Below are 288,358 nucleotides of genomic sequence, written 5' to 3' on the forward strand. Positions count from 1 at the left end.
ATAGAGACCCCAATTGATTAACCCAATCTTAAAATTATCTACTTTGGTTTAGATACAAGGATCATGAAACCTCTAACACAACAAATTCATTTGAATTGTTGAAAATCGTCTATGAGACCAGGATGACCCATCTAAGGTTACTTTTCACTGCAAATTAGAAAGTTTAGCAGTTTATCTGCCCCTAGAGAAGGAGGTAAGAAAGTGAAAATATGATATCATCAGCATTCATTTCCCTCAGCTGACCCTACAGTCCTAGTCACACTTCAGGAACTGGCTCCTGTTATCTAGGTATCAATGCAGAAAGCATGACGCTCCAGCTGTAGCACTGGTGCCAGGATAAATCAGTTGGAACCATCTGTATTGGGAACACACTTACTGCAAGTGTCCTTAGAATTAGATACATGTAGTTATTGGGTTAGGGTTATGGCTAGGGTTAGGGTTGAGCCGGGGTGTGGACATGAAGCTCGGGTTAGTATTAAGGTTAGGGTTATAAACCATTGGGTTACAAACCCTAACACTATAGCCATAACCCTAACCGTTAGGGTTATGGCAAGAAATAGGGTTGAGCAGGGGTGTGGACATGAAGCTTGGGTTAGGGTTAGAGTTATGGTTAGGATTTGGGTTGAGCCTGGGGTGTGGAAATGAGGCTAGGGTTAGGGTTCATAATGCACAATGTGCAGCCCTGATAGTATAGGATATCATATACATTTTCCAAATTTGGTGTGGTTGTGTGACTGACTGTGACTGTCCTGGAGTGACTGAACATGTGGTAAGTCTAATTGTGGTTGGAGGTCAATGGAGTAATTGTACTCAGGACATTTGAGAATATCCTCCTAAGGCCAAAGCTGTCATTTACTAAATCACCCAATAATCATTCATCACAGGTGTTTGTCATGATCTGAGTGAAATGGAGGGGGGATTCATGCGGCTCTAATTTCTCTAATGATCATCCACAAGATTTTCGAGTTTTTCTGCCAGTCAGTTAAGTCTGGAGTTCTATTTGACATTTTACCAGATGGCCTTTGTGATTTTAAAGATTCAGTCAAAAACATATTCCACAGAGGAGGAGAGAAAGACGAAAACATCTTACAAAAAATCTACATAGTATAAAACAAATACTGAAATGATGAGAAATGGACTGTGAAGTCATGCCTCCTGAGCCAGTAGAAGTGTAGCCAAGGGATCACACCTATGAGTCACAACACAAAATTGCCCCTCACCCACACCTCTTAAAAAATAAATTAAATGTTTCTTTCTGCCCCTTCTTTGATCAAAACATACCAGTAAGCTATGCCCTTTACTTTAGAGAGACTAGTAGGGTAAATTTAGTTTTTACATTCTGCATGCACTGTTGAGATATCCTTGTAGCGCTAACCCTGGGAGCCTAAGTGAGTGAGTGGCCATATTTACTGACAGTTGATGACAAACTGTTCATTAAATCCCTTCCACAGACTTTGCGGAAGAAAAGTTGGGCTAAAAAGTCTCTGAAGTTTTTTGTCTCCTTCACCCCTTCATCCACTCCCACCCCATCTCACCTCAAGTATCTAATTGCTGTAGCCAGGGGCACATTGAGCAAAGATGTTGTTTTGTGTTTCGCCAAGCCTTTAATTATCTCTCCTGAATGCAAAACTAAGCCTAATCTGAACTAATGAGAAGTCTAAAATTCTGCTAAATGGGAGTGAGGGTGGGAAGAAATAGCCCCTGTGGTGAGACTCAGAATACTCCAGTATACCTACTGTGATCATGTTACAGGCCCCATTGAAGAGCGCTCAGGGAAACTTTCACGCGGAGAGTCTTTAGGAATTAGGTTACTCACTCACCTTCACAGTTTCTAGATATCACACACAACCTCCAACGACACAAACCACAACGATGATGATAGTGCATCTGGGCTTTGATATTCAAAATGCGATGTGCAAATGGTATAGCCAAAGGATGGAAAATAAACACTCTAACAAACAAAAAGCACAGGTTAAAGTGAGGAATATGTGAGTACTGTAAACTATTTTGAAGGCAGCAAAACTTTACCCAATACAAGACCAATACAAGACCCTAGCTTAGAGCAATTAACAAAATGTCTGGCACACAGATGTGTTAATTGGGATGTTTCAATTGACTCTTTATTGTTTTAATTAAAATGTTGGTTTACCACAATGGGTTTCCCTTGGTTTGGCTAGACATCTTCCCTTTATGAAGTTGAGGATTTCCTCCCCAAAACTTTTTTTCTAGCTCCATGGACTTGTTCTTTAGACCTCTCTATGCCAAACATATCCTCCAAATCCACTGCCTGCTGGGAATCTGACAACCAATTATTCCCCAATTCCCTTCACACTAAAACATCTGCTTTCCTTGTGCTCTGGCACTGGACTCACATCAGTGCTCTATTCTAATCCCAGCTGGCTTGGTCCTGTGACATCTTCAGCACACCTTTCAGTCAGTGGGAGGACACTTTACGTGTGGTCATGAACCGTCCTCTCTCAATTCAGCTCTTTCCTGCTGTATGTTATCAGTAACTGGCAGGCCTGCAGCACATAGCAGAGATGTATACACTTATTGTAGTGTATCGCTGCACGCGCACACAAACACACACACACACACACACAAGTGTAGTGCTGTTGTCCATGTGTGGGACTGTGGTGGTAGCCCTGGGAGAAGAGAGGCAGAAGTAGTGACAGAGACAGAATCTGGGGAGGAGGAAAGGAGGGTGTGGTGATGCTTGAGGTGTCTGAGGTACTGCTGCTCCAGACCATAGCCTGGGACTGACTCTAGAGCTTCTCCAGGCTTCACTTCTCACTGGTACCTGCTTCTGGAAATATTGTCACTACCTTTTTGAATTTGGAGCTGTTTGCACTCACAGCTGTTTGGAACATTGGAACAGAATAATGGATCTCACCACTTTTTACTTCCTGACCACTACTTTGGTTTTGATAGTGGAGCATGAAGGTAAAGACTTTTCTCCCATTCTGATATGGCAGCATTTTAAAAAATGATTTTGTGATTATTGAGACTGTATGAGAATCTTGCACTTTTTGTTTCAACTGGCATAAAGTGTGCTTTACTATCCTGTGGGGTATACTTCACCTAAGCTGTGGTTTAATAGAGACAACATGTAGTAAGTAGGTGATCGCGAGCCCTTATGTTAGCCGTGCCTGTGAGCAGATGCCTGGATCAACTGTCAGCTTTAACTGTGTGCTTTTATCTCTGTTTGTTTTGATATGTTCTTCAAAGGAGCAGTGTGTTAAATGGATTTACTTGGGAACAAAAAAGCCTATTTTATATTATTTTTATACAGTTGTTATGAAGGAGATGTCCATATCCCCTGCTCAAGAGTCACAATATTCTGTATGAGATTAGAGAGAAACTGTTAGCATAAGAATGACCTCTGATTTAATCTTTGCTGTTGATGTTGTGAACTGATAAAATGTTTGTGCAAATGTCGAATGAGGAGAGTGTTATGTGTTACAAATTTCAAAACATGGTCCCGCGTCGTTCAGTTGGTAGAGCATGGTGCTTGCAATGCCAGGGTTGTGGGTTCGATTCCCACGGGGGACCAGTACAAAACATGTGTAAAAATGTATGCACTCACTACTGTAAGTCGCTCTGGATAAGAGCGTCTGCTAAATGACAAAAATGTAAAAACAGGAAAAAACTTAAACTGAACCCAATGGATGAAATGTACTTTAAACTACAGTATTAGCAAAACAGCATCCCACTTTTCAACTTTAGAATGATATTATACTGTATATGTACATGTAAAGGGAAGAAGAGGGGAGAAATGTGGAGATTCTGAGGCCTCTACTCTTGAGGCCCATGTCCTGGAGCATAGGAGTTAGATGCCAGCTAATGTAAACCACAGTGTTCTGATTTATTTTCCAACCTGGCATTTTAACTTCAAAGAACACCTTAACTCCTCCACATTCCAATGGGCAACCCCTTCAATTTCCCTATAGCACTTCCCCAGGTTGTTGCTTTATCAATTTACCTGGTAAGATAAGGTAAAGTCAATTAATAAAATGGATCACAGATAAGCCATCAATCACAACTTCCACATTTCTCATTACATTAAATTTAACTTTAATCTAACATATCCTGAACAGGATTACATTTATCAACCAAACAAAATGTGATCGTGTGACCTGCTAGTATTGGTCTGCAGGAAATTCTAAATGAGTGTGTTTTTGATACATGAAGAATCCTAAACCACTCTGCCGTTGTGGTAGCCAGACATCTGATGCTTATTACAAGGGGTTGAAAAATATCCATATTCTTTTCAATCAGAGGGAAAATTCCAAAACACCTAGCTACGTACTCCTCGATCGAAGAAGGACAAAACTGATAAATTCAGGTCAGGACACAAACAAAAGTAAGAGGTAACTATCTAGAGATAAATACTCTCTATAGATATGTACTATTTCTATAGATATCTCGAGATTGGTAATATCTCTAGATCAAAAGATACAATGCAACAGGTGTTCACAATGGGGCTGTTACATCACATCATGCAGTGCTTTTGAGGAATTTGGACTACTCATTCAGCCTAATATAAAAAATATATTGCTCTTTTGGTCTGAATATTTCTAAGCCATGTGTTGCTATCCATGTGTGCTGCACATTCCCTTAGGAACCACAGAACATAAGTCAGTTCTATAACAGTGACCCCCAGGCAACACCCCACCTCAGTGTAGAGGGCTTTAGCTGCAGGAAACAGGGATTCAGCTCTGGTGGTTGGCTGAAATGAATAAAATGGCTTACAAATAAGCCATCAATTAAAACTTCCACATTTCTCATTACATGGAATTGAACTTTTTGTTTAATCTAACATATACTCAATAGGAAAACATTTATCAACCAAACAACATTTTATTGTGACTTGTTATTGGTCTGCAGGACATTCGAAATGAGTGTGTTTTTGATACACTGAGTATTTGTCATCCATGAAGAATCCTAAACCACTCTGCCGTTGTGGTAGCCAGACATCTGATGCTTATTACAAGGGGTTGACAAATAGCCATCTTTTTTTAAATCTGAGGGAAAAATACAAAACACCTAGCTACGTACTCCTTGATCAAAGAAGGACAAAATGTATACATTTAGGTCAGGACACAAACAAAACAAACAAAAGTAAGGGTTAACTATCTAGAGATAAGCACTCTTTCTATCTCGATATCTCTAAATCAGAAGATACAATGCAACAGGTGTTCACACTGGGGCTGTTTTTACATCATTTACATAAGTATTCACACCACAGAGTCAATACTTTGTAGAAGCATCTTTGGCAGCGATTACAGCCGTGAGTCTTTCTGTTCATGGCTCTAAGAGCTTTCCACACCTGGATTGTGCAACATTTGGCCATTATTATATTCAAAATTCTTCAAGCTTTGTGAAATTGGTTGTTGATCATTGCTAGACAACCATTTTCAGGTCTTGACATATATTTTCAAGTAGATTTAAGTCAAAACTGCAATTCGGCCACTCAGGAACATTCACTGTCTTCTTGGTAAGCAACTTCAGTGTATATTTGGCCTTGTGTTTTAGGTTATTGTCCTGCTTAAAGGTGAGTTCATCTCCCAGTGTCTGGTGGAAAGCAGACTAAACCAGGTTTTCCTCTAGGATTTTGCCTGTGCTTAGCTCCATTCTGTTTATTTTTAATCCTGAAAACTCCCCAGTCCTTAACGATTACAAGCATACCCATAACATGATGCGGCCACCACTATGCTTGAAAATATGGAGAATGATACTCAGTAATGTGTTGTATTGAATTTTCGCCAAAAATATAACACTTTGTATTCAGGGCAAAAAGTGAATTGCTATGCCACATTTTTTTGCAGTATTACCTTAGTGCTTTGTTGCAAACAGGACGCATGTTTTGGAATATTTTATTTTTTACAGGTTTTCTTCTTTTCACTCTGTCAGTTAGGTTAGTATTGTGGAGTAACTACAATGTTGTTGATCCATCGTCTGTTTTCTCCTATCACAGCCATTAAACTCTGTAACTGTTTTAAAGTCACTATTGGCCTCATGGTGAAATCCCTGAGTGGTTTCCTTCCTCTCAAGCAACTGAGTTAGGAAGGACGCCTGTATCTTTGTAGTGACTGGGTGTATTGATACACCATCCAAAGTGTAATGCATATCTTCACTATGCTCAAATGGATATTCAGTGTCTGCTTTTGTTTATTTTTTACCCATCTACCAATAGGTGCCCTTTTTTTCCAGGAATTGGAAAACCTCCCTGGTCTTTGTGGTTAAATCTGTGTTTGAAATTCACTGCTCGACTGAGGGACCTTACAGATAATTGTAAATGTGGGGTACAGAGACTAACGAGGTAGTTATTAAAAACTCATGTTAAATACTACTGGTGCGCAGGTCAGCTGAATTATTTTTTGACAGTGGGTGCAGGATTTTTTTTGCATGATTAAGATATGTTTCTGCTTATAATTTTGGACATTTTGGTAGGCTATTTGTTAGTCAACTTGTCTATAATTAGATACATGCAGCTTCTCTTCTGTCATTATATGTTGCCGTAGAAGACTAAATAAACCCTTGCACACCAATCCATTTTAAATTCAGGCTGCATCACAACAAACTGTGGAAAAGTCTAGGGCTGTGAATATTTTCTGAAGGCACTGCCGGGGATATAATCTGTTTATAATGTTAGATCCAGAACTAATCTTGTAAAAACAGGGCCAGGGGCTCTGACGATATTGACTCAACATTCTGCCGGAGACTGTTTCTCACTTAATGGGTGGGTATGGATTAAATAGTAATCTCATGGATGTCTTTGGCAATCAACTCCTGAATCCCTAAAGCAGTGAACTCTCACTTCTCCAAACAGGTCACTAAATAAAATTTTGTTTGGCAATCGCTTGTCATCTCAGGAGGCATGCAAGGCTTGTAGTGTAACATTTCCATACTAAATGCCAATACAGTATAATCCGTGGTCCGGGCGTCTGTATGATCCCAACCTTTAATTTCCTTGCCTAAAGCAAGAAATCCACTATTAAAACAGTTTCCTGATCAAGAGATGATTTTCCTTGAGCTATTTGTGTCAGTCAAAGCTACTTACGTAAATCACTCAACACCTGTATGATCAGACTCTCTGTTGGGGGATCTTCACTGAAACTTGTTTATAAAGAGCTAAAGAGGACCGTTTGGGTGTACAAGGACAATCTGTTTTCATTCAAGTGATAAAAAGTCAAACCCCAACCCAATTATCGGAAGCTGCGCTCCTGGCTTGCCCCAGCAGACGCCTGAATGCACTGCATGAACTTGCAGGGAATGTGCAGGGTACAATGTGGTTTGCCACTGATTCATTGGAGTGCTTTAAACCCAAATCCACATGGCATTTGGGATTCTCCACCACTTGAGTTTCATAGTACGTTTATTAAACTATTGTCCTTTACAGGGTGTAAAAGTTTGATACAATTGACAAAATAAAATATAAAGCTGGAAGAAATATATTAGGGTTAGATGTGGGAAACATAAGAATGTAGCTATGTGTAGACAGTGTCACTATCAGCAAAAAAATCCCCTGTGTCTATAGTGCACATACAGTGGCAACCTAATCTAGACTTCATCTGGGCTATCAGACTGTAATAATACGTCTGACTGACATCAAATGAATAACCAGTGATGATCAGTGTCTTTCTGAGGACTGGATAAAAGGCTGTCTGTTGCCAGGTGTAGCCCAGTAGCAGTGAGATGGACTATAGACGGTGAGATGGCTGGAGGACACTCAATAAGTGGATTGTTTTATAGACTGTTGGTCCTTGTGAGAAGCATATCATAGGATTGATGTGTCAAGATAATAACAGCATTAGCAGTGCCAAATGAGCTACAGTACATGCTGTACTTCAGAAACGAATAAAAATGGAGTGACCACAATCTCACAATTCTGTACCGTGTGTCCTCATAAAAGTTTCATTAGTATGTATTATCTTGATATAATGCTTTATTCATGTTTTTTCCCTTTCTCCCAGCATACTCAGACTCCACCTCCATCCCTGGGCCTGGTCCAGAGGAGGGCCCCGTGAAGCTGCTTGACCACAGGCCCCATGGGCGGGAGAAGCGTTGTTCCTGTGAGAACCTGAAAGATAAAGAATGTGTGTACTTCTGCCACATCGGCATCGTCTGGGTCAACACTCCTGGGTGAGTCCATCAAGACGCTCACACATGAACATCACACAGCACAACTGGAATTCACCCCCTCATGAACATACCATAGCTAGAAAGATCTTGAAGAAAGAGCTCTTGGTGTTGTGAAAACAGAGAAGTTCATCTATACATAGTTTTGTTGGATTGAAAAGGTGGAGATGAATAACATTTTAATGATCCATTCTCATGCTGTATCATATTTTCGTATTGAACCATGGTATGTTCTGACAGTGCAATGAGAAGCCACAGGTTTTTTTTGTGATTCATTATCACATCAGGGTGTAAGGAGTTGGATGATTTGTGGTACTCCATAAATCTCAAAACCACAAAGTGTGAAGGATTTAATTTAAAATAAGAGACAGCTACTGTTTATCATCAACTCAGACTGTCTCTCAACTCTTTCCTGCTGAAGCTTCTTGTGTAACACAAATAAAGATAATATCTACTCACATTTTTCAAAAACAAGTAGTGTAACTCTTCAACATTTACTACAGTCGACCTACAATAAGATGGATCTGAACATACTTCCTGACCCAAATATCCCACATCCAATTAGTTGGAGGAGTGGTTAGGGCATCTGTCCTCTTGTTAATTCCTTGTTTCTTCAAAAGAGCTTTCATATGTGTTCTGGAAGTACCAGGTTTCTATAAGTTTGCCACTATGCTGTACTTCCCCATGGTTAGCCAAAGACAGCTACTAAAGGCTAAGGCGTATACATTTTAGGTCCTGTGCTATGTTTAAACATAGAATCACAGTAGTAGTATGCAATTACGTGATCCTTTGTTGTTGCCATTATCATATCATTGGTAATACCACACGTCCTCCTACCAAACATTATATAGAAAAAAGGATGGATATCGGCAGTTAGGAACTGATATTGCATTTCATATTAATGTTCACAAATGACCATTCATTTCCAAAAATTAGCATTGGGTTTTATGAGACTCATATGTGATTTCTATTCAATTCTGTTGACTCAAGCTATCTACTTCCAACGCCAACTCTAGCAACTACGACAGGTCACAGTTCATAAAGAGTAGAGGACACTTACTGGCAGCTAAAGAGACAGGCTTTCACCGTCCAAAAAACTGAGGTTTAACTACAACAGAGAGAAAGAGATGACGGATGAGAAATGAAAGGGTCACCTTTCAACAGCTGCCAAAAACACAGTATGAAATGCAGATGTGTTGGTGTTTAAAAAGCAGGCTGCTCCGACACACACAGACATACAGACAGACAGACAGATGGGTGCATGTGTGTGAGCGTGTGCGTCAGCGTGCGTGTGTGTGCATGTGTGTGATGGTGTGTGGAGAACACAGGGGGGAAGGTGACCCTGTTTGATGGGGATGCTTTGAGCCGTGCATGGCATCTGGAATCAGTTGACTGTGTGCATGGTCTTGTTAACATGTCCCAGGCATGACATGAGCATCGAGCCATCATGGCGGGCAGGCAGACTTGCTCTGGTTGGCGTCAGGTTTGGGTTAATTCCCAGAGCAATGAAAGAGCAGCTTTAGGAGATATAAATGTGTTATTACAGACTATAGTCCTCTCTGTGTCCTGTTAGGTTTAGTACATTATACCCTCGAGACTCACTAGACACCAGTGTTTGCCCAGCTTTTCAGGGCCATGCAGTTGTATATATGGTATCTTCTTAATTGGTTCTGTAAAAGCATTTTGTGAGTGCCAATAGAGATAGGATATTGAGCTATTATGAGCGTTTGAAGATTAAATTCCAGACATCCTGTGCTGTGATAAAATAAAACAAAACACTAAGTTCCCTTTGTAGGTTAAGAAACACGTCCATTCAATTCAAAGATGTTGTTTATCATTCCATGTACAAAATTTGCTCATCAATCCCTTAACTCTGTCTCTAGTCAGATAGTGCCATATGGAGTGGGCTCTTTCCCTGTTCGACTGAGGAGAGAGGTGGGACGATGCTTCTGTGCGGAGAAAAATGACTTTGAGTGCCTTCACTTCTGCTCTGCCTTGCATACACTCAAAGAGTAAGTGTTCTTGAATCACACTTCAAGTGTGTTAATATCATTGCTATGCCATATCAAATGTTGGGAGGAAAGAAGTTTAAAGTGTCATTTCTTTCCTCATTTCCATAGAGGTGAAAATGTTTTGGTCAAGAGGAAGTTTGCGACAAAGTTTAAGAAGAGATATAAGGCTGGAATCTCGAATATAAGGAACCAACAAACACTAATTCAAGAAAGCTGAAAGGAGAGAATGGACACTAGTTTCATGTGTCATCCACTTTCATTGGTCTCTTTTACAATATGATGCAAAAGAACATTGTACAATGGTGGCCTGCGTCTGAAATGTATTTATGAAATTATGTCGTAACTTTGCCTTCTTTTTGTCATTGTAAATTCTTTTTTTATGATTTTATTGCTGTACATAAATATTTTTACTTTACAACATACAGTACATACATCATTTTGAAATCAGATATTGTTACAGTAATGCAGAAATTATCAATATTAAGAGAATAAATGTAAATGTCTTGTATCTCTGTCAAATGTATCTTTCATGTTAACATGTTTTGGCCGCTTAAATCCTTTGGACATGTTTTCTGTCATAAAGTTTGAATGTGAAAGATGCACATACCGTAGATGCAAAGCAATGCAGTTCATGGTTCTTCACAGTGAGTTATGTGCCAAACCAGACAGGAAATAAGCTGTGTGATCTAGGACAGGTGGGTGAGTTATTGTATCATATATCCAAAAGTATAAAAGTAAAATGTACATATTACAGCATTGCAGTTTTTTGCTTTGCTACCAAGACATTGATTTCAGGCTAAGGCTGGTAGGATTCAAGCAAACCTGCAAGGCTACCAGAAAAACACCCATTTCATACATTACTACTATCTATTACTATCTAAGGTACAAAGCTTGTCTGTTTTGACATATTATCTCATAACTAGATATGCAGGTTGGTTTGAGCACCAGCCCTGTTTCAAAGTTGATCAAATAACTATTTATTTTGTTTCATAGATGATTTTATAGCTATTACATGACAACATACACTAGATCCTTGTGGTTTTATTGCACTGTCCCTTAGTTGTTACAGTGATCTTCCATCAACCCCCTTGAGTTTAGATCTGCCTGTGAAATGTTCCATTTAGGCACAGACTAAGAAGTGTGTGTGTGTGTGTGGTGTGTACAGCATGTCTGCCTTACAATGGAGGAACTCATTGGCTGAACGCCCTAGCCTGTCCAGCATGTATGGAGCAGAAGAGGAGTGGCTGTCATCCAATCATCATCCCTCTCCTCTCCTCTGTTCACCTTACGGTCAGGTCGTGCATTGCTCTGGGGATCAGGGATGGACCTTGTCCTCTCTGTGCTCCCTGCAGACCGTTGCTCTGTCAGCCTGAAGAAGCCAGCAGGACCGCTGGATTCAACATGATTACACCCTCAGCCCTGTCTAATCTTCTCCCACAAGGCTGTGCTCACCGCTCACAGGAAAATAACTCTGTTCCGATGTATAATGGGCTATGTCTTAATGTATGATTTGTGGCTTTCGGTTACTGCAATTTCCTCGACTTTGCTCTCATATTGTTTACAGTGTTGTTTGCAATGTTTTCTTTTAGATTACTGTGGTACATCCAACCTTCCCAAGGGGAAAATCAAGAAGGACAAATTCTACACACAACACAATTTCCACCTGATATAAAGCAGAAGCCCCTCAATTTTCTCTGAACGCACCATGGTAATTCCTTTTCTTTTGAACAATTTCTTGGAAAAATAGAGGTATTGCGCGTACAAAATTCACACATACTGTACCTTCAGAAAATCTAACAAATGGAGAGGTGGAAACAAATGTCTTCTGTAGACAGTTCCCATCTGGGCATAAATTACAGATGGGTCTTTAGGGTCAGATCTATAGTATGCCCAGGGAGCTTAGGTGAAACTAGAACTCACATCTGCTTCTTGTAAGACCGAAATTGGCCAAAGCTTTTCCTTTACGAGATTTCTTGGATATTCCAGCGTTATAAATGCGAAGGAATTAATCATTTAAAATGCAACGATTTGAAGGTAATGTTACCTCAACAACATGCAATGCTTTATAAAATCACTTGTATATTATGTTGTCAGTGCCAGGGAGTTGTTTAGCAAGTGATGTCAGTTAAATAGAGGTGCTTCAGAGATTAAGAGAAAAGTTTACTCAGCACTTTAATTGCATTAGATTTTAAAAAATACATTATAACGCAGTATTACAACCTATGCGTTGTTTGCTCTATAACCTGTCAGTTCATATGCCTTGCGACCGTGATATATTCAGTAGGCCTAAAGGCCGAGGCAATATGAAGATATAGTGGCAGAATAAATTCAACCACACATTTGTTTTATCACAAAACAGGATAGCAACCTCTGTCCAATGAAGTCCACAAAGCATATTGCATGTACAGTAACAGACAGTTACATGACCTACAGCATGGTCAAGCAAGTTAATGTTTCTGACATTTTCGGACCACTAAAAACTATTGATTTAGAACCACAGCGAGTTACCTCAAGTCGCAAACAGGAGCTGCCTCCACTATTCCATCACCATTTCAATTCCAACATTTCAACATCACCAAATCACCTCTGCTTAGTCTAATACAGTGACAACTAAAAGATACCAAAAACATTTTAGTCCAATCAACGTAAGCTAAATATGATGTGGCTGTCCGTGGTTCTGATTTCTGTGTGCATGTGTGCGTGTTTATGTGTGTGTGTGTGTACATGCGCGTTCGTGCAAGTAGAAAAACATGTTGACTCACCCTACTTGTAGAGAAATGCCAATGCCATCCTCCTCTCTTTCATGTTGATGAAACGGTCTATCACTCTGTCAGACAGTACACGGTTATATTTTTTGTTGTCCTAGGTTACCTGGCTAAAATGCTTGCTCGCTAGCCTAACTTCCATTCATGGGCAACGTTAGCTAGTTAACATTAGCCTTCTACATCTAGCTACAGTGCTATAAAAAAGTGTTTGCACCCTTTCAAATTTTCTCTACTTTTGCATATTTGTGATACTGAATGTTATCAGATCTTCAACCAAAACCTAATATTAGATAAAGGGAACATAAGTGAACAAATAACACAACAATTACATATTTATTCCATTTAACACCCAATTCCCCTGTGTGAAAAAGTAATTGCCCCCTTACACTCAATAACTGGTTGTGCCACGTTTAGCTGCAATGACTCCAACCAAATGCTTCCTGTAGTTGTCGATCAGTCTCTCACGTCGCTGTGGAGGAATTTTGGCCCACTCTTCCATGCAGAACTGCTTTAACTCAGTGACGTGTGGGTTTTCAAGCATGAACTGCTCGTTTCAAGTCCTGCCACAACATCTAAATTGGGATTAGGTCTGGACTTTGACTAGGCCATTCCAAAACTTCCAATTTGTTGCTTTTTAGCAATTTTCATGTAGACTTGATTGTGTGTTTTGGATCATTGTCTTGCTGCATGACCCAGCTGCGCTTCAGCTTCAGCTCACAGACGGATGGTCTGACATTCTCCTGTAGAATTCTCTGATACAGAGCAGAATTCATGGTTCCTTCTATTAAGGCACGTCGTCCTAGTCCTGAGGCAACAAAGCATCCCCAAACCATCAAACCACCACCACCATGCTTGACCTTTGGTATGATGTTCTTACTGTGGAATGCAGTGGAATGCAGTGTTTGGTTTTTGCCAGGCATAATGGGACCCATCTCGTCCAAAAAGTTGACTCAAGTTTGCCAAAAAGCACCTGGATGATCATCAAGACTCTTGGAAGAACGTTCTATGGACAGATGATTCAAAAGTATAACTTTTTGGACAACATGGTTCCAGTAATGCCTGGCGACGTGAGAGACTGATCAACAACTACAGGAAGCATTTGGTTGGAGTCATTGCAGCTAAAGGTGGCACAACCAGTTATGAGTGTAAGGGGGCAATTACTTTTTCACACAGGGAATTGGGTGTTGCATTAACTTTGTTTATGAAATAAATATGTAATTGTTGTGTTATTTGTTCACTTATGTTCCCTTTATCTAATATTAGGTTTTGGTTGAAGATCTGATACCATTCAGTATCACAAATATGCAAAAGTAGAGAAAATTAGAAAGGGGGCAAATACTTTTTCATAGCACTGTACATATTGAACCTCCATCCTCTGAGGCCAGGGGCACAACAATGTATGAATTAATGGTTGAATCAGAATCGCCATTATAATCATTGGCCAGTATGGAGAATTAATTAAAACCACAAGTCCAAATCCCTATCTCCATCCATGGCTAATTTAGGAAAGGGCCAACTTTAGCTGGCTAGCTAGCTAGCCACCAGAGGACAATAACACAACGAGATGCAACAATTCAAGTTTTTTTCTGTCAATGACGTTTAGCTTCTGAGGTCTGACACCAAATCCAAACTGGCTTCCCTTGATACTTTTTTTTGGTGCGCCAGGATCATTCACAGCTGAGCTCACTCAGTTTAGCTCAACTGATTGGCTATTATTACTATTCTATATTTATTTAACCAAAGAGAGGCCAAATGTGACCTGTTTCAATAAGCTAGGCATATGTTGCATGTCACTACTTCACAGGAGAGGCATTTTAACATTTTATATTATTAGAAATGCCTTCTGGAACATGTAAACTTTAATGTGCCTTAATAACAAAGTTGTATGCCATCTGTAAATATGAATACAATTGTTGAATTATGAGCCTAGTTGGTTTAGCCACGGACAAAGAGGATAATTCCTGCTAGCCATGATTGGCTGAGATAAAGGATGGGCTGGACATGCTGAGAGATGAGTTCAGAATGGTCTGCCATGTAGCACGCTTATGTCTATAACATGAGCTGCTCAGTATGTGTAGATAATCCTTGCTACCGTAGCTTTTTTGAAAGATATAATGTTAACCATGGGGATCTGCAAAAGTGTTGCTACTGCTCTCAGCAACATTGCTGCTCAGAATTTAGCAGGCGCTATCAAAAAAGATCAGTGGGGGAAAGTTGTGATGGACTACTTTTCGGCACAAGGTCAGTGTGAACCGGAGTGACTTGACACAACAACTGGCCAAACAAGCTGTAGCTAGCTACAAACCAAATGGAAAAGACACACTGTCGTGAAGCATTCATCCATGTATACGGGTAAGAGTCTAGCTACATTTTCAGAAATTATACATTTATAATTTTGTAAGAAAGTTGTTTTCATTGCAAGTTAATGCGTGCTGTTAGCTAGCTAGCGAACATTAGCTTGCTGGCTCGCTAGCCAATATTATGTGTATGACCTGTGTAGAAATATTATTTGTATCTCAGAAAGACATTTGCATTGCTAGCTATAGCCTAATGTTAGCTAGCTAGCTAACGTTGGACCTAGTTGGTTAGCTTTAGCTACCTGTAGATTCATGCAGGGTAGAAATGTTATGAGTTGGGATTATGGATTCATTGTTTAGCTAGCTAGCTAGCTACATGTCTAAACAAAAGACTCCACTCTGCAAGTTACTATTTCACTGTACTGTTTACACCTACTTGAACCTAGTTGGTTAGCTTTAGCTACCTGCAGATTCATACTCCAGCACTTCATGCATAGTGGCTAGCTATGACAATCCGTTTGTGCTGTAGCTATGGGTTGGGATTGCGTTAATTGTTTAGCTAGCTAGCTAACTAGCTACATGTTTTAACAAAAGACTCCACTTCGCAAGAAAATGATTACATGACCCATCAAGTTAGCCAGGTGTGTCTGGCGGTGATTACGGTCATCTATTGTATTTCATGAACATGTGTACATGCCTAGACAATAGTGACCCATCTACTTAGTTAGATGTGGCTGGGGGATGGTTATAGCATTACTTTCACATGACCCATACATTTAGAGAAGTGTCTGGGTAAGCATTATCTAATATTTATAACATATTTTTATCTGGACACTTTCAAAGTCAGATTAGGTTATAGGCAAAGGACTAGATAAAGTTTAATTTTACTTATTGTAGGCTACTACTTTCACCACATTTAGTCTCAAAATCTTTGGTTGTTTACTACACTACCTTAGTCACTCTATTTAGCACATGGCCTCACATGTGAATCCTTTAAGAGGTGGGTGGGGCTAAGGCTTAAGAGGGTGTGAACAATACTGAATAGGTGCAGACAAAGAAGAGCTCTCCAATTGGTGTACCAAAACATTCAAGGACCATTTTCTCAAAAGTGAGGTTACAAGTTTATCAACTTTCAAAGCAGAACTATTTTCCCATTGATCCTCAACTGCAGTGTATGATATTCCATTTTATAGCTCTGAGTCTTTACTTTTATCCAATGTAAAAAAACAGAATTTCAAATGTTGCTACATAAGACCGAATTGAGGCAGTGGGTCACAAATGCTCGCTGGATTCCCCTGCATTCAATGCTAAGGGCAGGAACAATGTCATACTCTTTTTGACCAGACAGCATCAGATAAATGGGCTACACATACAGAGACAGAGGGGCACTAATTCATTCACTCGGATGCGTTCTCCGGTGAGATACATTCAGCTTCTTGTGAATTGAAGGACATTTATGAAACACAGAGAGACGAAAGATAAATTATTTTGAATATTTTTATATTTTTTTCTTGGTAAATTTTTTGGGGAAGCCTAGCTTCCTTTGGCATCTATGAATACATGCCACTGCTCAAATGCCAAATCCTAATGATCATGTTGCACAGTACTGCAGCAAGACAGCAATCTCTCACCCTTAGGAACTACGGCGATGCCCTCTCTTGAGACAGCTAAACTGATTATTGTATTTTACTGTCTGGAGATTAACACTTTCTTATTGTGATTTTACAACACCAATACAGAGCCGACATTAAGGGCTGGATTCAATCCATATTGCCCAAGTATCGCGGAAGATCCATGTTAAAATGTAAAGGTAATTTCCGATTGAGCCGGCGTACAGTATACAGCGTTGACTGGGACAGCAGGTTAGATAAACTGCGACACCATTAATATAGTCCTAATTGTACTCTAATGACAATTAAATTCACACTTTGTTGTTATATTATCATCTTGAGGATTTCAGAAATGTATCATGTGTTGGATAATATGTTGGATAAATATCGAAAGAGGTTACAGAAGACGGAAATTCAAAAAGTGGGACATCATATAAACTGGGACAGCTTCATCCTGACACGATTCTTTCTTGGTCTGACAAGTGAAAATCAAAACTATTGTTACTAAGCCCTTGCAGATGTAACAGGTAGGAAATACCTGTTTTTGTAGGGTTTTTCTCAGATCAGCCTTGGGCGGTTGAGCAACAAACAGAGCTGTGTCCCTGTTGCCCAACACATTTAACCTCACCACGGTACTTAGTAGTAGTGGCACCTTTCCTAATAGTATAGGGTGAAAAGTTAAACATAACTCACTGTATATAGCCCCTCAGATTATGTGGTTAATATCCACCTGCAATACATCCCAATACCTAAGACAGGTTAGGCCCCCTACCCTAAGGCAGTAGTAATGGAAAGACAGTTCTGCTTTAAAATAATGAAAATATATAGTCAGTTTTAGGCAACAACGCAACAGGCACAATTTCACAGTTCACAAAATAGCCTACTGTAACCTACCTCACGTGCACGTGTAACCTACAGTGAGGGAAAAAAGTATTTGATCCCATCCTGATTGGCTGCATCACTGCTTGGTATGGCAACTGCTCGGCATTCAACCGCAAGGCGCTACAGAGGGTAGTGTGTATGGTCCAGTACATCACTGGGGCCAAGTTTCCTGCCTTCCATGACCTCTATAACAGGCGGTGTCAGAGGAAGGCCCTAAAAATTGTCAAAGACTCCAGTTACCCTAGTCATAGAGTGTTCTCTCTGCTACCGCACGGCAAGCGGTACCGGAGCGCCAAGTCTAGGTCCAAAAGGCTCCTTAACAGCTGCTACCCCCAAGCCATTAGACTGCTAAACAGTTAATCAAATGGCTACCCGGACTATTTGTCACGATCGTCGTAGGATTGAGTAGACCAAGGCGCAGCGTTGCAAGCAAACATATTCTTTAATAAGTGAAACACGATCAAAACAAACAAAGACGACAACGTGACAGTACACGGTGAAACTAAACTAACTCGAAACAAGAACCCACAAAACCAAAGGAAAAACCGACAGATTAAATATGGCTCCCAATCAGAGACAACCAGCCGACAGCTGACACTCGTTGCCTCTGATTGGGAGTCACACCGGCAAACATAGAAAATCGACAACCTAGAACACCCACCGAAGAAACAGAAAACATATACACACCCTGGCTCAACATAATGAGTCCCCGAGCCAGGGTGTGACAGTACCCCCCCCTAAAGGCGCGGACTGCGACCACGCCTAAATACGAGCAAAAAAGGGGAGGGCTGGGTGGCCATTCCTCCTCGGCGGCGGCTCCGGCTCCGGGCTTGATCCCCACTTCCTCTCCAACTCCCCAAAGTACTCCTGGTCCTGTCTAGCCCCGCTGGCCGGAGCCGGACTGACGACACGCGCCCCTGGCTTGGTGCGTGGAACAGGAACGGACCGGACCGGGCTGACGATACACACCCCTGGCTTGGTGCGTGGAGCAGGAATGGACCGGAATGGGCTGGCGACGCGCACCACCGACTTGGTGCGGAGAGCAGGAACGAGCCGGACAGGGCTGACGAGATGCACCACAGACTTGGTGCGGGGAGCAGGAACAGGCCGGACCGGGCTGGCGACGCGCACCACAGGTTTGGTGCGGGAAGCAGGAACAGGCCGGGCCGGGCTGACGACACGCACCACAGGCTCGATGCGGGAAGCAGGAACAGGCCGGGCCGGGCTGACGACACGCACCACAGGCTCGAGCGCGGGAAGCAGGAACAGGCCGGGCCGGGCTGGCGACACGCACCACAGGCTCGATGCGAGGAACAGGAACAGGCCAGACCGTGCACTGGGGACACACACCACTGGCCCTACGCAGGGATCAGGAACGGGCCGGACCGGACTGGTAACACACCCCAGTACCTCTCGCCGTGCCTCCACACTTTCCCCTCTCCTCTGTGACCAGTGGCCCCCTTAACCTGGCGGCCTCCTCTTCACACCCGCTGGACCGCTCCATCGCGGCCTCCTGCTGCCCCGTCGTCCACGTCGTGAGCCCCCCTAAAAATTTTCTGGGGTTCTCTCCTCCCCGTGGACCAGGCCTCCTAGCTCTCGCCAGACTCTCGATCCATTGCTTCATAGACCAGCCTCTCTCCTCTTCACTTAGCGTGGCCCAGCCGAAACTCCTACTCCCCTGATCCCAGGTCCTTCCTCTCTCCTCTTCACGCTGCTTGGTCCAGTTTTGGTGGGTTCTTCTGTCACGATCGTCAGTAGGATTGAGTAGACCAAGGCGCAGCGTTGCAAGCAAACATATTCTTTAATAAGTGAAACACGATCAAAACAAACAAAGACGACAACGTGACAGTACACGGTGAAACTAAACTAACTCGAAACAAGAACCCACAAAACCAAAGGAAAAACCGACAGATTAAATATGGCTCCCAATCAGAGACAACCAGCCGACAGCTGACACTCGTTGCCTCTGATTGGGAGTCACACCGGCAAACATAGAAAATCGACAACCTAGAACACCCACCGAAGAAACAGAAAACATAGAATGAACACACCCTGGCTCAACATAATGAGTCCCCGAGCCAGGGTGTGACACTATTTGCATTGACCCCCTTTTTTTCACTGCTGCTACTTGCTGTTTATTATCTATGCATATTCACTTTACCCCTACTTGCATGTACATATTACCTCAATTACCTCAACTACCCTGTACCCCCACACATTGACTCAGTACCGGTACCCCCTGTATATAGCCTTGTTATTGTTATTTTATTGTGTTACTTTTTTCTTACTTTAATTAATACTTTTTTTGGTTCATTTTTTTAGCAAATACTTTCATACTTATTTTTTAAACAATTCTGCGTTGTTGGTTAAGGGCTTGTAAGTAAGAATTTCACGGTAAGGTCTACACCTGTTGTATTCGCCGCATGTGACAAATAACATTTTATTTGATGTGGCATTGTGGGGTATGGTGCTAAACACCTTGGCAAGTTCCTTGTCTTTTCGGAGAGTATATTCCATCAGACACGTGTAGCCCGTGCTTGAAGACAAACAATGAAAACATAGCAATAGCCCCCTCAGTTTTGGTTTTATGTCCCTATATAAAAATATCAAAAAAGTTAAAATGATTGAGTGACAGGTTGACACAAAATCTGTATCTCCGCTGCACTGTCAGCACAATGGACAGAGCGCGCCACAGTGTGTGGGGGGCTTTGGAAAGACACTGGGGTGGTTAGGTATGACTCCTTTGGGTTTCCATAAAAGGCGGGAAAAATGCTTCTCATCTGTGGTAGGCTAAGTGAATAACATAATATGCCTCCACCTGTAATATTTGATTTATAATGGCAGATTCAATCGATGGAGCAAGCTACCAGCCAGGGTGATGCCAGCTAGCTACCCACAGGAGTGACGGACATCAAATTATTATTACAGACATCAGAAGAGAGCCGTGAGTTGAAGTTATTTAGTTATAAAAGATTCCTGTGGAAGTAATTTATCTTTCTGTTTATGTCCTGAAAGAAGAGGACATCTAAAGTTATGGACTTTTCAGTTGTTTGACATTATATAGTAGCGCAAGGATAAGAAGGTAGACTGTTAATAATTAACATTTAGGCCTAATTAGCCATTCAAAGGAGAAGAATATTACCGTGACAACGTTGCAGACTATTTTTATTATTTTATTCCCTGCCAGCCCTCATACAGACTCCATGAACACAGCAACGGGTGTCATTCTTTATGTTTGTTTGTTTGTTGTTGTGATATCTGAGATAAATGCTGTAAGACTGCTAGGTTTTATTGCTATGTTTTCATTGGTTGACTTCAAGCTACAGTGAGGGAAAAAAGTATTTGATCCCCTGCTGATTTTGTACGTTTGCCCACTGACAAAGACATGATCAGTCTATAATTTTAATGGTAGGTTTATTTGAACAGTGAGAGACAGAATAACAACAAAAAAATTCAGAAAAACGCATGTCAAAAATGTTATAAATTGATTTGCATTTTAATGAGGGAAATAAGTATTTGACCCCTCTGCAAAACATTACTTAGTACTTGGTGGCAAAACCCTTGTTGGAAATAACAGAGGTCAGACGTTTCTTGTAGTTGGCCACCAGGTTTGCACACATCTCAGGAGGGATTTTGTCCCACTCCTCTTTGCAGATCTTCTCCAAGTCATTAAGGTTTCGAGGCTGACGTTTGGCAACTCGAACCTTCAGCTCCCTCAACAGATTTTCTATGGGATTAAGGTCTGGAGACTGGCTAGGCCACTCCAGGACCTTAATGTGCTTCTTCTTGAGCCACTCCTTTGTTGCCTTGGCCGTGTGTTTTGGGTCATTGTCATGCTGGAATACCCATCCACAACCCATTTTCAATGCTCTGGCTGAGGGAAGGAGGTTCTCACCCAAGATTTGACGGTACATGGCGCCGTCCATCGTCCCTTTGATGCGGTGAAGTTGTCCTGTCCCCTTAGCAGAAAAACACCCCTAAAGCATAATGTTTCCACCTCCATGTTTGACGGTGGGGATGGTGTTCTTGGGATCATAGGCAGCATTCCTCCTCCTCCAAACACGGCGAGTTGAGTTGATGCCAAAGAGCTCGATTTTGGTCTCATCTGACCACAACACTTTCACCCAGTTCTCCTCTGAATCATTCAGATGTTCATTGGCAAACTTCAGACGGGCCTGTATATGTGCTTTCTTGAGCAGGGGGACCTTGCGGGCGCTGCAGGATTTCAGTCCTTCATGGCGTAGTGTGTTACCAATTGTTTTCTTGGTGACTATGGTTCCAGCTGCCATGAGATCATTGACAAGATCCTCCCGTGTAGTTCTGGGCTGATTCCTCACCGTTCTCATGATCATTGCAACTCCACGAGGTGAGATCTTGCATGGAGCCCCAGGCCAAGGAAGATTGACAGTTATTTAGTGTTTCTTCCATTTGCGAATAATCACACCAACTGTTGTCACCTTCTCACCAAGCTGCTTGGCGATGGTCTTGTAGCCCATTCCAGCCTTGTCCCTGACATCCTTGGAGAGCTCTTTGGTCTTGGCCATGGTGGAGAGTTTGGAATCTGATTGATTGATTGCTTCTGTGGACAGGTGTCTTTTATACAGGTAACAAACTGAGATTAGGAGCACTCCCTTTAAGAGTGTGCTCCTAATCTCAGCTCGTTACCTGTATAAAAGACACCTGGGAGCCAGAAATCTTTCTGATTGAGAGGGGGTCAAATACTTATTTCTCTCATTAAAATGCAAATCAATTTATAACATTTTTGACATGCGTTTTTCTGGATTTTTTTGCTGTTATTCTGTCTCTCACTGTTCAAATAAACCTACCATTAAAATTATAGACTGATCATTTCTTTGTCAGTGGGCAAACGTACAAAATCAGCAGGGGATCAAATACTTTTTTCCCTCACTGTAGATCAATACCAGAAGCACATACACTCCCCTACATATTTATTTGGACAGTGAAGCTACAACTTTTAAAGTGATACTTCGGGATTTTGACTTTATCTACTCCCCCAGAGTCAGACTGTGTCCAGTATGAAGGAAGTTAGAGGTAGTTTTGTGAGTCTATGCTAACTAGCGTTAGCGCAATGACTGGAAGTCTATGGGTTTCTACTAGCATGCTAGCAGATACCCATAGACTTCCATTCATTAGGCTAACGCTAGTTAGCATTGGCTCGTGAAACTACCTCTAACTCTAAAACAGTTACAATGTCTGTGATTGGAGAAAACGGAGGATGGATCAACAACATTGTAGTTACTCCACAATACTAACCAGATTGAAAAGAAGGAAGCCTGTACAGAATGCAAAATATTCCAAAACATGCATCCTGTTTGCAACAAGGCACTAAAGTAATAATGCTAAAAATGTGGCAAGGCAATTAACTTTTTTTCCTGAATACAAAGTGTTATGTTTCGGGCAAATCCAATACAACACATTAGTACCACTCTCCATATTTTCAAGCATAGTGGTGGCTGCATCATGTTATGAATATGCTTGTAATCGTTAAGGACTGGGTAGTTTTTCAGGATAAAAAATTAACAAATGGAGCTAAGCACATGCAAAATCCTAGAGGAAAACCTGGTTCAAGTCTGCTTTCCACCAGATACTGGGAGATTAATTAATTAATTCACCTTTCAGCAGGACAATAACCTAAAACACAAGGCAAAATCTACATTGGAGTTGCTTATGAAGAAAACAGTGAATGTTCCTGATTGGCCGAGTTACAGTTTTGACTTAAGAAAATATATGGCAAGACCTGAAAATGGTTGTCTATCAATGATCAACAACCAATTTCACAGAGCTTGAAGAATTTCGAAAATAATAATGGGCAAATGTTGCACAATCCAGGTGTGGAAAGCTCTTAGAGATTTACCCAGAAAGACTCACAGCTGTAATCGCTGCCAAAGGTGCTTCTACAAGGTATTGACTCAGGGGTCTGAATACTTGTGTAAATTAGATATTTATGTATTTCATTTTCAATACATTTGCAAACATTTCTAAAAATACGTTTTCGCTTTGTCATTATGGGGTGTTGTGTATAGATGGGTGAGAAAAAAATATATTTAATCCATTTTGAATTCAGGCTGTAACACAACAAAACGTGGAATAAGTCAAGGGGTATGAATACTTTCTGAAGGCACTATAGCTAGTACACACTATCTAGTACCTAGCTTGTAATTCTAAATGTAGTTTCACAACACGTGCTCTTTGTGGCGGTAACACACAATCCTCTCTGGCACTATTAAACCTGTCTGAGCTCGTGTGTCTCACAGCGTCTGTGTCCTGAGAAAGTATCTGCTGGAGCCAGACCCTATTGCTATAGTCCAGCATTTGGGATTTGAGATCAAGGCGTAGATTCAATCAGATCAAGCGTTAACCGGTGATAGCCGACACCCGCATAGCTGATGTTTTGGCGGTGTCGGAAGTGTAACTGCGTTAGAGCTGTCAAATCAGAGTGGTTGCTTGTGTGGTCATTGTCACGAAACTGACTCATTTACAGTACCTTCGGAAAGTATTCAGACCCCTTGACTTCTCCCACATTTTGTTACGTTACAGCCTTATTCTAAAATTGATTAAATAAAACAAATCCTCATCAATCTACACACAATACCCCATAATGACAAAGCGAAAACAGTTTTTTAGAAAATTTTGCAAACTTATTACAAATAAAAAACAGAAATACCTTATTTCCATAAGTATTCAGACCCTTTGCTATGAGACTCGAAATTGAGCTCAGGTGCATCCTGTTTCCATTGATCATCCTTGAGATGTTTCTACAACTTGATTGGAGTCCACCTGTGGTAAATTCAATTGATTGAACATGATTTGGAACGGCACACACCTGTCTATATAAGGTCCCACAGTTGAAAGTGCAAAAACCAAGCCATGAGGTCGAGGTAGAGATCCGAGACAGGAGAAGGTCCCCAAGAACACAGTGGCCTCTATCGTTCTTAAATAGAAGAAGTTTGGAACCACCAAGACTCTTCCTAGAGCTGGCCGCCCAGCGAAACTGAGCAATCGGGGGAGAAAGGCCTTGGTCAGAGAGGTGACCAAGAACCCGATGGTCACTCTGACAGAGCTCTAGAGTTCCTGTGTGGAGATGGGAGGACCTTCCAGAAGGACAACCATCTCTGCAGTACTCCACCAATCAGACCTTTATGGTAGTGGCCAGACGGAAGCCACTCCTCAGTAAAAGGCACATGACAGCCTGCTTGGAGTTTGCAAAAGGCACCTAAAGACTCTCAGACCATGAGAAACAACATTCTTTGGTCTGATGAAACCAAGATTGAACTCTTTGGCCTGAACGCCAAGCGTCACGTCTGGAGTAAACATGGCACCATCCCTACGGTGAAGCATGGTGGTGGCAGCATCATGCTGTGGGGATGTTTTTAAATAGCAGGGACTGAGAGACTAGTCAGGATCGAGGCAAAGATGAACAGAGTAAAGTACAGAGATCCTTGATGAAAACCTGCTCCAGAAGACCTGTGCTCAGGACCTCAGACTGGGGCAAAGGTTCACCTTCCAACAGGACAACGACCCTAAGCACAGCCAAGACAACTTAGGAGTTGTCTCTGAATGTCCTTGAGCGGCCCAGCCAGATCCCGAACTTGAACCCGATCGAATCTCTGGAGAGACCTGAAAATAGCTGTGCAGCAACACTCCCCATCCAACCTGACAGAGCTTGAGAGGATCTGCAGAGAGGAATGAGAGAAACTCCCCAAATACAGGTATGCCAAGCTTGTAGCGTCATACCCAGGAAGACTCAATGTTATACAGTGGGGGAAAAAAGTATTTAGTCAGCCACCAATTGTGCAAGTTCTCCCACTTAAAAAGATGAGAGAGGCCTGTAATTTTCATCATAGGTACACGTCAACTATGACAGACAAAATGAGATTTTTTTTCACCAGAAAATCACATTGTAGGATTTTTAATGAATTTATTTGCAAATTATGGTGGAAAATAAGTATTTGGTCACCTACAAACAAGCAAGATTTCTGGCTCTCACAGACCTGTAACTTCTTCTTTAAGAGGCTCCTCTGTCCTCCACTCGTTACCTGTATTAATGGCACCTGTTTGAACTTGTTATCAGTATAAAAGACACCTGTCCACAACCTCAAACAGTCACACTCCAAATTCCACTATGGCCAAGACCAAAGAGTTGTCAAAGGACACCAGAAACAAAATTGTAGACCTGCACCAGGCTAGGAAGACTGAATCTGCAATAGGTAAGCAGCTTGGTTTGAAGAAATCAACTGTGGGAGCAATTATTAGGAAATGGAAGACATACAAGACCACTGATAATCTCCCTCGATCTGGGGCTCCACGCAAGATCTCACCCCGTTGGGTCAAAATGATCACAAGAACGGTAAGCAAAAATCCCAGAACCACACGGGGGGACCTAGTGAATGACCTGCAGAGAGCTGGGACCAAAGTAACAAAGCCTACCATCAGTAACACACTACGCCGCCAGGGACTCAAATCCTGCAGTGCCAGACGTGTCCCCCTGCTTAAGCCAGTACATGTCCAGGCCCGTCTGAAGTTTGCCAGAGTGCATTTGGATGATCCAGAAGAGGATTGGGAGAATTTCATATGGTCAGATGAAACCAAAATATAACTTTTTGGTAAAAACTAAACTCGTCGTGTTTGGAGGACAAAGAATGCTGAGTTGCATCCAAAGAACACCATACCTACTGTGAAGCATGGGGGTGGAAACATCATGCTTTGGGGCTGTTTTTCTGCAAAGGGACCAGGACGACTGATCTTTGGAAAGGAAAGAATGAATGGGGCCATGTATCGTGAGATTTTGAGTGAAAACCTCCTTCCATCAGCAAGGGCATTGAAGATGAAACGTGGCTGGGTCTTTCAGCATGACAAACACACCGCCCGGGCAACGAAGGAGTGGCTTCGTAAGAAGCATTTCAAGGTCCTGGAGTGGCCTAGCCAGTCTCCAGATCTCAACCCCATAGAAAATCTTTGGAGGGAGTTGAAAGTCCGTGTTGGCCAGTGACAGCCCTAAAACATCACTACTCTAGAGGAGATTTGCATGGAGGAATGGGCCAAAATATCAGCAACAGTGTGTGAAAACCTTGTGAAGACTTACAGAAAACGTTTGACCAGTGTCATTGCCAACAAAGGGTATATAACAAAGTATTGAGAAACTTTTGTTATTGACCAAATACTTATTTTCCACCATAATTTGCAAATAAATTCATTAAAAATCCTACAATATGATTTTCTGGATTTTTTTTCTCATTTTGTCTGTCATAGTTGACGTGTACCTATGATGAAAATTACAGGCCTCTCTCATCTTTTTAAGTGGGAGAACTTGCACAATTGGTGGCTGACTAAATACTTTTTTTCCCCACTGTATTTCCGTTTTCTATTTTTAATACATTTGCAAAAATCTCTAAAAACCTGTTTTTGCTTTGTCATTATGGGGTATTGTGTGTAGATTGATAAGGGAAAAAAACAATTTAATATATTTTAGAATAAGGTTGTAACATAACAAAATGTGGAAAAGGTCAAGGGTTCTGAACATTTCCGAATGCACTGTATATTGTTTTATTGTACATTTGTGTGACTGTCCTTGTCTATCAGTGTAGCAGTGTTTTGTTACTTGTCATTTTTTGTGCAAAAGCTAATGGGGATCTAAATAGACAAATAAAACTAAGCCACACACGTCCGACTTGCGTTAGAAGTTCAGAACGAGAAAGTGTAGGCTATATAGAAATAATGACACTCAAATTTAATATCATTAAATTCAATAATGAGGATTTTTATCAGCCTAATTGAGTTGTAGATTACATCTCACATTCCAGTGTTCAAACTTGTAAGGAAGGCTGCATGGGATTTCTTTTAATGTGACTCCGTGCAGCCAATGGCAATGTCCACTTGTGGATTTGACAGCTCTAACACAGTTCCACCTTCTCACCACGAAAACAACCACTATGCGGATGTTGGCTAAACTGGATCTGATTGAACCGAGCCACAAATGTTTGATGAGGCGACAGTACAGAATGTCACCTTTTATTTGACGGTATTTTCATACATTTTACCGTTTAGAAATGAAAGTACTTTATGTATCTAGTCCCCCCATTTGAAGGTGCAGTAAGTATTTGGACGAATTCACTTATAGTGTATAAAATTGAGTGAAAAGTTGAGTATTTGGTCCCGTATTCCTAGCACGCAATGACTACATCAAGCTTGTGGCTACAAACTTGTTGGATGCATTTGTGACCGACTGGCTCGATTCGGTCTTATGTAGCAAAATTTGAACTGTTGTTTTTTACATTGGATAAAAGTAGAGACTCAGAGCTACAAAATGGAATATCATACACTACAGTTGAGGAACAATGGGAAAGTAATTATGCTTTGAAAGTTGATAAACTTGTAACCCCACTTTTGAGAAAATGGCCCTTGAATGTGTTGGTACACCTACTGGAGAGCTCTTCGTTGTCTACACCCATTGAGCAACGTTCACACCCTCTTAAGCCTTAGCCCCACCCTTCTCTTTAAGGATTCACATATGAGGCCATGTGCTAAACAGAGTGAGTATGGTAGTGTACTAAACAACCAAAGATTTCGAGACTAAAGGCTGGTTTATACTACGTCTATCGACATGTCAGTATACAGTTGTCGCAGCGACATGAACATTCTATTGTCGTCTGAAATTAAACTTGTCATTGTCGTATATCAAAAAGTATAAACACAAAAATGACAGGTTGCATGACATCAGCAGCCTGGTGATCCAAAATAGGATAACTGGGTTATTTTAACACCAATAAACCCATCCGTTTAAAACTGAATTCAGTATATGTCAATCTAGCAAACCAGGCAACTAAAAGCAACTTTCTAAACAATGTTTTGGTTCGTTTCTAGTTCGTTAGCTAGCTAGCTAATGTGAAATTAGCTGGCTAGCCAGTTCAAATAATGACCATATCCTATAGCTGACTATGTCTTAACTTTAGCTCATTTTTATTAATTATTACAGGAAAATAAACTCACAACAAGATCATTATTTACAAGTTAATGGCGAGCTAATTACAGATAATAGTTTACGGTTGTGAGTATGATGAAATAAAAGCAGGGCATTCTACCGGGGAATTTTTGAACTTGGACACTGTCTCGTTGGCCTAACGTTATATCCTAATTTGACTTTGCTGCAGGTCATTTGTTCTTCACATTACCGTCTCTGGTAAACACACACTATATCAAATAAAATCAAAGTGTATTTGTCAGAAGCACAGGATACAGAAGGTGTAAATGGTACAGTGAAATGGTTACTTGCATAGTGGTGTCTTTTGTTTACTAGCTAAAGCTAACCAACTAGGTTCTATGTTAGCTAGCTAGCTAACATTAGGCTATAACTATCAATGCAAATGGCTCTGAGATATGAATATTACTACAGATCGCACACGTAACGTTAGCTAGCGAGCCAGCCAGTCAGCTAACATTAGCTAGCTAGCAGTACGCTTTAACTTGCAATGAAAACGACTTTCTAACAGAATTAGAAATGTATAATATCTGAAAATGTAGCTCGCTAGACACTCTTACCCTTATACATGAATGAATGCTTCTTCCTCTCTGTCACGGATGCCATGGTTTGAAGATGTAGGCAGGTCTTTTATACAACAGCTTTCTGTGTGTTCTCTTTTCGACTCCCTCCGCATATTTGCAATCAAACACCAGAATTTTCTCCATCTCCTTAGCTATCATACGCTACTTCCACCGAGCATTACACTGATTTCAAAACCCGGTCCTCCAGAAAGTGGAGAGCATTAGCAACACTTTTGCAGTTCTTCGTGATATCTTTTAAAAAAGGCGCATTAGAAAGGATTACCTACACATACTGAGCAACTCATGTTATAGACAGAAGCATGCTACATGGCAGACCAATCTGAACTCATCTCTCGGCATGTCCAGCCCATCTATTACCTCAGCCAATCATGACTAGCGGGAAGGTTCCTGTCTTTTTCCGTGGCTAAACCAACTAGGCTCGTAATTTAACAATTGTATTCGTATTTACAGGTGGCGTACAAGTTTGTTATTAATGGCACATGAAAGTTCACATGTTCCAGAAGGCATTTCTGCCAAAAAACACATTTTTATAAAAAATGTTTTATTAAGTTGAATTGCCTCTCCTGGGGCCTCCCGAGTGACACAGCGGTCTAAGGCACTGCATCGCAGTGCTAGAGGCGTCACTACTAACCCGGGTCGATCCCGTGCTGTATCACAACTGGCCGTGATCGGGAGTCCCATAGGGCGGCGCACAATTGGCCCAGCGTCGTCCGGGCTAGGGGAGGGTTTGGCTTGGGGGGCTTTACTTCGCTCATCACGCTCTAGCGACTCCTTGTTGCGGGTCGGGCGCCTGCAGGCTGACCTCGTCGTCAGTTGAACAGTGTTTCCTCCGACACATTGGTGCGGCTGGCGTCCGGGTGGGTGTTAAGAAGCGCAGTTTGGCGGGACATGTTTCGGAGGACGCATGACTCGACCTTCGACTCCCGAGCCCGTTGGGGAGTTGCAGCAATGAGACAAGATTGAAATTAGGGAGAAAAAGGGGGTAAACAAATATATAATAATTACATTAATGTGGACGCTAACATGATTACGGATAATGAATCGTGAGTAATTGTGAAACAGATGCACAAAGATCATGCCCCGAAGACATGCTAACCTCTCACCATCACCAATAACAGGGGAGGTTAGCATTTTTTGGGGGGTATGATATTTATGCCTCTGTAACTTTCTCACTTGATGTAGTCATTGCGTGCTAGGAATATGGGACCAAATACAAAACTTTGACTACATTTAATACACTATAAGGGTCCGATTTCAACCAGAGTTTTATTAAGTTTTCTCTCTATGCCTATTCTGACCTTGAACTTAAGCATGAGATACACCGTATTTAATAAGGGGTTGGCTTAAGATAAATGTACTGAAAACCCTATTGAATGAAAACTCCACAAGAAAATCTGTTGGCCAGCAAGTGGGAGGGTTTTCAGCGGTTAAATTAAATGTATTCAGCACGCGCAATGGAACCACGCCTGTAAAGCCTGTTACACACCTTCATAAGGTAAGTCTGAATACCAACTACTGAGAGGTGCGTAGGAAAGGCTTGCGTAAGAAAGTCCGAATCGGTCCCTAAATGAATTTGTCCAAATTCTTATGACACCTTCAACTGGGGGGACTAGATACATAAAGTGCATTCATTTCTAAACAGTAAATCAGATATGTATGAAAATACCCAAAATAAAAGGTGACATTCTGTACTGTCACCTCATATAAAACATTTGATCTCAAATCCAAAATGCTAGAGTATAGAGCCAAATTAAAAGTTTAACCTTCACTGTCCGAATAAAGACATTTGGGAGTGTATGTATAGAATGTTACAACCGGTACATACATTTGTAGTAACCATGGTGAGTGGCACATGTGACCAGACAGAGTTTCTAAATGGCCCAATCGTCTGATTGTGTAATTACCCTTCCATTTCTCAGAAGAGTTCCTTTCTTCCATTATGTTTGTTGGCTGCTGATACTTTGTTGACTCTGACTGCACCTACCACATCAGTGCCATGTCTGGGGAAGAACAGGCACCGTCATACACCCACACTGCCACTGGAAGTTGTGGGGGAATGAATGAATTCCAGATAATTGTTGTGAGTGAACCCTGTCTCCACATTGTGGAGGAGTGGAGGGGACGGGAGAAGGGGAGGCCAATAAAAGTGGCTGTGCCAAGCAGCCCTGGCATCAAACAGGAGCAAAATTATGGTTGAGATGAATGGGGAAGGCTAAATGTTTCCATAGCTCTAGGTACCTATTTTAAAACCCAACAATGTTGACTGCCTTTTGTTGTTGTTTGTTCGCTGTGTGCCACCCTCCAGTCTCAGGTAGGCAACAGGACAGGACAGGACAGATCTGGACAACAGGCAGATAACTGGAGAGACATAGGCCACCCATACTCATCCACATATATGAAAGTTTAGTAGTGTATGTTACTAATATCTATACCTTCATTTAGACGACTACTATGGCTTCCCCCCTTATCGTTGTGTGGCTGCCTCCTCCTTCTCTCACTCCCTCCCTCTCTCTCTTCTTCCATTTCCAGCATCCCCAGGAACATGTTTGGTTTACCTCACAGGAAGGGTTCTACAGGAAACCTCTGGGAGGAATGTGTGGGGCTTTCATTTAGAACAAACATTCTCTCTCTGCCTCTATCTTCTCCTCAGTGGTGAAGTGGGCAGCCCACATACTTCCCCATCAGGCCTACACAGGGCCCTGTAAAGATTGTGTCTGAGGTGAGGTCTTATCAAACCAGCGCTGCGTGACACTGTGAAATGCAGAGGCATCTACAGGGAAATCTCACATTCAGTGTATAATGTCAGGAAAATGTATGCCAAGTACAGTATATTGTGGACTAGGAGAGAGAGGGATCTGTTTTAAAATTCTTGTAGATCTCATCTCTTCTGTATATCTATGATGATTTACTTTGGATCCAATTCTATAGAGAACCGAGTTCATTCATATAATATCTCCAGAGAAAGTCTATCTTTCTCACACAGGTAATACAGGACTTTGCTGTACAGATTTTGCTTAGGATTTGCTTATTGAAACATCATATTTGACATTTATGTGCTCAGAAGATGGCATATATTGTATCATCAGATCAACAGTTAATTCCAAGCCAGATCATTCCAAAAGCAGTGTCAACGGATAATTGAGTGATATCTGTTCTTCATTTTTCATAATAGAGTCTCTTGGGAACTGGAACCAAACAAACAAAAAACATAGCAAATAACAGTGCACTGGTATTTTCAACAGCAGCAATAATACATGCCATTTCATTGAGCAACCACTAACTGTTTCAAATGTTGCCCTTGGCATAAACTGTGATTTTATGCCACAAGATACATTTGTGTCTAAAATCTAAGAAAACAAAATCGGCGTTATTCTTTCTTTGCTCCACCTATTGTTCTGAAAGCATCTGAGCCATGTTATGGAGGATGAGTCTGTATACATCCTGTGAGATTATCACTGGGGTCACGTTACCTCACCTGACCCCTGTTACCCCGGACCAGACAAACACACATCTGCTGAGAGCAGACCTGAAGCATCAACCGCCTAACACCATAAAAAAAATTAAAAATAAACACACGACACAGGCATCATGTTGTTTGTAACCAAAACAACAGTTAGCATATAATGAGGAGTGAATTTAAAATGTATCATTTTGAAAGTTAATTATCTTATCAAATCTACCGCATTGAATTAAGTATATGGGCAAAAATGATGAAGAACGTAGTATTTATGGTATAAAACACTTGCAAAAGTGTTTATTTATCTGTACGATAGGCATTTGCAGTAATGTTTTTTCTCTAGATGCACTCAATAATATTACCATAAACATGCCACGCCAAAATGCTCAGATGGAATGATTTTAATGGATCTGTCAGTTGCAGTTCACAGCAATGAGCAAATATAAGCCATAAATCATAAGGATGGCTGGCATGGCCAAGGGGACAGAACCTTCGCTCTCCAACTATGATTGCTTTGAAAGTAAACTGGCCACTAAATCAAACTGTAGCATCTGATGAGGAATATCCTATCTAAAATGTTGGCCTGGACACGTTCCGTTATATTTGATACTTGGTTGGATTGACAATAGACAAATCAGCATCACAGCTTCCAAAGGACTGGAATAATCGGTACTGGAAATAGCACTTTTGTAGCGGGTGATTTGGACGGAGTCAGGCGCAGGAGGTGAAAATCACAGAATAAATGGTTTATTCGGCCAATACAGTGGTTCGCAGCAATGGGAAAACAGTACAGTGCAGTATAACGGCGCACTGGAGAAAACAAAACACACGGGTGAATATCCTGGCGATACAGTACATAAAGCTCCACCGAGCTATCGACACCTCCACATGGAAACAATCACACACAAAGACATGGGGGGTAGAAGGAATACTTATACAGGGACTGATGAGGGGATATGAACCAGGTGTGTGTAAAAAACAAGACAAAACAAATGGAATGATGAGATGAGGAGCGGCAGTGGCTAGAAGGCTGGTGATGACGAACGCCGAAGCCTGCCCGAACAAGGAGAGGAGGAAGCTTCGGAGGAAGTCGTGACAACTTTACTTTATAAACACAGATGCACTGTACCAAGGGATGTTGGTTAGGTTGAGGTGATTGTTTTGCAGTATATGTATGTAATTTTGTTGTTGTTGTTGATCAAATGAAAATGAGTGCCACATCTATGCATTTGATGATGCTCATAGTATCATTTTCTGTGAAGTATGTCTCTACACAAAAGTCTGAGAGACAACAAGCATCAATACCACATGTGCTGTAAATAGGATACCTGTAGTATAAAATGTTACTTTAGGACACCTCTGTTTTTCTTATATAATATGATGTAAATGTTATGGTCTGTCAATCTGATGTAATACAATACGACAGAGGCATCTAAGCTTGCAAGAGACAAACGTAGCAAGAATGGTGTGAAGCCTGAAATCTTCTGGCCAAAATTGTGAGGTCAGTTTCGATTACAGTGAAGTTCCTAAACAACAGACATGTGAATGTTGGCAGGGATGAGGCATGACATCTCTCCAAGTCTGAAGCACTGTGGTTTACCAGATTATGTGGCATTAAAACAACTCCAGTCAAGAAGGGGAAACCATATAATTTCAATGTTTGAGTGTGAAAAATGATTTTAAACATTATGTTTCCCTCTTTGACTTCTGGCTTGCTTGCTGCATGACTAGAATATCATCCTCTGCTTTCCAGCACATACAGTAAACTTCAAAAGTATTGTGACAGTGACACATTTTTTGTTGTTTTGGCTCTGTACTCCAGCACTTTGGATTTGAAATGATACAATGACTATGAGGTTAAAGTGCAGACTGTCAGCTTTAATTTGAGGGTATTTTCATACATATCGGGTGAATTTACAGCACTTTTTGTACATAGTCCCCCCATTTTAGGGTACCAAAAGTATTGGGACAAATTCACTTATATGTGTGTTAAAGTTGTCAAAGTAGTCATGACTCTACACACTTGTTGGATGCATTTGCAGTTTGTTTTGGTTGTGTATTACATTAGTTTGTGCATAATAGAAATTAATGGTAAATAATGTAATAACCAACAACCGTGTAGCTCAGTTGGTAGAGCATGGCGCTTGCAACGCCAGGGTTGTGGGTTCCATTCTCACCGGGGGCAAGTACGAAAAAAAAAAGAAATGTATGCACTCACTAACTGTAAGTCGCTCTGGATAAGAGCGTCTGCTAAATGTCTAAAACATTTTTTTTTTTAAAAATGCATCCAACAAGTTTGTAGTCACAAGCTTGATGTAGTCATTGTGTGCCAGGAATATGGGACCAAACACTAAACCTTTGACTACTTTAATACACATATAAGTGAATTTGTCCAAATACTTTTGGTTCCCTAAAATGGGGGGACTATGTAGAAAAAGTGCTGTAATTTCTAAACGGTTCACCCGATATGGATGATTAAAGTCCAAAGTGCTGGAGTACAGAGCCAAAACAACAAAAAATAAATCACTGTCCAAATACCTTTAAACCTCACTGTATGCACCAAACCACATATTGGATCTTCTGAGTAAACCACATTGTAAAGACTATTGATTGTGCAGAGAAGAGCAGACATTAAGGGTAAAGGGAGAAAGGAATGAATTAAAAAGGACAACAAAGTACCAACAAAATGTGGGAGTTTTTTGGGGGATATTTAGTCGTTATGTCTTGCATCAAGTTAACCTGGTAACTTTGACAAATATTAGTGTTATCATTAAAACAATTAGCTAGAGTCACCTTTGTTACATTTCAGTACTTTTAATTCCCTTTATTGGTGAAACACAATTCATCAATGGTGTTGAGACATACAGAGACAGCTTCAAGAAAATATATTATTGACAAAGTTGTGGAAAAACTAATAACAGGGTTTGGAGAATGTTTCCGAACAGACCCAGACCAGCCATATTAAATCAGAGTGATACATCTTAAGTACAATATTGGTTTGGATCTAACCATCGTAATTTCCTAGCTCTGTGTCCTGGAAACATTATTCAATTAATAGGGAAATGTACAAATGAATCAGAAAAAATTATGTCTGGACTCCCTCTGCATTGATAGAACAATGTGCACCTCTAAATAATAGCCTATAACAAATAACATTACCTGATAGAGGTTGATAATTACCTTTTTGAATATTGGGAAATTTTTATTTTGGGATATCTCATTCAAATATGTATAAAGATGATGCCAGCAGTCATTTTCCAATTCATTGTAAAGATGAGAACTCCATTTTACTATCTCAAACCACTGTAATCCCTCCCCACACATTCTTGAATTGAAGACTCCAAATCTGTTAAAACACCAGATTACCTCTTGAAGCAATGTTTCTATCATTACAAATTTGGCCCCTAAGGGAATTTCTCATTGATGCTCAAATTATTTTCCTGATGTTGGAAAAGAACAGTTGAGAGCACTGACTGCTCCAAAACATAACTGGCCCTGTTCGCCTGCCAAGGTCAAGATCAATGCTTTGTTTTCCCACCAAGCTTCATCTCTCCAAAAACAGTATATTTATCTATCCAGGGGCATAGTCCTGATCAACTGGCATTGGGGATTCAAGAGGAACAACAAATGCAAAAAGCTTTATAGAAATAAATATAAAGATACTTTTAAACAACATTGTTCCATCACTTCACAAACACAAACAACAATAGCTCACACAGCAACATTTAACATAATGCAATATATTCAGTTCCCCTATTGGTGGGACAATAAGACTACCATATTAAGTGAACTAAGGCAACACTAAAGAGCAGATTAACATTTTGCCATTTAAAAATGTTGGCATTAACTTAAATGAACAAATAATGCCAGTGTTTGTCGTCCCTTTTCAATCATTACTGTATGTTGTGAGTTGCTGTATTGTGGAATAATTAAATGTGGAATGTTTATGAAACTATCTTACCAAATCTAGGTTTAATGGCTGCGGGTTTTGTAACCTCTACAGCCATTTACTTATTCCAAATACATGGCTCTGGTAACCTCTATCCATAGAAGAGTCAGATTAAATTACACTTGACATACAGATCACCCACAGAGGTTGTCCTAAATCGAAGTGACCATAATTAAGTAGTGGTGAATGGACCAATGCCAGACACCATTTCTGCATGTGTTATTCAGTAGTAGAGCATCTGAAGGTTAAAAAAAATATACATGACAAATAAAACATTGTCTTGATGATGATGTTGATAGGCTAACCAAGAAAAAAGTAAGCACTTTATGCAAAACCTCCTCATGCAAGGCACTGTAAAGGAACATAACATTGCTTTCCAGCAAAAAAACACACACACAGGATTCACAAATAGACGACTAAAATCAGAACTACACCTCAACCTGTTCCCTTTTGAACACACATTGACAATGCTACAGCTTTTAAAAACTCCCTCATGTTTGGCAGTCTTTGGGTTTGAAATATAGGCCTATGCCTGAACATTTGGTCCAGATTTGATGATTTATCTTCCCTGCTGCTCATACTGGAGTTCTACAGATTGCAAAATGACAACAGAACAGTAAAGATTGTTGATATTTCTGTACAGGAAAGGTGACCATACTGAGAACCCAAGGCATGTGCAACACCAACTGAGAATCAATTATAGGGGGCGTATTAGATATACCATCAATATTTACACAACACATAGCCAGTTAAAGATTAAAGTCACAGTATGTAAATCCCAAACTCCATTCTCTGCTTAGCCCTCCCATTTTCTACAGAACTATGCATTTCTCCATTTCCCTTTTCAGTACATCTCACTGACTGGACCAGCTGATTAAGTCAAATATTGTACAGTAAACACAGTACCGCCATGCTGCTCTGGAGGCTACAACCCTGGGGTGACACTGTGGACTGGGGGTTAGGAGCTAGCAGCAGAAGCAGGAGGAGGAAGAGAAGTGCTGGGTGGTCTAGAACTTGGTGCTGTGGCTGAAGCTGTCCGACATGATGATGTTCTTGTAGAAGTTGTCGGAGCGCACCGAGCAGTAACCTTTGACCTTGTCAATGACTTGGTGCACGGGGATGATGGAGGAAGAGGAGGAGGAGGAGGAGGCCTCGCCATCTGAGGAGACACTTTTAGGATTGGTCTGGTTGGAGTAACCTTTACCTGTCCAAAGGTGAGGAGAGATAATGTCATGGTTCAGAAACAACACAATGATCTTTGTTCTCTTTAACAATACTGCATAGTACAATGTTTCATTGTTTTCTTTCCTTAAACTCACAATGACACAAAACTAATGGCTAAAGACAATTGAAAAATAAGCAAGTAAAAAATACATCACTGAACACATACACAAAGTAGATCTTAGGCCTAGATTCAATCAGATCAAGCGTTAACTGGCGATAGCAGACACCCAAATAGCGGATGTTTTGGCTGTGTCGGAGGTGGAACCTTGTTGCAGCTGCTCTTGCAATCATTGTCACGAAGCCACACCCGCCCACTCGCGGTAGAAGTTCAGAATGAGAAAGTGTAGGCTATATAGAAATAATTTGTCTCAAATTGAAAAATCATTAAACTAATTTATAAGGATTTCTATCAGCCTAATCAAGGAGTAGATTACATCTCACATTTCAGTGTCCGAACTTGTAAACAAGGCTTCATGAGATTTCTCTTAATGTGACTCCATGTAGCCAATGGCAATGTCCGCTTTAGGTATAATGCCGGCAGCCGCTTGTGGATTTGACAGCTCTAACACAGTTCCACCTCCGAGACTGTCAAAACATCAGCTATGCAGATGTCGGCCAAAGCAGATCTGATTGAATTGGGCCCTAAATCTATATACAATGATTGTGTATTTATGATTGTAGGTTGAATATGTGGCACTCATTTACAAAAATTCTAATGCATAGGCTTTGCGAAGATGTTTCTTTAGCTTAGAAAAGGTTTGAGGTTTAGGCTTATGTCTAGTTACTGTTTAAATTGAGTCCCAATATTTTCTGAGGAACAATTCTCATGCATCTCTGCATTCTTGTGGAATTCATTCCTATACATGCATGCACATTCAAACAACCTTGAAATTCAACCACAATGGACAACTATGCATAACTGTTTCTTTCCAACATGTCTGAACCGTTTTCATCTGTTTTTGTCTTATTCTTGTTTTGTTTGCCAAGTGATAATATATTTGGGTTGGTCTTTGCCATTTGATAATGTCAGGGCTAAAACATCCATCGCGGTTTTGAAAAGAATGACTTGAGTGGGTCAATTAAGCACAGAACACAGGCTTTGCAATGCAAAGACTTTGGCATCTTTAGTGACAGAACCGCTGGCTGCCTCCTCACCCCACTGTACACTCACCATGTATGGGAAAAAGCCTGACTTATCGAGAGTGAAGTCAGAAACATGAGACTATATGTATGTCTGTTTTCAGTTTGAGTGATTAACAGCTATAATCACGATCACACGTTAATCACTAGTTATTCATGAAATGGCATCCTCACTTTGATCCTACAAAACTGTTTCTTTCACCAAACCAGTTATCAACTTATCTCATACACTCATTAGTCCTCACATTGCACATGTGTTCATGATAAAGTAATGTAAGGTCATCCTTAAATTGTGTACACAATAAAAAAAAAAAAAAGTTTATTCTGCTAAATCCCTGAACTGCTATGTCAAGTAAGGTATTGGAGGCCACCTCTTGTTGGCAGTGTGCTTCACGCACGATCACCTTCGTTTCTCAGCCACTGCTTTATAGGCTCTGTCAGACTAGATTAGTCTATTAGCCGGGGGATGCCATTAATCGTTGGATCAGTCCAATATGACAATATCACAGAGTAAATTGCAGATTATCTCACCAAGGCACACATCTGGAAGCAATAGGAGAGTGTACTGCACTGCACGCCTGACACGGATGCTCAATGATTTTCTCTTGAAGCCGTGGCCTACCTCAGAGAGGCAAAGGAATAGTGAGAGGAGGAGTATCCATGTCTGCTGACAAATTATATTTCACCTTACCTGAGATCTCCGTGAAATGAAGACCCTAATGATAAGAACATGTTGCAACACTTTGCTGCATGTCTTAATGTCTATACCTTCATCTTAACCATTTCCATACGTACTATAGTGCCTGAGTACGGTCGGTACATACCGGGTTTTTACATGCGCTAAATAATGAAGGGCGCAACCCAAATCTTCAGGGAGCCAAGGTAATTCACCATATTATTATCACAAGATCTGTGTATAAACATGTAATAAGGCACAAACATCATGCTTGAATTGTGCATTTGGTTGTAAAGTATAGGTGAGGGTGATAGCACTATCTCCATTCAGGGATGCACACACACACACGTCTACAATTTTCCATGTGACAGTTGAGTGCTGAAATGCAAGCAGTGTGTTTTACTGTGGTATCGTTGCTGCTAGCAGAAAACAGAGACATCCTAGGGGAGCAGAATTAGTGTGGTATGAGTGAGTGAGAGTGACATCCAGAACCACTGAGAAGAAGGCAAAGGAGCTCATCTGCCAAACTCTCTCATTGGTCAGATGATATTATTACAACTGTATTTATATTACTTCATGTCCATGTTTAAACCAAGTTAAACATGAATGTTATTATTTTGCTGTAAGTTGTTATAGCATGTTATCTTTGAAATGTTTTTCAATGACTTTAGAGAGAACAATGACAGAATAGAGCTCTTTGTCTTACAGGGTTTTCATGTCACCATTCAATCTGGATTCAATCTAACCATCAAAGGTAGCATTTGGCATCGAAACCAAATGCACACATGCCAATTTTTGTGTTAATTCCAAGATGTCAACACAATATTTCTGTTTTAAACGGTTACATTTTTTATTGTTCTGTTAGACACACCAGTGTTAAGGAAAAGTGCAACCAACATCTGTTAGGTTGAATCCAGGCCTTCATGTTCTAAAGGCAAAAGGCCAATAACACAACATCACGTCACACTGTAAGGAAGCATGGAGTCAGGCTAGCTTTGATGCAGTTCAGTTTACCTCAGGAGGTTCTCCTTCGTGCTATTGGTGGGCTACATCTACACACCACAAACATAAATACATACAGGAGATCAACCACCATGTAGCCCAGGAATAACTATTGTACACATAAAAGCAAGAAAATAAATGTTTCACACAGTCCTTGTAGACATATATTTTTTTGTTATTAAAAATGAAGGTGGAAAAAAGTAATGTAAACGATCCTTCTTTTCATAACTACAAAAAGTAAACTTTTGTATGAACGAAATGTGGTTCAATGAAACAGACCAACTGAAAGTAAACAAACAGCTGTGTGTGGGTCAATATTAGACCCTCCCATGGTGTCTTACCTGCATTACTGTTGCGCTTTGCAAAGGGATTTAGAGTTGCTTTGGCCTTGGAAGTCCAGTTTGCTGTACTGGAGCCAAAGGAGCTGGAGGACAGGGACTTCCCCACAGTGTCTGAGCTGACCTTCTTGGTGTTGTTAGTGGCTGTCTTGCTCCAGTCTGCCATGCAACAAGACACATTTCACACATACTTATTCAGGCAAAATTAAGAGTGAAGTGATCTTTGTTACTTCAGGGTTTTATGGAGTTTCTGTGTATCATATTTGATTGCGTATAAAGCTAAGACCTCTCAGGTTTTATACTTTAATAACACATTTTCTTTGTTACTGTGGAAGTCCGGAGTGAGTCCACAGGGCACTTTTACTGGACTCCTGTGCAGATATGTACTAGCGTATATTACAGTGACTTTCACTTCAATAGGAATTCTATTTACATTAGACAAGATTCAATATAAATGTCAACTGAAAATATTTTAATAAGATTTGTATCTTCTAATCTTTATCACAATCACATAGGACTTTTATTAGCAATGTACAAGTACAGCAACTTCACCCCTCTCATCCTAAAAACAGTTATGATAGTAGTGTGATAGCTGTTCTGAATATCAGGCCAGATATTTTTCCTGAGAGGGAGAAGCCTCTTTGTTGTCTGTTTCTTGTCAGATCTTTACCTGAGTTGTCTGCCAGGCGGAATCTGCCACAACACAAGTATCTCCTCCACTGTTTCTGGACATTCTCTTTCAATGCACAGTGGAATATGAATATGAATAAACCTATTGGCCAGAAAAGAACAATGGAGGAAAAGGCTGTTTAATAACAATGAAGATGACAGAGATGACAAATAAAAGAGAGCAAGTTTGGTTCATCTTTCAGTTACCAGATTTGTACCAAGGAGACCTCTGGTGGAACAAATAGCATATGACATGACAGTGAGGAGATAACTTATTACTGTTAACCACAGGAGGCTGCTTAGGGGAGGACAGCTCATAATAATGTCTGGAACGGAGCTAATGGAATGGCATTATGAATTCGATACCATTCCACCTATTCTGCTCCAGCCATTACCACAAGCCCGTCCTCCCCAATTAAGATGCCACCAACCTCCCGTGTTCTTAACATATAATACATTAAAGACCTGCTTCTTACAAGAGTTTAAAAATAAACACATACAAAAATACACCTTTGATCCAAACATTCACATATTAGTAACCAATACTACTGTGTATTCTCCTTTGGGTGCACAGCGCACCATAGGGGGGGCCCTGTACCTTGCAGTGAGTTGAAGATGGAGAAGAGGTACATGAAGGCCAGGTTGACGGGTCCCCAGGCGAAGAAGGCGAAGCCCCAGGTCATGCCCAGGAGGAAGGTGAGACTGATGACGCTCCTCAGGTTCCTCAGCACCTCATCACGCAGCGTGCGGTTGCTACGCTTCCCGTTACGACCACAGATCTGGATCATAACCACGATGAACATGGCCACGTTCAGGAGGAAGACGACAGAGAAGTAGCCCACACATGTCACATAGAACACCAAATTGCTCCGGATCCAACAGCTGGGAGTAGGGGAGGAGGTGGGGAGGAGAAGGGAAATTAGTAAAATTGGTTGCCGTTGGTTAACTTACATGTTTTAGCCAGAAGGCTGGACCAATATCACATACAGTACCAGTCAAAAGTTTGGACACACCTACTCATTCAAGGGTTTTTCTTTATTTTTACTATTTTCTACATTTTAGAATAATAGTGAAGACATCATAACTATGAAATAACACATATGGAATCATGTAGTAACCAAGAAAGTGTTAAACAAATCAAAATATATCTTATATATGAGATTCTTCAAATAGCCACCCTTTGCCTTGATGACAGCTTTGCACACTCTTGACATTCTCTCAACCAGCTTCACCTGGAATGCTTTTCCAACAGTCTTGAAAGAGTTCCCACATATGCTGAGCACTTGTTGGCTGCTTTTCCTTCACTCTGCCGTCCGACTCATCCCAAACCATCTCAATTGGGTTGAGGTTGGGGGATTGTGGAGGCCAGGTTATCTGATGCAGCACTCCATCACTCTCCTTGTTGGTAAAATATCCCTTACAAATCAAATGTTATTGGTCACATATAGGTGTTTAGCAGATGTTATTGCGGGTGTAGTGAAATGCTTGTGCTTCTAGCTCCGACAGTGCAGTAATATCTAGCGAGTAATATCTAACTATTTCAACATATACCCAATACACACAAATCTAAGAAAGGAATGAATTAAGAATATATACATATATACATATATGGACAAGCGATGTCAGAGCGACATGGACTAAGATACAGTAGAATAGTATAAAATACAGTATATACATATGAGATGAGTAATGCTGTAAGGACAGACGCTGGGAGACGGGAAGCAAGTACAGGGAGTGAACATTTATTGAAAAACCAGACAGGAACAAAACACTGACAGTGTCTGGACAACGTAAATGAAACAACATTAATGCAGACACCAATATCAGACGCATCAGGGAAGTTTTTTGTTTTTTCCTTTGGATTGGTGACGTCGGGTCTGGGTGCCGCTGCCGAAGGAACCGGGGATGCCTCAGCTGGCTCATCAGGCTTCCATGCCTTAGCTGGCTTGAGCGGTTTTCTTGCCTCGGTTGGCTCGGCAGGCTGCCATCCCACGTCATGCCTCAGCTGGCTCGTCAGGCTCCCATGCCTCAGCGGGCTCGTCAGGCTCCCATACCTCAGCGGACTCGTCAGGCTCCCATGCCTCAGCGGACTCGTCAGGCTCCCATGCCTCAGCGGGCTCGTCAGGGTCATATGCCTCAGCGGGCTCGTCAGGCTCCCATGCCTCAGAGGGGTCGGCAGGCTCCCACCCCACGTCATGCCTCAGCCGGCTCGTTAGGCATCCACGCCTCGGCCGGCTCGTCAGGCTTCCACGCCTCAGCCGGCTCATCAGGCTCCCACGCCTCGGCCGGCTCAACAGGTTCCCGCTCCTCGGCCGGCTCGTGAGACTCCCATGCCTCGTCCGGTCTGTCAGGCTCGACAGGTTCCCGCTCCTTGGCCGGCTCGTGAGACTCCCATGCCTCAGCCGGCCCGTCAGGCTCGACAGGTTCCCGCGCCTCGGCAAGCTCGTTCGGCTCCCAAGCCTCGGCCGGGCCGGGTCAGGCTTGCCCAGGTGGGATGCCTAAGGGGGGGGGTACTGTCACGCCTGCTCCCGCTCCCCCTCCCTGGCGGTCGAGGGCGCCAGGCTGCCCATCATTACGGACACCTGTCACCACCTGAACATCATCACTGCTTGGTTACCTTCCCTATATCCATCTGTTCCTCAATTTGATCCCCGTGTCGGCATCAATGTTGTTTAGTTTCCGTTATACAGACGCTGTCTGTGTTTTGTTCCTGTCTGGTTTTTCATTAAATGTTCACTCCCTGTACTTGCTTCTCGTCTCCAAGCGTTTGTCCTTACTAATGCAATATATGTAAAAATGATTAAAGTGACAAAAATACTGTAGAATAGTATAGAATACAGTAAATATATATGAGATGAGTAATGAAAGATATGTAAACATTATTAAAGTGGCTAGTGTTCCATTTCTTTAAGTGGCCAGTGATTTCTAGTCTATGTCTATAGGCAGCAGCCTCTAATGTGCTAGTGATGGCTGTTTAACAGTCTGATGGCCTTGAGATAGAAGCTGTTTTTTAGTCTCACAATTGGCCCAGCGTCGTCCAGGGTAGGGGAGGGAATGGCTGGCAGGGATGTAGCTCAGTTGGTGGAGCAACACCAGGGTTGTGGGTTCGCTTCCCACGGGGTCCAGTATGAAAAAGAAAAAAATAATGTATGCACTCACTAACTGTAAGTCGCTCTGGATAAGAGCGTCTGCTAAATGACTAAAATGTAATGTAAAATGTGTCCTGGAGGGCGGGTAGTTTGCCCCCGGTAATGCGTTGGGCAGACCACACTACCCTCTGGAGAGCCTTGCGGTTGCAGGTGGTGCAGGTGCCGTATCAGGCGGTGATACAGGCCGACAGGATGCTCTCAATTGTGCATCTGTAAAAGTTTGTGAGGGTTTTAGGTGCCAAGCCAAATTTCTTTAGCCTCCTAAGGTTGAAGAGGCTCTGTTGCGCCTTCTTCACCACACTGTCTGTGTGGGTGGTCCATTTCAGTTTGTCAGTGTTGTGTACGCCAAGGAACTTGAAGCTTTCCACCTTCTCCACTGCGGTCCCATCAATATGGATAGGGGGGTGCACCTTCTGCTGTTTCCTGAAGTCCACGATCATCTCCTTTGTTTTGTTGACGTTGAGTGAGAGGTTATTTTCCTGGCACCACACTCCCAGAGCCCTCACCTCCTCCCTGTAGGCTGTCTCATCATTGTTGGTAATCAAGCCTATTACTGTTGTGTCGTCTGCAAGCTTCATGATTGAGTTGGAGGCGTGCTTGGCCACACAGTCATGGGTGAACAGGGAGTACAGGAGTGGGCTGAGCACGCACCCTTGTGGGGCCCCAGTGTTGAGGATCAGCGAAGTGGAGGTGTTGTTTCCTACCTTCACCACCTGGGGGCGGCCCATCAGGAAGTCCAGGACCCAGTTGCACAGGGCGGGGTTCAGACCCAGGACTTCGAGCTTAATGATGAGCTTGGAGGGTACTATGGTGTTGAATGCTGAGCTATAGTCAATAAACAGCATTCATACATAGGTATTCCTTCTTGTCCAGATAGGATAGGGCTGTGTGCAGAGTGATGGCGATTGCATCGTCTGTGAATCTTAGGGGCTGTAGGCAAACTGAAGTGGGTCTAGGGTGGCAGGTAAGGTAGAGGTGATATGATCCTTGACTAGTCTCTCAAAGCACTTCATGATTACAGAGGTGAGTGCTATGGGGTGATAGTAATTTAGTTCAGTTACCTTTGCTTTCTTGGGTACAGGAACAATGGTGGCCATCTTGAAGCATGTGGGGACAGCAGACTGGGATAGGGAGGGAGAGAATGAATATGCCAGTAAACACACCAGCCAGCTGGTCTGCGCATGCTCTGAGAAAGTGGCTAGTGATGCCGTCTGGTCCGGCAGCCTTGCGAGGGTGAAGGAGAGCCCACAGTCCTTGGTAGTGGGCCGCGTCGGTGGCACTGTGTTATCCTCAAAGCATGCGAAGAAAGTGTTTAGCTTGTCCGGAAGCAAGACGTCGGTCTTGGCGATGTGGCTGGTTTTCTTTTTGTAGTCCGGGATTGTCTGTAGACCCTGCCACATACGTCTCGTGTCTGAGCCGTTGAATTGTGACTCCACTTTGTCTCTACACTGACGTTTTGCTTGTTTGATTGCCTTGATGAATAACTACACTGTTTGTATTCTGCCATATTCCTAGTCAACTTGTCATGGTTAAATGCGGTGGCTGGTGCTTTCAGTTTCGTGCGAATGCTGCCATCTATCCACAGTTTCTGGTTATGGTAGGTTTTAATAGTCACAGTGGGTACGACATCTCCTATACACTTCCTGATAAACTCAGTTACCATATCAGTGTATTCATCAAAATTATTTTCGCAAGCTACCCAGAACATATCCCAGTCCGCGTGATCAAAACAATTCTGAAGCGTGGATTACGATTGGTCAGACCAGCGTTGGATAGTCCTTAGCACGGGTACTTCCTGTTTGAGTTTCTGCCTATAGGAAGGGAGAAGCAAAATGGAGTCGTGGTCAGATTTTCCGAAAGGAGGGCGGGGGAGGGCCTTGTAAGCATCCCGGAAGTTCTAATAACAGTGGTCTAGTGTTTTAGCAGCGCGAGTACTGCAGTCAATATGTTGATAGAACTTTGGCAGCCTAGTCCTCAAATTTGCTTTGTTAAAATCCCCAGCTACAATAAATGCTGCCTCAGGATATGTGGTTTCCAGTTTGACAGCCTGGAGGTGTGTTGGGTCATTGTCCTGTTGAAAAACAAATGATAGTCCAAACAAGATGGGTGGTGTATCGTTGCAGAATGCTGTGGTAGCAATGCTGGTTAAGTGTGCCTTGAATTCTAAATAAATCACAGACAGTGTCACCAGCAAAGCACCCCCACACCATAACATCTCCTCCTCCATGCTTTACGGTGGGAACTACACATGCGGAGATCATCCGATCACCCACACGCGTCTCTTGGCCCAAGCAGGTCTCTTTTTATTTGTGTCCTTTAGTAGTGGTTTCTTTGCAGCAATTGGACCATGAAGGCCTGATTCACACAGTCCCCTCTGAACAGTTGATGTTGAGATGTGTCTGTGTCTTGAACTCTGTGAAGCATTTATTTGGGCTGCAATTTCAGAGGCTGGTAACTCTAATGAACTTATCCTCTGCAGCAGAGGTACAGTGGGGGAAAAAAGTATTTAGTCAGCCACCAATTGTGCAAGTTCTCCCACTTAAAAAGATGAGAGAGGCCTGTAATTTTCATCGTAGGTACACGTCAACTATGACAGACAAAATGAGAATTTATTTTCCAGAAAATCACATTGTAGGATTTTTTATGAATTTATTTGCAAATTATGGTGGAAAATAAGTATTTGGTCAATAACAAAAGTTTCTCAATACTTTGTTATATACCCTTTGTTGGCAATGACACAGGTCAAACGTTTTCTGTAAGTCTTCACAAGGTTTTCACACACTGTTGCTGGTATTTTGGCCCATTCCTCCATGCAGATCTCCTCTAGAGCAGTGATGTTTTGGGGCTGTCGCTGGGCAACACAGACTTTCAACTCCCTCCAAAGATTTTCTATGGGGTTGAGATCTAGAGACTGGCTAGGCCACTCCAGGACCTTGAAATGCTTCTTACGAAGCCACTCCTTCGTTGCCCGGGCAGTGTGTTTGGGATCATTGTCATGCTGAAAGACCCAGCCACGTTTCATCTTCAATGCCCTTGCTGATGGAAGGAGGTTTTCACTCAAAATCTCACGATACATGGCCCCATTCATTCTTTCCTTTCCACGGATCAGTCGTCCTGGTCCCTTTGCAGAAAAACAGCCCCAAAGCATGATGTTTCCACCCCCATGCTTCACAGTAGGTATGGTGTTCTTTGGATGCAACTCAGCATTCTTTGTCCTCCAAACACGACGAGTTGAGTTTTTACCAAAAAGTTATATTTTGGTTTCATCTGACCATATGACATTCTCCCAATCCTCTTCTGGATCATCCAAATGCACTCTAGCAAACTTCAGACGGGCCTGGACATGTACTGGCTTAAGCAGGGGGACACGTCTGGCACTGCAGGATTTGAGTCCCTGGCGGCGTAGTGTGTTACTGATGGTAGGCTTTGTTACTTTGGTCCCAGCTCTCTGCAGGTCATTCACTAGGTCCCCCCGTGTGGTTCTGGGATTTTTGTTCACCGTTCTTGTGATCATTTTGACCCCACGGGGTGAGATCTTGCGTGGAGCCCCAGATCGAGGGAGATTATCAGTGGTCTTGTATGTCTTCCATTTCCTAATAATTGCTCCCACAGTTGATTTCTTCAAACCAAGCTGCTTACCTATTGCAGATTCAGTCTTCCCAGCCTGGTGCAGGTCTACAATTTTGTGTCTGGTGTACTTTGACAGCTCTTTGGTCTTGGCCATAGTGGAGCTTGGAGTGTGACTGTTTGAGGTTGTGGACAGGTGTCTTTTATACTGATAACAAGTTCAAACAGGTGCCATTAATACAGGTAACGAGTGGAGGACAGAGGAGCCTCTTAAAGAAGAAGTTACAGGTCTGTGAGAGCCAGAAATCTTGCTTGTTTGTAGGTGACCAAATACTTATTTTCCACCATAATTTGCAAATAAATTCATTAAAAATCCTACAATGTGATTTTCTGGATTTTTTTTTCTCAATTTGTCTGTCATAGTTGACGTGTACCTATGATGAAAATGACAGGCCTCTCTCATCTTTTTAAGTGGGAGAACTTGCACAATTGGTGGCTGACTAAATACTTTTTTCCCCCACTGTAACTCTGGGTCTTCCATTCCTGTGGTGGTTCTCATGAGAGCCAGTTTCATCGTAGCGCTTGATAGTTTTTGCGACGGCACTTGAAGAAACTTTCAAAGTTCTTGAAATTTCCGTATTGACTGACCTTCATGTCCCCCCCCCCACACACACTTTGTCACACCACAACTGATTGGCTCAAACGCATTAAGAAGGAAATAAATTCCACAGATTACCTTTTAACAAGGCACACCTGTTAATTGAAATGCATTCCAGGTGACTAACTCATGAAGCTGGTTGAGAGAATGCCAAGAGTGTGCAAAGCTGTCATAAAGGCAAAGGGTGGCTATTTGAAGAATCTCAAATATAAAATATATTTTGATTTGTTTAACACTTTTTTGGTTACTACATGATTCTATATGTGTTATTTCATAGTTTTGATCTCTTCACTGTTATTCTACAATGTAAAAAATAGTAAAAATAAAGAAAAACCCTTGAATGAGTAGATGTGTCCAAACTTTTGACTGGTAGTGTATATTACATACATTATGCACTATAGTATCTAGTCCTGGTCCTATGACTGCCATATGGGAAGACATAAACTTGGATTACTCAAGTCTAAGACTCAATCTACATACAGAATGTCTTCTTTCATATCTCCTGAACTTGATGCAGGACTTACAATTCAGAAGAGCCTTGTCCAGTATCCCCCTTTCCATACTCCCTTTTCCCATAGGAGTTTTTGTCAATAGCTACCACTGTAGCAACTATCGCAGCTGGCAGACCTGGAAGTGAGACACATTCAGGTATATATAGGGTTGCAATGGGAGGGTATATTACTGGTAACTTTCAAAGTTTACCAGTAAACTACCAGAATTTTGGTAACTTTCAATTATTATTTTTTATTGTATAACATGACATCTAGCAGCCTTTTTGGGTACTTTAGATTATCACAGGTGTCTGTAATTATCTCTGGACATCTTATTTAAAATAACTGACAAAGCTGTAAAACATTATCCTAGATATAAACCATCAACTAAGTGAATACCATTGGTGTTTAATATGAGGGTTTCAGCATGAAATATCCTTTATATTATTTTTACACACGTTAACTTTTTTATAATGTCAATATGTCTTTGTTGTAAATGTTTTGGCACCAAATTGGTGGCAGTTGTGAAAAAAGTCAATAGTTGGAATACTGTAACTGGCCGTTGGGGTGGGCTTGGTGTGGGATGTCGCATTTGGAGGGTCCGTGGGTGGCTTTTGACAATTTATTTGGATTCCTCACGTCTTAATTACTGTTCAAAAGAGGTTTGGTCCAAATCGGATATTGGGTACTATATTTATAGAATTTTAGATTAATCCTATTAATTGAAATGACCAATTTGGGTTCAATTGTCTTTCAACAAAATAATGTTTCAGGAATTATAATCTTATCTGTTTCTAACTACAGAAACGGTTTAAGAACAATCTGAGATGGTGGGTGTCGATATCCTCTTTCTTGTGCTTTTTGTGGTGGAACGACTCATTGTTGATTAGATGCTTTTTTCATTAATTAGGCTATTTTCAAGTATACATTACCAAAGTTACCATAGATTAGTAAATTACCGGTAGTTTTGCAACACTAGGTACAAATTAAGTTTAAAATTCAGTGTATAGCGTGAATAATGCATCCCATGCATTTGCATTTTAATAGCAATTTGGTATTGGACACAGCCAGCATACTGCATAGTAATTAGTTTATCCAACTTTAGTGCCACTTACCCCAGCCGACGATGCAGAACTTGAGAATGTACCTCCGGATGTAGGTGTTGAAGACTTTGACCAGGGCAATGTACATGTGGATGGACTCGAGGCCCATCCAGGTAAAGGATGTGAGCAGGAAGAAGTGGAGGAAGATGGCCACAGCCACACACAGGTCTTCCATTTCGAAGGAGGCCAGCCAGCCATCCAATAGGAACACCATGTTGAGGAAGAGCAGCGACGTGCTCAGGTTCATCAGGATCTTGGACGGGTAGTCACGACGTAACTTCCTGTAGAGAGGACAGACACTGAATAACACTGTCTGACTACTACAGATCTGGTTGTCTTTGTTATAATATCATGGCCAATGACTAGGACCAATAGTCCACCTGATGTAGACAGGAAGAATTCATAAGACTAGTTATAAGAGTATTTCCTGGTCACATGTTGGAGTTGTCCAAAATGGTAATATACTCACTCAAAGGCGATATAAGTCAGAAGCGTTACAGCAGAGAAGATGGCCGATATGCCACATCCGATGTAAGTGATGAAGGTGAGAATCTTGGTGTTTTTCTCATCAATCTGTGCAGCAGATCCAGAGATATCCTTCACAGAGAATACAGAAAATAAAGGTATTCACCAAACAATCAAGTCAAGTTAGACTTGCAGAGACCCTTATAATGGGAAAGAGTCTCCAACTGGTTTAATGTGAACACAAGTCTTACCATTAGGATGCCAAAGTGTGTAAGATGGTCACAGAGGCAGATAGTCTTGTTTCCATTGGACATGGGACTAACCCTGCAGCCGTTACTGTTCCAGCCACCTGAACCATCTTGTGGAGACAAAGATGAACTCTCTAGTATATTCTACAATTGTGAGGCTTCAACTTAAATTGAGATTGACATACTCTGAGTGTACAAAACATTATGCTCTTTCCATGACATAGCCTGACCAGGTGAATCCAGGTGAAAGCTATGATCCCTTACTGATGTCACTTGTTAAATCCACTTGAATCAATGTAGATGAAGGGGAGGAGACAGGTTAAATAATGATTTTTAATTGTGACATTCATTGTGTCAGAGGGTGAATGGGCAAGACAAAATATTTAATTGCCATTCAATGAGGTATGGTAGAAGGTGCCAGGCGCACCGGTTTGTGTCAAGAACTGCAACACTGATGGGTTTTTCATGCTCAACAGTTTCCAGTGTGTATCAAGAAAGGTCCACCACCCAAAGGACATCCAGCCAACTTGACACAACTGTTGGAAGCATTGGAGTCAACATGGGCCTGCATCCCTGTGGAACGCTTTCGACACCTTGTAGAGTCCATGCCCCGACAAATTGAGGGTGTTCTGAGGGCAAAACCGGGCGGTTGCAACTCAATATTAGGAAGGTGTTCTTAATGCTTTGTACACTCAGTGTATATTTCAACAATCAAAATATTTGTTTTTGTTCCGACTTACTTTTTATGGTAAAATCCCAGAACATGCAGGTTGGCTTTGGCATTGGCTGAAAGACACAATCACTGTCTGATTACAGGCAGACGTTCCAGGCGTTTATCTGTATTGTACTTACGACTTTAACTGTTGAACTACCATCAGGTATCAACAATCATCAACTGAGTGGTTACAGACAAAATGTTTTTACCTAAGTCGAATTAGAAAAAAAGAAGAGAGGGAGAAGAAAAAGTAGAAAACAGGGGGACTGGAGAGAAACAAACAGAGGAGAAAGGAACAGAGTATATGACATTTATTTCCGAAACGCTATATCCCCCAAAAAATCACATTTGTGTTTTTTTCATCCAAAATGCTTGCTTATGGGTACCTTCATGTGTGTGTAAAGTATTACTGTTCTCAGATTTATAATTCCTAGATTTTATATGTGTATTTTAATTTTTTTCTAAACGTTATATATCCATTGTTTAGCTGGAATGGAATGTCCGTATCCTGTATATTTGACTGTGATATGTGGTTGTCTCACATAGCTATCTTAAAATGAATGCACTTACTGTAAGTCGCTCTGGATAAGAGCATCTGCTAAATGACTAAAATGTCAAATGTAAATGTTTTGCATACAGATCTCATATTACTGTATTGAAATGGTTTAAATATGGATGTCACAAATGTATCATTTGCACAGTTCTTTATTAAAAATGTAGTTATTTGTTACATTTGACTGTGCAAAGCCTAGCAGTACTACTTATTCCTCTGAGAGTGAGGCAGATATATAGCATTTTGCCCCCCAAAATATTATTTGTCTCTCTGAAATGAAACCATCAAGTGATAGGTTTTAAACAAATACATCTGTCATTAAACAACCCCATGCCATGACTAACTAGTGAAAAAACACCAATATCTTTAATAATTTCTTTAAACAATAAAAGCTAATTTACCAACATTTCTGAAAATGGATATATAGCGTTTTGGAATGAAACTCTTCATATAGAGGTGAGAGGAGGAGGGCGGGTAGACTACCTGGTAATTCAGGTGAACTATCTCAATCTCCACGGGATCCTGCAGGTTACTGATGGAGTAATTGCCCACACTGCTGGCCACAACATAGCTGTTAAGAGACAGCCCGTCCTGTTTATCCTGAGAATGATAAAAGAAAAGTTTGATTTTGAAATATAAACATATAACATTCAAAACTATAGATTCACATACCAGGCATACGAATCACCATGCATTAGTAGGAAGCAAGAAAATAAATCACAACATGCTAGCAGACACACCAGATTTGTTGAATTGCATCAAAAAGAGGTATAAACCTGGAAATGTCACTCAAAGCTATAGATTCACATCCCAGACACATGAGTCACCATCCATGAAAAGGATGCGTGAGAAAATAAAACATACTGTTATATGCTGAAAAGACACTAAATCAGATACATTCCACCAAAAAGAGGTATAAACCTGGAATAGTCCTGTCTTGCTGAAGAACATGAAGCTGATCCTGGAGATGGCAGCGGTCTCAGCGTCGGTCAGGGTTAGGTTTTTGAGCAAAGTAGCTGGCAGTGTGACCTGAGCCAGGGGGTTCAGCTGATTAGACTCAAAGTCAATCTGGTGGGAGAGAAGTTAGTTAGACCATTGACTTTACCATTAACAATCCTATGTGACAGAATTTGATTTTCCAATGTAGACAGAGGTCTGCTGATTATTATGATGATATATAATGAGTCCCCTGCTGCACCATCTGGAGGTCATTGCCAAACCTCTGTGGTGGACAGGTGGCTTATGATTAAAGCGTGCCCTTTCTGCTGGCACAGCATTGGCACAGCATTGGCACAGCATTGACACGTATGGCAGGGGCATAGGGTAAAACACATTAAATCAAGTGAGAGGGAAAGCTGTGATGGACTCGACGTTAGTCAGCTGTATCAGGTTTGCTTAACTCTATGATGAATAACAGGACTCCCACTCAGTTCATGTGAATCACAAGGTTGTGAAGGTGTTCTGGGTACAGAAAATACTCTTAATGACTTAAACAAATATACATCCTGCCATTCATGTTAAATGGCTTCAACAGGCCTGATGGGTTGCGAGTCACCTTTAACACACAACTAGAGTTTCCACAGGAAGGCTTTCCTGGAAGCCCTGCCTGACTGGTAGGACTGGCTCACACACAGTAGGAGTGGGGCATAACATACCCTATTTACTCTCAGGGCACATTGACTGTGAATGAAACAACAACCTCAGCTCTCGTCTTGGCAAGTATGGATGTTATGAACTTTGTGCACAGCAGAGCAATGAGTCCCTGGATATATAGTACTACACTGTCCAGTACAGTACAGCAGATAATACTGATTTCTGTATAACACTTCTGTATAACACTGTCTCTAACTGTTTAGTCAGTACCTGGAGGTCTGTGGTGTTGGGCTGCATGAAGGCACTGAAGGAGGTCCCGTTGAACTCGCTATGGTTCAGTGCTGAGATGCCCAGAGCCAGATTTTTAGAGGTGATGCTCACTGAAGGCCCATCAAACTCTATCTTCTGAATCAGCTCATCCATCGTCATCAATGTCCTACTCACAGATAGAGAGACATTTAGGAGTAATAATCACAACGGACTGGATAGTGACTTTCACTAGGGTCTCACAGTGCTTTACTTTGGTACAAAGAGACCACACAAAGACAACATACTGTACATCTACCTGGGAGATATAGTCATAACTCATTTATGCTTACTCCCAGCATGCTGGACACAGTAAGAGGTGGGTTCTGAGGAGAGGAGAGACAGCGGCAGTGGGAGCAGACAGGGGGAAGAGGAGGAAAGGAAAGAAGAGGAGAAGGTATCTTACCTCTTTAAGGCTACAGCCAGGGCTGACACAGAGCTGGTCATCACGTTGGAGATGATGTTCAATACAGTGGTGGCCAGAGGGGCGTTGATCTTGGCCACATTGACCAGCTCCTTCACTTTGTCCACCACCTTGGACACCTCGTCTGTGGAGAGCTCGTTGTTGGTGATGTCAGCAAGCTGGTCGGCGACTTTGGCAGCATTCTCTGTTTGGGGAAAGTTAGGGAGAGAGGTAAACAACTAGATGACGGCTGTCAATATATAATCATTATTAGTTGTCTGCTGACTGTCCACTCTCTGCCATGGTGAGGGTGTAAACACGTTTTATCTCTAAAACTGCATTTCAGTGGGCATCTCTGTCCCTCTTTCTCTCTAAGAGCAGCGTGTTGAGATCAAATATATCTCAAGTATTCATTATTGCAGCTGTTTTGATTCTATCAGCTGTGGAATCATTCAAGTGATTTAAGAGAGTGTTAAGATGTCGGGGCCCTACCTGCTGACACATTGATGGAATCGATATCAGTGCAATTACTGAGGTCTGGGGCGCCCCAAAATGCTGTGTAATTCAGGGGGCTGATCACACTGGGGACAAACAAACACAAAATCAGATCTAGTATTTTAAGATTGATCCAAGATGAATTACCTCAAACAAGTTCATGCATACAATGTCAGCCTATCAATCATGTCAAGTTCTTCGAACTTTTAAAAGCAGATTGATATCCTTTTGATATCCCTGGAAAAGAGTGTAGTAAAATTCCTGAAAATGAAAATACATTTGCTGATTGTTTGTATAAAGATAGGACATAGTTTGATATAGTGATTGTGTCAGTCTCACCATGTTCTGGATGTGTTCTGGTCTTTGTTGGGGAAACAGGGGACATACTGAGTGACCGTTGGTCTGCTCTCTGGCCAGATGTAATGGAGGGGAGTTTCCTCCGGGCAGTTCTCTGAGAGAGAGAGAGAAAACCATGCAACTTATAAATGTTAACACCGCACATCAGCAATATATTAATTTCCAATGACTACAAGAGGAAGTTGAGAAACGTTTGAGGCATTCACATTTCAAACCTAATCTAATTAGGAGGTGCTTTAGAGCCGATGTGCGACTGTGCACCATAAATTTTTTTTTTTTCTCTGGGCTGTGGGAGTGTCATGTTTTTTCCCCAGTCACTTTCTGCAGTAAGAATTGAGGTGATTAAAGTGGGTCCGGGTGAGATCATGTCCTACCGACAGACTGCACGGCGACAGTGTCTAGCTCCAGTCCGTTGCCAATTATAGGGCCGCTTCCCACCATCCTGGTGGAGATGGCTACTTCTCCCAGGGTCACATTGGTGGTGGTCTGGTAGACCAGCAGGGCCTGGCAGGTGTATCTGGAGGGGGAAGAGGAGGAAGGAAGAGGAGGGGGAAGGAAGAGGAGGCAGGGTGGGGGAGAAGGAAGAAGAGGAGGAATGGGGAAGGAAGAGGAGGAGATAAGGAAGAGGAGGAGGGGTGGGGGAGAAGGAAGAAGAAGAGGAATGGGGAAGGAAGAGGAGCAGGGAAGGAAGAGGAGGAAGAGGAAGAGGAGTAGCAGGAGACTTAACACACATGGAAAGGCAGGCCTACTGAATTACTTTAATTTTTTTGTCACGTGACGGGTCAGGAAAAACTCCTGTCCCTACCTACTACAGTATACCATAGTAAATATTGGCCTTACTTTTTACTGACACTCCTCTTAAGCTGTGAGTCACTGTTAGGCTGGATACTGGGAACAAGATGAACAAATTAGGGTGGACATCATTATTGACCTGTAATACAACTCTAAAGAAAAATAAATTGAATGGACATAGAGGTGCATTTTATGATGGTACAAATATCTAATTGCTTACCTGACATTATCGACATAGACCACGTGTGTCCAGTTTTGGAATGTTTGATTGAGCTGTTAATTAATTAGTAAATCAGTCAATTCATTGAGTTCATCTAGTATTCTATTGATGCTTTGATAGAAGAGGAATTTAACATGACAAGAAGCCTTACCCATTGTGCAACAGTTTTCTCAACATCAGACTCTGTTACTTGGGCCTCCTTGTCATTGACAACAAAGGAAATCCTGTAGAAAAGACCCTCTGCAATTGAAAAGCAGAAAAAAAACCTAAATCTATATTTGACACAGGTCATTTACAACACTTAATGGAACATTTGTCTGTGCTGCATAGCAGGAGTGCAGGGGTTGAGACATAATTTAGTCATTTAAAATCCAATTTCATATGACAAATGATGTTGAAAGGCTGCTACTACACAGATAAAACATGTGGGAGGGTTTCTATCAGGAAAAGGCTAAATTAAAATACTCTGTTATCATCCTAGATGACAGTAATCAAAATGGAACTAAAGGCCATAGTGCATTATATGACTGATGTGTATTCAGGGGCCAAATGGGTGATTGTAAATGAGAGCACATCAGTGGAGGCTGCTGAGGGGAGGACGGCTCATAATAATGTCTGGAACGTAACAAATGGAATGGCATCAAACACATGGAAGCCATGTGTTTGATGTATTTGATCCCATTCCACTTATTCCACTCCAGCCATTATCACAAGCCCGTCCTCCCCAATTAAGGTGCCACCAACATCCTGTGGAGCATATACGTGTGGTACATCACTGTTTGATTGTGATGATGATCTGCTGCTATGCCTCACAGCCATCACAAGATGGCTCCCAAGCCTCTCCTGTTGTTAGTGCTGAACTAGCTACAGTACGATGCTGTTTCTACTCCATGCCAATACTGTTCTTAAGAGACTCCAGTGATTGCAGATCAGGAAGGAAGGCCACCTCAGAATGTTTTGAAGTATCCAATATATATATTGTTTATCTTTGTTGATCAAGAGTGTTATTTTTCTTTGACTTGCTATATTATAGCAATATCAGGTTACATTTAGATTAGCAGTTATTTGCTCTAAAATCAAATGATAACAGCATTGGAAGTCTCCCAAGAAACAGGAATGTTTGAAACTTAAAATCACAAGAGGAGAGCTGCGCCCCATGAGGGAAGGTAGCAGCCGCCCCATCAGCCGAGCAGAGGCCTCTATAGAGCTCAGTGATTGGTCAACTACTGTACATGCCTAAGTTAATGTTCTATGCCCCATCCAAAATCACAACACAACCTCAATCATCAACCTCCTCCAACAGGACACCCCATTTTCACCAGATTAGACTTTATCAACCTCATCCCACCACTACTACAGTAGCATTCAAAGCAGAGATTAGGTGATCGAGAGGCTTTCTCTCTTTTTGTTTCTACATCTACGTTGTTATTGCAAAACATACTGTTCCCGGTTGAAAGTCCACACAGACATGATAAATGAAAGCGAGCTTTACATTGGCATGGGGCAATAACAGGGGTGCCCGCGGTGCCCGCTGAGGTCCGTGGGGTGGACACTGTGCCACTGCCTGCATTTAACACTCTATGTGGAGTGGTAAGAGGCAAGTAGGGGCTCTTTGTGGCTACAAAAGACTGCTCATCCATGCCAATGACGGCTAGTGGATTGGGAGTTGTCTGTGTCTCGGTCTCTCGGTATATGTTGGTGTTCTGATTCACAGTCACATTGTTGCCAGGGCCCACACTGCTTACTGACGTGCTTGCAGCAGTGGAGGGTGTGTGATCAATGAGGGCCGGTCCATGTTTATCACCCTGTGTGTCCTCACTGTGGTTGGCCCTCCAGGGGACTGACACAGGGCCAGCCCCAGCAGGGTAGGCGTTTAAGGCCGTAGGAGGCTGGCTGGTGGAAGTAGAGGTGGACTGGATATTTAGGAAAACAGTTGGCTGTTTGCTGGCAGTGGTGAGTTGTATGTTTGAGGCAGAAGGGGGGAGGATATTTCTGGTAACAGCAGTGGGCTGTATACTTGCAGCACTAATGGTGAGGTTACTGGAGGCAGCAGCAGTGAGCTGTGTGTCTGGGGCAGCGGGTGATGCTGTGCTCTCTCTGCTCTCTCCGGGCCAGGCCAGTGTTCTGTCAATTCCAGCAGGCTGAGTGGGCTCTGATTGGCTGCCAATGAGTGTGGAGGATTGTTGGAATGCAGCCGTTGGACGGGTGGGCAGTGAGGCGCCAGCTCCCGAATCAACCATGTTGGCCGCTCCAGCAGACAATGTCCCCCTCAGAGGGGGGATATGGGGGGTAAGGGGGGTGGGGGTAGGGGCGGGGAGTGGTCTCTCTCCAATACGAGGAGGGTTTGTTGTCATCGGTCTATGGAATAAGAGAGATTCAGAAGAATCTGACATGAGCTGATCTGCCCTGGAGGTCACGGTGGAGAGCAGCTCAGACACTGGGGTGTGTGTGTCTGTGTGAATCACACTGCCAAGACCGCTGACCGGATGTGGCCAGCCTAATTCATGCATATAAGCCTGCCGCTGGGGTTCATGGGTAACGACACTGCCATATTCTGATGCTGTACTGCTGATGAGTGGCGTTGGCAGAGCCAGAGGAGGAGAGGGGGCTAGCAGGGAGGAGCAGAGGAGGAGGCTGGTCTGGGAGAGATATTCAGATCCATCATCATTGATGTGTGAGGTCCCATGGTGTCCAAGCTTGGCTACAGATGGCTCGCTCTGCGTGCTGGGGCGGAAGAGCGAGATCAGCGATGGAGAGGAGGACGAGCCACTTATGGATGACATGTGGACTTCCTCTCCTTTCTGTCGAGCCGAGTGTCTCGCCATCCCATCTGCACTTTCCCATTCAGTAACCGTGGTGATATGAAGCTGCTCTGGCAAGTCTGTCTCAGACAGGAGGTCAGAGCTGAGAGAGACCATGCTGAACTTGGTGGGCAATACATCCATCCACTCCTGTCTGCTTGGGGAGATTGTATTAGGAGGTGAGGACTGAGAGGAAGTCCATTCGTCTGTCATGGTGGCTGGGAGGAGGGCCTGGTGGTGTGGTTGCTCTGTGATAGGAGTGACAGATAGGTGAGATGTACATGACGAACTTCTCAGATTAGAACTGAGTGGATTAAAGCCCTCATGCCCCTCTGAGCTGCCCAACACACTGTCTGACACATATATGCACATATATGACGATGGCTCCAGAGCCAGAGGTGAATATAACCTTATCCCCTCACTCTGGCTACCTGACTCAGAGGCAATACTCTCACTGGGAACCATAGTGGCTAGCCTACCATCCACAGGATGAGCGTTAGTCAAGAAGGAACTTAATTGATTCCTCAAAACCAGGTCACTGTGGTGTTTGTCAGAGAAAGAGAGGTGTGTTTTCTCAAGGACAGGTGTCAGAGCTGTAGCGGCATCAGTAGGGACTGACAGAGACAGTGGTCTGGGCCTTGTGCCCTCCCGCATTAATAAATGTATTTGAACCTCCATGGAAGGCTGCAGCACATTCGCCTTTGAACTCTCCGGGAGCGATGTCTCTGTCTCAGTGGCAGCTGGCTTGACGTGTCCTGAATGACTAACATCACTTTGTTCCATACTGTGAACGGGAGAGGTGGGGAGAGGTATGGTTGGAGTGAAGGGGAGGGAGTTAGGGGCCGGTATCTCTGTGATTACATCTGTCCATAGGCTATCTGGCATAGCAGACGTGGTAGGTATGGATATGGGACTGGGTGTGGGTGTGTAGTCTTTATGTCTAGAGACCTCCACTGTGGGGTCATTGTCAGTGGTAATCCCGACCCTCTCAGAGAAACGGAGCTCTGCTGCTGTTAATAATGAGGGAGACTGTGTAGCGATGTTTGAGAGGGACTGAGTGGTTCTCTCTGCTGTTTGCTCACTGAAGCTGCTGCCGGGCCGGGCCTGATCCGTTTGCACACCTGTCCTCTCCGGAGCCGTGCTGAAAGGAGGGATTTGAGCCCAGCTGCTGTGTGCTGCCACCACCCCACCCTGCTCCCCTGTCCTAGCCTCTCCCCCAGCTTCTGCCAGCGCGCCTCCTGCCAACGCCTCCTGGGGCAAATTGGGCTCTGATTGATTGTGTAAATGTTCCCTTCCTCCCCCGGCGTTAACAGGGTCGCTCACAGTCACACGGCCTGGGCCCTCAGTACTGACTCCAGCCCCAGCTTGGGAAAGGTTCTGTGGGCCGGAGGTGGCCAGAGCCAGGCCTTCATCCAGGGAGTAGGACGAGTCATATTGGAAAAGGCTGAAGGGGTCGTCCCCTAGGTCCAGGTCGTAAATGAATGTCTCAGAGCCTGATGTGTACTCCTCCAGGGGCTCAGTCCAGTTCACAGTGCTGCTGCTGCTGTTCTCTCTGCTGGGACTCAATGGGATCCAGTGGGGGGGAGCCATGGGCTTATTCTTCTTACGGTTGCTGAGTGATGCTGACGCCGCTGCTGGGAATGACTCCACGTCCTCCTCATCGCTACTGTTCCCAACATCCACTGGTCGCCATGGGAACAATCCCTGGGGACTCGTCATGACCCTGGATACAGCATGTGTTTTCCTGGCCACGGGCGCTGTTGTTGTTATTGTTGTCACCTTGGGCCTGAGGGACATATGTGCTGCTGGTACAGGATGAGGCTTGGTCAGATAGAGGATGGGTCTGACCGGGAGGCGGGTGACAGAGGCCTCAGGTTTCTTCCTCACGGGCCAGATGAGGGGGGTGGAGATGTAGCCCAGGGAGGTTTTAGAGCTGCGGGGGCCAGGCAGGACGTGAGGCCTGGTGTGGGGGGTGGTGGTGGTGGAGGAGGTCACTGGCCAGGGGGTGAGCCGGAGCACAGACCACAGATACACCGCTCTCTCCTTCTCTGTGGCGCCCCAGTCCAGTCAATATAAAAACGGAGGGGTCAAAGCAGGTTACATATTTTAAATACAGACTGATTTTAGAAACAGCGTCTTCTAGCTTATACTGGAGCTGAATAAACAAATACAAAATAGTAGCCTATGGTCTTATTCCATAGGAATTAGGCAGAATGCATGGAAGAATACAGTATTTGGATCACCTATATTTACAGCAGTCAACTAGGCCTTCCTTTTGAGGTGACAGAATAGACACAGATCTTTCCCCGATACTGTAAACAGCATCTTGGCTGAGAATAGGATAGAATGGGAGTGAGAGGCAAACAGACAGGTTGAAGCAGGCTGAGAGAGAGAACAGCTTGCCAATGGAAGCTGCAAAGTCTCACTACAAACAAGACAAGGACAAGCTTAGTGAGTGTGTGTGTCTTACCCAGCGTAATGATGTTAGTGGACATGGTAGTAGGAGACATGTTAGTCGAGGACGGTGGGGTAGTAGTGGCTTCAGACACTGTTAGCAAGAGTGACAATACAACTAAGTCAGCAAGGAGACCATATCAAGATTTCCCAAGTGTATGTTTTAACCAGCTGAGCAGAATCTTTGCAATGTTAGAAGACATGCTATTAGAAGAAACCAACAATAAAGTAAAAACTACTGAAAAAGTGGAAGATAATGTGTGATTAATCACGTTTCTTTTTTTGAAGATGTGTACAGTAACTACTCATAAGCCTCTCTGAAATACTTAAAGGGAAATTTCCTAAATGTTCAACTTTATATTCTTCATCTCCAGCACCACCCCAACATCAACATACAGTATATGAAAATGGCGCGTTTCTATGTTTGGTAGTAAAAAAGATTGAGGAAGATAAGTGTTTTCAATGACATCATTGGTGTGCATCATGTGATTTTAACCAATTATGAGTAGCAATTGCGTACTAATTGCCTTTAATTGGTTGATGATGTCATTGGAAACAGTTATCTCCTCTATTTATTTTTTACTACAAAACATTGAAACAGGCCATTTTCACATATGTTGATGTTGGGGTGGTGCTGGAGTTGATGAATATGGAGTTGAAAGTTGTGAAATGTACCTTGCCTACATTGGTTATATTAGTAATTCTATAGTTGTATCATGGATGCAAAACTTTGAAAAATGGACGCTCCATGTCCTCAGACTACACTTTGAGATCTGTTTGCCCAATGTGTTTGAAAGTTACAGTGACAAATGCAAATTGTACTGAACAAAGACTATTTTCTGCAAAGCCTTAAAACAAACACAGCCAGACAAGGAGCAGCTGGTGTGTCTTACCCAGAGTAGTAGTGATGTTAGCTGGTAAGTTAGTAGTAGGGGAAAATGGGGGAGTAGTTGTCACTGTTAGCAAGAGTAAGAGATATAACATTTTATTCAAAATGAAGAAAGACACATTTGAGAAAAAAGTGAAAAAGTGAAAAAATATTGAATTCTCCCCAGTCAGTCCTTAGTCAATAACAGGCAAAAGGGAAAAGTGGGCTTTCTTACCATGCACTGTGTTGTTAGTGGTAGGCAAGTTAGTTGTAGCTGGGTTTGAAACAATGGTTGTAGCAGAAGCTGTCAGTGCTGGTAGAACATGGGGGTGGAAAATGGTTACAAAATCAAATGGAAGGCAATAACGGCAAAACACATGATACAGGGCTACAACAGGTGGCTACTATAGGTGTTTTCAAAAATAGAAGCCATGTCAAGAACCACTTAGACAGCATTCACTGCTGAGTCCATTTTTTAAAGGGAGCTACATGGGCAAACATACCATACTCCCATTGAGAAGCCATGACAATTGCTTCCCAGCCTAATCCATCTGGAAAGTTCCAAGTTGGTGAAGGATGGAACCGCTTTCAAACCCATTCCCCACACATAAAGAAAAATGCCACAAGCAGATTTTTCCATGAGTACAAAACAAGAGAAAAACAAATACACATCTTACCATTGGTTGTGCTGTAGAATAGAGTTGTGTTAGTAGCGGCTGCTGCAGATGGGATAATGGTTTGAGTAACTGGTGACAAGGACAGCAAATGTGAACTAAATGGTTTGAAAGAGTGAAATGAACACACACAAACAATAAGCAATGCTCTAGAGTATGCATGGGGTTTATATGGGTCAACGCGTTACCATGCAATTTTCAATTATAAGACGCAAATGGAAAAAACAACAAACAACATCACTGGCAAGATCTCTCATCTCTACCTTTCTTCCTGAAGGTAAATGGCCTGCCAAATGCCATTTGTTTGCTAAATGTTCTGAGAGGGAAATCAGACTAAACTACATTGACATATTATATGAAGGTACCAAATTGAAGCATTTATAAAGGGTCTATATGTAATGCATTCAGAAAATTTATATTTGCACTATAACGATAATCAGATCAAATTTGCATAAACTGAGATCAGATCCAGTGATAGAGATACCTTACCAGTGGTTGTGCTGGGTAATGTCTGCACATTAGTTGTAGCTGCAGTAGTGGTTGTGGTAGTGGTTTGAACTGGTGACATTTACAGCACAAGTCAGCAAAAAGAGGGTATAATAACACAGTGGTTAAATAATGAGGGAAAATAATGTTGAGAACTAAAGATGGCACCTTACCAGTTGTTGAGCTGGTAGTTAGAGGCATGCTAGTAGTGGTGGCAGATGAAGTGGTTGCAGAGAGAACTGAAGATAAGGATGGACAGCAGACACAGTATGAGATGAGATGAATAAAGGAGGGTGAAGTATTGAGAGCTAAGGTTGAGATCATGGACGTATGAATTGGCCATGAAGCATCCACATCTGATCAACTATCAGCACAGTTACACATTTGACTGTCAAATGAACAAGTGGCCTCCGTTTTGGATAGGGGCTAAGCTACAGTGAGTTAAATCAATGTTGTTCCACCATACAATTGACGTCATGTCAATAGTGGCTCCAAACTTCAAATGGAAACGCCAGGACCTTGTTTGCTTTACTTCAAGGAAGGGTCAGATATGAGAGAGATGGAGATCAAACGTCTTCTGCAGCAAAACCATTAGCTAGTACAGTATCAGAGACATGGTGTTTACCTACTGTATGGCCTGCAAACCACTAAACGGCCAATTAGCTCATCAAACACAGCTGTTTTTCACGTCTTCATCATTCATGTCTTATTAGGAGGCTTCCCTCAGTACGGAATCCTACTTGATAAAACTGGTGGCTGCTTTTCACAAATCTTAATTTTATTTGGGCTGGGAAATTAACTGTTTCAGATGTGCCACTGACAGGGTTAATCAAATCATAAATATGTTTTACTAACACATTTTCTTAGGATAGGTAGAAGTTTAAGTGAATGCACCTCAATGCCACCAACAGTGGAGTCAGTATTATGTGGGTTTAATAGACTGGAATTGGCTGTGCGTTTTTTTAAAGGGAGCCATGAGAGCAATCAAAGAGACCATTTTTGGATAAGACCAAAATCTCTCTAGTTTAATGGGCCACCTGACAATATCCCCTCAATCAGTCAGAGTTGCCATTTTCCATATTGATTAAAACACCCATCAGCTGCACTCTGTATGGAGTAGATAGTATTGGTTTACCTTCACAACAACAGACAAGCTGAAAATAACATGTGCTCATTACAAACAATGGGGTTGAGGGATGGATGCTTACCGTTGGTTGTTGAATTAGTAGCAATCATGTTAGTGGTGACAATGGATGAGCTGGTGGGAGTTAATGTTGCTGGTTGCAGGGATGGATGGAGAAAGGTTACATATGCATTAAATGGGTGTAAAGTGAGACGACACAAATGCAAGATGACTGATTGGGCAATGAATACAAGCGTAGCATGAGGAACATGAATACAAATATGCAGAGAAATCTTGTACAGTTGTGTAATGCAGTAACTTTAAAAGCTATTAAAAGCTTTAAAAGTTGTAATAATATCCAGTATAATGTGGATTCTACCAGGATAGGATCAACAGATGAAGAGATTAAATATATTTATCTGTCAAACATACTCTGGGCCATCATAAGCCACAGTGCTGGTCTTCAAGAGGTGACTCTCTTCCTTCCTAGTCTCATTTATTTTCATCCAATCACCTTGTTGATTCTACAGCAAAGTCTGTCACAGGGGTCTTTCTCATAAGCAAAGCATATAAGAGTTAACCTTCAAATAGCTGTCTAAATCCACCATACACACAGCACTTAATAGATTTGCTCGCAGCGTGAGAACTGACTTTTGGGAAATGTGGCTGATGTCTATGGGGAGGAGAGGCCATAAACCGTGCATCATCTCTGCAGCTGCGACCTCATCCAGAACAGGGGTCAAACTGGACAGGAACACTGATTTCCCCATTCCCTTCCTCCCCGCTACTCCCGCTCTCTCCCCATGGAATGGAAGGTCTACTTCTCATGGTTCTTCAGTTGAATTTGGAAGCTTTATGGCAAATGACAAGGTTTGGAGGGTCCCTTAATAAGGAGATCAGGGTACAGAGAGTGTGTTTCCAGTGTACACACTACTGGGTGAATGGGATAGGGGGTTGATACACTAGAGGTGTCGTTTTTTTATGTAATTCCACAAAGACTGCATAAAATGACATCATAGTCTTGTTATGGAATTGATACCGTGGTCAAGACTGCAAAGTGACATAGAGGAGAAAGAGTGATGTACTGTGTGCCTTTTAACATGTTGGCATACTACATTTACATTTTTACGTCATTTAGCAGACGCTCTTATCCAGAGCGACTTACAAATTGGTGCATTAAACTTATGATAGCCAGTGGGACAACCACCTTTTTATTATTTATTTAATTAAAAAAAATTAATGGGGGGGGTGGGGGAGGGGGGGCTAGAAGGATTTATTTTATACTATTGTATGTCAATATGTCTAAGAAGATATGATGAATAAAACAGAACAGGGAGATAACACAAACACACATTAGAGGTGAGATGGGTAAAATGGTATGTCTGTTGGTTGTTAATCATTATAAACTGGGTGATTCGAGCCCTGAATGCTGATTGGCTGAAAGCCGGGTATGACAAAACATTACTTTTTCCTCTTCTAATTACGTTGGTAACCAGTTTATAATAGAAATAAGGCACCCTGGGGGTTTGTGGTATATGGCCAATATACCATGGCTAAGGGCTGTATCCAGGCACTCCGCGTTGTGTCTTGCTTATGAACAGCCCTTAGCCGTGGTATATTGGCCATATACCACACCCACTTATTGCTTAAATATGCAATCATATTTAATAAGTATGATAGTGTATGATTGTGTGGTGCTTGATAATCCTTGTACGATCTGTTGTAAATGATTGACATGTGTAACAGTCGTTGGTTTCCTACCTGGGCAGCCCAGTCCAGGAGAGGCACAGCTGGTGGTCTGTGATGTATAGACGGGTACAGAGGTACCTTCAAAGTGGATTGGAAATAAACATGTTAAATCACCATAATCAACAACATTTCCCATGGTGAGTGGTTAAAGAGAACACAAACAACTCTATGCAGTTTTATATTAATTTCAGTACAATCCCACACATAATAAATTCATGAAAAATAAAAATTTGGCACGACTTTGGCCCTGGGTATTAGGCACCTTCATTGTAACAGGATTGACAGTATTCCCAGCACCTGCTCAGCTCAGCTAGCTACATGCTCTCAGGCTGGTATGTGACCCAGAAATGTCAATAAATATTCAGGATGATCTGCCAAATAAATGTTGGAATTTCATAAGCCTGAATACTTGTGATTTTGTTGAAAAGGGCAGGGAGTTTGATCTTTTCCCCACTGTTCTGAAGCTGTGCCCAGTCCTACCACCAACACCTCCTCTGTCATATAAAATATGCAGCACTTTGTGATACAGGGATGAATGCTGCTTTGTTTGCCCCCCTCACATATTTGCTAATGCTGTTATACAGGAAAGTGCTCAGAGCAGAACACTCGATGGACATGGCTAATAATTATGATATTGAAAAGTAATGAGTCATAGGAGAGAAAGGACATCTTTAATATCAGTTAGTGGAGGTGAGTTGTCATTATTGTCACTGTCCTATGGTCCAGTGAACCATTGTTCTGGCGGACCGTGGATTCCAGTCTTCAGTCTTCAACTATTACCTCATGCACTGCTGAGTTCTAATCATAGAAGTGAAACGTAAGAAACTACTCTCTTTTGTCACTCCCAGGCCAGTACCCATAACCCACCCAAAAGGTATTGTGCCTTTAGGTGATGTGGATGAATGGCTAGTGCTATTCCATATATCTGAACTAGTAGACCCACAAGACTAAACTACCCCATCGTGCCTGGGCCAGGACTGTGAGGAATGTGAAGACTCAGTGGGTCATGGATCTCTGACAGAGTGTAGCCATGCAGACAGTCACTCCCCCACTGACCTCACACAGAGATGAAAGGAGGCCCAAAGGGCTTCATTGGGCCAGTCCTCTTCACAAGCCTGATAATTAGCCCAGAGCTAGTTTACCCCAGGTAGACTACAGCTACAGCTTCGCGTGCCACACCACTGGCCAACCACACTACCTAAACTTAAGGTTTGGGCCCCTTAGCCTCCTGCCAACATTATAGGCCTCGGCTGTGTTTCACAGTGTACAGTCATGGTCAAAGGTTTTGAGAATGACACAAGTATTGGTCTTCACAAAGTTCGCTGCTTCAGTGTTATGAGATAACACTGAAGCATGTTACTATGGTATACTGAAGTATAATTACAAGCATTCCATAAATGTCAAAGGTTTCTATTGACAATTATATTACGTTTATGCAAAGAGTCAATATTTGTAGTGTTGACCCTTCTTTTTCAAGACCTCTGCAATCTGCCCTGGCATGCTGTCAATTAACTTCTGGGCCACATCCTGACTGATGGCAGCCCATTCTTGCATAATCAATGCTTGGAGTTTGTCAGAATTTGTGGGGTTTTGTTTGTCCACCCGCCTCTTGAGGATCGACCACAAGTTCTCAATGGGATTAAGGTCTGGGGAGTTTCTTGGCCATGGACCCAAAACGTTGATGTTTTGTTCTCCGAGCCACTTAGTTATCACTTTTGCCTTATGGCAAGGTGCTCCATCATGCTGGAAAAGGCATTGGTCGTCACCAAACTGTTCTTGGATGGTTGGGAGAAGTTGCTCTCGGAGGATGTGTTGGTACCATTCTTTATTCATGGCTGTGTTCTTAGGCAAAATTGTGAGTGAGCCCACTCCCTTGGCTGAGAAGCAACCCCACACATGAATGAATGGCATGACACAGGACCGATGGTAGCGCTCACCTTGTCTTCTCCGGACAAGGTATTTTCCGGATGCCCCAAACAATCGGAAAGGGGATTCATCAGAGAAAATGACTTTACCCCAGTCCTCAGCAGTCCAATCCCTGTACCTTTTGCAGAATATCAGTCTGTCCCTGATGTTTTTCCTGGAGAGAAGTGGCTTCTTTGCTGCCCTTCTTGACACCAGGCCATCCTCCAAAAGTATTCGCCTGTGAGTGCAGACAGATGCACTCACACCTGCCTGCTGCCATTCCTGAGCAAGCTCTGCACTGGTATTGCCCCGATCCCGCAGCTGAATCAACTTTAGGAGACGGTCCTGGCGCTTGCTGGACATTCTTGGGCGCCCTGAAGCCTTCTTCACAACAATTGAACCTCTCTCCTTGAAGTTCTTGATGATCCGATAAATGGTTGATTTAGGTGCAATCTTACTAGCAGCAATATCCTTGCCTGTGAAGCCCTTTTTGTGCAAAGCAATGATGACGGCACGTGTTTCCTTGCAGGTAACCATGGTTAACAGAGGAAGAACAATGATTTCAAGTACCACCCTCCTTTTAAAGCTTCCAGTCTGTTATTCTAACTCAATCAGCATGACAGAGTGATCTCCAGCCTTGTCCTCGTCAACACTCTCACCTGTGTTAACGAGAGAATCACTGTCATGATGGCAGCTGGTTCTTTTGTGGCAGGGCTGAAATGCAGTGGAAATGTTTTTTGGGGATTAAGTTCATTTTCATGGCAAAGAGGGACTTTGCAATTAATTGCAATTCATCTGATCACTCTTCATGACATTCTGGAGTATATGCAAATTGCCATCATCAAAACTGAGGCAGCAGACTTTGTGAAAATTAGTATTTGTTTCATTCTCAAAACTTTTGACCACGACTGTACAGGGGGGTTGTTACATGTTAGTTCCTAAGAAGTCATTGTCTGGTCTTGTAAAAAGTAAATGTTCTTCCTGCATGAGAAGCCCTGGAAAGACGAGGCAGGCAGATACAGTACATTGATGTTATTCAAAGCAAGGACGGACAGACAATTAGCAAGAGTACCACTGCTGGTCGACTTGCGTCATGCAGCGCCTCGTTATGTCACGACACAAAGTCTGCGAGCAGAAAAATAACATAACTTTACCTGGTTGGTCTTGTATGTATGACACAAGACTAATAATATTCTATTTGTGTATAGATTTGGCATATTGACTGTAGATTAATCAAACTTATAATTTATCATTGGCATATAACGTCCAGAGGCTTGGTAAAAAGTTAATCCATAATGCAACTCTCTGTTTCCTGGAACCATAAAGTCTACACTTTATAGTGGTTAACACTGTATTTCACATGCATCATCTTGCATGGTACTCAAGCAAGCGAATTTCACAAAGCAATCAGGTTGTTAGCAGCACACTCACCACTAGATGGAGCAGCTGTTGTTAAGTGTATGCAAAGTGGGAAACAGACTGTAAAGAGAAGACTTGACATTAGTATGTATCATATTAATCAGGCACAGGCAATTATTAAGCAGAAGCTGCATCAGCCAGTGACATGTAAACAAACTCATGTAGGCAAAGCAAAGCATTTATTTACTAATTAATAAGTTAATACATGTTTAATAATCTAATGGACCACAATGAAACATGGAGGTGTTTATGTAAAGATAAACAAGGACACAAGGACTAAACTCCACTCCATGGTGAAGAAAGTTTCTGATGAACTCCACCAACTGCGTGGAGCAGAGACTCAGCTCCGACTACATTGATTCGCCTAAGGTCAATACTTACAATACAAAATGTAAATGATGGCATTCTTACTATGTACCTATGTTTGTCCTCTGTAGTTGCGTCCCTTTCTTTGTTTGCTGAAATCCATACTTTTTCAATAAATGTTAATCAAATACAACCACAGACTGCTTCTGTAGTATTTGAGAGATAAGCAGCATGTTATTATGCACATCTGGTTAAAATGGTATGCACATGTTCAGTGCATGATATTGGAAATATGTATCTGATTGGATGCGCATAGCTTACTTGGCAGGCCCTCATTGGTTGTTGGCCAGCATATTCAAGTGTGCTACCTTAGAGCGGGTGCAGATGGACTCAGCTTGGAACAGGCTACTTAGTATGGCGTATCCGCTGTCATGTTGGAAATAAACAGTCTTTGTGATATTAATGCTTTATACTGTCGAGTTTCTCTTCGCAAGAACTAAAAATAACCTGCTTCCTTTACATTTTACATTTTAGTAATTTAGCAGACGCTCTTATCCAGAGCGACTTACAGTTAGTGAGTACATACATTTTTCATACTGGCCCCCCGTGGGAATCGAACCCACAACCCTGGCGTTGCAAGCACCATGCTCTACCAACTGAGCTACAGGAGGCCTCAACCGGGGATGCAACAGTTTCCTTGATGAGATTCAATTGGCACATGCGTTTTTGCGCTGAGTTGCCATCTTAGAGCAACAGCAATGAGCAAACAGTCGGTGGCTGTATTTGATTAATGTTTATTGAAAAATTGGGGATTTCAGCAAACAAAGAAAGGCATGCAACTACGGAGGACAAACATAGGTACAAAGTGGGCATTTCATAATTGACATCTTTTGAAGTATTGACCTTGGGCGAATTGATGTAGTTGGAGCTAGATTCCACAAAGCCTGGTCTTGCCTCCATGCCGTTGGTGGGAGTTCATCAGAAACTTTCTTCACCATGGAGTGGAGTTTAGTCCACTACTATAGAGGTGATATACTCAAACAACAGTTAGGGCTGGCACAATTACCGTATAACCGTGTAACCGACGGTTATGAATAAAGACTGCCATGAAAATAAATAACCGTCATAACTGTTTATTTTGTAATTTTTGTGGAATGAACAGCTGACTGAAGGCAGGCGGCAGAGCATTAGTGCGGTTGAGTCCGTTTCTGCGGTAACATGGACTCTTAAGAACTTGATGAAACCAGAGAGGAAGAGGCAAAGCGAGAGGATTTACTCTGCTCAAAATCTGTCTGTGTGAGATAAGCCCTTTTTTGTATGGAGGTCTATGACTTACTTGAGGCTTATTTGATTGAATATAAGTTTCATAATGTTTAGGCTGTTAATGTACTGATATACTGTAAGTGGATGCACGTGGCATTCTGGCAACTTTGAGAAAAATGACTTAATTGTGCCTGTTGTTCACATGCGTATCTGTCCTCTCATTGGCTAGAATGGTCCCACCTGATCTCGCCTGCATTAAATCATGGAGGGCATGTATTTCCATTTTTAGAGCGGTCATTCGGCTATCTTGTCAATATAATAGATCATCTTTGATGTAACTTTGTTGCTCCTTGCTGAAATGTAGAATGTTCATTCAAATGATGTTAACTGATGTGGCTCATGCAATGGAATGTATTTTCTGTAATGTCAGTTGAGTTGAATCAACAAATCACAGCACACATGATGGGTACACTTCCTGCTTTTACTTCCTGCTTTGCTCCTATGGGTACACTCGGGATGGGCACCAGTCCACCCATTATGTCATCATTGACTCAAATGGGAATTATATTTCTATGGCGGCACATGCAGTCAAGAGCAGAGGAGAGGATTTTTTGTTTTTCTTTACAGTATTTATTATTTTGCTATTCAAACGGTTATTATGGTGACAGCAGTCATTTGGCTGGCAAATTACCATTATCCAAAATTCCATGACCGTCACAGCCCTAACAACAGTATATTGTTTACCCTACTCCTCTAAATAGTGTAGAGTATAGTAGAACTAGACTATCGGTTTTAACATCTGGTATGTATGACTTTCAACTGGAGCAGCAGCAGAGATGTAAACTCAAAGAGTACCCAAGGGGAGTTGGTTGTTCCAGATCATCCACACCCATGAGCAGTTCCAAGACTAACACAGAGCGAGCTAATGTTCAGAGAGACAGGCATCTTTCTCTGTGCACCTTTGTGAAAGGGAGAGCTTAGTGCTGGGAAGGGAACTCCTACCATTTGGTCTTAAAAGTCCTCTGAACACCCCTCTCTTTCACAGGCTCTCAGGCCCAAGCTGTGGCAGAGCAGATAGTGTTTTAGGAATAGTTTCCTCAGCCATGGGGCCTTTGTGTGTGTGTTCTGTGAGCCTCATAATGGGTTGGAGAAATGCATGATTTCCCCAGCTAAACCACACACAGCACCATTTTCTAGTGGGCACCGGGCAGTCGGGCAGACATATCCCGACACCCCTGGCTCCTTCGCTGTGGCTACGCTCCTATCGCTACAAACAGATTCCTAAAACTATCATTATTAGAGACATAGAGCATATCTTTGTCCTGCTGCTTTCATCTCCCTAAGCAGTTTGGATAACCTTGGACTGTTTGAGTTACTAAGGATTTTGATGCCATTTTCGGCTCTCTCATAACTACTATATAACTTAGAATAATATTGCATGAACTGTTACTAATAAACCATGAAATTGTCCCAATAACAATATAACGACTACTGTCAGTCAAACTCTTTTGAATAATCATTATTATTATCATAAGTTCTGCTGACTGGAAATCAGTAATCATAAATACAATAGACTAGTCTGTTGAGGATGACTATATTGGGATACTTACTGCAGCTCAGTGTGCTGTCCGTCTGTGCCAGCGAAGAGGGGATGTCCCAGAAGCTGTTGTCCCAGTCAATGACGTTGCCGACGGCGTCACACGTGAGGGCGACCAGCTGTGTCATGCCCATGGCGTAATCCCACAGGCGGAAGTTATAGATGGTCCCATCGAAGCTGCTATGGGACCCCAGCCTGAAGTGCCCCCCAGCCCCCACCGAGTGCCCAATCGTGTTGGAGCAGGTCTTTGCCCTATAGTTGCTGTTGTAGTAGATGGTAACTTTGCCTGTGGTGGAGGCCCACGTGAGACAGAATGGCTTCATGGTGGAAGTGAAGTCCGAGGTGTTGAGGATAGAGTCTATCAGACATGTCTCGTTACTCATGACCAGCGCCATTCCATTCTGGTCATTTCCGAAGCTGAGGGCTTCTACACCGCTGATGTCCTCTTGCCGGGTGTAAGAGAAGATGGTCTCCTTGCTCTTTTGGCTGGGCCGGGCTATCTCGAAGCACACAGTGAACTGCTGAAGGGTCGGTATGGTCACAGAGTTGGAGACTTGGACCACTTTGCTTGCGCTGTTGGACACTGCGACCTTCTGGTTCCTCAGTGCCACGGCAACTACAGCACACAAGTAGAAAGAAGAGCATTAGAGGACAAAGTGTTGTTAAACTCCAGGCCTAAGAACCCACAACCACCTGATTCAACCAATCAAGTCATCAACTAATCATTAAGCCTTTGATCAGTTGAATCAGTGTTAGTGCTGGGCTGGAACAAAGACCAGCACTGTGGGTCTCCTGGATTGGAGTTGGGAACCACTGCATTAGATGACTGTCAGATGTTCAGTAGAACCAGGGGCTCTAAAAAACTACACAGAACATCATGTCTAAAGCCCGATGCGACCAATAACATACAGTATGTCTGGGTAAACACACCACTTACTTGCCATTACTGCTATACAGTCATACTCTCATTGACTTAAAAATAAATTATCCTTTCAGCATTCAAAATGAATGCTGAAAGGACAATTCATTTTTAAGTAAATCGATCAATTGGATCATGCTGTGTGAATCCAGGGGCTACAGGTTGAAAATTCCTCATGTGTCACTCTCCTATTGTCTGTCGTTATTCACTATTTGCATCTAATGAGACACCGTTTCCACATCATCATTATATTACTGCAGACAGTGTTCCACAGCCCAGAGGATGAACAGTGCCAGTTAGGCAGGGACCTCAGCTTCTAACATCTCAGGCCTACCTCTTATCACTAAGATTAAATGTCAACCAGCACTCCATTTCCACATTCCCACCAGTCAATGAGGCTTTTCAGCAGGAAAAGGGGTTTTCTGTTCCTTTTTAAATGTACATATGCTCATGCCATACTTTCTGACATTTCGTTTAATGAAGCTCAGATTTGGTTGGCGGGTTTGTTGCTGTTGGCCATCCCATTGCCAGAGTGACAGCCAATTTGGAATGGAAAAACACAGCTCAGCTTTGAATGTGGTATCAGGATTTGACAAAGCTGAGAGGCCCTTTTTGATAGGTCCTGCAGGGCTCTGTTTGTGTTGTTGATCTCCGATCTGCTTTGCGAGCCGTACGGAAAGACCAGGGCTTACTGTGACAACGTCATATGATTCCAGGGCTCCAGGCAGGACATTGGGCTGCCAACAGGTTGAAAGCCAAGTTCAATAGGTTTGCCTGCCGGTTGGGATACCACCACAGAGCCCAAATCCAATAGGAGCTTAGACCCCAACTGATGGGTGTGGGAGAATAAAGGCTCATGTGATGCACTGTATAAATGATTCAATCTAATTCATCTAACTCAATTTAGCTCATCTAACGTCCATGCTTTAAATTGATAGTCAACGCATAGCGACGGCAAAGGAGCCAACCAGAACCAAGCATTGTGGAAACCTCCCAAAGCCGGTTTTCCTTGGCCTCCCTGGTGTTTCACAGCAAGATTGCTTGCATAATGCAAAGCATACCATGTTCCAACATGGCTGGCTGAAGTTTTTTGTCCTGTGGTCTCTCACAGTAAAAGTTTGTGAAAATGTTATTTAATAATGTGAAGGCGTTGGAAAGCTATGGTACCATTCCCTGACACTTCATTCATACTTGGACTCATTGTGAATCAGAGGTTCTATTCATGCTGGAAGTGATTTTGGTTGATTAGGCCCTGTGAAGGGATAATGGGTGGTGGAGCTATGTGTGATTACATGTACTGTCCCTCTTTGATGTGGAGGGTTTATGGTGCCTAGATAAAGGCTGGGACTAGGATTCTATAAACTGAACAGGCTAAACACTATAAAACTCAATGTTATCGTAAATCATTCACTTACCCTGTCATTGGTTTCTCTGACTACTATTGAGAATTCAAAACGTAATTTTGTTTGAAGTCGCCTGTGCTTATTAGGGTCCTTTCTATTCGAGAAAAGGGAACTGAATATTTTTGAATGGAGAAGCACTGCATTGTGTCAAAAAATAAATAAAAAGTCTACTTTTTAAATTTAGCATAGACATGTTTGTCCTGAGCCAAGTTGTTGATTGGTTAGTATAAGGGCGGAGATGTTTGATGCTTGCGTAATGTTTCTTATGGGAAGTACTTAGAAATACCATGAAGCTTACTGTCATAAGGCATGGCTAAACATTAACATCTAAATAAGCATGTTCAAACTAAAGAAGAAAATGTAATGTAAAAACATTCAAACTACAAACATTAGAAGAATCCTAATAATCATAATAAACATAACAATCATGATAATCATAAAAATATACCTGTAAAAACAGAAGTAAGTAAACAGAAAAGAAAGCTTGCCTGCTTTAAAACATACCTTGCCTGTACATGACATTGAATCCTTTCTTTTGGACGCTAAAGTCTGAGTTAAATGATATCTCCATCACATTGCCGGTGGAGTTTAGCATCAGTCCGTTGGCTGTCAAGCCACAAAATTTCACATCTTGGTTGCCGGTGTTGACAATGACGCGGTCGTAGATGCACCCAAGGGCCTCCTCGAGCTCAAAGTCGAGGAAGGTTATTTGCACAATGAATCCAGCCGGAGCCTGCAGAGTCCACTTGCAGGACTGACTATTGGGGTAATCTTGGGGGTAGCAGGGGGAGGTGAATGTACCCTGGGAGTCCGTGAGCACCACAACGCAGTTGGAGTTACTACAGCTCAACACTGCTGAACCAAAACAGGGACATGTTGTCACTACTACACCCCAGCACCAGGGAGGACAGGAAGACACCAGGAGACACCAGGGGACACCAGGACAGGACAGGTGACAGGTAAGACAGTGGAGGAGGAGTCAGGTCAGTAGTGCAACAGTGCAAGGCCAGGTAATAAGGTCAGAGGTCAGAGAGACTGTGTTAGTGGACTAGTAGACAGAGTCAGACAACAGGGACCATCTCAGGTTTAGACTCACAGGAGATTTCGATTAGCAGTAGCAAAGAGTCAAGTCAGTGGAAAAAGGCACTCATACTACATACGCAGTTGAAAAATGTATGTTGAGATTATAAAATACCAGAGCTATGATTTAAAGGTAACCTGAAGACTATGCGCAGAGAAAATGTTTAATGGGCTGGAAAGAAATCTTCACTCAGAAAACAATGACTTCTGTTTACCCAGGCCAGTCTAATATGTGAGCCAAAACCATAGCAAACATTGGAGTGGGGCAGAAACATTCAAGAGCAAAATCTCACTGTGGAGCAATTAAAGCTGGTGGCGTTCTTGATCGGCATCCAACACAAAGTACAATACCACCTATTCTATTTAGCATAAACAAACATTAAATGTGAATAAAAATTTGAGCGGTCTGCAGACATCTAAACATAAGCTCAACTAAAACAAGTAGTACAGTCAGAAAACACAAAGGCTTCATAATGACAGGATCTCTTTCAGAACTGTTAACAGTCATTTAACTCGGTTATGAAATACAGTCTTCTAGAACTGTAATAAGACAGAATTAAATTCTGCAATCTCAATATGGCCAGTAATCGTTTTTGTCTCTTCTCCATAAGCTTCTTGATCCAACTTCCGAACTTGATTGTGAGCAACAGTAAATCTTCTGTAACTGTAAGTCTTTCTCTATGAAATGTCAGTAAAATTTGGATAACACATCAAAAGCCAAACCCCGGACAAAACCTATACAATGGAAATCAGCAGTTGTTATGTTGGGTGTTCTCATTTACTCTCCTAGCTCTCTGATCCTGGTGCCTGATGGCTTACAGGCAGGAACAATGCTACCTTTGCAGTGTCATTTCTCTACAAACTGAATCAAATCAGGGATCAGGAAACCTGGACGGCAACAATCCAGAGAATTCTACCCTTGGAGAGGGTCGAGGGAATTCTCTATAACAGTAAGAGCAAAATCTCCAATTACTGGAAACAATTCCTACCAAAACCACACATTTTTGTTTATCGCCTGATTCCAGGCCAGAGTTGTCCTTGCTTCAGAAAATCGACTCATTAGAAGTGTTATGCACCCCACAATAGATGGCTGATGCTGGGTCAGATTACAGCCTGGTCCTCCTGTGGTACTGTTATACCTGCCAACATGTGCCCTCTTCTCAGCTGAGAGGGTCAAGAGGGCCCTAAAAACTAAATCCACTCACTCAGGCTGACCGAATTACAACTTAGAGTGGCTGTTCCTTTGTCTAAAAACACCTCCTAATATGTGAGGCCTAGTCAAAGAAAAAAAATATTACTGCCAGCAACGTCTCAAGCGTTCTCATACATATCACATGATAGATAATCATGGCAGACTAGCTATGGGCAACTAACAGGGGGTATCAGCATTAATACACAACACTCTTCACAGAACTGGAAAAATATATTGAACAAGATATGCATTGTAACATGTAAAATGTTTCCTTGCTTTCTTTAGAACCTTGCACCTTTAAAGGTCAACTATCCAAATATCCCACCTTTTGATATAATAAACCTATTGAAAGAGAGTGTCTAGAGTTACCTTTGGGGAATGTCCTTACTGAGGCATCTCATACTACATTAACATCACTGTCTTCTATATCCCACATCCACCTGTCATCTAAATATGAAGCTAACTGTACACATTATCCACTTGTCTTTTTTTTTTATCCATTGAAAATAAACAAATGATATTAAATAACAGCCACACATATATACAAAATAAACATAGATTGATACAATTATAGTGCTTCAAGTGAAAGCTATTATACTCTTATGGATGTGAGGGATTACCAAACAGTCCAATTAATGGCCTAGACATAATTGAGCGTGGCATACTGGCGCTGTGCACTGGTTTCATTAGGAGTGTCTGAGTGGAGGATGAAACGCAGAGCGAGCGAGAGCCCCTCTCATTTGCCTCTATGATTCATCAGGGTCATAGCCCTGGGCACAGTCCCATAAAAAAACACAGGGAACATTTCTACACCCCCAGGGCAACACGTGGTCAAATCTAAGAGTAGTGGTGTAATAAAGTGGCTGGGTATCTTCTTTTAACCAGTTAGAATCGCTAGTGACTATGTCCAAACATAGAGAAATACGATGGAGGACATTGGGTGTTGTGATGTGATATGATTTTACAATGACACAAACTGCTACAAAGGGACAGTGAGAGGCTCTGTACAAACACTGGTGAGGAAGTAACACCAATGCAAATGATGACTGTGATAACCATCGATAGGAGACATGTAAAAAGGGAATTAAGGTTACAATGGCGCGCATTTGTGAGCTCAGGAGTTGTGGTCGGGTTCGCAAAACGGTTTCTAGATTGATCTAAGGAGAAACAGTATTTTTTACGTACTTGCCATAACAAAAGTGTGATCCATGTTTGTAGGTAACTGTTTAGTGAACACCATTGTCATGATGACAAGTATTCATTATTTATTCAAATTTGTAAGTGCTATGAAATTGTTGGTCTTAACTAATGGAGATAAGTCCCACAGGTATTTAATCCAACAATTATTAATGATTTATCCTAGCAAATTTACTCTCAGAATGTAGGCGTTGGTATTTTCTGTGGTTCCAATTGCACAAAACAATTGGCCTCAGAATCTAGCTACACTTTAGGTTATATTTATTTGGATCCCTACATTTCTATGTAATAGGACACTGACCCCTGAGAATCATACCACTTTAATAAAACATTTGACATGCAGTATCAGTTTGATATATTTCTACGTCATGCCAGCACTTGAATACGATTAAAATACAACTGAATTAGAAAAGTAATAAGTGTCAACATTAAAATACTGATTTTGGACGGTCTTGGAACGAGCACAACTGCAAAGAATAAAGGTTATTTGTTTTTATTACCCATCGCTCCTAAATGTACCACTTAGCACGTTGGCAAGTCTGAATCTTTCCTGATTCTGCAACCAATAGCGAGTTCTAACACAGTGGTTTGCCATAAAATGAATTACCTGGATCCACTCTGCTTTGAACATGTTTTTTTCTCCCTTTTTCCATGTTATGAGAATAGACCCTGAACATGAATTATAAGGCTTTAACTGACCTAATGCAAAACAGACACGCCATGTAATTAAGTCATGTTATTGAAAATGTGAACACATGTTGGAGAGTGTGACAGGAAGTCCCGAGGAACCATCCCTGTTTTACTTCCACATTAAAAAGAAGATACATTAAACAACAACAAGGGTGATGCCTCAGAACATTATACAACAGAGACAACAAGCATACCAACAGAACTGTGGTTGTGCTGCTGTGGTTATAATTAAGTTGAGTCAACTAGAATCCCTCCCAACAAAATGGTGGCAATTTCATAACATTTGGCAGGTTCCAGAGAAAAAACAACAGCATGAACGAACTCCCTTCACGCTCAGGAGTTGAATAAACAAGTAATGAGATCAACGTTTGACAACTGGACTGGGTCTGTTTTTGGTGTGTGTGTGAGTGTGTGTGTGATGCTGTCAGCCACTGGTGTGGTGTGTGTGGTGCGCAAGAGGAAAAACTACATGCCAAATGATGTTTGCTCAGTTTGTATGTCCCTGTTCACATCCCTCTGAGACACACTGAGCCCTGACCGCTGCCGAGGGCATAACCAGACCCCTGTGTACTCACATGGCCCAGAGGACTCACACACCCACACACACACACACACACATACACATTTAGACCCACATCGAAGTATCTCTTGCTCAGTTAATGCCGTTTATGAAGCAAGTCAACAAATATAATTACTACAATTAATTGCTGCCAATGTGAGAGTCAACTATAGCTGGCTTCAGCACATCATGAGCAGCAACTCCTGGAAAGTAATTTTATGTTAAATAAAAAAGGCATCTTTGTTTTTCAATATTTCAAGCATTTCCTTTCTAACTGGCAATGTGTTCAATAATTGCGGGTTTCAAAAAGTGATTGTGTACAGTACAGAATTGAAAAATAGCATTTGTATACATTTAACTGTTAAAGAGATGGGAATCTGAATTTACCATGATTAAAAGCATTCCAATCTTAATGAGACATTAACATAAGAACACAAAACCCCATTGTTACTGTATAAACCGGAAGACGCTGACCTGTAATGAAATTCGTACGGTGTTGTTGCTGCAGCATGACTGAAATGTGAAGGGCGATGAAGGTCAGTGAAGAGAGTGCCTAAAAAACAGGGTTTGATCAGAAAGCTCCTTTGAGAGGCGGCAGGGCAGGCTGCAGTGGGATGGTGCCAAGGGATGGAATGCCAGATACGCAGAGACGGGTAGAGATGGGCTCAAACATTCACTGATACTCCCACTGCCTAAAAATAGACTCTTTCAGATAGAGGACTTCTGAGGAAAGTTTAATCCTCCAGATTACTCGGCAGCTTTCAAGCAGCCCCCTCCTGGTCCCCTGGCAGCACACCTGGGCTGCATGTATCTCAGCTGGTATCTGTCCCGCCCCTGTCTTTCACGAGAGGGCTAATTGAGTGCGTCATTCAGGGGATAGCTGAGGAGGGGAGGCAGTTTAATCGCATATGACCCAATCTTCTTAACACACAGGAGTTGTGCTGCTGTAACATGGTGGAGCACGGAACAGCTCTGCCAATTTTAATTTGGTTTCAAAGGTCTGCTGAGACCATGGCTCAACACTAGGAACACACCCACGCATGTTATGACAATGTCAAAACTTTAACAAAGCGTAGATCATATTTTGTGGAATGACAATTGATGGGGGGAAAGTTGACGTTGTGTTCATTTGTGGTTGTATGAAGCGTCCTATCAGAAATGGGAGTTCTCTGCCCTGTGGTGCCAGATACCCATGTGGATGTAATCATAAACTGTTGACATGTCTGTGTCAAAATTCCTCTGTTGATGTCCTACTTAATAAAGGAACTCTATTGACATTTCCCTTGTATCTTCAATCTTATATTCTTTTTTTCTGAGTATATATCTTTCTGCTCTGTTTCTTGTGATAAGATGGTATATATTTAATAGTCAAAATGGGGCAGCATTTTATGACAATAATTGTTTGCGAGAGTGAGATTACTCTGTTGATTCTCTCTCTGGCACCAAACACACTTAAAAATGCACTGTTTCCCGGCACTGAATCTCCTATGATCCAAGCCTTATCTGAACAGCAGCCAGAACTATAAATGTTTCTGCTTCAGGTCTGCCTGCCAATACCAACCAACACAGCCAGCTATGACATGTAACAATTACAAAAAAGACTATGCTTGGTTTTTTAAACCTACAGAACAAACATAACTGCATAAAATACAACAGTCAGTCAGACTTACAACGTGCAGGAAAACAATGTTTTAACTCCTAGGTGAGAGAAGTGGTGTGAGCTTTATAAAGCCTGAACTGGACCAGAGTGGAGGCCTTTTTCTGGCTTCAACAGGCCTAGCTCATGTGGCAAACACATTAGCCTAGACCTACACACATGCTGAGCCTAAAGACTCTTAGCAGATAGTCCAACGGCACCCTCGGGCGAAATTATATTTTGTCACGTGTGTTTGTTTTTGCTGTCGAACATCACATGTGACAAAATGAATACGCACTAAAGCAAAATCATAAAACATTTTTATTTGTAATTTGGGAAACATTCACCCTGTTTCAGTCTGTTAGTGTAATGAAACACATATTTAAATCCCCTTTCGGGATTACCTGGTGGTGGTAAATATAAAGTGTCTTGTCATCGCTGTGTGACACTATCCAATACTGCATACTGACTGCATTTATCCATCACTGGTACTGCCATATGTATTTATCCAAGACTTAACTGCCCATATTTGTCATGTACTGTAAGACATCATTACTTTAGATATCAAGACTGTTTGTCTTGTGCTTTCATGGAATCAACAGTACTCGTATATCAGTTATCACCAATGACCGGATTAATAAAGGTAACACCAATGTTTCTGCCCAGTGCATAGTTTGACTTGCTACTGATTTTTCAAATAGACCTACTGATAGCTACTGATACCAAACTACTGTACTGTGGATAACAATTGCCTTTCGATGTCCAGTCATTCTGAAGGTGCATATGTAAAACAAAGAGTGCTAGTGTTAACCGAAGCAATGAACATGAGAAAGCAGAAGCGCCAATTGGCCCAGCATCGTCCAGGTTAGGGGAGGGTTTGGCCGGCAGGGATATTCTTGTCCCATCGCGCACTAGCGACTCCTGTGGTGGGCCGGGCGCAGTGCACGCTGACACGGTCACCAGGTGTGCGGTGTTTCCTCCGACACATTGGTGCGGCTGGCTTCCAGGTTAAGCGGGCATTGTGTCAAGATGCAGTGCGGCTCGGCTGGGTGGTGTTTCGGAGGACGCACGGCTCTCGACCTTCGCCTCTCCCGAGTCTGTACGGGAGTTGCAGCGATGGGACAAGACTGTAACTACCAATTGGATAAATTGGGGAGAAAAAGGAGTAAAATAATAAAACAAAAAACAAACAAAAAACTAAAAGAAAAGAAAGCAGAAGCGCAAAAAGCACAATCATTGAAACAGAAAAAAAGACATAGAATGAAAGGAGGACAATGTTGAGAGAAAGCAATGGTATACAGTATAACAATCATAATGAAACAATCATAAATCAATATCCATTTGTCTTTTTTATTTCAGGATGCATACTATTCAAAACATAAGAAAACACAAGCGATGCCAATAGTATAATCAGTGTGTACCTTGTCTTTGCAGGGACATCAACAGCAGGGCAACTGGCAGGACGTTACGGAACTTCCATCGCCACCATCCTCCACGGGTGTAAGACTCCCTGTCAATCACAAATCACAATTAGGATGGAGACATACTGGTTATCGTCTTATAGTCGTACACATGCAGTAACACAAATGACATAAATACAAACTTACAGTATCTTTATTCATACTGATGGGTCTGCAATTTGCAATTTGGGTCCACTTTGAAAGTTTGAATTATGTATTTGTGGTATGGAAACATCTTTTTCTGCACAGAGGAACCACAGTGAAGCAAATGCAGTTTATTATATAATGATAAATCATTCTCCCATGTCAGTTGTAATGACTTCCAAAGTTAGAGACCACCAGTGGTAAGTATCCGACAGACTGCATCAGTGTGGTGGTTCATACAATGCTCCTTGTTTGAATCTAACATGAAAATGGTATTATAACGAAAGGAAAATACATCCATTACTGTCATTAGCCATGCCCATAATAACCAATGTGGCTGTTTTGATCTCTGGGTACATACAATATATACAACCCTCTTGCCTGTAGACTTTACATTCCAGGAATATCATTGGATTAATGGATAAAAGCCTTGTCTACAATATTTTTTAAAAATAAATAAGAAAATGACATGAAACGTCTACATTGTCTGAGAGGAGTTCACCATAGATATATTAAAATGCATACACAAGTCAGTCAGCATAAATTCACTGTAATCTTTTCTAACATGTACGTAAGTGAATTCGATAAATCACTAACAAAACAATCAAACAGTACAAATCTAAACCAGGTTCACAGCAAGAATACAGAATGAAAAATGCAATGTGATGGGAACAGAGAAGAGAAAAATGGCAACCAGAGTCAATCCACTCTTATCAACACATTTCTATTGCTGGGTCTCTGCAGTCCAGATACATCTATCTGGGGTTATTACAGAGATACTACAAAATCAACCACTTGTCATGTGAGGATGTTTCTCTTTTGGTTTCTAGGTGTCATTTACCTCTAAATTCACATGTGATCATGACCCCATCTGAATCTGCTTCTCAATCTAAAGTGTAATTCTAACATTTCTGTATCACCTCATTTTCTAACGTTCTCCCAATCAACGCAAGGCCACACAAACAAACATCTCAGTCAGTCAGGAAATTACAGTATACTCCAAACCCAAGTCATTTCACAGAGCTGGGTTAGCTACTATTAGCTAATCATATGGTTGAGCTGCTGTGGGCCCAAACTATAATGGACGGGATGGAGCATCTGCCAAGAGGCCCTGTTCTCCTCCTCAATCTTGGAGAGGAAAGGGCCTCCTCCTCTGTTAACTTCCACTACACTGAGCGGAACTATATCTGGACAAACTGCTTTTCCACTTCACCAAACACTTCCTTCATTAGCCAATAGTCACGTCTGGTCTGGGCCTAATTGATACCAATTACTCCAGGTGTTGCCTGAGCCCAGAGTGGTGCTGGAGGAAGATTAAAAAATAACATTTCACAGCTTCCGGGAGTCTTCCTATGTTGCATTTTCTCTGTAGGTAGTAGGTATCACACATTGAATGATTCCTCAAGAGATGCAATTACTGTAGTCAAGGGATAGTTATTTACCGACATCAATGTGATCCGGGTGACTCAGAGCATCTTCGCAGCGACAACATCAGAGTATGGAAAAATACCAGACCCTCTCCCTCTCTTCCATGAAGACTTTAAATAACATAATTATACTCACAAAATTCACTAAACTTGACCCACTGTTGTTTTGTTCACTGTGTGCCCTCCCAAGTTCATTGCATCCTAACTCAAAGCCCTGCCGGAGAACTCACTTCGACAAGATGATGAGTATCGCAATTCAACTTCCTCGCAAGCAGAAGGAGCACCAAGAGAAGTGATATGGAGTATGAATAGGCCAACCACACAATGGCCATGATCCCTGGTCATATTTTATTCAGACAACAGTATTGTAACTCATCACGTTCATCATGGCTATCAGGAAACAAAGATCAAGAGAGGTGCTCTCATCAAGAGAAGGAAGGAAAATCTTATCTTATAGTCATTCAGAAAACAATACTCAGTAGTGAAGAACTAGCATGTTTACGACTCCACGACCTTATAACTCCACAACCTTATAACTCCACAACCTTATCTCAAAGGACAGCCAATATTCTTGCTAAACAGACTCAGTATAAACAGTATAAATAGAAACAAGTAGACTATTCAAATTTCACACAAAAAAAGCCACGTATATACTTTCTCATAATTCTAAAGTCATCCATTGTTACTTTGACTATTCAAATAGTAACTAATATGGTTATTGGAAATGATTGGATATGATTGTATGTTCTACAAAGGAAGGAAACCTCAAAAATAAACTTTACATTTCTAACAATCCCTTTTTCATTTACTAGCCTAAACAGTAGAGTAGACAGTAGCCTTCCAAATGTAGAAGAAATAAATATGAATAAGGAAGTTAATTACATCTTTATACATAATTTATAGCATTAGGGCTGAGAGAACAAGACTCAATTAATTGCTTGCATATTACATCAATTCATGCAATTCCTGACATTAGAGAAAAAGTGTTCTTTGTTGAGAGTTGTTTCTCTCAAAATTTGTAAATATGAATGCAACACAAGCAGAGAGAGGTCAGTACTTTGGATCCCATGGAGACCACATAAAGACTGATTCATCTGGTGGCTAGGGTGGATTTTCATTGTATGTCCATCAAACCCATTGATGCCAGGCACTCATAATAAAAAATGGGCAGTAGTAACATAGATGAAGATGGTATTATAAATATCCAAACTAGTAGGAATACATGTCTGTTTAGAGTGTACGTATGGTAGAGAAGACTGGTTGGACAAGAGTCATGAACCATCTTCAGACACATTCATTATGATATCTAATGGCCTGTCTTTCTCACTCTTCACAGAGCTCTGCTTTGATGATGCCTTATAATGGTATAGAGTCATCACTGAGCTGTGGGTCTCAGGATATGAGGGCCATCAGATTAAGACCTTGGTTTTTAATTAAATCCTCCAGTTTAGTGGAGTGACTGACATCATCCACCTGGGGCAGGTATAGGCTATTCATCTTCTTTTCAACAGATTCTCTATAACTTCATCTCACATCGCTTAATATTTTCTGTCCTGTCAGAGAAGTTCCACATTGAGGACCTGGTGGAACTGTCTGGCAGCTGTGAATTTAGTCTGTAATCTTTCAGTTTACAACAACTTTTGGAACATGTTCTAGGGTTGTGTAACACCAGTGAAGAATATAATAAGACCACTCTTTCAACAGCAATTTCTCACATGCTGATTACACTTCAGAAGACAACATGTCATTATATAGTCTTTATGAAGATACAAAATCTGGCAGAAATTATACTTTTAAAAAAAACGTGGTATAGCTAGCTACCCAACACCAACACAGCAGCCAGAGAGATGATAGAATAATAAGAATTTCACTCAATTGAGTGTTCAGTAATGTCAGTAGTGTGTTCAGTAGAGCTAGGGGAAAACCAAGTTAGTGAAAAAGCTGTTCTCTATAATGTAGGCTACTTTCACTACCTCTAAAGTAGTTACGTTTACTTTGTGTCATAATCATGCAGTTTTGCATGTAATAATTTACCATGTCTTGAGTGCTATTGAACAAGAATTTATGAAAACCCTATAGCAATATGGCCAGAAGCGTTACATTAGCAGTCAAATTGATTAACTATACAGAACAAGTTGTTGACTGTGTTGGGAAAACTTTATGACCACTCTCAAAGTCAATAGGCTAATATATACATTTAGTAAAAAACACAAAGTGTAACAATGTAACATCCATTAAATTATCCTCTCGAAAATAATCTCCAAGACAATGAAAAAGTCAAGCATTGACGATAACGTCATGAGCAATAAAAACATTTTATAACTTACATTATCTTATTGGAGAGGGAGCTGGTCTCCTAGAATAATCATATTATCTCCTCTCCTGTCGTCCGACTGGAGTTCGCCGTTTTGGAAAACTTTTGGAAACTTCTTCAAATTCGTGACACGGCGACGTTTCAAAACTTAATTCAGGTAATCACAGTTCAGTATATAAACGCTAAACACGCACTTATCCTAAAGTCGGAAACTGAAATCGATTGTTGAACCTTTTCCCCGTCGCGCAAGATGCTTGAAACAGCAGTAAAGCGGATTTACCGTTCAGGACCGTGTCCTTGCACACAGCTAGAGGACGTTCTCTCTCCCTCTGGCGCCCCACCCTCAACTAAAGGCAGGCAGGCAAGTCCCAGGGGTTAAGAACATTTGCTAAAAATGCTGCAAACCCATCCAGAATTCTACAGCAGTTGCTTCTCCACCACACTGTGAAAATCGACAAATTGGACATTCACAGATTCCACATAATTAGGTCCCATGATAATTGTTTTATTCTGTGTCTGTGATGCTTACTGTTGCAGCATGGACTGACAGTAGGCCATGCCACAATGAAAGTAAACATTCCTTAAAGGGGCAATTGCGATTACTACATATATTTATTTACTTTTAAATTCATAATACACTGAGTAGTCAATATTGAGTTGCAACCCCTTTTGCCCTCAGAACTGTCTCAATTCGTCGGGGCATGGCCTCCACAAGGTGTCAAAAGCTTTCCACAGGGATGCTGGCCCATGTTGACTCCAATGCATCCCACAGTTGTGTGAAGTTGGATGGTATCAAGAATAGTGGTGGACCATTCTTGATACACACGGGAAACTGTTGAGCGTGAAAAACCAAGCAGCTTTGCTGTTCTTGACACACTCAAACCGGTGCGCCTGGCACCTACTACCATACCCCGTTCAAAGGCACTTAAATATTTTTGTCTTGCCCATTCACTCTCTGAATGGCATACATACACAATCCATGTTTCATTTGTCTCAATCCTTCGTTAACCTGTCTCCTCCCCTTCTTCTACACTGATTGAAGTGGATTAAAGGGATCATAGCTTTCACCTGGATTCACCTGGTCTGTCTATGTCTTGGAAAGAGCATGCTCCTAATGTGTACACTCAGTGTACACAGACATGAATTCTTGAAGAATATAACTTATAAATGCCTCATGAGCTTAGTTCAACTGTCTAACCCCATCAGAACCCAAAATAATAGCCTACTGTATAGCCTCAAAACATGGTTAAAACTATAATTTGATATAATGGATGGTCAGTCCTTGCATCCATAGCTCTGTCTATTAATTTAAGTGTAGTTACATTTCCCCAGTCCCATCCCTCAGCTGTTTACCGAAACAGTGGCGGGGTATCCACTTTGTAATTATTTGAACTGCAGGTTTCCCATTTAAAGCTGCAATATGTAACTTTTGGGCTACCAACCAAAAAGTTGTGTTATAGATCTGTCATTCTCATTGAAAGCAAGTCTAAGAAGTGTTAGATGTGTTCTATGTGTGCAATTTCTATGCTTCCCATTCTTAAGTTTCGTTTTTGCCTAATTTACTTTAGGTTTTGTACAACAGCTACAAACAGCTGAAAAAAAACAATATTTTTGGTTATGGAAAATATACTTCACAGCGATTTAGATGGTTATCTACACTATACTTGCTTGTTTTGCCGCATAAACTGAACTTAGGCCAACTATTAGAATTTTAGCAACCATGAAATGGTGGAGCGATTTCTGCATAGTGCATCTTTAACGGAAACTATTGTGAAATTGAAATGAGGGAGGACAGGACTGAAACAAGTTCATGCATAGTGCATAGTATGTAGGCCATGTATGATCCAAGTAATTTGCTTTCGATGGCAGTTTAGAATTATCTTATTTTGAGATAACTCTTAACAGGGTTGGATATCTGAATCAAGCCTGGTCTCATAGACTAGACGTAACATAGTAAACATACATTTGATACACTCAAATTAGTATGATATGTTATGTTTGGTTACATAAGACAGAAGGTTACTTAAGGCAAAACCAAAAGGAGGGTAGTTGGATGAGTGTTCATATAACGTGAACGTCTAGCAAACCAAATCTGATCACGGACAACTATCATTTTAGCAACTTTTCAATTTAGTTCTACTTTTTAGCTACTTTGCAACTACTTAGCATGTTAGCTAAACCTTCCCGTAACCCTAACCGTAACCCTTTTAGCTAAGCCTTGTCCTAACCCTGGCCTTAACCCTTTAACCCAACTCCTAACCTTAACCCTAACCCCTAGCCTAGCTAACGTTAGCCACAATGAATTAGAATTCGTACATTTCATATGATTTGCAAATTTGTAACATATAAGTTTTGCAAATTTGTAACACATCATACGAATTGTAATTTGTAACATAGCATACAAAATGGATGATGGACATCCACAAATTAATACATACCATATCAAACGTAATATATCATACTAAATGGAGTTTCTCAGATTCACGTCCATAATAATACGAAATGCTCTGAGACCAGGTTGCTGAATTTGCATGCCTTATACACTTTCTCACCTTTTCGGTCTCCAAAACCATCACTTTTAATGTCGTTGAGGTTTAACCACAGCCAAAAGAAAAAATTATATGTCTTCTATTGTTGATAGAACTACAATAAAGTCACTAGTTCTATCAGCTCCTTAATTGGGTTGGGGGGTTCTATAAAGATGAATAGACATGACAGATCTTTGAATGAAACTATGGGAAGCACTTTATCCCATCTTCCAAAATAGAATAGAACATTGACAGTTTTATGGGGTGGCAATACAGCCATATACTAACTTTCTTACATGGTTCCCTGAATGACGGACAATAGCCTGGCAAAAGTGAGTCTTCCATTTCCAGTTGTGAGTGACCTATACAGCTGGGGACACAGCTGTTTTATAATGGTGGTGAGGCTTTAAACTATTACAAAAGCCAAAGAAGTGGCTGTTCTCCGACCAGTACATAATGAATCATGACAAAGGGATGATCAAACCCAGCTAATGTTCCCACAGTACTGTCATGTGAGCTAAATAGGGCCAGTATTGATCTCATAGTGTTTACATGATTTACATATAAGTTGAAATGTTGCAAAATAACTGAGGAAAGCAATACATCTCTGCATCTTGTCTCTATCACCTCCAATACTTACCATACCTCAAGCCACTCATTGGCTGACAGGACATGGTGCACAGATTGAAGGTGCAGTTGTTCACAGTCACAGAGAGGTACTTACCTATTTCAATTGACATGTGACTTTTCTCCCCCATTAACTTTACAGCTAGAATAAATACGTGGAAGGAATCCACCTGATTTTCATTTGACACCATGCCCATCAACAAGGAAGGAATAAGGGACTCAGGCAAATACAGATGCTGGTGGTGATAGTTCAGCCAGTCGAGAGATAAAGGGCCAATGCCCTTTCTATAACTCTTAAGGCAATAGGCAGGCAATGAAGAAAAACAATGAGCGTGATGACATCAAGAAAATAGGCATAATAATCACTTTCAACAGGTTGAGCAAACCCAAACATTACCCATAATTATTTATTACCAGAATAAGTAGAAGCCTAAGGACTCTCAAAGGATTTGGTATTCATGGGCACTCTCCGGTTTCATTCATTTTTAAATGGAGTGTAACCCGATTGATTTAATAAACAAAATGTGCTGGAAGATATCAGTGTGGTATTTTGGAAATGCAGGACTCAAAAATTCATTAAAGGTTTAATTTCCAGCATTTAATTTCAATGCCCCTTGTAATACAGCAGGTGACTCCCTGGTGATATTAGAAATGTTCTAACTGTTATTGTTCACTCCTTTCATCTCATTGATTTACACATAGAAGCGTTTCTTTAATGTGATGAGCCTGCACAGTGAATATTCCACCATGAGGTCAACTCAATTATCTGCTCTTGGAGTTTCAGCACATTTTAATAATCGCCAGTGGCTGTACATTACTGTTTAATTACTGTTATCAAACAAACACTAAAAGGGAGAAGAGGAGAAGGTCATCTTCAAAGCTTGGCTACATAAACAGAGCAAATTGGTTAAATACATTTCAAGTGGAGACAGCAGTCGAGAGGGATGTTGCGTTCTGGATAAATGTATTCAAATAACCCATCAACAGACTGTTGCTGTCTCTACTGTGTGTAGCACTGGCATGCTTCAATATTTCCTAGTTCAACATCATTATGGAAAAGTATAAAATTGTGAACAATGACCTAAATACTTCAATTGATTTGTTTTAATAATGGTCAAATGAGTCCTTCATTTAAGAACACATCGATAAATGAAATGTTAGAAACAGAAAACTCACTCAGGAACTTCTGCATATTTGAGGATGGACCGATCTACTGCTCAGTCAAAGATAACAGCATATAAAAGTACACGTTTCGTGAAGGGCTTTCAACTAAAGTGACATTACTGTACCTCTGGAATTACCTCTCTATGGGTCAGTTTCCTGGACACAGATTAAGCCTAGTCCTTGACTAAAAAGAATGCACAATGGCTAATCTCCATTAAAATAGCTTTTTAGTCCAGGACTAGGCTACATCTATGTCCAGGAAACCAACCGTATATGTTACCCTCTTGTTGCTCCCTCCCCTAAGAGGTCATCATCAAACAAAGTAAACATGAACAAAAGTCCTCCTCTTGCTTGGACAGTTTTGTTTACTAAAGCAGACAGTATCAGTATATACAAACAGGTCACCAACCATCAATCAATTTACACATTTTATTTAAATTGTGTTGATGCAGAAATGACAGTCGTTTCACCCAAGAAAAGAAGACAAATAGATACTGTATTGAAAACACAGTAAAGGAAAGATCAATGTCGCCTGAAAATAGTGGATTATATCTACTTGAAGCATTGGGCTACTTAGTGTATGTAAAATTAAATGAGAAAATGTGTATTTCTTTAGGATTTTGAACAGCAAACCAAGTATGTTCCCAAAACATACATACAAAGGGGATATGTGTGTTACACAAAAGTGTTATCAAAACTACAGTCAATAAGTTGTTTGTGTAAACTAATATAAGGAGTATATTAGCAGGTGATAAATGCACTGTTTTAACATACAGGCTCAGGAAGTCTTTCGTGAGCAACTCACTAGTTATGGACAGCCAAGTTGGAAGCTCCACAACAGGAGTCCAATATGGAGACACAGATGTCCTTGTTGTTTACAGTGATGTTGAATGCTTGGGACAGAATTGCTTTCTTCAGACGGATACAGCTGGGGCTGCTGTAGATTAGAGGGTAATGGTCTCTTAATTCTTCTGGGCTAGATCAGCGATATAGTGACACAGTGACGCCGGGGGACAATGGGTCTCATTCTTTGCCAGTGGTAAGCAACTTCAGGGCCTTCTGCAGATTCTGCACCGCCGTGCCCACGTCTTCGTACTGCAGGGCGCTGCCGGCGTACTTGCAGTACTTCTGAGCCCTGGTGTAGTCCTCTGGTGTGAGGCGCACGTCACCTGCCACGACAAAGAATAAGGACTTCCTGTGAGATAAGTGTAATTATTGAAAATAAAAGTTCACACTATAGAATGTGATCTCTTAATTAAGAGAGAATGTGTGTGAGTAACACACACACCACCCCTATTTTACTCCTTCACTGACCCGCCCTATTAGGTCATAAATCGTCTGAGTCAGACCAGTCTGAAACATCTCTCTGATTTCTCCCTTAACTCAAAACGTATTTCACAAGACCAACCACACTCTGCAATTTCACCAGAATTTGAGACACTGGCCATGAGTGTCATTACCATTTTTCAATATAAGACACTATTTATAACTCTGAAAGAACCATGTCGGTCTAGACACATATGCTAAGCATTTTCAATTTCTTCAGAATTCCAAATGGTTTAAAGCACATTTGTAGTAACATCAACATAAAACATTGAATGGTGTGTTTCAAAATGATAGGTTTCTTGTGTATATGTTAAGTAATGTTAATGCCTATTTATCAGTATGGACAATGAATAAGAACATGTCGTTTTGCAACTTGTTAAAAACTAGAGGAAGGAAAAAACTGAGGTGACAGAATGTTTGAAAATAATAACATGATTCAGGATAATTGCTTACCTTTTCAATCAGCTACAGTGAGTGATACACAAATGATGATGATCATGGACAAAATTTCCCCAACCTTTCATTGTCTACCAGTGACTGTCCCATTTACCAAAAAATGTAAATAAACATTACGGGCAGAAAGTACTCACGTATTAGCCACATGGCAAGGGATTTATTTGTGGCTTGCCACAATAAGCTCATATTTACCACCAGTCATTTAAATTATAGGGTTAGGCTGAGGTTGGGTAGATTCTGAACACTTGTGTTAAATCAAGGCAGACGCTGGTGGCCATTATGGTAATTTTATAACCTAGGCCCTTCAGAATATACCACTACGAAAACGCTGTTCCATCTGAGGAAAGATTTGTACAGCTCTGAGGGTGGTTAATGTACTTAATATTTGGGGGCAGGTTAAATGGTCTGGTCAAAGCCCATCACTGTGCTCTCAACTGTTTTCAAAACATCGCTTAAAGCCTCCTCAAATAGAGAAACAGAATGTCAATATTATAACGTTTTCTGTTTCTTCTTATTTTGCTTGGCTTTGAAGGTCATAAATTAAAGTGATACTTTATTTACTTCCCTAGAGTCAGATTAACTTGAGGATACCATTTTTATGTCTCTGTGTCCAATATAAAGGAAGTTAGAGGTAGTTTCACAAGCCAATGCTATCTAGCATTAGCACAATGGCTGGAAGTCTATGGTATCTGCTAGCATGCCAGTCATTGCAATAACGCTAGTTAGCAATTGCGCTAGCGCTAGGAATAGATCAGGCCAAATCAGGTGATTTTGTAAATATTACACTTGTACACTTTTATTCTATTCACTTCTAGCAGATAATGTTTCATTTGCCACAGTGTATTTGGTAATGTTCTTATATAAATAAGGTATTTCTGTTTTTTATTTTTAATACATTTGCAAAAATTATAAAAACGTGTTTTCGCTTTGTCATTATGGGGTATTGTGTGTAGATTGATGAGGGAAAAATTAATTTAATCAGTTTTAGAATAAGGCTGTAATGTAACAAAATATGGAAAAAGTCAAGGGGTCTGAATACTCTGTAACAGTATCACACTAGCTCCTGCTGAGTAAGCCATGTAATTATCACCTCTCATGCCAACCAAATGCGGTGTTTTCTGCTCTCTATTCATTAACATTTATTAAGGCTGCATTGTCATGACACTGCAATTGGTAATGCAGTCATTTTCCTTTCATCAGCCAGACTGTGATTATTTGGGTTTTGTCTGTGGTCATATTTTTCCCACCAGTGCTGGAATCCAAGAGCCCAAAGTCTGTTTTCCATAAAGCATTTTATGAGGAGACCTGCCGTGTGCCAGTCTCTCTCCACCACTCATGCCCCCCACCCCTCGTCTCCTCACAGCCAAGAGGAGAGCCATCAGCGTGGTGGTTTTGAGATGTGGGAGAGGTGAGCCCCAGGGTGCCTGGGGAAGGGAAGGGGGTACTATGCCGTCCCGTCCTGTTCTTACTCCTTACCTTCCTGAGTGGCACTCCGCAGTGAGGGGTCGACCGCCGGAATGCTTCGGGGAACAGGCACTGGTTTAATGGGTTCTCCTGCTAACACAGGGGAACAGGGCAGAGTTAGTCCAGTCCACCCATAACCTCTAGAGTCCAGGAAAAACAATACAGGGCACTTTCAACTTCTGCTACGCCACAACCAAGAAATGTGTTGGCTAACGCTGTTATATGATTTTATGAAGTATAAAGAGAAGTGGTTTGAATGCACTTAGAGCGCAGAGAGCTGCTCAGGCCTCAGTACATTCACTCAAGCCAAATGGATGATTTACTGCAGAGCTATAATGAAAACAAGGTCAGATTTGATGTAATCTGGAACAATGTTAATTTTGCTCCTCACAGCCAATGTATAGACTCCTGAAACAGGTTCCAGCTACATGGGTCCCAAAAAACAAGGGAGGTCCTGGGGGAAATCTGTACAGCTATATTTCATGTGTTTGTATTGCAGGCTCTGAGGTATGCAGCGTGGCGTGCCGCCCCCGATTCAATTAGTGCCAGAGCACCTCTGGGGTCACTGGGTGGAGCCGAGTCATTTCCTCTGTGCCTGGGAGCCAGTGGGCTAATCACAGAGGACACAGGCAGGCCCTGGGCCTTCGGGGGGAAAGCACACTATCAGGGCTTCAGAGTGGACCCTGCTCTCACGGACCCCCTGCCTTCACCCCTGGCTCTGCTCTTTAAAAGGTAGAGCGTGATAGCAGGGAAAACAGGAAGACACGCAGGGTAAAGTCAGGAAGGCCAAGACCTGGACAGACCTCTGCCGCCCACGGCCTGCCAAGACTGAGTCAATAAGGAAACTATGATAAATCTCAACTGTCCATATTACATCCACAACCTATGTTGATGTCATTTATCATCAACAACAACCTTAATGAGCATGTGACATATTAATAATAACCACTAGAGAATGAATAAACAAACATATCTCGTTGGTCTTTGTCTGGTGGGGGTGTTACAAATGACTAGTGTTGGCTGCTTTGTGTGAGGTAACTGTTCCCTGGGTGATATGGGACACAACACCCAAGTCAGCCGCAAAGAAAGCAGCCATTAGGGTTCATTACACAATCCTGTCTCTCCGCTCACAAAAGACCTGCCAAGGAAAAATGATTAGGCCTTTTTCCTATGCTTGTCGCCAATGCCAAAATATACAAGACGGGTATAATGGCAAAGTGTATCCCATAGGCTTGAGCTGAGCTGTACTCAAGTTATGCCAGGGGAACACCACTCTGTTATACATCAGGAGAAGAAAAATGGTCAGATGAAGAATTAGCCTAGTCAAACTAGGCAGACAAATAATTAGTCAAGTCTATGAAGTCTTCATCATGACCATTCTCTGTCTCTCTGCTAGAGCTGATCATGTTTGTAATCACAAGGTAAGACTGCACTGATACATCTAAAGACATGAACATCTCATGAGTATTCTAAAGGCTCTGATGAGTGTTGTGGATGGCAGGGTGGTGTGTAGATGTCCTATCCTTTACCTGCAGGTGGAGGGAGCTCTGCAGGTGTGTTGGCTGGGCAGTGGGCTCCAGGGGGGATGTGGATATTGTTGTAGTTGGTGGGTGGGTAGGGGGGACCCCCAATGGAGCCCGGTTCCTGGGGGTAGGGGGGACCCCCCATGGACCCAGGCACCTGGTTTGGATCCCTGAAGCCGGGCTGGGAATGGGGTGGAGACTGGGGCTGAGCAGACTGAGAGGAGGGTCCCCCTCCACCCTCAGCACCATATTCCTCATCTGGGGAGACAAGGAGAGGGGAAAAAGACAGAGGATTCTAAGATATGTAGTTTGCAGACCTCTCAGATCCCTGTCATGGAGCTCATATTGTTTGCATTTATACTCAACTTTTCAAGTTGACAATGGACAACTACCCTGCCCCCATATCACGCCAGTCATTCTGATAAGGCTGAACTTACGCAAGACTCTGAATGTTAAGTACTGATATGAGGTATGAATCTATAAATGTCCCAATAAAATATATTACTGTGGATGAAGTCAGAAGACAACATGCAGATATACAGTCGTGGTCAAAAGTTTTGAGAATTACACAAATACTAATTTTAACAAAGTCTGCTGCCTCAGTTTTAATGATGGCAATTTGCATATACTCCAGAATGTCATGAAGAGTGATCAGATGAATTGCAATTAATTGCAAAGTCTCTCTTTGCAATGAAAATGAACTTAAATCCCAAAAAACATTTCCACAGCATTTCAGCCCTGCCACAAAAGGACCAGCTGCCATCATATCAGGGATTCTCTCGTTAACACAGGTGAGAGTGTTGACGAGGACAAGGCTGGAGATCACTATGTCATGCTGATTGAGTTAGAATAACAGACTGGAAGCTTTAAAAGGAGGGTGGTGCTTGAAATCATTGTTCTTCCTCTGTTTACCATGGTTACCTGCAAGGAAACACGTGCCGTCATCATTGCTTTGCACAAAAAGGGCTTCACAGGCAAGGATATTGCTGCTAGTAAGATTGCACCTAAATCAACAATTTTTCGGATCATCAAGAACTTCAAGGAGAGAGGTTCAATTGTTGTGAAGAAGGCGTCAGGGTGCCCAAGAAAGTCCTGCAAGCGCCAGGACCGTCTCCTAAAGTTGATTCAGCTGCGGGATCGGGGCACCACCAGTGCAGAGCTTGCTCAGGAATGGCAGCAGGCAGGTGTGAGTGCATCTGCACGCACAGTAAGGCGAAGACTTTTGGAGGATGGCCTGGTGTCAAGAAGGGCAGCAAAGAAGCCACTTATCTCCAGGAAAAACGTCAGGGACAGACTGATATACTGCAAAAGGTACAGGTATTGGACTGCTGAGGACTGGGGTAAAGTCATTTTCTCTGATGAATCCCCTTTCCGATTGTTTGGGGCATCCATCCGGAAAATACCTTGTCCGGAGAAGACAAGGTGAGCGCTACCATCAGTCCTGTGTCATGCCAACAGTAAAGCATCCTGAGACCATTCATGTGTGGGGTTGCTTCTCAGCCAAGGGAGTGGGCTCACTCACAATTTTGCCTAAGAACACAGCCATGAATAAAGAATGGTACCAACACATCCTCCGAGAGCAACTTCTCCCAACCATCCAAGAACAGTTTGGTGACGACCAATGCCTTTTCCAGCATGATGGAGCACCTTGCCATAAGGCAAAAGTGATAACTAAGTGGCTCGGGGAACAAAACATCAACATTTTGGGTCCATGGCCAGGAAACTCCAAGCATTGATTATGCAAGAATGGGCTGCCATCAGTCAGGATGTGGCCCAGATGTTAATTGACAGCATGCCAGGGTGGATTGCAGAGGTCTTGAAAAAGAAGGGTCAACACTGCAAATATTGACCCTTTGCATAAACGTAATGTTATTGTCAATAAAAGCCTTTGACACTTATGGAATGCTTGTAATTATACTTCAGTATACCATAGTAACATCTGACAAAAATATCTCATAACACTGAAGCAGCGAACATTGTGAAGACCTACGACTGTACTGCCCACTGAGTTACATCATTACCTTGCTGTGGCAACAATATCAGCGGCTGACTCAAGATGGTAGGGTACAATAACAAGTCTACCAAATATGTTACACTTCTATCAGGCCACAAACACTTTTTCATCAAAGCACAACAGGATGCTACACTTTATCTTGGTAAATCCCTTTCAAAAACATTTCCCACATTTTCTTTTTCAATCATGTGGATTTTACTTCTGAAGCTTCAATTCGCAATATGCTTCAATCTATTCCGAAGACCATGATTGGTTCATTTTTCACAGTGCAGACCGTGGGGTGGGTATGCCTCAAGATGAAACTACCACCAGGTCCCAGACCAGCCATCCTCTCCTCACGCTGTCTTGTGCAAACAGGAGGAATGAGTCACCAAGGAGCCCCTTTTTTCCTTCATGTAACCAGTGATGCAAAGGAAGGTTACAGGAAACCTTACAGCTATGGAAGTGGATATGAGCTTCCAACACACAATGACAGCTTCTTGGCATGGATTGGCTGAGATGAATTAGAGATGGCCACTTTGGGGCAATGTGCCGAGTGCCGACATACTGCTCATACGGAATGATGTGAACACTAAGTTGTGGAGAAACATACCAGGCATTAAGTCTAGATTTTCTTATGCAAAGACGAAGCCTAAGATTAAAACAGAAGTACTTGAGTAATGACAACGTATAAAAGACTAAACATATTTGACTTTAAAAGACTATTCAAACAAAAACAAGACTTCAAAAAGTGTCAAGTGTTTTTTGTGTGTACTGAACTTCAATGGGCTTAACAGGAAAAGGTTATCTACTCAGTCTTTGAGCTGCGATATACACCATGTTTCTAAAGCACAGTGAGCCAAATCCCAGAAGAACAAGCTTAAATCCAGTAATGGTGGAAATTCCATTTCATGGGTATGGCGCCTGTTCTTTAGACTCATTAAAAGTAATACTATGCTTAAAACATATTTTGGAGTGACCAGATTTAATTTAAAGAAAATATTAACCCCAAATATATTTTCTGAGATTAAAAATCATACACTGTATGTGCCTACATGTGCTATATTTGACACCACTTTGGACATAGATCCCTAACCTCCATAAAATTACATTATGGAGAGGAAGTGTGAGATGAATGAAAAACAGACCGTAACACATTTTCATATATGTTTCTGTGTCAGTCTTAAAACCATTTCCTCTGCCAATATTTAAGTTTCTCTAGCCTATTGTCCCGTTTTCCCCAAGACTCAAGGTGAAATAATATGGCTGGGGTAGGCTAACACAAATAAACCGTCTAGGCTTATGTGACTACATCTGCATTTGTCGTGGTGCGAAAGGCCGCTAGTCTATGGGCAGACCCAGAGGATTGAGGGGCTAATAGGAGGGAGTGGGCCAGATGAGGATGGGGAGGGCTGGTCCCAGAACATCTCTCTGAGATATGGAGAACTATGGAGCTGTGAAACAGGAACCGGGAAGTTTCCCTGCAGACACTCTCCCCTGACTCTCCCTGTTCTGCTCTAGTCACTCACAGCCCAGCCCTGCACACCCTCAGCCGCACACACTGAGCAGCATTGTATCCTACTTACTTACAGAGGGGGATCTTGATTGCTCCGAGATAAAAACCACAACCCCCACACACACACACACACCTCACTCCTCTCTTTGGATCAGATGAAACTCTCACGATTAGAGCCATGTGAGAGACAGACAGTAAAGATAAAGCTGCGGTTAATCTCACATTATGTCTGAATCAGTGAAAGGAGCAGAGACGGGAGCTGTGGTTGAGCGTTTTGCCAATGGCCCACTTAATCTTGATTTGTGCCAATAACAGTCGGGAGTGATGGGCGTTTTAAATGGGTGTTGACAGCGACTCTAGCACAAGGGCTTGGTTCAGTTTGACCCAATAACTGGCCAGCAGGGTGAAAAAATGCACAGGGATAATTAGCGACAGAGACCGTGAAGAAGGGATCGTAAACAGATGGAAAGATTTTATCGAATGCAAGTCTCAAGGCTCGGAATGCTGCCTTGTGCATAGGACAGACCATCCCAAAGTTTGAAAGGATATGCATTACTGACACCATCAAAATTCAGTCCTGTAGTCACAGACCAGTGATACACTGCATAGAAACTCTCCTCCTCATAATGACACTCTGAAATGATGTACAGTACCAGTCAAAAGTTTGGACACACCTACTCATTCAAGGGTTTTTCTTTATTTTTACTATTTTCTACATTGTTGAATAACAAAACTATGAAATAACACATGGAATCATGTAGTAACCAAAAAAGTGTTAAACAAATCTAAATATATTTTATATTGGAGATTCTTCAAATAGCCACCCTTTGCCTTGACGACAGTTTTGCACACTCTTGGCATTCTCTCAACCAGCTTCATGAGGTAGTCACCTGGATTACATTTCAATTAACAGGTGTGCCTTCTTAAAAGTTAATTTGTGGAATTTCTTTCCTTCTTAATGCGTTTGAGCCAATCAGTTGTGTTGTGACAAGGTAGGGGGGATATACAGAAGGTAGCCCTATTTGGTAAAAGACCCAAGTCCATATTATGGCAACAACAGCTCAAATAAGCAAAGAGAAATGACAGTCTTTATTACTTTAAGACATGAAGGTCAGTCAATACGGAACATTTCAAGAACTTTGAAAGTTTCTTCAAGTACAGTCGCAAAAAACATCAAGCGCTATGATGAAACTGGCTCTCATGAGGACCGCCACAGGAATGGAAGACCCAGAGTTACCTCTGCTGCAGAGGATAAGTTCATTAGAGTTACCAGCCTCAGAAATTGCAGCCCAAATAAATGCTTCACAGAGTTCAAGTAACAGACACATCTCAACATCAACTGTTCAGAGGGGACTGTGTGAATCAGGCCTTCGTGGTCAAATTGCTGCAAAGAAACCACTACTAAAGGACACCAATAATAAGAAGAGACCTGCTTGGGCCAAGAAACACGAGCAATGGACATTAGACAGGTGCAAATTTGTTCTTTGGTCTAGAGTCAAAATTTGAGATTTTGGATTCCAACCGCCGTGTCTTTGTGAGACGCAGAGTAGGTGAACGGATGATATCTGCATGTATAGTTCCCTTGTAAAGCATGGAGGAGGATGTGTTATGGTGTGGGGGTGCTTTGCTGGTGACACGGTCTGTGATTTATTTAGAATTCAAGGCACACAATACCAGCATATCTACCACAGCATTCTGCAGCGATACGCCATCCCATCTGGTTTGGGCTTAGTGGGACTATCATCTGTTTTTCAACAGGACAATAACCCAACACACCTTTAGGCTGTGTAAGGGCTATTTTACCAAGACGGAGAGTGATGGAGTGCTGCATCAGATGACCTGGCCTCCACAATCCCCCGACCTCAACCCAATTGAGATGGTTTGGGATGAGTCAGACCGCAGAGTGAAGGAAAAGCAGCCAACAAGTGCTCAGCATATGTGGGAAATCCTTCAAGACTGTTGGAAAAGCATTCCAGGTGAAGCTGGTTGAGAGAATGCCAAGAGTGTGCAAAGCTGTCATCACAGCAAAGGGTGGCTATTTGAAGAATCAGATATATAAAATATATTTTTGATTTGTTTAACACTTTTTTGTTTACTACATGATTCCATATGTGTTATTTCATAGTTTTGATGTCTTCACTATTATTCTACAATGTAGAAAATAGTAAAAATAAAGAAAAACCCTTGAATGAGTAGGTGTGTCCAAACTTTTGACTGGTACTGTATATTTTGCTAACCCAATTATAAGACTCAAACAAAGTAGCCACAACGCATATGTGTTGAGCTGATGACAGTCTTCTACTTGGCCAAAAGGCCAACAGACACACCTACTCACCTAATTTAATTGATTGGCAACTGCAGAGGTACTGAATGTTCTGAAAGAGCCCCTAATCCTAATGATAGACTAAAAAAGACACTTCAGTACATTATTGATGCCCTGTGAGAGAACGTTGACAGAGTATTTGTAGCTTGTGAAGTTGAATTTGAGTTAAACTCCCACTTTCCATGCTTTGCCCTCACCACATTGGTTATTTGAGATGTGACCTTATTTTTCATGAAATGTTAAGGAATCAAATACATCTGTACTAGTTTCCATCATTTGGTGGCATGGCTACAAAACAAGCGTGCCTTCTCTGACTGGACAGGACTTGTGGGCAACATGGCTAGAAGCTTGCACTTGTTCTGCCTCTGGCTCTCTCTCTTCCATCAGGACAGGGTTCAGCACCACGGTTGAGGCTTGGGGAAAATGTGCTAATCAACAAAGTTGCTTCCTATTGGCTCTCCCTCATTTCAACAATGTTTTCCTCCATTTCTTTCCCCTTGCTAATCATCTCCTCCTCCTTGGAAGTGGAAAGTCAAGCAAATATGTATCTGAGACAATGCAGTCACTGTGGCCCCTAAACAAAGCAAGTTTGATTCCCACACGTAGGTTTCATTAACCTACTAAACAGGTCTAATGAACGGTGTTAATAAAAGACAGTAAAACCAATACAACGTCAAAATGGCTATAAGTCTAAAATAAAAATCTATCCCCATATGAAAATACAGTAAAACCAAGAGTAAAAACTAAAATACGAAAATCCCAAAATGAACACCCAAAGTACAGTCTGTTCATCATTTTAACACATCCTACTTTCTTTTCATTGCCACCCTGCAGCACGTCTGCATGTTTTCATGTAATGATGAGCAACGGGTCACCCTCTTCCTGAGTTGTTTGACAGACATGTGGAAACAGTGAGATGCAGTGATAAGATCCTGATGTGTGTGGACTGAGTTAGACTCAATATGAGGGAGAGGAGAGAGTATGATATCAGCTTTCTCTTGGCAATGTTACACATCGGTGGGAATAACCATGCATGATGTCACCACTTACAGACGGAGGCCCACATTCACAACAGGCGGGAGGGAGGGGAGGGACGTTGCACTCCCCACACAAAGAGATGAACTACACCAGAAAGTAGGCTGTGTCTAAAACTAGACTTCACAGACAGTCATACTGTAACTTCTATTCATCTGTGTGGCTAAATCAAAAGAGAGATGAAATAGGGGAAAGACCAGCCACACGTTGATTTAGAGGCCCTGTCCCCATAATTTCAGTCTGCGTGTGGGTTGGGTCGCAGTAGAGTGGAGGGCTCTAGAGATGACTTCATCGCTGACATGTGGTGCTCAGGTCAAACGTACTGTATCACGCCCAACAGATGTTCAGAGAGGAGCACAGTGATCTAACTGCTCTGCCATCTGCAGCGCCATGGTCGGCTTCATATCACCCTCTAACAGGTGGTTCGGAGGGTCCCCCAGTCCCCCAGCCCTGTCCTGTCCTGTCTCATCTCAGGAAACTGCTCAACTGGGGCATCTGTACCACCTGGCCAACCACTCAGTACTTGGTCCGAGATGTAGTTACTCTGCGAGTCTCAGTCTCTAAAGGGTGTTAAAATGTACACCGACAGACAGACAGACAGACATGGGCCCTCGCACACAAACCAACATAAGACTGATGTATGTAACACAATCATACAAACTCATTTTAAGACTGTTCTTAACCAGTGGATGTCAGCTGCAACCTTCAATCCAAAGATTTTGCCAAAGATTTTGTAACATTACATAATTCTTACACCACAGCCACAGGGTAAAACTACCTACTCTGGGCCCTTCCTGACCCTCTAAGGATAAGGGGTTGAAAAAACCATGAAACAAATATCAGCTCTCTCACACACACAAAGCCACTGCAAGCCTCCGCTGCTGCACTCTCAGACTCGATAAGGCACACAATGACAGCCAACCTTTACTGACTGAAGCACGTCGTCACCCAGACGGAGGAAAGCAGGTCTAAAGGCTCCTGAAGGAAAGGCCAGGAGAAGAGGTATTTTCTTAACGGGTCATAGTTTGTTTGGGTGGCAGTGCTGATAGAATATCAGTCCTTACCATATGTTTCCTCTTCATAGCCAGCAGGGCCAGCCTGTGGGGTTTCACCACTTTTCAGACAGTTGTGGATGTAGGTGGCCTTCCATCTCGCATACTTCCTGTGCTGGATGTTCTGAAAAAGAGTAAGGAGGGAGGGAGGAGGTAAATAACACAGAAATAATCAAGATAAGAGAAGTGAATTAAAAGCAATTAGTTAAACAATGGCGACTGGAGGAAGAGGCTTAAAATACGACTGTTTGGATTTTCCTTTGGCTTACGGTAGAGGGAGGGATGGCGACAGGATGAAGAAATTGCTGTGGTTTCTAACACCCAGGTCACAAAATTCATTAGAAGTTCTATGGACCTCATTTAAAAAGTTCACTCCCTGGTAATCTTATCTGTGGATTAATTAACTGGAAATTCATTGGAGGATCTAGTACAAAACTTTACTAAACTACAGATTCACTTTAGTCAACAAGTAAATCCAGGTTGTTTCTGATTTAGCGCAATTAATTAGATGACTTTAGTCACATGCACAGGGTACAATGAAGACATAAAAAGTCAATTAATTTCTAAAGCAACTAACACAATCATAATTCTAATCTAATCTACCCCTGGAGATAACAATATACTAGACCTGAGGGAAAGTTTAGGACTGATGATAGCTACAATTAGAGCTCACACTCCATTTAACAGGCTCACATACAATCTGCTAAACTCTCTAGATCACCATCCACTAAAAGTTTTGGCACTCCTCTCTGGTGCTGAAATGTCCCTTTTTCTGTAAGAAATCCAATCTCCCATAATGCATTGTGACGTGCTTTGTATAAAACGTATCTCCAGTAATCAGCGAGTGGGGGACTCTGAGGCTCCTTTGTCTGGGTTAGTGTTACAGAGAGAAAGCTCCGTGTTAAAGCAGCCTGTCCAATGAGCTTTCTACAGCGGGAAAATGCCTGGCCCTTAGGGAGAGCAGCCATTCAATGAAACATTGTCTGTCATCTGCCACAGTCCACTTCCCTAAGTAGAAAAGACATCTGTGGCCATGGAGACCCATGGAGAAGCTTTAAAAAGGCCTCTGCTGCTGAGATTGTCGGTCTACTAGTGTCTAGTTGTCTACGGTCCTAGACTGGGCTGGAGAGTCTATATGTTACAGTCCGCACTATTTCCCTATTCTTTCCATGTCTTGGATTTTCTATGGTTTTGAGAGCAGCCGTGGACTGATGTAAGGATGGAAATGTGGATAGCCAGTTCATTATACTTCACACACACATTACTTCACACAGTGTAAATTTATTAATGTTCTGAAATAAAAAGGTAGATTTATTTACAATATAGTCTATAGGCCCTACAGGGTAGGATAAGGGTATTCCTAATTGATGACTTACCTCCTCCGATAACTCGCCGAAAACTGACAGGACATCTAACAAAAGGCTAGATGTGTAGAAGGACTTAATCATATTCCTACAAAGAAAGACAGAAATATATTTAAAAAATGTTAAATTCATCATACTGTTGGATTCTTAATTAAGGCATACTGAAGCCATTATACCCAAGTGTTTAAAACCTGCCAGCCAATTGTGACAAATGTCTACTACAAGAAATGCTGCTTTCCAGAACATGGATAATTCTATAATTCTCAAATATGTGGGTTTATCTCTTATGTGGTTGCATGATAATTGGATCCAAACAGGTCCAGAATGACTAAAATAACTGTCTTTGGATTCAAATAGCAAACTATTTGCCCTGATACAACATTAGTCATGACACTAAAAGAGAGGATTGTGGGTCTGGAGTCAGTTCAGAGACGACACCACTTGTGGGCATTCAGTGTAGATCACACAAGGGGAACAAGGGAGGGTAAACATGTCATAAAATCCCACAGCTGGTTCCAGGAAGCATAAACACAGGGACGTAAAAAAATACAAAAACATAGGGGCTTGCTTTCTGGGGGCTTCCAGTCCAGAGGTGTGTCCAGTCAATGTAAGCCTTGTAGTGGAGCCGTACAGAGCAGTGCAGAGCGGAGCGGAAAGTAGACCAATGTACTGAAAAGCTGAAGGAAGTTTCTTATTCAGGGTCAGTTCCCATAAACATTCAATGGATTGTTTATGTAGGTCCAGCTTCTTGTAAATCAAGACTTTATATTAATATAGCCTAATTCTCGTAATCCCGACTTGAAGACAATAATGTTTTATTTGTATTTTCAAAGTTTTTCCAAATGTGGTTCTACATATTTGTCTACATAGCACTGGGGGCACCAGTTTCACTTGTGAGAGTAAAAATTACCTGCTTTGTTTTATATACAGTGGGGCAAAAAAGTATTTAGTCAGCCACCAATTGTGCAAGTTCTCCCACTTAAAAAGATGAGAGAGGCCTGTAATTTTCATCATAGGTACACGTCAACTATGACAGACAAATTGAGAAAAAAAATCCAGACAATCACATTGTAGGATTTCTAATGAATTTATTTGCAAATTATGGTGGAAAATAAGTATTTGGTCACCTACAAACAAGCAAGATTTCTGGCTCTCACATACTTGTAACTTCTTCTTTAAGAGGCTCCTCTGTCCTCCACTCATTACCTGTATTAATGGCACCTGTTTGAACTTGTTATCAGTATAAAAGACACCTGTCCATAACCTCAAACAGTCACACTCCAAACTCCACTATGGCCAAGACCAAAGAGCTGTCAAAGGACACCAGAAACAAAATTGTAGACCTGCACCAGGCTGGGAAGACTGAATCTGCAATAGGTAAGCAGCTTGGTATGAAGAAATCAACTGTGGGAGCAATTATTAGGAAATGGAAGACATACAAGACCACTGATAATCTCCCTCGATCTGGGGCTCCACGCAAGATCTCACCCCGTGGGGGTCAAAATGATCACAAGAACGGTGAGCAAAAATCAAAGAACCACACGGGGGGACCTAGTGAATGACCTGAAGAGAGCTGGGACCAAAGTAACAAAGCCTACCATCAGTAACACACTACGCCGCCAGGGACTCCAATCCTGCAGTGTCAGACGTGTCCCCCTGCTTAAGCCAGTACATGTCCAGGCCCGTCTGAAGTTTGCTAGAGTGCATTTGGATGATCCAGAAGAGGATTGGGAGAATGTCATATGGTCAGATGAAACCAAAATAGAACTTTTTGGTAAAAACTCAACTCGTCGTGTTTGGAGGACAAAGAATGCTGAATTGCATCCAAAGAACACCATACCTACTGTGAAGCATGGGGGTGGAAACATCATGCTTTGGGGCTGTTTTTCTGCAAAGGGACCAGGATGACTGATCCTTGTAAAGGAAAGAATGAATGGGGCCATGTATCGTGAGATTTTGAGTGAAAACCTCCTTCCATCAGCAAGGGCATTGAAGATGAAACGTGGCTGGGTCTTTCAGCATGACAATGATCCCAAACACACCGCCCGGGCAATGAAGGAGTGGCTTCGTAAGAAGCATTTCAAGGTCCTGGAGTGGCCTAGCCAGTCTCCAGATCTCAACCCCATAGAAAATCTTTGGAGGAAGTTGAAAGTCTGTGTTGCCCAGCGACAGCCCCAAAACATCACTGCTCTAGAGGAGATCTGCATGGAGGAATGGGCCAAAATACCAGCAACAGTGTGTGAAAACCTTGTGAAGACTTACAGAAAACGTTTGACCTGTGTCATTGCCAACAAGGGGTATATAACAAAGTATTGAGAAACTTTTGTTATTGACCAAATACTTATTTTCCACCACAATTTGCAAATAAATTCATTAAAAATCCTACAATGTGATTTTCTGGATTTTTTTTCTCTAATTTTGTCTGTCATAGTTGACGTGTACCTATGATGAAAATTACAGGCCTCTCTCATCTTTTTAAGTGGGAGAACTTGCACAATTGGTGGCTGACTAAATACTTTTTTTCCCCACTGTAACTATAATGGCGCCAAAGGAGATGGCTGCCGTTTTACGGCCCACTAACCAATTGTGATATTATATGTGTTCTTTCGCATTATTTTTAATTTATTCTGTACATAATGTTTCTGCCACCGTCTCTTATGACCAAAAAGAGCTTCTGGATATCAGGACAACGATTACTCACCTCGTATTGGACGAAGATTTTTCTTCAACGAGTCGGATGCAAAGGATATTCTACAGACACCCGACAAGGCCCAAATCCCTGTCATTCGCATGAGAAAGAGACGGAGATATCGTGAATGTAGGTCGGGGTGCCTTCTAAGGATCCGACGGCGAGTGAGTAATCTGCCTCTTCCATCAGTCCTATTAGTCAACGTACAATCATTGGAAAACAAAATGGATGACCTACGATCAAGGATATCCTACCAACGGGACATTAAAAACGAATATCTTATGTTTCACAGAGTCGTGGCTGAACGACGACATGGATAACATACAGCTGGCGGGATATACGCTACATCGGGAGAATAAAACAGCCGACTCTAGTAAGACAAGGGGTGGCGGGTCTGTGTATATTTGTAAAACAACAGCTGGTGCACAAAATCTAGGTAGAGTATCTCATGATAAGCTGTAGACCACACTATTTACCAAGAGAGTTTTCTATGTTTTTCGTAGCTGTCTATTTACCACCACAAACCGATGCTGCCACTAAGACTGCACTCAATGAGCTGTATAAGGCCATAAGTAAACAGGAAAACGCTCATCCAGAGGCAGCGCTCCTAGTGGCCGGGGACATTAATGTAGGGAAACTTAAATCCGTTCTACCTAATTTCTACCAGCATGTTAAATGTGCAACCAGAGAAAAAAAAAAAAAAACTCTAGACCACCTTTACTCCACACACAAAGACGCGTACAAAGCTCTCCCTCGCCCTCCATTTGGCAAACATGACCATAACTCTATCCTCCTGATTCCTGCTTATAAGCAAAAACTAAAGCAGGAAGCACAAGTGACTCGGTTAATAAGGAAGTGGTCATATGACGCGGATGCTAAACTACAGGACTGTTTTGCAAGCACAGACTGGAATATGTTCCGGGATTCTTCCGATGGCATTGAGGAGTACACCACATAAGTCACTGGCTTCATCAATAAGTGCATCGATGACGTCGTCCCCACAGTGACAGTACGTACACTACCAGTAAAAGTTTGGACACACCTACTCATTCAAGCGTTTCTCTTTATTTTTTACATTGTAGAATAATAGTGAAGACATCAAAAATTATGAAATAACACATATGGAACCATGTAGTAAACAAAAAAGTGTTAAACAAATCAAAATACATTTTATATTTCAGATTCTTCAAATAGCCACCCTTTGCCTTGATGACAGCATTGCACACTCTTGGCATTCCCTCAACCAGCTTCACCTGGAATGCTTTTCCAACAGTCTTGAAGGAGTTCCCACATGCTGAGCACTGGTTGGCTGCTTTTCCTTCACTCTGCGGTCTGACTCATCCCAAACCATCTCAATTGGGTTGAGATCGGTGGATTGTGGAGGCCAGGTCATCTGATGCAGCACACCATCACTCTCCTCCTTGGTAAAATAGCCCTTACACAGCCTGGAGGTGTGTTGGGTCATGGTCCTGTTGGAAAAACAAACGATAGTCCCACTAAGCCTAAACCAGAAGGGGTGGCGTATCGATGTAGAATGCTGTGGTAGCCATGCTGGTTAAGTGTGCCTTGAATTCTAAATAAAATCGCAGACAGTGTCAGCAGCAAAGCAAACACACACCATTACACCTCCTCCTCCATGCTTTACGGTGGGAAATGCAGTGAGGGAAAAAAGTATTTGATCCCCTGCTGATTTTGTACGTTTGCCCACTGACAAAGAAATGATCAGTCCATAATTTTAAATGGTAGGTTTATTTGAACAGTGAGAGACAGAATAACAACAACAAAAAATCCAGAAAAATGCATGTCAAAGATGTTATAAATTGATTTGCATTTTAAATGAGGGAAATAAGTATTTGACCCCCTCTCAATCAGAAATAATTCTGGCTCCCAGGTGTCTTTTATACAGGTAACGAGCTGAGATTAGGAGCACGCTCTTAAAGGGAGTGCTCCTAATCTCAGCTTGTTACCTGTATAAAAGACACCTGTCCACAGAAGCAATCAATCAATCAGATTCCAAACTCTCCACCATGGCCAAGACCAAAGACCTCTCCAAGGATGTCAGGGACAAGATTGTAGACCTACACAAGGCTGGAATGGGCTACAAGACCATCACCAAGCAGCTTGGTGAGAAGGTGACAACAGTTGGTGCGATTATTCGCAAATGGAAGAAACACAAAATAACTGTCAATCTCCCTCGGCCTGGGGCTCCATGCAAGATCTCACCTCGTGGAGTTGCAATGATCTTGAGAACGGTGAGGAATCAGCCCAGAACTACACGGGAGGATCTTGTCAATGATCTCAAGGCAGCTGGGACCATAGTCACCAAGAAAACAATTGGTAACACACTACGCCGTGAAGGACTGAAATCCTGCAGCGCCCGCAAGGTCCCCCTGATCAAGAAAGCACATATTCAGGCCCGTCTGAAGTTTGCCAATGAACATCAGAATGATTCAGACGAGAATTGGGTGAAAGTGTTGTGGTCAGATGAGACCAAAATCGAGCTCTTTGCATCAACTCAACTCGCCGTGTTTGGAGGAGGAGGAATACTGCCTATGACCCCAAGAAGACCATCCCCACCGTCAAACAAGGAGGTGGAAACAGTATGCTTTGGGGGTGTTTTTCTGCTAAGGGGACAGGACAACTTCACCGCATCAAAGGGACGATGGACGGGGCCATGTACCGTCAAATCTTGGGTGAGAACCTCCTTCCCTCAGCCAGGGCATTGAAAATGGGTCGTGGATGGGTATTCCAGCATGACAATGACCCAAAACACACGGCCAAGGCAACAAAGGAGTGGCTCAAGAAGAAGCACATTAAGATCCTGGAGTGGCCTAGCCAGTCTCCAGACCTTAATCCCATAGAAAATCTGTGGAGGGAGCTGAAGGTTCGAGTTGCCAAACGTCAGCCTCGAAACCTTAATGACTTCGAGAAGATCTGCAAAGAGGAGTGGGACAAAATCCCTCTTGAGATGTGTGCAAACCTGGTGGCCAACTACAAGAAACGTCTGACCTCTGTGATTGCCTACAAGGGTTTTGCTACCAAGTACTAAGTCATGTTTTGCAGAGGGGTCAAATACTTATTTCCCTCATTAAAATGCAAATCAATTAATAATATTTTTAACATGCATTTTTCTGGATTTATTTGTTGTTATTCTGTCTCTCACTGTTCAAATAAACCTACCATTAAAATCATAGACTGATCACGTCTTTGTCAGTGGGCAAACATACAAAATCAGCAGGGGATCAAATACTTTTTTCCCTCACTGTACACATGCGGAGATCATCCGTTCACCCACACCGCATCCCACAAAGACAAAGCGGTTGGAACCAAAAATCTCCAATTTGGGACAAATTTACACCGGTCTAATGTCCATTGCTCGTGTTTCTTGGCCCAAGCAGGTCTCTTCTTATTATTGGTGTCCTTTAGTAGTGGTTTCTTTGCAGCAATTTGACCATGAAGGCCTGATTCACACAGTCCCCTCTGAACAGTTGATGTTGAGATGTGTCTGTTACTTGAACTCTTTGAAGCATTTATTTGGGCTGCAATTTCTGAGGCTGGTAACTCTAATGAATTTATCCTCTGCAGCAGAGGTAACTCTGGGTCTTCCATTCCTGTGGCGGTCCTCATGAGAGCTAGTTTCATCATATCGCTTGATGGTTTTTGCGACTGCACTTGAAGAAACTTTCAAAGTTCTTGAAATGTTCCGTATTGACTGACCTTCATGTCTAAAAATAATGATGGACTGTCATTTCTCTTTGCTTATTTGAGTTGTTCCTGCCATAATATGGACTTGGTATTTTACCAAATAGGGCTATCTTCTGTATACCCTCCCTACCTTGTCACAACACAACTGATTGGCTCAAACGCATTAAGGAGGAAAGAAATTCCACAAATTAACTTTTAAGGCAACCTGTTAATTGAAATGAATTCCAGGTGAATACCTCATAAAGCTGGTTGAGAGAATGCCATACGTGTGCAAAGCTGTCATGAAGGCAAAGGGTGGCTATTTGAATATAAAATATACACTAATTTTCTTGTTTTCGAAAGAAAAGCAAAAAAAATTGTCCATTAAAATAACATCAAATTGATCAGAAATACAGTGTAGACATTGTTAATGTTGTAAATGGCTATTGTAGCTGGAAACGGCTGATTTTTAATGGAATATCTACATAGGCGTACAGAGGTCCATTATCAGCAACCATCAGTCCTGTGTTCCAAAGGCACATTGTGTTTGCTAATCCAAGTTTATCATTTTAAAAGGCTAATTGATCATTAGAAAACCCTTTTGCAATTATGTTAGCACAGCTGAAAACGGTTGTGAATACTTGTCTGAAAAGTTATAAGCCATGAAAAGAATGCAGACCTTAAGAACCCAATCAAGCAAATTATCTAAACTTGTCACGTCTGCTTTACAGTATGACATTCAAAGCCTGTAATGTATGATTCAATGTCTTATCATTGAAGTCATGCAGTCACAAAACTGTCAAGTATACGACTTGAACAACTTTGAGGTGAAAAGCTAACTGCAGGCCATAAACAGAGCCTCACACTGTACAGTGTAATTGCATAGCAGCCTATGCATTTCATTTCAGTGATACTGTAGTAAAGGACAAACAGTATCTGGCTATGCACAGCATAGTAACAATACTTAAGGTAATGCAGCCTATTAGCAGACACACACTTGTAGGTAGTCCTCTGCTTTGAAAATAACCAGGCATGTGGTGTGCATGTGTCACAGCTGTCGCTGGTATAGAATGTTGTTTATGGGCCAGCAAGCTCCTCTTCTAGCCCTTTGTGACCGTTGACAGAGCTTTGTCCTCCAGGCAAAACTACCAATGAAGTGCAAATTTTTTTTTTTTACCTTTATTTAACCAGGTAAGCCAGTTGAGAACAAGTTCTCATTTACAACTGTGACCTGGCCAAGATAAAGCAAAGCAGTGCAATAAAAAACAACAACACAGAGTTACATATGGGGTAAAACAAAACATAAAGTCAAAAATACAACAGAAAATATATATACACTGTGTGCAAATGTTGCAAGTTATGGAGGCAAGGCAATAAATAGGACATAGTGCAAAATAATTACAATTAGTATGAACACTGGAATTATAGATGTGCAAGAGATGATGTGCAAATAGAGATACTGGGGTGCAAATTAGCAAAATAAATAACAATATGGGGATGAGGTAGTTGGGTGGGCTAATTTCAGGTGCAGTGATCGGTAAGGTGCTGACAACTGATGCTTAAAGTTAGTGAGGGAGATAAGAGTCTCCAGCTTCAGAGATTTTTGCAATTCGTTCCAGTCATTGGCAGCAGAGAACTGGAAGGAATGGCGGCCAAAGGAGGTGTTGGCTTTGGGGATGACCAGTGAGATATACCTGCTGGAGCACAAACTACGGGTGGGTGTTGCTATGGTGACCAATGAGCTAAGATAAGGCGGGGATTTGCCTAGCAGTGATTTATAGATGGCCTGGAGCCAGTGGGTTTGGCGACGAATATGTAGTGAGGACCAGCCAACAAGAGCGTACAGGTCACAGTGGTGGGTAGTACAGTGGGGAGAACAAGTATTTGATACACTGCCGATTTTGCAGGTTTTCCTACTTACAAAGCATGTAGAGGTCTGTAATTTTTATCATATGTACACTTCAACTGTGAGAGACGGAATCTAAAACAAAAATCCAGAAAATCACATTGTGATTTTTAAGTAATTAATTTGCATTTGCAGTTTCCAGCTACAACAGCCATTTACAATATTAACAATGTCTACACTGTATTTCTGATCAATTTGATGTTATTTTAATGTACAAAAAAAATGTTTTTCTTTCAAAAACAAGGATATTTCTAAGTGACCCCAAACTTTTGAACGGTAGTGTATTTTGATTTGTTTAACACTTTTTTGGTTACTACATGATTCCAAATGTGTCATTAATTTTTTTTTATGTCTTCACTATTATTCTATAGAGTAGAAAATAGTACAAATAAAGAAAAACCCTGGAATGAGTAGCTGTGTCCAAACTTTTGACTGGTACTGTAATACCCCAACCAGAAGCTATGGATTACAGGCAACATCCAAACTGAGCTAAAGGGTAGAGCTGCCGCTTTCAAGGAGCGTTCTCTAACCCGGACGCTTATAAGAAATCCCGCTATGCCCTCCGACGAACCATCAAAAAGGCCAAGAGTCAATACAGGACTAAGATGAATCGTACTACACCGGCTCCGACGCTCGTCAGATGTGGCAGGGCTTGCAAACTAATACAGACTACAAAGGGAAGCACAGCCGTGAGCTGCCCAGTGACACGAGCCTACCAGACGAGCTAAATCACTTCTATGCTCGCTTTGAGGCAAGCAACACTGAAGCATGCATGAGAGCATCAGCTGTTCCGGATGACTGTGATATCACGCTCTCCGTAGCCGATGTGAGTAAGACTTTTAAACAGGTCAACATTCACAAGGCCGCAGGGCCGGACAGATTATCAGGACGCGTACTCCGAGCATGCGCTGACCAACTGGCAAGTGTCTTCACTGACATTTTCAACATGTCCCTGACTGAGTCTGTAATACCAACATGCACCGCCCCAACAGATCCACAGATGATGCAATCTCTATCGCACTCCACACTGCCCTTTCCCACCTGGACAAGAGGAACACCTACGTGAGAATGCTATTCATTGACTACAGCTCAGCATTCAACACCATAGTGCCCTCAAAGCTCATCACTAAGCTAAGGATCCTGGGACTAAACACCTCCCTCTGCAACTGGATCCTGGACTTCCTGACGGGCCGCCCCCAGGTGGTAAGGGTAGGTAACAACACATCTGCCACACTGATCCTCAACACGGGGGACCCTCAGGGTGCGTGCTCAGTCCCCTCCTGTACTCTCTGTTCACCCATGACTGCATGGCCAGGCACGACTCCAACACCATCATTAAGTTTGCCGACGACACAACAGTGGTAGGCCTGATCACCGACAACGATGAGACAGCCTATAGGGAGGAGGTCAGAGATCTGGCCGTGTGGTGCCAGGACAACAACCTCTCCCTCAACGTGACCAAGACAAAGGAGATGATTGTGGACTACAGGAAAAAAAAGAGGACTGAGCACGCCCCCATTCTCATCGACGGGGCTGTAGTGGAACAGGTTGAGAGCTTCAAGTTCCTTGGTGTCCACATCACCAACGAACTATCATGGTCCAAACACACCAAGACAGTCGTGAAGAGGGCACGACAAAGCTTATTCCCCCTCAGGAGACTAAAAAGATTTGGCATGGGTCCTCAGATCCTCAAAAAATTCTACAGCTGCACCATCGAGAGCATCCTGACTGGTTGCATCACCGCCTGGTATGGCAACTGCTTGGCCTCTGACCGCAAGGCACTACAGAGGGTAGTGCGTACGGCCCAGTACATCACAGGGGCAAAGCTCTCTGCCATCCAGGACCTCTATACCAGGCGGTGTCAGAGGAAGGCCCTCAAAATTGTCAAAGACTCCAGTCACCCTAGTCATAGACTGTTCTCTCTGCTACCGCACGGCAAGCGGTACCGGAGTGCCAAGTCTAGGTCCAAAAGACTTCTCAACAGCTTCTACCCCCAAGCCATAAGACTCCTGAACAGCTAATCATGGCTACCCGGACTATTTGCACTGCCCCCCACCCCATACTTTTTACGCTGCTGCTACTCTGTTAAGTATTTATGCATAGTCACTTTAACTCTACCCACATGTACATATTACCTCAACTACCTCAACTAGCCGGTGCCCCCGCACATTGACTATGCAACGGTACCCCCCTGTATATATAGCCTCCCTACTGTCACTTTATTCTATTGTATATATAGCCTCCCTACTGTCAATTTATTTTTACTTCTGCTCTTTTTTTTTCTCAACACTTTTTTGTTGTTGTTTTATTCTTACTTTTTTGTTTAAAATAAATGCACTGTTGGTTAAGGGCTGTAAGTAAGCATTTCACTGTAATGTCTGCACCTGTTGTATTCGGCGCATGTGACCAATAAAATTTGATTTGATTTGATTTGAACATGTTTCAAGCAGACCACCATAGTCCCTGTGGCCAAGAACACTAAGATAACCTGCCTAAATGACTATCGACCCGTAGCACTCACGTCTGTAGCCATGAAGTGCTTTGAAAGGCTGGTCATGGCTCACATCAACACCATTATCCCAGAAACCCTAGACCCACTCCAATTTGCATACCGCCCCAACAGATCCACAGATGATGCAATCTCTATTGCACTCCACACTGCCCTTTCCCACCTGGACAAGAGAAACACCTACGTGAGAATGCTATTCATTGACTACAGCTCAGCGTTCAACACCATAGTGCCCTCAAAGCTCATCACCAAGCTAAGGACCAGGGGACTAAACACCTCCCTCTGCAACTGGATCCTGGACTTCCTGACGGGCCACCCCCAGTTGGTAAGGGTAGGTAACAACACATCTGCCACGCTGATCCTAAACACGGGGGCCCCTCAGGGATGCATGCTCAGTCCTCTCCTGTACTCCCTGTTCACCCATGACTGCATGGCCAGGCACGACTCCAACACCATCATTAAGTTTGCCGACGACACAACAGTGGTAGGCCTGATCACCGACAACGAGACAGCCTATAGGGAGGAGGTCAGAGACCTGGCCGTGTGGTGCCAGCATAATAACCTCTCCCTCAACGTTATCAAGACAAAGGAGATGATTGTGGACTAAAGGAGAAAAAAAAGAGGACTGAGCACGCCCCCATTCTCATCGACAGGGCTGTAGTGGAACAGGTTGAGAGCTTCAAGTTCGTTGGTGTCCATATCACCAACAAACTATCATGGTCCTAACATACCAAGACAGTCGTGAAGAGGGCACGACAAAGCCTATTCCCCCTCAGGAGACTGAAAAGATTTGGCATGGGTCCTCAGATCCTCAAAAAGTTATACAGCTGCACCATCGAGAGCATCCTTACTGGTTGCATCACTGCCTGGTATGGCAACTGCTCGGCCTGCGACCGCAAGGCACTACAGAGGGTAGTGCGTACGGCCCAGTACATCACTGGGGCCAAGCTTCCTGTCATCCAGGGCCTCTATACCTGGTGGTGTCAGAGGAAGGCCCTAAAAATTGTCAGACTCCAGCCACCCTAGTCATAGACTGTTCTCTCTGCTACCGCACGGCAAGCGGTACCGGAGCGCCAAGTCTAGGTCCAAAAGGCTTCTTAACAGCTTCTACCCCCAAGCCATAAGACTCCTGAACAGCTAATCATGGCTTCCCGGACTATTTGCATTGTCCCCCCCGACCCCACCACCTTTTTTACACTGCTGCTACTCTCTGTTTATTATCTATGCAGTCACTTTAACTCTAACCACATGTACATATTACCTCAATTACCTCGACTAACCTGTGCCCCCCCACATTGACTCAGTACCGGTACCCCCTGTATATAGCCTCCCTACTGTTATTTTATTTTACTGCTGCTCTTTAATTATTTGTTATTTTTAAGGTCTACACCGGTTGTATTCGGCGCAAGTGGCAAATACAATTTCATTAATATTTAACAATTATATGCTTTACATTGGTAAATAAATGTTGATAACTTGCAATACTGTGCTTCTGAGAAGGGATGGTTCCACTCTGCTCCCTGCAGCTGGTCTGTGCGTATCGTCAAGGACATGGGGCGACTCGAGATAACTTGCGACTCGGGATCGAGCAAAAACTTGAGGAACAACCTGTTATTGGTCACACGGCGTAAGACAAAGAGCCTCTGAGAAGTGACCACAGTGTCTCGGTTAATCCTGTTCTTCTGTTATCTTCCAAGGGCACAGCTGTGTGGCGATGTGAGGTGAAACGAAACTGACGTTATCACTTGTTTGTGCGCTATGAAACGATACACATAGCCACGAGAAGAAAACAAGGTAGCTTGTTTTCTTCCGAGCTGACGTGGAGGGGTGGAACCAGCCATGACTAAACATTTTTAGGTCCACTATATAAGACGTCTGTTTATCTCTGTATGTCAGAGCTCTCGGCCCAACACTCAAGAGTGTTGGGTCGACCAGCCTCATTATTGCACAGCACTCACACTATTCACTTGCGTGTGTGGTGTGACCTGCTCCCTTATTAATACGTTTTGAATAAAGTCATATCCTGATTGGTGATTGACCTTGTCTCTCAATGTTAAAGTAGAATTTCCACTACACATTACAGACAGAAATTATGACATCTATCCATCCATCCATCTCTATATACAGTGCATTCAGAAAGTATTCAGACCCCTTGACTTTTTCCACATTTTGCTACGTTACAGCCTTATTCTAAAATTGATTAAATAGTTTTTTCCCCCTCATCAATCTATAGACAATAACAAAGCAAAAACAGGTTGTATTAAAAATTAAAAACTGAAATATTACATTTACATAAGTATTTAGACCCTTTACTCAGTACTTTGTTGAAGCACCTTTGGCAGCGATTACAGCCTCGAGTCTTCTTGGGTATGACGCTACAAGCTTGGCACACCTGTATTTGGGGTGTTTCTCCCATTCCTCTCTGCAGATCGTCTCAAGCTCTGTCAGGTTGGATGGGGAGCGTTGCTGCACAGCTATTTTCAGGTCTCTCCAGAGATGTTCGATCGGGTTCAATTCCGGGCCCTGGCTGGGCCACTCAAGGACATTGAGACTTGTCCCGAAGCCATTCCTGCGTTGTCTTGGCTGTGTGCTTAGGGTCGATGTCCTGTTGGAAGGTGAACCTTTGCCCCAGTCTGAGCTCTGGAGCAGGTTTTCATCAAGGATCTCTCTGTACTTTGCTCCGTTCATCTTTGCCTCGATCCTGACTAGTCTCCCAGTCCCTGCAGCTGAAAAACATCCCACAACATGATGCTGCCACCACCATGCTTCACCGTAGAGATGGTGCCAGGTTTCCTCCAGAAGTGACACTCGACATTCAGGCAGGCAAAGAGTTCAATCTTGGTTTAATCAGACCAGAGAATCTTGTTTCTAATGGTCTGAGAGTCCTTTAGTTGCCTTTTGGCAAACTCCAAGTGGGCTGTCATGTGGCTTTCACTGAGGAGTGGCTTCCGTCTGGCCACTCTAGCATAAAGGCCTGATTGGTAGAACTCTTTCATTCGTAACTCTTTCCATGACAGGATCCCTTATTGATGTCACTTGTTTGTATTTGTATTTATTATGGATCCCCACTCTTCCTGGGGTCCAGCAAAATTAAGGCAGTTATACATTTTAAAAACATTACAATACATTCATAACAGATTTCACAACATATTAAGTGTGTGCCCTCAGGCCTCTGCTCTACTACCACATATCTATAACACAAAATCCATGTGTACATTTATGTTATCGTGTGTTTGTATGCATGTCTCTATGTTTGTGTTAATTCACTTCAAATCAGTGTAGATGAAGGGGATGAGACAGGTGAAAGAATGATTTTTAAGCCTTGAGACAATTGAGACATGGATTGTGTGTGTCCACCATTCAGAGGGTGAATGGGCAAGACAAAATACTTAACTGCTTTTGAATGGGGTATGGTAGTGGGTGCCAGGCGCACTGGTTTAAGTGTGTCAAGAACTGCAACGCTGCTGGGTTTTTCACGCTCAACAGTTTCCCGTGTGTGTCAAGAATGGTCCACCAACCAAAGGACATCGAGTCAACATGACAACTGTGGGAAGCATTGGAGTCAACATGGGCCAGCATCCCTGTGGAACGCTTTCGACACCTTGTAGAGTCCATGCCCCGACGAATTGACGCTGTTCTGAGGGCAAAAGGGGGTGCAACTCAATATTAGAAAGGTGTTTGGAGTTGGAGTTGGAGTGAGTAGTCATGCTGTACTTCGCTCCGCAGGTAATATGACACACATTACATTACAACGGAACGATTTGATTAGTGTAATGTTAGCTAGCTACATAGTTGTCTTTGTATCAAAGATAAAGGTGTAGTATAGAGAAACTATCGAGGTTAGCTAGCCAGCTACATTCGTTCGCAGCGACGCCGTTTTTCAAACAAAGTCAACACCGCAGCCATTGCTAGCTAGCCAACACTACCAGCTAGCAGTACTGTAGCAACTAAATACAATATCATTTTAGTCAATGAGAATTTTGCAACGTAAAGCTTCACTTTCTGAACATTCGAGATGTGTAGTCCACTTGTGTAGCTAGCATGACTGACTTTGTGCTAGCTAGCCAACGTTTAATTATTTCTGTGTTATGAAAGGAACTAGACACGGACACGAATGATCTGTTTAGTGTGTTAACACACTATTGGTAGTTTGTTATAACCAAGTATTCGTGCTAAACCGTGTGTTATTGGATGCTAGCATGCTAGTTAGCTATGGCGTCATAGGATACGGTGCCCTGGGCGGCTTTCACGGAAGAATACTGTACCAAGTTAGCTAGCTGAATAAACTAAGTTAGAGTCTATTCCTAGAAAACATTGAACCGCTGTAGTTTACAACAATTATCATTTCTAAAGTGGAAGTTGGGAGAGTTATATTTGAGTGTTTCAGTGAAAGGTAAGTGAAGGAGGCCCCGCTCTCTCGCTTCCCCAGATGTTTAGTTAATTTTATTCCAATCTCTTTTACATTATTGTAGCCTTTTCTGTAGCCTGTCAACTATGTGTCTGTCTATCCCTGTTCTCTCCTCTCTGCACAGGCCATTCAAACGCTTCACACCGCGTGGCTGCTGCCACTCTAATCTGGTGGTCCCTGCGCGCACGACCCACGTGGAGTTCCAGGTCTCCGGCAGCCTCTGGAACTGCCGTTCTGCGGCCAACAAGGCAGAGTTCATCTCAGCCTATGCTAACCTCCAGTCCCTCAACTTCTTGGCGCTGACAGAAACATGGATTACCACAGAAAACACTGCTACTCCTACTGCTCTTTCCTCGTCTGATCATGTGTTCTCGCATACCCCGAGAGCATCTGGTCAGCGCGGCGGTGGCACAGGAATCCTCATCTCTCTTAAGTGGACATTCTCTCTTTTCCCCCTGACCCATCTGTCTATCTCCTCATTTGAATTCCATGCTGTCACAGTCACTAGCCCATTCAAGTTTAACATCCTTATCATTTATCGCCCTCCAGGTTCCCTTGGAGAGTTCATCAATGAGCTTGACACTTTGATAAGTTCCTTTCCCGAGGATGGCTCACTTTAACCTCCCTACGTCTGCCTTTGACTCATTTCTCTCTGCCTCCTTCTTTCCACTCCTTTCCTCTTTTGACCTCACCCTCTCACCGTCCCCCCCCTACTCACAAGGCAGGCAATACGCTTGACCTCATCTTTACTAGATGCTGTTCTTCTACTAATCTCACTGCAACTCCCCTCCAAGTCTCCGACCACTACTTTGTATCCTTTTCTCTCTCGCTCTTCTCCAACACTACTCACTCTGCCCCTACTCAGATGGTAATGTGCCGTCGCAACCTTCGCTCTCTCTCTCCCGCTACTCTCCCCTCTTCCATCCTATCATCTCTTCCCTCTGCTAAATCCTTCTCGCTCCGATCTCCTGATTCTGCCTCCTCTCCTCCCTTTCTGCATCTTTTGACTCTCTATGTCCCCTATCCTCCCGGCCGGCTCGGTCCTCCCCTCCTGCTCCGTGGCTTGACGACTCATTGCGAGCTCACAGAACAGGGCTCCGGGCAGCCGAGCGGAAATGGAGGAAAACTAGACTCCCTGCGGACCTGTCATCTTTTCACTCCCTCCTCTCTACATTCGCTTCCTCTGTTTCTGCTGCTAAAGCCACTTTCTACCACTTTCAAGCCTCTACCTCTAACCCTAGGAAGCTCTTTGCCACCTTCTCCTCCCTGCTGAATCCTCCTCCTCCTCCCTCTCTGTGGATGACTTCGTCAACCATTTTGAAAAGAAGGTTGACGACATCCGATCCTCATTTATTAAGTCAAATGACACCGCTGGTCCTGCTTATACTGCCCTACCCTATGCTTTGTCTTCTTTCTCCCCTCTCTCTCCAGATGAAATCTTGCGACTTGTGACGGCCAGCCACCCAACAACCTGCCCGCTTGACCCTATCCCCTCCTCTCATCTCCAGACCATTTCCGGAGACCTTCTCCCTTACCTCACTCATTACATTGACATTTACATTTTAGTCATTTAGCACTATGTCCCTTCCATCTTCAAGAGAGCGAGAGTTGCACCCCTCCTCAAAAAACCTACACTCGATGCCTCCGATGTCAACAACTACAGTCCAGTGTCCCTTCTTTCTTTTCTCTCCAAAACTCTTCAGTGTGCCGTCTCTAGCCAACTCTCCTGCTATCTCTCTCAGAATGACCTTCATCCAAACCAGTCAGGTTTCAAGACTGGTCATTCAACTGAGACTGCTCTTCTCTGTGTCACGGAGGCTCTCCGCACTGCTAAAGCTAACTCTCTCTCCTCTGCTCTTATCCTTCTAGACCTATCTGCTGCCTTTGATACTGTGAACCATCAGATCCTCCTCTCCACCCTCTCCGAGTTGGGCATCTCCGGCGCTGCTCACTCTTGGATTGCGTCCTACCTGACAGGTCGCTCCTACCAGGTGGCGTGGCGAGAATCTGTCTCCGCACCATGTGCTCTCCCCACTGGTGTCCCCCTGGGCTCAGTTTTAGGCCCTCTCCTATTCTCTCTATACACCAAGTCACTTGGCTCTGTCATATCCTCACATGGTCTCTCCTATCATTGCTACGCAGACGACACACAATACATTTTCTCTTTTCCCCCTTCTGATAACCAGGTGGCGAATCGCATCTCTGCATGTCTGGCAGACATATCAGTGTGGATGTCGGATCACCACCTGTATTGGCTGACCATATGTGTGAGGAGGAGACTCCGCATAGGAAGGGTTAAATACCAGTGCTTGTGTGAATATGTTTTCTGTCTTATTCAGCTGTTTGCCCCTTTGGGTGAATAAACCTGGTTTGAGTTTTAACAAATCGTCCGTGAGTTTTACTCGGTTCGTTTAGAACCTAACAAATGTCTTCAATTTCCTATAAAAACTAATTTTGTGACCCAGAAACCATACGGTGTCCTTTCTTCAATATACACAGTGTAGAGCAGCCACTCACTCCCTCTCTGTCTGTGGTCAGCATGAATCCAGTTTGACCACACATCATCCATTCCTACTTAATGGTCTGCTTCTCCAAAAAAACGAGTCCTGCACAGCGCCTTGAAACCATCCTGATATCTGGGTCGATCACAGTAAATCCCTCCACACCGTCTCACCTAAACCTGAGTTTAACTAAGATCGGATTCAGTGGGAAGACGATTCATGGCCAGACCGCAACTTCTGCAGACCTAACTGAAGGTTGTGCAATGTTTTTGAGGGTTTGTTGTACATCTCACTGGGGTGTTGTGGAAACAAGATGGTGAAACGAAAATAAAAACGAAATGCATCTTGAAGAACAATTCAAGGCTGCCAGTAAGACTACTACACTAAGTTGACAAATGGAGATCCTGGCCTATTGCAGAAATATTCACAAGTCCAACTCCGCCCATCTTCTCAGTTGTACACATCTGATGTACGTTGTTGGCATTTGGTGTCATGGCGCAGGGGGTGGGTCGTGGGGACGGGGAGGTAAATCTGAAAACAGAAAGGGCTGAAACACCATGGAGGTTCATTTACAGCACATTCCAGCCTACATTCTCAACACAACAGTGTGCGCTTTCATGGCTTTTATCTGGCTGGCTCTGCAGAGGTCAGCACATTGGACAGGAACTGGGTCTGCCTCGGGCTATTTACATGCATTATGTCAAAGGCTCTGGACAGAGATCCTCACAAGAACTCAGTGATGGACTTCCACCCTCCAGCTATGAGATATTTTATCTCACTCACCCCACTTTCATGCACATTATCTTTTTTCAATTTAAGGAAAAAATCTTTCACTGGAACGGATGGATTTGAAAACATACTTTTTTCCCGACAACTGACCTGAGCTTAATTCTGAAAGATATGTCAACACTTTGGTAACCTCGTCCCCAGGCTCAATTGCTACCATATATAAAGCCTGGTAACACTGTGCTTCAAAGTGGAACTTGAAAGGGGTGTGGTACAGAGTTACAATGTATTAGATGGGACTATGAAAAATTGCGAAAATCGGCAATCAAAATAAATGTATCACATTGACCATATTATTTATTAATTGATTCGGAGTTAGGGCATATAACGTTTAAATGTGAAAACTATTTCTAAGATGCTTACTTTGAGATTTTCCAAACTCACTTCTTTGTTTAAATCACTTTCGCTGCTCACTTTGAAGTCCACAATGAAGGGGGGAGGTTCTAAGGGTTATGCTAGATGGTAATAGCTGCGAGATCAGCCAATTAAAACCAGCAGTTGTTTCATACACTCCTGCCATATGCTTTCATTCAAATTCCATTCTGAGGCGCTGTGAAACCAAACGGTTCAACACAGAAAGAGCCGGCTGGTGGACGAGATTAACACTGGTATTGACAAGACTTTAAACCTTTGAAATTCAAAGGCCATAACTGGACAGAAACATAATAGGATAAAAGGATTCCCTAAAATATGTGACCATGCACAGTGTTATTCCTGCAATTACCACCATTTAAGACTAGACTAAGCTATGTACACACTTAACGGCAATCAACGAAAGAAGAAAAAACAGAATTTTTATGCATTTAGGGATGCTACGTTTGCTTCATCAAAAGTTTACTTGTTGAGAACAGGATATGAATCATCAGAAGTGTAGATTTTTCTTGCAACCCAACTGACGAGTGAGTTTAAATGGGGGTTTAATAAAAACATTGCTCGTTGCTTAGAAACAAATGAGCGGATTAGTGAAAACTTGTCAGCTTAAAATATGGGTGGAATGTTTTTAAAATCTAAATTGCTACCTTGCACAGGATGAATGGGGGAGATAGACATATGCAAAACTGATTGTCTTTAATTAGACCTGCTAAACTAACATTTTAAACTTCTCTCCAGTGTTCAGGACTGTGGCTGGTACTGTATATGGGGCCTGGAATCACCACACAGGAGACTACATCCTGTACGCCAGGGTTCTCCACCCTTTTCTAGCATGAGAGCTACTTTATTTTTAAATGAAACGTGTCGCGAGCTACAATTGTTTTTCTAGCTTTCAAAATAGTAACATTCTCTTCTCCTCTCCCCTGCAACTCTTCCCCGGGTCCTTAATGTACAAGAGAAAGTAGGGCACTATGTTTATTTTAAAAAAAATCTGTCAATATACCTGGTAAAATAATGGTTAATAAACAACTAAGGGGGGCCCTTTAAAATCTGTAATTTTTTCCCCCCAAATACTGTTTTATATTTTACAAAATTATGTTCTCAGTTACATTTTCGCTGGTTTTAGATTTTTTCGATTTTTCACTCTTAAAATTACAATTGTTCATAGATAAAACGAAATAGGATGTTCTGAGTCCATGTCAATGCTTAAATCACATCTGAAGATAATTCTTTTTTTAGGTCTGGAAGAAAACTAACATATTTACATTTTTGAGTGCAATTCCCCTTTAATTGCGCATCTGGCCCTTTAATTGTGCATCTAGCGAGTGAGGACTGTGCGTCTAATGTTTCGGTCTAGTGATGGTTCTGTACTGCTGCTCATTTCATGGCAAAGTTTGTAAATAACAAATAATACATACAAATGATATACTTCCTCATTATATACTTCTGCCAGGTAAGCCAACTTTGCAGTTAACATTTCATTGAGAAGGTTTTGGGGAATGTATTTCTGTCAACCCACAAGACGGTTATCACATCAACTGGCTACACACGGAGTGATAGACAAATGTGCGTACCACACGCAGGAAATTAATTGGCAGATATTGTGTTAGGTTTGGCTTTTTAAGCTAGTAGCGGCTAACCAGGGGTGGGATAATGTCAATGTTGCGTTGATTAGATGGTAGCTGGGAGCTTGCGGTGTCTGATACTTGTGAGATTTGTTTATGACATTTTACGGTGGAACACGTGAAAATTGCATGTACTTTCAGAATTGTTTGGCGAGCTACTCATAGGTGGGCTGCGAGCTTGGTAGCTTGCGATTGACCTGTTGGAAACTCCTCAAGTATGCATTAGTGTTGAGAGTGGTTCCTGAAGTAATGGGAGTGCTGCAGTGTAAAACAGGGCTGTTATCTCTCACAAGCAGTGGAGCTACTCCAGTCCAGACCCTGACTACATTAATGGAGACCTTGGCTGGCCTGGCACCCACAGCTCCTGGAAGACTCTCCTTTACGGTCCAGCCCTGCTGCTGTAGTCAGTGCCCACAACACACTCATAATGCCAGTCAGACCTGTAACGCTACACCTGAATGGCCAATAGGAATCATCTGGCCCCTGTGGCAATATATTCACACAGACATGGCTTTGTTGCTAATTTTAGACTCTTGACTGGACTACATGTGCAAAAGCAACAGTGTGATTATTTTGTGTCGTGGTTCAGTGAAAGGAAATGGTAATCATGAGGGCTTACGTATTGGAACCAGAAAAATAAGAAAAAACGACATTGGAAACAGTCCACTACCACGCTGAAATTCAAGAGGCAGGGAGCAGCCTGCCTCTACAGTACAGCAGGTTGTCTCCACAAGCTACGCAGGTAGTAAGACAGTGAGTGAAGACATAGCCTTACTTGTGGAATCTTCCTGAACGATCCTCGTTGTCAGCATAGAGGAACATTTTTAAGGCATAGTTTTCGATGTGTGCATTGCCGACAACTTCATGGGTGATTGAGTCATTGTCAGTCAGCTCCTTCTTCATCTGAAAAACACAGCAGCATCAATCACACAATTATGTTCTGCAGGCACATCCAAACTGAAAAACCACCGACTGCAACGTTTTGTCCTGAATACAAAGTGTTATGTTTGGCGCAAATCCAATACAACGTATTACTGAGTACCACTCTATATATTTTCAAGCATAGTAGTGGCTGCATCATGCTTGTCATGATGCTATGGGTATGCTTGTCATCGTTAAGGACTGGGGAGTGTTTCAGGATCAAAAAGAAACAGAATGGAGCTAAGCACAGGCAAAAATCTACACTGGAGTTGCTTACCAAGACAACATTGAATGTTTTTACTTAAATCTACTTGAAAATCTGACCTGAAAACAGTTGTCTAGCAATGATCAACAACCAATTTTACAGAGCTTGAATGATTTTGAAAAGAATAATGGGCAAATGTTGCACTAACCAGGTGCGGAAAGCTCTTAGAGACTTACCCAGAAACACTCACTGCTGTAAATCACTGCCAAATGTGCTTCTACAAAATATTGACTCAGAGGTGTGAATACTTATGTAAATTAAATATTTCTGTATCCCATTTTCAATACATTTGCAAACATTTCTAAAAACATTTTCACTTTATTATGGGGTATTGTGTGTAGATGGGTGACAAAAAGCATTTTTTTATCCATTCTGAATTCAGGGTGTAACAACAAAATGTGGAATAAATCAAGGGGTATGAATACTTTCTAAAGGCACTGTAAATCTTTCAACTGACACAAAGTGCTCCTCCTAGATTCCTGGATGCTGAACAGCACACACAGACACAGTCCATACATAAAGGGAGTCTGTGTACTGTACTGTGCATGGACCGTGTGACAAATCTGCGATGGCTGTGTTTTTTCTGAGAAGTGAGGCTTTCCATGGTGTGACTCATTGATTCCTGGGATGCAGCAGAGAGCACACACTTTAATTCCACTCCAGAACACTCTTATAATTAATAGAGTATAGCATGGTGGGGTGGAGGGTCTCTGGAGACGCACCCACAGATTTGTATTTGTATTTATTATGGATCCCCATCACTCTTCCTGGGGTAGTTATACATTTTAAAAACATTACAACACATTCAAAACAGATTTCACAACATATTAAGTGTGTGCCCTCAGGCCTCTACTCTACTACCACAGATCTATAAAACAAAATCCATGTGTACGTGTGTATAGTGCATATGTTATCATGTGTTTGTATGTATGTGTCTATGTTTGTGTTGCTTCACAGTCCCCGCTGTTCCATAAGGTGTATTTTTATCTGTTTTTTTTGAGCCAGGAGAGATTGACATGCATATTATTAATGTTAGCTCTCTGTGTACATCCAAGGGCCAGCCATGCTGCCCTGTTCTGAGCCAATTCCAATAATAACGTGGACATTAACCAAGGGATGGTTTTACCACTCTCATTTCAACAATACTGGACAATAAACCTTGCACAGAAGACCACTAGTAAACCACTGACCAAAAGGACGTTGGATTTCACCGGAAACATCAAAGCCAGTGGCCAAGAACTGGCACTTAACTTTATTACACCTCTCTTACATGGCAATGAGTCACATATGACAATACCAGTGACTTTAAAACTTGTCATTTTCCTCTACCCTAATTGTGATTGGGTAGTTGTCAAGATAATTTTGTCTTCATCCTTATATGTTCAACCCGTTTGCCCCTGACAAATTAAATGATTGCTGTGTCTAAATGCTATTGTGTCTTAATGGTTTGCAGCAGCCAGTGCCCAAAAATGCATCCGCAAAGCTCACTTACTGCGACAGAGGCAGCCGCTCTCTGAGATGTTGGTCTGCTAGAGAGCGTCAGGTTTCCTTGTAAAATCAGTAAAGCAAATAATACTGGTTACATTTCAACAGGTGGACTCTGCTCTTCTGAATGGACGTACTGTTCACGTTTTAATGAAATCGCAACCTATCCTTAAGGCAATACAAAGCACAGTACATCACTTGTGCTAAAGTGTAGCGGAGGACTTTAAAAACAACTTGGAAGGAAGCATGCCGACTTTATAGAAAGAAGAGTCAAGGATCAAACTCCTAATTGAATCAAAGGACTTAGTTTGGATCACACCACTCAAACTCCCCTGGGTTCTCTAGAAATCCATGTTGTACTAGAACAACTTTGCAAAACAACAGTGATTTCCAATAGTTCAGGCCAATATTACCATGAAAGGCCGCTTCTTCTTTCATGGTTTTGCTGTCATTGCATAACAGAATGAGTGACATGTCTTGCTTGTAGCCCTTTTCAAGTGTCTAAAAGCAACCCTAACAGACCAGAGCTAGACCTATTGACACTCCTGTAGAGCGACTGTAGGAGAACAAAAACAAACAGATAGTGCATTGAAGTGACTGGGCATGTAAATATTGAAGACGCCCAATGCTACGATCAGGAAAACAAAAACAACAGCAGTTTCCATGAAACAGACGCCCATTAGTGTATAGCGTAACTACTGGCAATATCTTCCACCAGACCTTCCTTGCCTAATCCACTGCTCTAAGAACGCTAATTAAACGATGCAGAGAACGAGCCAAGTTTGCTTCTACCCCAGCCCAAACAGCAATCAGCAGCCTGAGCGATGGCACTCAGCCAGCCATACTGGTCAATATGCTGAGAGATGGGCTGCGGGCACGATTAAGCTTGTCAATGCCAAAACAAAAGACTGATTGTCATCTTAATTATCCATTCTCTGCACAAAAAAACAATAATTGGTTGTTTGTTTCCCTAGAAATGTGTGGCTTTAGTAGAGATTAAACTGTCATTTGGTGAAATTAGAAAGTTCCATATGGTGTGGTGTAAGATTTCTGTTTCTTCAGTTTCATACCCTGCTTCCACTTCTGGAATGGAATGAAAGTCTACTTACTCATTTTCCCATGATTAGGGAGGAAAAATAAAACAATGATTCCACATTCACTTCCAGAAATATCATACAAGGCGCAAGAAAATAAAACAAAGGAAGTTTAACAATCTGTACCGAGTCCATAGTGACCTAGTCTGCGATAGTGGGTTAAAAGTTAAACGTATATTTCATAGAAGGTTTCTTCACCACCTTTTTAAAAGCCCTTTAGACTGGATGCACCCACTGGGGCTGGTTAAGACATCCCGTTGCTGTGACATTTAATGAATCTTGCAACAGTAAAACCTGGCTCAGGGGACTAGAAAATCCCAGGGCTTTCTTAATTGGTTCCAAAATGTCTATAAAAATCCCTGGGCACAGGAGCAAACAGCATCCCAAGGTTGCTTCCTGCTCCCCATTTTAGAGGAAGACCATAAACCCTGTCTTTTGAACTCTGATGAGAATACAGTGCTTTTAAAACGTTGGGGTCACTACATAAATTCTCAAAGGAAAGCATTTTAAAAGATAGAATAGAAGATCAGAAATGTCAATTTTTTCATAATTACGTACATAGATGATTTAACAGTTCATTTTTACATGAGAATGTATTGGTTATTATTGGAGCTTCCTTTACATGACATCTACAGTGGGGGAAAAAAGTATTTAGTCAGCCACCAATTATGCAAGTTCTCCCACTTAAAAAGATGAGAGAGGCCTGTAATTTTCATCATAGGTACACGTCAACTATGACAGACAAAATGAGAAACAAAATTCCAGAAAATCACATTGTAGGATTTTTACTGAATTTATTTGCAAATTATGGTGGAAAATAAGTATTTGGTCAATAACAAAAGTTTCTCAATACTTTGTTATATACCCTTTGTTGGCAATGACACCGGTCAAACGTTTTCTGTAAGTCTTCACAAGGTTTTCACACACTGTTGCTGGTATTTTGGCCGATTCCTCCATGCAGATCTCCTCTAGAGCAGTGATGTTTTGGGCAACACGGACTTTCGACTCCCTCCAAAGATTTTCTATGGGGTTGAGATCTGGAGACTGGCTAGGCCAATCCAGGACCTTGAAATGCTTCTTACGAAGCCACTCCTTCGTTGCCCGGGCGGTGTGTTTGGGATCATTGTCATGCTGAAAGACCCAGCCACGTTTAATCTTCAATGCCCTTGCTGATGGAAGGAGGTTTTCACTCAAAATCTCACGATACATGGCCCCATTAATTCTTTCCTTTACACGGATCAGTCGTCCTGGTCCCTTTGCAGAAAAACAGCCCCAAAGCATGATGTTTCCACCCCCATGCTTCACAGTAGGTATGGTGTTCTTTGGATGCAACTCAGCATTCTTTGTCCTCCAAACACGACGAGTTGAGTTTTTACCAAAAAGTTATATTTTGGTTTCATCTGACCATATGGCATTCTCCCAATCCTCTTCTGGATCATCCAAATGCACTCTAGCAAACTTCAGACGGGCCTGGACATGTACTGGCTTAAGCAGGGGGACATGTCTGGCACTGCAGGATTTGAGTCCCTGGCGGCGTAGTGTGTTACTGATGGTAGGCTTTGTTACTTTGGTCCCAGCTCTCTGCAGGTCATTCACTAGGTCCCCCCGTGTGGTTCTGGGATTTTTGCTCACCGTTCTTGTGATCATTTTGACCCCACGGGGTGAGATCTTGCATGGAGCCCCAGATCGAGGGAGATTATCAGTGGTCTTGTATGTCTTCCATTTCCTAATAATTGCTCCCACAGTTAGTTTCTTCAAACCAAGCTGCTTACCTATTGCAGATTCAGTATTCCCAGCCTGGTGCAGGTCTACAATTTTGTTTCTGGTGTCCTTTGACAGCTCTTTGGTCTTGGCCATAGTGGAGTTTGGAGTGTGACTGTTTGAGGTTGTGGACAGGTGTCTTTTATACTGATAACAAGTTCAAACAGGTGCCATTAATACAGGTAACGAGTGGAGGACAGAGGAGCCTCTTAAAGAAGAAGTTACAGGTCTGTGAGAGCCAGAAATCTTGCTTGTTTGTAGGTGACCAAATACTTATTTTCCACCATAATTTGCAAATAAATTCATAAAAAATCCTACAATGTGATTTTCTGGAGAAAAAAAATCTCAATTTGTCTGTCATAGTTGACGTGTACCTATGATGAAAATTACAGGCCTCTCTCATCTTTTTATGTGGGAGAACATGCACAATTGGTGGCTGACTAAATTCTTTTTTCCCCCCACTGTAACAAACATTCCTCACTGAAGGATGTACATATGTGACATATCAAAGTGTGAATGCCAAATCTTAGTTTTCATGCGACTCGACCATTAAAACCTTTTTAGAAAATCTCTACGAAAATATATGGTGATCTGGTCTTACATTAAAACACAGAGCTTTAAACTTAAAGTAGATATTACACTTTAATTAATTCCTTCAGAAGTACATTTCTGAAGGAATTAATTATTTCAAAACCTAAATTCCATAACTTACCTAAGCTTTGATAAATGCGTGAGCCGACTTTCTCAAAGATTCCAATTTGTCCTTGGATAACTTTAAAAAGTAGACCTTATCAAATTGTGGGCTACATTATTTATATTAGAGAGATGGAAAGCTAAATCATAACTGCTAGACTTTTGGTATCTGAAATTAAATGTGTGTGAATCAAGGAATTCATCCTCAAACTGGATTATACAGCAATTACTGTACATTACAGATGTTTAGTTGAATCAAAGAGTATCTCACTCCTATAATTTAAAATGATGAGGTGCAGACATCTCAATCATGTTCACAGAACTCAACCATGGGAGACTGCCACTCTGCCGTTAATGACCTTTTTGTGAGGCAGTGCCATGATCCACTTCTGAAGGCAAAACTGAATCTGCTAGGCCTGTCCCTGACGCTTTGAAAAAAGTCAAATGCCAAGACTCCTAAAGAGCTCTTAGCAGCCAGTATGGGTTTGAAGATATTCATTACTAGAGTGCCCTAACTGAGACATTAGGTGGTGTGATACGTTATATTTAGCGGATATTGGTACAGAGTTGAGGAACTAGATAGCATTATCCATCTAGCCTACCTCACATTCTAGTGTTTAGTGCATTATGATATCCAAAAATCAATCAAATCAACAAATAATAAATGTGAATACAATGGGACAATAGTAGATACAGACTTGTTATATTATGAGCAAACCTGTTTAAACATTGCAAAGTGTAGGCTAGCGGATATCTTACCGTTTCTAACTGGTCCATCAGTTTCACAAGAAACTTCCGGCATTCTGGGGTTTTGCTGTCCAGTTTCATTCCCGTCTGCATGGCATAAAGCCGACCTGACAGAGAAGGAAACAGGTATCACTATTTAATCTCAGAGCAATGCGTCAATGGTGGTGCTTCATGTTTCCCTGAAAATGTTTCTACAATTTGAAAATGTCAATAACCTCTGGTTCCCAGATCTGATCATCAGTCAAGTATTTCATTTGAGATTTTTGGTTATCGTAGACGTTTTAAGCTTAAAACACCAAGTTGATATGGTAAAATCAAAAGTGGACTGGGTACATTGTTCTGTATGTTATGTGGAGGAAATCAAAAATTTGTTTTTGCGTTCAGGGTGAGGTCTTTCAAATTAAAAGTACCCTAATTCACCAAAAGTGTTAATGTGTCCAGCATGCAGTCTGAGAACCTCTAGAAATAGGCCTTACTGGTTTCTTAAAACTTACTTGATTGTTTTCACATTCCTCTCTGTGAGTTATGACACTCACTTTAGGTGAAATTATTCATCCTCTCAACAGTGCAAGTCTGTGAAAGAGGCTGCGTAAATATTAGCATTATTGCGGTTGTCTCCTTAGCATTGTATCACTGAGCACATAACAGCCTGGATAAAGTCTTGGCTCTCATGTTTTTAACACGCTGTCCATCCACCCTCTCCTGCATGTTGCCAGATCCTTGCATGCTTTGATTGTATGCATCCAGGCTCTGGACCATTAGCACCCTTCTCTCAGTTTTCAGAGATTTAAAACATGCGCACACCCAGACATCTGGTGAAGGATGGTCCCATGAGCCTTAACGTCTTCGCTGTGTGCAACTTTTGGTCCACTGAATGTTTTACTCGTCACTGCCAAGTCCAACAACTCTGGGCTTACAGCTGTTTCCAGTGCTGCAGTTTCCAACCAACAAAGAACTAAGTTCGGGTCCCTGTTTTTGACTTGGTGGAAGACCTGTGTGGGGGGGCTCGGATGGTTGAAGGGCAGCTCTCGGGGAACTGTGGGGTGGAGGGATCTTGTAGGGTGCCTGGCGGTTTGACTTGGTGGGAGACCTGTGTGGGGGGGGGCTCGGATGGTTGAAGGGCAGCTCTCAGGGAACTGTGGGGGGCGGGGGGGATCTTGGAGGGTGCCTGGCGGTTTGACTTGGTGGGAGACCTGTCGACCCTGGTTGCTTCTGTGTGTCGCTCTGGATGGGAGTCTGTTAGATGACTAATGTGATGTAGATGTTGAGCGGCTTCACTGCAGGTAGATTGTATGTTTTAATATTCAATAAAAAAGCAAATAACGTACTGAAGGATAAAAAGACAGACAACATGACTGTCAAAAAGATGGAAGACACCTGGGCCGTTTTATAAGACAGATTTAATGGATCAACAGATTAAAGAGAAGAGGGACACAAATCAAATGAAGGCGTGCTGGAAAAACTTAAATGCCAAAGCCAAAAAAGGAAGCGGCAGAGGAGAGGCGGGGGTTATTTCAGACCGGAGGGAGGCCTCCATCCAAGGGAATTGATCCTCTCTCCTAGAAGATATGCGAGATGATTCCCCAGCAGTTTGCCCCTCTCCTTAACCCCTATGATGACGACGGACAACTCGACCCACCAATATTTAGTAAGCATAAATAAACTGGTAAACATCAATGACTATAATGCACATTAAAACTAACGTTAATGCTACTTCACTACAATAGTATCGTTATCAGTCCCGTTACAGCATGTTGCATAACTTCATCATTCGTACCAAGGCTGGGCATATCATAAGCCCCAATTAAATTGCTATTAAATCTACTGCAGATTGAGCTCCTGAATTTCCAAACAGAGCTACTGCAAATTCAGAAACTACCTAATTGACAGATATTCTATTCACACATGATACATGAATGAAGATGTGAGAAGTGACACCTATGACTACAGATGTTGGATCTTAATTTGAACACCCGGTTGTTGCAGAAACTGGTCAAATTAAGATCCTACATATATAGGCTACAGACCTATAATACAAAACACTGCCTGGAAGAAACCAGTCAGAATACGAGCAGAACCGGGAAAGGGCAGAAGAAAAAGCAGAATACTGACTGCTTTGAATGTGTAGTCTATAGCCTGAGGTGTGAGGCTCTGAATGCCTGAAGGACTTCAGTGAGAGCCTTAATAATGAGCTGTCTCCAACCGGGACAGAACAATCAATCGCTCCAGCTGTAGTTCAAAGTCATCAGCTAGACAAAGTAAGACAGGCAGGTGGAAAACTCTGCCTTCCCAGAGCCCATGTAGGTGTCCTCCTCTCTGACAAAGATAATACCTTTCACCACCCACACATTGGCTCTTTAAATTCACACAGGGTGATGGATGCTGCTGTCCCTAAGGAAATTAAAAGATGAGCCACTAGAACAGCTTGTTGCCTAGAGCCTGTCTAGCCAAGAAACATGGCATAAGAGTCTGCTATTCTTCAAAGAGTGACCATGCAATTTGCTAAACAGGGGATTAATAAATCATAGAATAGGCTACACCAGACCATGATCAAGCACAATATTTCAACAAATGTTTGTTACCAAAAAGACACTGTAAAGTACTGTATTTTATTGAGCTCTTGTAAGACCAGTGATGCACTTGTCATTCTGACCTATACGTTTTGACAACTACCTGGCCAGCTGTCTTTGCCTCAAATGCAATAGGTTTCTATTAGACCTGCCTGTGAGCTGAAGTGGACAGAGTAGGCAAGCCAACATCAGCTTCCATTTCAGCAGCACATCAATAGGCCTTTTAGTAAAGGAAAAATATCCAGTTAGACTAAATCAGCAAATGTCACATTTCCAGTCATTACACTGTAAAAGACAGTGAACTTGCAATTACTACTTCCCAGCGGAAAAGAAAACAGCAAAATGTACCCAGCTGGTAGTGCTCTAGGTATGGCAAAAATACAGCGGGTTAATTTAAATAAAGGTGCCTGTCTTTGATACAGGGCTGCTCTCAGTATGAAGCCTATGAGTGGGAAAAAGTAAATGTTTGACTGTAAATGTCAATGTTTACAGACCAAGGAATTTGGTAATCTTTCTTGTCCTGATCAACATTGATAGGCATGAGTCAGTGAGGCAGTAACAGATAGCTTACAGCGCATTCGGAAAGTATTCAGACCCCTTAACTTCTTCCACATTTTGTTACGTTACAGCCTTATTCTAAAAATGTTCCTCATCAATCTACCCACAATACCCCATAAGGACAAAGCGATAAAAAAAAAATAATAAAAAAAAATACCTTATTAACATCAATATTCAGACCCTTTTTTTATGAGACTCAAAATTGAGCTCAGGTGCACCATGTTTCCATTGATCATCCTTGAGATGTTTCTACAACTTGATTGGAGTCCACCTGTGGTAAATTCAATTGATTGGACATGATTTGGAAAGGCACACACCTGTCTATATAAGTTCCCACAGTTGACAGTGCATGTCAGAACAAAAACCAAGCCATGAGGTCGAAGGAATTGTCCGTAGAACTTCGAGACTGGATTGTGTCGAGGCACAGATCTGTGGAATTGTACCTAAAAAAATTCTGCAGCATTGAAGGTCCCGAAACAAAGTGGCCTCCATCACTCTTAAATGGAAGAAGTTTGGAACCACCAAGACTCTTCCTAGAGCTGGCCGCCTGGCCAAACTGAGCAATCGGGGGAGAAGGGCCTTGGTCAGGGAGGTGACCAAGAACCCGATGGTCACTCTGACAGAGCTCCAGAGTTCCTCTGTGGAGATGGGAGAACCTTCCAGAAGGACAACCATCTCTGCAGCACTCCACTAAAATCAGGCCTTTATGGTACAGTGGCCAGACGGAAGCCACTCCTCAGTAAAAAGGCACATGACAGCCCGCTTAGAGTTTGCCTAAAGGCACCTAAAGGACTCTCAGACCATGAGAAACAAGATTCTCTGGTCTGATGAAACCAAGATTTAACTATTTGGCCTGAATGCCAAGCGTCACATCTGGAGGAAACCTGGCCCCATCCCTACGGTGAAGCATGGTGGTGGCAGCATCATGCTGTGGGGATGTTTTTCAGCGGCAGGGACTGCAAGACCAGTCAGGATCGAGGGAAAGATGAACGGAGCAAAGTACAGAGAGATCCTTGATGAAAACCTGCTCCAGAGCGCTCAGGACCTCAGGCTGGGGCGAAGGTTCACCTTCCAACAGGACAACGACCCTAAGCACACAGCCAAGACAATGCAGGGGTGGCTTGGGGACATGTCTCTGAATGTCCTTGAGTGGCCCAGCCAGAGACCTGAAAATAGCTGTGCAGCGACGCTCTCCATCCAACCTGACAGAGCTTGAGAGGATCTGCAGAGAAGAATGGGAGAAACTCCCCAAATACAGGTGTGCCAAGCTTGTAGCGTCATACCCAAGAAGACTCGAGGCTGTAATCGCTTCCAAAGGTGCTTCAACAAAGTACTGAGTAAAGGGTCTGAATACTTACGTAAATGTGATATTTCAGTTTAATACATTTGCAAAAACCTGTTTTTGCTTAGTCATTATGGGGTGTGTAGATTGATGAGGGGAAAAAAAACATTTCAATTTTAGATTAAGGCTGTAACGTAACAAAATGTGGAAAAAGTGAAGGGGTCTGAATACTTTCCGAATGCACTGTAATTCTGTTTCATTTATAAATTAGGCCATCTAGGCTAAATTCCGCATTCACGGCAGCAATATTATATGGCCTAAAATAGTGAGCCAAAATACATATATTTCTTTGTTTCTCAAGCTTCCAACAGCAGTAGCCCACCTGGGATGCCATCATAGTGTATGGCAGGTTGAATGCTGCTACATAAAAAATTAACAAGGAAAAGCCTGGGGCTGGAACCAAAATGCCATTCTGGGCCTGTAACATGGTTATCTCCATCTCTCCTATGATAACACTGACTCAATTCAAATGACAATTGAACATAAAACCCCGGAAGGACACGGGTTAAGGTCACCAATTTATGAGACAGAAGCAGAACATAATAATACAGTCACTACTTTAGGATTAGTGAAGGCATTCATATTTGATCATATTCAGTTCAGCTTAGACAATATTTATTATGCTCACCATTAGCGTAAGAAAATATAATTACATGGTTTTTGAATGGGCTTCACCCTTTATCATCTATCAAAACAAAGCATGCCAAAAAACAGGAGAAAATGTATAATTGAAAACACTGTTCAAAAAGTTGAGCCAAAAATCAATGTTCAGCTACGAAAGTATGCCTGTCGATATTTCCTACACAGTTAACCACAACCAAAGCCATGGGGATCAATTTGCTCATATGATGTTGGTCACAGCACATCAGAGCGGGCACTCACAATCTCATCCTTTGTCAAGCCATTACGCTCATACAGCTTAACATCCAATTTTCCTCCTGTGAAACAATGCAACACTGAGACCCATTCATGATGCAAGGCCCTGAAAATAAAAACCATAATTCAACTGTACTTCAGGGGGGAAAATTATTTTGCCATGGGCAGAACTTTTTGTGTGCGAGTGTGGAAGGGGGTTGTTGAGTAAGGGAACTTCATGGATGGCCAGAGGGCTTAGTTAGCGGTCACAAAATTTCGTCAACCGGTGATTGTCAACCAAATAACTGTCGGTCTCACAGTAATTGACCGTTAAATAACGAACACATTTAGCATCTCCTGGCTTCCACACATAGCCTACAAGCCATTTTAAAAAGTATAATAAATCCATGTAATATAGCCTACACCTTCACAATAAATCCATTATTTATTTTAGACAGGTCTAAAGAAGCATGATATGAAGAAAATGTAGTCTATTTCAGAAGAAAATAATGGCATACTCTGAGTTGTCCTTATGTTAGGTCCTGATGTGGCTATGCCAAATGGCTGTGGGCTACACTAGTTATTTTAGCAGACAGGATTTGCTTATAATTCCGTGGCATTATTTTATATTTTATAGTAGGAAGAATACAATTGAACAAAGCTGAATATAAATATTTTCTCCAAACGATTTGAGGGAGTGCGCATATGCGGCTATTCTGTGTTGAGCTGTTAACAAAGAACTAGGTACTCCTATATGCTTAATTTAGAGTTATTAATGTAACTTTAATTCTACAAACGTTGGGCTATATGTTTAGATTTTTAATACATTGTAAGGCTGCATGATGAGACTAATGATGATTTGAAAAAAGTCAGTTGAAAAGGCATGAGCTCTGCTTTGTTTTTTTGCGCAGGCTGTACACACTTCAATAGTCTCTCATTCACAATTTAACAGGCACTTGATAATGCCTCGAATTTCACGGTGGCATCCCCTTTGTGGCCATAATGCACCCTAAAACAATCCATGCCTTTTAAGGTCCGGAGTGCTGCGTTGTGCCCTTCTCTCTGAGTGTGCTGCGCAATCCGAAGCCCCTCTCAGTCACGTGTAGCCTTTCTCACAGGCTACAAGTGAAGACAGACACATCAGGGACACAACTGCATGCGTCCTTAACCAATTCCGAGGTGCATATTGAAGATATTGGAAGAACTGTCCACATTTACTTTTCGTCAGCCAACAAGATGAGTAGGCCTAATGAACAGCAAAAGCACTAGCCTATGTCAATCTACATTTACATTTTAGTCATTTAGCAGACGCTCTTATCCAGAGCGACTTACATTATTTTTAATTAATAATCAATCATACCCCGTGGGAATCGAACCCACAACCCTGGCGTTGCAAACGCCATGCTCTACCAACTGAGCTACCTCCCTGCCGGCCATTCCCTACCCTACCCTGGACGACGCTGGGCCAATTGTGCACCGCCCCATGGGTCTACTATCCCCCATAGTACAAAAGTTGACCAATTCTATTCTGAGTGAGAAAAAACTATTCCAAACAGTCTGGGACAGTTGTAGGATGCGGAAGATCCCAAATTAATACAACCACTAGCATCAAAAATAACTTTTTTTATGCAATGTGGCTGACGCAACAGATCAGAACGATTTGGTTAAAATGTTGATAAACTATTAGGCTATTTCTTCACATTATAAGCACAACAATGCGCACATGGTAGTAGGCTATAAGCGCGATTGTTCCATTAGCGGAAAACACCATTATCAAAAGTGACCGCAAATGCAATTATGCATGTAATGCTTTTATTATAAAAAGGTGCATTTTCATGGTGAAAATGATCTTCCCCAAACTTGAAACTCACGCACTGCTTATATATGCCAGTTAGGTTATTTGGCCACTTTAGTTGTGATACAAACCTTATTAAAACATATAGGCCTATGGGCTAGGCTACATGAGGTGTGTGACTATGATTTGAAAAAGTCGCAAAAAAGGGCATTGTTTCTTGCCTTATGCTGGGCATTCTTCACAAGTGATAATAATATAATTCACAAGTGATAGGCTAATATTGTCACCCATCAGACTATTCTTGATTTAATCTTGTCTTCACATATACTAAATCATATATGTGTGACATTTGTTTTGATTTAGAATGGACCATTATCATGCACCTGTATCGAAACAGGGACAGCGGGAAAAAATACATAAATAGCGAATGGAGGACACTTTTCCTTGTGGTTTATTTTCATGCCAGGTAGGCTATACTCCTGTTGTAAATATAAGCAATGTGCTTAATATTAGGAAAGTTGAGACATAAATATAGTAGGCCTAGCCTATAGAAAGCTGATGGGATCCTCCTCTTTTTATTATCGGCCATCTGTTTTCTCCCACAATTCCATAGCCTATAGAAATGTTGCACAACGTGAGCTCATGGGCTCTCATGAAGTGCTTCATTAGATTTTCCAAAACATTTGCATTGATGTCAGAGTGATTAGAGGGACAATAGATTGCTGAGTACCAGGCAGTTAGCAAGTTTGGTAGGCAACTAATGGCCAGCAGCAGCATCAGAGCTTGGAGAAGCCTAATTACCGTGACTAAACGGTCATGTGGAATTTGACTGCCTTCATGACTCGTGACCGCCGATGTGGTGGTAATACGGTCACCGCAACAGCCCTAGTTACAGTATTCCCTCACACGTTTTTGGAAATTCTCTCTCGCCCACACTGAGATGTAAGAGAATTACAAACTACAATATCCAATGATATGTTGACTGAGAAAGTGACACAAAAAGAGACAGTCAGCAGCAGTCATTCTTCCTCTAACCTACTTTGATTCGATTTTTTTAAAATATTGAATGTAGCTTAAAAAGGAAAACACCACACAAAAACTCTATTTAGGCATTTGTTTCATTAGTCCATTGCTGACAGTCACAAAATGTTTTGCTTGTCAGCAATCAAGTTGTCAAGATATGTAACTTTCAAAATACAGAAATCATCCCCACATGATGCACTATGTAGCCGATTTACCGGGATCAGAGTCGACTACTGAAGACACTTGTCTTGGAAGAGAATGTTCAAGAATACTTCCCAATCTTACAAGCAGTCATTTAATATTTTCCCCCCTACAGCTGTTCTTTCACAGAAATAGACAGGAGGGTGGTAGTTGAAACACCACCACGTAGGCCTACACCAAGACATCCTCACTACGTAGGCCTACACAAAGACATCCTTGTCAATGTATCTTGAAGCAACAAAACCGCCCATAACATTCAGTCAATAATCTTTCGGGTTTCAGAAATTGTTGAATTTAACTAGAATCCTTGTTAAATGGTTATAAATGGGAAGAATACATGCTTGTCCTAGCATGCATCCCCTACGCAAGCTTGACGTTAGACATAAAAATAAAAAAAAAGCGTGAGCCGAGTCCTCAGTTTGGACGTGACCAAGTATTTTCACTGACATCTGCAGTGAGAACAGAATTTTGTATTCTGGAATGCTAGCCCGCGTACTCCGCTCTCCTCACTACAAGGATGTTATTATGTAGCTGCAGCTCAATCCGAAGTCTGAATGAACTCCAGGAAGCAGGAGGGAAAACAATGTCAAAGAGAGCCTTTTCCATAAGTTAATATTGTAGCACAGTGCCAGGGCGCAGGGGCCTACGCAAAGAGGCAAGATACAGGCCCATGGTCAAACAGTCGAGAAAAGTCACCCTGCCTTTTTCCAACCTGAACCTGAGGACAATTCAGTTTTTACCACATTGGCCACATTTTATACACTATAAACCAGCAGGCGAATACAATGTTCTATGTTAAATGAAAGTATCTGTGTGCTGCTGAGGCAAGATTTTAAAATCACTGTGGTATCCTGCTGCAAGCTTGGACATTCATATTAGAGAAAATGCAATCCACTAAGTAGAGGTTCATTTGTAGTCATTGTTAGGCCAGGGGGCACTTGGGTTAAATAATGGTGGTTAATTATATGGAAACAAATCATTGCTTCTTTAAACCATGAATTTGCCTTGTTCTAGAATATATGGAACAGCTCATGTAGGCTACTATGTATAGCCTACTAAGCCTAGATGATGAACATTGCACAATAGGCTTAGCCTATGTGGAATTGGTCAATGTAATGTGTTGGCTTGATAATAAAGCTGAAAACCATGCCTACCTAGATCTTTCATAAATGACAACAAGAATGATTGCTACACCACTCTTTTGTAAAGCCTGCCATCACTGTAATCTGCTAAACTAATACATCAGCCATACGCTCCTATAGCCTTGAGTCCTCTAATCATTTGCATGTGCTGAATGCTTGACAAAAGAGGAAGCTCATTTGCTATTCAGGTGGTTTCATCCAGACCATCAACATTTCAGGCTAATAACTGTGAGAGAAAAATAATGTTACACTACTTCAAAGGTAGACTAATCAATTTGATCCTATTCAGTCTGGTTCAAATAATGGTAGCTATTTTCCTCGTGAGTTTGATTTACATTGGACCTTTGAAGCTAGAATAGCCTAGTCTGGCTGACACCTAACTCGAATCCTCCTGACTTCAGAGTCTGTAAAGGCTCCTTGATGTTGTCTGCATGATGTGTTGATAATGAAGGGGGATGTGATTTTTACTGATTGGTTCTCCTCTGCGTCTTTCTCACTCAAATAACCACATGGACAGCCACACACAGACCCTGAGTGCCGCCCCCTACCAATACAACCATCAGATTTTCTAATCCAAACAATGAGAGGTCTTAACCCCTGGGGAATTTGTTGTTGAGAGAACAAATCAAAACGATTGCACAATTTCTACACAAATACTAAATTGACAACGGGCTCCTGTCCAGAGCAGTGCATCCAAGCACTCCCTGCACTGTGAGTCACGTGGGTCGCGTCAGCCAGGCTAAGAATAGCCTGGGCTATAGGCTACTCTGCAATCAAGTGGGGGGCTACATCTGTCTTGATGCTTTGAATTATTCTGAACCAAAAATATAAACGTAACATGTAAAGTGTTGGTCCCATTTTTCATGAGCTGAAATAAAAGATACGCACAAAAAGCTTATTTCTCTCAAATGTTGTGCACAAATTTGTTTACATCCCTGTTAGTGAGCATTTCTCCTTTGCCAAGATAATCCATCCACCTGACAGGTGTGGCATATCAAGAAGCTGATTAAACAGCATGCTTATTACACAGGTGCATCTTGTGCTGGGGACAATAAAAGGACACTCTAAAATGTGCAGTTTTGCCCCACAACACAATGCAACAGAATGTCTCAAGTTGAGGGAGCATGCAGTTGGCATGCTGACTGCAGGAATGTCCAACAGAGCTGTTGCCAGAGAATTTAACGTTAATTTATTGACCATAAGCCAACATCGTTTTAGAGAATTTGGCAGTACATCCAACCGCCCTCACAACCGCAGACCACGCCAGCCCAGGAGCTCCACATCCGGCTTCTTCACCTGCGGGATCGTCTGAGGGTGGGGGGGGTGCTGAGGAGTATTTCTGTCTGCAATAATGCCCCTTTTGGGAAAAACTCATTCTGATTGGCTGGACCTGTGGGTGGGCCTATGCCCTCCCAGGCTCACCCATGGCAGCGCCCCTGCCCAGTCATGTGAAATCCATAGATTAGGGCCTAATTTATTATTTTCATTGACTGATTTCCTTCTATGAACTATAACTCAGTAAAATCTTGTTGCATGTTTTGCGCTTATTTTTGTTCAGTATAGATTCATAACAATGAAGGATTGCTCAACCATAGGATTTCCAAACAAAAGGCCAAATCAGTTTGAGAGAAAAAGCCTGTGAGTGACTATAGCTCTCAGCTCTACAACCTTCTCCCAAAGACAATGGTTGAGTCATTCAGAGACATGTTGATGCTGACCTCCAGTGGCATGCTGAATTAATGGTCCACTCTGACGCACATTGGCCGTGCAACAAGGAACTCTGACGCTGAAAGACAATCAACCATCTCGGCTTCAGTCCAAACAAGCCTAAATAAATCATACAAAATTGGAAAAGTCAAGAAACACCAAAGTTACCACTACTACACTTTGTCCAAACCCCATCAACTGACAATCCCCCCTGCCATAACATTATTTTTTTGCAGATCAATATCCATAATAGTCACACACAAAAAAACAGGACAGACGTCATCCAATGGACACCAATTACTTTACTAATTTCCTTTCAATTCTACCAACACACACACCATTCCAATGTGAATAAACGACCTAGGCGGGCAATGGAATGGTGCAACAGCCCCAAACTGGAAAAACATGTTTCCAAGCATATTCGGCTAATCCACCTCACAGCATGTTCTGCACATCCCATTCAGCCAAAAGCAGCCATTGTCAGTCAACTGTATCTCTGTAATGAGCCATGTTAAAGCTTGTATTGGCAGACAGCAGCCCCTCTCAATGGGAGCCTATCAGGCGCAGGGACCAAGGCCACAGCATACTCTATCAGTGAGGGAACCGTTCTCCAACAGTCCCTTGAGCACACGGTTCCCTATATGTAACCGGTTCCCTATATGTAACCTGCTGGAAACGAACAAAGTGGATTTTTTAGGGCCGATACCGATTTTTGGGGGTCAAGGAGGGCGAGGGCTGATATTCAAAATCATTACATTTGAAAATTGATGACAACATTTCTCAGACAGACATGTATGTATTAATTCATCAATTTTTAAAACAAACAATACATTTGACTTAGTTTTTACCAAACTACATAACAGTATTTTTTTATGGTACATTTCTTGATAAACTGGGTAAATTAAGAGGGCATATGCCTACTCACAATACAGGTGAATGCATATTAAATAGGAGTGTACATGCATTGAGTTATTGAGCTTGTTTTGTCTGATCAGTGGAGTCTATGGTGCTACAGATAACAAGCCTTCCATTTGGGACTTATTAGTCTACTGATCAACAACATTTGCATAGAAGCATCACTCCAGCATGTCACGCCTGTATGGAAGGACATCATATAGGCACTGCTGTAAGTTTGAGAATATAAAATAACATCTATTCAATGCAAATGGGTACAACGTAACATCATGATGTGAGATGCTTATGAAACTAGTATTCTTTGTCATTTTCCGTGATCGGGAAAAAGTTGTCCGAACGCATCTCTAAACAACTCAGCTGCCAGGACGAAATTCGAAACAATTCAATTGGCTAGTTCAGCTATCTGTCAAGAAATGGATGGGTTTTAACTTGATCCTATTGCTACAATTGGATAGAGCGAGGCTGTAACTCTGCTCCCTTTCACATCTTCTCACATCTCCCTCAAATCGCTCATATCACTTGCTGCTGTTTACTGCTACTATGAGAACTAGCTCAATGGCGGTGAAATTTGCTACCAAGCCATAAAATGTGTGTAATATCTAACAAGGAGAGCAAGGGTAGTAACAATGATGAAACTACGATGCACGCTCTGTCTGAATGTCTCAAATCTGCCCATAATTTGAGATGTGAGAACACGCACACACACGCGTGGTGATCTACAGCTTTTTTGGTCCATAAACATGCAGGAAGATTCTTAGGTAGCTAAAACGATTGCCAATCTTTATTTAGGCATTTTAAAAACACTTCCTTCTTTCCCTATTAGAACAATCTAATCAACTGTCAATTAGGGCTGTCCCCGACTAAAGAAAATCTTGATCGAAAGTAGTCTGTTCTTTTGACCAATGATTGGGTGACATTTTTAAACGTGTATTTTTCCATATAGACACACCCTATTTGTTTTAATAAAATCAACAATATGCATTGAGCTTGTCTGATGCTTTAATCTTACTGATTGATGAAATAAGACAAATGACAAGAGGGAGCCAGAGACCTATACTGAACAAAAATATAAACACCATGTAAAGTGTTGGACCCATATTTCATGAGCTGAAAAAAAAGATCCCAGAAATGTTCCATTCACATAAAAACCTTATTTCTCAAAAATTGTGTGCACAAATTTGTTTACATCCCTGTCAGTGAGAATTTCTCCTTCGCTAAGATAATCCATCCACCTAACAGAGTTGGCATATCAAGAAGCTGATTAAACAGCATTATCATTACACAGGTGCACCTTGTGCTGGGGACAATAAAAGGCCACCCTAAAATGTGCCGTTTTTTCACAAAATGCCTCAGACATTTCAAGTTTTGAGGGAGCATGCAATTGGCATGCTGACTGCAGGAATGTTCACCAGAGCTGTTGCCAAAGAATTTAATAGAATTTCTCTTCCATAAGCTGCCTCCAATGTCATTTTAGAGAATTGGGCAGTACGTCCAACCGGCCACACAACTGCAGACCACGTGTAACCATGCAAGCCCAGGAACTCCACATCCGGCTCCTTCACCTGCGAGATCGTCTGAGACTAGCCACCCGGACAGCTGATAAAACTGGGTTTGCACAACCGAAGAATTTCTGCACAAACAGTCAGAAACCGTCTCAGGGAAGCTCATCTGTGTGCTCGTCGTCCTCACTAGGGTCATGACCTGACTGCAGTTCGGCATCGTAACCGACTTCAGTGGGCAATGCTCACCTTCGATGGTCACTGGCACGCTGGAGACATGCATACTCACCAGACATGTCACCCATTGATCATGTTTGGGATGCTCTAGATCGACGTGTTCGACAGTGTGTGTTCCAGTTCCCGCCAATATCCAGCAACTTCGCACAGCCATTGAAAAGGAGTGGGACAACCTTCCACAGGCCACAATCAACAGCCTGATCAACTCTATGCGAAGATGTCGCGCTGCATGAGGCAAATGGTGGTCACACCAGATACTGACTGGTTTTCTGATCCACGCCCCTACCTTTTTTAAAGGTATCTGTGACCAACAGATGCATATCTGTATTCCCAGTCATGTGAAATCCATAGATTAGGGCCTAATTAATTTATTTCAATTGACCGATTTACTTATATGAACTGTAACTCAGTACATTTTTTGAAATTGTTGCATATTGCGTTTACAGTTGAAGCCAAATACATTTAAACTCAGTTTTTCACAATTGCTGACATTTAATCCTAGTAAAAATTCCCTGTCTTAGGTCAGTTAGGATCACCACTTTATTTTAAGAATGTGAAATGTCAGAATAATAGTAGAGAGAATTATTTATTTCAGCTTTTATTTCTTTAATCACATTCCAGTGGGTCAGAAGTTTACATACACTCAATTAGTATTTGGTAGCATTGCCTTTAAATTGTTTAAAATTGGGTCAAACGTTTCGGGTAGCCCTCCACAAGCTTCCCACAATAAGTTGGGTGAATTTTGGCCCATTCCTCCTGACAGAGCTGGTGTAACTGAGTCAGGTTTGTAGGCCTCCTTGCTCGCACACGCTTTTTCAGTTCTGCCCACAAATGTTCTACAGGATTGAGGTTAGGGCTTTGTAATGGCCACTCCAATACCTTGACTTTGTTGTCCTTAAGCCATTTTGCCACAACTTTGGAAGTATGCTTGGGGTCATTGTCCATTTGGAAGACCCATTTGCGACCAAGCTTTAACTTCCTGACTGATGTCTTGAGATGTTGCTTCAATATATCCACATAATTTTCCTTCCTCATGATGCCATCTATTTTGTGAAGTGCACCAGTCCCTCCTGCAGCAAAGCACCCCCACAGCATGATGCTGCCACCCCCGTGCTTCACGGTTGGGATGGTGTTCTTCGACTTGCAAGCTACCCACTTTTTTCCTATAAACATAACGATGGTCATTATGGCCAAACAGTTCTATTTTTCTTTCATCAGACCAGAGGACATTTCTTTTTTATGGCGGTTTTGGAGCAGTGTCTCCTTCCTTGCTGAGCGGCCTTTCAAGTTATGTCGATATAGGACTCGTTTTACTGTGGATATAGATCCTTTTGTACCTGTTTCCTCCAGCATCTTCACAAGGTCCTTTGCTGTTGTTCTAGGACTGATTTGCACTTTTCGCACCAAAGTACGTTCATCTCTAGGAGACAGAACACATCTCCTTTCTGAGCGGTATGATGGCTGCGTGGTCCCATGGTGTTTATACTTGCGTACTATTGTTTGTACAGATGAACGTGGTACCTTCAGGCGTTTGGAAATTGCTTCCAAGGATGAACCAGACTTGTGGAGGTCTACAATTTCTTTTCTGAGGTCTTGGCTGATTTATTTTGATTTTCCCATGATGTCAAGCAAAGAGGCACTGAGTTTGAAGGTAGGCCTTGAAATACATCCACAGGTACACCTCCAATTGACTCAAATGATGTCAATTAGCCTATCAGAAGCTTCTAAAGCCATGACATCATTTTCTGGAATTTTCCAAGCTGTTTAAAAGGCACAGTCAACTTAGTTTATGTAAACTTCTGACTCACTGGAATTGTGTTACAGTGAATTATAAGTGAAATAATCTGTCTGTAAACAATTGTTGGAAAAATTACTTGTGTCATGCACAAAGTAGATGTCCTAACCGACTTGCCAAAACTATAGTTTGTTGACAAGAAATTTGTAGAGTGGTTGAAAAACGAGTTTTAATTACTCCAACCTAAGTGTATGTAAACTTGCGACTTCAACTGTATATTTTTGTTCATTGTACACGAAGGTGTGTTATTTTGCAGTACGCTTGAGGGGACATGCACGGGACAGGATATTCAACAAACTTGATGAAAAGATGCGGGATGAGGGGCTGTTGGGAGAACTGTGTGAGGCGTGTGTACAGATGGGGCTGGTGCTATGATGGGTAAACATTAGGGTCTGAAGGCAAAGGCACAAGCCGTTGCGCCACACGTAGTATTCACTCATTGTGTTATACACAGGGAAGCGCTTGCTTCCAAGGCCCTTGATAATGAGCTTAGTAGTGTGCTTCAAATAGCAATAAAAGTAGTGAACTTCATAAAGGCACGCCCCATGAATACAAAACAGTTTTTTGTCCTGTGCGAAGAAATGGGATCTGAGCATGAATCGTTACAGTTGCATACTGAGGTCAGGTGGTTGTCGCGAGGTAAAGTGCTGCTGCGTCTATTTGAAATGAGAGATTAAGTGCGCTTATTCCTACTGAATACAGTCCCTCAATGCAGAATGCCTGACTGATACTAAATGGCTGGCAAACCTGGCCTACTTGGCAGATATTTTTGATAGGCTGAACGGACTTAACATGTCACTGCAAGGCCCCAATACCCACATTATGTAATTGGCCGACAAAGTTGAGGGGTTCGTGAAGAAGCTGGAGCGCTGGGCAGTGCGAGCGGAGGATGGGAGTGGGGAGATGTTCACTGGACTCCACAAGTTTATTGAGGAGAATGAACTACACCAGGATGATGTGACAAAAGCAAGGATCACTCATCACCTCCAAGGATTTATTGGATATTTCAGGAGGTACTTTCAATAGGAGACACATGAAAACCCCAAGTGGATCCAACAATCGTTCATTGCCACTACTGCTGGCAGCTACCTGAGCTACAGAACTCACTCCTGGACCTATCCAGTGCCAGGACAATGTGCACAGCCTTTGCCTCAGCACCGCTGGATGAATTCTGTCTGTCAATCGCAGGAGAATACCCGGGATTATCTGAAATCGCATTGGATTAAGTGATTATTTTTGCATCGACCCATCTCTATGAAACCACTTTTTCCGCACTTACATACATTAAAAACAAATAATGGTCACGACTTACGAGAGTGGAAGATGAACCATGTTTATCCGTGTCAAGCATAAAGCCCAGAATACAAATGCTGTCTTCCCAGCATCAGGCTCAGCCATCTCATTAATTTGAGTGAGTATAGATGGATTAAGAATAGGTTTATGAATAGAGAGATTCTGGTAATTACTACAGAAAGAATTCACACCCCTTGACTTTTTCCAGATTTTGTTCTGTTACAGCCTGAATTTAAAATGGGTAAAATATAGATTTTTTTTGTCACTGGCATACACACAATACCCCCTAAATGTCATAGTGGAATTATGTTTTTCAAAATGTTGAGTCAATAAGTATTCAACCCCTTTGTCATTGCAAGTCTAAATAAGTTCAGGAGTAGAAATATGCTTAACAAGTCACATAATAGGCTGCATGGACTCACTCTGTGTGCAATAAGTGTTTAACATAATTTTCTAATGACTACCTCATTTCTGTACCCCACACATACAGATAATTGTAAGGTCCCTCAACCAAAGACGAGGGAGGTTCTATATCGTGGAGCTCCGCCCCATAGGGGAGCTCTGCTCCTAATGGTTTACCCTCTGCCCTAAGGCAGCAGCAGCCTGAGACAAAATTATGCACACACCTACAGCCAATAGGAGTACAGGTGTCCCTATAAGAGGGGATGCCTCCCCTCGATCAGCCTCCCTTTTTCTTCAGCGACTAGATGACTAGACTGAAGAGCCAAGAAGAGACGAAGCACAAGACTCAGGACGAAAACGCCGTTGATATTCCAGTCATCAACGTCGTCTAAATGAGCACACCGGGAGATTTCCCCCCCCCCCAAAAGCTCTTTTCAGAGCTCAGTGCAGATGCACCTCCATGGCGGCCGGTGACCACCACGACTTATGTTTCGTGTGTTTGGGATCCCAGCATGCCAAGGAGGGCGTCTGCAGTCCCCCGAATTGCGCCTCCTGCGCCCTCCTTTCTTTAAAGGAGAGGAAGCAGCGTTGGGCGTTTTTCAGGGAGGACATCCCCCTTGAGGATGTGTTGTCGATACTAGCCTCTGCTTCAGAGGCGTCGTCCGACGGCGCAGACTCGGGGGAAGATAGGGATTTTGAGGAAGGGTCTGGCATTCCAATGGAACAGTCGGACCCCGTCCCTCATACTTTCAAGCCCCCCTTTCCTTTGGAGAGCGAGAGGGCTTGTAGTCCCTATAGCGAAGGGGATACGAGCTCTGAGAGATCAGAAGCTCTCTCTTTCGCTGCAGCCTCTCTGAGAGCGGATTTTCCGGGTCTCATTGAGAGAGCTGCTCAACGGCTGGCAATAAGCCTGCCCCCTCTTCCCTCCGCACCGGAGGTTGATATGATGGAGGGCGGTCCTTATTCCAGGCCAAGGAAGGCGGCAGAGCCAGTGGCTCCTGCCATGCCTTCTTTGGCTAGGTACGTTGGAGGCTCGTGGGAGGCACCTTTAGCGGCGCGTTCACCTGTAAAAGCGTATCTCCCATTCACGAGAGTGGAAGGAAGGCTTCAGGGTCAGGGAATCCCCAGGTTAGAGAGCGCCATGGCGGCGTATCTCGTACCGGGTTCGAGCCCTTGGCCCTCTTCCAAGAAGGCCACGTTGCCATCCCAGAAGGACCGACTCACAGCGTCGCTGTTAGAGAAGTCTTTTTGGTTGGGAGCCCAAGCTGTAGCAGCAGCTAACAACATTGCCCTCTTGGCGGCCTCTCTGTCCCGTTTAACCACGGGTAAGACAGAGATGGCACCAGAGGAGGTGGAGGAGGCGTCCAGAATTTCTGGCGCCATACTCCACCTTACACAGGCGTCCGCAGTCTGCGCGGGGAGATCCATGGCCACTTCGGTGGTCGGGGAACGACACCTCTGGTTGTCTTTGACATCCATGAAAGAGGCAGACAGGACGTCTCTCTTGAACGCCCCCCTCTCTGACGACGGCCTCTTTGGGGTCGCAGTCAAAGAGGCGACGGAGCGTTTTTCGAAGTTGGAGGAGGAGAAGAAGCAGTTGGCCAAGCACCTGCCGCTGGCAGAACGACTCGGCCCCCCTCCTCCCCAAAGGCCATCTACCTCCGCCCCTCCAAGTAGACCGGGGTCTACGACGAGGCGGCGTAATCGGCGTCATCCGGCGGCCACGAGCAGCAAGGGAGCGGGCTCGGCCCTCCCAGCAGCTACGGTAGCCCCACTACAGCCGGCGAGGGAGGTGACAAGGACGCCGACCTGGCCCTCCAAGGGAGGCAAGAGGAGGCGTATGTGACGGGACGCGGGGGAGAGGATGGAGGACGCATCGATGGTGTCGAACGTGCCCACTGTTCCCCCCCACCCTTCGGTTGAAGGGACGGGTGCTGATGTTAATGCTTGTGTTGATGTGTTTAATAAAGAGTTGGCTCCACCTGACTTTGTCAAAAAAGAGCCTCTTTTCCATAATACGTCCGAGAGCGTTCAAATCTCACCCTCTCTTCCTTACCACTCTAAGAGCCGTTCAGCCCACCGAGGGTGCGTTGCTGAACAGGCACTAAGAGTAGGTATCCAGAAGACCTCAATCAGGTCGTCACATCACACTTCACGTATAAGAAGTGCTTTACATAGAAGGCAGCAGTCCCGGTCAGATTCTGACATGAGGACGCAGCCGCTATTTGGGGATGGCGCACTAGTACAGACTAAGGTCTCCACTAGTACGAGCCAGACCCATGCTGCGTTCACGGAGGGCCCGATTACCGCGGTCACCAAGGTGCCCAGAGTATCGGCGCCCCCAGGCATTGTAACACAGCAGCTATCTGGGGACGGCGCATTATCGCAGACCAAGGTCTCGGTTAATGCGATTCAGACCCATGCTACGTTCACGGAGAGCAGGATTACTAGCGTTATGGGTATAACCAAAGTATCAGCTCCCCTGACAGAACGAGCCAGTACTCACCACACTGAGCGTGAATCAACCCACCAGGGGTGCAGAGTTGAGCACACACAGAAGGTGAAAGTTAAGAAGGTATCAAGGCGCCGCCTTGTCTTACCTCAGAGACCTCATACTACAGACTTCTAGGAGTACTGTAGTGAAGGGCTCTGATAGCGAATTGCAGTCACCTAAGATGACGCAATCGCTCGCTGGGGATGGTGTCCTGCCGCAGGCTGTGGCCTCGGTCAGCGCAATTCAGACCCGCGACGCGTTCAAGGAAGACAGGAATACGACGGTTACGGGTTTAACCGACGTCCCTACTCCTCTTTCTTTCTCAGAACGCATTTCCTCTCCCTTTCACGGGAGGCCCACCTTGGGCTGTTCCACCACTTCAATGTTGGGGAACAGTGGCGGTAAGGGCCATAGAGGAATACAGGTCCTTCCTACTGGATGCACCACAGCTTCGCGCCCAGCCACTTTCTCTGCATTGCTGGCAGTGGCGAAGAAGCTGCACCCTCTCACGCTGGCTAGAACAGACGTTGCAGAAGGGTTATGCTCTCCAATTCCACGGACCCCACCCCCGTTCAGGGGAGTGGTGGAGACGGTGATGAAAACGCCAGACAAAGTGGCCGCTCTGATGACAGAGATTACGGAACTTTTGGCGAAGGAGGCGGTGACAGTAGTTCCCCGGGAGCAAAGGGAACAAAGGGCTATATTAGCCTTATTTCCTAGTGCCCAAAAAGACGGGGGAGTGAGGCCGATTTTGGATTCACGCATTCTCAACGAGAGCATAACCAAACGGCCCTTCCGAATGCTAACGACAAAACGTCTGCTGGAATGTGTCCAGAGAGGGGACTTTTGTACGAGCATAGACCTAAAGGACGCGTACTTTCATGTGCCGGTTCAGCCGCGTCACAGGAAGTTTCTGCGGTTCGCCTTTCAAGGGGTGGCGTACGAATACACGAGGATGCCATTTGGGTACGCCCTGGCACCTCGCACATTTTCCAAGTGTGTGGAGGCGGCATTGGAACCGTTGCGTCGTCAGGGAATACGGCTACTAGCCTACCTGGACGACCTACTGGTTCTCGCCCCGTCAGCAGAGCTGGCGATCACTCACACAACACAGACAGTGATGCATCTCACAAGTCTGGGGTTTGCTGTGAATTGGAAAAAGAGCGCGCCCTGGCCCACTCATCAGATTGTCTACCTGGGGATACAGCTAGACACTGTGAGGATGAGGGCTCGAATTTCGGACCCCGAAGGGTAGCCTTGTTGCTAGCCCTAAGGAAGTGTCGTCCGAATCACACGGTGACGGCGCTGTCGATCATGTCACTTTTGGGTCTCATGTCGTCAGCCCACTCTGTGGTTCCGCTTGGACTCCTGCACATGCGCAGGACGCAGCGATGGTTCGCCCAACTAAGACTAGACCCATTGCGTCAACGTCATCGGTTGGTGGTGGTTCCCCTCTCGCTCAGTGCAGACCTAAACTATTGGAGAAACTCGGCGTTCTCACGCACGGAGTCCCGATAGGAAAGGTGTCCTCTCACATCCCAGTATTCACGGATGCGTCCCTGACGGGATGGGGAGGGACATGTCAGACACAAGCGATAGGAGGTGTGTGGCCTCAATCAGGTCGTCACATCAACCTCCTGGAGTTGGAAACGGTTCGACTGGTTCTGACCCACTTCGCATCTACCCTTCGGGGTCGCGATGTGCTGGTCTGGTCAGACAACCGGACCACAGTAGCGCACATAAATCGCCAGGGTGGAGTCAGGTCTCCTGCTCTCCATCGGGCAGCAGAGGAATTGTGGCTGTGGGCTCACGAGCACCTTCGCTCATTGAGAGCAGCACACATTCCGGGCTACTTGAACGTAGGAGCAGACCTCATGTCAAGAGGGGGTCCTCGAGACGACGAGTGGTGTCTGCATCCAGACATTGTTCTCCAGATTTGGGAACAATTCGGGAGAGCCCAGGTGGACCTATTCGCGTCACGTGTGAACGCGCAATGTCCTCTGTGGTTCTCTCTGAGGGAACAGGACGAACCGCCACTGGGAAGGGACGCCTTTGCGCACCAACCGTGGCCGAGAGTTCTCCTGTATGCATTCCCTCCGCTGTCCTGCATTCTCCCACTGCTAGCCAGGGTGAGGTCAGGGGGCTGTCAGTGATACTGATAGCGCCCGATCGCCCGGGGCTCTGTGGTTTGCGGAGATGAGTCAGATGTTGATTGCGCCACCTTGGCCAATTCCACATCGACGGGACGCGTTGTCTCAGGCGGCTGGCACGATAGGGAAATTGCCCATAATCGGCCAACCACTGAAGGCCTGGCTGCTGAGAGGGACAGGCTAGAGCGCCGTGGGTTATCTGATGCAGTGATCAGGACCATACAGGGTTCACGTGCCAGTTCCACTTCTAAGATGTATGCCAGTAGATGGAACGTGTTTTCACGATGGTGTGTCACACAAAGTGTGGACCCCATGAGCTGTCAGGTGGAGAGTATTCTCTCTTTTCTGCAGCTCATGTTTGATAAGCAAAAATCGCCTGCCACGATTAGAGTGTTTGCAGCAGCGATTTCAGCTTGTCATGAGGGTTTTGGCAGAGACAATGTCTTTAGTCACCCTCTAGTGAAACGCTTCCTATTAGGAACGCGGCGACTTAGGCCAACACCTAGAGTCACGCTTCCTCAGTGGGATTTGGCTTTGGTACTCGAAGCGCTATGTAAGTCGCCGTTCGAGCCATTGAATCAAATACCCCTCAAGATGCTGTCTATCAAGACAGCACTGTTGCTCGCTTTGACTACAGCTAAGCAGGTCAGTGATTTGTGTGCTCTTTCGACGAGACCTGACTGCCTGGCCATCAATGGTGACCTGAGCAGAGCAGTGTTACGTCCTAACCCGGCATTTGTGCCGAAGGTTATTAAGAGTTCATATAGGTCACAGACCGTGGAGCTGTGGGCTTTTTCTCCTCCTCCTCATAGAGAGAGGAGTGAGGAAAAGCTCCATCGCCTGTGCCCGGTACGCGCTTTGGCGTGTTACGTCGAGCGCACAGCAGCGATTAGGTCATCGCCTCAGTTGTTTGTGTGTCACGGTGCGGCTGCACTAGGTAGACCACTTTCAAAACAGAGGCTGTCTCACTGGCTTTGTGAAGGCATTGAGACAGCTTATGAGGTAGCAGGGGCGGCAATTGCCTCAGGGTATCAGAGCTCACTCCACTCGTGGAGTAGCAGCTTCTACTGCCCTCTTCAGAGGAACAGGAGTAGAGGATATCTGTAGAGCAGCATCCTGGTCGACGCCGTCTCCATTTATCCGTTTCTATCTCTTAGATATGTCTTCTAATTCTCTGGCTCGATCTGTACTCAGCGTGGCTGAAGGGAGATCTTGAGCAAGAAAGAGAGGAGAAGCAGGACTGTGGACACAGGTTTCCATCAGGTCCGCTTTGGTTAGGAAGACGTGTTTTTGACAGATGTGTTTTCTAACTCTTTGGCTCGGTCTGTACTCAGCATAGCTGAAGGGAGATCTGGAGCTAGGAAGAGAGGGAAAAGCAGGACTATGGACTGGGTTTCCATCAGGTCCGCTTTGGATAAGAAAACATATTTTGTGGCATGAATCCTGACTGACAGGGTCAGTACAGTAGAGGCATGCGCTGATTAACAGAATATGAGGTCATCTATCTGCTTGTTCAGTTAGTATGACTCATGTTTTTGTTCCTGCCCACTAATCTCTGGGATTCCATTGAGTGAGTGAGGCGGTCTACCGCGTTCATAATGTAGAGTGACACTTGATGTCATTCCATTAGTGGTCGGTAGTGTTTTCACAGGATATTGAGGCACATCTATCTGCGAGTACAGATTAGTATGGCTTCTATTCTGGTGATCTGCCCACTAGTCATTGGCATTGCCATTGGATTAGGTGGGGCGGGTCTTTTAACCGATGACGCGGTATATTGTGACGCCCGTAGGGGTTTTTAGTTGCAGTACTGCGGGACTCGGTTACAGACATTGCTAGGCCTGACTTTCTCGTTTTGATGGGAAGTGTTAGGCTCGGCAGAGAGTACATTTTGGAGCGCTTCGCTCCGCCTTAAACCATTAGGAGCAGAGCTCCCCTATGGGGCGGAGCTCCACGATATAGAACGATTAGTTACCGGAGTGTAACTCCAGTTCTATGAGTGGAGCGGAGCCCCATAGGACTTAAGGCCCTGCCGACCCTCTCTAGTCTCGCTGAAGAAAAATATCTTGGGAGGCTGATCGAGGGGAGGCATCCCCTCTTATAGGGACACCTGTACTCCTATTGGCTGTAGGTGTGTACATAATTTTGTCTCAGGCTGCTGCTGCCTTAGGGCAGAGGGTAAACCATTAGGAGCAGAGCTCCCCTATGGGGCTCCGCTCCACTCATAGAACTGGAGTTACACTCCGGTAACTAATCGTTTTCCAATTCCATTATTAAATTTAAAAAATAACTTGTTTCAAAAATGTATACAAAATAAATAACGGAATAGTGGTGCATGCATATGTATTCACCCCCTTTGCTATGAAGCCCCTAAATAAGACCTGGTGCAACAAATTACCTTCAGAAGTCACATAATTTGTTAAATAAAGTCCACCTGTGTGCAATCTAAGTGTCACATGATCTCAGAATATATACACCTGTTCTGAAAGGCCCCAGAGTCTGCAACACCACTAAGCAAGGGGCACCACCAAGCAAGCGGCACCATGAAGACCAAGGAGCTCTCCAAACAGGTCAGGGACAAAGTTGTGGAGAAGTACAGATCAGGGTTGGGTTAAAAAAATATATACGAAACTTTGAACATCCCACGGAGCGCCATTAAATCCATTATTAAAAAATAGAAAGAATATGGCACCACAACAAACCTGCCAAGAGAGGGCCGCCCACCAAAACTCACGGACCAGGCAAGGAGGGCATTAATCTGAGGCAACAAAGAGACCAAAGATAACTCTAAAGGAGCTGCAAAGCTCCACAGCGGAGATTGAAGTATCTGTCCATAGGACCACTTTAAGCCGTACATTCCACAGAGCTGGGCTTTACGGAAGAGTGGCCAGAAAAAAGCCATTGCTTAAAAAAAATATAAGCAAACACGTTTGGTGTTCGCCAAAAGGCATGTGGGAGACTCCCCAAAAATATGGAGGAAGATACTCTGGTCAGATGAGACTAAAATTGATATTTTTGGCCATCAAGGAAAACACTATGTCTGGCGCAAACCCAACACCTTTCATCACCCGAGAACACCATCCCCACAGTGAGGCATGGTGGTGGCAGCATCATGCTGTGGGGATGTTTTTCCTCAGCAGGGACTGGGAAACTGGTCAGAATTGAAGGATGGATGGTGCTAAATACAGGGAAATTATTGAAGGAAACCTGTTTCAGTCTTCCAGAGATTTGAGACTGGGATGGAGGTTCACCTTCCAGCAGGACAATGACCCTAAGCATACTGCTAAAGCAACACTTGAGTGGTTTAAGGGGGAAACATTTAAATGTCTTAGAATGGCCTAGTCAAAGCCCAGACCTCAATCCAATTGAGAATCTGTGGTATGACTTAAAGATTGCTGTACACCAGCGAAGCCATCCAACTTGAAGGAGCTGGAGCAGTTTTGCCTTGAAAAATGAGACATAGCCCAAGAGACTTGCAGCTCTAATTGCTGCAAAGGGTGGCTCTACAAAGTATTGACTCAGTGGTGTGAATACTTATGTAAATGAGATCTCCGTATTTCATTTTCATTAAATTTGCAAACATTTCTAAAAACATGTTTTCACTTTGTCATTATGGGGTATTGTGTGTAGATTGGTGAGATGTTTTATTTATTTTAATCTATTTTGAATTCAGGCTGTAACACAACAAAATGTGGAATACATTTAGGGGTATGAATACTTTCTGAAGGCACTGTAAATGGCCAAATAAAAGTGTGAAGTGAAATGCAAACAAATATGTCTGTGTATACATCAATGTAAAGTGTTAGGGCTTTCAAAAATAGAAATTGTAATTTAAAAATGAACGTGTGAGAGTGTCGGGCGGATGGGGGAAGGCGTGAGCCAAAAAGTTTGGGAACCCCTGCAGGAGAGTACAGTTTAGTACAGTACAATTTACTGTATTGTACTGAACTCCACTTCACTGGCTGTGCTTGTTAAGCACATCAGGTGCTGCCAATTAAGGTGTGTGGAAGAGAGAGGCCAGAAGCCCATCAACCGGCCTTTTGTTTGTTTCTTTGTGTTAGTTTTAAAACCTTTTTAGTTGGGCATATCTTTTTGTAGTTTGGTTTTTGTACATGTGTATTTCGTCACCATCTGAACAAATAATATTGCAGTTGGACTACCCAGAGGTCAAGACGTAGCTGGCCCTGTACTTAAGGTAAGGTAGCTGTCTCCTGGGTAGATGTAAATCCAACACGGTCCTCAAACGTTGATTTCTCACATAAACACACACACATTCATTCAGGTTACAGACCACGTAACTAGGCCTAGGAGAGTCTTAGACAAAGCGAGTGCAACAATATCCGTAGGCTAGTTATTGGTTTTGTAACAATACCCATACATGCAAAGGAAGATATTATATTTTTCAATGTTTGTGTACCTAATAGATCCCCATGAAGAGAATTACATTCATAATTATGCATTTCTGTATAGTACAAATCAGGGACCCATGATGTCATTCTGTTACCATCAATCTGTTACCGGGTGTTCAATAACCAAAAGAGGTCAAACTTAAGGTGTCATATTATACCTGACACCCCATTCCTTCTGCAGACATCTTTGGAAAACATGGTCACATAAAAAATATTTTACTGTCATTCTGTTACCAAACTTTACATCTGCACTGTTCTTCTTGTAAATGTTTTTTTTTTTTTTTTTACAATTTTCTGTGGACATTTTTAAAACGAGTCCTTGTGCACAGAGTTGTATGGTTTGTTTAATTTTGTAATCAATAGTTTTTGTTTGGCATAATTTTAAAGTAACACATTCTAAAGTCTTAGCGTCGTTCTGTTACTGTGGAATTGTCCACACACACAACAAAAAAATAAACCCAACGTGTAAAGTGTTGGTCCCATGTTTCATGAGCTGAAATAAAAATAAATCGCAGAAATGTTCCATAGGCACAACAACAAACAAATCTCTAATTTTGTGCACAAATTTGTTTACATCCCTGTTAGTGAGCATTTTCCCTTTGCCAAGACAATCCATCCACCTGACAGGTGTGGCATATCAAGAGGCTGATTAAACAGCATGATCATTAGCAGGTGCACCTTGTGCTGGGGACAATAAAAGGCCACTTTAAAATCTGTCGTTTTGTCACAACACAATGCCACAGATGCCTCAAGTTTTGAGGGAGCGTGCAATTGGCATGCTGACTGCAGGAATGTCCACCAGAGCTGTTGCCAGAAAATTGAATGTACATTTCTCTACCATAAGCTGCCTCCAATGTTGTTTTAGAGAATTTGGCAGTGCATCCAACCGGCCTCACAACCGCAGACCACGTGTAACCACGCCAGCCCAGGACCTCCACATCGTCTGAGGGGGGTGGGGGGGGGTAGGGGGGTATTTCTGTCTGTAATAAAGCCATTTTGTGGGGGAAAACTCATTCTGATTGGCTGGGACTAGCTCCCTAGTGGGTGGGCCTATGCCATCCAAGGCCCAGTCATGGCTGCACCCCTGCCCAGTCATGTGAAATCCATAGATTAAGGCCTAACGAATCTATTTCAATTGACTGATTTTCTTATATGAACTGTAACTCAGTAAATCTTTGAAATTGTTGCATGTGGCGTTTATATTTTTGTTCAGTAACTATTTTTGTAGTTTCTTTTAAATTTTATCCACTTTGAGATTATTCTTGTATAATGAAAAGCACTTTACAAATGTAATAAATTATTATAGTGGAGATAGTTCAGTAACCTATATTTGAATGATTTTGTCCTGAGAGTTGAGGACTAGCTCCCAGAGCTAGCCTAACGCAACTTCCCCTGCCAGAGTCAGATGAACAAGTGGATACCATTTTTATGTCTCTGCGTGCAGTTTGAAGTAAATTGTTAAGTAGCTCTAGCGCAATTGCTAACAAGCGTTAGCGCAATTGCTGGAAGTCTATGGGTATCTGCTAGCATGTTGAGGCTAGTTAGCACTGGCTTGCGAAACTACCTCTAACTTCTGTTAGGAGATGTCGCCACGCCAATAAATGGCGCTGCTGTTATGTGTATCTTAGTGTAATACTCTTTAGTAGGAGTGAGCTAAGTTAGGTATTACTTACTGTGCACTAAATGGAGCTGTATGCATGCTACCCAAAGATGCTGAAGTAAAGACATTCGTATCAACATTACCTTGCTCTTGTACTGAATAATCAGCATAAAAAACAACAGAGACATAAAAATGGTATCCACAAGTTCATCTGACTCTGGGGAAGTAGATAACGGCCATCAATTCCAAAATTGGAAGTATCCCTTTAAACTCTTATCTGGCAAGCCAGATAACCAGCCAGGATCTTACCACAAAGCTTACCATATAAACTGTTTTTTCGCAAAGGTGGCAAAGTACGTTAGCTAGCTACTAATGTTACTTTGAGCACTGTTTGTAGCTAACCTATCTAAACCAGTTGGCTAACGTTAGCTAGCTAGTAATGAAGGCTATGAACCTCGACTTCTTTTGTGAAAGCAAAAAGCCGACTGAAAAGTCAGCAAAGGAAGTAAGCTTACTTAATTACCCACTAGTAAGACTGGCAGCAAGATGATTCGTTAGCAGCTACCTGGTGGTATATGATTCCATAGCTAACGTTAGCTAGCTAGTTAACGTTAACTAAAGCAAGGACATGGCTGGCTAGCGAACGTTAACTAACCTTTCTACGCATCTCGTAAAATGACGGATTTATATTCTCACAATAGTAACCTAACGTTAGCTATTTGACTTGACGATGCATAGCTATGCCCATAATCAAGTTTACAGCTGAACCGTAACAGACAACAATGGAAAACTAACGCGTTAGCCGAGTTGGGTAGTAATGGTACTAATACAAACTCACAGTAGTAAGCCACGACAGGATCCCTCTTCTCAAGTTCCTGTGCAGTTCTTAGATAGTGTTGAATGGCTTTTAGCTGTGGTGGGAGAGCCATCACTAATAATGTAAATAACACTAACTATGACAGATTAATCAACAATCGAAATGTGGATTGCTAGCTCTCAAAAAAGTGCTCCTCCTTGCGCAGAATTCTTCCGCTCCTTGTTCAATACGTGTAGCGCCATCTCAGGACCGGAGGACTGTCAAAGCGAAAGGCAAAACAGCATCATATTGACATATTGATTAATGTGTACTGCAATGCATTCCATGGTGATCTCAAGAGCTGTGAGTAGCCAACAATATTATTATGATATTAATGTAATAATAATCAATAAGATTTATGGCATACCTGTGCAGTAAACTGTCAAGGAACTGCATGCAGCTTGTAAGCTATATGGGTTGGGGAGTTTTCGACACCACAATGATCTACTGTGATTACACTGCATATTGACTCCCCCCTCCCCCAAGAGATTGCATGGGGCTATCATGAACACAGGGTATGTATAGAAAAAAACTGAAACTGGGCATGCAGCAGTCCTGTTATTGTAGGATTGCTTTGTCAATACAAAAGTTTGTCAGTACAAAAAAGCAGCAGCATAGCACCACCTCTAATAAAACAATTTTTATCATCTCATTGATACTTTTGAGACATAAGAAAGTGTTTGATCCTGACCTAAAAAGCAACACAGACAGATTTTTCAGAAACAACATACTGTAGAACAATATTGTCCTAAGATATGAGTTGGTCATAAAATGTGCCTCTTTTATTAAACAAAGCTGAGAAGTTGTATGCATTTTATAAAGTACACTCAGTCAAAACAGACAGAATAGATGTAATGAAATGAATTTCAATTACCCTAAGAAATGTAAACATTGCAACCAAACATTAGTAAAAATAAAAACCTACGAAACAAATAAGAATATATGTCCTTGTAGGGTATTTCACAATGCAGGATTAATTACTTTGTGAGCTAGATATTCATAGTTTCTCTCAAGCCTGGAATTTCTGATTAATTAATTAATTAATTAACATCTCTTTGACCCATACAATATGCAGAATTTCAGACTGTGTATATTGGAATTAGCTTGATAACTAATTGATCCCACTTCCCCAAAATACTCCTCAGATTTACTGACAATCAAATGAATGTCATTGCTTCTTTTAACAGTTACCTCAGCTTTTTGTACAAAATGAAAGAGGCAAACTTTAAAACCATCCATCTGTCACAAATACCAGAAAGCAGTATGCCATATTGTACCTGAGATGATACATTTAGCTGAAAAAAATAACAAAAGTTGGATGGATGCCTGATAATAACTTACAAATACAAAACAAAAGAGGTAATAATTTTCAGTACAGCTACAACACAGGGTTAAATCAAAAGCATAATACTACAAGCTATGAAAAGGGTCTTAAAATAGTCAAATATATGGGTTATCCATTCACACTGTGACCAGCACACTTATCAGCAATTACACTTAAATCTGCATGATAAATCTGGTAGCATGGAAACCCATCTTCTTGAACTGTTATTGATACCATTCCCATATACAGTATTTAAAAACCTTAATTTCATAATCATCAAAGGAGATGTGCAAAAATCGTTCAAATTTAAAACTAATTTGAGAACCTTTATATAGTCCGGTACTTCAATTCATACAAATGTACAATTAATAATTTATTATGACCTGAAAATAATAAGGGCCAAATATTGAAATCAAATCCAAGCTTCATTAGGTGACATTTTTTCCTGCCGTTTTTCATCTGTAGGTATAGTCCAATGCCTTAAAATGACCAATTTTCACCTTGTGTCGTAGGGTATCAGCATGTTACCCTTGATGACATGACATTGTTCATATGTTATTCTGGACAATTAGATTACATTACTGTGGGATATAGGTTTGTCTATAGGCCCCTAAGAAGACTACAACAATGCTATAGTACTTTCACTTGGTACAAAGACTAAAGTATGGATGTGGAAAATATTAGAATGACTGGTAACAAGTTTCTTTCTTACGTGGGCCAATGATTGAAAGCTGCATACGATACAACAATATCATTAGTCTATTGACAAAATAAGGTTTAAATCTGTGTGACTTGACTTAAACAATGGGATTATGGAAAGAAGTGTCTTTGAGTGTCAACTCCCAACAAAAAAAAGCAGAGGTATGTAGTTTTCGGCCTGGATAAGACACACAGAAATGTGAAATATGACCAATTACTCTGTAGCAAATAACACACAGGTCATTGATTGGTCAAATAACCCAATCTCCTACAGAGTATCTCAAATATCTCAGCAACACACAGCAGCACCGTGATCACAGTGAAAGTGTACATTGCACTTAAAAATATGGTCTTTTCAAAGTGTTCTGGCACCATGCATTTTGTGACGTTGAACGTCTTTTCTAGGGCACTGGCATCACACATGTAGAGTGGGTGAACCTGGAAACCAAAGAGATGGCTCTGTAACCAAAAAGCGATGACTTCCAGAATAATTCTTAGTAGGACAGAGATGATGTAGAAGACGGTGTATATAGGTCTCTGAAGGATTTCCTCCTGGTCAATGTTTTTACAGGCAGCATAGAGATGAAATACAGCTCCAGGGACTAGAACAGTTACCAACTGCAAAGCCCAGAATACCTGCAAGCAGAATAACATTCTGGCTAGTGGAAAAACATCCTATTCACAAGTCAACATTGAATAACATCACATCTTTGGTCCCTCTGTTCATGACTTTGTTATTCACATTGACTTAAACTGGAACTTAATGACTGGAATGAATACTGTTGGGTTTTCATCACATTATACAATATCAATGTTATATTATTGTAATGGATGACGTGAAAAAAATATATATAATCCTTTGTAGAATATTATAACGATGGTAGAGTGAAAATTGGTGATCTCTGATTCTTTACCACTACCTTTAATGGGAATAGCTCTCAAATGCTAATTGTATGCACAGTTCACAACTGTTTGTGGATTCTGACATATTACCAATGGTTTCAGTCTAGCTTGTGTTCTAATATCAGATAAGTTAATGCAGGAAGCTGTCTTACCTGAGGTGTTATAGGCCTAAATTGGTTGTAACAGTAGAGGTTTAACTCCCTCCTGTCTGGATCGCAGCTGAAATGGAGAGCTTCATTGCCATAGACTGCAAAGCCCAGGACGCCCAGAAAGAACATCCGAACAGAGCCAAAGAACAGTGTGTGGAACTGGCCTATCACCGTCGGAGGCCTGAGCTAAAACACAAACACACAAACACAGAAAAATGCTTTAAAACAGCATTTGTTTGTAAAAGAAAAGTGTGTGAAAACTGATTAAGGAAGCAGAAGTATGATTATCATTTCATGAATTACATAAACTGTCAAAAAAGCTTGGAAAGGCAGTTGTGAACAGATTACACATTGGAATACACCATCTTCATCAATAAATAGCAGATGGACCAAATATCAGATCTAAATTAAAGAACTTCAAACATGCTTATAAATCAGTAATGCATGGAGTATGTCAGTAATAGGTTATCTATCTGTCATGTTTCAAACAACACAAACCTTTTCAGAAAGTAGGATATTTACTACGCTATGTGTAACACTCTTAGTCAACTATCAACAAATACAATAGTCTATCCACACTATTGTACAGGTAGATGAATAATTCAGAGAACTCACTGGGCTCAAAGTGACCACGACCATTGTCCAATATTCGATATATTCTTGGTATCACCATACTTACACATCCTTCATAAAAGTTATTTATGTAGTTTAAAGACATGACTTGGCTGCTATTCTCCCAGTTCAATTATATTGTAACCCGCGGCCCTCATTGTCAATCTGCTGGCATCAGGCAAAGCCAACTATAATTCTGAAGCTCCTAATGACCTTTTGCAGCTGAAAGCCCTTGTCAATGCATATTTGTCTTTTATCCGCGGTGCCTTCATCAATGTACTCACTCAGTAGAAAAAAAGACAACAGAAAGGAAAAACAAAGGCACGGGCATGTGGTCGACCCATAATCCCCATTGAACAAAGTCAGCGAAAAAACAACTCTTGTAAAACACAATAGGGAGAGAAAGCAAAATAGTACAATGCAATAGTGGCACTTGGGGGCATGTTATTTTGAGCTTCCAACTGAACAATATGAGATAAATTGTGTTTGAAAGTTAGTTTTATAACTCCATCTAAAGAATTTGCATGTCAATTTCCACCTGAAGGCAATAAAATGACATTTGAAATGACAATTGTAGAGAAGTGATTTAGGAGCTAGTAAACAACTTCTGACAAAAGAGCAGTTAGAAACTACATATTTCAGCTAATATTTTATACTTTTTAAATAATCTTTGAGTAAATTAACTCGGAATACTTTCACTGCCATATTTGAACGCACACGAAAAAGTGATTTATATAACTACGCAGTCAAAGGGAACTTCTCCCGGTTGCAACATCGCGATACACACCCTGCACTGTAAGTAGCCCACATCTGGAAGATCAATCACGAAGTTGTCCCAGCTTCAGCAAGCTAGAGCAAACACACAGCAGGAAAACACTACAAAATAAACAAATCAGGTAATAAAATGAAGTCCACACACCAACCGTAAACCAGGCGGAGTGCTGTTCATTCCCCCTCTCAATCAGAGTTTAGGTCCTAAACTCATGCCACTCTTGCGCTTCCAGGGAGAGACCTGCTGGAAGAGTACCATGATGGATGCGTTTCTTTTACTGAACGCGTACTTGTCAGAGCTCAAACAACAAACCAACAAGCAAAGCATCAGTGAGATCAGGCATTTAAAGCAGTCAATAGAGAGAGCATAACGTACAGAGGTACTAATTACCTAAATAAAGATAACACCGTCCCGCAAACATCCAGAGAGAGCACGTGGTCCACACGACGCAGTCACTCAGTTGTCCCTGTCCTCATCAGTCAGCGTAAAAAGCAACATCCTACCTGAGGGACATAAACGACTGCTCTACCACGGACGTTTATCATATGGGATGATGAAAAGAGACAATTTCATAATAGACTAGTTGAGTAAATTTAAGCTTCGATAGGCAACACATACAAACATAAGGACACTGCATAGGCCTATAGCTCAATAAATAGAATAGCCTACACCTGCATTAACTATGAGTGGTCTGAATTGGAATCTGTTTTACGCACAAACTGATAGAGAACAACTGATATGGACATTCACAATGGTACATTGGCATTTAAAGCAGGTGTTTCCAGTGGCGGCTGGCCGATAGAGGGCGCTAGGGCGCCGCCCCCTTAAATAAAATTATTTTTTTTTAAAAATAAAAAAATAAAAATAATAATAATAATAATAAAAACATCAGTATGTCAATATTTGTGTGTTTGAAATATGGAATGCACACAGTAATATGTGTAAGATATGATAGAAAATCATATTCGCAACCTTTCCTCTGCCTGTCAAACGCCTCGTCAGCTCTGGGCGATACAGAAAGTGCCCCGAGGAGGCGGGTCTACGTAGCAGTTAAGCCAATTGCTAATTTAAGATATGAATGTATGACATAAAATGTAGCTAATCAGCGATTTTAATTCGAATCCAAGGAGGGCGATTATTTTATCGCCCCAAGCTCGCCCCTGATAAAATAAGGACCGGGCTCCAGTGGCGCCATTTTTACTAGACGACAATGGCGAACGCAAAGCGTTACTCCTCCAAGACCCAACCCTAACTCGGTGAAATCTCTCCTCCAAGATCCGTTTGAGAGGAGAACTTTGTCAGAGAAAGTTCGGGTGAAAGAGCTGGGCCCAGATCAACCTGACCTCTCAATCAGACAGCAGGCTAACGAGAAAGGGAAGCAGTATATGCGCGGCTTCTCCCGTAGCTGGTACACCAGGAAGGCTTGGCTAGCTGGGTGCACTGATGCTAATGCTTTATTTTGCTTTCCGTGCTTGCTTTTTAAAACGACGGGGTCAGATTCAGCATGGACAGGTACCGGAGTGAGGGATATGAAGCACCTGTCAGAGAAGGTAAAGAAACATGAGAACACCAGGGCACACATGGACAACTCTGTAAAGCTAGCTGTATTAGGAAGGGTGAACATTGCTACGCAGCTGGATGACGGCCACAGGATTGCGGTGAGGAAACACAATGAGGAGGTGGATAAAAACAGGCACATTCTATCCAAAATTATCGATTGTGTGAAGTTCTGTGGGGCTTTTGAGTTGGCCTTGCGTGGGCACGAGGAGACTCCCCAGAGCCTCTACAACACGGTGGAACTTCCACAGTCGCGCTGTAAACACTGTGTACGAGTACAGGGATGACCTCCTAACGTGTTTCCAGACCATCAGAGACTCTGGGAACTTTGATGCCCCGACTGTCAGAGAGGCGGGGGGCTTTGTGAGGATGCTCGAAGACGAGGCTTTCTGTTTTTTCCTGGCACTGTTCCACAAGATCATGCCAAATGTGGACATGCTTTTCAGCCAGCTGCAGAAGAGGAACATCGACCCTGTCTTCATTAAAGCACTTGTCCAGAGGTTCACAGAAAGCATGCTAACAATCAGGTAAATAACTATATTTACTATTGGCTGATAAAGATGCTGTTAGAAAGATGAATAGTTCACTTACAACAGTTTAAAAGCCTAAATGTGTCTGGTCATCAAAGTGAGTGATTATCATAGAGCCGTCACAATTATATTTGTTTTAGTATTTTAAAAGGAAAGAGAAGACATTTACATTACATTTTAGTCATTTAGCAGACGCTCTTATCCAGAGCGACTTACAGTTAAGAGTGCATACATTTTTTCATACTGGCCCCCGTGGGAAACGAACCCACAACCCTGGCGTTGCAAGCGCCATGCTCTACCAACTGAGCTACACGGGACCACATTAGTTTTGGCAAGATCTGAAAAAAGAAGTTGGTGGAGTGCAACCCTCAAACATTGAAGAATTACAGCAGTTTGCTGCTGAAGAATGGGCCAAATTGCCAGCAGAAAAGGTGCAGCAAGCTCATTGATGTCTACAATAAGCATATGTTGGCAGCTATCTTGGCCAAAAGCTGTGCAACCAAGTACTAGCTCCAGGGTGCCAATAATTTAGTCCATGACATTTGTCTATATTTTCTAAATTACAATTGTAAACTTAAGTTTACAGAAATATAATTAAAGGTGTGGAGACCCATTTTTTCCTCTCAAATTTCAACTGATTTTAGAAGAAATAGGGAATTATTTAAGAAAAGCCCAAGGGTGCCAATATATTTGGACACAACTGTATGCCTTCAGTCTAATTGGAATGTATGGCAGTAGAGTTGTTTGTATTTCTCCCTAACCAAAATGGCTGCCATTAGGATACCATTCAGGATTTTTTTCACCTGTGTTACCACGACAATCACGCCAAATGAGCATTGCATTTGTGTGCTCCTTCAGTGTGAATGCGCAAATTTGATATGGGTCACATGTAAAACTGATACATAATTGATACAGATTTACGGTATGTTGCCTATATATTACTATATACCGGTATTGATGCACAGACCAGTTTGGGTTTTTACTTTACCTTCTATAACGGTATTTCAATGTTTGGTTTGTTAAATGTGGTAATGCCACTCCGCCATGTGTAACGTCCGTTTTTCTAGTTTACTCCGCAATTTGGGTCGTCTCTCTCCCTCTCTCACCAAGTACCACCCCGTCACTCAAGGAGCGCAGTTGTTGTTACTCGACCACGAGAACAAGTGTTTGTCCAAAAAGACACAATCAGACGTTGATAATAATGCAGGAAAGTACTACACAGTTTGTAATAATTATTCAGGTGTCCACCAGGTCAATTTCTAGAAGAGGCCTAGTTGTTATTGAAGATTAACTTTATTGCTAAGTGCACAGCAGAACAAAATTATGTTGCATCCCTCTCACAAATGTAATAGAAAAAGGCTTTAAAACGTAATAACATCAGTTAATTATGTACATCACAGGTTAAAAGCAGTTACTAGACATAGTTTGTGTGTATATACACACTATCTGTCTGTCTGTCTGTCTGTCATATATATATATATATATATATATATATATATATAAAAGTCACTGGTTGTGTGTTGAGGGGGAATTACAGTGAGCTAAGAAGTCTGATTGCAAGTTATCAAATTAAACTTTATTTTTTGGACCCAGGGCCTCAATTCCCTCTTTGTGTGGGGACAGCGCATCTGACGAGCAGCAACAGCCCATCAAGCGACGGAGGATGCTGGGACCAGGAGAACAACAGAGGTTGGCTATAGAGGTAAGTTGTGATGTAATTGTCAGTGTTTCCCCATAGAACTTTTTTCAGGCCTGGTAGTATGTAGCCAAAACCCTGAACAATCAGCACCTTGGTAATCATATACTTGAGTTGGACATAGGCATGTGTCAGTCAGGATCACTTGCATCAAAATAGCTTAATTGCAAATTAAAGCTGATGATGTATCTTTCACAGGTATGTGATACCATCCTGAGTCATGCCAAAGAGAGGTTCTCCTTCACCCAGCACCTCATCAGCGCAACACTATTGCACGGAGAGTTGTTCCCACAACACAGTGTGAAGTTCCCCGATACAGCGCTTGAAACAACCGTGGAGGCGTACCCCATGTTGAACAAGGCCAAGCTCAAAACCGAACTGTCCCTCATCTATGAGAACAGTGAGTTCAAGGCTTGTAGTGGTGCAGTGCCCCTGTACCAGTTCTTCATGGAGAACAACCTTCAGAGCACTTTCACAGAGACTGCCAGCCTCCTCAAGATCCTCATCACCACACCCATGACAACTGCTGAGTCAGAAAGGTGCTTCTCTACACTGAAAAGGATCAAGACCTTCCTGAGAAACAGCATGACACAGGATCGCCTGAACGCTCTGGCCATGCTCTCCATGGAGAAGAAACTTGTCAGGGACATTCCTGACTTTAATCAAAGGGTCATTGAGAGGTTTGCCACTCAGAAGGACAGACGGGCAAAATTCCTGTACAAATAAGATGACAGACACACACACACAGAGCAGCTCTGGCCGCATGTTTCTTTGTATATAGTTGACCTTAGCATAAAAAATCCAGTTATATATGGTACTCTAGAAAGTCTTAATAGTGTCTTTGCTAATATTACTGTATATATGTTGTTTTGTATCAATTAATTGTTGCAGTTCTGGAGCACATTAACAATTAGTCACATTTAGTATGATCATAAAATACTGTATGCTATTCTTCCAGTCAAAGGTTTGAGTTCATCCACTTGATATCCATTTCTATATTATACATCCTTTTATACAGTGTAAGATTTCCTATAAACTTTATAATAATTTCATGTTATTGTCCACTTTCCACTCTGTTCTGACAGCATGCCTGTTGCGTTGCCTGTTTACTACCAATGGTAAAAAGTTCACTTTAAATGCAAATGAAAGGCTTGGGTTTGTGTAATATGTTTTTGTGTAAGAATGCCTCAACTTTTTAATATTGGCATTAAATAATTACTGAATGTTTCACTGAGCACTGCTGTCCTGCAGTTTGTGTTAAAATATATCGCGATGGTTACAGGAAAAAAAAGTATGGCACAGCCCCACCGAGAATATTTTTCACCAGCCGCCACTGGGTGTTTCTGTGATAGGCATGCACTTGAGGGGTTTCCAGTCGTTGCCAAGTTATTAAATAAACGTTCAAATGCAACTCACAGCAGTAACTATTTCCATTGGCACTGCAGACTGCAGAGCTCTGCATAGATGGACAGAGACTGATACGTTTATTATAAAATGGCTTAATTCATATTAATCAGTCATGGCAAAGCACTGTGAATATTACATAATTGCAGATGAGATTTCCTGATTGTAAATTGGAAAGTCTCGATTTGCCCAATGTGCACTGTAGCCTATGCTCCATATAAATGGTTCCTAATATGATGCATGTGCCAGTAGATGTCACTAAACAAGCACACATGATTTGGGAAAGCTTCACAACAAATAAAACGGTCAAACCGATTCTGCATGTGTTTCTCTGATGCCCATTAAGAAAAACGAAATGTTCCTTCTTGGGGGTGTGGTGGCTCGATGTGGCAGTTACTGATATTTCTCCCCCATGACACACCATAGCAACTAAACCAGAATTACTTCCTCAAAATAGTCAGTAGGAATAACTCAATAAATCTGTGTATTAATTTGGAAATTTTTTCTTAGGAGGTTTTAGTGGTGCAATTTTACGTATAGCTAAGGTGTTTGGTGCCATATTTCTCAATTTTTAAAAATGCATGAGGTGTCTGATCCGGTGCGCTGCTGGGCAGGTCTGTCTCGAGTTCACACTGCACCTCCTTAGACCTGGGTTAAGGGAGATTTTAGCCTGGGGCAAAGCGTCTGTTCACACTTGCGCATTCTAAAGTGGGCTAGCACCAACCTTAGCTCAGGGCTAGCTGGCCCTGCTCCGGAGCAGGGTTAGCACTGACTTTTCGGGGCTAGCCCCAGAAACACAGTGCCAAAATAGCCAGTGTGAAACGAAGTCAAGAACAACACATAGAATCACAAAAGCTGCACTCACTTAATTTGCATATGCTTGTGATGCGTTCTGCACTCTATTTTAATAAGTAAATGTGTTTGCTAATATAAATGTGTTTGCTAATATAATAATATGCCATTTGGCAGACGCTTTTATCCAAAGCAACTTACAGTCATGTATGCATACCTTTTTACGTATGGGGTGGTCCCGGGGATCGAACCCACTACCCTGGCGTTACAAGCGCCATGCTCTACCAATTGAGCTACAGAGGACCACGTTGCCGCAGCATGGCAATGCGCCATATACCTTCATCGGCTTTCTTTTAACTCCTGTATGGGGAATAGGCCAGGGAAACGTTCGTTTATGTTCTTACTTAGGCAACTTCACTTCCCCCTCGGATCCCCTCTGTGAGTCTCTCCCAAACTTTACCACCCTCACTGCTTTCCGTATTTATTGGATTTCTACCACCCTTCACTTTCCCTGGTGACTCAAAGAAGGACATCATACAGCTCTTACAGATAGGGCGGGCTGACAATGAAACACCTGCACAGGAGATCAACATCCTGCTCAGTTTGCACAATGAGGTGGTTCAGTTTCGAAAAAGTACTTATTGGATTTTCCTTAGTAGACCCAAAGAAAACCTCATCCACATTCACACATCTTTCCAAGCACAGCTTTCTCATCCTAAACGTGAAAATTGTAGTTGGTGCTAATACAGTAGCCAAGCATAGCCTGTAGTTTATTCCGTTTATATTCGATGAAATGATCACTATGAAACGGTATATGAGTAGCATTGACAATGCTACACATCACACGCAAAACTGGTGTGACTTCTTTTTCCGTCATCGTTGCTATAGGCTACGCTATGCGTGTTGAAAAAGTGCCTCCTTTTGCACGCTTCAGTCAGTGTGGCTTGAGTCGCGCAACCCGGACATTTCAGCATTTTCTTGGAGGGACAGCTCCCGCGCCTCAGACCTGCTTTGGAAAACGGTCAACATCTTCAGTGCCATTTTATCAAAGTGATTATTGTACAAATCCCTGAGTAACAATGGATAATATTTTAGATAACTTATCTTATACTGGACATTCTGTCTTTTATAACTTTACTGACGATTGGATACCTGATAGAAGGGAAACTATTGATTTTATTATAAAATGTGTCATACCGACTGTGTATATTCTGATCATAACGATTGGGTTGTTGGGGAACATTACCTTGGTTAAGATTTTTATCACCAACAGTGCAATGAGGAGCGTCCCCAACATATTTATTTCGAGTTTGGCAGCTGGGGATCTTTTGCTTTTGGTCACTTGTGTTCCAGTGGATGCGTTCAGATACTTCTTTGAGGAGTGGATCTTCGGTGTTGTGGCTTGCAAACTAATACCGGTCATTCAACTCACTTCAGTCGGAGTCTCGGTGTTCACTCTCACGGCTCTCAGCGCCGACAGGTAAGATGAAGAGTAGGTGAATGTGAAATATCCTTACTGCCAATAGTGTTATGTATACTGTACCTAACTTATGTAATTGTAAATGTTATGGCAATTGCATGCTAACGTGATAGAATAATTAACATATGTAGTTATTAATGATTAATCAGTTGTTATGACTATGATTATTTGTATTGACAACAGTGTGTGATCCCCAAACTATATCCCCAAGTGTTATCATAATTGAATGCTGGGCAATTGTCACTGACAAATCTGTTCATATTTTGATTGACAGACCAAGTGTATCCCCAGAATTTTTTTAAAGGGATCAAATAGTGTACACCTACTGGTTGTACTAACTTCAATAAACCTAACTTGTGGTATATTGTTTTATTCAGATGAGACACATGGTTAAATGGCCTTTTATCTTCCCTGGAAGGAGCAGCATTAATGCGGAGATTGGAATAGAATGACATGAGGCATTCAGGAAGCGTCACAGTCAGAAGCGTCTGCACAGAGCATCATTTACTGTCTGCGTGGGTGGATGGTTAAAAGGGCAAGCATGCCCAAATCTTTGTTTGGGACCTTAATTTGACCCAGCCCCCACTTTCCTTTCCTCTCCTCCACATACCCTCACCAAGACCACTGGTGCTTGGAGACGTTGACCTTCTTAAGTGACCATTCCATACCCCCACAAATAGCTTGTTTGCTGGTATTAAGAGCTCCTTCCTCTGCTAAAAGTTCACTGATGTCATGAAAATTCCTGGGCTGCCAAATATTGATTTTGTTAAAAATGATTATTATTATCAAATTAAAGTCCATGAGATTCTCTGATAAAAATAATACCCCATTGTGCAGGCCATGATAGTGGTCAGAAGATGGTGCAGGACTTTGTACTTAGCCTTTCTATGACACTGACCGTAATCCAGAGCTCTATCAGTTGGAGGAAATGTTTGGCTGTGTCACTCTTCTCCGGAAATGACGATGATTGTTGGCCATCCTTGTCACTAGGAGCTATTAGGTCAGCCATATGGAGAGATTACAGTCTACAGCTGTTCTCTCTATGGTCTGCCTTGTCCATTTGAGCATGTAATGTGAGCAATGAAAATACACCATGTATATGCTTACCCTATGTGATGGCTTTAAAGAATGTAATCTTCTTAGCACTCCCTTGGGCACTTGCTCTTAAGCATGAAAACACAGAGAAGTGGGATTACAGCAGTTTGTTACAGTAAATGCATAAACCCAGCCTTGTTTTCTCTGGTGAGATATCAAAGACTGTCAGTTTTTCTGTGCTTGTCTGTTCTTGCCCGATGCAGCGTGGTCTTTGACTATGGGGGATTTCTACAGGGGCAGAGGGCAGCTGAGGCTGGTGTAACATCACAGTAAAGGGCTTCCAATGGAGATTCTCCTCCTAACCAGACATTTTATCAGCAAAAATATCCTTTAGAAAACTGGCAGGAGGGGAAAAATCTTCCATCATTGAAGCATAAAAATAACTTCATGCCCAGTGGAGCACACATCCTCTGTTGCACCCTCATTTCATATATTTCTTCCCATTATATGACTTAGCAGGAATGGATTATTCTGTGCACATAGCACTGAGTGTTGATTTACACAGGAGATCAGTCCAAAGTCTAACCTTTAAATGAGTTGTATTGATCAACTTGGTTTCAACATTTACATGCACTTTGGGAGCAGTGCAGAAACACATTGTTGTTTCAGTTGAATACTTGTAATTCAATTCAGTGGCAATTATTGTAATTCATTTGGGTGTGTTACAGTCAGGACAGTAATTAATTAGCTAGTGCAATCATAATGCACTTCATAGGTCTTTTACATGTTTTAATATCACCTCCAACAATCTATGAAGCTTCTATTCTGTGCCAATGGACTCAGAGATGCCATGTCTTTGTCAAAGCCTCTTCATTTCGCAAAGAAGAAGAAAGTTAATTAGATTAATTAAATATAATCACAATAGCAAGTCGCTCTGGATTTGAGCATCTACTAAATGATTAAAATGTAAATGTATATTATATTTACAGAAGGAAATTAGAGCAGTAAGGACAGCTGGACATTTCATTCCATTTACATGGAAAATACTCTGCTTTTAATCTAATTTCATGATTAATTTGAAAATGTCAATAAAGGCTCTCTATTAATGTTCATTTGTTTTATCTACAATAGTGCTTGAAAAAGGTTTGGAGAGTCTGAAAAAGAATTAGAGTGTCTATTATCAGTGTGAGTTGCAGAGAACCATCTTCAAACGATCCATGATCATATCTGTCTATCACCACCTCTGAGCGTCAAATCTGCCATGATCCTGGAGGTGCGCTGTAGCCTTTGACATCAAGATGAAGGAGCACTAAAACATTTTCTATGGTGTTGTTGGGTTTCCAGGTACAAAGCCATAGTAAATCCTATGGACATCCAAACATCCAGTGCTGTGTTCTGGACATGTCTGAAAGCTGTGTCCATCTGGGTGATCTCCATCCTGCTGGCGGTGCCCGAGGCCATCTTCTCCCAGGTAGTACACATCCAGGACAAGAATGTGACCTTCACTGCCTGTGTGCCCTATCCCCTCTACAACGACATGCATCCCAAGATCCACTCCATCCTCATATTCCTGGTGTACTTCCTGATTCCCCTGGGGATCATCTCTGTGTACTACTACCACATCGCCAGGACTCTGGTCAAGAGTGCTCACGACATGCCTGGGGAGATCAGTGAGCACACGAAGAGACAGGTAGGTAACAACAACAACAACCTGTTGCTGCCTGTATCTCAAACATGTCATAAATGAGGTTTGGCTGTTGCAGTTGTGGTTATTTGGAATGCTGGACGGCATATTAAGAACATCAGGTAACTTGCTGGATGTCTTTGGCTGCTAGAGTGCATGTTAAGTTAGAGTGCACGTTGAGCTAGAGTGTACGTTTGAAGTCAAAGAAACTGAACTGCATCACACGTTTTCTCACTACACTGGAACATTTATATTTCTGACATAACTCCGGAACCCTTGTAACAGGTTTTCATGGAAGGAGGCTCTAGTTTTTAATGCAGATATTTCCATATGTAGCCTAATATACCAAGTAAATATTTAAAGGTTGTAAAGGTCAAGTAGAGGACCATGTCAAGATGTATCACCGATTGTTGCATGGATGCTTGATCTTTACTGTCTACAGGGGTAATAAATGACAAGTCAGGGGAAGGGTGAGGTAAATTATAAATGTAAGCAATGATCTGGTTGGCTACATTTCATTGAGAGTCCATTGACCAAAGCATAGGAAATCAGATGCTTCTTTGCCGTTAAGAACGTCCAATTAATCATCAGACAAATGGGCTTAATTCCAGATCAGGGCCCACCCAGAGCATGAGTAAACAGATGCAGTCCAAAACCCAAACCCAACTTCCAATCACTGCATCCTGACTCAGACCTAGACCTGAACTCAAGTCACAATATATTCAAGTAGCCTCAGGAGCTTGTTGACACTGACCAATGTGAGGTTGTCATCAACAATGAGCAATGCATAGTAAACACTAGCGATGAGTGGTGCTGGAAGGCCTCCATGTGTTGTCTTATTCACAGCCAGTAGGCCCTCCAGTTGAAGGAGCCCTAACCGTCCACTCATTTAGACAACAAGAGGGCTGAGACCCAGCTATCTTTTACAGTAGATACCCAGTGAATCTAGTATGAATCTGTGAGACACATGAAAATACAAGAAGCCTGGAGGATGACCGAATCATTGCACTTAAGCTTCCACTGTCTCTGCCTCAAAGTAATCCCAACTAATCAATGTTATTGTCTCTAGATTTGTTTCTGTTTTTTTTTGTATTTGAAATCAAATTAAATGAGTTAATCATTTGGGTGCACCTTTGGATTAGAAGGACAACACAGACTATTGACATGGCGCATTGTTGTTGTGTACTATTAGACATGTCCTATGGGGATTGGGCTGCAGAGGCTCAAGTCTCATTAAGAGGAAAACTCTGATAGCATCAGTCCCTTTTGAAAAGCAGACATGTATTTAACATTAATTATATGACAAGCTGCATAAGCCTGATGAAAGACGGGCTAGAGAGAGTGTGTGTGAGAGAGAGAGAAGAAGAGAGAGAGTGTGAGAGACACAGAGAGAGATAGAGAGAGAGAGAGAGAGAGAGAGAGAGAGAGAGGGAGAGAGAGAGAGAGAAGAAGAAGAGAGAGTGTGAGAGAGAGAGAGAGAGAGAGAGAGAGAGAGAAGAAGAAGAGAGAGTGTGAGAGACAGAGACAAAGAGAGAGAGAGAGAAGAAGAGAGAGTGTGTGTGTGAGAGAGAGAGAAGAGAGAGAGAGAGAAGAAGAAAGAGTGTGAGAGACAGAGACAGAGACACAGAGAGAGAGAGAGAAGAAGAGAGAGTGTGTGAGAGAGAGAGAAGAAGAGAGAGAGTGTGAGAGACAGAGAGAGAGAGAGAAGAAGAGAGAGTGTGAGAGACAGAGAGAGAGAGAGAGAGAGAAGAAGAGAGAGTGTGAGAGACAGAGACACAGAGAGAGAGAGAGAAGAAGAGAGAGTGTGTGTGAGAGAGAGAGAGAGAAGAGGGAGAGAGAAGAAGAGAGAGTGTGAGAGACAGACACAGAGAGAGAGAGAGAGAGAAGAGAGACTGTGTGTGTGAGAGAGAGAGAGAGAAGAGAGAGAGAAGAAGAGAGAGTGTGAGAGACAGAGACAGTGACACAGAGAGAGAGAGAGAGAAGAAGAGAGAGTGTGAGAGACAGAGACAGAGACACAGAGAGAGAGACAGAGAAGAGAGTGTGTGTGTGTGTGTGAGAGAGAGAGAGAGAGAGAGGAGAGAGAGAGAAGAAGAGAGAGTGTGAGAGACAGAGACAGAGACACAGAGAGAGAGAGAAGAGAGAGAGAGGCAGACATTAAACACATGATTCTGGTAAGTGTTCAAGACATTTAAAAGTATTTGTTGAATCACTATCACATCTAACAGGCATGTACTTTGGAAAGACAGATCCTATTCATGACTTGATGAATAGTTATAGTAACAGTGGTCTTAACTGCTGTACAGTCCATTTTCAGTAAAGGCAGTAGAAATAGGGCTTCTTGATATAATCTAATATTTTTTTTATTTTGATTCACTCTGGAATAGAGCTGTCCAGGCAGACACGGCTAGTGAATATGATTTCAGACGTGATATGTATGAATGAAAACATACAGTCCAACCATCTCCCTATGCCAGGGGCTGTATTGTGCTGTTATGATAAGCAACAATCGTTCTGAGAGGGCATGACATCTTCGTCTACTTCTGTTATTCAAATATCTTCTACTGATCAAACGATACAGCTGTTTTAGTAACCGCATCAACTACATTCTATTTCAACTTTTAAAGGAATACTTTGTGATTTTGGCAATGAAGCCCTTTATCGACTTCCCAGTCAGATGAACTTGTGGATACCATTTTTATGTCTCTGCGTACAGTAAGTTAGAGGTAGTTTTGTGAGCCAATGCTAACTAGCGTTAGCACAATGACTGGATGTCTATGGTAACATCTATGGTAACAGCTTGCTAGCTGTGACCATAGACGGCCAGTCATTGTGCTAACGCTTGTTAGCAATTGCGATAACGCTAGTTAGCAACTTCCCTCAAACTGCACTCAGAGACATAAAAATGGTATCCACAAGTTCATCTGACTCTGGGGAAGCAGATAAAGGGCTTCATTGCCAAAATCACAAAGTATCCCTTTAAAAACAATTGACATGTTAACCACTTTCTCAACAACTTAGACAAAAACCTAGAACATATGAAATCTTAGTTTACTCCTCTGCTTTTCAAATCTAAAATTAGAACACTTCTTCCACTACCACAAAAATACTCTAAGCGCTAAAGCAATTCCCAGAATTTTACTTCATGTAAAATGACCATCTCATTTATAATTAATACCCCACACGTCTTGCAGCAACCAGAAAATACAACAGTGAATAACTAACTGTGACGTGATAATAACAATGCAGACATTTTTAAGTTTGCTTATGAAAGATTGTTGATACTGTGCCAAATCATAAGCAGAATTATTCCATTTGATATCCCTACCAATGGTTAGCTTTAATGTCTAACCAGATATAACAGATTGCTATTGATTTACCTTTTAATACACTTCTGAATAATTTGAAGTCCACTTCAATAGAAGATACTGTCATGAACAAAATAAAGTCAAATGATCATGCAGTTTTCTTCTGTTGAAAAACCTAAAAGGATCTTCGGCAGAGTGCCAGGATCACTTGACTTGATAGCTGGCTGCCAATAAATGGCGAGCTAAATCATGACATTTACCCAGGCTATTAAACCTACACAGGCTTGATTTTCAGAGCTCCATCTCCTGCTCACCTCACTGATAGGTTCAAATAGGTAGACTTCAAACTATTTTCAAACAATCTTAGCAGTACACAGAAGCAATAGTCCTGCCATCAGTACTATTTGCCAGCCACTCTACTGTGGAATGAAGTATTGATTGGACTGGACCTTCTAGTTTCACATTTCCGCTTATACAGTTGAAGTCGGAAGTTTACATACACTTAGGTTGGAGTTATTAAAACTCGTTTTTCAACCTCTCCACAAATTTCTTGTTAACAAACTATAGTTTGGGCAAGTTGGTTAGGACATCTACTTTGTGCATGACACAAGCAATTTTTCCAACAATTGTTTACAGACAGATTATTTCACTTATAATTCACTGTATCACAATTCCAGTGGGTCAGAAGTTTACATACACTAAGTTGCCTGTGCCTTTAAACAGCTTGGAAAATTCCAGAAAATGATGTCATGGCTTTAGAAGCTTCTGATAGGCTAATTGACATCATCATTTGAGTCAATTGGAGGTGTACCTGTGGATGTATTTCAAGGCCTACCTTCAAACTCCATGCCTCATTGCTTGACATCATGGGAAAATCAAAAGAAATCAGCCAAGACCTCATTAAAAAATGGTAGACCTCCACAAGTCTGGTTCATCCTTGAGAGCAATTTCCAAATGCCTGAAGGTACCACGTTCATCTGTACAAACAATAGTACGCAAGTTTAAACACCATGGGACCCCGCAGCCGTCATACCGCTCAGGAAGGAGACGCGTTCTGTCTCCTAGAGATGAACGTACTTTGGTGCGAAAAGTGCAAATCAATCCCAGAACAACAGCAAAGGACCTTGTGAAGATGCTGGAGGAAACAGGTACAAAAGTATCTATATCCACAGTAAAACGAGTCCTATATCGACATAACTTGAAAGGCCAGTCAGCAAGGAAGAAGCCACTGCTCCAAAACCACCATAAAAAAGCCAGACTACGGTTTGCAACTGCACATGGGGACAAAGATCATACTTTTTGGAGAAATGTCCTCTGGTCTAATGAAACAAAAATAGAACTGTTGTCGTAGAAATATTTGACTCAAAAAGTAGTCAACTTAAAAATATTTCTCAAGAGACTGGAACTTGTGAATTTAGACTTTTATTATTTGCATAACAAAGCCGAGCTTGCTCCATGGAACAACTGCTTGCCCTGAACTGGAGCGCTCCTTTTATACAGACACAAATGCATAGTCACACTGATACAACTCCTCCCTATGTGAATGAAGAACATCTTTCAGTATCACATGTTGCCTACTCACGAGGGCTACTTGCGCTTCTCTAAGTGGGGCCTCTGTATCTTATTAGTGGCATGACTCAAAAAATTATGTACATACGTACGTTAAAGAACAATCACACTCTGTATTGACTATATTCACTATCCAGGCATGCATCTGGAGTACAAAGTATCAATCATGTTCATTCTGTTTTACCTTTATCATTTCATAACACATTATAAAACATATCAATTAATACTTAAACATGGTTTAAACATGTCATCCATAACCCATTCTCAACCACATACATTTAAGCATTCATCATTTACCATCCTCCCTGGCCCTTGAGATTATGTGCATGTGGCTATGTGTCAGGTCATAAGGTCATAAGCACAAACAAATGATAATAATAATAATAATAATAATAATAATAATAATATGCCATTTAGCAGACGCTTTTATCCAAAGCGACTTACAGTCATGTGTGCATACATTTTTACACACTAGTTCCATTGTTACTCCAATCTCCACACAGCCATCACGAGGAGTTGTATCTCCATCACATGTCATTGACATACCCAGACCAGCTGCAGGGAGTTTATGAAAAACACATAAATGTCTCTGCTCTGTATTAACACTTCAACTGGTTCTCAATCCATAACCATTTAAGGCATATAGGTGTTTAATTCTACAACATATGTACTTGAAAATCATCTATATATATTCCCCCCTTTGGGACTTTCTAGGTCCCAACCAATAAAACAAAAGATAACATAAAATGAGTGTAAGCATGTGCATATACTTATTCTTAGCCTTGCCATCTGTGGTTACATTTTATAAGAATATATATTCAGACCAATGTATCTCCTCATTGTCTGATCCATCCTGATGAGGACAAGGAGCCCAGTCGGGTACTGGGTACAAATCCGGAAGGTTTCCCTCTAAGCTAACCTCCAACTGTTGCTGTTGAGCTTTGTAACCATGACAGGCCCATCCACCCCTAGGGACAACACCATACAGACATTCAGGATTCCCAAATGGGCAGTCCATTGGTCCTCCTTTAATACTACAGGGCTTTCTATATTCATTAACATACTGTCCTGGAGCTCCCTGAACAGGGTGTATTTCTTTGGTGAACTTATTAACAATTGTCTGTACAGTCATTTGTTTTACTGTGGTTTGGATCAAAAGTGATTTCAACAAAGGCAGTACACAACAAAAGACTATTCCCATTACTACAAGTGCTATGCCTATCATGATTGCCATTTTTGTAAACATTGCTCCCCACTTTCCCAAAGTTAAGTCCATCCAATCCCAAGTGTGAGCATCATACCCAGCATTGTCCTTAACCTCTTTTCGTAGTCCTTTGAGCTTAGTCATTGCTTCAGTGAATGAACCATCCGGAGCAGTATTATTGGGGATAAAAGTACAACATTCATCTCCAAACATAACACAAACTCCACCTTTTTCCGCCAATAGCCAGTTTAGAGCCTGCCTATTCTGCCATGCCATTCTACTGGTAGCCTGTACTTGCTCTCCTAGAGCTGATAATGCAGAGTCTGTGTAATTAATAAACCTTTGTTGATTATAATAAATATAATTGATCCATTCTAGGTTATTGTTGGTTGAAATCCAGACAAGTATTGATTCAAATCCTGTTTTAATTTAATCTCTTGCCTTATATTCATTTGGAATTCCTCTGGGTTGACCTATTGCATCTAAATATACATTGGGGTCATGTTCATATGATCTTTTTACCCTTTTATTATTATTCTGTGCATCCCTATTTGTTGTTTTGTCTACCTCCCACTCTGATATAACCACCTCCCGAAGCATTTGTACTCTAGCACATACTCCCTTCCATCCTTTAGGCAAAGTAGCTCTAATCGTTTGTTCTCCACATACCCAAAAGAAATCTGCCACTGCCACGATTGATCCTCATAAGGAAAAATCAATGGCATTGCCAGTGTTTGCTTCTCACATTCCCCAGGGTCACCCGGCCCTCCATTTGTAGCTATTACCCCAGTACTTGATCCTGCTGCCTGATAAACTGCTCTGTGGGGGGTATCTGCATTCCAGGACATATCTTTATTTAGGTGCCATGTGGTCTCACACTTTCCCTTAAATTTTCCCAAATCGTGCTCCCCATCCGTTTTATTGTAGCATTCATAATTCTGATTATAGTCTATACAGTATTTTTCCGGTGCTTCCATTTTTCTGGGCTCTATTCTGATATCTAATTTTTTACACCACTCTCCCCATCCTACTTGATTATAGAATCTGTAATGATAGGGATTTCCCAAAAATGATAAACATTCTGCAGGACAGTAGGGCCTTTCTCTTCTTTTAAGATGAGAGTAGCTTCGTTGAAAGTTAGCACAGTCCTTGTAACTGTGTGGACTTGGTATTACTATCAATTCTTTTAACGGAGAAGGAGCACATACTAAACAATTTGTTTTTCTATTAATTATTTTAGCTGAATATTGTGCCCATTTGTACCAATCATTTTGCATGGCTCCCTCCCATAGCCTTTCTATTTTTGTTGATGCTTTCATTACTTTCGGTACTACTGTTGGGGCTGAGGTAGATTGTCTATTTTCCTGATTTCCCCAATTAGTTAAAGAATCCCATACATTTTGAAAAAACCCAGTTGTTCCTATTTTTTCTAATCCTGTCTTTTTTGGTTCAACCGCTATAGTACTTGGTGTACTATAGTAGTGGTCCTTGGGTAGTGGTCATAGTTACATTAACTATTTCAGGTTCTTCTTCCTGTCTAGATTGGTGTTTGGAAATAGGATCAATGTCCATTGTTGTTATACTATTTCCTTCTAACCCTTTAACGCTAACTATTTCCAATATGTACTTTGCATTATTATCTTGAGTCAATTCCTTAAAGGTAATTTCCCAACTAGTGTCTCCTTTGTTAACTTCTATTTGGCAACCATATTCATCCCAGATTGCTTCTCCTCTTGTTTGATGATTAGCCCACCCACAAAGTCATTTCTCTGGCAGAGGTTTTATCCTTCGTATTGAAAAGGATCTTTGAGTTTCTTCAACTGTCAGTACTTGCGCTGGAATAGAAATACTAGTTCGAGCTATCCCCAATGGTACATGCTTTTTTATTCTATTCTTCAATCTAAATTTAGGGGCCAATTTCTTAAGCACTGATGGAATCATGAGGTGTTTAGCTTGTTTTATATCCATTATTTTTCCATGTCTTTACTTTTGGCTCAACTTCTACCCAATGATTTTTTAGGCATTTTATTTTAAACATTGCATATCCTTCAATCTGACATTTCCTTAATCTAGGCCATCCTATGTACGATACTTGTTCTTTATTCACAACAACAATTCTTCCAGGTTCAGTAAGGCTATCTCTAGAATATTGTATAGTTGTAGGCAGACTCACCACCATCTCTCCTAGATTAACTGCTTTTACCGTTAAAGCAATTCCACAGTTCTTAAGTTGTTGGAGACCATGTGAGGGCAGAGAAGTCAATTGTGGGAAAGTCCCCTTCCTCAACGGCTGAGGAGTCTCTTCCTTCACCGGTGGAGACGTCACCCCCCTCAATGGTAGAAAGGTCACTTTCTCCTCCTTCTCCTGTTGTCTCTCCATTCCCTGGGTCTCTGCTTGTGTTTGGGGGATCTGCAATGGCAGGTATCCTATCAGCAGTATTCCCCACATCATCAGATCCCACCTCCCGACTCTCCGGATTTTCAGGTGGGAGTGCCTGCTGTCCTTCGACGTTGGCACTTGGACTCATGCTTGCTTCTTCTTCTTGGACTCCAACTGGTGCCTCGACATCCTCCGCTTCCCCACGGCTCGCCAATGGCAGACCGGTTCTCTTCGGTACCCTGGTGCAGTGGTTTAGATGGTACCACGTCGTGCTTCCTTCCACCTGTACTGCTGTGGGCGTCGCTCAGATCACCTTGTATGGTCCTTCTCTCCTGGGCTCGTTCCACTTTCTGCGAAACACTCGGATGTAGACTCGATCTCCTGAAATCACCGGCCCTGGCTCCTCTGGTCCAGGTTCCGGTTCTCGCCCTTTTTCCTGGAGATAGATCACTTTGTGTATAGCAGTTAGTTGTCTTACATATGCTTTAAGTTCCATCTCTAATTGTTCCAATGAGGGTCCTTTGTAGGGCCCTCTTAGACCTGGCACTGGCATGGGTCGACCCGTAAGCATTTCATGCGGGGTTAGATGCGTATTTCTGTTAGTTTGCATGCGATAACTCATCAAAGCTAGTGGTAGTGCATCCACCCAATTGAGCTTCGCACTGGCACAGATTTTATTCAGTTTAGCCTTGAGGGTGCCATTAATTCTCTCAACAATCCCCTGAGATTGCGGCCGATACACACACCCTAGTCTTTGCTTAATCCTTAGCTGCTGTAATACTTGCTTCACTGTTTTCTGAATAAATGCTGATCCATTGTCTGAACTGATTTCAGTTGGTATTCCAAATCTGGGTATTACTTCTCTGGTTAGAAATTTGATTACTGTTCCTGATCCTAGATCTGCTGAGGGTACCGCTTCTACCCATCTACTGAATCTATCTATGATCACTAGCATGTACCTTTTGCCATTCACCTTTTTTATCATATCTACATAGTCCATGACTAAGTGTCGAAATGGTCCTTCAGGAACTGGTATGTGCCCAATAGGCGTTGTTATTCCTTTCCTTACATTGTTTTGTGCACACACCTCACATCTTGCTAATGCCTCATCTATTGTTGCCTGTTGGTATGGAGACCAGTATCCTTGTTTTTTAATTTTCCTTACTATTTCCCCCCTTGCGCAATGGTCAAAACCATGCACATCAGTTATCAATAAGTTGAGCAACACAATGGGTGCTACTATGGTTCCTTCATGAGACCTCCATAATCCCTTCACATCTTTGGTGGCCCCTCTTTGGTGCCACATAGTCTGTTCATAAAGTCCTGCTCTTTCCTGCATCCTTATTATATCATCTGGCTGTGGTATGGATTCAATAATGACCATTGGTGCTGTTAACACTGGGATGGTGCATCTAGATGCCTTCTTTGCAGCTTCATCAGCTGCATTGTTTCCTTTGGTTATATATCCTTTTCCTTTCCTATGCGCCTGACATTTCACTATCGGCAATTTAGTGGGATACATTAACGCCTTTATTAATTCCACAATCTGCTCGTGGTGTTGTATGGGTGTACCATCGCTTTTCTTGAACCCTCGCTGCTTCCAGACCCCCCCAAATAAATGACACACCCCATGTGCATATGCTGAATCAGTATAGATATTAACAGTTTTTCGTTTTCCTAGGATGCAAGCTGCAGTGAGTGCTTTTAGTTCAGCCAACTAAGCTGAGCATGGCTGTGGACAGTATTATGCTATCACCTCTTTGAAATCTTCTCCTTGTTTTTTCACTACTGCATAACCTGCATGATTTCCCGCATGATCTTTATAACAGGATCCATCAACAAAATACTCTTCTATGCACTCTTCCCCCAGGCTTGACAATGGGGTTGACTCTAAGTCTGGCCTTAGTCGAGTAAATGTCAATGAATCTGCTACACAGTCATGTGCTTGCCCCTCAAACTCCAAGGGGATTCTTTCAGCTGGGTTTACTGTACTGCATCGTTTAATGGAAACATCTGGATAGGTCAATAGAGTCATGTATTCTAAAGTTCTAGCGTTGGTAAGGGAAAACTTCCCTTGCTCTATTAGTTCCACTATTTTATGATGTGTATGTATTGTTACCGGGTATCCCATAGTAATTGTGGACGCTTTGTCATATGCATATTGTAATGCAGCTAGACCTTGATAACAGGGTGGTTATCCCTGGGCAACAGAATCTAGTTTAGAACTATAATACGCAATAGGTTGTTTTCGTCTTCCACTACATGTCTCTTGCATAAGTACCGCTGTTGCATACCTATCACATCTGTTTGCCACATATAACAAGAATGGTTTTGTGTAATCTGGGGCTGCTAGAGCCGGAGCTTACTGCATTTCCTTCTTCATTGTTTCAAATGCAGTTAATGCATCACTGTTCCATTCCAGGCTTGCTCTAAGGCCTAGTTGTCTTACTTCTTTCATGATTTCTCGCAGAGGAGCTGTTTTAACTGCATACTCCTCTATCCAGTCTGAGCTGAATCCAGTCATCCCTAGGAACGTCATCATCTGAGCAACCGTTTGAGGTAGCGGTGCCTTGCTGATTCCTTCCAGTTGTCCTGGTGCTATTGCCTTTGTCCCATGCGCAATTGTTCTTCCTAGATATTCAACTTGAGATTGGCAGTACTGAAGTTTCGTTTTTGACACATTGTGTCCTCCCTCTGCCAGTCGCTTTAAAACCTTCATAGAGTCAGCATGGCATTGTTCCAAGGAGGGGGCGCAGATCAACAGATCATCCACATACTGGATCAATGTTCCTTCAAGTATTAGATCTTCTAGGTCTGTTCTTAACACCTGATTAAACACATGAGGAGAATGCTTAGATCCCTGTGGCGTCCGAGTATATGTGTATTGCTTACCTTTGTAGGTAAATGCAAACAAGTGTCTGCACTCTTCCGCCATGGGCACACTAAAAAATGCTCCACATAGGTCAATCACTGTGAAGTACTTGGCTTCTGGGGGAACATTGGTGAGTAGCGTATGAGGGTTTGGAACATCAGCAGGCCAATCTTGTACTATGTCATTTATGGCCCTTAAGTCATGTACCAGCCTCCACTTTTTCCCATCTGCTTTAAGAACTGGCAACAAAGGTGTGTTACAACAACTTTGCGTTTCTATCAATACTCCTGCTTTTATCAGTCCCTCAATTGTGGCACTGATGCCCTCTACTGCTTCAGGTTTCATATGGTATTGAGCCCTCCAAGGGGGCTTAACATCTGGCTTTATTTTGACAAACACAGGACTTGCTAATCACAACATCTGTATCATGTTGTGATCATACCTCATGAGGTATGTTTTTCTCCATTTCCTGTTTTTGCTGGTCCTCAAATTCTGTTGCTTCCCCTGGCTGTGTTAGCTGTTGGGATGTAACTTCCACTTCCCTTGGGTCTCCAGTCATTATTATTAGTAGTAGTAGTAGTATGGTGTATCTTGATGAAGGCTTTATCTTTTGAGTGATAAATCAGTGGATTTTCTGTCTTGTTCCATTGAATTGTTTTTGCTCGCTTCATCATGGGGCCCAAATCCTTTGCCTCCATTTCCTTGTTTACTAGTAAAGTAATGTGTGGGGCAGCTTCAGAAACATTGTACCATTTTGCCACAAAGTCTGAGCCATCCATGTCCGTCACCTCCATTGCTGCTCCTTGTTTTCCTATAATTATGTACTGAGACATTATAGGTACTGATTTCCCATTTGCATTTAACAACCACAGTTGCTCTAAAAGATCATCACGATAGGGATCATATTGCATGGTGCAGTGAAATTCTGACTTTCCTCTTTCTGCTTCTGGTATCTGAGCCTGAATAAACCTACCCCATTTCCTGACTACCCTATCTACTTCTGTCTCAATATTCCCTAACCAATAGACATTTGCTGTATCCTGTTTCATTACCATTTGTAAGTTTAACCCTGCCCTGTCTATAATTACCCCTTCAGAGGAACATCGAATGTGTATACCCATTTTGCATAGGGCATCTCTTCCCAATAGATTGACAGGGGTGTGTTCTGATACAAGTATAGGAAGGGTTGCGGATTTGTCATCCGCTATCAGGCAACCTGGAGCTGTCATTGGAATTAACTGCGTTTGTCCCGAGAATCCTATAGTTTTGGCATATTTGCCAGACATGGGGAGGTGAGAAGCATAATTTGGACTTACACAGGTGTAAGTGGCTCCAGTGTCAACCATCATGGGTGTGCCTCTGTTCTCTATTTGAACCTGCAGCATAGGTTCTTGATCAGCTCGTGTAGTTAGTACTGGAAACTGACCCTCCCCTGTAAGATTCTCTGGGCACCCCTAGTACCCCTGATTGGGCCCTGCCCATGGATTCACAGGACCTTGGATTTGCTGCTGATTTTGTTGCCAGCCGTCTGCTTGCTTCCAATTATTTTGGTTTTTGTTCCCCTGTTGTTGCCAGGGGTTTGTGGGGCAGTTTCGTCTGGTATGCCCTGGCTGCTGGCATCCCCAGCAAGTTCCAGGTGGCCCTTGTGGGCCCCGATTTACTCCTTTCTGATTATTTTGCTGACATTTTTGCTGTTTATTGTTATTATTCCATTGCCGGGGTTGTTGTGCATACACATTCACTACTGGTGCTGTGGGTTGTACTTGGGCCTGTGGCGCGGGAGGCATATATGGCCCTCCTGGAGTGACTGCAGCCATCTTTCCTGTTTCATTCGCAGGTGCTGTTACTGGGGCCTGGATTTTCTTCTTCCCTCTGTTTGTCAGTTCTTCCAATTGGAGTTGAGTCAGTTTCCTCTGAATGTCTCTCCCCTGCTCCATAAGTCTCTGTTCATCCTTTCTGTGTTTTTCTACTGCATGTATCACATGGTCACAGAATTATTTGTGTCTTTGAGGTTAGTCCCACCACATCCTCCAGCCTGCTTCTCACTGATTGGGGCATGGCCTCTATTATTGAGTTTCGGAATAGAGTTGTCATCAGTGGGTCCCCTTCTGGATCTCGTTCTGTTTCCAGTCTCCATCGTTTCATCTGTTCATGTAGATAGGCAGCTGGATTCTCAGTTTCTCCCAGTGTCCCCCCTTTCAGTGACTTGGGGTCAATTCTCGCCGGGTATTCCAGTCTTAGTTCTTGCCAGACTTCAGGGCGGTGTGAATCAAAGTCCATCCCATCTCCTTGTGGGTCACTCACTTCTCTCCTCAGGTCACTGTTCCCCAGTATATCCTCCATTTTTGCCTTTCCAACCACCCTCGCCAACAGTGCCTTCAGATCCCCCACAGCCAGCAGTTTCCCCATGGTTTGTTCCTCAAAAATCCTAATCAATTTTCCTGCCCCATCATGCAAATCTGGCAGACGGGCAACCAATCCTTCCAGGTCCTGTGATCCCCACGGAACATAGTGAGCCTGGGTACCTTTTATTAGAATTGGATATTGTCCCTTGTATTTTTCAGGTCTTCTCAATGTTCTCCTATTCCTCAATCTTTCTTCCCTCACACCTTGATTGCAATCTCCCCATATTTCAGCTGCTGCTCCTTCTTCCTCCTCTAGCTCTCTGCCTGTATGCTGTCTTACCTCACTTTGCTCCCTCTCTTTTTCTTCCTTGTCTCTCAACAGTCTCCTCATCCTGTCCATTTCTTTCTCTATTAGTTTGTTTGTTGCTTCAATATCTGCCATTTCTTCATCAGAGAGTTCTCCATCGTCTCTCTTCGTCATTTTCATTCTTCCCAATGCTTCCCTCAGCTCTCCATAGCAGTCCAATCTGTTTGGCTTGATTTCTGCCCTTCGCTTGATTCCTTCTGTTTTCTTTGAGTCTTTTTCCATCCTTTGGGAGGATGTAAACAAAGGTCTTTCTTCTTCCATTTCTATTTCTCCTTTTATTGATATTACTCCGGACACCTGGGGATATTGTCCACCAACATATGGTGGAGGTCCCACAGACCAATCTGCTTTCTTTTTGTTTGTTTTCTCATCATCTTTTCTCAACATGTTTCTGGCTTCTCGCATGTTCTTTAGCAATCCTTCTCCTTCCATTTTGAACATATTGAGTACTTATTTTTCTCTTTCTCTTTTGGCGCTTCTCTTCTTTCCTATGTCTTTTGCTTTATAGTTCTATATCAGTGTTTCTATTTCCTCACACACCGTGACATCAAATGTTCCTCCTTCTGGCCATTTGGTGCCCATTTTCCTGGTGCGTTTCTCCCATTTTTCAGATGTTTTCGTTATTTCTTCCTTGCCTAAGGGATACCTAGCACTCAGTATTTCTACCGCCGTTTTATTCATATTTATGGCCTATATTTTTTACTTCCTTTTTAATCTATTTTAGTATTCGTCCTATTTATTTATTTCTCCTTCTTAGTTCTTTTTATATTAGTATTCACTTTTATTGTTAAACTATTTGTGCTTCTTTGATTATTGCTTGGTCAGAACTTATTTATTAAATGGGCATTTGACAGTCTCTTTATATAATAATATCTTCTGATGTCCACTTTTCCTTTGTGTGGACACCTCATTAATCTTCCCCTTGCTAGTGTTTTATCTTAGCTTTAAATCACTCAGCTATATTTTTTATGTAATAATTGTCATGAGCACTCTCTCTCCCTGGTAGCAACATTAATTGCATTCAATTATCTTCCACTCTGCTCACCTCCCTCTCTCTACTCAGCCTAACTAGCTCCACCTGCCCTGCTCTGCTCTTGTTACCTGGCCAGCTGCACTGCATTTCCCACTCACCATCCTCACCTTGCCTCACTCTGTTCTAATTACTCTGCCAGCTGAACTGCATTTCCCCACTACCTCTCCCAGTATATCAAGCCCTGTTTTTCAGCCAAGCCCTGTCAGATCGTCTTCAAACCCGGACCAGTATCCTGCCTGTCTGCGCTCTGACTCCTGTTTGTGATACCGATCCTTTCTTGACTGCCTCCTTGTTCTACTGCCCCGTCTATCCCAACCTGCCTTCTGGACCTCGACTACTCTCCGATCTTCAGCCCCTCCGGTAACTTGTTTCTGCCTTCTGTCTCTCACCACGATATTTGCCCAGCCCTGATCTGTACTTCTGCCTGCCATTCATATTGCTGTTGTGTGTGTGTGTTCCCCCAGGTCTCCGACCACCAGATGAGCGTGCCCAGACGTTTCACCACCCTCAGCCCGATACGCCGCTCCATCACTGGGGAACACACACACTAAGCACTTGGACTGGACACCCCCGGACATTTGGTGACCCCCGGAGCACAGGTACCCACAGGAGGACCCTGAAAGACCCCTGACACCCCCTGGGACTCCTCTTCCCGCCTGTAACCTTGAATAAAGAACTCTGAATTTGAACTTGCGCTCTTGGGTCCTCTTCTGTTCGTGACAGAACGATCTGACCATCATGGACCCAGCGCACTCCCTGACCACGATGGAGGAAGAGCCAGAGAGGACTGCCCTACAGCGACTGGAACGCTCTGAGGGAGACATAAATCGGATGGCTGGCGACATCGCTTCCTTCTCCAGCTATTCAACCAGCAGCAACAACAGTTCCAACTGCAGCAACAACAGCTAGCCCAAGCCCTGCAACTACTCTCAAGCCCGGCTACTCCACCTGCACCCCCCTGGTCCTTTTGTTCCTGTACCACCGATACTCCTTCATCCCTCCGCTGGAGGTCCCAATGCTGCAGGCCCGGCAGTGCTGCCACCAGATCCCCATGCTCCTGAACCAAGGATTGGGAACCCGGAACGTTTTGATGGCAACCAGAAGCAAGTAAGACCATTCTTGAGCAGCTGCCGAATCCAGTTTGCACTACAGCCCAGGACTTTCTCAACAGAGGGAGCCAAGGTGGGGTATGTCATCACACATCTCACCGGTCGAGCTCGGTTGTGGGGAACGGCGGAATTCGACCGGCAAACCCCAGCCTGTGCCTCCTTCAGTGCCTTTGAGGAGGAGATGTTAAAGGTCTTTGACCTAGGCTCGCCAACAGCCGAAGCGTCACAAGCTCTGCTCACCATCCGTCAGGGCAATCGGACAGTGGCAGACTTCTCCATTGACTTTCGTACCCTGGCCAGTCAAAGCTCGCTTTAACCCAGAGGCACTGGTGCAAGCCTTCCTCCATAGCCTGGCCGGACTATATCAGGGACGAGCTTGTTTCCCATGACCCGCCCTCAACGCTTGATGCCGCCATTGACCTTGCCGTTCGCATTGACCGCCGTATACAGACCCGGAGGAGGGAGAAGGGCCGTCTCAGTCAACCTGCCATCCGTACTCGGGTCGATACCGCTTCTGTCCAGCCCCTGCCTGTCAAGTCCCATAGCCAACTCAATCAGCCTGAGCCCATGGAGATTGGCCGTGCCTCTCTGACTCCCGAGGAGCGTCGGGCGCCGTCTAAGCTCCAACCTTTGCCTCTACTGTGGTGGCGAGAATCACCGTGTCGCTACTTGTCCGGCAAAAGCCGCAGCTCACCAGGTGTAGGGGAGATCCGGGTGAGCTCAACAAGCCTTCAGTCTCCCTCCATCCGAAAGACCCTGCTTCATCTCCGCCTTCAGCTTTCTGACAAGACTCATACATTGGCCGCCCCTTGTGGATTCCGGAGCCGAAGCAAACATCATGGACCCTGAGCTTGCACAGCAACTGGGCGTGAACCATCATCAACTGACACAACCCATTCCTGCACGAGCCCTGGATGGGCATCATCTTGGCACTGTCACTCATATCTCCGCCCCTGTGACAATCCTGCTGTCAGGAAACCACCAGGAGTCCATCCAGTTTCACCTCCTACACTCACCTGGCCAACCACTCATTCTTGGATACCCGTGGCTCCGTCAGCACAACCCCCCACATCGACTGGGAGACAGGAACAGTCCGTGAGTGGGGGAAGGAGTTGTCACCAGACCTGTTTAAGGGGGGCCACCCTGCCCGTTCACCGGGAAGGATCTAGCGCTACCTCCGACATATCCAATGTTCCGGCCTGTTACCACAGCCTGAAAGAGGTGTTCAACAAATCCAAGGCGACATCTCTACCCCCCACACAGACCCTATGACTGCGCGATTGATCTCCTGCCTGGCACAGCACCTCCCAAGGGTCGTCTGTATTCACTGTCAGCCCCGGAAAGAGAGGCCATGGAGGACTACATTAATGACTCTCTTGCCTCCGGGATAATTAGACCGTCGTCTTCCCCGCAGGAGCGGGATTCTTCTTTGTCGGCAAGAAGGACGGTTCTCTTCGTCCATGCATAGATTACCGGGGTCTGAACGACATCACGGTTAAGAATCGCTACCCACTGCCCTTACTTTCGTCTGCCTTCGAACTGCTGCAGGGAGCCACTGTATTCACTAAGCTGGACCTTCGCAATGCCTACCATCTGGTGCGGATGAGGGAGGGAGACGAATGGAAGACAGCGTTCAACACACCAACCGGCCACTATGAATATCTCGTCATGCCCTTCGGCCTCACCAATGCCCCAGCAGTTTTTCAAGCCCTAGTGAATGATATCCTCAGGGACATGCTAAATACGTTCGTATTTGTGTACCTTGACGATATTTTAATATTCTCAAAGACTCTGTCAGAACACACGCACCACGTCCGGTTGGTCCTGCGCCGCCTGCTGGAGAACTCTCTTTTCGTGAAGGCAGAGAAGTGCGAGTTCCATGCCAAGACCGTTTCATTCCTGGGGTATGTGGTGACCGAGGGCAGCATTCAGATGGATCTCACGAAGGTGTCGGCTGTCACTTCCTGGCCAGTTCCTGAGTCTCGGAAGAAGTTGCAACAGTTCCTGGGCTTTGCCAACTTTTATAGGAGATTCATCAGAAACTATAGCACAGTGGCTGCACCCTCACGGCGCTAACCAGCACTAAACAACCGTACCAATGGACATCAGCTGCTGATAAGGCCTTCAATATCCTCAAGACATGTTTCACTTCTGCTCCCATCCTCCAGATGCCAGATGCAGCAAGGCAGTTTGTGGTGGAGGTAGATGCTTCGGACGTGGGAGTGGGTGCAGTGCTTTCTCAAAGAGCAGCTGAGGATGGCAAGATGCACCCCTGTGCCTTCTACTCCCGTCGGCTAACCCCTGCCGAATGCAACTACGACATTGGGAACCGCGAGCTGTTGGCTGTCAAGCTCGCCCTTGAAGAATGGCGGCACTGGTTAGAGGGGTCAAAGGAACCATTCGTAGTGTGGACAGACCACAAGAACCTGGAGTATATCCAAACAGCCAGGAGGCTGAACTCCCGTCAACAGCGGTGGTCTCTGTTCTTTACGCGCTTCAATTTCACGCTCTCCTACCGCCCGGGATCTCGCAACATCAAACCTGATGCTCTTTCCCGGATGTTTCAGAAGGACGAGACCACCGCCATGACAGCTCCCATTCTTCCCAGCCACTTGGTCGTAGCGGCCCTCACCTGGGAGATCGAGAAGCAGGTCATGGAGGCTCTTCGGGACCAGCCAGGTCCAAGCACCAGCGCCCCCAACCGTCTGTTTGTTCCAGCAAATCTCAGGTCACCTGTGATTCAGTGGGGGCACGAATCCCGTCTGGCCTGTCATCCCGGCATCACTCGCACCCTTCATCTGGTCCGCCAGCGGTTCTGGTGGCGGGGGATGAGACGGGATGTCCGAGAATTCATCCGAGCTTGTCCCACTTGTAATCGAAACAAGACTCCCAACCAGCCTCCTGCTGGGTTGCTGCAACCCCTACTCATACCCAAGAGGCCCTGGTCCCACGTTTCACTGGACTTTGTTACGGGCCTTCCGCCCTCTGACGGACACACAGTCATCCTTACCATTGTTGACCGCTTTAGTAAGATGACCCACTTCGTGCCCCCTTCCCAAACTACCCTCTGCTAAAGAGACCTCCCAGGTGGTCCTGGAACATGTGTTTCGTATCCATGGCCTACCCCAGGATATAGTGTCAGACCGGGGCCCGCAATTCTCAGCAACCTTTTGGAAGGAGTTCTGTCATCTCCTTGGGGCCACCGCCAGCCTATCGTCTGGATTCCACCCGCAGTCAAACGGCCAGACTGAACGCATGAACCAGGAGCTGGAGAAGGCACTGAGGTGTGTGGCTTCCCAAAATCCCCGGGCCTGGGCTCAACACCTGCTCTGGGTGGAATATGCCCATAATTCACTCACCAGTTCCTCCACCGGGCTCTCCCCCTTTCAGTGTGTCTACGGGTATCAACCTCCACTGTTTGCCAGCCAGGAGGCGGATGCCACCTGTCCGTCTGCTCTTGCGTATGCCCGCCGCTGCCGCCGCACTTGGGCCCAGGCTCGCACTGTGCTCCTGAAGTCTGGAACCAGCTACGCCGTCGGTGCCAACCGACGGAGGACTAGCACCTACTTACCGGGTTGGTCAGAAGGTCTGGCTGTCTGCCCGGGATCTGCCGCTGCGGGTTGTATCACGAAGCTGGCCCCTCGCTTCATTGGTCCTTTTCCTGTGCAGAAAGTCATCAGTCCAACGGCGGTCCGACTTCAGTTGCCCGCTTCCATGCGGGTCCACCCCACCTTCCACGTCTCCAAGGTCAAGCCGGTCCATGAAAGTCCCCTGGTCCCTGCAGCTCCGGCGCCACCTCCTCCGCGCCTCGTAGATGGCGGTCCTGTCTTCACCGTCCGGCGGCTGCTCCGCTCTAGGCGAAGGGGTAGGGGGTCTCCAGTACCTCGTTGATTGGGAGGGATATGGTCCAGAGGAGAGGACCTGGATCCCGGCCAGGAGGATAGTGGACCGGACCCTTATCACTGACTTCCACCGACTACATCCTGATCAGCCTGCAATCCGTAGGGGGCCGTCCAAGAGGGGTTCCTAGCCGTCCGGCCCGCCCCTGCTCCTGTCTCAGTGCCTGTCCTGTCTCCCGACCGTGACCCTCCAGCTCCTTCTGAGGATGAGGAGATTCACTCGGACCGCTCGGAGGAGTTCTGACCCGCCGCCTGCTCCCCTCCACCCTCCCGGCATGATGTTGTTCTTGGGACTTCTGGGGCCGTCCCTTGGAGGGGGGTCCTGTCATGAGCACTCTCTCTCCCTGGTAGCAACATTAATTGCATTCAATTATCTTCCACTCTGCTCACCTCCCTCTCTCTACTCAGCCTAACTAGCTCCACCTGCCCTGCTCTGCTCTTGTTACCTGGCCAGCTGCACTGCATTTCCCACTCACCATCCTCACCTTGCCTCACTCTGTTCTAATTACTCTGCCAGCTGAACTGCATTTCCCCACTACCTCTCCCAGTATATCAAGCCCTGTTTTTCAGCCAAGCCCTGTCAGATCGTCTTCAAACCCCGGACCAGTATCCTGCCTGTCTGCGCTCTGACTCCTGTTTGTGATACCGATCCTTTCTTGACTGCCTCCTTGTTCTACTGCCCCGTCTATCCCAACCTGCCTTCTGGACCTCGACTACTCTCCGATCTTCAGCCCCTCCGGTAACTCGTTTCTGCCTTCTGTCTCTCACCACGATATTTGCCCAGCCCTGATCTGTACTTCTGCCTGCCATTCATATTGCTGTTGTGTGTGTGTGTTCCCCCAGGTCTCCGACCACCAGATGAGCGTGCCCAGACGTTTTCACCACCCTCAGCCCGATACGCCGCTCCATCACTGGGGAACACACACACTAAGCACTTGGACTGGACACCCCGGACATTTGGTGACCCCCGGAGCACAGGTACCCACAGGAGGACCCTGAAAGACCCCTGACACCCCTGGGACTCCTCTTCCCGCCTGTAACCTTGAATAAAGAACTCTGAATTTGAACTTGCGCTCTTGGGTCCTCTTCTGTTCGTGACAATAATAAAACAATGTCTTCTGATGTCCACTTTTCCTTTGTGTGGACACCTCATTAATCTTCCCCTTGCTAGTGTTTTATCTTAGCTTTAAATCACTCAGCTATATATTTTTTATGTAATAATAAAACAATGTCTTCTGATGTCCACTTTTCCTTTGTGTGGACACCTCATAAATCTTCCCCTTGCTAGTGTTTTATCTTAGCTTTAAATCACTCAGCTATATATTTTTTATGTAATAATAAAACAATGTCTTCTGATGTCCACTTTTCCTTTGTGTGGACACCTCATAAATCTTCCCTTTGCTAGTGTTTTATCTTAGCTTTAAATCACTCAGCTATATGTGTGTTCCTACCCCTATGAGCATCCACACACCATTCACTCTTTCTCTCCTGGTGTGAGACCGGGTGCGTCCTTCCTACCAGGTTACACTTAAGTAACGGTCCAGGAAAGGTGCGTCAACCCTTCTCCACCAAGGACAGAGATTTTCACAATCACTTGCACTCTCACTCTTTCACACACTTTTCTAAGTTACCTGTAAACTTAACCCCCTCTTGATACACTTCCTCGACACAAGAAAACAGTTTTATACAGGATTTCTATTTATTTAGCCCCCTAGGTGATACACTTCCTCGACACACCTGGACTTCTACTACGCTTTCCTAAGCGACCTGTAAATTCTACCCTATTTTTTCTGATACACTTCCTCGACACAGAAAAATAAGCGGTATTACACAGGATTTCTGCCTACCTAAGCAGCCTATAAACGATACACTTCCTCGACACATTTATAGCGGTATTCGCAGGACTTAACATGTTATTGTCTGATCGCTCAACCAGATGGACAACCGCCCGTGCCGAAATGACCCAGACAAAGCGATCAGCAGGATGAATCAAATGAATCAAATGAATCAAATCAATTGAACAGACGGTTCAGACGAACAACAGAGTGACATCGACATGTATTCTTAAATTCAAAAGCTCCTAGTCTCTAATTTTCTGGTTCTTAAATTTGGAGAGACCTACTTGGTATTTCTGCAGCTGATACCGTGCCCCGGATCGGACCACACAAACGTTTATACTATATAAGTAAGAACTTGGCTTACCTGTTAAAAGCGGCCGCTTTTGTTTGTATGGTCCGTCCAAGCCGTTTCACAACTGCAGATGTACACCGTCTCTGGCCCCTGTTGTCAACTCCTGGCAAAGCTAGCCAAATATGTCGTAGAAATATTTGACTCAAAAAGTAGTCAACTTAAAAATATTTCTCAAGAGACTGGAACTTGTGAATTTAGACTTTTATTATTTGCATAACAAAGCCGAGCTTGCTCCATGGAACAACTGCTTGCCCTGAACTGGAACGCTCCTTTTATACAGACACAAATGCATAGTCACACTGATACAACTCCTCCCTATGTGAATGAATAACATCTTTCAGTATCACATGTTGGCTACTCACGAGGGCTACTTGCGCTTCTCTAAGTGGGGCCTCTGAATCTTGTTAGTGGCATGACTCAAAAAATTATGTACATACGTACGTTAAAGAACAATCACACTCTGTATTGACTATATTCACTATCCAGGCATGCATCTGGAGTACAAAGTATCAATCATGTTCATTCTGTTTTACCTTTATCATTTCATAACACATTATAAAACATATCAATTAATACTTAAACATGGTTTAAACATGTCATCCATAACCCATTCTCAACCACATACATTTAAGCATTTATCATTTACCATCCTCCCTGGCCCTTGAGATTATGTGCATGTGGCTATGTGTCATGTCATAAGGTCATAAGCACAAACAAATGATAACACTAGTTCCATTGTTACTCCAATCTCCACACAGCCATCACGAGGAGTTGTATCTCCATCACATGTCATTGACATACCCAGACCAGCTGCAAGGAGTTTATGAAAAACACATAAATGTCTCTGCTCTGTATTAACCCTTCAACTGGTTCTCAATCCATAACCATTTGAGGCATATAGGTGTTTAATTCCCAACCGTGAAGCACGGGGGTGGCAGCATCATGCTGTGGGGGTGCTTTGCTGCAGGAGGGTGGCAAAATAGATGGCAAAATAGATGGCATCATGAGGAAGGAAAATTATGTGGATATATTGAAGCAACATCTCAAGACATCAGTCAGGAAGTTAAAACTTGGTCGCAAATGGGTCTTCCAAATGGACAATGACCCCAAGCATACTTCCAAAGTTGTGCCAAAATGGCTTAAGGACAACAAAGTGTAACGATCCCGGCAGTCTGAGTCGGGTCCTGTCTGGTGACTAGTGTTTCTGTTCGTGATCTCCAGTTTCCCGAGGGTTCGGGAACGCTCCGGGGAGCGCTCTTGATTTCCGCACCTGCATCCCATCAGCAATCTGCACACCTGGTCCTGATCATCACCCTTCTTAGGCTCTGGCCTAACATCCAGTTCCTGCCGGATCGTTAGCCATGAACAGTATGTTTGTCAGCGTATCAGTCTCTGAGCTACTAGTGTTAGTTTTGTTGTTTTGCACCTTGTTGGCTTGCCGTGTACTTACCTCCGTTTGTTTCTATCTGCAGTCTCTCACCCGGAACCTTCTCCCAACCTCTGCCTGATGGTCGGCGGCTGCCGAGCCATTACCGGACCAACCACTGCATCCTCAACAACCCATCCACGCCACCCGCTCTGTTCCCTGGATTATTCAGCCTCACTCGGGAATCTATTAAATAAACACTCACCTTTGTCTCAACGTACCTTGTCCTGGTCTGCTTCTGGGTTCTGGCTTAGTAAACCGTGACAGAACGATCCGGCCAGTAATGAACCCAGCGGACCTGGACTCTGTTCGCCATGCCATTACCCAGCAGGAGAAGATGTTGGGCCATCATAGCACGGTACTACAGGAGATCGCGTTGTCAGTTCGGAACCTTTCTACCGGTCTGACGGAGGTCCAGAACCAACGCAAGTGTCCGGTGGAGGATCCACTACCGGTTTCACCCATCTCGCCTGCCGCTTCTGAAGTTGTGTCCCTCCGTGAGCCCAAGGTTCCGACGCCGGATAAATATGAGGGGGAGCTGGGAAGATGCCGTTCCTTCCTTATGCAGTGTGGATTAGTGTTCGATCTACAGCCCTACTCTTATGCCACAGACAAGGCTAGGATAGCCTTTGTGATTGAGTTGCTGCGTGGTCGAGCGCTGGAGTGGGCTTCAGCCGTTTGGGAACGACAGGATCCCTGCATGGCTTCATACCAGGGGTTCACGGCCGAGATGAGGAAGCTCTTCGACCATTCCGTCCGAGGGAGGGACGCAGCTAGGCGCCTGTTTTCTCTTCACCAAGGAACTCGCAGCGTGGCCGACTTCGTGATCGAGTTCAAGACGTTGGCTGTGGAGAGTGGGTGGAACGAGGAGTCTCTGCAAGCGGCCTTTTACCAGGGTCTGTCGGAGCAGCTCAAGGATGAGTTGATCTCCTATCCGGAGCCTAGTGACCTGGACAGCTTGGTAGCCTTGTCTATTCGGGTGGATAATCGAGTCCGAGAGCGAAGGAGAGAGAAAAAATGGGGACCGTCCAATCGATCAGCTTCTCAGTTCCCAGTCGGGTCGGGTGGTGGACCAGAACACGTCGATCATTCTCCACCACAAAGGATTAGTGGAGAGGACCTCTCTCCCGATTCTGAACCCATGCAAGTGGGGCGGCACGGGTTAACCAAGGAGGAGCGTCAACATAGACGTAAGACCAACTGCTGCCTCTACTGTGGTCGCTCGGGACATTACATCTCCACTTGTTCCCGGCGGTCGTCAAACTGCCCGGCTCGCTAAAGTTGGGAGGACTTTTAGCGAGCCAGTTTCAACCTCTCAGTACCTCTGTCAGACCCCGTTTCCCGGCTACCCTTGTGAACAGGAATCAAAGCTTAGCGATTAACGCTTTTATCGATTCAGGTGCCGATGGAAGCTTTCTTGATGCCGAGTTGGTGGAACAGCTGGGGCTTTCCAAGGAGCAATTGCCGGAAGCCATTGAAGCGACCACTCTGAACGGCAGTAGTCTGGCACGTATCACGATGAGGACTGAACCGGTTAAGATGCGGTTGTCGGGGAATCATTCGGAGATGATTTCATTCTTCATTCTGCCGTCGTCCCATGTTCCTCTGGTCCTTGGATACCCCTGGCTGAAGGAACACAATCCCACGTTCGATTGGGTGACGGGCAAGGTAACGAGTTGGAGCCTTGATTGTCATGCTAACTGTCTCAAGACTGCCTGCCCCCATTCGGTTCCCAGTCAGGTGATTGAGGCTAAACCCCCAGATTTGTCCCTGGTTCCCGAGACATATCACGATTTGGGGGAAGTTTTCAGTAAGCAGAAGGCTCTGTCACTCCCTCCCCACCGACCATATGATTGTGCCATCAACCTGTTCCCGGGAGCTGTCTACCCCAAGGGAAGGTTATACAGTATCTCCCGACCTGAACGTGAGGCGTTGGAGACCTACATCAAGGAGTCCCTAGCGGCTGGTCTCGTTCGTCCCTCGTCATCACCCCTGGGGGGCAGGATTCTTCTTTGTGGGTAAGAAGGATGGTTCTCTTCGACCGTGTATTGATTATCGGGGGTTGAATGCCATCACGGTCAAGAACAAGTATCCCCTGCCCTTGATGAGTTCTGCCTTCGACTCCTTACAGGGTGCTACGGTATTCACCAAGCTAGACCTACGCAATGCGTATCACATGGTCCGGATCAGAGAGGGGGACGAGTGGTTGACGGGTTTCAATACACCGATGGGTCACTTCGAGTATCAGGTGATGCCGTTTGGACTGACCAATGCTCCAGCGGTATTCCAGAGTATGGTGAACGACGTCCTGAGAGATATGATCGGTCTCTTTGTGTTTGTTTACCTGGATGACATTCTGATCTTCTCGAAGGAACCTTCCGACCACGTCCAGCATGTCCGGCAGGTTCTGCAGCGATTGTTGGAGAATCGCCTGTTCGTGAAGGCCGAGAAGTGCGAGTTTCACGCCCACACGACATCCTTTCTCGGGTACATCATCTCCAGGGGAGAGATTAGGATGGACCAGGAGAAGGTTAGAGCGGTTCTGGAATGGGCCCAGCCCGGTACGAGATTGCAGCTCCAGAGATTTTTGGGGTTTGCGAATTTCTACCGCAGATTCATCCGGGATTACAGCCGTGTGGCCGCTCCGTTAACTGCCTTGACTTCCAGTATCAGGACCTTCAAGTGGAATCCGGAGGCGGATCGAGCGTTTCTGGATTTGAAGAGGCGATTCACCAACGCACCGATTCTCTCTCAACCGGACACGGCCCGTCAGTTCGTCGTTTGAAGTGGACGCGTCTGATGTGGGAGTTGGCGCCATCCTGTCGCAGCGATGCTCCACGGACAGTAAACTCCATCCCTGCGCCTACTACTCTCGTCGCCTTTCGCCTGCGGAGAGGAATTACGATGTGGGTAACCGGGAGCTTCTCGCGGTGAAACTTGCCTTGGAGGAGTGGCGCCACTGGTTGGAGGGGGCGGAGCAACCGTTTATTGTCTGGACTGACCACAAGAATCTTGCTTACGTGCAATCGGCTAAACGCCTCAACTCCCCGTCAGGCCAGGTGGGCGTTGTTTTTCGGACGATTCAAGTTTTCCCTGACGTTCCGACCTGGATCTAAGAACGGCAAGGCGGACGCCTTGTCCGGATGTTCTCCAAGACGGAGGAGAGTGGGTCCAAGACCGAGACAATTCTCCCCCGGAACTGCGTCGTGGGAGCAGTTATGTGGAGGATTGAGGAGGAGGTGCTGGCGGCCTTCGGACTCAGCCCGGTCCCGGTAACGGTCCACCCGGTCGGTTGTTTGTGCCTGAGTCGGTTCGTCCTGCTGTCCTCAAATGGTCCCACGCCAGCAAGATGGCTTGTCACCCTGGCGTGGCTCGGACAATGGCGTTTCTTCGCAGACGTTTTTGGTGGCCTGCCATGGCCGAGGATACTCGGGGTTTTGTTGCTGCCTGTCCAGTGTGTGCGCAGAATAAGAGTACCAATCGGCCCAGCTCTGGACTACTTCACCCCCTTCCTATTCCCCGGCATCCATGGTCGCATCTGGCCCTGGACTTCGTCACTGGGTTGCCCGCTTCTGAGGGGAACACGGTCGTTCTGACTATCGTGGACAGATTCAGCAAGTTCGCCCACTTTGTGCCAATTGCCAAGCTTCCCTCTGCCTCGGAGACGTCCGAGATCCTGGTTAGGGAGGTTTTCAGGGTCCACGGGTTGCCCAGTGATATCGTTTCCGACCGTGGCCCTCAGTTTACCTCTGCTGTCTGGAAGTCCTTCTGTTTGGCCATTGGAGCTACAGTCAGTCTCACATCTGGTTTTCACCCCCAATCCAATGGTCAGGCGGAGAGAGCCAACCAGAAGATGGAATCCACGCTACGCTGTCTGGTCTCTTCCAACCCCACCTCCTGGGTCTCTCAGTTGCCTTGGGTTGAGTATGCCCACAACACTCTCCCTACATCTGCCACTGGGATGTCTCCTTCCAGTGCCTGTATGGCTACCAACCTCCCCTGTTCCCTTCTCAGGAGAAGGAGCTCTCAGTGCCTTCTGTTCAGGCCCATATTCGTCGTTGCCACCGGACCTGGCATCGGGCCAGAAAGGCACTCCTTAGAGGTTCGGACCGGTATCAGCTCCAGGCGATCGTCGCCGGATCCCCGCTCCCACCTATACCATCGGAGATAGGGTTTGGTTGGCCACACGGGATCTTCCGTTACGGACTGAGTCTAGGAAGTTGTTACCGAAGTTCATTGGTCCGTTTGTGGTGGAGAAGGTGATCAATCCAGTGGCAGTTCGACTCAAACTACCGAGGACGCTCAGAGTCCATCCCACCTTTCATGTCTCCTGCCTCAAGCCTGTCTTCCTCAGTCCTCTGTTGCCTCCTCCGCCTCCTCCTCCTCCTCCTCGGATGATCGGAGGTGGTCCTGCCTACACGGTGCGTCGCATCATGGATTCCAGACGGCGGGGCCGGGGTTTCCAGTATCTCGTGGACTGGGAGGGGTATGGCCCTGAAGAGAGGAGTTGGATTCCGCGGCGACAGGTCCTAGATGCTGACCTCATCAGTGACTTCTACCGCCTCCATCCTGGCGCTCCGGGAGTCCGCCCGGTGGCGTTCGTCGGAGGGGGGTACTGTAACGATCCCGGCAGTCTGAGTCGGGTCCTGTCTGGTGACTAGTGTTTCTGTTCGTGATCTCCAGTTTCCCGAGGGTTCGGGAACGCTCCGGGGAGCGCTCTTGATTTCCGCACCTGCATCCCATCAGCAATCTGCACACCTGGTCCTGATCATCACCCTTCTTAGGCTCTGGCCTAACATCCAGTTCCTGCCGGATCGTTAGCCATGAACAGTATGTTTGTCAGCGTATCAGTCTCTGAGCTACTAGTGTTAGTTTTGTTGTTTTGCACCTTGTTGGCTTGCCGTGTACTTACCTCCGTTTGTTTCTATCTGCAGTCTCTCACCCGGAACCTTCTCCCAACCTCTGCCTGATGGTCGGCGGCTGCCGAGCCATTACCGGACCAACCACTGCATCCTCAACAACCCATCCACGCCACCCGCTCTGTTCCCTGGATTATTCAGCCTCACTCGGGAATCTATTAAATAAACACTCACCTTTGTCTCAACGTACCTTGTCCTGGTCTGCTTCTGGGTTCTGGCTTAGTAAACCGTGACACAAAGTCAAGGTATTGGAGTGACCATCACAAAGCCCTGACCTCAATCTTATAGAAAATGTATGGGCAGAACTGAAAAAGCATGTGCAAGCAAGTTGGCCTACAAACCTGACTCAGTTACACCAGCTCTGTCAGGAGGAATGAGCCAAAATTTACCCAACCTATTGTGGGAAGCTTGTGGAAGGCTACCCGAAAGGTTTGACCCAAGTTAAACAATTTAAAGGCAATGCTACCAAATACTAATTGAGTGGATGTAAACTTCTGACCCACTGGGAATGTGATGAAATAAATAAAAGCTGAAATAAATCATTCTCTCTACTATTATTCTGACATTTCACATTCTTAAAATAAAGTGGTGATCCTAACTGACCTAAAACAGGGATTTTTACTAGGATTAAATGTCAGGAATTGTGAAAAACTGAGTTAAAATTTATTTGGCTAAGGTGTATGTAAACTTCCGACTTCAACTGTACGATGAAAGGTTATGACAGTAATGATATTGTTGACACTCAGGGCATACGCTACACGAATTTGCCACGTTTTTGCCATCCCCGAAGAATTTTCCAGATCGGAGTGAAATCCTATGAACTTGGGCTAGGATCATCACATCGGGACTCTTGTAGTTTGAGCGGGTCAAGGACTCACAGATGATTGCTGTTCCGTTCTCCAGACCCCGGTCGGATTTCCCGATACTTTCGGACATGTCCGAAATTTTGGTGGTGCATCTTGTAGTATGAGCAGTGCTACGACGCGATTGGGCAAGGAATACTGCCAATGGCCAATGAGCACTCAGCATGTGATACCAAAATAATGATGGCAAATAGGAAAGGAACAACAAACAACACGCACGGTGCGGACAGAGGTGATGGAAGTCAGATTGGTGGAGCTGTGGAGAGAATGCAGCTGCCTTTTCATTATTACCTACCTCTGTGTCCTACCATGACACAAGCCAAAAAGATAAAGGCTGGAATGAAATGCCAAGTATCTAGCATGCTAACTATGGGCTATAACTTTATTTAAACATGTTATATTACTTCCAATTCACTCTGTAGAATAGAAAGTGCATACTGTCCACGTCTGCCCAACCATTTGCAGTCTATATTCTGCGCCTCCGTCTCTTTTGATGTTTCTGCACATAATAATGTGCACACTAATATATAGAGGGAGACTTGCACTGCTGGTGATGACTCATGCAGAGATCAAACAGACCTACACCTCTGCAGTGTAGGTAGCCTTCGTCGGCTGACGTAGCCTCGCAAGCCAATCGCAGAATGTGAAGAGAAAACAGAAGCACATAGTACAATCTGGCCAGGTTGATATCAAGATTTTAATTTGGTAACATTGCACAGTGTGACATGTAATAATTGTAAAATACTAAATCCTATGTACAGTGTGGGAAGGCCTTAGAGAGCTGACTGAAGGGCAATCTAAGGGAGTACTGGTGGCTCTTGCTTGTGTGTTTGTTCATACTTGTTTGGTGTCTCTGGTAGATACTGTATTGAAACTGAAGGACAATAGCCATATTACTTTTAGCCTGTGCAAAATACAGAAGAGAGTGATTTGGACAAATTGTATTTTGTAGGTCTTATGTACTCTCTAAACCTTTTGGAGGGAGGCCTTCTGTATTTTGTACTCTGTAATCCTTCTGGAAGATTGACAGGGTTTTATGTTGAATATCATCATGTATTTTCAAACACTACATATCTCTTTTCTTTATTTTTCCAAGATGGAGACGAGAAAACGGCTGGCCAAAATTGTTCTGGTTTTCGTGGGCCTCTTCGCTCTCTGCTGGTTCCCCAACCATGTCTTGTACATGTACCGCTCCTTCAACTACCGTCAGATCGACTCCTCCCTGTCGCACCTCATCATCACCCTGCTAGCCCGCATGCTAAGTTTCTCCAGCTCCTGTGTCAACCCGTTTGCCCTCTACCTGCTGAGCGAGAGCTTCCGCAGGCACTTCAACAGCTCACTCCAATGCAAGAGGAAGCCCCACCACGAGCGCAATACCAGCTACCTGCAGAGCACCTCGGCCATAAGAATGACCTCCATCAAGAAGACCACCCCTACTGTCATCAACGGACATGGCAACAGGCAGGAGGTCACTCTGTAGGTTTAGGACGTCACCTGATGACGTGTAAGTGGTGGGAGTGACACCAAAAAAAGATACATGCAAAGCTTTACAAGGTGGACTATTATGAAAAGGTCATGCCTGTGTGCTAAACAGAAAATGCTTTGTTTGAAGCTGCCTTGTTTATACATTCCCCACAATGCTACATATCACTGCTGATGAGATGATCACCCATGAACTGAATGTATACAGACATGTTGTCAACAAATCTGTCTTGTATTTTTTGTAATTCCCGTATCCACAATGTTCAATTTTTCATGTTTTGTTGTGTCAATCTGATACATGTTTCACTTTACAGAGTTTACATATATCTATACTGTCTGTGACGCATGCTGTCCAAACTGCAAACCCAAAGAGCAGGTAGTTGCTCCCACGACAGGAAATCTATGTGTAACGGGGGTCAGTGTGCTTCTTAACCTCCTCTACTATCCAACTACCCCATACTGGGCTCGAACCAGTGATCCTCTGCTTCGCAACACAAGTGACCACCCTCCTCGAGTAATTTCAACAAAAATCATAATGTCATTGTAAGTAATTATTTCCCGCAAACATCTGCCTGAAAGTGGATAGAAGTGCCAAAGCAGAAAGGGGCCACAGGAAATGGAAATTAAACCGAGGTTTACCAAATGTTGATGGAAACCTGTACACCACTATTGCAGGACAGTAAGATGATAAATGCCATTTGAATTTGTTCATGAGATCACTTTGATAATGCCATTTCCTGTGCTATGTTTGAATGTTTATCTTCAGATGCTCAATGTGACACAAATGTTTGCTGTTTTGTTAAGTAAAACGTGTCCCAGTATGTTGAACTGCAAATGCTGCAACATGATTGCTGTAAAAAAAATATATATATATATATTGTGTGGTTATATTTTGTAAACTTTCATAATTCCATGCACAGCATAGCTTCATTTAACATGTAAATGAATAAACTCTAATAAAGAGTGTGCTTTCTGAACATGATTAATCAAACATTGAATTACACTTATCAAGGGATCATGATAATTATTGGATTAAACCCACATTAACATCCTCAATCCAAATGTATCTGTTCCTCTTAATCCTCCCAATCAGGAAAGCAGTTTTAATTTACATAATTTCAGTATGCTAATGTTAAAATCTATCTGTTTATTAGTGATATGTCCTAATACACTGATCTCAAGTGATTAGTCAACAGGTGCCTCAATGGAAAAGGGATCGGTGTCTGTAACCACTGAGCAAATTCAATGGCTGAATCTACAACTATTTTCTATTGTCTGTCCATTTTTCACCATCATGGAAATTGATTTGTGTTATTCTACCAGAGTTCTCTCTTCTTATGATGACTTGAAAAATGGTTTGTACAATGGAAAATGCATTTGTGTTTGAAATTCTTCATCATATATTGGACCTACCTCTCTGCCACAAATGCAATGTGATACTACGCCCACCTCCTAATTACTGTGGATTTGCAATGTTTGGGAAATTGGAACGGGATCCTCCAATGGTTCTGCTGTGTGTCTGTGTGATAAATACCCACAGCATGTAATATAATCACAACAATATTGAAAGAATGTCATGTTGACTGTGCCAGGTAAAATTGTCTGTGAACAATTGTGATGTTATGATATGTATGCTTTTCAGACCTGGGTTCTCTGTATGTGATTATTTAAATACTTATTTTCTGTGTAATGGAGTATTTCCAAATAATGTGGCCCGAATCAATTCCAATATTCAATTACTTGTCTTTTCAAATAAAACATATCTAAATACTCACTTCCAAATGTCTTTTAAAGTAAATTAAATACCATAAACAGTATTTAAACCCAGGTCTGCTTAAGAATCACATATTATTTATTAATATTGATATTTAACATGCAAATATATTTACTTTGAATGTGTTGCTATAACATTATTGCACATAATATAAATGTGATACCGTTAATAAATTCTACTCACAAGATGTTTGTCTGCATGCATATTTGACATGCCTCTTAAGTTATTCCAACATGCATTAGTCATATTTATTCAGGACTATGCCAATGATAAGGTGAGCAACCTGTCTTTATTAATTTCAGAGAGCGCATGTAGTTCTGTTGTAAATAATTGTTGTTGTTGAAAAGCTGGCTTTTTCTCCAGGCTTGATTTGGTTTGAAAAACCCAGTGGTTTGTCTTTTCATTTCCTCCTGATTATCGAATTACGAATAGCGTGGCTCACAGCGCAAACACGGTGGGCTTATAGCCATGGGGGAGGGGAAGGGGGGGGGTTCGATGTCCGTATGCATTAATATAATAATAATAAATAATCTGCCATTTAGCAGACGCTTTTATCCAAAGCGACTTACAGTCATGCGTGCATACATTTTTTTTGTGTATGGGTGGTCCCGGGGATCAAACCCACTACCTTGGCGTTACAAGCGCCGTGCTCTACCAGCTGAGCTACAGAGGACCACAGTACAGATATACTGTATGTATGCACTGATAGAGGTAGAGGGAGATGTATAGAAACCTGTAACCACGGCACGGACATGGTTTAACAGCAATACAAAGTAACAAACATGCAGATTACAAAATACAATGTAAAGGGAGGTGACAGAGAAAAATTACACACAAACCTAATTAAATGAAATAATACACTTTAGACTCAGGCTTTTTTCAGGCTCTCAGGAGTATTCAACAAAAATTGACTCATAGTAAAAGGTTTACTGATGAATTGTGTTAATTGTGCGGTAAATTGTTTATCCATCAACCATATGTACAACACAGGTTATATCTGCATGACGAGGATATTTAAACAGTATAAATCTTTGGCATAAAGTGAGAAACACTAACTGATAGAGTTTCATTAGCTCTTACTCTATTACATGATTTATGAACCACCACCCCATTGTGCATCTATTACATGAAATATGACTGTGCTGGAAATACACTGGATATTACTGAATTGTTCACAGGAGAAATATGTACAGTAGAATCATTATTGTGCGACAATTAGGTGTTTGATGTAACATACGCTCATTGGCATAAATAATGACGCAAGATGTGCATCATCTTGTCTCAAGTGTTCTTACACTCAACATTTGATAAAACAGACAATTTCGAGCATTCATTTGCCACAGGCAGCAGAAAAGACAAGCGTGCATCAAGCAGCAACATAGACATCTCCTCGATGGCAGCCTTATTAAGGCATCTGCCTATCTTCTATCCAATCTAATCAACTGTAAGCACTTTCAACGTGATTGGACAGCAGTGACCACCAGCCACTTAGAGCCTCCACCTTCCAGGTCATCTTTGTGTGATGAACAGTGGTTCTCTACTACTACCTTTGGCCTGGAGTGTAGCTGGAGAGCACAGGAGGCTGCTGAGGGGAGAACGGCTCATAATAATATTGCAAGGATATTGAAGTTTGTGGAAATGTGAAATTAATGTAGGAGAATATAAAAGATAATTCAAACAAAAAAACATGTGTTTTTATTATTTTTGTTGTTGCATGATCTTTGAAATGCAAGAGAAAGGTCAGACGGTGATGTAAGATTCTAGATGTAATTTAGATGTTGTCCACCAGATGGAAGCAGTGTGTGTGCAACGTTTCAGATTGATACAGTGAAGAATTACATCACTACATAATATTTTGTGTCAAGTCTGCCAGGAGTTTTCCCAAACGTGGTTTTCAAGTACATAACTATAGAGAACATACAAAAATGCCATGGTAATACACAATTTAAGTTTGCACACTCCCAGGAATGTCATAAATTATGGATCATTAGCTTCCCTACAGAAAATACACTAACCTTCACACATCTAGATGGCCGGGCAGGGTGGGTCAAACTGTAGAACCCAGTTCCTACATTTGAATATAAAAATTGATTTTTCAAACAAAACTACACTAGATTTTATCTCTGGGACCCTTAGGATAACAAATCAGAGCAAGATTACTGAATGTAAGTACATTATTTACCTTCAGAGGTGAATGTACCAAACCAGTTGCCGTGGTAAAAGTGTTTTTGTTGTTGTGCAATCTCCTCAAACAATAGCATGGTATTTTTCCACTGTAATAGCTACTGTAAATTGGACACTACAGTTAGATTAACAAGAATTTAAGCTTTCTGCCCATATAAGACATGTCTATGTCCCGGAAAGTTGGCTGTTGTTTACAACACCATTCTAGTCACATATCGCACATTGAGCAACAACCGTCCCGTATAAGGGACACCGATAGAGGTTAACAGTGTTCATTTATCATTACTTGACCTCTATTGATTCATGGTCCCCTCTTCATGGCTTTTAAATTAGCTAATGAGATGTGTCACTGCCTATGTCAAATACTAAGCAACCAGCACAGTCGCTCTCATTATCTTTCTCTTTTCATGTCCATTCAGAAGTTAAGTATTGGTGCACCTGCTTGATTGCCTCTTGTAGTGCAAAAATGTCTCACACCAAATCTATGTACACTTCAGAGGGGCACCTGTGTAAACGTGTAACTGGATGATGGATCAGAAAAACTTTCAGCATATGTGTCTAAAATGGGTGTGAAATGGGTTGATTTCTCTGGAAGAACCAAAGTCTGATTTGGTATGATGCCACTGGTGAACATCAACTTTGCCATCAGCTTCATGGTCAGACAACATGGTCCGGAATTACTCCTGGCCCTAGTCATGACAGATGAAAAACACTAGAAATAAGGTAAATCAAACTCAAATCAGTAAAACAGTCAACCATGATAACAGCACACTTTTTGCCAATTTACCTGATAGTTAAGAAAGTTAGAACAGGTCCAATTCAAGCCAGATATTCAGATGTTTATATTAACTACACTCTTAGAAGAAAGGGTTCCAAAAGGGTTCTTCGGCTGGCCCCATAGGAGAACCCTTTATGGTTCCAGGTAGAACCCTTTTTGGTTTCAGGTAGAAAGGATTCTACATGGAACCCAAAAGGGTTTTACATGGAACCAATATGGGTTCTTCAAAGGGTTCTCCTATGGGGACAGCCGAAGAACCCTTTTAGGTTCTAGATAGCACCTTTTTTTCTAAGAGTGTATTGAGGCATATCATTCACGTTTGAATGATAGATGATCAGAATAATCTAATCAAAGCTTGACTGTTGAATTGTCATTGAGGACCGTCTGAATAATTTAATATGAATGAAATAATGATCGAAATTATGCATGACTTCATTTGGTGTGTCTACAGAGGAATGCTGTTCTCAAAAGACCCAGCTTTTTGAAGTACATGGTCCTATCTTTAGACTCAATACAAATGGCCCTGCCATGTAGCTGCTTAAAAGTTAATAGCACCATTTAAATGGTAATTGTCATTAGAATGTGTAGATGCTCCAGAGCACCCAGCATCCAGAGTGCAGAGGATAACAAACCTTGACATATGACAGTCTGTACAAGGCTTTCTTCAAGGTGAAAAGTGCTGAGATTTAACAATGTTAAGTGGAAGTGGAAGAAGTGTCAGTATGTTGTGTGAGAAATCAAATGTAATTTCCTTCAAATGAGGAAGTGGCATAAACACAGAGGGTGCATTTGGATTGTTTCTGAGATGTTACTAGCTGAGTTTCTCAACTCCACGATATGTATATCACATCTCAATGGAGTTGAGTTGCGACGAGTAAATCCAACCGGCCTCCCAACCCGAGACCACGTGTAACCATGCAAGCCCAGGACCTCCACATCCGGATGCTTCACCTTCGGGATCATCTGAGACCAGCCACCCGGACAGCTGATGATATTGAGGAGTATTACTGTCTGTAATAAAGCCCTTTTGTGGGGAAAAACTCATTCTGATTGGCTGGACTGGCTCCCCAGTGGGTGGGCCTTGCTCCCAAATGGGTGGGCCTATGCCCTCCCAGGCCCACCCATGGCTGCACTCCTGCCCAGTCATGTAAAATCCATAGATTAGTGCCTAATGAATTGATTTCAATTGACTGATATCTTATATGAACTGTAACTCAGTAAAATCATTGAAATTGTTGCATGTTGCGTTTGTATTTTTGTTCAGTATAATTAGTGTACAAACCATCCCATTTGTTTATTTGTCATCTCATCTATAAATTCCAAGTTGGCCTTTCGATGACGCAATTAATTGGATTTAATTCTGAAAGGATGTTTGCGGAAAAAAACATGATACCTTTTTGTTTCCTCAATGACATTCAATTCAGCATTGAAAAAAAGAAACATGGTTTAGGGCTCTATTCAATCTGTATCGCTGAAGCGTTTCAGATTACGCACTAGAAAGGTAATTTCAATTACAGTTATTTACATATGTAATTGTATTAGAATTTGTGTGTTGGAGATTGAGAGAAGTACATACATACTTTGTTGTATTGGTTAGTATTGAATTACCCGTTTGACTGCAAGTTCCAGAATGCCTGGCGACCCGGGGTAGAGAAAAAAAAGGCTCCAGTTATGTCAAGTGTCAAGTGATTATCCTGACTTTTCGCTAGCAACTTACTTTTATTGTTTTATAGAATCTAAAGTTGTTAAATGTAACGTGAACATTATTACTAAAAGAAGCTTTCATTTCAAACCCGACGTCCCGAGTCATTACTTTGAAGATAGTTATTCTATATTTTGGTTCCGAAACCCAGGAAAAGTATGAGCTGCGACGAAGATTGTAGGGATGAAGCGGCTGAAATGGCTGAGGAGGAACGTCGGCATGAAGCAGAAAGAATGAGACGAAAGTGGGGTACCATTCGAGGTGCCACAACACGGATTTTGAATCAGATTGATGTGGAAATAACCCAGTCAAATTCGGATACAGATCACTTGAGTACATTGTTGGAATTGCTATCAGCTAAGGAGGACAGCTTGTTTGAACTTGATCGTGGAATTGAACAGCTAACGCCATTGGACGGATTGGAGGTGGAGATTGCAAGCACGGAGGATTACAAAGAGCGGGTTATCATGCTGAAGAGCCATGCACAACGAGTGATAAAGAAAAAACAGGAGCTCATCCCACTACCAGCACGGGTGAGTGACGCTAACTCAAACAGATCACAGAGACAATCAGTAAGGCTACCAAAGTTGACTATTGAGAAATTCTATGGAGATGTCAGTATGTGGCAGGAGTTTTGGAACCAGTATGAGACCGCTATTCACAACAATGATTCACTGTGTAATAAAGATAAGTTTACCTATCTGAAAACATATCTCACTGGACCAGCTGCAAAGGCAGTAGCAGGACTGATGTTAACAGACAGTATCTATGATGATGCAATCGCAAGAGCAGATTTGGAAGGAAAGATCTTGTGATTAGTGCTCACATGTCAAAGCTGCTGAATCTCACTCCTGTGAAGAAATCCTCTGACCTAAATGCATTGAGGCAACTATATGATGAATGTGAAATTCAGATTAGGAGCTTGGAATCACTGGGTGTAGTGTCAGAAACCTATGGAAGCCTACTATGCCCAATCTTACTGCAGATGATTCCAGAGGACATAGCTCTTGACTATAGTCGTCAGAGGGGAGTAGATGATGAATGGAAGGTGGCTGAGATCATCAGTTTCCTACAGAAGGAGGTTCAGAGCAGGGAGAGAGCACTACAAATGACAAGATCATGCAACCAACAGAAAGAGAGCAAACCATGGAACAAGTCATGCTCCTCCAATGAAATGAAAACAAAAAGACCCAACATGCCATCTCCTGCGGCACTGCATACAGCCAGCCAGAAGGAACAAAACGGTCTATTCTGTGACAGTGCAGACCACAAATCAGAAAACTGCCCTGACCACAATATTGCTACACGCAAAGAGAAACTAAAGAAAATGGGAAGATGCTTTGTACGTTTAGGACAGAAACACATAGCAAAATTCTGTAAAGTTAAAGATGTGTCATGTGCAACCTGTGGAAGCAGACATCCCATTGCTGTGTGTACCAGTAAGAGGAGTGAGGTGCAACCCCCTACTGTTTCTGCAGATGCTGTTGTTTCCTCAGTTATTCCCCATTCAGTGAAGATGAAACCAGATGGACAGAACACTGTGTTGCTACAAACGGCAAAGGCATGGGTAGAAGGCCCATTGGGCAGGAAGATAGCTCGTTGCTTACTAGATGGAGGCAGTCAGAGAAGCTTCATACATGAAAACCTTGTGAAGGGCTTGAAGCTACCAGTAATCAGACAAGAGGCACTCACTCTTCACACGTTTGGCTCCTCTGCTCCAGCAACGTCGCAACGCAACACAGTGAAAGTCATCTAGGAGAATGTATGGGATAAACAGCAGAGAATAGAGATAGAGGCAATTGAAACCCCACAAGTGTGCACAGCTGTGATGAAGGTTCCTGGTGAACAGATTCAACATGAGCTCAATAGAAAGGGACTGCAGCTCACAGACTTTCCAGGAGATGACAATGATCCTGAACTCTCTGTCCTGATAGGAGCGGACTACTATTGGCAGATAGTATCAGGCAGAGTGGAGCGACTGACGGAGACGCTGGTTGCTTTAGAGAGCACCTTTGAATGGTCGGTGCAGGGACCCGTGTCCATGTCAAGTGTCGCAGAGGCAACCTGCATGTTCATCCCACTTGATGAAGACACACTAGTCTCCAAACAACTGCATGCATTCTGGGAGCTTGAGTCTCTGGGTATTATAAGTGAGAAAGCACAGAACCCAGAGGAAAACGAGGCTCTACAACCACCTTCAAAGATGGGCGATACCACGTGGAGTTGCCATGGAAACGAGAAATGCCAGAACTCCAAGACAACTATAGAATCGCCAAGAAACGGTTTGAATGTCTGAAGAAAAGACTGAAGAAGGATGTGACGTTGTACAGCAGATACAATGAAGTCGTAGAGGACTACTTACAACAGGATATGGCAGAGGACGTGCCCAAGGACAATGCATCAAGCGCAGACAACGTAAAATACTACTTACCTCACCATGCAGTACTCCGAGAAGATAAGGTGACGACAAAACTGAGAGTGGTGTTTGATGCCTCGTCCCATGAAGATGGCTGTCCATCCCTCAATGACTGTCTACTCACAGGACCGAACCTGAATCCGGATCTGCTCAGCGTTCTGATAAAGTTCTGACTACATGAGATCGCATTCATGGCAGACATCAAAAAGGCTTTCCTGCAGATATCCCTAGCAGAGAGAGACAGAGACGCCGTGAGATTTCTATGGCTCATAGGCCCACCAAGGGGAGAAAATGAAGAGGAGCTGCGTGTGCTGAGGATGAAAAGAGTGGTATTTGGAGCTTCCCCAAGTCCATTCTTGCTGGCAGCTGCAACCAGGAAGCACCTGAAACAATATGAAACAGAACAACTAGAAGTTGTAGAGATACTGAGAGAGTCACTCTATGTAGATGACTTCATTGCAAGTTCACGCAATGTTGAAGAGGCTTACCTTGTGACCACAACTGCAAGGCGAATGCTGTCGATTGCAGGCATTCAGTTCGTACTGCTTCAGGGACTTTGTTGAGGAGACCTATTCAGTTGATACACTGCCTAGAGATTTAGATTAACACAGTTGTTCATCGGGGGGAGGATGTTGTCACTTTAATGGATTACAGAGTTAATGTTTAAGTTAATTAATTGAGCTGTATCTAAAGATATTTTCTTTACAGTTATTTACATATGTAATTGCATTAGAATTTGTGTGTTGGAGATTGAGAGAAGTACATACATACTTTGTTGTATTGGTTAGTATTGAATTACTCTTTTGACTGCAAGTTCCAGAATGCCTGGCGACCGGGGGGAGAGAAAAAAAAGGCTCCAGTTATGTCAAGTGTCAAGTGATTATCCTGACTTTTCGCTAGCAACTTACTTTTATTGTTTTATAGAATCTAAAGTTGTTAAATGTAACGTGAACATTATTACTAAAAGAAGCTTTCATTTCAAACCCGACGTCCCGAGTCATTACTTTGAAGATAGTTATTCTATATCCAATAAGTCATCATCTAGTTCTTTGTATCTGTAATATGATTACAATATTTTTGCTGGTAACATAACTGATTACAGTTAGTTAAAGAAAAATCAGATTAGATGTAACTGATTTCATGTAATCAGTTACTCCCCAACCCTGATGATAATCCTTTATATCCACCACTGATCCAACCATGGGAGATCATCAATGAATGAGGACAGGAGGGTCCTCTGAGGAAGGCTTCAACAGGCTCTCAGATGGATGGCATGCTGAGTCTCGTCACCCTGTCACCACCCAGCAAACAGGGGACGTCTGTAGAATTACAGAAGTCCCCTACAAATTCATTACCTATAATTAAAAACAAAAACATATGTTTTAAGTGAGAAGTAGGGATTGATCTGAAGCCGAAAAAGAAAGGAAATTCACATGAGCACCACAATGCCTGCTCCAGCCATGCTCTACCAAGGTTTTCCAGCACACAGCTTTGACCTACTACAAAAGCTATGTTGGTCTATTGTACTTCAAACAATGTGTATGCAGGTTGCTTAGGATTCAAATCTTCTCAAACAGCCTAATTCATAACCTTAGAGTTGCTCCCACAAGAATGTGATTTGCATACAAGTTAAAGTATTGGATTCTTCACATACCACACTAATCCCATTCCACTACCTTCTCATGTTTTTTTATTATATGAAAGCAAGCTTTGTTTTTATACTTACAAGACCATCATGCTTGACTGAGCAAACTGTTTTGTCTTGTAGTACTGTGGTGCCTGCCTGTATTTCCTTAAACCTTTATTTTAGCAATATATGTCATTGTACAGGTGCCCAACATCACAACAGGTGGTGGTGTGTTGGACACAGTCACTCATATATAGAGGTCTATAGATCCTGTCTACATGATTTCTGTAACTGTTAGCTTACCTACGTAATTTTGACATAAGCCCCAAAACTTTTGCGAACATGGTCCTGTTTTATCAATTGCTGTGCTAATCAATGTTCATTACCTTTGTCAAAAGAATATGTAGCTTAAAGTGATGTGTGTATATGTATTTCTTTTTGCAATAAAGATGGTGAAGCGACAATAATACACATTTACAATAGGCCTATATCTAACAATACATACAGCCTAATGATATACAGTGGGGAAAAAAGTATTTAGTCAGCCACCAATTGTGCAAGTTCTCCCACTTAAAAAGATGAGAGAGGCCTATAATTTTCATCATAGGTACACGTCAACTATGACAGACAAATTGAGGAAAAAAATCCAGAAAATGACATTGTAGGATTTTTTATGAATTTATTTGCAAATTATGGTGGAAAATAAGTATTTGGTCACCTACAAACAAGTAAGATTTCTGGCCCCCACAGACCTGTAACTTCTTCTTTAAGAGGCTCCTCTGTCCTCCACTCGTTACCTGTATTAATGGCACCTGTTTGAACTTGTTATCAGTATAAAAGACACCTGTCCACAACCTCAAACAGTCACACTCCAAACTCCACTATGGCCAAGACCAAAGAACTGTCAAAGGACACCAGAAACAAAATTGTAGACCTGCACCAGGCTGGGAAGACTGAATCTGCAATAGGTAAGCAGCTTGGTTTGAAGAAATCAACTGTGGGAGCAATTATTAGGAAATGGAAGACATAGAAGACCACTGATAATCTCCCTCGATTTGGGGCTCCACGCAAGATCTCACCCCGTGGGGTCAAAATGATCACAAGAACGGTGAGCAAAAATCCCAGAACCACACGGGGGGACCTAGTGAATGACCTGCAGAGAGCTGGAACCAAAGTAACAAAGCCTACCATCAGTAACACACTACGCCGCCAGGGACTCAAATCCTGCAGTGCCAGACGTGTCCCCCTGCTTAAGCCAGTACATGTCCAGGCCCGTCTGAAGTTTGCTAGAGTGCATTTGGATGATCCAGAAGAGGATTGGGAGAATGTCATATGGTCAGATGAAACCAAAATAGAACTTTTTGGTAAAAACTCAAATCGTCGTGTTTGGAGGACAAAGAATGCTGAGTTGTATCCAAAGAACACCATACCTACTGTGAAGCATGGGGGAGGAAACATCATACTTTGGGGCTGTTTTTCTGCAAAGGGACCAGGACGACTGATCTGTGTAAAGGAAAGAATGAATGGGGCCATGTATCGTGAGATTTTGAGTGAAAACCTCCTTCCATCAGCAAGGGCATTGAAGATGAAACGTGGCTGGGTCTTTCGGCATGACAATGATCCCAAACACACCGCCCGGGCAACGAAGGAGTGGCTTCGTAAGAAGCATTTCAAGGTCCTGGAGTGGCCTAGCCAGTCTCCAGATCTCAACCCCATAGAAAATCTTTGGAGGGAGTTGAAAGTCCGTGTTGCCCAGCGACAGCCCCAAAACATCACTGCTCTAGAGGAGATCTGCATGGAGGAATGGGCCAAAATACCAGCAACAGTGTGTGAAAACCTTGTGAAGACTTACAGAAAACATTTGACCTGTGTCATTTCCAACAAAGGGTATATAACAAAGTATTGAGAAACTTTTGTTATTGACCAAACACTTATTTTCCTCATTTTGTCTGTCATAGTTGACGTGTACCGATGATGAAAATTACAGGCCTCTCTCATCTTTTTAAGTGGGAGAACTTGCACAATTGTTGGCTGACTAAATACTTTTTCCCCCCACTGTATATCTCATTAGGCTGTATGTATTGTTAGACATAGGCCTATTGTAAATGTGTATTATTGTCGCTTCACAATCTTATAAATATATATATATATATATATATATATATATATATATATATATATATATATATATATATATATATATATATACATACACACACACATATATACAGTTGAAGTCGGAAGTTTACATAATAATAATAATAATATGCCATTTAGCAGACGCTTTTATCCAAAGCGACTTACAGTCATGCGTGCATACATTTTTGTGTATGGGTGGTCCCGGGGATCGAACCCACTACCTTGGCGTTACAAGAGCCGTGCTCTACCAGCTGAGCTACAGAGGACCACGTACATACACTTAGGTTGGAGTCATTAAAGCTTGTTTTTCAACCACTCCACACATTTCTTGTTAACAAACTATAGTTTTGGCAAGTCAGTTAGGACATCTACTTTGTGCATGACACAAGTAATTTTTCCAACAATTGTATACAGACAGATTATTTCACTTATAATTCACTGTATCACAATTCCAGTGGGTCAGAAGTTTACATACACTAAGTTGACTGTGCCTTTAAACAGCTTGGAAAATTACAGAAAATGATGTCATGGCTTTAGAAGCTTCTGATAGGCTAATTGACATAATTTGAGTCAATTGGAGGTGTACCTGTGGATGTATTTCAAGGCCTACCTTCAAACTCCATGCCTCTTTGCTTGACATCATGGGAAAATCTAAAAGAAATCAGCCAAGACCTCAGAAAAAAATGGTAGACCTCCACAAATCTGGTTCATCCTTGGGAGCAATTTCCAAACGCCTGAAGGTACCACGTTCATCTGTACAAACAATAGTACGCAAGTTTAAACACCATGGGACCACGCAGCCGTCATACCGCTCAGGAAGGAGACGCGTTCTGTCTCCTAGAGATGAACGTACTTTGGTGCGAAAAGTGCAAATCAATCCCAGAACAACAGCAAAGGACCTTGTGAAGATGCTGGAGGAAACAGGTACAAAAGTATCTATATCCACAGTAAAACGAGTCCTATATTGACATAACCTGAAAGGCCATTCAGCAAGGAAGAAGCCACTGCTCCAAAACCGCCATTAAAAAGCCAGACTACGGTTTGCAACTGCACATGAAGACAAAGATTGTACTTTTTTGAGAAATGTCCTCTGGTCTGATGAAACGAAAATAGAACTGTTTGGCCATAATGACCATCTTTATGTTTGGAGGAAAAATGGGGCTGCTTGCAAGCAGAAGAGTACCATCCCAACTGTGAAGCACGGGGGTGGCAGCATCATGCTGTGGGGGTGCTTTGCTGCAGGAGGGACTGGTGCACTTCACAAAATAGATGGCATCATGAGGAAAGAAAATTATGTGGATATATTGAAGTAACATCTCAAGACATCAGTCAGGAAGTTAAAGCTTGGTCGCAAATGGGTCTTCCAAATGGACAATGACCCCAAGCATACTTCCAAAGTTGTGGCAAAATGGCTTAAGGACAACAAAGTCAAGGTATTGGAGTGGCCATCACAAAGCCCTGACCTCAATCCTATAGAAAATGTGTGGGCAGAACTGAAAAAGTGTGAGCGAGCAACGAGGCCTACAAACCTGACTTAGTTACACCAGCTCTGTCAGGAGGAATGGGCCAAAATTCACCCAACTTATTGTGGGAAGCTTGTGGAAGGCTACCCAAAACGTTTGACCCAAGTTAAACAATTTAAAGGCAATGCTAAAAAATACTAATTGAGTGTATGTAACCTTCTGACCCACTGGGAATGTGATGAAATAAATAAAAGCTGAAATAAATCATTCTCTCTACAATTATTCTGACATTTCACATTCTTAAAATAAAGTGGTGATCCTAACTGACCTAAGACAGGGAATTATTACAAGGATTAAATGTCAGGAATTGTCAAAAACTGAGTTTAAATGTATTTGGCTAAGGTGTATGTAAACTTCCGACTTCAACTATATATATATAACACAATATATACAAAAGTATGTGGACACCCCTTCAAATGAGTGGATTTGGCTATTTCAGCCACACCCGTTGCTGACAGGTGTATAAAATCGAGCACACAGCCATGCAATCTCCATAGACAAACATTGGCAGTAGAATGGCCTTACTGAAGAACTCAGTGACTTTCAACGTGGCGCCGTCATAGGATGCCACCTTTCCAACAAGTCAGTTCGTCAAAATTCTGCCCTGCTAGAGCTGCCCCGGTCAACTTTAAGTGTTGTTATTGTGAAGTGGAAACCTCTAGGAGCAACAGCCGCAAAGTGGTACGCCACACAAGCTCACAGAACGGGACCGCCAGAGGGCTGAAGCACGTCTGTCTTCGGTTGCAACACTCCCTACCGAGTTCCAAATTGCCTCTGGAAGCAACGTCAGCATGCCAAGGGGGGTGAATACTTTCACAAGCCACTGTATACAGTACCAGTCAAAAGTTTGGACACACCTACTCCAGGGTTTTTCTTTATTTGTTTTATTATTTTCTACATTGTAGAATAATAGTGAAGACATCAAAACTATGAAATAACACATATGGAATCATGTAGTAACCAAAAAAGTGTTAAACAAATCAAAATATATTTTATATTTGAGATTCTTCAAAGTAGCCACCCTTTGCCTTGATGACAGCTTTGCACAATCTTTGCATTCTCTCAACCAGTTTCATGAGGTAGTCACCTGGAATGCATTTCAATTAACTGGTGTGCCTTGTTATAAGTTAATTTGTGGAATTTCTTAATGCGTTTGAGCCAATCAGTTGTGTTGTGACAAGATAGGGGTGGTATACAGAAGATAGCCCTATTTGGTAAAAGACCAAGTCCATATTATGGAAGGAACATCTCAAATAAGCAAAGAGAAACAACAGCCATCATTACTTTAAGACATGAAGGTCAGTCAATGCGGAATATTTCAAGAACTTTGAACGTTTCTTCAAGTGCAGTCACAAAAACCATCAAGCGCTATGATGAAAATGGCTCTCATGAGGACCGCCACAGGAAAGGAAGATAAGTTCATTAGAGTTATCAGTCTCAGAAATTGCAGCCCAAATAAATGCTTCACAGAGTTCAAGTAACAGACACATCTCAACATCAACTGTTCAGCGACTGCGTGAATCAGGCATTCATGGTCGATTTGCTGCAAAAAAACAGCTACAAAAGGACATCAATAATAAGAAGAGACTTGCATGGGCCAGGAAACTTGAGCAATGGACATTAGACCAGTGGAATTCTGTCCTTTGGTCTGATGAGTCCAAATTTGAGATTTTTGGTTCTTTGTGAGACGCAGAGTAGGTGAACGGATGATCTCCGCATGTGTGGTTCCCACCGTGAAGCATGGAGGAGGAGGAGGTGTGATGGTGTGGGGGTGCTTTGCTGGTGACACTTTCTGTGATTTATTTAGAATTCAAGGCACACTTAACCAGCATTCTGCAGCAATACTCCATCCCATCTGGTTTGAGTTAAGGAAAAGCAGCCAACAAGTGCTCAGCATATGTTGGAACTCCTTCAAGACTGTTGGAAAAGCATTCCAGGTGAAGCTGGTTGAGAGAATGCCAAGAGTGTGCAAAGCTGTCATCAAGGCAAAGGGTGGCTACTTTGAAGAATCTAAAATCTAAAATCTATTTTGATTTGTTTAACACTTTTTTGGTTACTACATGATTCCATATGTGTTATTTCATAGTTTTGATGTCTTCACTATTATTCTACCATGTAGAAACTAGTAAAAATAAAGAAAAACCCTTGAGTAGGTGTGTCCAAACTTTTGACTGGTACTGTATATATATTATTTTAATAGCAGAACACTGTAAAGTCCATTATTCCTCTGACGAGGCTGTTTGAGAAGGTTTGAATTCTAAGTGACCTGCATACACATTGTTTGAAGTACAAAATACCAACTTAGCTACTGTAGTAGGTCAAAACTGTGTGCTGGAAAACTTTGGTGCTCATGTCAATTTCCTTTCTTTTTCAGCTTCAGACCAATCCCTACTTTTCACTTTAAACTTTTGTTTTTAATTTCCATGGTTTTTACACCAGAAGTTGATTATACAAAATTGTACAACATTTCCACGTGTATTTCGAAAATGTCATTTGAGCTTCAAATGATAATACAAAAATCGATGTGTTTTGTCTGTGTTAAGGCTAAGTTCATCGTTAGAACCTTCATAGGCGCATTGTTAAATCTCAGAGCTGTTTCCCAAAACCATCGTTACTAAAGTTGCACTTGAAAACACTTGTTATTTACAGACTGCCTCAGACCACTCGTAGAACAGCTAACTGGGTTGTTAGATGCTTTTTCGTCTTATACACAGAAGATTTCTCCTAAACATAGAATCAAGATGTTTATTTGTCTCTCTGTGACCGCCGATAACTTCAGAACGAAGTTGACTACAATACAAAGTTGCCAATGTCTTTGTAACTGTTACAAACAAGTAAAGGTTAAAAAGATGCTTCAAATGAAAATGTATGTAAACTTCTGACCCACTGGAATTGTGATAGAGTGAATTATAAGTGAAATAATCTGTCTGTAAACAATTGTTGGAAAAATTACTTGTGTCATGCACAAAGTAGATGTCCTAAACGACTTGCCAAAACTATAGTTTGTTAACAAGAAATTTGTGGAGTGGTTGAAAAACTAGTTTTAATGACTCCAACCTAAGTGTATGTAAACTTCCGATTTAAACTGTATTTCCAGTGATTTCGGTTGTATTCAACAGCACCTAAATTACATGTTGTGTGAACTTAATTATTATGGATAGAGAAGACAGCCATTATTATCACTGAATAGAGATTACAGACTTGTGACAGTTGTGTTAATATTGCTGGAAATAATTCTTAGTGGATAAGTAGGGGATAAGTCAGAGTCAGTCACACTTACATAAAAAGCTTTATAATCCAAAACAAAGATTGAGTAGCTCATTGTTATAAAGTACTTACTTTGTATTACATTGCATAACCATGTCTATTCTATTTTGTTCAGAGAAACAGTTTTAGTGTATGAGAATTCACTTGTCTTTCCTCCTTCTTTACCTATATATACAGAACATTAGTAACCTGTGACATGGCAGTACTTATTATTCAAGTCATAGTTATTCAAGTCATAGTTATTCAAGTCATATTAAATTAATATAAAAAACTGAAGGATGGTGAACAAAAGTTCAATATTAGCGGCCCCAGTGGAACAAAATGGTCATTACTGTTGCCCTATGAACAGTGCAGAGAACAATAGGCCAATGTTTCAAAGAGACAGAGAGAATAATCTTAACCTGATTTAAACTTTAACATTAATTCTGCTGAATTTTTCTCAATTTATGAATGAAATCCATTATTTGTGAATGTTATTTTAGATGGCAGATCTGTGAAACACAATATTATCTAATGAAAAATAATGTTGAAGGGTGACACTGTCGTTTCTTAAATCTAATTTCCTCTGACAATGGTAACTGTAGTTGGAAACATTAATCTCTTCATTTTATATTAATTTGATAGAATTATAATTGTCCTTGTTTTGTAGGACACCAGCATAAAAAAGCATAGCTGAGGAAGGGCTGAATTGAACAGAGCATAGAATCAGAGAAAGGGGACAATGAACCTTATTGTGTAACCCTCAGTATGAGCTCATCTCATCAGGGTAAGAAAATATAGACAAAACATGAAGTGCCAAGTTGATGTCAAAGTTGTCACAGTGAATGTATTTACCCAGCAGAGGCATTACTAGTGAAAGTACCGTGCTGAGGCGCCTGCAATTATTTATGGTTTAGTAGATCCTCCTACCCTGAGGCTGAGAGTTGGTTAAAGAAGCAAGAAGTGTGTCTGTATATGTGTGTGAGCATGGAGACACACACAACACATGTCAACGAGCGCCCCCACAAACACACATGCGCGCACTGGGCACACACACACACACACTGGATGGATGAAGTCAGCATCAACATTTTGGGGAAAAACATGTTTTTCTTGACAATTGTAGTGTTTTTTTATGTCAGACCTGTTACTTTGTGAGCCAATAAGTGCTATGCTTTGGTCCTGCTGGGTATCAGACTGTGAACTGATTGTTGTTGATAGCATTAGCCTGTGGCTAACCAGTCTCAAAATGTCACTTAGGGAAATCTGTGAGACATTACTACATCACTGCCATGTGCCTGCAGTGAATTAACGCGGAAAGACCCAACACTATAACGAGGCTTTACCACTTTGAGTGACATCTTTCAAGCCCCTCACTAACTTTACTATCTATATCTTATCTCTACAAGTGCCCTTGTGTTAAGACGTATTTAAAGTGACAAAGGCTAAAAAAAGACAATTAAATCAATGCTCTGATTCACTACCGGTACACTGTGATGCTTGGTCACAGAGAATGAGAGAGGGAGCAAAAGAGAGAAGAGAGAGATGGGGCAGTGACGGAAGCTAGAGTGAAGAGAGTCAGGGAGATGCTAGGCAGTTTAGTCAGAATGTAAGTAACAAAATAAATGCTGGAAGGATTACTAAAAAGGAATATGTTGGTTGTAAAATGTAACTATTTATTTTACATGGAACCCAAAAGGGTTCTATCTGGAACCAAAAGGGTTCTACCTGGAACCAAAAGGGTTTCTTCAAAGGGTTCTCCTATGGGAACAGCCGAATAACACTTTTTGGTTCTAGATAGCACCTTTTTTTGTGTGTGGAATTCATATTTGTTTGGGCTCCCGAGTGGCGCAGTGGTCTAAGGCACTGCATCTCAGTGCTTGAGGCGTAACTACAGACCCCCTGGTTTGATTCCAGGCTGTATCACAACTGGCCGTGATTGGGAGTCCCATAGGGCAGCGCACAATTGGCCCAGCGTCGTCCGGATTTGGCCAGTGTAGGCCGTCATTGTAAATAAGAATTTGTTCTTAATTGACTTGCCTAGTTAAATAAAGGTTCAATGAAATTTAAAAAATAACAAATTTGACAAGAGAAACAGCCAGATGAGATTTCAACCAGTGATGGCCTATCTTTTTATAATGTTTATACAGTAAGGGTTAAATTGCATTACACTGTTAGTGTATGGGTTTGGATGAACGTCCTACACCTTGTCCAACAAAAGAGACAAGTGCACATCATGTTCTCTTATACTTCAGTGCTATAGCTAAAGATATCAGCAGCTCCTTCAGTCTAGACAGCTGTGGGAAATAAGTGACTCATTGTTATGCATCAGAGTGTATAGTAACAGACTGAGGGGCCTTAGTTATGGAAGATGGCACCGGCTCATCTCCTCACACCTGCATCAAGCTGAAGTCATAGGCTGGAGCTGCATTATACAGTTCTGGGCATTACAATGTCGCAGTAAATGTTAACATTTCAGTGCTCAGAACAGTACCTGTCCAAGTACTGTGACTCAAATGGTGTCCTCTGCATCACAACGGGATTGGATTAGCGTCCGTTGCTAGGGCCTTTGCTAGAACTTGCAAAATTCTGCCTGAGCTACAGTGGGGAGAACAAGTATTTGATACACTGCCGATTTTGCAGGTTTTCCTACTTACAAAGCATGTAGAGGTCTGTAATTTTTAACAAAAATCCAGAAAATCACATTGTATGATTTTTAAGTAATTCATTTGCATTTTATTGCATGACATAAGTATTTGATACATCAGAAAAGCAGAACTTAATATTTGGTACAGAAACCTTTGTTTGCAATTACAGAGATCATACGTTTCCTGTAGGTCTTGACCAGGTTTGCACACACTGCAGCAGGGATTTTGGCCCACTCCTCCATACAGACCTTCTCCAGATCCTTCAGGTTTCGGGGCTGTCACTGGGCAATACGGACTTTCAGCTCCCTCCAAAGATTTTCTATTGGGTTCAGGTCTGGAGACTGGCTAGGCCACTCCAGGACCTTGAGATGCTTCTTACGGAGCCAATCCTTAGTTGCCCTGGCTGTGTGTTTCGGGTCATTGTCATAATGGAAGACCCAGCCACGACCCATCTTCAATGCTCTTACTGAGGGAAGGAGGTTGTTGGCCAAGATCTCGCGATACATGGCCCCATCCATCCTCCCCTCAATACGTTGCAGTCGTCCTGTCCCCTTTGCAGAAAAGCCTCCCCAAAGAATGATGTTTCCACCTCCATGCTTCACGGTTGGGATGGTGTTCTTGGGGTTGTACTCATCCTTCTTCTTCCTCCAAACACGGCGAGTGGAGTTTAGACCAAAAAGCTATATTTTTGTCTCATCAGACCACTTGACTTTCTCCCATTCCTCCTCTGGATCATCCAGATGGTCATTGGCAAACTTCAGACGGGCCTGGACATGTGCTGGCTTGAGCAGGGGGACCTTGCGTGCGCTGCAGGATTTTAATCCATGACGGCGTAGTGTGTTACTAATTGTTTTCTTTGAGACTGTGGTCCCAGCTCTCTTCAGGTCATTGACCAGGTCCTGCCGTGTAGTTCTGGGCTGATTCCTCACCTTCCTCATGATCATTAATGCCCCACGAGGTGAGATCTTGCATGGAGCCCCAGACCGAGGGTGATTGACCGTCATCTTGAACTTCTTCCATTTTCTAATAATTGCACCAACAGTTGTTGCCTTCTCACCAAGCTGCTTGCCTATTGTCCTGTAGCCCATCCCAGCCTTGTGCAGGTCTACAATTTTATCCCTGATGTCCTTACACAGCTCTCTGGTCTTGGCCATTGTGGAGAGGTTGGAGTCTGTTTGATTGAGTGTGTGGACAGGTGTCTTTTATACAGGTAACGAGTTCAAACAGGTGCAGTTAATACAGGTAATGAGTGGAGAACAGGAGGGCTTCTTAAAGAAAAACTAACAGGTCTGTTAGAGCCGGAATTCTTTACTGGTTGGTAGGTGATCAAATACTTATGTCATGCAATAAAATGCAAATTAATTACTTAAAAATCATACAATGTGATTTTCTGGATTTTTGTTTTAGTGTACCTATGATAAAAATTACAGACCTCTACATGCTTTGTAAGTAGGAAAACCTGCAAAATCGGCAGTGTATCAAATACTTGTTCTCCCCACTGTACCTAATGAAAGTAAAAAATTGATAGAGTTCGTTGCTATGATGGTTGCTATGTTCTGATTGTTCTGATTGGGAGAGGCGCGTGCCGTCAAAAGACAGGAAAATGGGATAAATCAAATTTAATTTGTTGCGAGCGCAGGTTTGTTTATCTAGCTAGCTGGGATGAAAAGAACGTCCATTTGGCTGTAAGGTTCTCCAAAATTCTACGCATTAGCTCATCGCACCATTGAAATAGCAACGGACGATAAGAGCTAATCGAATCCCATTGTGATGCAGAGGGGGACACTATTTGGCAAGCGGACAGTATATGGCATGACAGGCCACAGTATAGGGCATGTGTGATGTGAGGTCTGTGGCGACTAGAGGTTTGTGGTTCAAGATTTAAAGGCTCGCAAACTTGTTTTCAAGCCTGTGGATTGATCCCTGTCTGGCTGATACAACCTGCTGTGTGCACCAGACCCTGGCAATCCTCTTATCAAGAATAAGCCCTGCTCTTTGTTCACTGGCCACAGGGAGGGATGCCTCTAGAGTCTACATTATGTCAGACTCCAAATGGAGTCAGGCTTTATCTTTCAACTTTTCATCTCCCGGTCCCAGACCACTGTGATCTTTGACTTCAAAATAATTCCTCTGGCCATTGTCCTGGGATAACCATACCATTTGTTGAGTTTGTTTACTCACTCAATCACTCTTCATTCCACTTGCGCCTCATTCTCTGTTGCAGAATACCATTAACACTATGTTATGATAGCCTGATAGACAATCTGAATCGCAGCTTAAAGTCATAAAGAAAATACACTAGAATGGGGTTCCCAAGAAATTCTGCATCCTTTAGAGGTGTAATTTACCTAAATTTTGTGATAACATAATCTCAGCCAGCGCATTTTAATTTGCAAGTGCACACACACTATTTTCACATCAGGTTTGAGCAGTAACCACAACGATTAAATGCTCCATTCAGGGTCTACAGCTCACAAACTTATGACTCACTGTGACTTTCTTCATCTTCCATTCAGAAGCGTAACTAATCACAGGACCTTGTGTCCCAGTCAGGGGCGTCGTAGAGGGTCTGATGCCCTGGCAGCGAGGTGGGCGCTGTATTTGATTACCTATTTAACCGTATCACATCAGGAGATTATGCTAGCATCTTAATAAAGGCTATAAATATTCCAAGATGGGGACGTCATTGAGAGGCAGGGGGATGTTGGAGTTCATATCGGTTGGTGCTCCTATGTATTTTGATTTAAGTTCCATTCAATTAAATAATGATGTGACAAATGCCTAATTCCCCGCATCACAGACTCATAATATCGTTATAGTATAGCCTCTGTGTACACTGTATGGCTTTGCTACATCCAAATTGGCATTGAATGGGATAACATAAACTGTCTGTAATAACTTCCTGTTGCTCAATTAGTATAGAAGAGAAGGTTGAAATAGCATAATTCTGAGATTTGATCCATCTTTGTGATTTTTCTTTACTAAAAGGAAGCGCTGCATGCCGTGTCCACTGCCTTGAGAGACATGTGTACTGTGTGAGGCTATCTCGTTTAACCAGAAAGCCTCAGCTCAGTGAGAAAATAGGCCCCGTTCTTTGTTCATGTTTATTGATTAGCAATGGAAGGAATGGTTGGGAGTCCTTAATTGGAGTACACTGTATTTTGAATGGCAAAGATAATGGAATTGATTGATGGCTATTGATTTTGGTTCCCGACGACTCCACATTTGTGTAATTGTCAAGATGTGATCTGGTCTGTCAATGTTTAGACATCCCAGCAAAAATGGGACGTCCTAAGGACATTAGGCGATGTTCCCATTAGGTCCCTTTAAGGATTTCGGCGAGACGTTATCCCACTGACGTTCTGAGAAAGTTCTAGGAACAATAAAACTAGATGTTAACCTCAGGACCATAAGAGGACAGGTCCCCGTTTGGTTGCAGTATAACGTTATAAGGTATTTTGATGTCCATTAGGGAACATTATATGGTCATGTGATGAGGTAGCTCTGCCTGAGAGATGCCCTGAAGAAGTATAACTATTATAAGGAATGAGACAAGATTTCCATGTCGAGCTAAATAATCAAATAAAAAATAGGAACTTTAAAAAGGAACAGAAAGGAACAATATAAAGCTGTACTTTTTTTGGGTTCAAACCGGTTCAGAACTTTATTTTGCTGGTCGGAACAGTGGAACTGAACGAAAAAAAATATGATTCTGTTCAGAACGAGATGATTGGAAAATAATTTCGGTTCCAACCCCTGGTTTTAATGTTACTCCTGAATCACTATGATTAATATAATAGTTTTTCTTGAGTGTATTTTTAACAGAGCTGATATTTTTACTTTGAAATGCAAAGCCATAATCAGTCATTGACACAGACATGGTGGCATAGCAGGAAGATTGGAATGTCGTGAACTAAGAGGTTGTGAGTTTAAATCCCAGGTGAGGACATGTTGAATAATAATGACTATATAAATAAACATGCACAATGTAACCATGTATGTCAAAGTGTGTCAAATATGTAAGTTGAAAACACAGTATGTTAAAAGCTCTGTGTGTGTGGGTGTCTGTTACAGGCTTTGGTTTTTCCATTTATATTTTGAGGTTGGACGTTAGCACGTTGGGCGCACATGATTGGCGTTACCTCGTTAGTCAGAAGGAGTTTCACCTGTGCTGGAACAAGTGATTTTTAAGAGCGGCTGGCCCAGTGCTCCAGTTTGCTTGAGAGATGTGGAGGGTTAACACCTTTAGTTGGCTCTCCCTATTTGATTTATTTAAAAAAATATCCTTTATCTAAATTTGGTGTGGGTTTTCATTTTGTTTGCCTCTTGGGCAAATTGAGTGGGAGCTAATGGTCGGTGTCTTTTAGGTCCTAGTTGTTGTTGCTAGTCACCACCATGAGTTCTTTCAGAACCCCTGCTAGAACCCCGCCTGTTTCGTTTTGGTCATTGCCAGTAACTCTTTGTTAGTTCCCCCTTCTGTTTGAGTGACATTTATGATGTTCTTACTGGGGAACATAACATTGCCAACAGAAAAAAAGCTGTGAATGGATCAGTGGTTTACCAATCAGGGCCTTGGCTACAGTAACAAAAGGGTGATGTGTAATGACACGATGGTGCGCATGCCCTGGGTAGATGTTTTTTTTTTTGGGACCATCAGGTGAACAAACTGGGACTAGACAAAAACCTCCAGGGGACCGTGACTGAACGATCTAAGAGCGTCTTATAAAAGTCCTTGGACGTCCCCGGAACAAACTGGGAACTAGACAAAAACCTCCACAGGACCATGACAACTTCCTGACTACTTTAGGTGACCATTTTGTGATGTTCCGGGGACATCCTAATGACACATTTTTGTTTGCAGGGATGTCTGTGTTCATGCAGATAGCATAGGTCAGGTCTAACTGATGACACCATCATTAACATCTACAAGCAACCGTCTTTAGTAATCTACCTCCTGGTCAGCCAGATAAAATAAACTTCTATTAACCATGGTCACACGATCCCACCACTGACGCCAAAGCTGATATGGGCGTAGCTCAAGCAGGACTAGATATTGCAACCTTGCGTCAGTCCAACATATAGATACTGCAACCTTGTCAGTCCAACATCTACGCAATTACCCCAAGTGGGATGAAACTATTGAGACAGCTGGTGTTTAGTATGCAACATATCTTTACTTTCTCCGTTAATGTACACATATGTTTTAGTTGTTTTGATGGAATCGATTCTGAAAGTAAGCCTCTAAATTCCAGAAGATATATTGCTGATATTTTTATGAGAAGAAAAAGCCTTCTGGGCACTATGCATTATGTGGATTGAATGCTGTAACACAGAATAAAACAATTAATAAAAGTCCCATGATTGTAGACTGCCCATTACTGCTTATCACTTGTTAACCATTTATTCACATTTTATTATTGAATTCCAAGTAATCTCATCTCTATAGAGCTGCTGCCTATATCACTATTTTATAGTTCCAAGTAAATAAGGAATAATTTTATGACTGCTGAATACCAACTATCAATCACTTGGATCATGTATTTTCAGATAGATACCTCACTAAGCAACAGCTGATCTATATATCACATCTATAGAATGTGTGATCTATAGGATCACACATTCTTTTCTCTTCAGTAGCAGGCGTAAAAGAAACAGACCGGACAAGTAGATGCGCAATGGATTATGGTCATTGTAGTTAATTACCATGTTTTATGTGCTAAACTATGTAGAATATTGGCCTGTTGGAAACTACAACTCCCTATTACATCGCACAGTTCAAGCTGGTTCTGATTTATCTCTAGAGAAACTGTGCGATGTGCGCATTGAGCTCACAGAAAAAAGGTGAACGAAATGGAATTCAAATAATTGAACTGATGTCAGTCAAATAACTGACATTTCAGTTAATCGTTCAGCACCATATTTTCTGACTGTTTAATACTTTGGAAGGTCAAGAGGCTTAATCTGAAGTCAAATACGAATGATCTGCTCCAATTAAACGTCTGACTGAAATTCTGAGACCTTAATCATTACATAAATATGAATGAACAAACATACTATACCGTATGTGCTTTATGCTGGAACTGATCAAATGTCATTAACTGGGTGAATCAACCTATTTGTCTGATAAGAAAACATTGCAAACTCATTAAGGGAAATAAATGTTTTATATTTCACAATATATTTTTCAAAGCCATGCATGTCTTTTGTATTAGTCAGGAATAAAGAATATGCCAATGTGTTTGTATTAGTCATTTAATGATGCCAGGACATTAATGCAAACTTTCCCTTTAAGCTTTGGTTTTACTTTGTGAATGCAATTGAAGCATTCTTCAAACAGGATTTGACAAAGGGGTGTTTACAGAATGTCAGGGATCTCCAGCCATCTCCAAAGAGAGCTGCATTCAGCAATATGGTGTCATCAAACACTGATGTATGATATTATCACCAATCATCCATTCTGCAGGGACTGTGTGTGATGGATTCCATGTGACTGGGTGACTAAAATATTAGAAGTTTATCAGAGGGCTTTGGGGAAACTGGATACTTTTTGCACATACACATTTTCACACAAAACGATACCATCAAAAGCCATAGAGGTTTGAGCGTTACCAATTTATTGGTGAGATGAGTATTAGCTGAATTATCAGCCTTACTGTACAGTGAGGGAAAAAAGTATTTGATCCCCTGCTGATTTTGTACGTTTGCCCACTGACAAAGACATGATCAGTCTATAATTTTAATGGCAGGTTTATTTGAACAGTGAGAGACAGAATAACAACAACATTTTCCAGAAAAACGCATGTCAAAAATGTTATAAATTGATTTGCATTTTAATGAGGGAAATAAGTATTTGACCCCTCTGCAAAACATGACTTAGTACTTCGTGGCAAAACCTTTGTTGGCAATCACAGAGGTCAGACGTTTCTTGTAGTTGGCCACCAGGTTTGCATACACCTCAGGAGGGATTTTGTTCCACTCCTCTTTGCAGATCTTCTCCAAGTCATTAAGGTTTCAAGGCTGACGTTTGGCAACTCAAAACTTCAGCAGCCTACACAGATTTTCTATGGGATTAAGGTCTGGAGACTGGCTAGGCCACTCCAGGACCTTAATGTGCCTCTTCTTGAGCCACTCCATTGTTGCCTTGGCCGTGTGTTTTGGGTCATTGTCATGCTGGAATACCCATCCACAACCCATTTTCAATGCCCTGGCTGAGGGAAGGAGGTTCTCACCCAAGATTTGACGGTACATGGCCCCGTCCATCGTCCCTTTGATGCGGTGAAGTTGTCCTGTCCCCTTAGCAGAAAAACACTCCCAAAGCATCATGTTTCCACCTCCATGTTTGACGGTGGGGATGGTGTTCTTGGGGTCATATGCAGCATTCCTCCTCCTCCAAACAGGGCGAGTTGAGTTGATGCCAAAGAGCTCGATTTTGGTCTCATCTGACCACAACACTTTCACCCAGTTCTCCTCTGAATCATTCAGATGTTCATTGGCAAACTTCAGACGGGTCTGTATATGTGCTTTCTTGAGCAGGGGGACCTTGCGGGCGCTGCAGGATTTCAGTCCTTCACGGCGTAGTGTGTTACCAATTGTTTTCTTGGTAACTATGGTCCCAGCTGCCTTGAGATCATTGACAAGATCCTCCCGTGTAGTTCTGGGCTGATTCCTCACCGTTCTCATGATCATTGCAACTCCACAAGGTGAGATCTTGCATGGAGCCCCAGGCCGAGGGAGATTGACAGTTATTTTGTGTTTCTTCCATTTGCGAATAATCGCACCAACTGTTGTCACCTTCTCACCAAGCTGCTTGGCGATGGTCTTGTAGCCCATTCCAGCCTTGTGTAGGTCTACAATCTTTGCCCTGACATCCTTGGAGAGCTCTTTGGTCTTGGCCATGGTGGAGAGTTTGGAATCTGATTGATTGATTGCTTCTGTGGACAGGTGTATTTTATACAGGTAACAAGCTTAGATGTTAGAATCACAGCTCGTTACCTGTATAAAATACACATGGGAGCCAGAAATCTTTCTGATTGAGAGGGGGTCAAATACTTATTTCCCTCATTAAAATGCAAATCAATTTATAACATTTTTGACATGGGTTTTTCTGGATTTTTTTGTTGTTATTCTGTCTCTCACTGTTCAAATAAACCTACCATTCAAATTATAGACTGATAATTTCTTTGTCAGTGGGCAAACGTACAAAATCAGCAGGGGATCAAATTCTTTTTTCCCTCACTGTAACTCTTATTTCTTAAATAGGAAGAAATAGGCTCCAACACAAAGCCAATTAGTAAAGTCTAATTAAAATGAAGATGGTTATGCCTACTCAAATTTGCCTACTTTCACCACCATGAGCTATTTCCGATTGATTGTGCCGCGGTTGCTGCTTCAAGTTTCAGCAAGAGCAGAGCAGCTCGGGGCTCAGGGTTGGAATATCCATTGCATTGTGTAATGCAGCCTAGTTTTATTTACACCATCCCAGCAGCGATCTTAGTAATTTAACTTTGCTCTGCACTTTGTAGCCTATAGGCTATGGATCATTTGATTGAGACCACACTAAATAACCTATACTGTAGGTGCAATTGATATTGCACACCCAGCGGAGAATCAGAGATGAGGGGTGGCATCAGGCACACATTGATATGTAACCTAATAAGCAACTAATTCTAAAACACTGAGAAATATTGACATTTCATTAATTACAAATGACATGACCCTCCCCTTGACTGAAATGTAACTTCCTCCAGGTAACCATTCTGTAAATTTAGATCCGTCCCTAATTCATAGTTATTTTGCACACAAAACACGCCACGAGAAAGCCACGCATTTTCAATGCAGCCACCGGAACTGGAACAGTTTGAAATAAAAAGCTTGCGGCACGCTCAGTGCTCCATTAACATTCCACATAGATATGCTTGTTTTTGTGAAAAGTCTTAGAAAAAGAACAGGAACTTCGCATTAATATAAACAGTGTATACTAAAATATGAAAAACTTAATGTCATGTCTCAAAATCTATATCTATCTTACCTCTATATTGTTTTATGTCCTTAGGATTTGAGAATAAAGATGACGAGTTCAATGGTAGCCTGTCATGTACCATTCAAATTATAGACTGATCATTTCTTTGTCAGTGGGCAAATGTACAAAATCAGCAGGGGATCAAATACTTTTTTCCCTCACTGTATATCATAGAGATAAGACTAATCAACTTTCACAGAAATGCACATCCACATATTTTCTAATTAATTGTTCCGTTCTTTAAAGCTTTTGTTTTTATAATAACTACAGTTTGTCAAATATGACACATTTTTCCTTGAAGGCGTACATTTTTATTTCAGCTTTAATTATTTACATTAGGGTGCACCTCGTTTCATTATGGTTTCACTTTCCGTAATGTTGGCTCTGTGTGTTTGCTCAGTTTTGTAAACACAAGACAGTTCACTTTGCATTAACAGGCTTTCAGTTAGTTACTGCTTGAGGGAATTTAAATGTACCATAAGTGACAATAAGAGACTTCAGGGTTCAGGTACGATAAGAACAGTTGTGCAACTCTCAGCATGATTTCTTGTATTCTGCACACTGAGACTCAACATTCAGGTACCCACTGTTTCAACAATGGCCTGCAGATGTATCCCAACTGCATCTTTTCTTTTCTGACATTGTTTTGAACTTTCTAGAAGTCCATAGCATGAATAAAACATTCAGTATCATGACTGTGAAAAAATTGTTTCTGCCAAAGGAGAGCACAATTGTGTCGTTATACTGTATAAGTATACACTGTGTACAAAACATGAAGAACACCTTCTCTTTCCATGACAAATTGACCAGGTGAATCCAGGTGAAAGCTATGATCCCTTATTGATGTCACTTGTTATATCCACTTCAATCAGTGTAGATGAAGGGGAGGAGACAGGTTACAGAAGGATTTTGTGTATGTATGCCATTCAGAGGGTGAATGGGCAAGACAAAATATTTAAGTGTCTTTGAATGGGGTATGGTAGTAGGTGCCAGGCACACCGGTTTGAGTGTGTCAAGAACACCTTGTAGAGTCCATGCCCCGACAAATTGAGGCTGTTGCGCGCAACTCAGTATTAGGAAGGTGTTCCTAATGTTTTGTACACTCAGTTTGTGTGTGCTTCATATGCACAACTTTTAAATTATTCAGTTCATCAGGTATAGTGACGGTTGCCAATTATTCTGATCTCTCAAATGAAACATGGGATGTTTTTGACAGGTATATCACCTAGGCTACAGAAGGAAATGAAGCCCATTGTGAGTGTCTGAACACAAAGTTATTGCTGATGTCCCAGTCTGCTAATGGATAGACCTATTGTCATTCTGCCTATTTGAAGGTATTGTCTTAATGAGTCAAAGACAGGGTCCTGCCTGATCACATCCCAGCACTACAATAATCATGATCTGAAGCATTGTAACGAGTTGTAATGCAAGGTGACAGGCTTTGTAACACTGCCTTTCCAAAGCCTCATCTGCACCATTGCAGGGGGAAGTGGCATCCTTGAAGTGTGAATAAAAAATACTATCACTAGTCTGACCAGTTATCTAAACTGACCTCCAGGGGACCCCCATTGATTTTGTCACTCTCTCAGATATCATTATCATGGCATTAGTCATGGCAAAATGTGTAGAACTGCAGAAAACTTCCTTTACAACTGCAAACATTTGAGAAAATGTAGTTTTAAAGCAACTTTTCTGCAGTTCTACACATTCTGCCATGGGGTAGAGATAAAATGCAGCAATTTTATACAATTTTATTTTGCCATGGGGCAGTGACAAATGTTTGCAGTTGTAAAGGAAGTTTTCTGCAGTTCTACACATTTTGCATGACTTATGCCATGTTAATGATATCTGAGAGAGTGACAAAATCAATGGGGGTCCCCTGGAGGTCAGTTTAGATAACTGATTAGACTAACTTACCAATCTAAACATTGTTAGCTGACATCAGTGGAGGCTTGTGGGAGGATATTTAGGCGAATGGGTTCATTGCAATGGCTGGAATGAAATTAATGCAACAGAGTCAAATATGTAGTTTCCATATGCTTAATGTGTTTGATACCGTTCCATTTATTCCATTTTAGCCATTACAATGAGCCCATCCTCCTATATCTCCTCCCACCAGCCTCCACTGGCTGACATGGCTAATTGAGTGACTGACAAAACAAGAGAAACTGCTGATGCGCAACCAAATTTCAAACTTACACCTTGTGTATTCTAGTATTCTAACTCTCAACAGTAAATTGAGAACCTGACTGAATTCCAAATTTATTTAAAAAAATATTATAATAAAAGAAAAAAATTGGGTCGGGGGCCCCCTATCCTGAGATGCTATCTTTGGTGTGTATAGAGATTTGAATAGTTTTTTTAAGCGGTTGAGTTGAGGATCTATGTGTCTTCCGACTGTGCACTTATTTATTTATTTCTTTATGCAGCAGATTAAATAACTATGGATTCATCCATCCAAAACCAGCTGTACCATAATAGCTTTTCTGGCATGGTATAAAATGTGGATTAATTCATAGTGTTATTTTATTGTAGAACCACACTCCAGACCAAATGTTCACAAATAGCTTACAAATCAAATTGGTGACTGATACTGTAAATTGCTTTGTTGATTTGTTTTAAAGATTATTCCACAGAAAATAAAGGTTTGTCTTCAGAATAGGCCAGCAACCAGGCATATTACCGCATATAGATAAAAACTGGAGTCTAACGGGCGTTCGCTTCTTTGTTAAAATTCCTTTTGCACTCCTGGGCAAGACCATATGGCCCTCCACACTCAATATTGAAATGGGTCTTGTGTTGGTTGTCATAAAACTCTGAGGTGAGGATTAGCTGACTCATTCATGCACATTAAAATGGCCTAGGGAAGTGGCGGTGCTGAGGGTACTCCAGCACCCCTAGAAAAATCAGATTATTTCAAATGAATTTTTTACAAAAGTAGTAGCGTGGGCAAATTATAATTATTTTTGAAGCAGCAACCCCAGACAGATGCAAGACATGCAGATGCCAAAGCCAGAGAGAGTCTTGCATCGCAGGATGAATAGAATGTATTTTCAGAATATACCTCTACACGCCATATAAACTGAAACATGATGCTTTGAAGTGGTTTCTATGGTGCCCTGAAAAACAGGCAAATCATTGACAAAGTTCTCACAGACACCCTATTACAAATGGTCAGGGTCAGATGTGTAAGCAGACTTCAATCCTTCATACAACAATACAGTTTCCTCTTGAGACAATGGACAAAAGACACTTTAAAAGCACATAATAACCTTACCCCGACCGTTCACAAAATCCCTCATCTTCTGAAGGACCCACAAACCTCAAGGCGCCTTTACGGAATGTATGACAGCATCACCCGAATAGACATTAGCTTTGGCAGATAAGCTGTATTTTGGTTCCAATACCACCTCTATAATTGCTCCCAAAAGTTGATTATTGATATGCCCTCTCAAAGTCAGTCACTTATTTCAAATTTGTAGTCAGTAGATTCATCAGAACTCAGGGACATTCTATTCTTTATTAGCATCAACAACACTGTGTGAGAGAAGCTGGTAATATCCCCTGCTGGTGTCTTAGACTTATACCTAACTCCTCCAGATCCTTATTTAATCCCCTCTCAAATCCAGCAGACATTTTTCACTGTGACAATGTTGTTGATCACTGGAAAAACAAACTCCCAGTCCTGTGTATCGCTGGAAATAATCTGTAAACATTCGTTTTGAAAATTTTAACATGGTGGCTGAGGAGACCTCCACTGTACAACGGCAGCAGCATAACCAAGGTGAAGTTCTCAATTGACATCAGGATGGAATAACCATGTAAGGTTGAATTTACAAATAATTGCCAGTCTCAAATATTGTTATTGTTGATTTGAGTGTCTATGGTTAAAGCTTAGAATACGGCTTATGGCAGCGCATGCAATAAATCACAGAATAATTTGTTCAGTTCATGTTCTCTGTAATGAAAAGCATTCCCTTTTCATCAGAGAAAAGCAGTAGTCCTCTACTGCTTTCTCATCAACAAGCAAATTCCAATCGAAAGTCATAGCCAAACTAGTTGAATCAACGTTGTTTCCACGTCATTTCAATAAAATTACGTTGCATTGACGTCTGTGCCCAGTGGGAAAAGGCATAATCTAGATTCAAGTCTTAACTTTTGGACAACTGCCCCTCATTATTTAGTAGCTGTCCAAAAACAGAACATGCAAGCAAAAGTGAAAGTTTGTAGCTGTGTTTATATAGGCCCTCCATTAGGATCCCATTATCTGTATGTCCTTCAGTGCTAGTATTGGTAGCTGTCATTAAGTAATGAGCTGGACACAATAAAATACAATTTCATGCACAAACTATAAATTCATGGGTCAGAGAGAATATTCCTGCCAATGCTCAATGGAGCGTTACCCTACCTCTAACGAGCAATCCCTGCACAAGCAATTAAATGTGTGCTCCAAAAGATCATCGCTGTTCGGCATACAGCCTGATTTATCTGCCCATGGTAGGAACACAGTCCAGAGGACTTAAGGAGATACAGTGGGGCAAAAAAGTATTTAGTCAGCCACCAATTGTGCAAGTTCTCCCACTTAAAAAGATGAGAGAGGCCTGTAATTTTCATCATAGGTACACGTCAACTATGAAAGACAAAATGAGAAAAAAAAATCCAGAAAATCACATTATAGGATTTTTAATGAATTTATTTGCAAATTATGGTGGAAAATAAGTATTTGGTCAATAACAAAAGTTTTGTCAATACTTTGTTATATACCCTTTATTGGCAATGACACAGGTCAAACGTTTTCTGTAAGTCTTCACAAGGTTTTCACACACTGTTGCTGGTATTTTGGCCCATTCCTCCATGCAGATCTCCTCTAGAGCAGTGATGTTTTGGGGCTGTCGCTGGGCAACACGGACTTTCAACTCCTTCCAAAGATTTTCTATGGGGTTGAGATCTGGAGACTGGCTAGGCCACTCCAGGACCTTGAAATGCTTCTTACGAAGCCACTCCTTCGTTGCCCGGGCGGTGTGTTTGGGATCATTGTCATGCTGAAAGACCCAGCCACGTTTCATCTTCAATGCCCTTGCTGATGGAAGGAGGTTTTCACTCAAAATCTCACGATACATGGCCCCATTGATTCTTTCCTTTACACGGATCAGTCGTCCTGGTCCCTTTGCAGAAAAAACAGCCCCAAAGCATGATGTTTCCACCCCCATGCTTCACAGTAGGTATGGTGTTCTCTCAGCATTCTTTGTCCTCCAAACACGACGAGTTGAGTTTTTACCAAAAAGTTATATTTTGGTTTCATCTGACCATATGACATTCTCCCAATCCTCTTCTGGATCATCCAAATGCACTCTAGCAAACTTCAGACGGGCCTGGATATGTACTGGCTTAAGCAGGGGGACACGTCTTGCACTGCAGGATTTGAGTCCCTGGCGGCGTAGTGTGTTACTGATGGTAGGCTTTGTTACTTTGTTCCCAGCTCTCTGCAGGTCATTCACTAGGTCCCCCCGTGTGGTTCTGGGATTTTTGCTCACCGTTCTTGTGATCAATTTGACCCCACGGGGTGAGATCTTGCGTGGAGCCCCAGATCGAGGGAGATTATCAGTGGTCTTGTATGTCTTCCATTTCCTAATAATTGCTCCCACAGTTGATTTCTTCAAACCAAGCTGCTTACCTATTGCAGATTCAGTCTTCCCAGCCTGGTGCAGGTCTACAATTTTGTTTCTGGTGTCCTTTGACAGCTCTTTGGTCTTGGCCATAGTGGAGTTTGGAGTGTGACTGTTTGAGGTTGTGGACAGGTGTCTTTTATACTGATAACAAGTTCAAACAAGTGCCATTAATACAGGTAACGAGTGGAGGACAGAGGAGCCTCTTAAAGAAGAAGTTACAGGTCTGTGAGAGCCAGAAATCTTGCTTGTTTGTAGGTGACCAAATACTTATTTTCCACCATAATTTGCAAATAAATTCATAAAAAATCCTACAAAGTGATTTTCTGGAATTTTTTTTCTCAATTTGTCTGTCATAGTTGATGTGTACCTATGATGAAAATTACAGGCCTCTCTCATCTTTTTAAGTGGGAGAACTTGCACAATTGGTGGCTGACTAAATACTTTTTTTCCCCACTGTAGATGCATCTCGTACGTGGTTAGACTCACAGTTACGACATTGAAAGTCACCGGTGGTGAAAATAAGCTGAGAACTAAGTTGAACTCCTTGTAGCAGCAAGTACCTGGAGAGAGGAAGAAGATATTAACTGAAACTCACGTTGTGCCATCTGTATTACACTGAACTAAACGCAACATGCAATAATTTCAAAGATTTTACTGATTTAAAGTTCATAAGGAGATCAGTCAATTGAAACAAAATTCATTAGGACCTAATCTATGGAATTCCCACGACTGTTGGTCTCAGGATCTCGTCACGGTATCTCTGTGCATTCAAATTGCCATCGATAAAATGCAATTGTGTTCGTTGCCCGTAGCTTATGCCTGCCCATACCATAACCCCACCATGGGGCACTCTGTTCACAACGTTAACATCAGCAAACCGCTCGCCCACACATTGCCATACATGTGGTCTGCGGTTCTGAGGCCGGTTGGACGTACTGCTAAATTCTCTAAAACGATGTTGGAGGTGGCTTATGGTAGAGACATGAACATTCAATTCACTGGCAACAGCTCTGGTGGACATTCCTGCCGTCACCATGCCAATTGCACGCTCCCTCTAAACTTGAGACATCTGTGGCATTGTGTTGTGACAACTGCACATTTGAGTGTCCTTTTACTGTCCCCAGCACAAGGTGCACCTGTGTAATGATCATGCTGTTTAATCAGCTTCTTTGTGACAAATAGGATTTTTGTGCGTATGGAACATTTCTGGGATATTTTTTTCAGCTCATGGAACATGGGACCAACACTTTACATGTTGCATTTATATTTTTGTTCAGTGTAGATTCTGCCAAAGAATGAGGGCATATTCAAAGAGCCTTACTAGGTAAAGCTCCAAATGAAAACGACTGCCAGGTAAAAGGAATTAGATACATTTGAATTTAGACTACAATTCCTTAAAGATGCTATAGAAGGAAATTGAGCATATCATTAGATTATCAAGTGTATGGTACCACTAATTAAAAATAAGTGATGCATAGAAGGTAAACATAGGCTTTGTGACAGTAAATACGATTTGGGGCAAATTCAAATTAAACATTAATTGCAAATCCTATTTCCAGTTTGTCAATGAGAGGAGATTAAACTGTAGAGCATAAGCTCCTCCAGAAGTGCACTAGAATACAAACACCAGCCTTAATTTTACCTTTTAAAGTGTTTTCACACAGTATAAGTGTACAGGAAGACTGCAGCTTGGCCTATTCACACGGACACCAGGTGGTGTGTGGACAACGTGTGAGCATGCATAAGAAATGGTGGCTAATGATTTCACTTTCTTCACAATTAAGTGGTTGCATTTGAAGATGATGAAAAGTAAACGTGTGCGTATGAATACGTTGACTGATGGGAGGTTAAAGAGAGGCCGAATCTCTGAAGAAGATTTGTAAATAATCTACATAAAAAACGAATGCAAGTCCGAATGAGTGTCAAAACGTTTTCTCAATGGTGTTCATTGAGTCCCACAGCACTTGTTGAGAAGTAATCAAATATTTGAATGGTGATAAAACTACAGTCTGAGTGCTTCATCTAACCAGCCCTTTTGCTGACTTGATGAGCCTGCCGTGGAAGTGCTGAAAAAATCAGAAAGGTAAAGTGCCGTGCCAAGACTATAATCAGATTATGGTGAGATGTCTGAATAGTGGATATAATTAGCAATATGCAAGGCAAAGAAAAGGTTACATCACTTCCTTTGACAAGTACAAGGAAGTATGTTACGTGAGCCCTCATACAACCTTTCAATGTTAGCAAAACAAAGGAGCTGATCGTGGACTACAGGAAACAGAGGGCTGAGCACAGCCCCATCCAAATCGATGGAGCTGGAGTGGGTCGAGAGCTTCAACTTCCTCTGTGTCCACATCACTAAGGACCTTAAAATTGTAAGACTCCAGCCACCCATGTCAGACTGTTCTCTCTGCTACCGCACGGCAAGCGGCACCGATGCACCAAGTCTGGAACCAACAGGACCCTGAACAGCTTCTACCACCAAGCCATAAGACTGAGAAATAGCTACTCTGACTATCTGCATTGACCCCCCCACTGCTGCTATTGCTTATGATCTATTCTGTTGCCTAGTCACTTTACCCCTAAAGTGGTAAACCCATATCTACCTCAATTAACTCGTACCCCTGGACTGTAAAGAATAAACTGTTCTATGCGGGAGAGAATTTCAACAATGAAGACTTGTAAGTCATTAAAATTCTCTCCCACATACAGCTTTAATCCAAGTCATCAAAACTGCAGTAAGTCATCAGTAGTTGTCACATTTGACGTCTGGCTGTGGAGCTGCTGAGATGCAGCTGTCCAGATATGAGAAGTGTTGTCCTACAGGGATCTGGCCTGGTGTTAACCAGTAACCAGCGTGGACACAACATTTTCAGATCTCTACCTTTTCTCATTATTCACCCGCACGGTCATGAATAAGGTTGGGCTCTGTTTGGATTTTAACAGTACTCCCAAATGTTAGAACTATTTTTACATTACAAAATGTGACACTGGAAGTAACTTAGGTTGCTTTTGGAAGTTCAAGCAACCAAAGGAGAATGCAAAACACACGTGACCTGTGCTATGACTATGCAATTAATATTGACAACGTCTATCAAAATGTATATCATCTGACTCCATAAGATAAATAGCATTGGGCATCAGGACTATTGTTGAGTTACAGGAATTGACTATCAAGAAAAGGTCTGAGAAATTAAATACTACTGTAAATGCAAGTATTTAATATCATTGTAAAATGAATGATTACATTATACAAGGCATGAACATAAGTTACAAGGCATTACTGCATTAGAGCATTCATAATCTAGGCATGATCAGAGAGGGAGAGATAAGTCATAGGCTAAAAGGCCATGCCCCAAAGTTGTGAGAGGAGAGAGAATCTCACCAGAGCAGGTCAGGAACAAAGAGAAAAGACACAAGGATAACCATTTGACCATGTTTGGATTCAAAATCAGAGTTGTTGACCAATAGCATTACTGTAAAGTTAGCTTCCAGTTATGTTACACATGCAGCTAACAAAAATATATGGACATTTCTGCTCTACACAAAATTACAACCAACTATTTTCAGCATTACTGCAAAAATGGAAGAGGCAAAAAGCAAGGATCTTGTCTGTCGGCCCTGCATTAAAGACCAAAATTGATTAAAAAAGGTATACCAGTTTCATTTAAGGACCCAAAAATTTAGATTGCAAAATAGATGGGAAGAGATTTGATGTTCCGATTCCATGGCACATGGTTTATGAACTGATACGCAAAACAACGCCGGATTCAAAACCAATAGCAACCAATATGATGTTATATATGGGGGATACAACCATCCCAGCTCCGCAGATTTTGTTGCGAAGAGGCAGAATCATTACATCATTTGTTTTGGTACTGTCCATATGTAGCTTGTTTTTGGTCGCAGGTATGGCAACATTTACCTGGAGCTCACTCTGCAAATAGCACTGCTGGGTGATTTGAAAAGTCATAGTCAATCGATCAATGATATAATAATACTTTTAGCAAAAATGTTTCTTTAATTTACAATCTGTAGAAACTATGAGAATAGAAAGGATCAGAACTTTTGTGAAACATCACAGCACAGTTGAAAAATATGGCAAATAGAAATAAAAAATGGATGGTGTTAAGAGATAGATGGGACTAAAAACAACAAGATAACTAATGTAAAATGTATATAGGTTCAGAACTTGTGAAACAGCACAGTTAGAAATATATAGCAAATAGAAATCAAACTGGATGGTCTTAGGAGATAGATGGGAGGGGTTGAGGGTAGCTGAAGGATGGGATTAAAAACAAACAAAAAATAACTGTTGTAAAATACATTGTGTATGTAAAATGTATATAGTATGTATAAACTAGAAGTAGAAGCCTAAGTGTTGTTGTCCATTAGTTTACTCCAATTAGGGGAGGGGTGTTAGGGTTAAGCGAAAATATTTAGATATATTTACAAAAAAATATGGGGGATTGGAAATGATGCAGACAATTACATTGATGGAAACTAAAATCTGCAATATTAAAGCTGATCTACCCCATTTAAAAAAAAGTTAACTTCCAATGAGTTTTCAGACCTACAGGATGTTATCACAACATAACCTCTGTAGCTCAGCTGGTAGAGCACGGCGCTTGTAACGCCAAGGTAGTGGGTTTGATCCCTGGGACCACCCATACACAAAAAAAATTATGCACGCATGACTGTAAGTCGCTTTGGATAAAAGCGTCTGCTAAATGGCATATTATTATTATTATAACCGTTGCTTCCCAGAGGTGTGACAGAATGGGAGATGTTAGAGCAGCACAGATAATTCAGCATTCCTCAGAAACACAAAATAATCCTTTCATACAGTTGATAAGTCACTTCGAGGGCTGGGCCTCCACTGTAGATGCAATGATACAGGGTTGAGCTGTATTAGTAACGCCATTGACAGAATGTAAGGACAGTCTATACGAAACGTGCAGTATATGGCATAGGTAGTACCATGCAATGTAGACTGAGTATACCAAACATTAGGAACATCTTCCTAATATTGAGTTGCCGCATCTCAAGCCGCAAAAAGCAATTGGCAAAAAGTGCCTACATTGAAGTTGCTTTGTATAAAAACAATGGAATAAGATGCTCTATGAAAAATGTGTGATAGTGAGAAATCTAGGTCGATGGATGGTGATGAAATCTAAAATGCTGCTATTACCGTCACACTTTCACAGCTTATTGTGAAATAGACAACTTATTCGAAATTCGTGACAGGTACATGAAAAACAACTTGAGTGTGTTACACAATTTTCTTTCTTCATAACGCATTCGTGTACATTACACGGATTCCAATTTATTGTGGCTAATCTTAGCTAGGCTAGTTAGGTGGCTAACATTAGCTAGGCTAGAGGTTAGGATTAGGAGTTAAGGTTACGTTCCCCAGCAAGAAAACCAAAAATGTCACTGAAACACATGGGGGAACTAACAAAGAGTCCCTGACCAACAACCAAAACAAAACAGGTGGGGTTTTAGGAGGGGCTCTGAAAGACTGGGGGTGTCCTCTGAAAGTTGATTAGCAATAACAACTGGAAACTAAAAGACACCCACCATGAGCACCCACTTCCATTTCAATTCAAGTCAATTCAGAAAGTAAACGAAATTTCAATTAAAAGTTTTCTCATTGAAAAACATTTGAGAGAATTGGAATTTCAGTATACTTCCTGAATTGACTAGAATTAAAATGGAATTGACCCCAACCCTGCTTTAGACACATTATATCAGTAGAGAGTTACTTTAAAATTCCCTATCATTGCCAATATTTTAGCTGCAAAAAAAGGACTTTAGACTGACTGTGAAATAGATGGAAGATAATGGAAATTGTCTGGCTGCATGGACTGCCCAGAGATATGTAAGATATCTGACCTATTGAGATGCTAACAGCATTTTAAGAGATGGCACTTTACAAAGGATCAGCTCAATGGGAAAAGGTGAGAGGGTGAGTCATTCTCTGAGCACATACCGGCATCTGCCTTTCTCTCTCATCTCACTCCTCCAGCAGCTGTGCTACTCAGGCAGACAATCAGAACAGCACAGACCCCGAGCAGCAGTCTCTGCTTTCATCTCCATTCATTGTGCCCACAATATGAATCCCATTGTCTGACAAGGCTAAGCACAATTCGTATCAATTGGCAAGGCCTACCACAATTGCTGGATTTCACGGCGTAGGCATGTTAATAACACGATATATAAAAATTGCCTTACCTGTCAAGGTTGTAAGCCTCATCTCATTTTACTGAACTGCCTGGGTTATTGTAAGGTTTTTAGTTGCCTTTTTGTCTTTTGTTTATTTGAAAAATATATAAGCATTTCATTATTTCACTCAATTGAACTTATTTTTCTATAGTTTTACATTTTTTTTTTTTTTTATGTCTCTCAGCTCCCCGTTTCACCATAAACCTAAAGCCCTTACACTAAGGAGTTCAATAGAAGTTGGCCAATGTCTGGGCAAAATTGCAGAGAGAAAGTAAAGGTAGTATTTTGTAGAATAACTGTCTTTAGTTAAACATATAAGAAGTAAATAAGGCAGTAAAATAAACCCAGAAAAGGCACTGAGAATGTCCTCTAAAGCAGTGGTTTTCAAACCTCTCCTCTGGCATCCAATTTTTTTGTAGCTCTGAAGTAGCTCACATGTTTCAAGTAGTCAAGGGCTTAAATTGTTGAATAAGGTGTGCTAGCTCCGGAATAGTTCAAATACATGGAACATCTGGGGGTCTGAAAGGGAGGATTGAAAACCCTTGCTCTAAAGAATAAGCACATTTAGAGTTTCTTGCCTGGGGGGGTAAAATCCTGTATGAATCTGACTGGAATGACTAGGAGGTTTAACAGTGCATTGGTATGCCATGCGTGGGGGGGATAAAGGGGGCAATACAATCCGATATCTACATGAATTACCCGCTTCCGATATTCTCTGATGGTTAGAGAATATAACGTTAGCCAGTTACGGTTAAGCGCACATAAATGGAACGCAATTCCCTTTTTATGTACTTTTCTCTCTACGCGTATACAGACCGTGAATTTAAGTAAGAGAATACCATTCTATTTATTCACCCGCTATTCGTTTGGGGTGGAGATCAAAGAAATGAAGGTGTGTCTACATATATGTCGTATTCTGACCGTGGCTTAATGCCACTATGTTTACGCGTGAGGAAACCATGAATAAGGTCTAGCGAACCTGCTGGTTCCAAGTGGAAAAAGCATCTACTTGAGTTTTTCCGATATAAATAACCCTGTAATTTACAAATTGACAAGAGCTATTGATAAGACCTAGGTAAATGAGTAATCCGTTTGGATAATGGGATTGCAAATATAATTGACAATTGTTTTGGATCTATTTTACCTTATGATCGCTGGAGACAAATATGAAATCAGTCATATTTCAGCAAATTGAAAAGCAGATCAACATGACAGGTATTTCGGCCTCTTTTCCATAGTGAAGTATGTCGGCCTGAAAGCAAAGAAGTAACAGAAGTCTAAATAAATAAATATATATAATTGGTTTGTATGTGTGGGGGTTTAGCTGAGATTGTTCTTTACAGAGTCAAGTATATTTTTCTGGCCTTAATTGTTCATTGACTAGCACCATTCATTCTCGCTGTCGATAATTCTGTTATAATTTATAATAGTAACTGTATCCCCTGGTTAAATGGGAGAGAGTGAGGTAGTTGCTGTCGTGTATTAGGATTATGCCTTTGTTAAATGTTTTTCATGAAGAAATGGAATGTTGTTTATGTTAGGTCAAATGTGGCGTTTGTGGGGTGATGCCCCATGGGAGACTGGTGATTGGCCAGAAGAGGGAGCACCCATCTTTTTGCATTGTTTATAAGTAGGGGCTAGACAAAGAGAAGGCAGAGCGGCCATTGCAATCTGAGGCGTCGCTCTCCGGGTGGGCATGTCACCTGTAACTTATGCTGAAAGCTTGTGATACGAATAAACCTTATGATCAAAGTTCAGTATGAGCGGACTCCTTTGTTTATCAGCAATAATTGCCAGCACTTACGCGATACGACAAATGGCGCCCAACGTGGGCTGGTCTGCATCTCTCCTCTGTTTCATTCAGCCGCCAAGCTAACTCGCTCTGAAGCCATGGCCAGTAAAGGGTGAGTTTTTTCCTCACAGGCTTTGTGAGGTTGTTAGGTTGGATACTGCTTGTGTACACGGAGGGATGTACCATTAGACCGTAGTGTGCCTCGTGTGGCGTTATTGCGGTCGACTAGGAGTCTGGTAATAATTATTCTAAAATTGTACAGCAATTGAAGGCAGATATTAATGGCAGATATTGGCAGAATAAAGTCAGGAATACGTATGCAATTAGGGCATTGTGAATCTGTGGAAGACCTCGGAACGAGGCGACTCCTTAGGAGTGGGCCATAAATCCTTGCAACGCGCTAGGTGTGTTGTCAGGTTGGTTCTGGGAACTATGAGGTGGACGGTTATATTGTAAGCTATTCTCATCTTATAGTCGACGGGGTATTTGCATGGGGTAGCCGCTCATATGATATCCATAACTTACGGCAGCATAAAGTTAGCAGGGGATAAATGGACAATGATTTATGCACAATGCAAGGTTACTTAGGGCGTGGTAGGCCGCAGTTAGCTAAAGGCTAATGCTAAATGCTAAGGCTAAATGCTAATTGTGTTGCATGCTACATGCTAACGTGTCCTTAGAGGTCCCATTGCGATGGATTAAAGCCTCTTAAAATATGTCTGTGTGTGTGGAATTCAGAGTTCTACGCAAATGTGAGCTCTGTTATGTGTAATTGTTCGAATATAAGGTATAAAATAGTGAAGCTGTAGCGTAATGCTATTGTTCTATTGTCTGGGAATCGTATCATTGAATGCATTTGCGCATGCGTTTAATTTTATGACACTACACTACAAAATGTGGGAGTTGTAGTTTATGGCACGAGATTATGAGACGTTAGGTTCCGGTACTAAACTACAACATGTTGTTTGCTAAAACTACAACACGGGATTGTGGGAAAAGTGTCATATTTCTGTGGGGCTGTGTCGCAGGGGGAGACAGAGAGACACAGACGAGGGAACAAAGAGGAGAGATTTTAACACGAATCTTATAGTTTAAACGTCTGTTGTTTGAAAATGAAACTATTTGTTGAGATGTAGTGAATTTATAAATTAGGTATATGTTGACGTAATAAATTAAATTAAATGACGGATTAAAATAAAATAAACATGTTTTTGAGCGATCTATTTAGTCCTGAATTAAGTCTTAAAGCGAATGTGAGTGGGGGAATATTGAATATGGTTGAAGTAACTCAGTATTGCATTAACTACTAAAATCTTTTCCTGTGTCTCTGTTCTTTTGTCATATGAGAGGAACAAAGGAGAGAGAGAGGAGGGGCTAACGTGTGCGTGACGTGACAAGGCGTGACGCGACAGAGGATCGAGTCAAGGGTTTGAGACTGGTCTGGTTACAAAATCTTCCCCTACAGGATATCTGATATTATGACAATTTCACATAGGCTTGGCAAATACTATTTCATTAAAAATTGGATTTTGGAGGCTATGTGCATCACTGGGGTTGATTGGAGTTGTGTTGGGAATCAAGGACTGACATTATTCTGTAAAATTAAGATAATTAGGTGCTTATAGAGCAGGGGGGGTTATGGGAATTGTAGTAATGGTAGGGTTACAGGCTTTGTTTATGGGTATTGTAGTCTGAAGTTGACTACTTGCATTTGATGGGTTGTGGTAAGATAGCCACCACTAATTGATAAATTGGTGACATAGGATACAGAAATTAAAATTGGTTTTAATTATTCATAATTTTTAATTGATTTTTTATTGATTTTTTATTTTAATTAGAAATGGTTTTTGAATAAAAAATTTAATTGAATTATTTCATAGTCATATTTTGGTTGATTGAAATGTTTTATTTATTTATTATTATTTTTATTTTTTTTGGGGTTGTTAGGTTTATATTAATAATTAAAGGGGGGAAGCCATAGGCTATATAGTCTAAAATAAAATAATTCACGATAAAGGAATATAAAAGGGTTGTTACAATGGGGAAAAAGGACATCAAGGCTATAAAAAGTCATTACACCGGTTGATATAGTACAAAATGGTAATCCTTTAACTAAAGTATTGCTAGGTTATCCGGCAAATGAAACAAAAGTTGCCCTTCATTCTCAAACAAAAACTGATAAAAGATTCCAGCGATAAGATAAAGGTATAGAGAAAATGCTAAAGGAAGAAAAGGCGACAGGAAAACTAATGGCAGAAGTTAGTACACCTGTCTCACATACGGATTCAGCAAAAAGACACCCACCTTACGAGAAGGAAGTAGAGCTTAGGGATGCTTATCCTCAGCTTCCGGTGATCATCCAGCAGGGTGATTGTTGCATCGGAGAGGAAGATGAACGAATAATAGATAGAGGACAAGCAGAAACGACCAGAAAGATGAATCCAAAACTCCAGAAGGAAGAAAATGAGATGTCTGAAAGAGAAGAGTGAGGTTAAGGAAGATGGAACTTGAAGAAGATGATGAAGATGAAGATCAGAGTGATTGAGACGAGATCATGGGTGGATATGACTCTGTGATCAGAAGGAAGTTGGCAAGAGAGGAAAGAAGGATACTAGAGATTTGATCTCTGATGGAAGTTGAAGGAAGAAGGATACAAGAAATTCGAGTTCAGATGAAGACAGCGATAAAGAGGAGACTAAAGGTGCTGTGTATTCAAAAGGAGTTTATCCTACAAGGACTGGCACAGAAGAAAAGTAAGAAGATGATGGAAGATGATATTTTGAGGACAGAACTTAGAATATAAGCTTTTGAAGAATCCTGATATGTCAACAGCAAGAAAGAACAGGATCAAGAAACTCTCAGAAAACTCAATCATACAACTGGTGGAGAAGAGAAGCTTTGGTTATGAAGAATCAAAGTGAACCAAATCAACAATCACTGTTACAGCTTCAACTGAACAAGATCAAATGCAATTGTACCAGCCACCAAGGGGGGTACCAGGTGTTCCATATCCACAGCCAGTTTCTGGACAGACACAGAATTGGAGAGGAAGAGGACGAGAAGGCTTAGAAGGAGGAGGAAGATTTCAGCTACACTTCCAGCAACTTTCAGAAGACTGTTATAATTGTGGAGAGGTTAGTTACTTTACCTGTGACTGCAATGCGTCAGGAGGAAACAACAGAGAACATTTTTAAGGAAGATACAGGGGCCAGTCAAGATCACCTGTTCTCCAGGTGAACCCTAAGGATTCTAGAGTGCCTAGAAGATACGAAGGGGGGTGTCAGCTGATAGCACCAATTAGAAGAGAAAATATCTAACAATTGAAGTAAAACCAGAGGACTATGAGAAGTGATAGTGAATAGTGGAAAAGCTTTTATCTGTGTTGAGCCTAAAGAGGTTAAACATCTCACTATATAAAATTAACTAATGAGGATAGGGATTTGAGGTAGTAAAACAGCTAATTACTCTTAAGGAACCAATTGAGCTCTGCTATAAAAATCAAAGAGAAATTAAAATAGACATACTAATATTAGAACATATACCTATTGCATTGTTGGAAAGAGATGCATGGTGTAAATTGAACTGTACAATAGGATGTACACTAAACGGCTGTCTGGTAGAAGATGTTAAAAAGTAGGGTTTTTGGGAATCATATTTGCTTAAAAAGATAATATCATAGGAAGGATGATAATCTATTAGACTGCCTATTAGACAATCTGTCTGGAAAATAAAGTTAAAAGGGGTGACTGTTATTCTGGGTTACATTCTTACACCAAGGGATTTCAGGCTAGGCTAAAAGGTGTTTAGTCGTTTGCCAAGTCTGTGTGTAAAGAAGTCAGAAGCAGGTGGGGACTTTCCCTATCACATATCCTAAAAATTGGTGGTAAAGGGATTTTGTGAATAAATCAGTGGAAAAGGTTTTTAAAGGTTAGGAGAAAAGATTAGATTAAAAAAGTTAGGAGAACTAGGGTTGAAGGAACTCTAAGACAGTAAACTAAGTTTCAAAGTTAGTAGTAAGAGAGAGAACAGTGGTGAAGGACATTTTAGAGTAGGAAGATCAAGGTAATTGTAGGTGTATTTTTTATAATCAAAGGTTTGAAAGTGAGGGTTTAGAGTAGGAAGAGAGAGAGTGAATGTAAGTTACATTTACGTCATTTGACACTAGTGGTGATAGATGGAAGTACAAGCAAAGAGTTCAAATCTTTGGGGAAAATGGATGAAGTAACTAAGGACATTAACACTTCAGTCTATTAAAACAACAGTGAGAAGCAATTTAACTCTTTCAACATTGATAGTTATTAAAGCCATAAATATATCGCATTTGATTATAAGGGAAGCAATAGCTCCAGCACCAATTTTAGGGGGAAAAAGACTTATTAGGGTTAGGATGGGGACGTTCCTCCCACATGGAGAGATAATTATGGAGAAGAAGTATTGTTATCAGGACCAGATGTAGAAGCGGTGCCCCCTAGTCAAAGGAGGTATAGTTTGTAAAACAATATGAAGTGGAAGAGGGTTGTGAGTGATTGTTCACTTATTTTGCGTAATGTTACAGAGAAAGATCAGGGAGAATATATGTGTACTTATCTAGTGCAAGCACTAAAATTTGTTCCGGTTAAGAATTATTGGTTAAAGGGCTATGTAGTTCGTAAAGTGACGCTTATAATGGAAGATTTGAAGTCTGTTGAAGCTTCCACAGTCACCGAAGGAGTTCAGCAGGAGTAGATTACAGTAGTCACTCCAACAGTAGATAATACACAGAGGATATCGGGAACTTTCGCACTAGAAGTAGTTAAGAGTGTTAATACATCAACTAGATCAACTACTTTAATGGTAACTTTGGAAGGGATTAATGATACGATGGCAATAGCAAATGTAGGAAGTATGACACCGACAACAACTTTTCTGAAATTAAAGGGGGTAGCAAGAAGGACTCAGGGGTTTATGTTACGGATGGAGAGTGCTGTCAATGATAGTACGAATAGGGTTAAAATAGGAGAGCAGATAGTAGTAGAGAGCAATATAGATTCATCTGAAATAGTGAAGGATACTATCATGGAGGTACAGGATGAGGTCTTTGATTTTAATGACAGACAAGGAGAGGTATCTGATCAGTACCGCTCGTTAGGGAAGAGAGAAACTAAATGGATGGGTTTGATTCTTCTGTTGTAAAAATTAGAGATAAATGGGCAGGTAGGAATCTTTGGTTCCAGTAACTCATTCTGTAAGATCAGTGAGGAATCTTGAGGGTCCATGTCTGTTGAGAATTCCAGCCAAACATTTTAGAGACGGTCGCTCGACCTCTATCAAGTATGTGTCAATCTTATGCTTTGTCATGACTGTTGTATCAGCAACAACAATCAGTAACAGATAAAATAATGTCGTTGTCAAAACATTTGTTTAAGCCTAGGTTAAAAGGGTTATTGGGTTAAGTGAATTAACTTGTGTGAATTTGTTAGATGTGAAGGAAAGTCAGGTAACAGCGAACCCTGAAGCATTTGAGGTGAAACCATTGAGGGCTAAAAGTTGTTTTGTTCTAATAAAACATATGATGTAAGGGGTATGTTCATGGGAATATCAGATTGTGATGATTATATGATGACTTTGGATAAGCACGAACATAAGGTTAGAGAGGACAAATATAATGTAACTTTTTATGTACCAGGTAGTAAGAAGAGCAGGACTTTGATGGTGAAAGATCAGCTTTTGCCTGTCAATGTAACTATTGGGAATTTTAGAGATATTTTGAGGGTTGGTGGTGATAAAGCATATATATTCTTACCCTATGGATGGACAGGATGTTGTTACATGTCAACGTTGAAGCTTCCATATGAGGTTTCTACCATTATAAGAGGGGTAGCACCGGACACAGATAAATCTAGGGTTAAAAGGGTGAAAAGAGACATGTTATAGTCTTCAAGCCTATCATTGAAGGATGAGTCCAAGAGAGAAGGGGGGACTTTTTCCATGGTATGGTGTAACATTTGGGAAGATCATATTGATAATATTAGTTATACTTTGAGTCCAGATAGTTCAGATAGTATCACTATGCGTTAAAGAATATAAGGGATGCATTTGGTAGATCTGAAGGAGCGGAGGTCAGCGAAGACTTGGTTGCAAGATCAGGTAGGCCCAGTAGGGGCAGTGATGGTTCAGATTTTAGTTGCAGCTTTGATAACACTGTGTGTGATGTTTGTAATTTGTTACTGACCTTTGAGAAAGCTATGATATTGAGATAGGTTGGAGAGTGATGCCTGGAGACAACACTCAGATGCCGTTGTTGACTGTTCCTGATCTGGATGAAGATGGACAAGTGGAACTGAATGGATAAATATCATTTTTGATGATTTGATCATTTTTCAAAAAAAATTCAATATTAGGGTGATTTTAGTATGATTTTAGGAATCAAAGGGGGGAAGTGGGTTAATGTGATTCATACATCATTTATATATCATTTTTATATTCTTAGTTGATATTGATGTTTAATTCGAAAGTGTTGTTTTGCAAAAGATACTGTTTGGTCTTTTCTTTTCTTCCAGAACCATTTGGGGGAACATGTAGAGATTGAAATACTCAAACAATGACAATATGAAGGGACAATATGAAAGGACAATGACTGGAGGAGATGAAACAAGGAGGGGTGGAGAGATTCCGATTCCATCATCAACAATCCATTGGAAGTCGAGACTACGGGGTGATGAAGTGTAGTGGACTACATTCCAGTGTCTGCAATGAAATATAGACATATTTCATGTGTAATACATAATTTGTGTCATATTCTTACGTATTAATTTTTGTAGAATGATATTTGATGTTATTGAATACATGTGGGGATCTTAGATGTTTTTGTTTATTTCGTTGATGCTTAGGGACAGGGAGTCTAGGCAGGGAGAGGTCCACTGTAGGGTCCAATGGGTTGACCAGCCTGAGAGTGGAAATTTTTTGGATAGGATTTTGTTTGCAGGGGCTTACATGTGTATTTAATTGCATCATAGTTTCAAATGCATTTACATGGTTTATGAGTTTATCTGGAGTATCTAGGTGGTTGCCTGGGGCAGAGGGACCGTGAGAGAATTTTACTGTCTTGATTGATGGATGGATTTGGAACGAAGGTTGCCGGACAGTTTTTCGCTCTCACACTCCATAAAGATTTGTTCATATTTCATAGTAATGTATTCACACTTCATAAACAGTTATTCATATTTCATAGAAAGGTATTTACACTCTAGAGAAGAATGTTTTTGGTTTAATGTTAAAGATACTCAATAAGATAAATTGTCACTTGTCATAATCCTATTCTGTTTGTTTTCGAGACTGTTTAGTCTCGAAGGGGGGAATTGTCGTGTATTAGGATTATGCCTTTGTTAAATGTTTTTCATGAAGAAATGGAATGTTGTTTATGTTAGGTCAAATGTGGCGTTTGTGGGGTGACGCCCCATGGGAGACTGGTGATTGGCCAGAAGAGGGAGCACCCATCTTTTTGCATTGTTTATAAGTAGGGGCTAGACAAAGAGAAGGCAGAGCGGCCATTGCAATCTGAGGCGTCGCTCTCCGGGTGGGCATGTCACCTGTAACTTATGCTGAAAGCTTGTGATACGAATAAACCTTATGATCAAAGTTCAGTATGAGCGGACTCCTTTGTTTATCAGCAATAATTGCCAGCACTTACGCGATACGACATTGCCATTTTAGAGTCAACAATTTTTTCGCAGCAGTAATGCCTGCCAGCAGTAATATTCCCTGATTGAGAGATTCAAGGGGCTATCATCGTTAAGTAACATAAGAGATGAAGAGCATTGTATATTTAAATTAATGAACTTTGCATCAGAAGCATTTAACTACAGGGCACTCCCACATCATATGAATTGATTTATGGGACACAGTAAACAGTTGGGAGTTTGTGCCAATTTTTAATCGCAAAATGTTTCCTTGGTGTTAAATCAAATCAAATCAAATCAAATCAAATTTTATTGGTCACATGCGCCGAATACAACAGGTGCAGACATTACAGTGAAATGCTTACTTACAGCCCTTAACCAACAGTGCATTTATTTTAAACAAAAAAGTAAGAATAAAACAACAACAAAAAAGTGTTGAGAAAAAAAGAGCAGAAGTGAAATAAAGTGACAGTAGGGAGGCTATATATACAGTAAAATAAAGTGACAGTAGGGAGGCTATATATACAGGGGGGTACCGTTGCAGAGTCAATGTGCGGGGGCACCGGCTAGTTGAGGTAGTTGAGGTAATATGTACATGTGGGTAGAGTTAAAGTGACTATGCATAAATACTTAACAGAGTAGCAGCAGCGTAAAAAGGATGGGGGGGGGGGGCAGTGCAAATAGTCCGGGTAGCCATGATTAGCTGTTCAGGAGTCTTATGGCTTGGGGGTAGAAGCTGTTGAGAAGTCTTTTGGACCTAGACTTGGCACTCGGTACCGCTTGCCGTGCGGTAGCAGAGAGAACAGTCTATGACTAGGGTGGCTGGAGTCTTTGACAATTTTGAGGGCCTTCCTCTGACACCGCCTGGTATAGAGGTCTTGGATGGCAGGGAGCTTTGCCCCAGTGATGTACTGGGCCGTACGCACTACCCTCTGTAGTGCCTTGCGGTCAGAGGCCAAGCAGTTGCCATACCAGGCGGTGATGCAACCAGTCAGGATGCTCTCGATGGTGCAGCTGTAGAATTTTTTGAGGATCTGAGGACCCATGCCAAATTTTTTTAGTCTCCTGAGGGGAATAGGCTTTGTCGTGCCCTCTTCACAACTGTCTTGGTGTGTTTGGACCATGATAGTTCGTTGGTGATGTGGACACCAAGGAACTTGAAGCTCTCAACCTGTTCCACTACAGCCCGTCGATGAGAATGGGGGCGTGCTCAGTCCTCTTTTTTTTCCTGTAGTCCACAATCATCTCCTTTGTCTTGGTCACGTTGAGGGAGAGGTTGTTGTCCTGGCACCACACGGCCAGATCTCTGACCTCCTCCCTATAGGCTGTCTCATCGTTGTCGGTGATCAGGCCTACCACTGTTGTGTCGTCGGCAAACTTAATGATGGTGTTGGAGTCGTGCCTGGCCATGCAGTCATGGGTGAACAGAGAGTACAGGAGGGGACTGAGCACGCACCCCTGAGGGGCCCCCGTGTTGAGGATCAGTGTGGCAGATGTGTTGTTACCTACCCTTACCACCTGGGGGCGGCCCGTCAGGAAGTCCAGGATCCAGTTGCAGAGGGAGGTGTTTAGTCCCAGGATCCTTAGCTTAGTGATGAGCTTAGAGGGCACTATGGTGTTGAATGCTGAGCTGTAGTCAATGAATAGCATTCTCACGTAGGTGTTCCTCTTGTCCAGGTGGGAAAGGGCAGTGTGGAGTGCGATAGAGATTGCATCATCTGTGGATCTGTTGGGGCGGTATGCAAATTGGAGTGGGTCTAGGGTTTCTGGGATTATGCTGTTGATGTGAGCCATGACCAGTCTTTCAAAGCACTTCATGGCTACAGACGTCAGTGCTACGGGTCGGTAGTCATTTAGGCAGGTTATCTTAGAGTTCTTGGGCACGGGGACTATGGTGGTCTGCTTGAAACATGTTGGTATTACAGACTCAGTCAGGGACATGTTGAAAATGTCAGTGAAGACACTTGCCAGTTGGTCAGCACATGCTCGGAGTACACGTCCTGGTAATCCGTCTGGCCCTGCGGCCTTGTGAATGTTGACCTGCTTAAAAGTCTTACTCACATCGGCTACGGAGAGCGTGATCACATAGTCGTCCCGGAACAGCTGGTGCTCTCATGCATGCTTCAGTGTTGCTTGCCTCGAAGCGAGCATAGAAGTGGTTTAGCTTCGTCTGGTAGGCTTGTGTCACTGGGCAGCTCGCGGCTGTGCTTCCCTTTGTAGTCTGTAATAGTTTTCAAGCCCTGCCACATCCGACGAGCGTCAGAGCCAGTGTAGTATGATTCAATCTTAGACCTGTATTGACTCTTTGCCTGTTTGATGGTTCGTCGGAGGTCATAGCGGGATTTCTTATAAGCGTCCGGGTTAGAGTCCCGTTCCTTGAAAGCGGCAGCTCTACCCTTTAGCTCAGTGCGGATGTTTCCTGTAATCCATGGCTTCTGGTTGGGGTATGTACGTACGGTCACTGTGGGGACGACATCATCGATGCACTTATTGATGAAGCCAGTGACTGATGTGGTGTACTCCTCAATGCTGTCTGAAGAATCCCGGAACATGTTCCAGTCTGTGCTAGCAAAACAGTCCTGTAGCTTAGCATCTGCGTCATCTGACCACTTTTTTATTAGCCGAATCACTGGTGCTTCCTGCTTCAGTTTTTGCTTATAAGCAGGAATCAGGAGGATAGAGTTGTGGTCAGATTTGCCAAATGGAGGGCGAGGGAGAGCTTTGTATGCGTCTCTGTGTGTGGAGTAAAGGTGGTCTAGAGTTTTTTCCCCTCTGGTTGCACATTTAACATGCTGGTAGAAATGAGGTAGAACGGATTTAAGTTTCCCTGCATTAAAGTCCCCGGCTACTAGGAGCGCTGCATCTGGATGAGCGATTTCCTGTTGATTAATGGCCTTGTACAACTCATTCAGTGCAATCTTAATGCCAGCATTGGTTTGTGGTGGTAGATAGACAGCTATGAAAAATATAGATGAAAACTCTCTTGGTAAATAGTGTGGTCTACAGCTTATCATAAGATACTCTACCTCAGGCGAGCAAAACCTTGAGACTTCCTTAGTATTTGATTTTGTGCACCAGCTGTTGTTTACAAATATACACAGACCGCCACCCCTTGTCTTACCAGAGTCTGCAGTTCTGTCCTGTCGATGTAGCGTATAGCCCGCTAGCTGAATGTTGTCATTGTTGTCGTTCAGCCACGACTCCGTGAAACATAAGATATTACAGTTTTTAATGTCCCGTTGGTAGGATAACCGTAATCTTAAATCGTCAATTTTATTCTCAAAAGATTGAACGTTGGCTAATAGGATTGATGGGAGAGGCAGTTTACTCGTTCGCCGTCGGATCCCCACAAGGCACCCGGATCTGCGTCCACGATATCTCCGTCTCTTCCTCACGCGAATGACGGGGATCTGGGCCTTGTCGGGTGTCTGTATGATATCCTTCGCGAACGCCTCGTTGAAGAAAAAGTCTTCGTCCAATTCGAGGTGAGTAATCGCTGTCCTGATATCCAGAAGCTCTCTTTGGTTATAAGAGACGATGGCAGAAACATTATGTACAAAATAAATTACAAATAGCGCGGAAAAACACACATAATAGTACAATTGGTTAGAGGGCTGTAAAATGGCAGCCATCTTCTTCCGGCGCTGTTAAATACAGTCTTAAAATGTATAAATTGGTGGTTCGGATTACGGGATTCCAATGTCATATTTTTCCATATTCTGTTCCAGTTAAAGGGTGGTTCAAATTCAATTAGATATGTGGACCATCATTTTTTTAATGGCTAGCTAAGAATATGAGCTTTCCAATAAAATATATTATAGAGGGTAGTCCTTTTGGGAGCCCAGATAATGTATTTATGAATCCCATCATTGGATGTTTCGGTATTTGCATTTCCCAAGGGACACCATAGACCACCATAGTTGACCTAAATTGTAAATATAGAAAACATTTCCTGGTAATGTGTATGTATCTTTCCAAATACAATTTAAAGTTTGGTACGGATAGTCCTCCTACATCTTTTCCTCTTTGTACATTTGTAAATTTGTTTATTTGCCATATATATTTTGAAACCGCAATATGAATTTGATCCCAATAGCCAGAAGGGGAAGCCATAGGAATCATTGAACTACAGAAATTCAGCCATGGCAGTATATTCATTTTGACAACATACAGTCGTGGTCAAAAGTTTTGAGAATGACACAAGTATTGGTCTTAACAAAGTTCGCTGCTTCAGTGTTATGAGATATTTTTGTCAGATGTTACTATGGTATACTGAAGTATAATTACAAGCATTCCATAAGTGTCAAAGGCTTTTATTGACAATTACATTAAGTTCATGCAAAGAGTCAATATTTGCAGTGTTGACCCTTCTTTTTCAAGACCTCTGCAATCCGCCCTGGCATGCTGTCAATTAACTTCTGGGCCACATCCTGACTGATGGCAGCCCATTCTTGCATAATCAATGCTTGGAGTTTGTCAGAATTTGTGGGTTTTTGTTTGTTCACCCGCCTCTTGAGGATCGACCACAAATTCTCAATGGGATTAAGGTCTGGGGAGTTTCCTGGCCATGGACCCAAAATGTTGATGTTTTGTTCCCCGAGCCACTTAGTTATCACTTTTGCCTTATGGCAAGGTGCTCCAGCATGCTGGAAAAGGCATTGGACGTCACCAAACTGTTCTTGGATGGTTGGGAGAAGTTGCTCTCGGAGGATGTGTTGGTACCATTCTTTATTCATGGCTGTGTTCTTAGGCAAAATTGTGAGTGAGCCCACTCCCTTGGCTGAGAAGCAACCCCACACATGAATGGTCTCAGGATGTTTTACTGTTGGCATGACACAGGACTGATGGTAGCGCTCACCTTGTCTTCTCCGGACAAGGTGTTTTCCGGATGCCCCAAACAATCGGAAAGGGGATTCATCAGAGAAAATGACTTTACCCCAGTCCTCAGCAGTCCAATCCCTGTACCTTTTGCAGAATATCAGCCTGTCCCTGATGTTTTTCCTGGAGAGAAGTGGCTTCTTTGCCCATCAACACTCTCACCTGTGTTAACAAGAGAATCACTGACATAATGTAAACTGGTCCTTTTGTGGCAGGGCTGAAATGCAGTGGAAATGTTTTTTGGGGATTCAGTTCATTTTCATGGCAAAGAGGGACTTTGCAATTCTGGAGTATATGCAAATTGCCATCATCAAAACTGAGGCAGTAGACTTTGTGAAAATTAGTATTTGTGTCATTCTCAAAACTTTTGACCACGACTGTACACTACAGGTCAAAAGTTTTAGAACACCTACTCATTCAAGGGATTTTCTTAATTTTTACTATTTTCTACATTTTAGAATAAAAGTGAAGACATCAAAATGAATGAAATAACACAAATGAAATCATGTAGTAACCAAATAAGTGTTAAACAAATCTAAATATATTTTATATTTGAGATTCTTCAAATAGCCACCCTTTGCCTTGATGACAGCTTTGCACACTCTTGGCATTCTCTCAACCAGCTTCATGAGGTAGTCACCTGGAATTTATTTCAATTAACAGGTGTGCTTTCTTAAAAATTATTTTCTTACATTTACATTTTAGCAGACGCTCTTATCCAGAGCGACTTACAGGAGCAATTAGGGTTAAGTGCCTTGCTCAAGCGCACATCGACAGATTTTTCACCTAGTCGGCTCGGGGATTAGAACCAGCGACCTTTCGGTTACTGGCATTACACTCTTAACCACTAAGCTACCTGCCGCTCTAATGCGCTCTTAATGCGTTTGAGCCAATCAGTTGTGTTGTGAGAAGGGGGGGGGTATACAGAATATAGCCCTATTTGGTAAAAGACCAAGTCCATATTATGTCAAGAACAGCTCAAATAAGCAAAGAGAAACGAAAGTCCGTCATTACTTTGAGACATGAAGGTCAGTCAATGAAGAACATTTCAATAACTTTGAACGTTTCTTCAAGTGCAGTTGCAAAAACCATCAACCACTATGATGAAACTGGCTCTCATGAGGACTGCCACAGGAATGGATGACCCAGAGTTACCTCTGCTGCAGAGGATAAGTTCATTAGAGTTACCAGCCTCAGAAATTGCAGCCCAAATAAATGCTTCACAGAGTTCAAGTAACAGACACATCTCAACATCAACTGTTCAGAGGAGACTGTGTGAATCAGGCCTTCATGGTCGAATTGCTGCAAAGAAACCACTACTAAAGGACACCAATAATAAGAAGAAACCTGCTTGGGCCAAGAAACACAAGCAATGGACATTAGACCAGTTGAAATTAGTCCTTTGATCTGGAGTCCAAATTTGAGATTTTTGGTTCCAACCGCCATGTCTTTGTGAGACGCAGTGTGGGTGAACGGATGATCTCTGCATGTGTATTTCCCACCATAAACCATGGAGGAGGAGGTGTTATGGTGTGGGGGTGCTTTGCTGGTGACACTGTCTGTGATTTATTTAGAATTCAAGGCACACTTAACCAGCATGGCTACTACAGCATTCTGCAGCGATACGCCATCTCATCTGGTTTGGGCTTTGTTTCGTCATTTGTTTTTCAACAGGACAATGACCCAATACACCTCCAGGCTGTGTAAGTGCTATTTGACCAATAAGGAGAGTGATGGAGTGCTGCATCAGATGACCTGGCCTCCACAATCTCCCGACCTCAACCAAATTGAGATGGTTTGGGATGAGTCGGACCGCAAGGGGGAAGGAAAATCAGCCAACAAGTGCTCAGCATATGTGGGAACTCCTTCAAGACAGTTGGAAAAGCATTCCAGGTGAAGCTGGTTCAGAGAATGCCAAGAGTTTGCAAAGCTGTCATCAAGGCAAAGGGTGGCTATTTGAATAATCTTTTTTGTTTACTACATGATTCCATATGTGTTATTTCATAGTTTTGATGTCTTCACTATTATTCTACAATGTAGAAAATAGTAAAAATAAATAAAAACCCTTGAATGAGTAGGTGTTCTAAAACATTTGACCGGTGGTGTATATTCTGCCGGTTAAAGCAACATGGACATTATTCCATCTCAGGGACGGCTTGTTCAATAGGGCGATATGGGCGACGCACTGCCAAACGGGAAAAGGAAGGGATTTTTTTTCTAATCAATTATAAAAAAAAAAAATTATTATTTTTTTTTATAAATTTATAAAAAATTATATCACGGCAACAGCAGTTATCAGTGTTCACGTCTGATCTGCCAGCCACTAAATGTCAAATCAGGCTAAAGTCGTGCTTCAAATGGCCCCCGCTCGTTTTTTGGGCGATTTCAGTCAGGTTGAAAATCGCCCAGAAGTCTCTCATAGCCTGTCATGTAAAATCTATTTTTTTCACATTTCAAAGCTTTCAATACATTCTCTATGGGTGTCTGTGTGCATGCACTTACGCGCTTTCGTCATACGTGACGTAACGCTGAACGTAACTAAGACAATGGCGGCTATCAGCGTCTATGTTGCGACCTGCAGTGTGGCGTTATTTTATGTTTTTAATTTGTAGACTTAGTTTACAAACATTCTGCAAACATTCTGCTTTGGACTGATCTTCGGTTTTGGACTGATCTTGTTGATCGTGTACATACCCGCTACGAACGGACTAAATAATGAAAACGCTGCTGGCAGAGAGGTGGAGCCGGCCACCTTCACCCTGGTCAGAGCGGACCGCGATCCTGGTAAGAGAGCGACTGTACCCCGACATTGAACTGCTTTCTGTGTCATTGAACCTTACTATTGTTGATAAAACAAGTTTACTGGAGAACGGAGAAAAAGTAGAGACTTTTGGACAAGGTGGATAATTGTATAATATAAGGCAGTTTATTCAGAGGTAAAGATATCTGCAATCGCGTTCACGGACCCGTTCGTCAAACTCTTAGGGAGCTATAAATCAAGCCCCATTACTTACCATATCAGATAAGAGAAATTGCTGCAGCTACATATATTTTACATCCTGGCCCTACATAGTTCACTATTTGCATCACTTACCAAAATATTACATGTGGTCATGTATGCTTGGAAAGTGGAGATGCCATAGAACGTCAAAAAAGTAAACATTGCTGGAGACCAGGGACGGCTTGTTCAATAGGGCGATATGGGCGACGCACTGCCAAACGGGAAAAGGAAGGGATTTTTTTTCTAATCAATTATAAAAAATAAAAAAAATAAAAAAATAATAATTTTTTTTAATAAATTTATAAAAAATTATATCACGGCAACAGCAGTTATCAGTGTTCACGTCTGATCTGCCAGCCACTAAATGTCAAATCAGGCTAAAGTCGTGCTTCAAATGGCCCCGCCCGTTTTTTGGGCGATTTCAGTCAGGTTGAAAATCGCCCAGAAGTCTCTCATAGCCTGTCATGTAAAATCTATTTTTTTCACATTTCAAAGCTTTCAATACATTCTCTATGGGTGTCTGTGTGCATGCACTTACGCGCTTTACGCATACGTGACGTAACGTTGAACGTAACTAAGACAATGGCGGCTATCAGCGTCTATGTTGCGACCTGCAGTGTGGCGTTATTTTATGTTTTTAATTTGTAGACTTAGTTTACAAACATTCTGCAAACATTCTGCTTTGGACTGATCTTCGGTTTTGGACTGATCTTGTTGATCGTGTACATACCCGCTACTGAACGGACTAAATAATGAAAACGCTGCTGGCAGAGAGGTGGAGCCGGCCACCTTCACCCTGGTCAGAGCGGACCGCGATCCTGGTAAGAGAGCGACTGTACCCCGACATTGAACTGCTTTCTGTGTCATTGAACCTTACTATTGTTGATAAAACAAGTTTACTGGAGAACGGAGAAAAAGTAGAGACTTTTGGACAAGGTGGATAATTGTATAATATAAGGCAGTTTATTCAGAGGTAAAGATATCTGCAATCGTGTTCACGGACCCGTTCGTCAAACTCTTAGGGAGCTATAAATCAAGCCCCATTACTTACCATATCAGATAAGAGAAATTGCTGCAGCTACATATATTTTACATCCTGGCCCTACATAGTTCACTATTTGCATCACTTACCAAAATATTACATGTGGTCATATATGCTTGGAAAGTGGAGATGCCATAGAACGTCAAAAAGTAAACATTGCTGGAGACACATTGCGTTTGCTAGCGAAGAGATTTGTTGTGGCAAATGAACTTGGGCTGGGAATTGCCAGGAACCTCACGATAAAATATATGCATCAGCATTGCGAGTCTCATGATTCTATACGTATTGCGATTCGATACTGTGATTTTATTGCGCACCATATGTCTGTTGCAGAGGGATCAGAAAGCCATGAGAACGAGTTTTGATCAGTCATGGAAATAAAAGTGCTGAAAACAAATTGGCTCCCAATGTGAAAAGATTGAGAACAAGCTATGAAGGAACAATAATGGTGTTTTGGTGCAGGTACAGCCAACTAGCGCTAAAATATTGCGATATTGTCAATACAGTATATCGTAAAGTATCACTATGTAACTCGATTTCTTTCACCCCAATCCCTCAAATTAACGGTAAATAACTGAATTGTTTGCCCCACATTTAGCTAAGATGATTAGCTAGCCAGCTAAAATGTTTTATTTAGTTAGCAGTCGCATCTACAATAGTTTACTGTCAATAACATGTCTCCAAAAATGACGTGGTGTCTCCAATTGTGTTGACATTTTACAATTGCAATGCGCATCCATGAGTATCCACTTTCTGTAGCTCAGCTGGTAGAGCATGGTGCTTGTAACGCCAAGGTAGTGGGTTCGATCCCGGGACCACCCATACACAAAAATGTATGCACGCATGACTGTAAGTCGCTTTGGATAAAAGCGTCTGCTAAATGGCATATTATTATTATTATTATTATTATCTGAAGAGAGCCCCGAAACATTGTGTGCAGACATTTTATGCAATAAATGAAGTAGGTTCAATCTAGTAGTTCTGATCTTCTGATTGGTCCTGATGAGTTGGGCGAGGTCCCCCCCAGGCTACTGTCACTGTTGCATTGGCTCTGAGTCGGGTTCTCTGTCTTCAAATGTTCAGCCTAAGAGAGGGGATTTTTGTGTGTGTGTGTGTGTGTGTGTGTGTTTAACAGTGATGATGTGTGTGTGTGTGTGTGTTTAACAGTGATGATGTGTGTGTGTGTGTGTGTGTTTGTGTGTGTGTGTGTCCTCAGAGCAAGAACTCGTGAGTTGGAAGAACTGAGAGGCCTATGGCGTGGGTGTTGTCCTTGGCCACCTGCTGACAAGGCTGACAAGATAGGACCCTTTTGTCCATTGTTATTGGATAGGAACATAACTTATAACCAGCTCCTGACCTAAATAGATCTTAGCACAACATTTTACTCAACATATCATATTCCATATTCACTATAACAAATATATTTACTACGACATTAGCAAGAACCGCCACATCCTCAGCCGGCTAATCCAGTGTGTGAAGTTTTGCGGAGTGTTTGAGTTAGCTTTGCGAGGCAAAGATGAAACTGAGGGCTCCACCAACCCTGGTAAGCCAACACTTTTGAGATCAGTCAATAAATGCTTCTGGTATTGACTTATATGCTGCCCCTGTCTTCATGTTGTTGCTGGACATATCTTTTTTTAAATGTGTGTAGGTCACCTAAATCATCAGAAAAATTGCCCCTCCTGAGAATTTTTTCAGGAGCCGCCACTGTTCCATCTACTGCGGTCGGATTGAATTGATTTAAGCTTTCTGTTAAACTTTCTGACAATGGTTTCATTTAAGAAGGAAATATATCTACTCCCAAATATTTACAATGGGAAACGATTGGGATTCCATAAATAGAGATGGAGTCCTCTATCGGGGTCTTGAGAGGCAGTAAGGCTGATTTGGTTAGGTTAATTTTATAACTTGAGATGAAGCTGAATTTACCTACGATCTTCAATGCGTTTGGGAGTGATTGAGATACATTGTCTAGGTATAGTAAAATATAATCTGCGTATAATGAGATTAAGTGATCATTAGATTTGACAGAAATGTGTGTTATTTCCGTTGATAGACGAATTGCCTGGGCCAGGGGTTCCATGGATGATAGGAATAGCAGAGGCGAAATTGGATCGCCTTGTCTGCTGCTTCTAGTGATTCTGAACAGAGCAGAGCAGATATTGCCTGTTATAACTATGGCTGAGGGATTGGGATATAGTATTTTAATCATATTAATGAAATTGGAGCCAATTCTCATATGTTCCAAGATAGACAAGAATGTTCATATCTCTGGTCAATCAAAAGCTTTTTCTGCACAGAGAGATAATACAGCCCAAGGAGCTGTTGTTTCTGATGAAGCATCTAAGATACGTAATAGTTGATGGAGGTTATCCGAGGATAAACGCTTTTGAACAAACCAGCTTTGGTCCGTGTGGATCAATTTGGTTGAGTAAGCCTCGAGAAGGGACAACGACATTTTGGAAAAAAATTTAATATCTGTGTTTATCAAAGATAGGGGGCAATAGTGAGAACACTGGGTGGCATCTTTACCTTTTTTAAATAAAAGCAAAAATTAGTGCTGTATTCATATCTCTCCTAAATAAACCTTTGTGAACGGCTGTCTTAATCATGAAAAAAGGGGAAAAACAAGTGACCTCCCCTACACCCAAAATAATAATTAAAACAAAGTGGATAGCAGAGAAAATGTCTACAGTTTACCCTCACTTCTTAGACAGACCAGAGCCTTAGATATGAAGTTTTAGAAACTGTTCTTCGTCCTGTCAGCATTACATGGCAACGCTGGAATTTTGATAGCGCACAGGGCTGAGGCCAGAAGGTTGTGGGTTCACAGACCATAGTGGACAAGAGTAAAAGCATTGCATGAATCTATCATCTAAAAAACTGCCTTTTAGAAACCTTTCATGCAATTCTACGTAATTTTACATATTAGTGGAATCTTTTTTTAATACCACACAAATTACTGAAATTTCAGGCTAAGAATGGACAAGGAGATAGGCCTATGTGTTCATCTTATCATATTTCTACAATGCCAAATCAGTGTGTCTTGTTTGCGACGAAACAATCGCTGTTCAAAAATAATTAAATCTGAGACATCATTAGGAATCTGAGCATGGTACTTTTAAAAGTTAGGCATACCTTTCCACCCCAGACAGAGTAGCCTACCGATGCAAAAAAAATTAAGCTTTACCTGCTGGCTACTCTCCTTCCGTGGCTTAACCCGACAAGAGAAGGTCACAAGTGTTTCCCTAAAAACGGTCTGGGTTTAAACATCTTCTATTGTATAGAAAGTGAATAGATTAATCAATTGATAGTGACAGAATTAGATTACTTCCCAAGCAAAGTCAGCCTCTGAATGTCAAAGAAACAATGATATCCCCAGATGCATTGGAGACACGTCTTTCCCGGGTAATTTACAGCTTGTTTCTAGCATAAGGCATCTCGGACCAACGCGCTTTATATATAATCGCATCCATTTTCTTCAAAATCTTAAGCTAACAAGGGGTAGGCCAGTGCTTTTTGCCATTTTCTTTAATAAAAGGTAGGCCTTTGGCATATCCTCTCATACCCCCTCAATTCGAGTCTTGGTTCTAACTTAACAGCCCTTCACTGACACGGAAGTATACTATTTAAAAAGTGCATGGTGGGTGGAGGAATTGGCCAACTAATCTATGGATATAGCAGCCTATAGCCTAATTTCATCTGTCAAACAGGTAGACCTACAGTGAGGGAAAAAAGTATTTGATCCCCTGCTGATTTTGTATGTTTGCCCACTGACAAAGACATGATCAGTCTATAATATTAATGGTAGGTTTATTTGAACAGTGAGAGAGAATAACAACAAAAAAATCCAGAAAAACCCATGTCAAAAATGTTATAAATTGATTTGCATTTTAATGAGGGAAATAAGTATTTGACCCCTCTGCAAAACATGACTTAGTACTTGGTGGCAAAACCCTTGTTGGCAATCACAGAGGTCAGACGTTTCTTGTAGTTGGCCACCAGGTTTGCACACATCTCAGGAGGGATTTTGTCCCACTCCTCTTTGCAGATCTTCTCCAAGTCATTAAGGTTTCGAGGCTGACGTTTGGCAACTCAAACCTTCAGCTCCCTCCACAGATTTTCTATGGGATTAAGGTCTGGAGACTGGCTAGGCCACTCCAGGACCTTAATGTGCCTCTTCTTGAGCCACTCCTTTGTTGCCTTGGCCGTGTGTTTTGGGTGTTTCTGGCAACCCAAGACACCTGGGTTGCCAGAAATCTTTCTGATTGAGAGGGGGTCAAATACTTATTTCCCTCATTAAAATGCAAATCAATTTATAACATTTTTGACATGGGTTTTTCTGGATTTTGTTGTTGTTATTCTGTCTCTCACTGTTCAAATAAACCTACCATTAAAATTATAGACTGATCATTTCTTTGTCAGTGGGCAAACGTACAAAATCAGCAGGGGATCAAATTCTTTTTTCCCTCACTGTAACTCTTATTTCTTAAATAGGAAGAAATAGGCTCCAACACAAAGCCAATTAGTAAAGTCTAATTAAAATGAAGATGGTTATGCCTACTCAAATTTGCCTACTTTCAGCACCATGAGCTATTTCCGATTGATTGTGCCGCGGTTGCTGCTTCAAGTTTCAGCAAGAGCAGAGCAGCTCGGGGCTAAGGGTTGGAATATCCATTGCATTGTGTAATGCAGCCTAGTTTTATTTACACCATCCCAGCAGCGATCTTAGTAATTTAACTTTGCTCTGCACTTTGTAGCCTATAGGCTATGGATCATTTGATTGAGACCACACTAAATAACCTATACTGTAGGCGCAATTGATATTGCACACCCAGCAGAGAATCAGAGATGAGGGGTGGCATCAGGCACACATTGATATATAACCTAATAAGCAACTAATTCTAAAACACTGAGAAATATTGACATTTCATTAATTACAAATGACATGACCCTCCCCTTGACTGAAATTTAACTTCCTCCAGGTAACCATTCTGTAAATTTCGATCCGTCCCTAATTCATAGTTATTTTGCACACAAAACACGCCACGAGAAAGCCACGCATTTTCAATGCATGCCACCGGAACTGGAACAGTTTGAAATAAAAAGCTTGCGGCACGCTCAGTGCTCCATTAACATTCCACATAGATATGCTTGTTTTTGTGAAAAGTCTTAGAAAAAGAACAGGAACTTCGCATTAATATAAACAGTGTATACTAAAATATGAAAAACTTAATGTCATGTCTCAAAATCTATATCTATCTTACCTCTATATTGTTTTATGTCCTTAGGATTTGAGAATAAAGATGACGAGTTCAATGGTAGCCTGTCATGTAGCCTTAAAGGGATACTTCGGTATTTTGGGTAATTTCCTACTTTCCCAGATTCAGAAGAACTCATGGATACCATTTTATGTCTCTGCGTGCAGTTTGAAGGAAGTTGAAGGTAGCAGGGAAATAGACCTTCTAACTACTCAAAGGCCGGGTGGTTAGCACTTTGTACTCTATCATTTACAAGTATATATGAAAATATAATATTTTGATTATAGTTGTTTGAAAAACATGTCTTTTTTTGAACTATTTTCTCTGAACTACGCATTTAATTCATCCGCTGTGATGTTGGGTGCAATGATAGGCTGTGCACGAGTGTCAACACAGCTGGCCAGCTGAGACTGCAGGACAGCGGCAATTTTGAACGAGTTTGCTAGCTAGATATCAAGTAAGCAAAGAGTGAGAAGAGTAAATCAACGATAAACCCCACAGAAGAAGAGTACATCAAGAGAATGTCATTGTTCGTCCAAAGCAATATTTTTGCCTCGCAAGCCTGACTGTGAAGACTGTTGACACTGCTTGAAGTATTTTTAAGCTACTAGCTAGCTTACGTTAGCAAAGCAGCTAGCTAGCCCACGTAGCTAAGTTTTAATGTCACATGCACAAGTACAGAACACAATAAGTAAGTAAGTAAGTAAGCATATGTAGTGTCGAGTTAACGTTGCTAATTATGCTGTGTGACCAAGGAGGACCCGCTGACGCTGTATTTTCATCATAAGGTTTATTCATAACAAAGGGTTACAGCGTCGATTTACAGATACCTGCAGATACCCGGAGAATAATCGCCCCATCTCTAATATGATTATTCTGTCTTCCTTTCTCCCAACTGTGGTATATATGCTATGTAATCTGATATGGGTGTTCCCCTACAGACCAATCCCAGGAGGACACCAAACAGACTTCCTCTGTTCTATGGTGTCACTCTAAAACGGCTCCCTCTAAAACGGAATAAACCTCCTCTCAGGTTCCACTTGAAAACATTAGCAAAGTCATAATTCTTTATACACTACATATTCCCCCCTTCGAGACTAACTAAAAGTCTCGAAACAAAAAGAATAGGATTATGACAAGTAACAATCTCTCTTATTGAGTATTTTTAACAATAAACCCAAAGCACTTTCCTATGGTGTGTAAATACCTTTCTATGAAATATGAACAAATCTTTATGGAGTGTGAATACATTACTATGAAATATGAACAAATCTCTATGGAGTGTGAGAGCGAAAAACCTGTCTGGCAGCCTTCTTTTCAAATATCCATCCATCAATCAAGACAGTAAAATTCTCTCACGGCCCCTCTGCCCCAGGCAACCACTTAAGTACTCCAGATCAATTCATAAATCTTTATCAATGCATTTGAAACTATGATGCAATTAAATACACATGAAAGCCTCAGCAAACAAAATACTATCCAAAATGTCCACACTCAGGCTGGTCGACCCATCGGACCCTACTGTGGATTCTCTCTATCCCTGCCTAGACTCCATGTCCCTAAGCATTCACGAAATAAACAAAAACATCTGAGATCCCCACATGTATCTAATAACAGCAAATATCATTCTACAAAATTTAATACCTAATACAGAAAGAATATGACACAAATTATGTATTACACATGCAAATATGTCTATATTTCATTGTAGACACTGGAATGTAGTCCACTACACTTCATCTCCTCAACAGTGTCGACTTCCAATGCATCTTCGATGATGGAATCTGAACATTTCCACACCTTCCTTGTTCCATTTCCTCCAGTCCCTTCATATTCTCCTTTCATATTGTCCCTTCATATTGTCCTTGTTTGAGTATTTCAATCTCTACATATTCCCCCAAATAATTCTGGAAGAAAAGAAAAGACCAAACAGTATCTTTTGCAAAACAACACATTCAAATTAAAACATCAATATCAACTAAGAATATAAAAATGTATAAAATATATAAAATGAATCACATTCTATTCCCCCCTTTGATTCATAACAAAATACTAAAATCACACTAATATTGAAACCTCTGAAATCTATCTATCAATACTCCTTTGAGTCTTGACAGAAGGTTAAACCCTCTAATCGTTTCATTTGCAAAACCCTTCAAATTATAGGTAATATTATCTATGTTATCTTCCCAAATTTTACACCATACCATGGAAAAATCCCCACTTCTCTCTTAGACTTATCCTCCAATGATAGGCTTCCCAGACTATGAAACTTCTCTCTTTCAGAATCAGATTTATCTCTTTCCCTTTGCTTCCCCTAATTTAAATAAAAAAAAAAACTCATATGGAAGCTTCAACTTCAACATGTAACAACATCCTATCCATCCATAGGTAAGAATATATACTCTCACCACACAAACCCCTAAATAACTCCTATCCATCATATGTTTTATAAGAACAAAAACAGCTTTTAGCCTTCACTGGTTATGTCACGCTTGTCGGGAACAGAGGAGGACCAAGGCGCAGCGTTGCAGGCAAACATACTCTTTATTTAGCGATATACGACAAAATAAACAAAACGATAACGTGACAGTTCACGGTCTAACACAAACCAACTCGAAACAAGATCCCACAACTAATGTGGGAAAACAGCCTCTATAAGTATGGCTCCCAATCAGAGACAACCAGCCACAGCTGACACTCGTTGCCTCTGATTGGGAACCACTCTGGCCAACACAGAAATACCATACCTAGACTCCCGACATAGAAAAACAACACATAGATCTACACACCCTGGCTCAACATAACAGTGTCCCCAGAGCCAGGGCGTGACAGTAAAAGGCTAAAGGCGCGGACTCCGACCGCGTCAACCAAATACCACAGGGGAGGGACCGGGTGGGCACTCCGCCTAGGCGGCGGATCCGGCTCCGGGCCTGATCCCCGCTCCCTCTCCAACCCCCCAAAGTACCCCTGGTCCGGTCTGACCCCGCTGGCCGGAGCTGGACTGCACACTGGTGGAGCGGATTGCTCTAGCTCCGGCGTGAAGCATCTGACCGGTGCCGGACCAGGCACCGGTGGAACAGGCACGGGACGTGCTGGACTGACGACGCACACCACTGGCTTGGTGTGGGGAACAGGCACGGGCCGTGCCGGACTGACGACGCACACCACTGGCTTGGTGTGGGGAGCAGGAGCGGGCCGGACCGGGCTGGCGACGCGCCCCATTGGCTTGGTGCGGGGAGCAGGAAAGGACCGGACCGGGCTGGCGACGCGCACCATAGACCTGGTGCGGAGAGCAGGAACAGGACGGGCTGGGCTGGCGACGCGCCCCATTGGCTTGGTGCGGGGAGCAGGAAAGGGCCGGACCGGGCTGGCGACGCGCACCATTGGCTTGGTGCGGGGAGCAGGAAAGGGCCGGACCGGGCTGGCGACGCGCACCATTGACCTGGTGCGGAGAGCAGGAACAGGACGGGCCGGGCTGGCGACGCGCACCATTGGCCTGGTGCGGGGAGCAGGAACAGGACGGGCCTGGCTGGCGACGCGCACCATTGGCCTGGTGCGGGGAGCAGGAACAGGACGGGCCGGGCTGGCGACGCGCACCATTGGCCTGATGCGAGGAACAGGAACAGGCCGGACCGTACTGGGGACACACACCACTGGCCCTATGCAGGGATCAGGAACGGGCCGGACCGGACTGGTAACACACCCCAGTACCTCTCGCCGTGCCTCCACACTTTCCTTCCCCTTTAATACCAGTGGCCCCCGTAACCTGGCGGCCTCCTCTGCCAACCCGCTGGACCGCTCTATCGCGGCCTCCTGCTGCCCCGACGTCCACGTCGTGAGCCCCCCCCTAAAAAAATTCTGGGGGTCTCTCCTCCCCGTGGGCCAGGCCTCTATTGTTCTCGCCCAACTATCGCTCTTCTGCTTCCAACTCCAGCCATTCTGCTCTTCATTTGGTTTGACCCAGTCGAGACTCTTCCTCCACTGTTCCCAAGTCCACCCTCTCTGCTCTTCATTAGGCTTGACCCAGTCGAGGTTGCCACGGAGATCTGCTAGCGACTCCCCTGGCGATGGCTCCTGGACACGCTGCTTGGTCCAGTTTTGGTGGGATCTTCTGTCACGCTCGTCGGGAACAGAGGAGGACCAAGGCGCAGCGTTGCAGGCAAACAAACTCTTTATTTAGCGATATACGACAAAATAAACAAAACGATAACGTGACAGTTCACGGTCTAACACAAACCAACTCGAAACAAGATCCCACAACTAATGTGGGAAAACAGCCTCTATAAGTATGGCTCCCAATCAGAGACAACCAGCCACAGCTGACACTCGTTGCCTCTGATTGGGAACCACTCTGGCCAACACAGAAATACCATACCTAGACTCCCGACATAGAAAAACAACACATAGATCTACACACCCTGGCTCAACATAACAGTGTCCCCAGAGCCAGGGCGTGACAGGTTACCTCTCCAGTGCTTCATGAAGCGCTTGTCGTATATGATGAATGGTGGCAATTATCGCTGTCAACAAAAGAGTCCAATCTATGCTGCATCGTGTTAGAGGCTTTTATTCATACCACGAGGTTACAGCATAAATTACAGACACGCGTTGTCCGGAGAACGGCTCCTCAAGATTGCTATGGCCGTTCTAACGTCTCATCGTTTAACCCCTATTTATAAACAATGCAAAAAGGGGGGTGACTCCCTCTTCTGGCCAATCACCAGTCTCCCCTGTCTACAACCCACCTCCTGTCTGTGGTATGTGGTATTACACCTAAAACATTCCCTCTTGATACTACCATAAACAACATTCTATTTCTTCATGAAAAACATTTAACAAAGGCATAATCTTCAGATACTATATTCCCCCCTTTCGAGACGAAATAAACGTCTCGAAACCAAACAGAATAGGATTATGACTAGTAACAACTTATCTTATTGAGTATCTTTAACCTTAAACCAAAACATTCTCCTCTAGAGTGTAAATACCTTTCTTATGAAATATGAATAACTGTTGATGAAGTGTGAACACATTACTATGAATTATGAACAAACTGTTTATGAAGTGTGAACACATTACTATGAATTATGAATAAATCTTTATGGAGTGTGAGAGCGAAAAACCTGTCCGGCAACCTTTGTTCCAAATCCATCCATCCATCAATCAAGACAGTAAAATTCTCTCACGGTCCCTCTGCCCCAGGCAACCACCGCGGTACTCCAGATAAACTCATAAATCATGTAAAGACATTTGAAACTATGATGCCATTAAATACACATGTTTCCCCTGCAAACAAAATCCTATCCAGAAACATCCACTCTCAAGCTGGTCAACCCATAGGACTTGAAAGGGACTCTCTCCCTGCCTAAACGTCCTTTCCCTAACCCCATCGAAATAAACAAAAGCATCTAAGATCCTCGTCTGCATTCAATAACATCAAACCTCATTCTACTAAAATCAATACCTAAGAATATGACACCATTATGTATTACACATCAAATATGTCTATATTTCATTGCAGACACTGGAATGTAGTCCACTACACTTCATCTCCTCTGTAGTCTCCTCCTCCAATGGACTTGTTGATGATGGAATCAGCCACACCCTCCTTGTTTCATCTCCTCCAGTCATATTGTCCCTTCATATTGTCTTTGTTTCACATGTTCCCCCAAATGCTTCTGGAATGAAAAGAAAAGAAACGACCAAACAGTATCTTTTGCAAAACAACTTTTTCAAATTAAACCTCAACATCAATTTAAGAATATAAAAAATGACATATCAATGATGTATGAATCACATTAACCTATCCCCCCTTGATTCATAAAATCATTATAAAATCATATTAAAATCAGCCTACAAAATGTTTTCCTTGAAACAATAAAAATAAAATGATCAAATAATCAAAAAGGATATTTATCCATCAGTTCCACTTGTCCATCTTTATCCAGATCAGGAACAGTCATCACCGGCATCTGAGTGTTGTCTCCAGGCACCACTTCTCCAACCTATCTCAATCTCATAACTTTCTCAAAAGTCAGTACAAACATCACACAGTGTTATCAAAGCTGAAACTAAAATCTGACCCATCACTGCCCCTACTGGCCTAACTGATCTTGCAACCAAATCCTCTCAAATCTCCATAGGGTCAGAATGTACTCTATCATCACAAACCCACCAAATATCTCTAAAATTCCCATAGTCACACTGTCAGTCAAAAGCTAATCGTTTAACCATCAAAGTCCTGCTTTTCTACTACCTGGTACATAAAAAAGTAACCTATTATTTGTCATTACTACCCTTAAAGTCATACTTATCCAAAGTTATACTATACTCATCACCCTCTGATATTCCCATAAACATACCCCTTACCTCATATGTTTTATTATAACAACAATAACTTTTAGCCCTCAATGTTTCACCTGAATACTTCAGGTTTCCACTGTTACCTGACCTTACTTTCCATCTAACAATTCCCATAGGGTAATCCCTTTACCCCAGAACACTTAAACCCTACTGTTCTGACAACTACATTATTTTATCTGTCAATGACTGTTGCCGATACCACAGTCATGACAAAGCATAACCCTGACCCAGACCCACTAGAGGCTGCGCAACCGTCCAACAGGTCTTGGGCTGGCATCCCCAACAGACATCAACCCTCAAGATTCCTCACTGATTCTTACAGAATGAGTTAATCTATCTCTAATTTTCACAACAGAGGAACGAGCAGCACTGATCAGATGCCCCCCCTCTGTCATCAAAATCAAAAGACCTCATCCTGCAGCTTCCATGATGAATCTCTCTTCTCCATTTCAGATTAATCTATATTGCTCTCTACTACTATCTGCTCTCCTTTTTTTAACCCTATTCGTCGTAACCTAAACCCCTGAGTCTCTCTTGCTGCCTCCTTTAATTTCAGAAAAGTTGTTGTCATCCTTCCTACATTTGCTATTACCATCATATCATTAATCCCTTCCCAAAGTTACCATTAACGTTGTTGATTTAGTTGATGAATTAAAACCCTTAATTCCCTCTAGTGGGAAACTACCAACATCCTATTCGATTATTCCCTGTTGGAGTGACTACTGTAATAAACTTATCCTTAACTCCCTCTGTGACTGTAGAAAGTTTTACAGACTTCAAATCTTCCATTATAAGCATCACCTTATAAATTACATAGCCCTTTAACCCATAATTCTTAACCGGAACAAATTTCTATGCTTTCACTAGATAAGTACACATATTCTCCCTGATCTTTATCTGTAACCTTACACAAAATAATCCCTTATTTGACTAAGTGCAACAGCTTCTACTTCTGATCCTGCTAACAATACTTATTCTCCCTAATTATCTCTCTCTCTGTGAAAGAAACGTCATCATCCTAAATGGCATATTATTATTATTATTATCCTAACTCTAATAACAGTATTTTCCCCCTATAATTGATGCTGGACCCTTATAATCAAATGCGCTATATTTATGGCTTTAATAACTATCAATGTTGAAAGAGTTAAATTACTTCTCACTGTTGTTTTAATAGACTCACGTGGTGATGTCATTATTGTTACTACCTCATCCCAAAGCTCTGAACTCTTTACTTGTACTTCCATCCATCACCATTAGTGTCACTTTTTCCCCCTTTCAGTTCTACCTCTAAACTTTAAACCTTTTTGATTATAACAAAAAGTACCCACAATTACCTTGATCTTCCTATTCTAAAGTGTCATTCATTACTGTTCTCTCTCTCTCTTACTACTAACTTTGAACTTAGCTCACTGTCTCAGAGTTCCTTCACCCCTAGTTCTCCTAACTTATTTTAATCTAATCTTCTCCTACCCTTTAAACAAACCTTTTTCCACTGATTTATTGACAAAATTCCTTCCCCACCAATTTTTAGAATACGTGATTGGGAATTCCCCACCTGCTCCTGACTCCTTTACACAGACTTGGCAAAACGACTAAACACATTTTAGCCTAACCTCAAATCTCTTAATGTAAGAATGTAACCCAAAATAACAGTCACCCCTATTAAGTTTTTTCCCAGACAGATTGTCTAACAGGCAATCTAATACATTATCATCCTTCCTATGATATTATCTTTTAAGCAAATGATTCCCAAAAACCCTACTTCTTAAAATATTCTACCAGACAGTCAGTCGTCTAGTGTGCCTCTGATTGAACACTTCAATTTACACCATGCATCTCTTCCCACAATATCCTTAATATATTGTCCTAATATTAGTATGTCTATTGTAATTCCTATTTGACTTCTATAGCAGAGCTCAATTGATTCCCGAAGAGTAAACTGTTTTACTACCTCAAATCCCTATCCTAACCTAATTAGTTTATTTTACAGAGTGGATATGGATAACCTCTTTAGGCTGAACCCAGATAAGTTTTTCCCCTATTCACTATCACTTCTAATGGTCGGTTGTTTTTACTTCAATTGTTGCTATTTTCCCTTCTTCTCTAATCGATGCTCTCAGCTGATACCCCCCTCGTATCTTCTAGACACTAACAGGTGATCTTCCCTTACTCCTGGATCTTCCTTAAAAATGTTCTCTGTTCTTCCTCCTAACTTGTTGCATGAACAGGTAAAGTACCCAATCTGTCCATAATTATACCAGTCTTCTGAAAGTTGCTGAAAGTGTAGCTGAAATATTCCTCCTTCTTCTTTGTTCTTCTCCCTCTCCAATTCTGTGTCTGTCCAGAAACTGGCGGTCGATATGGAACATCTGGTCCCCCCTTGGCTGGTACAATTGCCTTTGGTATTGTTCAGTTAAAGCTGTAACAGTGATTGTTGATTTGATTCACTCTGATTCTTCATAACCAACACTTATTTTCTTCTTCTCCACCACCAGTTATAAGTTGTATTTGATTGAGTTTTCTTCGTCCTGTTGTTCTCGTCGTTGACATATCAGTATTCTTCAAAAGGTTCTCTTCTAAGTTCTGTCCTCGAAATATCATCTTCCATCATCTTCTTACTTTTCTTCTGTGCCAGTCCTTGTAGGACAAACTCCTCTTGAAAATAAAGCACCTTTAATCTCCAAATCTTCATCGCTTTCTTCATCTTCAACTTCCATCAGAGATCAAATCTCGTTGTACCCTTCTTCGTTTCTCTCTTGCCAACTTCCTTCTGATCACAGAGTCATATCCACCCATGACCTCTCTCAATCACTCTCATCTTCATCATCCTCATCTCCTTAAGTTCCCAGACATCCCGGTTTTCCTTCCTTCTGGAGTTTTGAATTCATCTTCATCGTCGTTTCTGCTCGTATTCGTCTTCATCTCTGATGCCATAATCACCCTGCTGGATGATGTCTTTCTGCTGAATCCATATGTGAGAAAGGTGTACTAACTTCTGCCATTAGTCTCTCCTAACACTACTCTAACCCTACTTTGATTAAAAAATGACTATTTTAATCAATTTTCCCCTATATCAAGCCCTTTATATTCCTTTATTGTGACCTATGTTATTTTAGACTGTATAGCCTATGGCTATGACTTCCCCCCTTAAATTATTAATATAACCCTAAGAACCCCCCAAAAAATCAAATTAAATAAAATATGAATATTAAAAAATTCAATTAAATACCTTATTCAAAAACCATTTTAATTAAAAATAAAAAACCAATTAAAACCTCAATCAAAAATTATGAATAATTTAAAACAATTCTTTTATTCCTATATTCTATGTCACCAATTTATCAATTAGTGGTGGCTATATTACCACAACCCATCAACTGCAAGTAAATGCAAGTTAGTCATCTTCAGACTAAAATACCCATAAACAAAGCCTTTAACCCCTTGCTCTATAACCCCTAATTATCATAAATTTACAGAAGAATCCTCAATCCATCCTGGATTCCCAACACATCTGTAATCAAACCCCAGTGATACACAGAGCCACCAAAATACAACTTTTAATGAAATAGTATTTGCCAAGCCGATGTAAAATTGTCATAACATCACATATCTTGTTAGGATGATTTTGTGCACTAGCCTGATCTGATCCTCTCGTCTGACTCTGCCTCGTCACACCTTGTCACGTGACGCACGTCAGTCACACGTTAACCCCTCCTCTCTCCTGTCGTATCGTATCGCTCCACTCATATGACAGGAAAAAACAGAGACACAGAATCACATTTTAGTAGTTAATGCCATCACTGAGTATTTCCAACCATTCAATATTCATTCGTTTCTACATTATTCACTCTAAGACTAAACTCAGAACTAAATAGATCGCTCAAAAACATTATTTTAATCCGTTATTTAATTATTTAATTCAATCCATTATAATCCATTATCATATATTTAATTTATAAATTCAATAGGTCCCAAAACAAGTTTCATCTTAACCCACCGCCGTTTAAACTTATAAGATTCGTGTTAAAATCTCTTTATGCGTATTTGTTCCGTCGTCTGTGTTCCTCTGTCTCCCCCTGCAGTTTAACCAATGTGTTGTTTTACAGAAATCCACGCATGCGCAAATATCATTTTAACCTCATGCTTGAGTTTCAGCATCCCATCGTGGTGCCGTAAAACAAAACGTTGCCTAATCTCGTGCCATAAACTCCAACTCCCACGTTTGGTACTGTAGTGTCGCAAAATTAAACACATGCGCAAATATCATTCCTCAATACAATTTCACCGTGAAAGGAAGATTCTCTACTCTCTCTCTCCAAACAGAATACCAGTCCAGCTGTAATTCCCCATTTCCCCCTTATAGTCAAACAACATTTAACAGCGCTCACAAAACATATAACCTGACTTACAAACACATAAACAAGTTTAAGAGACTTTCACCCGTCGCAACGGAATCTCTAAGGATACGTTAACATGTAGCACACAACACAATTAGCCTGTAGCATTAGCATTTAGCTTAGCCTAAGGTACACTATAGCATGATTCACACTTTAGCCTTACAAAGATTAGCCTGAGCAACGATATACCACGTGGCCCAAAACAATCCAGCCTTAGCTTCAGCCTCTAGCCAACTGCAGCCTACTACACAAATCAATATCCTGCACCGTTGCCAAATAAATAATCGTCCAATTCTCCCCGTCTAACTTTATGCTGCCTTGAAAGATGAATCTCATATCAAGAGGTTACCCCCAACCAATTTCCCGTCGACCAGAGGAGGAGTATAACATAGCTACAACCATTCACTTCATAATTCCCGCTTAAGGAATCAACCTGACTCAGTCTAACTAAGACCTGGATTTCTGGCCCACTCCTGTGAGTCGCCCCATTTTGAGGTCTTTCCAGATTAACGGTGCCCTAAAAATGCATACGTATTCCAACATTAATTGCCATTGTCACCCGTTACCAATGAAATATAAACTTCTACCGTTCCTTTTGCTCTAAATTTGCCATTGTCACCCGTTACCAATGAAATAAATTTTAGCAGACTCTAGTCGACCAGCAACAACGCCACCTGAGGCCAGGTTATAATGGAACATCTCTTCAGTGTACACAAGTCATATCCAATCTAACAAACTCCGAAGCGGTAAGAACACTCACCCTTTTTCATGCCTCAGAGAGAGTTAGCCCGGCGATTGACTGAAACACAGAAGAGACGCAAACCAGCCCCACGTTGGGCGCCATTATGTCGTATATGATGAATGGTGGCAATTATCGCTGTCAACAAAAGAGTCCGATCTATGCTGCATCGTGTTAGAGGCTTTTATTCATACCACGAGGTTACAGCATAAATTACAGACACGCGTTGTCCGGAGAACGGCTCCTCAAGATTGCTATGGCCGTTCTAACGTCTCATCGTTTAACCCCTATTTATAAACAATGCAAAAAGGGGGGTGACTCCCTCTTCTGGCCAATCACCAGTCTCCCCTGTCTACAACCCACCTCCTGTCTGTGGTATGTGGTATTACACCTAAAACATTCCCTCTTGATACTACCATAAACAACATTCTATTTCTTCATGAAAAACATTTAACAAAGGCATAATCTTCAGATACTATACGCTGTTAACTGATTTTCCTTCCTAGCTAACAAATTCACCTAAGTTAATTAATTTAACCAATAACACTTAAACCTAGGCCTAAACAAATGTTTCCACAACTACAAGGAAAATGAGCTGTATCACCCATCCTAACCCTAATAACAGTCTTTTCCTCTAAAATTGGTGCTGGAGCTATTGGCTCCCTTGTAATCAAATGTGATATATTTATGGCTTTAATAACTGTCAATGTTGAAATAGTTAAATTGCTTCTCACTGTTGTTATAATATACTAAAGTGTTGATGTCATTGTCGATTCATCCATTTTCCCCTAAGCTTTGAACTCTTTACTTGTACTTCCATCTATCACCACTAGTGTCACTACATTAACTCTCAGTCCTAACTCTAATCCCTCACTTTCAAACTTTTCATTATATAAAATACACTTACAATTACCTTGATCTTCCTGCTGGGAATTGTAAATATAGATACTCAATCACCCTCAATCTTCTCTTATCATTCAGCAACGCATACTTTCTCAATGCAACCGCTCCTAACAGATCTAAACTCCTACCATATCTATCTTCCCACTAAACTCTAAATTTTCCTTCACCACTGTTCTCTCTCTCTTACTACTAACATTGAAGCTTAGCTAACTGTCCTAGAGTTCCTTCAACCCTAGTTTTCCTAAGTTTTTTTTTTTTTAATCTGACTTTTCTCCTAACTTTTAAAAACCAATTTCACTGATTTATTCACAAATTCCTTTCCCTCTAATTTTTCAAAAACCATTTCACTGATTTATCCACAAAATCCCTTACCACTAATTTTAGAATATGTGATCGGGAAGTCCCCACCTGCTTATGATTACTTTACACACAGACTTGGCAAACGATTGAGCATCTTTTAGCCTAATTTGAAATCTCTTGGTGTAGGAATGTAACCAAGAATAACAGTCACCCTTTTAACATAATTTTTCAAACAGATTGTCCTATAGGAAGGAGGACAATCTTTTCAAGCAAATATGATTCCCAAAAACCATACTCTTTTAAAATCTTCTACCAGACAGCCGTCTGGTGTACATCTTATTGTACAGTTCAACTTACACAATGCTTCTCTTCCCAACAATGCAATAAGTATATGTTCTGATACCAGTATGGGTATTTTAATTTTCTTTTCATAGCAGATCTCAATTGGTTCCTTAAGAGTAATCAGCTGTTTTACTCTCTCGAATCCCTATCCTAATTAGTTAATTTTACATAGTGAGATGTGTAACCTCTTCAGGCTGAACAAAGATAAAAGCTTTTCCACTATCCGCTATCACTTCCCATAGTCCTTTGTTTATTTTCACATCAATTGTTGGATCTTTTTCCTAATTGGTGCTACCAGCTGACACCCCCCTTCGGATCTTCTAGGCACTCCTAGAATCCTTGCTCCTTTAAGGGTTCACCTGTCCTCCAGATGATCTTCACTTGCTCCTGTATCTTCCTCTGAAATTCCCTCTTTCCAGAAACTATCTATGGATATGAACCAACTTGTACCACTAGTTGTGACTGGTACAATTGCATTTGACCTTGTTCAGTTGAAGCTATGGCAGTGATTGTTGATTTGGTGCACACTGATTCTTCATAACAAAAGCTTTTCTTCTCCTTCTTCTTCTCCCCCAGTTGTATTTCATCAAGTTTTCTGAGAGTTTCTTGGTCCTGTTCTTTCTTGTTGTTTACATATCAGTATTCTTCAAAAGGCTTATATTCTAAGTTCTGTCCTCGAAATATTATCTTCCATCATCTTCTTACTTGTGCTCTCTTTCCTTCACCTCAATGTATACTTCTCCTCCAATTCTTGGGATCCTTTTCTCAGCAGTTTTTTTCTCAGAGTTGTTGTTCCAGTTCTCGTTGTCTCTTCTAAATTATTCCCCTTATCCAGGCATAATACACTTCAGTCTATATCTCTTTCTATTTCTTCTTTGCTAATCATTGTTGGATAAAATCCTCTTGAATATGAAGCACCTTTAATCTCCAAGTCTTCATCTTTGTCTTCATCTTTCCGAACCTCATTCTTCTCTTAGTTTCCAGACATCTCGTTTTTTTCTTACTTCTGGAGTTTTCTTTTATCTTTATGGTCGTTTCTGCTTTTCCTCTCTCTATTATTCAATCACTTTCATCATGTTGATGACGTCAGGGTTAAGATTCCCTCCACTGGCTATGGTTGTTCAATGTCTGGCCAACTTTTATTCCCTTTTCCAGATAACCTTTAGTTAACGGTATTGCAATGTTTACTATTTTCAACTATATCAACAGGTGTAATTACTTTCATAGTTCTGATGTCCTTTTCCCCCCCATGTAACAACTATTTTATATTCCTTTATTGTGAATTATTTCTATTTTAGACTATATAGCCTATGACTTCCTCCCTATTTTTTCTTTCAATGTTTTTTTTTTTTTTTTTTTATCTTCCCCAAATTAATTAATTAATCAATTAATTTATTCATCAATTTATTTATTTATTCATTTTATTTTATTTTACCAAATTATTGATTAATGGCAATCTTACCTCATCCAATCAGGAAATTAAATGAAAGTAGTCAACTTCAGAGCAATCCAAAAAATAAAGACCTCTAATCCTACAACACTACAATACTCATAAACTCATTGCTTAATAAGCATCCAATTACCTTCATTTTACAGAATAATGTCAGTACTCGATTCCCCCACTCAACTCTAATCAAACCCACTCATGCACAAAAACTCAAAAATTCAATTTTTATTTTCATCAATTGATCAGTCTTTTGCCAGGTCCTTGTCAAATTGTCATAACATAAATTAAGCTAGGCACACAACATATCCTGTATGGGAAGGCAAGGTTTTTGTAAACAAAACAGTACTAGCCTTGATTTTTTGACTTGATCCTGTCGCAGCAGACTCTGTCGCATCACACCCTGTCACATGATGTACACGTCAGCACTTCCGCTCTCTCTCTCTCTCTCTCTCCTCGTTCCTCTTATGTCTCTCATATCACAAAAGAACAAAGAAACAGACAATAATTTAGTAGTTTATGCAGTCACTAAGTTATTACAACATTTCAATATTCCTCCGTTCACATTTGCGCTAAGAATTAACTCAGGAATCGTATAAATAGCTCAATAACATTTTTATTTTATTTATTTTAATCCGTCAACATCTCTCTCTCATTTATCAATTCAATAGGTCTCAAGAAAACAGTTTCATCGTCAAACAGCCGATGTAACAACCAGAATACACTATTAGCCTCTAAATCTCTACCTCTTTGTTCGTTCGTCTGCGTCTCCCCGCAGCACAGTGTAGCAGAGGAGTGGCATATTTACCCCTACGTCACTCTAGTCATAAATTCACACGCATGCGCAGTCCATTCATCACTTCGATTTCACAGTGGAAGGAGCTCTCTCCCAGCTCTCTCCAAGCTAGGCAACAGAAAGTTAACAGTCCCGCTGTATTTCCTCTCTTTTACCCCTCATAGACAAACAATAACACTTAACAGAGCTCACACTATTCTAAAGACAATTTTGGAGGCTCGATCCATTCCAATGGACCCCCAAGGTAAAAAATTAGCATGTACCATGTATCATTTTAGCAATTAGCACGTAGCATGTATCATTTCAACCTCCGCCATGTCGTAAAATTCCTTTGTTCCTAAATTTCTGCTACCACGAGGTCCCGCCGGAAATTTAATGAGCGGTCACATCAAACAAATGATTCGTCAACCACAAGCTGAGAGGTAACATACAATCAAATTTATACCACAGCCTCAAGCCCCCTGGACTTACCTACTTCACCTAACGTGTTATAAGATTTTTTGGCCCATCATAATGATCGCCTCCTTAAGAGGGCTAACGTAGATTCACAGCGGTTCTAAGTTACACACATATTCCTAGGCCTTATTCCTCTCAATCTATTCTTCTTGAACTCTTATTCAAGCAAAATATCCCCATAGACACTCCCCCCTTTTTGCGTTGTTTACCAGCGCAAACAAAGTTAGAATGGACTCCTATCCCACA

General features: G+C 42.2%; 5 protein-coding genes across 15 annotated transcripts; 2 read left to right on the plus strand and 3 right to left on the minus strand.

Moving 5' to 3' along the window:
- The first annotated feature begins 2,646 nt into the window (after window positions 1-2,646).
- On the plus strand, window positions 2,647-10,949 carry LOC121549349 (endothelin-1-like). The gene is made up of 4 exons (XM_041861205.1): window positions 2,647-2,943; window positions 7,977-8,145; window positions 10,026-10,154; window positions 10,263-10,949. Exons 1-4 carry the CDS (start codon window positions 2,883-2,885, stop codon window positions 10,369-10,371), a joined length of 468 nt encoding a protein of 155 aa, XP_041717139.1. The 5' UTR covers window positions 2,647-2,882; the 3' UTR covers window positions 10,372-10,949.
- Window positions 10,950-35,554: 24,605 nt separating this feature from the next.
- Window positions 35,555-87,852, minus strand: LOC121548914 (adhesion G-protein coupled receptor G6). 6 transcript variants are annotated; one of them, XM_041860574.2, is made up of 29 exons: window positions 87,538-87,852; window positions 83,601-83,689; window positions 76,330-76,680; window positions 73,517-74,119; window positions 70,350-70,397; window positions 67,026-67,091; window positions 65,350-65,418; window positions 64,315-64,380; window positions 64,145-64,213; window positions 63,659-63,727; window positions 57,010-57,098; window positions 56,859-56,911; window positions 56,687-56,734; window positions 56,221-56,363; window positions 55,829-55,940; window positions 55,487-55,575; window positions 54,998-55,199; window positions 54,556-54,721; window positions 53,614-53,760; window positions 53,176-53,292; window positions 52,165-52,210; window positions 51,428-51,534; window positions 51,181-51,308; window positions 50,724-50,992; window positions 49,642-49,744; window positions 42,342-42,625; window positions 41,745-41,846; window positions 41,078-41,233; window positions 35,555-37,898 (listed from the first exon to the last, which is right to left on the minus strand). In XM_041860574.2, coding segments are annotated over exons 1-29 (3,990 nt in total). In that variant the 5' UTR covers window positions 87,540-87,852; the 3' UTR covers window positions 35,555-37,701. The 6 variants fall into 6 exon arrangements, with proteins under 6 accessions (XP_041716508.2, XP_041716509.2, XP_041716511.2 ...); XM_041860575.2 differs by lacking the exon at window positions 70,350-70,397; XM_041860577.2 differs by lacking the exons at window positions 63,659-63,727; window positions 64,145-64,213; window positions 64,315-64,380.
- Window positions 87,853-92,258: 4,406 nt separating this feature from the next.
- Window positions 92,259-162,374, minus strand: vta1 (vesicle (multivesicular body) trafficking 1). Of its 3 annotated transcripts, XM_041860583.1 has the most exons (9): window positions 162,167-162,373; window positions 133,354-133,448; window positions 127,151-127,278; window positions 105,908-105,983; window positions 104,544-104,655; window positions 96,751-96,870; window positions 96,619-96,714; window positions 95,102-95,182; window positions 92,259-93,012 (listed from the first exon to the last, which is right to left on the minus strand). In XM_041860583.1, the coding sequence occupies exons 1-9, from the start codon at window positions 162,255-162,257 to the stop codon at window positions 92,867-92,869; spliced, it is 945 nt and encodes a 314-aa protein (XP_041716517.1). In that variant the 5' UTR covers window positions 162,258-162,373; the 3' UTR covers window positions 92,259-92,866. The 3 variants fall into 3 exon arrangements, with proteins under 3 accessions (XP_041716517.1, XP_041716516.2, XP_041716515.2); XM_041860582.2 differs by having other exon boundaries at window positions 95,102-95,179; window positions 96,619-96,870; window positions 162,167-162,374; XM_041860581.2 differs by having other exon boundaries at window positions 96,619-96,870.
- Window positions 162,375-163,868: 1,494 nt separating this feature from the next.
- LOC121549282 (gap junction epsilon-1 protein-like) lies at window positions 163,869-167,343 on the minus strand. 4 transcript variants are annotated; one of them, XM_041861142.1, is made up of 4 exons: window positions 167,034-167,343; window positions 166,791-166,883; window positions 165,263-165,445; window positions 163,869-164,843 (listed from the first exon to the last, which is right to left on the minus strand). In XM_041861142.1, the coding sequence occupies exons 2-4, from the start codon at window positions 166,818-166,820 to the stop codon at window positions 164,448-164,450; spliced, it is 609 nt and encodes a 202-aa protein (XP_041717076.1). In that variant the 5' UTR covers window positions 166,821-166,883; window positions 167,034-167,343; the 3' UTR covers window positions 163,869-164,447. The 4 variants fall into 4 exon arrangements, with proteins under 4 accessions (XP_041717076.1, XP_041717075.1, XP_041717074.1 ...); XM_041861141.1 differs by having other exon boundaries at window positions 166,791-166,886; XM_041861140.1 differs by lacking the exon at window positions 167,034-167,343 and having other exon boundaries at window positions 166,791-166,998.
- Window positions 167,344-173,580: 6,237 nt separating this feature from the next.
- LOC121548916 (neuromedin-B receptor-like) lies at window positions 173,581-209,681 on the plus strand. Its single transcript, XM_041860584.1, has 3 exons — window positions 173,581-174,102; window positions 176,482-176,827; window positions 207,399-209,681. Exons 1-3 carry the CDS (start codon window positions 173,702-173,704, stop codon window positions 207,780-207,782), a joined length of 1,131 nt encoding a protein of 376 aa, XP_041716518.1. The 5' UTR covers window positions 173,581-173,701; the 3' UTR covers window positions 207,783-209,681.
- The last annotated feature ends 78,677 nt before the right edge of the window (window positions 209,682-288,358 follow it).

The sequence above is a fragment of the Coregonus clupeaformis genome, chromosome 33 (assembly GCF_020615455.1).
Source record: "Coregonus clupeaformis isolate EN_2021a chromosome 33, ASM2061545v1, whole genome shotgun sequence".
Taxonomy (NCBI): Eukaryota; Metazoa; Chordata; class Actinopteri; order Salmoniformes; family Salmonidae; genus Coregonus; species Coregonus clupeaformis.

Coding starts and splice junctions, on each gene's coding strand:
- LOC121549349 (XM_041861205.1), top strand. CDS start 2,883: ATGGATCTCACCACTTTTTACTTCCTGACCACTACTTTGGTTTTGATA. Junction 8,146..10,025: donor GTCTGGGTCAACACTCCTGG/GTGAGTCCATCA, acceptor CTCTGTCTCTAG/TCAGATAGTGCCATATGGAG. Junction 10,155..10,262: donor GCCTTGCATACACTCAAAGA/GTAAGTGTTCTT, acceptor TCATTTCCATAG/AGGTGAAAATGTTTTGGTCA.
- LOC121548914 (XM_041860574.2), bottom strand. Junction 76,681..83,600: donor GATGTCCCTGCAAAGACAAG/GTACACACTGAT, acceptor GTTTTGGTTCAG/CAGTGTTGAGCTGTAGTAAC. Junction 70,398..73,516: donor GGACAGCACACTGAGCTGCA/GTAAGTATCCCA, acceptor TTCTCTTTACAG/TCTGTTTCCCACTTTGCATA.
- vta1 (XM_041860581.2), bottom strand. CDS start 162,257: ATGGCTCTCCCACCACAGCTAAAAGCCATTCAACACTATCTAAGAACT. Junction 105,984..127,150: donor CGTTCAGGAAGATTCCACAA/GTAAGGCTATGT, acceptor CTTTCTTTGTAG/GAATATGATTAAGTCCTTCT. Junction 96,871..104,543: donor CTATGAAGAGGAAACATATG/GTAAGGACTGAT, acceptor TTGTCTCCCCAG/ATGAGGAATATGGTGCTGAG.
- LOC121549282 (XM_041861142.1), bottom strand. CDS start 166,820: ATGAACAGCACTCCGCCTGGTTTACGGTTG. Junction 165,446..166,790: donor CTCCGCCTGGTTTACGGTTG/GTGTGTGGACTT, acceptor TTTGTGTTTTAG/CTCAGGCCTCCGACGGTGAT. Junction 164,844..165,262: donor TTAGGCCTATAACACCTCAG/GTAAGACAGCTT, acceptor TTCTGCTTGCAG/GTATTCTGGGCTTTGCAGTT.
- LOC121548916 (XM_041860584.1), top strand. CDS start 173,702: ATGGATAATATTTTAGATAACTTATCTTATACTGGACATTCTGTCTTT. Junction 174,103..176,481: donor ACGGCTCTCAGCGCCGACAG/GTAAGATGAAGA, acceptor TTGGGTTTCCAG/GTACAAAGCCATAGTAAATC. Junction 176,828..207,398: donor GTGAGCACACGAAGAGACAG/GTAGGTAACAAC, acceptor TATTTTTCCAAG/ATGGAGACGAGAAAACGGCT.